General features: G+C 41.6%; 5 protein-coding genes across 6 annotated transcripts in view; 3 read left to right on the top strand and 2 right to left on the bottom strand.

Moving 5' to 3' along the window:
- Nucleotides 1-4554: 4554 nt before the first annotated feature.
- NUP205 (nucleoporin 205) lies at nucleotides 4555-53537 on the top strand (the record flags this gene model as incomplete). 2 transcript variants are annotated; one of them, XM_084265992.1, is made up of 43 exons in its annotated part: nucleotides 4555-4582; nucleotides 8096-8238; nucleotides 8743-8914; nucleotides 9837-9981; nucleotides 11214-11373; nucleotides 13282-13530; nucleotides 13652-13805; nucleotides 14592-14767; nucleotides 16846-16962; nucleotides 18715-18852; nucleotides 19967-20117; nucleotides 20860-21065; nucleotides 22444-22626; nucleotides 23786-23836; nucleotides 24420-24629; nucleotides 25387-25486; nucleotides 25713-25850; nucleotides 26104-26293; nucleotides 27362-27482; nucleotides 28308-28389; nucleotides 28774-28938; nucleotides 31233-31357; nucleotides 32284-32398; nucleotides 34050-34199; nucleotides 35184-35258; nucleotides 35996-36153; nucleotides 37090-37170; nucleotides 38005-38196; nucleotides 39776-40046; nucleotides 40478-40576; nucleotides 41820-41968; nucleotides 43069-43260; nucleotides 43490-43611; nucleotides 44772-44910; nucleotides 45134-45260; nucleotides 46202-46278; nucleotides 47844-47972; nucleotides 48545-48671; nucleotides 49397-49563; nucleotides 49963-50086; nucleotides 50888-51016; nucleotides 51725-51798; nucleotides 53178-53537. In XM_084265992.1, 43 exons carry the CDS (start codon nucleotides 4555-4557, stop codon nucleotides 53328-53330), a joined length of 6054 nt encoding a protein of 2017 aa, XP_084122118.1. In that variant the 3' UTR covers nucleotides 53331-53537. The 2 variants fall into 2 exon arrangements, with proteins under 2 accessions (XP_084122118.1, XP_084122117.1); XM_084265991.1 differs by having other exon boundaries at nucleotides 13282-13510; nucleotides 13641-13805.
- Nucleotides 53538-55176: 1639 nt separating this feature from the next.
- On the top strand, nucleotides 55177-60756 carry ARL1 (ARF like GTPase 1). Its single transcript, XM_084271111.1, has 6 exons — nucleotides 55177-55274; nucleotides 57175-57312; nucleotides 58305-58386; nucleotides 59405-59516; nucleotides 59977-60155; nucleotides 60349-60756. The coding sequence occupies exons 1-6, from the start codon at nucleotides 55271-55273 to the stop codon at nucleotides 60377-60379; spliced, it is 546 nt and encodes a 181-aa protein (XP_084127237.1). The 5' UTR covers nucleotides 55177-55270; the 3' UTR covers nucleotides 60380-60756.
- A 326-nt stretch (nucleotides 60757-61082) lies between these two features.
- UTP20 (UTP20 small subunit processome component) lies at nucleotides 61083-128179 on the bottom strand (the record flags this gene model as incomplete). Its single annotated transcript, XM_084274703.1, has 62 exons — nucleotides 61083-61487; nucleotides 62018-62163; nucleotides 63872-63998; nucleotides 64728-65000; nucleotides 66322-66393; nucleotides 67579-67775; nucleotides 68920-69052; nucleotides 70393-70524; nucleotides 71475-71657; nucleotides 73165-73234; nucleotides 74319-74398; nucleotides 75165-75275; nucleotides 76016-76144; nucleotides 76907-77077; nucleotides 77748-77864; nucleotides 78157-78298; nucleotides 79253-79419; nucleotides 80079-80246; nucleotides 80838-80936; nucleotides 81747-81903; nucleotides 82390-82529; nucleotides 83005-83294; nucleotides 84112-84191; nucleotides 84703-84842; nucleotides 85779-85916; nucleotides 86793-86933; nucleotides 87324-87479; nucleotides 88023-88175; nucleotides 88267-88317; nucleotides 88946-89089; nucleotides 90412-90499; nucleotides 90952-91096; nucleotides 92044-92270; nucleotides 93181-93260; nucleotides 95922-96065; nucleotides 100069-100277; nucleotides 101196-101362; nucleotides 101964-102089; nucleotides 102640-102725; nucleotides 104003-104093; nucleotides 105899-106105; nucleotides 107217-107460; nucleotides 108108-108187; nucleotides 109054-109130; nucleotides 110116-110274; nucleotides 110585-110647; nucleotides 111075-111225; nucleotides 112402-112507; nucleotides 114934-115022; nucleotides 115536-115691; nucleotides 117622-117800; nucleotides 118398-118475; nucleotides 119790-119924; nucleotides 120422-120568; nucleotides 122219-122374; nucleotides 122771-122908; nucleotides 123969-124050; nucleotides 125523-125711; nucleotides 126195-126327; nucleotides 126509-126575; nucleotides 127426-127506; nucleotides 128135-128179. The coding sequence occupies 62 exons, from the start codon at nucleotides 128177-128179 to the stop codon at nucleotides 61332-61334; spliced, it is 8388 nt and encodes a 2795-aa protein (XP_084130829.1). The 3' UTR covers nucleotides 61083-61331.
- Nucleotides 128180-142410: 14231 nt separating this feature from the next.
- On the top strand, nucleotides 142411-165765 carry SLC5A8 (solute carrier family 5 member 8; the record flags this gene model as incomplete). The annotated part of the gene is made up of 15 exons (XM_084261859.1): nucleotides 142411-142743; nucleotides 144743-144808; nucleotides 147700-147751; nucleotides 149233-149300; nucleotides 150141-150295; nucleotides 151688-151828; nucleotides 155691-155820; nucleotides 157335-157423; nucleotides 158713-158825; nucleotides 160113-160180; nucleotides 160486-160572; nucleotides 160942-161135; nucleotides 162284-162387; nucleotides 164059-164144; nucleotides 165634-165765. The coding sequence occupies 15 exons, from the start codon at nucleotides 142411-142413 to the stop codon at nucleotides 165763-165765; spliced, it is 1818 nt and encodes a 605-aa protein (XP_084117985.1).
- A 7135-nt stretch (nucleotides 165766-172900) lies between these two features.
- The window catches only part of ANO4 (anoctamin 4), a gene marked incomplete at both ends in the record, with an annotated part of 126314 nt that continues 10856 nt past the window's right edge, over nucleotides 172901-288358 (bottom strand). Inside the window, 25 exons of the mRNA XM_084265453.1 lie at nucleotides 172901-173092; nucleotides 175930-176035; nucleotides 178994-179113; nucleotides 181531-181678; nucleotides 183330-183482; nucleotides 184494-184636; nucleotides 187923-188020; nucleotides 190638-190695; nucleotides 191806-191917; nucleotides 194453-194489; nucleotides 197570-197734; nucleotides 200285-200425; nucleotides 206257-206339; nucleotides 212862-212922; nucleotides 213442-213538; nucleotides 214276-214410; nucleotides 220718-220839; nucleotides 221371-221426; nucleotides 223996-224102; nucleotides 234685-234816; nucleotides 239435-239479; nucleotides 242412-242512; nucleotides 267923-268081; nucleotides 273644-273780; nucleotides 282315-282425. Coding sequence (XP_084121579.1) covers nucleotides 172901-173092; nucleotides 175930-176035; nucleotides 178994-179113; nucleotides 181531-181678; nucleotides 183330-183482; nucleotides 184494-184636; nucleotides 187923-188020; nucleotides 190638-190695; nucleotides 191806-191917; nucleotides 194453-194489; nucleotides 197570-197734; nucleotides 200285-200425; nucleotides 206257-206339; nucleotides 212862-212922; nucleotides 213442-213538; nucleotides 214276-214410; nucleotides 220718-220839; nucleotides 221371-221426; nucleotides 223996-224102; nucleotides 234685-234816; nucleotides 239435-239479; nucleotides 242412-242512; nucleotides 267923-268081; nucleotides 273644-273780; nucleotides 282315-282425 — 2819 coding nt within the window. The remainder of the gene's footprint in view (nucleotides 173093-175929; nucleotides 176036-178993; nucleotides 179114-181530; nucleotides 181679-183329; nucleotides 183483-184493; nucleotides 184637-187922; nucleotides 188021-190637; nucleotides 190696-191805; nucleotides 191918-194452; nucleotides 194490-197569; nucleotides 197735-200284; nucleotides 200426-206256; nucleotides 206340-212861; nucleotides 212923-213441; nucleotides 213539-214275; nucleotides 214411-220717; nucleotides 220840-221370; nucleotides 221427-223995; nucleotides 224103-234684; nucleotides 234817-239434; nucleotides 239480-242411; nucleotides 242513-267922; nucleotides 268082-273643; nucleotides 273781-282314; nucleotides 282426-288358) is intronic.

Here is a 288358-nt window from a genome sequence, read left to right on the forward strand (position 1 = left end):
AGCATTTATATCGTTAAAATAATCAGATGATCTTCTGGGCTAGTAACTGCCTCATTCACTTCAGAACCTGAATGAAGAAATTATTACAAAGAAGAAAAGCTATTCTTCATTAAGTAACAGAAGAGAAAGAATAAAAAGACAGATAGCTTTAAGGGCCCCAAAGCAGAAATTAAGAACAAGTTAACTCAAAATACATCACATGGCCAAGAACAACGTTTTCATTTTACCTCTGAACAGGGATCATAAAGACCCAATTGTCAAGCAGGAAAATTACTGATACTGTTTATCACGGCATTAATTTCTTGTCAGAAGCCTATAGTCAATAACTACCCACACCTACATGGGAAGGGCAGCACACAGCATTGTTCAGTTCCTCTCCCCCCTCTGCCAGACACCAAGGAAGCTTTTCATATAACTTTGAGAACATTTAGCTCTTTGTTGCCTTAGACTAGATAGACCACTTACCCAAGCTAGCAACAACCTCGTGCAGTTTCTCTGCTGAGCTTAGATACCATGGTGACAGTAGAAATATCTAGGATGGCAGACAGAGAAATTACAAAGTTATTTTCTGGAGAATCGCTGCAGGGATAGGTGTTTGACTTCCTTCTGAGATTTGATACCCAACTATCTCAATGTATGAAACACACCTTTTGGTAACAAAATAGCTGGCTAAGAAGTTTTCAGGAAAATTAGCCACCATAGTTAAGGAATTTGGGGTTTTTTTACTCTGCCAATTTAATGTAATCCAAAACCACATTTTTTTTTTTTTCTGTTCAGATGGGGCCAGGCTAAAGATCCAGTTGATCGGCATTCCAGGCCTGCTGTGAAATGTTATACCCATTTTTACAGACCAGTAAGCTGAGATGCACAGACAGAGTGTCAGTCAACTCAAGAAAGTTTTATGGTCTAATCAGTAGCCAGAAAGGCTTTTCACTTGTTGGGTAAATAAGCATATTTCACGATGCAAAGACTGGTCTATTTAAGTACATGCACTTCTACAAGGCATCTTTTTTCAGCTGCAATGCAGCAAAAGCTTTTCATTTTCATTTTACTCCACCAAGCTGGATGTGATCACAATGACACTCAAGACTGACGGTAGGAAATTAAGCAGGGCCTCTTGGGCATTTGAATAATACTTTTTTTTTTAAATTGCTAATAATTATTCTCCCTGATTGTAATAAAATGTAAAGAAAATAAATTGTAGTATCATGATTGTTATCTCCGTATCTTGATGTGTGATTTGGCTGTGAACCACAGTGACTAAATTTAGTATTATTAAAAATAATAATGTTACACCTGTGCTAAATGATAAACCACCAGACAAAACGCAGGTTCCCATTGTGCAGTTCATTTTAATTATTGCTAGTAGTTATTTCTGCCTAAAAACCCTTAACATCCCTTACACGAAGGACTCGCGTTGCACAAGCCAAATTCACTACCCTACAGGTGACCTGGGACCTCCTTTCCCTGCAATCTAGAGGAATTAATATCCATCCAAGGTGTTTAGTGTCAGCCTACCTTTGATACTTCGCAGATTTCTGTCTTCTAATTAAGGATGAAAGAAGCCGGTGTCCCTCACTGAACCCAGCTGTATTGGAGAACTTGCTGAGAGCCATTGTTAGGAAGAGGAATGAGGTATTCTTTTCCTATAGTGACTTGGCAAAAAATAGTCTACCAAACCAGCCAGTTATCCCGGGTAAACAATAAGTCCCTAAATTAAAGGACAGCAAATTAAGCGAGAAGCAGCAAAGAATTCATGGACTTGCCTACTCATCAAAGCATGGATGGGCACAGTTACGCCAATATAAATATGCACAGAATGCATGGTATGGTGTATCTAGCTACCTCTCTCACTTCATCCATACTAGGAGCTGTATTGTCACAGCTATTTTGCATTAAAATATCATACTGCTGACAAAGAAAGAGTATAATAAATGCTGTGCAGCTGGAGCTAAATGTGGTATTTTTCTTCTGAAGTTCAACTGCCCAGTGACCTACCTCATGCCATCCACTCTTTTCAGGGTCAGGGTTTTTTTTATACCTTCATGTTGCTATATGGCCATTGGCCAGCTGGCAAGGAGAGGAAAAGAATTATCTGGAAATTTAAAATATTAAATCTGCAGTGGTTAGAACGGATTTTTTTATTTTTCCTTCAACAGAGATTTAAAAAAAAAAAAAGAGTATGCAATCTGGCTGTGTCTGAATGCCAAAAGAAATATGACAGCTCTTAATGCCTGGAAAAGGCTTTTTTTAAAAATGGATTCATTTAGTTATATCTTCTTTTTTCTTTTCTTTCTTTTTTTTTTAAGTCTTATGTCTTAAGGCTTAGGAAATCACACTGTATCTGCCAAATATTTTCAGTAACTTTTGAACCTGTTGCAATTCCTGAATCAATTCCACCCTAATTTGTTCAAGGGCTAAAGGGCTCAAAAACTTGTGTCCTCACAAACTTAAAGAAAATCAGGGAATGTGTGAAGGAAAAAGATCAAAATTAGGAACCTTGTGGTTGGAGGTGCTGAAGCAATACCTCAAGCTAGTCATTAGGTTTGCTGTGGCCAGGTAACCAGCACATGAGTCTCTCAATTTATCCCGATGCCTGTCTCTCAGCCACGGGCCTTGGTGTGGTATGTGGATAGTGTAGGAGCAGAGCTATGGGTTTAGAAAAAATGTGGGCATGGGAGAAAACACAGAAGTGTTGTATCCAGGCTGCATTAGTTCTGATGCCTGTGGAAGAACTTAGACTCTACCTTCACCTCTTGCCTGGCACTCCTCCTTCCCTAGCACAAAATAAATAATTCACTATCATTCTCATTGCCATAGGTCTATTTTGGTTCATGGTTAAAACCAGGGAAAGAGAAATCTCAAGGAAATTTGAACCCTTTGACCAAAATAATGAGAACAGATTCATCCACTGAACTCAGTGAGGAGCTGTTCTTCACACGACAGACTTCTCCCCCCGACCCCCAAATTTCCTCTCTTCTTTCTCTTCTGACTAAACTGTCCCTCTGGTTTCTGCCTCTTTTTCTTCCAGCTGCCTTGTCAATTCCCTCTCACCCCTGGACCACTGCTCTCTCTCTCTCTCTCTCTCTCCCCGTCTGCCATGGCATTGCAGGGAAGATCTAGGCAAGCAAAAATAGTTCTTTTGCCAATTTCCCATGGGTCTATTTAATTGGATGTGGTTTTGCAACCATGAAATATTGTTTTAATAAAGGTCAAGAAGATAAACTATTGTCAGTAAAAAAAAATACATACTTCTGGGAGAATCTTTTATCTTACAGGTAATACAGGAGGGAATTTCTGAAGGAGACTTGATTACCACTGGGACAGAGGGCGATAAATTGACTTCAGATACAGGATACTTCTGAGATTACTAGTACTTGTTCCTTAGCTGCAGATACATGTTCAAATAACTGTCCATTTTGCTTTCTTTTCTTCATTCCTGGTACATTTTTCTTGCACATACTTTGAGCTTAAAGGCAGCTTTCTTCACGGCAAGACCACTATCAAGACTGCTTTTTTATTCTATACAAGACAGTAAACCCTGGTTCACCAAGAAACACGCCTGTGAAATGCCACATGCTAAATAAGTTGATCAAGGAGGCTTAGTTTACTGGTTTCATCCATCCTAAAAATGTTTACTTTTTCTTTTTTTTGGGGGGGGTGGGGAGTGGGGGAGAAACCTAAATCTGAAACCAGAGACAGTGAAACCATTCTGGTTTGGTGGGTTTTTTTGGGATATATAGAGCAGTATCACTTTTTTCACTGGGAAAAAAAAAGAAAAGATAAATTCTAATAAATTTACCTCCTGGTGCAGCATCTGACTTCTGGTATTTTTGCCTCACAGCGTGTAGGGCAGGGTTTGAAAGACTCATCAGCACGGTATAGATTCTCAGAACCATTGAATAGCCTGAGCTGGAAGGGACCTGCAAGGAACATCGAGTCCAACTCCTGGCTCCACACAGGGCCAGCCAAGTCAGAGCATGGGACTGAGCGCATCGTCCAGGCGCTTCTTGAACGGAGCCGAGCTCGGTATGGAAGAGGAAAGGGGAAAAGGAACCTGCAGGGCACAGATGTGACGTGTGATTTACAGCGGGAGAGCGCAGGTGGGGTTGCCGAAGCCCGGGGCTCTCCCTTTACCCGCGCCGCCTCCAGAAGGCTCGAACACGAAGCCGAGCGGTGGGATGAACCGCCGGGCTGCCTCTCGCACCTGCCGGAGCCCAGCGCCCCGCCACGCTCGTGGCCGCCGCAGCCCTGGTTCGAGCACCGCCCTCCAGCCCACTGCACTACAACTCCCGGCAGCCCACAACGTAGGACCCGCCGCGTCGGCCCGGCGCTGGCCTTGCGTGGAAACAATTCGGCCGTAAGCATTCGGCAGCCAAGCTATTCCGACGCCGCAACGGGAGGTAGCTGTGGGGCTCCGTCCTCGTCCTCCGCGGTGGGAGGAGCCGGCGGGACGCCGCGCCGCTTCTCGGGAGGCGCCACGGAGGGCAGCCCGGAGTGCTGGCGGGCCTTCCTCGGGCGGTGGCGCCCGGATCGCGCATCCCTCTCCTCAAGATGGCGGCGCCGTTGGCGGTAAATTCGGGTAAGAGGCGCCTGGGCGCGGTGTCGCGATTTGTCTCCCCCCCGCCCCGCCCCGCGGCGGTGCCGCTCGATGATTTTTACCTGCCGCTCACCCACCCGTCCGATGGTTGTGGGGTGCCTGCCGCTCGCTCCTCCTCAGAGCCCGCGGAGCCGGGGACGGCGGCCCTAGCAAGGCCGGGCGTGAGGAGGTGGCGCGGCCCGAGCGGGCGGTTACCGTGCGGCGGCACCCGGGCTGCTCGGGCCACGCAGAGGTGCCCGGGGAGGTGATGGAGCTCCGCGGTCAGAGCCGCCGCCGTGCCTGGCTGACTGCGGTAGCTCGGTGCGTGTGTGATTAAGCATCGCATATGCGTTGCGCTTGGTGCTGCGTGCAGTAAAAGGCAGAAGAGAAATACGCCTTGAGCTTTGCTCTGTGCTACGCGAGGAGTCTGGAAATACTGAGCTGGTTTTGCTCCTGCTGAGTGTTCCTGAGGGTTAGGAGCGGCAAGATCACCTATTGCCTGTTTGGATCCTGTCACAAGGAAGAGTTTTGGGTTACTGTGGCAGCAGTCGCTTAGTATTACTGGGGAATAAAACAAGTATAAAAGGGAACTGGATAATTGGAAAGTAACTTAGGAGGTCGTCTGGTGCACTCCTGTCTTTCACTTTAAAGCTTGATCAGGTGGATCCAGGCCTTACTGAAGCTAGTTTTGAGCATTTGCAGGGATGGGACTCTGCTCCAGTGTGTGACCATCCTCACCGTAATTTTTCCCGCCGATGGTTAATTGGAAAGTTTTGTATTGCAGCTTGTGTCAGTTGCTGCTCATCTTCCCTGGGTTACCTCTGCAGCTGTTTTTTGTGGAAAGTGTCATTCAGTAGTTGAAAACAACAGAGTTCCCATCCTGCTTCAGCCTTCTCACAACTGAACTGGGTTAATTCTTTCAGCTCCTCATTCATCCTCCTCATTCAAAAGTTCTCTGCCCACCCTCCACCCCTTCCAGCCCCACTTCCCTGTTTTAGTGGCTTGCTTTCAGCAGTACAAAACTGAACACAGTCCTGGAGTTGAAGGACTGAGGTATGCCGAAATAATTGTCCCTACATCTGCTAGCTGCAACTCTATCAATACAGCCTGGTGTGTGTGTGTATGTGGTCTTTGGTTGAGGCTGTGGTACTGACTAGTATTCAGGTTTCCATTTTATCAGGACACTTGGGTGTTTTTCTGTCAAGTTGCTTTCTAGCTGCTTGGTGCCCAGCCTGTACTGCATGGAATTATTCTGTCCCAGGTCCAGGATATTGGATGTGCTGTTGCTGAACTTCATTATGTTAATTTAGGGAGAATGGAGATCCTGTGAAAAGTGGTCATGATTGAAATATGTGTAGGGCCAAAAGGTCTGTAACTGAGGTTGTGTGTGTCATAGAGACCAGTTAATAAAATTCAAAGCTCCATTCCCATGTCAAGCAAGGAGTAAATTTTACAGAGAAGATATTTTTATCTAAATGAATCAATTACAACCCTGCCCCCTTACAGAAAAGCAGTAATAAAGCAAAGACCTTTTTGAGGGTGGAGGATGGGTGTTTGTTTTTAGCATTCACAGTATCTGAAATGTGACTTGTTAACTTGAGAACTGGAGTTCTGTGGTCAGCGTTACCTGGAGAGGTAGAGCTGGGTAGAACAAGCTACATGAAGACAAAATGTTGCTTCTGTATTTTATTTTATACCATGATATTAACTTGCACATTAAAAAGAAGGCTGAGAGGGTGTTAAGTCAGTTTTTTTTATACAGGCTAACATTCAAAGCACAGTTCCTTTTTACTATTTCTCCAGAACGAAGTCAGTTTCAGGGATTTCTGCTTTTCACTTACTTGTTCTTTCTTTCTATGCTTCAAGTGTTGCTCTTTCAGTTGCTTTAATGGTTACCAGGGCTGCTGTTAATAAAATAATCTGAGTTTTAAAAACAAGGTTGGAAAAACCTTGTTGCTTTTTTTGTGTTCCCCTCTTGAAATTGGATCGTTTGACTAGCACACCTTGCAGTGCAGTCCATCAGAGTTGCCGGGACGTAATTAATGAGGTGTACAGTTGGGAAGAACTGACTCTGAATGAAGGAGGGCAGCAACCTCCTCTTTTTATTGTAGCATGCAGAAACCATGGCTAGCTTGTAATATCTTTGGGTCAGGGAGCATCTCAGTAGATGTTCAGAAACACAAGCCACTACCTGTGACCAGGCAGTTGTGTGGTAGATTGCAGGCAGACTGAATACGGTTGGAAACATTTACCTGGTATGTTCAGCAGTGACTTGTGGTGTGTAGCCTGAAAATTTCAGAGATAATGAATGATACCTAACAAGGTAAATGTTTTGATACTTCTGTTTAATGTGGGTCTTAAAATTTGAGTGTGGGGAATTTTTGTTTCTTGTTTTTTTTAATGGGTTAATAGGTGGTAGGAATAATTTTCCATTAAGGCCTTGATTTTAGACAATGATTCTGTTAGAAGTCAGAAGACTAGCTTGGCATACTGCTGTCATGAAATCCAGTGCAAATAAGGAGACTTGTACTGCAATCTTCAGACTATAGATGTTGGGGTCTGATGATACAACTTATAGTGAGGAAGAGATCATTTCAGATGTAGTACTGCTGAGTTCAGATTTGAAGTATGCAGAGAAACCCACCCACCCTCCCTGTGTTGAGGAGGAGAGACTATTTCTAGAGTAGAGATAAGTAATGGCTTATTTTAAATACATTTATGTTTGCTAGCTTCCAGAAATACTCTCCTCTCTTCTAAACATAGTGAGGTAGTTATTTATATTGATCTATTTCTAGTAAAGGAAATTAATTTCTTTAGGCAGCTGTTATGCAGAATGTTAACAGCGAATGTGTGTAAGGGATCAGAAATACTTGTGGGTTTTTTTTAATTAAAATTAGATGAGTAAATGTGAAAAACTGTTTTTAGGTTTTTGATATTTGTTTCTTATTAATACTGCCTTCAGGTTTATGATTTTGGTTTCTAATATATTTTATTTTGCACAGTGATGCGTTGATGCAACAGATCATGGTAGCACTGCTGTCATTTTCAGTCCCTCATAGATTTGGTATTTCTTTGTTTTGGGAGTTCTCTGTCAAAAGCGGAAAGCAGGAAGCCTGCTGAGTTACATTCAGATTCAGTGTCTAATGTACAGTTCTCAGTTATTCTTTAATCTTAGCCCAGTGGGTGGAATTTCTTAGGCATATAAGGATGCAAGATTGTATCAAATCTTTATAAGATGCCATTCAGCCTCAGAATTTAGCTGTATACATTATCTTTTCTGCTCCTCTAGCTCTGTAAATACAATTAGGTTTTATATCAGACTATTGTAATTTTTTGTGTGTGTCTTAAGAGGGGAAAATTATGCTTTGGTTGATAGGCATAGTATTCTAGACTGTCAAACTGAGACTAACAGTAAATTAAAAAAAGTCTACTTACTGAAAATAGTGTATAAATACTTTGTTCTCTTTGTTTCTTTCTCACCTTCAAATACATTTTTTGTTGTTTTATTTCTTTCAGCTGCCAGTTTGTGGGGTCCATATAAGGATATATGGCAGACTGTAATGAATGCCATTTGGAAGAGGCAACCTGAAGCTATTCATCGCCTCGACCAAGTTTTAAAGAAGCACAAGTCTGATTTCATTTCTCTCTTCAGAAATCCGGTATTTGACTCATACTCTTCTGTGCAATGAGTTGGAGAGTTGATGATTTTCTCGCTTGCATAGCTGCATTTACATACCTTTTAGACCCTGACCATTATTTTCATTCTACACTTTTACATTACGTGTTAACAATCTTGTTCTGCTCCAAGAATGCAAGTAGAATACAAACAACCCAGATGCCTTTCATTGAGCTGGTACCAATTCCTGTTGAGTGTTGCATCAAAATTTACTTTTGCTTTCCATTCTGAGTAAACTAAATGACAGCACTGATTGTGTGAGACTATTTTTGGTACATTCCCACAAAGAGACCATTGTTGTTCAAATGTGAACCCTTTTTAGAAGGATAACTTCACTATATCTGTGTTTAAAAACGCTGCCTTAGTTTTTATGATGACAACCTAACCTGTCCAAACTGTGTATGTGAGGAAGGATTAACATGTAAAGCTTTATTCAGCCTGTGATCTTGCCATTATGAATAACTTCTGATACTCATTTCTCTTGCAGCCAAAGAATGTTCAGCAGCATGAGAAAATTCAGAAAGCAAGTACAGAAGGGGTTGCTATCCTGGGTCAGCAGGGAACTAGGCTTTTGCCAGAACAACTCATCAGAGAAGCCTTTATCCTCAGTGACCTCTTTGATATTAGCGAGCTGGCAGCTGTTGAGCTCCTTCTAGCTGGTGAGAAGGAAAAATGTTTAAGAACTGGAGATAGAGAACTTAAGTAGGGCCCTCTCATTTAAGTGTATGCTTAACATGAATGTATGATTCAGTCAAGGCCTTAGCTTCCTAACACAGAATGTTCTTAAAAAGAAATCTTCTGTCATTGTAGTACAGTACAATAACAGTGTCCTGAACACTAATGTTCATATTTTATGCAACTGTTGCAAAAGGGGGAATAATCTGAGGGGTTTTTATGTTTTGCCTTCTCTGTCACTGAATTAAAAATAGTTTAATTGATTGAGAGTTTTTCCATAAAGGGGTGTAACAGATACTCGCTTTTCAAATTATATGTTAGTTATGCATTGATATGTGACTCTGGATCATAATCTAATAACTGATTAGTAAGAGGAGTATTCTGGAAAGTGACACATGCTTTGTAGGTAGAGAATTGATTTCAGAGTTATTAAAGTATGTTTGTTAGATTACTTGCTACTGTTCATTGTTAGCTTTTTAAAAATTCACTAATAACATGCAAATTTGTTACCTTTGGAAAGCCACCTTCAAGTCAACCTCATTTTCTATTTTGAACTTGAATTTTCAATGTAAATTCAGACATAAAATGTATTTTGCTGATAATCAGCTTGAATTATTAAGATTAGTAAATATCAGTTGCAAATACAGCTTGGGGTAGGATATTTATGGACTTGCACTTCTATTTCTTTTAAATGTTTTGGATGTTTTAATAGTGGACTATCAATTGTAATAGTAGCACCCAAGATATCTGTGATTTCTTTGAAGTGCCTGAAGGAAATAAAAATGATAGTCAACAGTGATGGTTGCTGTGAAGGTTACACCTGTATTTCAGTTAGAAATGCAAAGGTGTTATCCAAGTGTGTATGTTCAGCACTCTGTGGCTACTCTGTTCGTTTTCATTCACTAGGAGAACACCAGCAGCCTCATTTTCCTGGCCTTACCAGAGGCCTGGTCGCTGTTCTGTTGTACTGGGACGGAAAAAGGTGCATTGCCAATTCGCTACGAACCCTCATCCAGTCACGTCAAGGCAAGACATGGACACTAGAGCTCAGGTCTGTATTAGGGCGATTAGCTCATCAAAGCTTTTTGCTTTGAGTGTTTTTAAGACTAATTTGCCTCAAGGCATCATGAATATTCTCAAATTTATTTGTTTCTCGTGGCTTGATGCAGATGCTTTCATGTTTGTTTTTAAAGCATAATATTCTCTATTTCTTACACATTTTTATTGGATTATAAAGATAGGCATTTTACTTCCAGTTTTTTCATGTTACTTCACCTTTTGGCAGTGTTTTGCTTCAAACATCCTCCCAGTCAGTGTTGCTCTAACTGGAGATAATTACTCAGTACTTCAGAGACTGAGTTTCTGCCCTTGGTGTGTTCTGACTTCCCATGTCCTGCAAAACAGAGAACTCTTCCCTTGCCTCTGCTTAAAGTGGATGCATTATCTACTGGTGAACTTCCCATACTAACATTCTTTGAGTTTAAAAAGAGAACAGCGTGCACTGTTTCACACACAGAATCACAAGCTTGGAAAAGACCTTTAAGATCATCAAGTCCAACCATTCCTGTCCTGTGCTAAACATCCCTGAGTACCTCATCTACCCTTTTCTTAAACACATCTAGGGTCGGTGACTCAACCTCCTCCCTGGGCAGCCTGTTCCAGGCCCTGACAGCTCTTTCAGTGAAAATTTTTTTCCTAACCACTAATCTAAACCTGCCCTGGTGCAGCTTCTTGCCATTTCCCCTTGTCCTATCGCCTGTCACCTGGCTGAAGAGACCATCGCCCACCTCTCTCTGTTTACTTCCAAAGCACAGCGATTGCTTTACTAGAAAAAGATTAAAACGTGTTCCTAGTGTAAGTGTTAATTGTGAAACATACAATAAATGTTGACTTTTAAACTAACTTTACTGCTTCAGTAGGGTGTACATAATTGAACAGTGCTTTTAGTAGTAAGGAGGAGGCTGTAACCTTGTGAGTTATGTGCATCTTGTGTATAGTACCTTTTCCTTTCAATAGAAAGTATAACTCGCTGATCCATGTTGTGTTCTCATAATCCTTGTTCTTGAATGTAGTTGCCTGAAAACTTTGTATCCATTCAGCCTGATGTTTTGAGAGGGCATTGCTTACCGACTAGTGATGCACATTTAGTTACTTTCTGTTTATAATACAGCAGCTGTACATTTTCTGTCAGCAAATACATGTGATGGGATTCATTGTTTCAGATTTCCTCTGTGACTGGGAATTGTACCATTAATTGTGAAATTTATATTCTTTCCGTTATAGCCAAGAGTTAATCTCCATGACAACACGCTTTACAGATGACCTAATGGAGCATGGTTTGACTCAGAAAATCCTCACTCTTGTGTCTCAGATTGATTTGAACAATGAATTTGATAAACTTCAGCGAGAGCGAGGATTGGGCAGTGAGAAACATCGCAAAGAGGTAGGTACTCCCTGGGTGTGAATGTTCTTCTGAATTACTGCACAGTGTAGAATACATTAGACTGCTGAGAGATACAGTGATTTTTATTATTATTATTGCCATTATTATTTTACTTTATAGTTTCTGTTTTCTACCTTTGCAAGCTGTCTTACTGTCTGAGGGATCATAGTAACTACTCCACAGCTTGTCCTGTAGCAATGTGGGATCCAGAGTATTTCCTCATCTTTGTTCCTCTGTTGCTCCTTGGTATGCTAGGGTATACCTATTTTTAGTGAAGAAGTGTAATCAAGGACAGTAAGAAAATAAGCCTAATACTTGAATTGTGTGTACTTCCCCCCCCATTTGTATTCTAAAGACTGTATATTAAATCATCAGCTCTCAACACAATCATTATCAGCGCTGTTGGCGTAAAAATAGGGAATTAAAATTAACAAATTATTAAACAGATTGAAACCAAATGTAGTCAGGCAAATAATGTTCTTTTTTAATAATCCAAATGTGTTAATATGAACAGAAGCGTTTCTAATAGTGAAGTGAGAATTACTTGAAAATGAGTTCTCATTTTTGTAATCCTTGAATTTAATTGAGACTGTGACTAACTGCAGAGTGTATTTCTAGTAGGAAGATTTGAACATGATTGTTTTAATTTCTGAACAACTTTCTGATGGGTGATCTGGCTAAAGATTATTCTATGTTACAACCAGTCAGTTTGTTTTCCAGCAGATAAAGAACTTGTTATACACTTTGGCTATTAATCTAGAAACTACACAAAGAATATCCTTCTGATTGACTTTAAATTACCTTAATTTATCTTAAAGTTAATTTAACACGTAATGTTAGAAGTGTTTTCTTCCTTTTTGGTGGACTACCATATTTCCCTCTAATCATCAGAACTATTATTCTGTTAGAGTCTGTGCAAATCTCTTGATGGATTAAAGGTTGAAAACTTTTTCTTGGTATCACCATGTATGGGATTGTACTGGTGGTAGAAAGCTTCTAGCTCTTTATTTTTTTATGTGACCAGATACAATGGATACAGGGCAAAAACTTTATTAGAAGCTCATAATTTAGTTAAATACAATTTTACAAAGACCATTATGAAAGGCCATTAGTGGTTTTTTTTTTTATGTGGGGTTTTTTTTTAACTTCTACTGTTTTTTGTAAGACTTCAAGCAGTTAAATGAAACAAGTGTTTGTCCTTGTTTGAAAACAGGTAATTTTTGGTGCAATTATTAGAAAAAAAAAGACAAACTTTGTTTTCAAGAGCCATTGTACTTAGTTGTATCATAGCTTCTAATATTTTGCAAAATAAAAAAAAAGAAGAACATGCTTTATGTTGGGTATGGTATTTGTTCCATATGCAACAGGGGATGCATTTTTTTTTTAATGTTTACATTCTGAAGTTGATATAGATATTTTGTCTGCTGGGCAAAAAGTTTACTTTTAAATGTCTTTCATATTTTTCAGTGTTTTAGAAGTTAGGTATTTGTTTAGTCAATTGAGGGCATCTCTTTAGGGGTGGGTGGAACATTATGACCTTATCTGGATATAATTACCGGTGCAGCTGTGTATTAGAGACAGCAGAATGTGACTTTTGTGTGATGCATTTACAGCTACAAAGGTTCTGTGTAGATTCATATCTTCTGACCTTGACAGAGGTGCTGGTTTGCATGTAGTCATATTCCAGGGTAATGTGCTTCACCTGACAGAGTACATGGGAGTATGAATGCACTTAACAAGCAGAAGTGCACCTTTTGTTTTTTTAGCAATTCATAAAGCCCAACATTTTCTGTAGATGCTGTCTTCAGAGTAATTAACCTACTCATACTGATTGATTGAAAAGGACAAACTGAACATGTTGTCAAAATATTTATATTCACCGTTTCTTGTTTATTTTTTCTTTTAAAGGTTTCTGACCTCATTAAAGAATGCCGACAGTCCTTGGCTGAAAGTCTGTTTGTTTGGACCTGCCAGTCACCACTGAGTAAAGATGACACTATAATCCTCATAAGTTACCTGGAGAAAGTATCAGTGGAAGCTGATGGCTCATTGGACAGTGTGAACTTGTCTCTTCTTATGGCTCTCCTTTACTGCTTTGATGTCAGCTTTCTGGAACAAAGCACAGAGGATCGTGAAGGTAGTGCTGGCTTTTTCCAGAGATGTTATGTTGTGCAGATGGAAAGATTGTAGAGAACTGGTAGGGTTTTGCCTGCTTGTTTTCACATTAATTTACTGGGTCTTGGTGTTTGTTTTTGTTTTTCTTCAAGATTTGATACAGCGGCTCCCTCTGCTAGCAGAAAGACAGTACATAGCCACAATACACACTCGTCTGCAGGAGTCTCATCCTTGGAAATTGCCAGGCCTGCAAGCTACTGTTAGATTAGCCTGGGCATTGGCATTACGAGGAATATCCCAATTATCTGATGTGACAGGTAAATTACACCACTTGCAAGCTCTGAATACTAATGTGCAGCAGCTACACTTTAGTGCAAGTCAAAGTATCTGTTATGTTTTTGAAGTGCTTGTATTTACCTTTATGATAAATTTACCTTTTACATTCCTTTAAAGCTTTCTCAATATGTGAAATTAGTGGTTGAGAGTTGAATTGTTCTGGAATGTACACAGTTTTAGAAATAGTTATTAGAGAACAATATTGTATAGTGTTTCATTGAAGTGAAAGAGGTTTTAATGTACTGAAAAACATGAAAGATTGCATTTTAGCAGCTTTAGTATCGTTTCAGTGCTTAAATTAATAATAGATTCATGTCTGTGACATTTTACATCTGTAAGTGTTAAACCTCAGTATCTTGAGAGGACAAATCTATTTGAAGGTGTGTGGTTTTTTTCCTCTCTCTGTACTTCACAAGCTTTCCAGGCTCCCTGCTAGGTCAAAATTGAGTCTGCTTCAGCATATCTATTAAAGAAAATGTAAACATTAATTGCAATGTTTAATTAAGGTTGGTTTGTGATTCTTGGTTCGCAGCCTTAGATTTGATTGGGTAAATGGATTATGCACTTCAGCACTTCTTAAAAAAGAAAACTGAGATGATGACCTGATGTTAACTTATCTCTTCCAGTTTAGTGTTTTCCTGTACGCTAAAAAACCCCATAGTTGATAGGGGCCTGTTGACTTGCACGTCAGCCAGGTATTCTGAAATGTTTCTTTTGGTAAAAGGTAATTGATTTTTTTTTCCCCTTTTGTGATTTTTCTTGCCCAGCTCTTGCAGAATTCACTGAGGCAGATGAAGCAATGGCAGAGCTAGCAGTTGCTGATAACGTCTTCCTCTTCCTGACTGAATCCGTCGTGGGGTCTGAAAATTTCTACCAGGAGGAATTTTACATCCGCAAAATCCATAACCTTGTCACAGACTTCCTTGCACTTATGCCAATGAAAGTAAGCTGCCTGTGTGAGTTTTTGTGAAATGTGGGCATCTCTTCTATATTTGTAGCCTTAGTACAGGTAGCATAAAGATTCAGACAGGACCCTCAGCTTGAAGTGCTGCAGTTCAGGAAGCTTGTTGACTTTGTGGAAGTATAAGGTGATTTTTAAAACATTTTGGTGTGGTAAGATGTGCAAAGCAAGGTTTTATGGTAGCAGTGGTTTTATTTTGTTTTACATGATTAAAATTTAAATGAATGTTGAAATTGACGGCAATGTTTGTGGATACTGATTTTTGGTTTTTTTTTTTCCTTTTTTTCTGATGCAGACATTAGTGTAACCTAAATTACTTTACAGGTTTTGTGTCTCATTTTAAATTTGTTCTTGTAGCAATGATCATTTTCAGTAGTATCAATTGTTGGGAAAAATGAGCAGCTGAAATACTGAAAAGGGTCTTTTTTTTTTTTAAGCAATTACAAGAGTTTCATTTGTGCAAGACCTTGTATCAGACATGGGAAACTAAAATTCAATGAAAACAGTTTTATTTAATTGATAAGGACTTTATTTTCTGACTTTCATTGTGTTGAGCTGTAGTTGGAGTTGCCAAATAGTTCCTTTTTTCAATGTGCAAAAAGGATTTAAAAATGCATTTTGTTCATTGTTGCTTCACAGAATGAGAACAACATTGGCAGACGAACCATGCCTTAGGAATCTTTGAGGGCATATATGAACATGTAGACAGCTTTTAGGTTTAATCCTCCCTTATTTATAACCTCTTGGTGTGGCACGTTGTTCTCTCAAGCTCTTTGTAACACGCAGAATATCCGTGTAGTTCAGTTCAAACAAGTTCATGTTGATAACTTTACAGCTATATTTCTGCTGCAATGACTGCCTGAATACAACACTTCCCATAGTGTTAACAGGCTTTGGGCATCCTTTTAAGGCTGCATGCAATGGTGTTTTCTATCATACAGATAGAGTAACCCTTAGGAATCTTTTAAGTATATGAGGAATATGAGAACTGTATTTTATGGACGTTCCTTAAACATTCAAGTGCAAACGTGTTGGAACTTTTTTGTGAAGCGGTTCTTCACCGGATGGTGTTGCTTTATGAAAGAGGAAATGTCTCCCTGTAACGATCCCAGATTTTACGAAAGAGTTGTAAGGTGGGTTTTTTAATTAATGTGGAAGAACTGGAGACTGACCCAGGCTGAGGTTGCTGCCATATTAAATTTAGAACAGATTTGACCTTGTATCGTATAAGTCCTTAAAAATCCTAAGGCTGTTAGTTGGTTTGTTGGTACATCTCTCACTTTATGGAATTGGGTGAGAATGGAATTGGGTTATGGAATTGGGGGCTTTATTTCTGGGAAGAGTATTTCACTTCCATTTCTTTTTCCCCCCTGCTGTGGTTCAGATCTGCAGTTGACTGTTGCTAATGCCTAAAGATGAAGAAGTATTTTTCACTGCAAGTAGGATTTTGTAATACACACTGTAAGCAAAAATCTGACTGTTGACTTGTATTCCAGTTTGATAGAGGCCAGTACTGGTTGTTTTACAGGGAAGACTTTGTTAGCAGGCAACTGTGATTCAACCCTACAGTGGTATTTTTTGACTTAACAGCTGTTAGCCTTAAGTGGTGAAGCAGGGTACAATCCAGAGGTCCATATACAGAAAACATTGATTTACAGTGTTTTCTGTTGCTTTTCACTCCATGTGGATAACTTTCTTTGTTTGAAGCTAACCCATATATATTTTGAATGGAATAGAGGAAAAGGTTCTACCCTTAGGGGCCAAACCAGAGGATCTGATGAAGTCAGTTGGGAGCCACCCCAGTGGTAGAATTTCAGGGCTTTTGCTATGAACTGAGGGCCTTGGCAGCAAGGAAGTGATTGAATAGGTCTTTGAATGCAATCTGTTGCAGGGCAGGGAATTAAAAACAATAATAATTGAGTATTCTTGTCATATATATGGAAGTTCATTTGCTTTCTTAGTTTTTAAGAGGCTGTTTAGACAATTCCATGGTTTCTGTTCTTTTTTGATTCTTAGCTAAATATAGACCAGTATTTTTCTTCACTTCATAAACTGTCTAGGTGAAACAGCTGAGAAATCGTGCTGATGAAGATGCTCGCATGATCCACATGAGTATTCAGATGGGCAATGATCCACCTATTTCCCTGAGGAGAGACCTGGAGCATTTAATGCTTCTAGTAAGCCCTTTTTTTTTTCTAAAAAAACTGTCAAAAATTGATTGTTACTTTTCTACTTCACCAGAAAAGCCATATCTGAATGATAACATACAGTACTGGATCTTTCCCTTTTTGGAACAGAGGGATATATTTTTGTTCTTAATTCTAAACACTTTCTACAACTTTTCTCGTAAAAGAATTAATTTCCTGCCTTGGTCTCTGCTGTTAATGAAGTGGCATTTAATTCTTGTTTAGTAAGCAAATACTGCATTGTTTCTAAAGTTTGAAGAATTCTTGAGCTAATTTCAATTTTATATATTTAAATAATGAGATTATTCTAACATATCTTTTAAGCCATCTTAGTTTAATGTAACTTAGAAATAGGAATTTTAAGACTACAGGCTGTTGCTGGAATTGAAATCTGTCTAAATGCATGGAAGTTCTTTGGAATGGAACATCTTTTCATATCTAGATCTTATGTACAGTCTTTTATGTTTCTGTAAGTCTTCAAATTTCTCCTTATGTGCTGTGGGTAAACGATAATTATGTTTTTGGGGGTTTTCCCCCACTATTGACAGTTATTCTAATGAAGAATTGAAATTTTTAAATCATAGAATCAATCATAGAATCATTAAGGTTGGAAAAGACTTTCAAGATCTAGTCCAAGCATCCTCTTACCACCTATATTACTAAAGCATGTCCCTCTGTACCACATCCAACCTTTCCTTAAACATCCTGAGGGATGGTGACTCTACCACCGCCCTGGGCAACCGATTCCAATGACCAGTCGCTCTTCCTGAGAAGAAATTTCTCCTAATTTGTAACCTGAACCTCCCCTGGTGCAACTTGCAGCCGTTTCCTCTTGTCCTATCATTAGTTAACTGCAAGAAGAGGCTGACCCTCAGCTCACCACAACCTCCTTTCAGGTAGTTTCAGATAATGATAAGGTCTCCCCTGAGCTTCCTCTTCTCCAGGTTAAACAGTCCCAGTTCCCTCAGCCACTACTCATAAGACTTCCAATAATTTTCCAAATAATTTTCGTGTGCTGATGTATCTGTAATGAGAACTTTGGAAGACTGTTTTGTATTTGCTGTAGAGTAGGCTAGGCAAGGTGACCCTGTTAAAGCTGCCAGAATTATAAATTCTGTAATGTCAGTAGAATTTTGACCACAGGCATTCATTTAAAAGAAAGATCTTATTGTTTCTATCATATTTTTAAATAAAATAAAATTGAAAGAGAATTTAACTATGTTTGTTAACACTTAACTGTGGTTTTTAGGGATTGCCTTTTCCAAAGGTATTCCTTTAGGTTATAGAATGTTAACAGAAAAATTTATAATGAAATGCTTTCTTAAGTCCCTCTGAGATACACAGTAAACTTAAACGAAGGACTAGAATTTAAGATTTACTCTTGAGAAATTTGTGTATTCAGATAATGGGTAAAATTTCCAATTTTGATACCGGCTAACTTGTTTTTAAGTTAACCATTTGTGTACTTTGATACATTATTTAAGGAGAAATGATGCTGTTTTCTCAGCAATGATTTAATCTATAATAATTTGATAGGAAGTTTGAATTTCTCTGGTTGTCATTTGTTCTGGTAATACTAATTAGAAGCTGTCATTTTCAGAGTTTCCAGGAGTGGAACAGCAGCTGTGGGATGCTTTGCCTCTGAGATGTGTTTCACTTATCTAGAAAAAATGCTTATTGTTGAAGTAACCAACTTTTCTTTATAGAGTTGATATTTTTTTAACATCTTCTTTTCTCTGATAGATTGCTGAATTGTATAGGAAAGACCCCTTCAATCTGGAACTTGCCCTTGAATACTGGTGTCCATCAGAGCCTTTGCAGACATCTGCCATCATGGGATCCTACCTTGGAGTAGCTCATCAGCGACCCCCTCAGCGCCAGGTTATCTAATTCCAAATTACTAGTAATTACTCAAGAAAATCTAAATTTATAAAAATACAGACAACAAAATTTTTGGTATTCTTATTACAGCTAGTCTCTAAGAAATCATTATCTTTTATCAGGGGCTTATCTGCGTGCGTCTTCCTCCGTGTGACGTGGTTATTGCTACTTGCTATAAATTCAGCTGCTGCCAGTCACTCATGGTTGTCAGTAAAGAAAGAGTCTGAACAAGTCTCTTTGAAAATTTTGTATAGGTCTGATTTTGATGACTGAATTCTGGTAACAGTGCTCTTTTACATGCCTTTTTGGTGTAAGTGAGAGGTTAAATTCCTGAACTGCAAAACAACTTTATTAACAGCAGTTGATACGACTTTGGGGGATAAAAATCCATAAGAATATTGTAATTATTTGAAGCCCAAAGGTAATAGTCCATGAGAGACAGAACTTAAAATTAGAATGAAGAAGCAGTCTAAACAGATGAAGCAGATATTCCAAAACTCTCTGGATACCTGGGATGCTGCCCACCTTCAGTGCTCCTTGAAGGATACTGCAGTGCTAGGCAAAGCCTGGTGCAGGATGTATCGGGGACATCCCAAGACCCACCCAGAGTATGGGCAGCTTAAGTTAGGGCCTACTGCGGTGTGCAAAAACTCTAGTATGGCCCTGGGAGGAAACACTGTGTGTGAGGAGGTACTGTGCAAGGATATGACAAGCATAGTGAATTCTTTCCCAGTGTTGTGTCATTTGGGCTGAGGTACGTGTTACTGCCTTGTCTGTGCAGCATTTGTGAGCTGAAGTAAATTTTATTGCTAAAAATGCAGATTTGGGAGTTAGTGTACTTTGTAATGGCATTTGTGTTGTTTATTCCCTCTTTGAAACATTTTACATTCAGGGAAACTGAAGAAATCCACAAAGGTGTTTGTTTTTTTTTTTTTTTTTTTTCTTTTCCTCTTTTTTTTTTTTTCTTGTTTTCTTTTTTGAATTGTGATTCCACCGTTCTCCCTCCCCCTGATTACATTGGGATCTGTTTTCTGACTTTGGCTGCCAATCATTTTCCTAAAGTACTCGCATTTAATTTTTATTTTTCTTAAATGCTGGTCTTTATTTGTTCTAGGTTGTCTTGTCAAAGTTTGTTAGGCAAATGGGAGACCTACTTCCTTCCACAATTTACATCCCATACTTGAAAATGCTGCGGGGACTGGCTAGTGGGCCTCAGTGTGCTCATTACTGCTTTAGTTTGCTAAAAGTCAACGGCAGTAGTCATGGTAAGAAAAGTGACACTTTAGCTCCTTCTCAACTCCTTTTCTTTAGAAAAGTTCAAAGACTCATTTGAGATGAATTATGGCTTCATTCTTGCAATATTTCATTATTAGTACAAAGATGAATGTGTAATCTGGAAAAAATAATCCACTCGGATAATTAAACTTCTGAGTACCTTAACAAGTAATTAACAGAATGAAATAATGCATTTTTTAAAAGAGCTGTGTCTTAACACTGTAAGAGATGTGGAATATTAATAGTGCTTATTATAAAAGAGAAAATGAATAATGTTTTGTATTTGGTAAAAATAGTTATCTTTCCTGAGCTGATTTTTTTCAGAAGCACTTTTTCTGTTTGACTTTGTCGATACATGTAATATAATAGCACTTTCTCAAAACAAGAGATGCTGGTCTGTCCTGTGTTTTGCGTTAATTTTGCATTGATCACATTGGGGAAAAAAAACCAACCCTGTATTGTGAAAATATAAATAAATAATGCTGGAAGTGTTCCTATTCATAAACCAGAAAACTTATTTATACTAGCTTTTCATATTCTCTCCTTTTGTCTCTATTAAAAAAATAAAACCAGACAACAAAAAACCCCAGTTATTTTGGAAAAAGTTGCTTTACTTTGAACTTTGTTCCCACCTCTAGATAAGAAACATTTCCTTTTAAATTTAACTACCCTGCTTGTAACCCTGCAAAAGAAGAGAAAGAAAATCTTGTCACCTGTTTGTCATTTTTCTAGCGGAAAACATTCAAGGAGCCGGCGGCAGCCCCGTCTCCTGGGAGCATTTCTTTCACTCCTTGATGCTTTATCATGAGCACTTAAGGAAAGACTTGCCAAGTGCAGATAGTGTCCAGTATCGTCACCTGCCCCTCAGAGGTATCACACAGAAAGAACAGGATGGATTAATTGCCTTTTTACAGCTGACCACTGTTATAGTAAATTGGGTAAGCAAGCTTTTATTTGGTTTTCTTTAATGTTTTGCAGGAGGAAAAAAAAATGTATTATTATTCAGCTGTCAAGGTTACTTGACCAAAAAGGTATCTAGAGCAAATTTATCTAGTGGTTATGGTTATTTGATTAGTGAACTTAAAAAGCGTGGGAAGCATCATGAGTAAGTGTTATGACCAAGCATGCAGTCTGGGTGTAGCAGGCAAAGGTGACACCTTTTCCTGGGTTACTAGTGTTACTGATTTTCTTGCTTTCCTGACACTTTGGTGTCATGGAAATGTCTTTCAGAAGTGAGGTAAGTTTGGGACAACTGGCTGCAGAGTAGGAAAGGGGTTTTTTTTGTGTTTAATAGTTTTGAAAAGGCAAAAGTCATAGATTAATTTATCAGGAAATGGTAGACATTTGGCAAGGAAACTCAACTGTGACACTTGCCTACAGAGTTAAATTTAAAATGTCCCCCCACAGAGAGTGTGAAATGTGCCATGGATTGACTGGTAGAGGATTCCTAGAGTATAAAACTGCAGTGGAAATTTTTGTATTGTGAATTTTCTGGGTAACTCTGGGTAATTCTGGTGTGGAATTCAGCTCTTCAGTACTCACCAGACTCTGAAGTCTAAAAATTCTGTGATGTAGTGATACACCCTTGGTTTTGCTGATGCAAACACAAGGCAGGTCAGTGAAACTAATTGGGCTTTTTAAAAATCATCCTTGGTGGTGGCAATAACGGGGTCTTCCTATGCAAGATGCTATTTTAGCATTGTATAAGCGTGGAAAAAAAGAAACTTTTAAAATTAATGTTTCCCGATATCGTCAAGCCATTACCTGGGAAGAAGTAAATTTGTGCTAAGGATGCAGGGAGTTATTATTTGAAGAGGCTGGAGGCTTGTTCCTGTCCAGTGGTTCATCTGAGAGTCTCAAATGAGCTTACATTAGTGATTAACCTGCTCTTAGACTTAAATAAATTCATGTAAATTCCTAGCAACAGTCCAAATACGGTTTAAATTCATAACAGAAGTATTGATCAAGTCTTCTAACAAAGTTTGAAGAAACTGTCTAGGGTGTAAGCACTTAAACTTATTTAAGACTAACTCCATGAATATGTCTACCAAATAAATATGTTTAGATGGTTATGAGAATCTTATATTATGCACACATTTTGTTTTTGTGGATAGACACAATTTTAGAACTCAAAAGTCAATAAATTGTGCTTTTTGTTTAACTAGAATCTCTTGCTTTGTAATACTCTGCTGTTCTTCGGATGTTTTTCAAGTACGAAGCAGACTCAATGATACTGAACTGTGATCTAGAGATTGTAAGAGGTGAATGATGTTTGAGGTAGTAACCTGCAGTTTTGTTTTCTGTTGAACTCTGTAGAGTGAGAACGCTCGCTTGGCTCTGTGTGAGCACCCTCAGTGGACGCCGGTAGTGGTCATCCTGGGACTTCTGCAGTGCAGCATTCCTCCTATTTTGAAAGCAGAGCTATTGGAAACCCTTACTGCTTTTGGAAGGTCTCCTGAAATAGCTGCTTCACTCTGGCAATCCCTGGAATATACACAGGTATTTTAGGATTTTCAGCACTTAGAACTATAGCATCCCAGTCTGTTGAAACTTGTCAGTGTATTTGAAATAGTATTGCATTTCCTCCTCAATTTCCTTATTGCCATTGCTGAATAAGATTTTTTATTTTTTCACTTAGTGCAGTTTTTTTGAAGTGATTGATACCTCAAGGATCTTATTGATTGTGCTTAGTTTACATAAATACAGGATTCCTAACAGACTGACGTGTGTGTTCAGTATGAGGGTTTTTTTCTTCAGTAATAAATGTTGTAGAGGTTACATATTTTTCTGTTTTGAGGGTTTTTTTTATTTTTTTATTGGTGTGTGTATGTAACCTACGGTGGGTGATGCTCACAGAAAGAAGGGGCTGGCAGAAAAGCTCCACTTTCAGGCATTTAATTTTCAAAAGTAGTTAATTGAAATTTGCAGGATATTGTTGCCAAATTTCACATTCAGATGACAAATGTTATATATATTGAAAGCCTTACCTTTTAAAAAAGTGATTTTTTCCCCACTTTTTTCTCTGATTTCAGTGAAAAATTTTAAACAGGTATCTTAAGGAAGAAGCATGTCAAATGAAAATGCTCTCAAATTGTAGTTAATTAAAAATCATAATGTGATCGGCTTATTTTATAGACTGTATTATTGTTCAGACTGATTGAGGTTTTATTTGGAAGAAATTGAGGCATTTGAACTGCAACTGGTAGTTTACTGTTAATTACTAATAAAAAGACCCTACTAATAATGATGTCTTTAAATAGTAGTCTTTTAAATGCTCACCACCTTTGCTTTTTCTGATTTATGATATTTTAAAAAATATACTGTTGTAAGAGAGAACAAGAACAATGCCTTTCCCCATGTCAATATAAGACAAAAATAATTAATGTGAAACTTTTTCTGCCCTTTGTTTCATTTTACATTAAATATTATGCAGATTCTTGAGGATGTAAAGCTAGAAGCATAGAAATGTGCAACTTGTAACCCAGCCTTTCAGAGAGAAAAATCTTCGCTTTTTACCTTTTAAGAGGGTTTAGGAAACTTCTTCTCTACAGCTAAAAAGTGATGGGTACATTTTAGTCTTGATAGAAATACTGGAGATGCACTTTGAGTATATGAAATATATGACTTGTCTGTTTTCATTTCTCTTTCTGTTTTGAAGATATTACAAACTGTGAGAAGTCCAGGCCAGAGGCAAGCAATTGGTATTGAGGTAAGGGTTTTCTCTATACCGAGATGGCCTCTCTGACCATCTGCAGATGAGTCTGGGAGACACTTGCAGAGGCTGCATCTGCTGCTGTGCCCGTGTGAAACCCTTGGAATAGGTGCTGTCATTTCACTGCTGCTAAATTTACTCTCAGGCCTGCTTGTGATTTCTGGAATTTTTTTCCATTTATGAATCTAGTGCAGCTTCATACGAGTAACAGGAGAGCATCTAAACCCTTAGGCGCTCTTCTTATCAGAATTTCCCTATTTTCCTAATTTGGCCACACTTTTATTGCATCTTAGTACAGCTCATTTCACTTCTAATAAAAGCAGTAATTAAAAGGAAAGTATGTAAATGCTGAAGCATATATTCTAGTGGCTCAGAAATGAGAATGTGTTGCTGCATTGAAATGATGGTACTGTTGCTTCGCTGCGTTTGCTTTGTTTGTGATATACTATAGACAAAAATGCAGGAAAGTCAGTTCACTGTAATTCACAGATGATGCCTGTATATTGTTTGTTCTCCCATGTTGCTTCCTTCCTCAGAATCTTTGTGTCTTTTCTCCTGTTTTTTCTGTCCCCTTGGGAAGGTTGAACTGAATGAGATTGAGTCCCGATGTGAGGAGTACCCTTTAACCCGTGCCTTCTGTCGACTCATCAGCACGCTAGTGGAGAGTTCATTCCCCTCTAACTTGGGAGCAGGTCTCCGCCCACCAGGCTTTGATCCCTATCTCCAGTTCCTCAGGGACTCTGTGTTTCTCCGATTCCGCACCAGAGCTTACCGGAGAGCTGCTGAAAAAGTAATTTTTGTTTGAAAATCGTTTTTCTCTTGGATGTAATTACAGTGATTTGACTGTGGATTAGATCTGTTTGAAAATCTGTGCAAGTTTGATGCAGTGAAGGTAACCTGGAGCAGTTTATAGAGTTTTGATTCTGTAAACCAGGTGATTTTTCAACTTGTAGGTCATAAGGATCTATGAGCTACTTCTAAGGAGCCTGTATAAAGTATAATTTAAAAAAAAAAGCAGAAGAAGAAAAAAAAGTTGAATTTCAATTTGCTATACAGGATTCTGCAACATGGCTAATGACTTCTGAACATCGCGTCCCCAAATTACAAATCAGATTTGTCCCTTCCTCATTGTTACTTCAGATAGCATTTCTGACTTGTTTAACCAAGCAATTTGAGTTTACTTTATGATTCTTCTGGATGAAAGTGCATGCTAAAATGTATCTTGGAAACTCTGAATGCTATCACTAGCTGTATACCTATTAAAGACTCTTTGTTTCAGTATACTAATATATATAATGGAGCCTGAAATAGGCAATGTCTGCTTTGGTGTTCCATTTTACTTCAGAAAGAAAGCTTGGCCTTTCCAGTTGTTTGACATGATAAGTTACAAGTGTTATTGGGTAGTATTCCAGTATTAGATAGTCATGGCATAGTTGTGATCTGGTACATCATTGCCTGCTGTATTCTTTGTCATCCATGACTTTCTTGCTGCTGCAGTATCAGTCTTGTTCTGTGTATGACTTCCTTTATTTTGTGATTATCTACAGTGGGAAGTAGCTGAGGTCGTTCTGGAAGTGTTTTACAAGTTGCTGCGGGACTATGAACCTCAACTTGAAGACTTTGTGGACCAATATGTGGAGTTACAAGGTTAACTTGTTCATTTATTTACTGACAGGCAGAATTGTAACTTGTGTTGCTGTCTTACCTCTTGTGGTCTTGTTTAATATCACAAATAAGCTGGTGGAAAGCTAGAGCAGGGCTTTAAAATAGGAAGATCTTAAAAAAAAATTCCTAAATGGCTTATGTGTAAAGAAAACCTCTGAAGAGGTTTCTGTTATGTGTTAATTACACCCTCCCTCCTTTCTCTTTTTAGGAGAAGAAATAATAGCATATAAGCCAGCTGGATTCAATCTGATGTATCATCTGTTGAATGAGTCGCCGATGCTGGAGCTGTCCCTGAGTTTGCTAGAAGAAGGGGTTAAGCAGCTTGATACGTACGCTCCTTTTCCTGGTATGTGCCTAGAATTTATTTTTCATGTGGAGTTAAAATGCATACTAAGTGGGATTTAAAGCTGACATTGCATATCTTCAACTTGATTTTCTTCCTCTTGCATGTAAAAATTGTGTTTTGTGGGGAATTTTCCTAGTACTAAATAATTGACGAGTTCTTTCTTGGTGCAAAGCTTGATGAATGAGGTTTATGAATGCAATCTGTTTAACCAGTCCTTGTGGTTTTTTAATGGTTCCTTGTTTCTGCACTGTAGGGAAGAAGCATTTAGAGAAAGCTGTACAGTATTGCCTTGCACTTCTAAACTTAACCCTACAGAAAGAGAATCTTTTTATGGATCTGTTGCGGGAGAGCCATCTTTCCCTTATTGTCACGCCACTGGAGCAGCTGCTTCAAGGAATCAATCCTCGCACTAAAAAGGCAGATCATGTGGTGAATATTGCTAGGTATGTGCAAAGTGCTGAGAACAGAGGAGTTTTGGAGGCACAGAAATGATTGGATCTTGGTCCTTTTGATTAATTTTACTAGCCGATGCTTCTCTTTGCACAGAGCATCTCTGAAATTCTTTTTGCTGTGGGGCGGTGTCTTCACAGGTGGTGTGACCTGTGTATGGTCTAGTGCAAGACTGGAAGCTGCAGTTCTTTCCTATTTTTTTTTTCCCCTCGTGATTTCCTCCTGGTTGCCTTATGTGCAGTGATTCTCTCACATATAATTTTCAGCTTAAGCCAAGCTTTGGTTGTCATAGAGTGGGAGAGTAAAACTGCATTTGGTTGCTACCGGCCACTTAAATTGTCCGTTGTTTACTGTATTGAAAGCACCAGACTAGTAATCTGAAACTCAGCTTCAAACGCAAAGCTTAGCATTTCTACTTCCCACTTATGTGTGCTGTTACTGTTTGATTTTTATAGTAACTTTACAGACAAACCATCACTGAATTTTGAGTGCATAAAAAAACAGTGATACTCTGATATGGAATGCACTAAAAAAACGAACTCTCTCTGATATATGTGTTTTTGTCTTCTGTTTATATTACTTTTTTCACATAGCAGTAGTTGTCAAATAGTTTAAAAAAAACATGCCTTCTAAGATGCTTTTAATCTTTTTTTCATCTTGCCTATTTTGGCAAGATGCAGTAGTTGTTTTTAGCTAGGTTTGGTGTTCAGAGATGCTCATTTCTGTGTGATGTGAAGGTATTTTCTCCATATTCCTTGTGTGAACCTGTGGCCGGTTGTTTTAACTTACCCTGCAGTATTTGAGGTAGATTTTAGATAAAAAGAATGGTAAAAATTCCAAGAGAGGTTATTATTGCTACCCAACCTACTACCCTCCTTTTGATGAAGTAATGTTAAGTGCTGCATGCGGAGTCAAATTTTGTTTCTTGCTTTAATGTTTTCTCATGTAGTTCGATTTATAAATGGTTTAGTTCTAAATGTTCAGTTTCTCATCTGTACATTACCATCTTGAAATAGTACAATTCCCAACAATTTCATTGCAATAATCTTGCATTTTTGAAGGTATCTTTATCATGGAAACAGCAATCCTGAACTGGCTTTTGAAAGTGCCAAGATTTTATGCTGTATTTCTTGTAATTCCCACATCCAGATAAAGCTAGTTCGTGATTTCACACATGATCAGGTAAGTTTCTCTGGACCTGGAAACAGACACTGGTGAAGAAATACTCATGCTTAAAGGATAGGTTTCTAGATCACAGAATCACTAGGTTGGAAAAGACCTTTAAGATCATTGAGTCCAACTGTTCCTGTCCTGTCCTAAACCATATCCCTAAGTACCCCATCTATCCTTTTTTTAAAAACACCCAGGGATGGTGACTCAACCCCCTCCCTGGGCAGCCTGACAAGTCTTTCAGTGAAAAATTTCTTCCTAACATCTAATCTGAACCTGCCCTGGCACAGCTTAGTGCCATTTCCCCTTGTCTTGTCACCTGGCTGTAGAGACCATCACCACCTCTCTGCAACCTCCCTTCAGGTAGTTGCAGGCTTTGATAAGGTCTCCCCTCAGCCTCCTCTTCTCAAGGAGGAGATCAAGTACATTAGAACTGTATTTTGTCTTACATCTACTTACCTCTAAAAAGTCTTTTATTGTGGCATTGTGAAAAGCAGCTTCTTCATTAATTGGAAAAACACCAAAATCGTGAATTTTTGCAAGACAGTCAAGGACAATAATCTTTGAGATACTAAGACTTCATACTGACTTTATATAGTCTTCAACCTGTGAGCATAATTTGCATATGTAACAACAGTAGACTTCTTTTTATCTGTTAGCTGGCAAATTGCTAACCTATGCTTGGAACAGCTATGACTCTTACCTCTTGCTTATTAACTAGGTTATCTAATTTTTGTCTAGAACTTCTGTCAACTTATGTGGAGGGAATTATGAAAGGTATTGTGTTCAGTAATTTTAAAATCCACCTCACTTCTTTCCTTCCACCATTGAATACAGAGTATTAGCCAGAAGCTGATGGCTGGGTTTGTGGAATGTTTGGACAATGAAGATGCAGAAGAATTAATTAACCCAGATGTGGGTATGTAAAAGGGTTCTTAAAAATTTTTTACACCGTTGTCCTTTGTAAAGAATTAAATTAATGAAAGAGATGAAAAAAAGTGCTATTAAATCAGAAAACCCTTGTTTTCTGTAGAATTGGATATTTAACAGAAGGAAAAGCACTGATGTCTTCTTAAGATATGTCCATAGTTTGATGAGCCTAGCACAAACTGAATGTGTTTTGAGAAGACAAGTACTTAGCATTGCTGTGGATGATTATCTAGGGCTGTGCTAATATTAATTTGAAATATAGTTCTTACATACCTCTGTGCTAATATAAGTTTATGCCTTAATTTTCTTGTTTTGAACTTAAAGGCTCTAAAGATTATTCCATTAAATGGATTTGTTTCTTTTTTAAATCAAGAGCTGGAGCCTGAAAAGAAGCGGGCACAAATCCACCATGAGACAAGGATCCATATACTGAATCTCCTTATCACTTCTCTGGAGTGTAGTCCTCCCAGCCTTGCTCTGTATCTCTTGGGATTTGAACTAAAGAAACCTGTCAGCACTACAAATCTGCAAGATCCAGGTATGAAGAGGAAAGGTTGATCTGGCATTTAATCAGTTCTGTTACCAGTACTGGGAGTACTTATTGGAAAATTCATGGGGAGAAGCATGTTGAGAATAAGACAACAAGGCCTTGTTCTAATCCTTAAAAGCTGAATTAAACAGTATGTTGATACCCAAAGGAAGCATTTAAATGGCTTCAGGATTTGATCCTTTGGAAGAGACTTGAAATTAGAGTGGGGAAAAATGATAAACTAGAATAATGTAGATAATTTAGAAGTGAAGTACTAATTTATTTACTCTTTTATGCAATGTGGTTGTGTCTATAGTACAAAAAAAATCAATGTGATGATCCAAGAAATGCCTGTTTAGGACAACATGAGAATCTACAGAGCTGATTGTCACTTTGAGCTGGTTATACTACTTGACTACTGTGCTGTCCCTCCTCTGAGTTCTGTCTAAAATTAATTAATTACAGTTTTGTTTTTTAATGTTGTAAAAGAAAACCTTTTAGAATATGTGGGTTCCTGTTCAACTGCTAGGTATATGGATGTATTTATATGATCATAATACATGAGAACAAGAACTTTAAAGCAACAGAAGTGACATTTCTAATGTTTCTTGAATTGGTGAGAAAAATAGCGTGTTAGTATGTGTCTTGTTTGCCTCCTCAGCTTCTAACTTGTATTCAGTACACGACAGACATTGATAAACTTGAGCAAATTCAGGGAACAGTACTACTTCAGCCCAGGAGAAGACAAAGCTTTGGGGAGACCTAATAGCAGTCTTCGAATACCTTCAAAGAGGTTAATGAGAGGACAAAGCCAGGCTCTTCAGAGGTGTGTGGCAGGAGGATGAGAGATAGTAGGCATAAATTACAGAATCATAGAATCGTTCAGGTTGGAAAAGACCTTTAAGATCTTTAAGTCCAGTGATAAATCAAACTGCCAATTCCCACTAAACCGTGTCTCAAATTGAAACAAGAGAGAGGGTCCAGGTGAAAACTTTCTTACCACAAAGACAGTGAAGCAGTTGGAGTGGGTTGGCCAAAGGGGTCTTGCAGTCTTCATGCTTGGAAGCTTTCAGCACCCAACTGTGTAAAGCTATGAACAATCTGATCTGATGCCATAACTGAGCAGTAGCTTGGAGTTGAGATGTCCCGGATCTGAAGGATGAGATTCTTTCTCAACTGTTTTAAACACGTTCATATAAAACATTCTGTAGAGAAGAATATTTTTGTTATCTTCAAGTTTGTGTTGAACACTGTGGCCCAGCAGGTTTTACTCCTTCATAGTTCTGTGTGAAAGGTATATATGACCTGAATTTTATTTGGGGGAGGGGGGGAAGAAATCTTACAGCTATTTGATATATCAGAAAGATGAAAAAAGATGCCAAGCTATTTTTGTTCATCTTTGAGGTAGCTTATCATTGCAGACCATGTTTTACAGGTAAACCATGCAGACCATGTACAGGTAACTGGTCTGCACTCACCCAGTTTTACGTGGTATCGTACATTAGGTCAGTGATAGGGGACTTTGTCTCGAAGCCAGGAGAGAGCCTTGAACACCTCTTTGAGTTATTCCATTAACACTGAAGAAATGATGCTACTAAGGCCCTTTGCCTCAAGATAATAGTTTCCTACTAAAATTTAAATTATCTATCTCCAAACCAAGAAGATGATTTCCCTTGTATGAACTGTGGGTATTGATATCTTCACTGTTTCAGGACATCTTTCTGGGTTGATTAAAATAATTAATTTTCTAAAAGAAGAATGCAAAAAGACAGGTTTTTGGCTTTAGTATTAAAATCTCCTCCCTTTTCCCCTTGGTTGCAGTGTCAGGTGCCTATAGGAGTATTAGTCATAAAATAGCTGTAATTGTAAAATAAAGGCAGGGATTTAAAACTGAAATTGAATATTCATTTGACAATTCCAAAGTTTAAGAGCAAGAATTCTAATTTTAATTGGGTTCATACTGAGTATTAAAGAATCAATTGAATCTTCTTTTTTGAATAGAACTGAAGAGAAATTTCTTGAATGTTTTGACTGCATAATTTATCCTCTTTCACCAGCATCTCAAAATCGTACAGCTTAACTAAAAATGTTTCTATTAGATTTTTTTGCTGAAAAACTGATTCTCTTTTCATTTTAATTAACAGACAAAAAAACTTTGCCAGGTATTTTTGCTGCAGTAAAGCAGCTTAGTTGCACCACAAAGTATCTGAACCATTTAGTTCCTTTAAGTTTGTGTACTAACCCGTATTTTCCAGTGAGGCAAGTAAGATCAAGAATGTTAAAAAACTATTTCTGTATTTAAGGTGTCTTGGGCTGCCCACGGACTTGCCTTCATGCTATTTTGAACATACTGGAGAAAGGTACTGAAACAAGGAATGGACCTACAGCAGTTCAGGAATCTCCTCATCTTGCAGAACTCTGTTACCAGGTATTCAGCATGTTTTCTCTTGGCATCAACCACCCAGGCGATGACTGATGATTTTGGTAATACTTTTTTTTTTTCAATGCATATCAGGTTTTGTTTTCTTTTTTAATACACTGAACTCTATCTGTTCTACCTTTTTCTATGTGAAAAAGCATTACCTTTTAGCAGTGCAGAAAATAAAGGATTTACACTCATGTCAGAATGTGGAATTGGGATATACTTATGAAAATAACAATCCTAATATTTTTGGTGAGCCTTTGAATCTGTTGTGACCATGTGCCAATCCAATTTAGGTCTGTTTTGGTTTGAATTTGGGTTTTGTTAGGGTTTTGGGTTTGGTTTTTTTTTTTTAACTGCAATTTACCAGCAAGTAAGATAACAAGTAATCCCAAATAAGACAACAAAGTTCTCTTCTTTATTCTGTATCAGTGACAGAATGTATATATGTATGTCTGAGGGGGTGAGAGGGGGAAGGCAGCTGAATTAGACGTATGTTCAAGGCAGCTGATGTTTGGACTTAAATCATACTAATCGTATGATTACATACTGGTAGGATGTTGAAAATCTGTGGAATCTAGAAAGTATTTCAAACATTATTAAAACTGTAGGAGGAGGGGAAAAAATCAAACTTCCTGTGTTGGTAAACCTGGAGACTGAAAAAGACATTCATTTAAAGTGAGCTGAACAGACTCATATAGTGGTGTGTTGTGGGCAAATAGCCATTGTAATCATCTCCATGGTGGTAAGTAGTCTTTAATGTCATAATTCAACATCTGTTATAAATCATATGTTCAGCTTTGGAATAAGCTGATGGGAAAATTAGCTGTGTTTACAGTAAAATTGTTTAAGCAGTAAAAGAGTGTTATGCATCTTTTTGTGGCTGGTTTGTTTTTAATCATAAATGGGTATCTGCTGTTTTTGTTTGTCAGGTGATCTATCAGTTGTGTGCATGCTCTGACACATCAGGTCCTACTATGAGATATCTGAGGACCAGTCAGGATTTCTTATTCACTCAGCTGCAGTATTTGCCATTTTCTATCAAAGGTAATTTTTATGCTAATACAGGGTTGTGCATGCTTAAAATTCAGTGCATCTTTTAACTCCCTAGGCATCACAGAAGAAACACAGGTAACGTTATTAAATTGAATTAATTACTGCTAAGCTTTTAATTCTGCAAAGATGGAGCTCTTCCTGCTTAGGAAGTTCAGATTACTGGTGCTGGACTGTCCTGGTTTTGCCCTAGCCGAGCACCACGCAGCTGCTTGTTCTTTAAAAGTGGGGGGGCGGGGGGGGGGGGGGCGGAACTAAAGGCAGGGGGAGATGTAAGGAAAGGAAAAAACAGCAAACCCAAGGAACCAAAACCTTGCGGATTGGAATAAGAATAGTTTACTGGGATAGCAGGAAAATAGATGTAACAATGGTAACAGGACTTTATGGCAAAATATATGAAACTGGTGACAGTCAAATGCAGTTTCTCACCGAACTGCACAACTCAGGCTGTGCAGCCAAGAGCTGTCCCGAAAACTGGACCGTCCCCAAAACTGCACATCCTGGAGCTGCCTGCTCCTCCCCCTGCCAGCCCCCCTTTTATGCTGAGCATGACATAATTGGTATGGAATACCCCCTTTGGCCAGTTCACCTGTCCTGGCTGTGTCCCCTCCCTTCTTGTTAGTGGGGAAATATGAACAACAATATGAAAAGTCCTTGATTGCTTGGCAACAGCTAGAAACATCAGGGTGCTATCAACACTGCTCTCATCCTGACTCCCAAATGCAGCATTCCATCCACTGCTAGAAAAGAAATTAACTCCATCCTAGCCGAAACCAGGACATGAACTTTTGTAAAAGAATGGTAGTTTTGCAGCGTGTCAGTTCTCCAGAAGCAAATCCTAATCAGTATTTCCATTATCATTGCAATTTTGTTAGATTACAGGAAAAAAAATAAATTGAGAAGCAAGAGTGCTACAGAGGACTGAGGGAATAGAAGGCTGGTGCTTGCAAACCACCTGTATGCCCCCTTCCTTTGAATAAAGTGCTTTTATTTGAAGATGACATCAACATTAAAAACACATTTGTTAACTTAAAAGTATCAGACCAACATTTCTCAGGTCTCTTAAACTGAATAAATGCATGTTGCAGTTTTGCATGACATACATACTCTCTTTATCAGATGCTTAACCACTAGTCCTTTGTTAAAGGCCAGTAAACATAGCATTCAAATATACATATCCAGAATAGGTAAAGCATTTTATATTATTCTTATATAACTTAACAATCTAAATTAGGTGTCTGTAGAATATGCAGGTACTTGGAGACCCAAGTTCCAGCCTTATCAACTTTGATTAAAGTTATAGTTGACTTTGTATAAATTTCCAGTTATCTTCATTGGGATTGTAACTGACCCTATTTGCTCGTCCAGCACTGCATTCTCCATGACTGATAGCACAGGTTATACCCAGATTTTGTGTGTGTGTGTACACTGTCAGTTGTGTGTATGGGTATGATTTATTTTCACAGTAAGCACATGTTCATGTAATGACTTTTGTCAGATCTCTTGGTCCTTTTGTCTCATAAACAAATAGTGAGTAGATAATAAGTAATGGCATCCTTTTTAAAGCTTTCTCAAATGAAAAATGCTTTCCTTGGATTAAGTAATATATGTTCAATTCCATAATTATTTCCTTATCCTCATCCAGAACATGAGATTTCAACACTAAACCAAATGTCTTGGCTGATGAAAACCGCAGCTATAGAAATGCGAGTGACATCGCTGAACCGTCAGCGCTCCCACACACAGAGACTGCTGCATCTGCTGCTTGATGATATGCCTGTGAAACCATACTTGGGTAAGAGGAATTTATTGTGAAAGTAAATAAGATGGAAAAAATGGAATTATGAGAGGCTGTATTTGATTTTTTTCCTATATAAGATGGGAAGAAAGACGATGATGGTTATAGGGTCCTAAGTGAAAGAAATCAAGGCATCTCTTTTGTTCGTTGCTGCTTTGTCTTTGTTTCACTTTTGAAACATGTCAGTGTATACACTGATAGAAAAAATACAGTTTCTGATATAGGAGAAGGGAATATATTAAAAAAAAAATTGGGATGCTATCCAGAGTTATTACTGTGTTGAGAAGATGAAGGATCTTCCTTGCTTCGCAGTTTTATACAAAGTTGTCTTAGTCTTCTTTCTGTCTGTCATACATTTTCAAGTCTCTCTCACAGAAGATAGTGGCGACAGGTCAACTTGTTTTTTGACATTATAACATCACAAAAATATTTCAACCTAATGTGACGTAAAGTGCAGTGTGAAATAAAAGGCAAGATTTCAGAGTTTCAGAAGAGAGAAAAACTGAATAAAGAGAAATGGAAACAGGTGGCAATGAAACTGTCTTAATGAAGAATATAATGAGAATAACTGGAAAATATCTTCGTATAATGGGCTGCAGCAGTATGGTGTTTTCCCCTCACTTTTGTAGGTCTGAACACTGTCTCTTCACCCTTTCAGAGATCTGAGCATGGGAAAATGTGCCCAGATACCCTACTCATTTTACAACGTTCAATCAATGGCATTATTCTTACTGATGAGTGGTGGGGCTTTTTTAGGTGTTTCTAGTACTGTCTAAACTAGATTTGATGATTTGCTAACTTCTGTGAGATAAATATTGTCTTCATTTCATTAACAGTCAAGGTTGTATTTGTGTTAGAAGACTTTCACATTAAGGGTTTGTTAGTGTGTGCTCTCCCCATCTTTGAGTATTAGTAACGTAGGTGGTATTTCTCACTTCAATTTTTAAAAAATATGTATTTATTATGTTTCATGACCTTCAGCTGACGGTGAAGGTGGGATGGAAGATGAAAGTCGATCAGTCAGTGGGTTTCTTCACTTTGACACTGCTTCCAAAGGTAAGCATTATGGCTGTTGATAATTCCTCAATGAAGTTTTTCTGGTCTTGAATAGGGAGGGAAACACCTCTATAAAGGACACTTTGAAAAAGAAAATACTTAATAGGCTTTCTAAACAGCAGCAGTACATGGAAATAAATTATTTAGTGTGGGGGGAAAAAAGAATTTTAGAACTTTGACATAGGTGGTTTAAGTGAGTGGAAAATACTGTACTGGAAAGGAAGTTAGAAGAGTCTGTGTTAGAAATGTCTATGGAAGGGCAGAATGGGAGGTGGCAATCTACAAATTGACCACTAACAGTAAAAGCAGGGAGACTGTTGCTAGGGCTGACTATTTGATGGCAAAGAAACTAATTTACTAAATATTTACTAAAGTAAATAATTTCAGATCCCTAGTAGTATTTCTGAGTCTCAACAGTATGACTGCATTGAAAAGACTCATTGAAAACCAGCATGCTTTTATTTAGGAGAAAAAATTAGAATCTTGTATTTGTAAATACTGGATTACAGGCATACATAACAGGAGAACAATACCATATAACACAAATTAAAGATTTAAGGCTCTAAAAATAAGACCCTTACGTACATTGATAGCACTTCTGAAGATATCTTGTTTTCTTTTGAAACTGTACACATTAAGGTTTGGATTTACAAAGGTAAGTTAGCCTCCCCTTGTGAGTTGGTTTGGTTTTCCCCTTGATGTTTCTGGATATGGTTTGAATTGATTTGTATTTCCAGTACGCAGGAAGATCTTGAGTATCCTGGATTCGATAGACTTCAGCCAGGACATTCCAGAACCTCTACAGCTGGATTTTTTTGACTGGGCTCAGATTGAGCAAGTCATTGCTAATTGTGAGCACAAGAATGCACGTGGACAAGTGGTCTGCAATGTCAAGGTGCGCAGTGATCTATATTCTCAAGTTGCTTGTGCTATTTTATATCAACAATAATAGTAATTAAAAAAATCAATGCATTAATAATATTTTGAAAGTTGCTTTCACATAAAAAGTACAGCTGTTTCAGATATGTGCATAATTTATACAAAGTAATTGGATTAGTTTGGTTCTTTTTCTCACACACGCTTATATGAAGTAGACAGATACTTCAGTTTAAAACATTTGCAGGGAATATTTTCTGTCTTAATGTTTTTCCCAGCTTGGAACACCCAAGTGATATTGTAGATGTGGCATCTACCTTATGCATTTCATTAGTCTCTGATACACAACTATGTTGTACTACACACGTGTATACAATTGCGTCACAAAACACTCGTGTACTGCAGTAGATCTTAAAGGCTTTAGTTAGTATAGCATCACATTGTGATCAGTACTTGACAAGTGCATGGTGAATAGTCATAAAAATTTTTGTGATTTAATGGACAAGAGACAGAGTAGGAGCTGAATATAATGTTAAAGTGATAGGGATGCAACTATCCCATATTAGGAACCAGATATTCTGTACTGTAAAATAATATATTTTAGACTTGAGAGGAAACAAACCCTTTGTGCAAAAGGGCTGTAGTAAGAGGTTGAAGAGGAAAGGGATTTTGATGTGTTTAGAAGAGGTCATGAAAGGACAGAAAACTTAGAACCAGAAGGAAATGAACGAGTGCGAAAATGAGAAGTGCAGTGAGCAGGGAGACTTGACAGCTGAAAGTGCTGCGCTTGGAGGATGATGTATGAGAGAAAGCTAGAAAATGAGTAAAAATTACATGAATCTCCGTCCTTCAGTTACATCTGTCATTATGTAGCTACCTCCTAAATACTTTTAGGAGGAACAAATATATCTTCCTTGTAATTAAAGGGTTTTTTTTCCCCAACTGTTAATTTCAGTACCTTCACAGAGTTCTGGTTGCAGAAGTCAATGCCCTTCAAGGAATGGCAGCAATAGGCCAGAGACCCTTACTTATGGAGGTAAGTATAGACAAACTAGTATTTATTGCTTGTGGTAGATTTCCTATACTGTCAAGCAATATGTTTTTTACTATGAAAGGTTGTGGATTTGAGTCCTAACTTTGAGTTAGTAATTCCGGGGGAGATGAGAGTGGGGGGGAGACATTGCATTTTTGTAAGATAAACTACTTCTTCACATACTGTTCTCTAAAAAGGGATCTGGAGTCTGTGTTCTTTCTTGAACCTTTTCCCTCTACATTAGTGATAACGGTTGCAGCTCCCACCCCGCTGTACAGAAAACAGTATATATTGATGTCAGTATTGTCTGTTGACAAATACAGAATGCAGCAGCAAAGCTTGTCTTTCTCTCACAGGGGATGACAATTTATTTCTCCTTTATTTTACGCAGTTATTGTTTCAATGAACTTGGGACTTTTGAGGTTCCTGGCATCTTTGAAATTTAGTTGAAATTGGCTAAATGGATTTGAAAGTTGAAGGATGAAGGAGAAATGACTCAGACTAAAGTGGGAAGAAAATGCACAATTTTTTCCATAGTTGTTTGTATTTTAAAGCATGTATTAGAAAAGAATTTCCATGATTCATTTTTTTTAAACACGAGCTTGAGACATTAGTGATGGAAAGGCCTTGTGAAAAGGAGCTTGGCAGTTGATTGGCCTGTCTTGTTAAAATGATTACTAGTGGCTTTTTTTTCTGATAAGCTGAAAGGCTTACCCTTTTTTTTTTTCCCCACTAAAGACTATTACTAATAGATAAAAACTGTCGCCTCTAAATCTGTCTTTGCCATTAAAGTCTTTTAGCATATTATAACTCAGTTTCTTTGTCATGGGTGTTCAGGAGATCAACACCATCCTGCAGTACGTGGTGGAGCGGAACAAGCTGCTGCAGTGCCTCCATGCTAAGAGGCATGCTTTGGAGTCATGGAGGCAACTGGTAGAAATCATACTCACTGCCTGCCCCCAGGATCTCATACAGGCTGAGGACAGACAGCTGATTATCCGCGATCTGTTGCAGGATGTGCATGACAAGGTAAAGCTATACTGACAATCAGCCCTTTCCTTGAACTCTGCTGGTTTCTCTTTCGTGTAAAAGAACAGAGCACTCTTTAAGTAGTGTTCTTGGCTGTATTAAAAAAATTGTCTGCCTTTAGTATTCTTTCTAGTTTTCTGAGTTACTGTGCTGAAGTTGAATGCACTGTGGACGGGGAGGGGGGTGTACTCTGTGGTTTTGCATAGCTACTGTTGAACTGTACATTGACAAATATCAAAGACATTTCAGTATTAAGCAATATGATGATAGTCTGGAAAGGGTGTGTGAAAAGGAAATGGCCTATTTTGATGAGCCCATTTTGAATACATCCCTTCCATCAGTTCTAACAGTGCTGCAGTTGCTGACTTCTGTGTTTAAGCAACTCTGCAAATCAAATGAAGCTTCAAAACAGAAAAAAAGTAAAGATTTTACAATTAGAAGGGCTTTTGGAAATGTGGCTTTACTTTGTCTTAAAGTATTTAAAATCTTAAGTGGCTAACTGCTGGGCTACAGTAATAATTTTTGAGACAGACTGGGCAGGTACTGCTTACTCAGCCATTCTCAAAGACGAAATTTAATGAAAGGTCGTTGTATTGTTTAGACTGCTGGGGCATTGTTTTTTTGGTATTTTTTTGCTTTATTGAGAGTTCTATGCTGTTTGTACTTCTGACTAGACAAGTAGAGTTTTGAGAAAAAAATAGATGAAAATGTTACATCTTTTTCGAGCAAAAGATAACCTTTTGGATTTTTGTTGTTATTGTTTCCATTATTTAGTTTTTTTTCTGTAAGGGTTACCTAAAGACTATTTTTAGTGGAGTGCTGGTTTGGGTGTTTTATGTCAACAAAATAAAAAAAAAAAACAACAGGGTGGCCTTTGCTAGTTGAAGGAATCTCTTTCCTAAAACCTTTACACAGCAGAAATTTCAGACTGAAATTTTCTGTAATACTTAATTTTTAATTAAGATTTTTTTAATTTGAGAAAACCTGATCTCTTATATTAAACAACTATATTGCTTAAAAGGAAAGCTCCTTGAATGTCAGTGATGAAGATACTAGGTTTAACTTTTAAATGATGAACTAAAATACTAAGTTCTAACTTCTCATTAGTATTTCTCCACATTATCTTGAATGCTCCTTTGATGCTCATGTCTTTGAGTTATCTAAATTGTGTCTTCACTTTTTTTAATGGAAATAGTTCTCTTAAATAGCTGTAAAACAAAGAGAGTGTCAGTTGTTCTTTCCCTAACTTAGGTATAGGTATTTTGCTAGTAAAGCAACTTAGATGTTAGCACAGTTCTACTGTTTTCCCCATCCAGGTTTAATTATCATCTTGCCTGTGATTTGTGTGAGTAAAAACTGGAAGCCTGATGGTCTTCTCAATTGAAGTGTGTTCAGCTTGTCTTTATGAACAAGTTTCTGATACTGCTGATTTTGATTTGTTTTAAATAGTGCTTGTTAATGAAATCCTTATGCATGCATAAGTGAAATAGTTGATAGGTTAAATTAATTGCTTTAATATCTAATTTAATGAGTTACTTTATTTTTTTTCTTTTTATATTTTATTTTCTTCCATGTTAAGATTCTTGATGATGATGCAGCTCAGGAGTTGATGCCAGTGGTGGCAGGGGCTGTGTTCACCCTGACTGCCCACCTGAGCCAGTCCATGAAAACGGAGCAGAAGCAGCCACTTGCAGTCCCTACAGAGGGACAGTCCCAGTATGTCTTGATGCTGGATGGTTCTTTTACTTCATCACCTGGCTCTGACAGCATATCCATGGGTTTTGCTTCCATCGGTGACTCCTCCCTCCACATCATCCTAAAAAAGCTACTGGATTTCATTTTGAAAACAGGTGTGTTGACCTTTGTGTGGGGAATTCCAGCTGCGAAGAGTATGAAGATGGGCTGAGCTGCTTCTTGTTACTGTAGTGAAGATTTTTATTGCAATCATTTATATGATTAATATAGATCTAAGTGATGTTACTAACAAGAAAAAAAAAAGGCATATTAATTTTTTAAATCTGAACAACAAGCAGAAGCGAGATATGTAAATGACCATAAAGGGAATTTCATATTGCCACTTTTCTGGAGCAGCATAAACTTGCTGAATTTACTCATAAATAGATTTTTATGTGAACAGTAGAACTCATGACTTAAGAAATCTATTTGTTTTGTTTATTTCTGTCAGCAGTTCTTTAAGAAAGTTAAATTAAATACCAGTGGAAACTGGTGTTAGGGAATTTACATCTATTTGGTTTTAATTGTGAATGTTTCTTGCTAACAGGTGGTGGCTTCCAGAGAGTGAGGACGCACCTTTATGGATCACTGCTTTATTATTTGCAGATTGCCCAGAGACCAGATGAACCAGACACATTAGAAGCAGGTATGGTCCAACTGTACAATAGAGAAGTGCAAAAAAAAAACAAAAACAGAAACTGTTATTAAACCCTGAATGGTACAGTTTCTGCACAATGAACTGACGTCTGGAAATAGGTGTAGATAGAAGCCATCTTGCTCTCCAAGCCTCTTAAATTAGTTGCATATGCTAAGTGATGCAAATCTCCCTTTGCTCTCACCTGTCAAGCTACATGTGCATTCAAAATTTATCATTTTGGATGAGGATATTAAATTTCTGACCTCCAGTACTAAAGAAGATAGTTGTGTCCGTTTAAGTTACGCATCATAGCTACGAAATTGTCAAAGGACTGGACAAATCACTTGTAACTAACTACTCTCAAGTAGGTCTGACTAGAAATACATTGTCTCCACATCTGTATATGTACACTCCTACCACAGTGTTCCTCTTTAAATAAAGGAAAGCAAACACAAACATTATTTCATATTTTTTCTGTACTTTTAGCTGAAGACCCATAGGGGGAAAACAAATAAACAAAAAAAGCATCACACAGCCCCACCCAGAAGAAACCAAAACCAACCAAACCAACCACCCAAAAAAAAACCCCAAGAGAGTTTTTAACCAAGAGAGCTGATTGCATGTAACCTATTCTCTCTGTTAATGGCTGAAATACTTGATTACTTCATGTTTCTAATTGTTATTTCATCTTAGAGTTTGGACAAGGACTGAAAGCCAGCCTTGGGGCTAATACCAGTGCATGCAGACTCTTACTGCTATTACTTCATCAGCATTTTGAGCAACTGTAGCAAAAAACCCCAACAACTATGAATTTGTTAGGACCCCACTGTAGTTCATTACTGGCTTTGGATTCAGCCCTTTCCTGCTTAAGTTTCCTGCTTGTTTACTTCCCTCAAACCAAGTGTTTTGATCCCAGTGTAAGCTCTTAGGCCTAATAGATACATTACATGTACTGAATCACAGAGTTATGTTAAGCCGACTGTTTACAAGGGTGGTGTGTATATATACAGGCACATATCTGGTTTGTTTGTCCTAGATGTCCTGGGTGTGGTATTCAGGAAAGAAGGGATTTGTAGGAAAACATTTGCACTTCAGTTAAAAACCCCTATCCACTGTTTGGGACATTTGTGTTGCAAGGTAGAGAGACTGCCCTGAAGGATGTAGTAGCTTCAGCTGTACTGTAGCTAAGCTACTGCTAAGCCGTGCCTGTCTTTGCATTTTTCATGTTTTGTTTTATTTGCTTTTTTTTCAGCTAAAAAATCCATGTGGGAAAGGCTGACAGCTCCTGAAGATGTGTTCAGTAAGCTGCAGAGGGAAAACATGGCCATTATTGAGAGTTACGGGGCAGCTCTGATGGAGGTGGTGTGTCGGGACGCCTGCGATGGGCATGAGATCGGCCGGGTAAGTCAACCTGTTCCTTTGCTGTTGCTGTTGTCTGTAGCAATGTGTTTTGAGAGGAATGGGCGTCTTTGGCCCATCCAGATTTATTTCTGACTCCCATAAAATCAGGCTTGGGGGGTCGATTGAAGATGTGCTAAGGCACAATTGGAATGCAGTAGAAGAGCAGAAGTCTGAGAACAAGCTAAGAAACTGCAAGAATGTTAACAACTGCCTTAAAAAGGAACAATGTGACTCTGTAGCCTCAACCAACTATTAGCAATAGTGAGATGCATGTAAGGCAGGTGAACGGAGCATCTAACCAATAGCAATGTAATGTAACTCGTGTACTGATATGGAAACCTATTTAAGCTGTGTGTGTGTTTCAATAAACGAGCTCAGCACTTGATCACATTGATCCGAGTTGAGTCTGCAAAACTTCAGCTCCATGCAGTTCTCTATGCTTTAACATTTTACAGCTGTGTGGAGAGGTAGAATGCTTTTGTAGATACTTGATCTCTTTCACATTCTGTCCTCTTGTCCTTCAGACTGTGGAAGGCAGGGGCATGCATGCATATTTTTTTTTCTTCCCCTCAAAAAAGCTATGTGACCTATTTAAAAATAAGAATAGCAAGCACTGCTGCAAAACATTGTAGGTATGAACTGTTGTGGCATTCATTTATTAAGTATTTTCTAAATCATGGACTTGCAGGATTATTTTCTCACTTTGGTACTTCAGGAAGAAATAATTTCTGATTATAACTTCAGTAGACACTAATTTAGTGAGAGTGCAAACTAGCTTTAAATTGTAGTAGTGCTTGTAGCAATACTTCATAAAAATGTTTTGATGATGTTATTGGTCAACATTAGCTGTAATGTTTTGTAAAAGAATAATAGAGGAAAGGTATTTGGCTCAGAATATGCTAAAACATCAAGAAATCTTAAAATTTTTTTTAAGTTAAGGATTGCAATTGCAGTGCAGAAATACATTCTGCTTTTTAGAAGCTGTTAGAAGCAACTGCTTAGCGTGTCATATTTTGATGTTTTTGTTAAAAATCTCATTGATCTCATGCATTTAATTTTGTTTGGATGTTTCTTTTGTTTGTTTTCTTCCCCCACCCCAGATGCTGGCATTGGCTTTGCTTGACCGTATTGTTTCAGTAGACAAGCAGCAGCAGTGGCTGTTGTACCTCTCCAATAGCGGCTACCTGAAGGCGCTTGTGGATAGCCTAGCAGATGATGATCTGACTCTTCAGAGCTTGCTCACACCTCAGCCCCCTTTACTGAAAGCGCTGTACACCTATGAGTCCAAAATGGTAATAGTACTGCAGACAAAAAAATGGGTGGTGTGGTCTGGTGGTTGGTTTGGCTTTGGGTTGTTTTGGTTTTCTAAATACAAGTTGATGGTCTGTACTTCACATTGATTGCGCTCAAGAGACATTTTACTAAAATGGTAGTATTGGAAATGATGCTAAAATCAAGAAAATAGTTGTTGTAAGTCTCATTTTGCATCTGCATTACTTACCCTTCTTTACTCTTGCCTAGGCATTCCTCACTAGAGTAGCTAAAAGTCAGCAAGGGGCATTAGAGCTGTTGCGATCAGGAGTGATTGTGAGGCTGGCACAGTGTCAAGTCTACGACATGCGACCCGAAACAAACCATCAGGGGTAAGTGTTGGTTCCCCAGCAGATTTTGAAGCTGTAATATAGTCTTGGAAGCATATGATGTCCTTTTATACCACGAGACTTTTGAGTAATTGTTTGTGCATTTATTCTTTGTGCTTTGTGTTTCTTTAATCTAGCAGTTCAGTTTAAAACTACCTTTTGTTGAGGAAAAGATTCCAAATAAGTGGGTGAGGAGTTGTATGCCGTTACTTAAGACTATGTAAAATTTATTTGTTTGATGCCTTAGATGGGAATGGTCTATGTATTACTACTATTATTAAATAATTTAGACCATAATGTTTGAAAAACAGCCCACACTGTGAATTTATTTTGGGGTCTTGGCAGTTGGGGAAAAAAACAGCACAGAGTTTGTCCTCCCGTGTAAAGCACTAATGAGAGAGCAGCAAATTAAGTGTTACTTCAGAAATACTCTATGATGTATTTAAAAAAAAAACCAAAACAAACTTTCACAGTTTTATATTGTTTCACAAGTTTCCTGATGTCTTGCCATATTGTTAGTCGCTGTGAGCTCATGGAGAGATCTTGAAGAAGGAAATCACACCAGTTGATTTCAAACCTCAGTCCTTGCTTTGAATTTACAGTTTCTAGTGACAACATTTTGGAACACTTTTTAGTGACAATGCTTTTTAGTTCGAACACTTTGGAAAAAAAATAAGATTTTGATGAAAGTTCTGTTTGAAAGTGCCAGTGAGATGTGTAAGATTATATGAAACCTACAGGGCACTTGTAGAGGACGGTATTTATCAGTTGGTTTATAAGTAAGCATGGCTCTTCCTGCTATATTTGAGAATATTTAGTTGTGTGTGAGTGTGTATGAATAAAGAAAACCAATGTATTTCTACAGAAAAGTAATCTGATTTAATGTAGTACAGTACAAAGAAGTCATTCTCTCAGCTTAGAGGCAATGTCTGGCAGCTTTAGGTGAATGGCAGCAGCTGTCTATCATAAATGTGGTGTTTTTTCAATGTCAGCTGAGTTCAAGGACAGACCTGTGAACTATGTCCACGTGTAGACCTTGAAATACAAACGTCAGGTTCTTGAGGGAGATTTTAGGCTGAGGCTCTGCTCTGCCTTGCTGGTGGCCTTCACTTGTCTTGCACTGTTTATCATTTTTCTTCTTTCCTCTTTTTAAACTCCTTAAGAATGTATGGAATGAGACATTCTCCAGTCTTCATTCCTGCTCCAGTGGAACGTTACCGCCAGATTCTTCTTCCAGCTTTTCAGCTGTGCCAGGTGATCCTCACCTCCAGCATGGCACAACATCTGCAAGCAGCAGGACAAGTAAGCTCCAAAAGAGTTAAAAGTATCACTGCTACTGCTCATTCAAAGAGATTATGTGTCCTTTTGCTCTGAAAGCAAGCTTTTTTTCCCCCCCAAAAAAAATCCCATCCTCACTGGTACAGGAGATCACTTTAAAATTCTCCAAAGTAAAAGCATTGCTTCGTGTCTGCTCATAGCTATATTTTGAGTCATTCATGTTTTCCTTTTTCTGCTCATGGTACAGGTTTTGCAGTTTCTCATTTCCCATTCGGATACTATCCAGGCAATCCTGAGGTGTCAAGATGTTAGTGCTGGATCTCTCCAGGAACTGGCCTCCCTGACAGGAATAATCAGCAAGGCAGCTTTGCCTGGTAGGAACTGCAGTTCTGAAGTCTCTTATCCCATCTGCATGCATCTCTGTTTGTTTTCTCTAAAGAAATAGTGTGATGCATAAGGGAATAGCCTCTACAGTACTGAATTTTCTTGGCATGTAGAGCTCTGGGAAAAACAAAATTAAAGAATTGCTCTTGAACATAAATATGGTGGATTTGCAGTGGGCGTTGTGCCCTAGCCAATATGCATTTGATGTCCCATTTTCTTTTCAATATGCTACCTGACAGTAAGTGCCTTTGAGATAAGGTACAAATATTAGTATTCACAGTGCACGTGATATCTTCAAAAAGAGTTTTCATTCAGCAAATTCTATGACTGAAGAAATGAAGACAGAAAATTGCATACCCCTGCCCTTGTTAATGTCTTCTCAGTTCTTCCCCTCAGTTTTTACTTATACAAAAAAGAAAGCTTCCTGGGAGAAGCACTGTGGATTAGCACGCTGCCATTTCTCTTGGGTGGCTTATATTCACAGAGGGCTAACAGATACAGTGATGGATATAGTGATTTCTTCTGCATTCGGGAAGGCTTGCTGACCATTTCACAGTTAGCTTCCCTGCTTTGATTTAACGGGTGCCTTTGTTCAGGAGAGATGTGTGACTGCAATAGGAAGTGCAGAGCTGCAGATTGAGCCCAAATGTTTCTTTGCTTACAGCATACTGAGCTGCAATTTTCACACTAACCTCCCTTCCCCCCCCTTTCATTACTTAGCAGAACAGTAAGCTACATGCTGTCGTGCATCTCCCCATAGCTGCTTACATAGTTGAATGCTTTCCTCAGCCTGCAAAATGTCACTTGTATGTTTGGCTGGGATTTCTCTGATCGATGCCTGCATTTAAATGTATGTAAAGCATAAATCTCTCTTCTTTGGGGGGAAAAACCCCCAAACAACAAATGATGTAATGGCTGTGTCTTTTATCAGGAGTGCTGAGTGAGCTGGACACTGATGTTAGCGAAGGGACACAGATGGAGCTACAAGGACACATAGGCCGATTTCAGGTGATAAAGAGAGAGATTTAACGTGTGTTCTTTTAAATTGTCTGTGTGGATGAGTTTCTTCCTGGTTTTGTACTCTCACTAGCAGCAGTTATGAAAGGGATGTTTTCCATCATTAAGAAGAATGTGTAATGGTTTGTGGTTTTTTTGGGGGGTGGGGTGGTCTGTGTGAAAGCGTGGTGGTTTGTGTGGTAGGTGTGGTTTTGGTGTCACAGGAGGGTTTTTTTGGGTTGGGTTGCTTTGGGTTGTTTTTTCCCTGGACCAAGTAGAAAAGTTAACATTTGGCAACATCAGAATTGCATCAGGGACTTTGTTTTCTTCCCTGGCTTAGGATTCATTTTATGTGGAGGAGAGTAATTTGAGGTAAACACTAAAGAATGTGAAGTCATGCAGAAATACTGTTACCACTTTTGCTACAAGCATGTCTCCAGCTCAGCAATCTGGAGTCTCAAACATTCCAGTGCTCTATTTCTTTCCTCCCCTTTTAAAACTAAGTCTGACTTGGAAACCAAAATGAACGCTGAGATAGAGTAAGACTTGTTCAAAAGCTATCACTGCAGCCTTCTCTACAGCCCAGCATCCTGCAGTGTTTTTGAAGCTTTATTGTTCATGTGAGCAAGGACTTTCATAAAGAAATATTTTGTTCAAAGCTCTGTGTAGAAAGGGCTTCCTTATCAAACACTTCTGGTTGCAAGAGAAGGTGGTGTTCTCTGGGCACTGTGGTAGTAACTATTAGGCTGACCAGCCTGAAGCAAAGTAGCAAGCTGTAAATGATTGCTGTAATGTGTTGTGTCAGCAAGAAATTCCCATGGGAAAGCAAAATTTGTTGGATTTTGATTTTCTTTTAAAGTTGTGGGGTTTTTTGTTGTTTGGTTTTTGGTTTTTTATTTTTTTAATATGGAGTTTTAATCTGAAAACTGAGCTGTTCTGAGCAAAACAACAGATCAGTCATCTCTTATTGTAACTTTTCTCTCTTGTTTGTCCTGTTATTTTCATCAACTAATAGAAGTATTTAAGTGTTTTACTCTTCCCAGGAGTAATTACCCAAAAATGTTTTATCTTTCATATATTTTTTGTGCCGTTCCACACAAAACTGACTTAACAGTCTGAGGCACTTCAGTGACCTTAACAGCCACATGCAAACTAAGAACAAATGTATTGATTGTTACTTCATTTCATGAAGCTGTTGAATTGTTTATTGCACTCTGCTTTTATGGAGTTTATTATCTTCATGTACTGACTTAGTTTGCCTGTATAGGTAAAGGTGTTTTAAGAGGGAGCAGGTGAACCTGAGCTGCCATTGATGCTGATCAGCCTGGGAGAGACATAAGACTAAGTTGTGCACTTGTGAATGGCATTCCTTTCTTGAGGAACTGCTTTGGGGTGCCATTAATTGTTAAATTAATTAAAGATTAATGAAAACATTGCGTTTTAAATATTTAAATTGTGTTTATAGAGAGCTGAAAGTACTTGCTATTGTGCTTTAAGGGCTGTGCTTCCCCTAAGTGAAAAGAATGGTGCACCTCCTTTGTTGAGATACTGATGGTCGTGTTCCTTCCTTACGGCAGCGCCAGTGCTTAGCTCTTCTCAGTCGTTTCGGTGGCTCAGACAGGCTGCGTCAGTTTAAACTGCAGGATGACAACGCAGAAGGGGACAGAGTGAACAGGAGGGATGAGATTGAGTTGGCCATGCAACAGGTAAGGACAGGAGAAACTGCTTCAACAGTTGGTTTCAAATTGTGACCTTTTACCTGCTGCGCAGACTTGTTCAGTTGTCAAACTTCCCTGTGACAGTGGTAATGCTCTACACTGGTTTTACTTTGGTGTAGGATCCTGCACTTTGTTTCTAGTTAAAGTAAACCTGGAAAATTTGGTTTCTTAAATTTCCATTAGCAAACATGACTGGTTTGGGTGAACTCAGAAGCCTTAAGTTGATAGGAAATTTTCAGAATGAGAGCTGGGTATAGAATGTGATGGCTAACACTGAGTTACAGCCAAAGGGGACTTAAAATTGACAAGAAACTTGAACTAGTGGGTTTGGGAAAGAGGCAACATGCAAGTCTGAGACTTAAAATAGAAGAGAGGTTGTTACTGATCACAAAGGAGAATCATCACATTCTGGTGAGAAGAGAGAGAGTAAAACATGTGGTTTATTGATATTTATCCATTTAAAATCTAATGCTTCAAAGCCTGTAGATACTGTAACTGACACACTGTCTTTTTGGTTGGGTTTTTTGTGTTGGTTTGTTTTTTTTTTTTGATCTCTGCAGATCTGTGCAAACGTGATGGAATACTGTGAGTCGCTCATGCTGCAGAGCACCCCCACTTTTCAGCACACCGTCTGTCTCTTTACTCCCAGCTTGTCCGAATCGACCAACCGAGATGGGCCTCGTCAGGGTGAGGTTTTTGGCTCTCTGTTTTGTGAGACTGAATGGTGTTATATTTGGGCTAGTGGAAAATAACAAAGCAGAGGCTGTAGTTTCACCTGTGCTTTAAGTTACTTTATGCCACAGCTGCCCATTTTCTAATTCTGGAACATTGGCTTGTGCAGTCTTTGCACTAAGCCAAATCAGAAAGATAAAGCAAGATAAACCAAACGTGCCAAATAAGTCTCTCTTAATTCACTTCCCATGGCATATATCTATTAAAAAAAAAAAGGAAAAAATAAAGGTGGATGTCAGTAAGTAGCACAAGAGAGGGGAAGGTGAGCATTCCTGTTTTTCACTATCTGTGATGGATTCCAGCCTGTGACACTAGGATCTCGTTTATGACATGTAAGGTGCGTTTTGATGCTGACTGAACTCTTCATTGCACCATATGCAAGAGTGTACAGTGTGCTGTTATGCAGCCAAGTGCTTAAAATATTTAAATAGTGAGTCTTCTGGTCTAGTTATGTGTCATGTTATGCTCAGTGCTGCACTGTGGTTGCTGCCTGCCAGTTCTGCAGCCACAGAACTTTGCGACCGGTCTTTCATTTTTATTACTTCTGACACAAAAGTGTGAAACACAAACTTGCTAGTGCTTTCATGTCTTCTGCTACTTTATTGACTGAGAGTATATCTCATTGAGTACTTTTTTTTATTATTATTTTTATTTTTCATTTGCTATAACTCGTTTTCTAGATACACAAGTACCGGTGGTCCCATACTGGTGCTTGCCTGGCCTGGGCATTATCGTCTACCTGCTGAAACAGAGCACGAGTGATTTCTTCAGTTACTACGACAGCCATCGTCAGAGTGTGAACAAACTGCAAAATGTGGAACAACTCCCACCAGATGAAATAAAAGAGGTAATAGATAGGTCTTCTGATTCTGCCATCCCTGTGTTGTTTGTAACTTAGCCATAGCTGTAACAGACTCCAGAGCATCTTATCTAATTAAGTACTTCCAGTTCTTGTGCATGTTCCTTTCTACTGTTGATGAAGGTGTCTGCAGAATGAGTGACCTAAAACCTCAGGGAAAATACTGGGCTTAACCCTGTAAAAGTTGTGATTTTCATTATTTCTGGAGGATGCATTTAATTTCTCCATGTTTGGGTCGGCGAGGTTATGCAAATTCAAAATAGAGAGCACAGTTTTGGAGTAGCTGACAAGGAAGCTCTGGATCTTGATAAGTTATTTCATTTGCTCGTTGGTTTTGATGCTCTGTGGCTTGCTACAATCTTCTTGTTTTTCCTCTCGTTATCACAGCTGTGCCAGTCAGTTATGCCAGCTGGGGTTGACAAAATCTCCACTTCCCAAAAATACGTTTTGGCAAGGCGGCGCCTGGTGAAGCTGATAAACAACCGAGCCAAGCTGCTCTCTCTCTGTTCTTGTATCCTTCTAAAATTGAAATGACCCTCGAGGTGATGCTTGGGAAAAGCAGAGAAATAGGAACAGGTTCTTTTTACTGAGACTTCTGGCCACTCCCAACAGTGCTCGTTTCAATAAGGAAATTTGAAATACTGAAATTTAATTTAGTTAAGAGGGTGTTGTATTGTTCTGCTATTGTCAGAATATAAATATTTTCAAGTTGGTAGTTCCCATCATGGAGACAATTGCACTAGAGGAGTTATTACAGCTCAGCTCTTCAGTATCTGGATCCACTAAGCACTTGCATATGTGCAAGGAATATTGTTAAAAATAATTTTGAGGTGCCTGTCAGAGCAACTGGAGTTTTCAGTCAGCCGTGCACCAACCTGATCTCAGCGACACCAGCAGCTCCATGGAAATAACTAGTCACGTACAAAATCATTCTCTGCGGCGGGTCAGAATTCTCCTCTGAAGCCTGCTCTGGGACAGATGTGCTCTTGCAGCCTTACCTGCCAAGCTGTTACTGCCACCCTCAGCTTTATAAACTCAGTTTTAACTCACTGTCCCTGTGATGGAGTTGTCAGTACAAATCACATGAGCTCTGGTGCAGAGCTTTGGTTTACAGCCTCTTCAGGGTGAGTAGCTGCCACTGTGCTGGAGCACATAAGGGAGGTGCAAGCGACCTGTTGCCAGGCTTCACGAGCTTCTGCTGGAGAAGCAGGGAGTTGGTTAAGCCACTTCAGAGTGTGTAAACATGCTTGTGTAGTAAATGTACAATCTAAAGACAACAAAATTAGACTCCTTCACTTAGACGTGTTGACAGATATTATAGAAACATGTCTCTTCATTCTTTGGCGTCATCTGGAACACTATCTACTGCATTGCACCCCCACTGACTCCCAAGACCCCCTGCTGTCCTCCGGGATGTCATTTAGGAAAAGAAGGCTGCGAGGTAAAACTTCTCAAACATCAGTGTGCCTTTGAATACCTTCCTGTGGTTTAACTTTTAAAACTGATCTGCTACTATTAAGGTTTTTTGCCATTTGTATTTAATAATTGAGAATTTTTGTTGGATTTGTCATACCTTTGGATTTTCCACTGGGGAACTGGCAAGGCAAATATTATGGGGTCATAGCCTTTTGGGTTTTGCCTATTACCCATAACCTCCAAAGGAAGGTAAAACTAACTGGGTTTTTTTTTATTTCTGCTGTTCAAACCAAGTGAAGTTCAATTAATGTGACCAGATCAGCGATTCAGAGCAACTTAGAGGAACACATTTCAGTACAATAAGATGAAATGAAGAGCTAAAATGAATATTGGTGGTTTAAAAAGCATTTTGAGAATTGTAGGCGCCATTGATTCACCAGAGATTTTAAGTTTGTTGAATTATTTTGGCTTTTTAAATTTGTTTTTAGAAAAAAGGAATGGAAGGAGGAAGGGGAGGAGTGATCTGGGGAGAAGCATTTTGCTTGAAGTGCTGTGTTGTATGATTTATGGCTCTATATTCTCTAAATAATTTAAGTAAAAAAATTGGCATAGTTTCTAATGCACAAACTTACTGACCGATTTGGGACTCTGCATTTTAAACTCATTAACTTGACGTGGAACAGGTAGTGTGGGGCAGCCACTGTCATTGTAACATCTTGTTTTCTATCACTAGATTCCTTCGGTTTGGAGCCGAACCTGGATTTCAGTAGCGGCCTGAATCGAGTGAGCCAACACGATATAGAGCAGGTGAGAAGTGCAGAACGCGCCGGGTTACCACGCAGCTACTGACTGTAGTCTGACTGTAGCTTTCCCACCTCTGAACAACCTGTGGTAGCACCAACAGGACGTAACTTCCTTTAGGATGAATGAGAAGTTGCAAAATGCTTTTGTAGAGTATTATGAAGCAGGTAGCAGTTGGTGCCGCTGCACGCACTTTCCAGTCTTCATATGACAAGTTAAATGGAAAATGAGCTAGGCTTAGAAAAATAATTAATCATTCTTTTTCTCTTGTAAACCAGTCAAATGATACATGCTTTTCAATAATAGCTTTCTGAAAGCATCAGTTATCCGTGAACGACTCGCGACATCACAGCTTCACATCACATCACAGAAGGGTAGGGGCTGGAAGGGACCTCGAAAGATCATCTAGTCCAACCCCATCACTGCCCCCTCCCCACCCTGCCAGAGCAGGATCACCTAGATTAGATCACATGGGAACATGGCCAGGTAGGGTATGAATGTCTCCAGAGAAGGAGACTACACAGCCATGGGGGCAGGATTCCCAATTTTTTGTGATCCTGTGGCTACTTGCTACAGGTCAGCTGCAGCTAGGCTGTAGAGAAATGAGATTGAAAAGGGTAACAGAAACTGAGGAGACTATAAAATATGAATGCTAGCAAAGAAATGATTTCTGCTGACACAGTGATTTAATAGTTGGTGTAAATTTGATATGGAGGTGGCAGAAGAAAAGGTAATTTTGATTAATAAATCCCACTGGCATTTCTACTGCTGTTGGTGCAGGAAAAGCCCTGTTGTAAAAACCCTGTGCAGTCTCAAGGAGCTATATAAGGTCTGGAATTAGAAGAACAGTGAAGTGTATATGCATTTTGTGATGAGGCATGTCTGTTTCGTTTGTTCAAAAGCACAACGCACAGTAACATCCTGCTAAAAAGTACTTAGAACGTAATTCATTGTTTTCAGTGACTGATTACATATGTGTTAATGAAAAAGTGTTGTCTGTGCACCAGGGAGACTAATTAAAAACAGTCCTTAAAGGACTAGGAAAATTTTAACTGGAAGAAGCGTTTGTGTAGCAGCGTTCAGTTTGTGTGACTGAAGAAGCTGAATTCTATGACTGTTTCACTCCTAAAACTTGGGGAGGGTTTAAGGTGGTAATATTTGGATAATCTAAAGGCTGAATCACCCCAAAACCTCTTCAGAAAGGCTGTCTGTTACGTACTTCAGAGAGGGAAGCACTGGGGCAGGATGCAAGGAGCACTTACTGGGGGGGAATCGGAATAAACCACGCATGGCGAGAGGGCTGACAGGTAGCTGATGACAGGTAAGCGACATTCCAGGAGGAGAAGGTTGTCTGTTGTTGACTGGAGCAACTCTCTGTTTCTCAGCTTCAGCTTGAAGCCGCCAACAGCTTTGGTGAATCTCTGCAGAAGAAGCTTCTGGACATCGAAGGGTTGTATTTGAAGGTTCGGTCAAGATACACCTTTATTCAAGCTCTCGTCAGACGCATCCGTGGACTCCTAAGGATATCAAGGACCTAAAAGACTCCAAAGCCTGTTGCTTGCCCCTGGAAGCCGTGTACTAGGGCAGGTCTTCCGAATCACCATTTTTTTCATACATTTTTCTAAATGATGTCAAAAAATATTTTGTTACTTTTGGTTTTTTTTCTTACTCTATGGATCAGTTTTGTCTATTCTTTCCTATTGCTCCCCACTTGACAGGAAAAATAAAGGATTGCTTTTAAACAAGTTATGATTAATGTAAGATTTCAAGCAAGAAAGGATTCTCATTGAGGACATAAAGGAAGAAGTAGTTGTGCAGCTGTCCTTATGCTTATGGATGCTTTCAGCAGCACCCCCTCTTCTTGCTTCACGTGCAGGTTTAATGGAAACAATGGGGTTCAAGTCTCAGCACATCACTCTGCTGTGGATTCTGGGTGAGATGGGATCCTTTGCAATGTGAACTGTTTTGTTTCTGCTCCTCCTTGCCCTGCCTCTTCTCAGGGGACAGAAGTACAAGCTCCTGTGGGGGGTGTGTGTGTGTGAAATTAGGAGGAAAGTCATGGAATGTGACAGCCTTGGGTTTGGTTTTCGGTGTTGTTCGTGCTGGACCAGGGCAACAAAGACACAATAAAATGTGTGAGGAGGAAGCTGACCTGCTTAAGTGTTAGGCTGGTTCTGTAGTTACCAGTTCCTCTCCTAAGAGAGGGAATTGGATCTTCTTGGCTCCTGTTCAGAAAAGCCAACCCCCAACACCTCCTTAACTGCTGGTAAGTGATGTGAGGTCTGTTGGATTTCTCTCTGGTTGCTCCATCTTATCAAAAAATCCCACTCTTTGCTGCGTGCCCTGTAAGGGAGCTTATAGGCAGGAGGGGATTCGGCTTTTTAAAAAAGCAGATAATGGCAGGACAAGGGGGAATGGACTAAAGTTAAAGGAGGGAAGGTTTAGATTAGATAGTAGGGGGAAGTTTTTTACAGAGAGAGTGGTGAGGTGCTGGAACAGGCTCCCCAGAGAGGTAGTGGATTCCCCGTCCCTGGAGGTGTTCAAGGCCAGGTTGGATGGGGCCCTGGGCAGCCTTGTGTAGATCCAGGCCTGGAAGTTGGTGTCCCTGCCTGTGGCAGGGGGGTTGGAGCTCTATGATCCTTGGGGTCCCTTCCAACCCAGACCATTCTATGATTCTAAGTTCTTTCTCCTAGATTTTTCCTACCGCGTGTTTCCCGTTTGTCACGATGTCATACGTACTAACGCAGTGTATCACACCCCTCTCAGGCAGGAGCCCGGCAGCCCCGCAGTCAGGTGCCGTTAGTAGCTGTTCGTGCTTTACCCAGTCGGACGCTGTCGATTCCCAGCCGGGCCTTCGCCCGTTTCCCCACCGCCCCAGAGCACAGCCGCACAGAGCCTGCACCACCGTGCCCGTGCCCGGCTCGGGGCCTGCCAGAAGCCGCCCTGAGCCGTCACGCCCCGCTTGCCGCGGCGGGCGGCTTGCACCACGGCTTTACCCTGGGCTGATGTTCTGGCCGTGCACCGGCTACTTGCGCAGCGGCAGCCGGCGGGGCCGCCACCCGGCTACTGACGGAGGGAGGACCGGTGGGCGGCCCGGCCTCTCAGCGGGGCGCGGCGCGGCGGCGAGAGGCCGGAGGCCCCGCCCCTACGCGCAGGGCCGCGTTTCGGCCGCCGCAGATTCGTCACGGTCCCATCCCCGGCTCGTTTCTCTGGTGTTCGCCTCAGGCTTCTCTTCTCTTCCCACCCGGGTGCGTCCGCGTAGGGAGAGCAGGGGCAGCCCCGCACTCGGCCCTTCCCGCCCTCGCCCAGGGCTCGCGGGCGGTGGCCCGGCTCCGTGTCGAAACGGCGAAGCCGGGGCCGGAGCGCCACGTTTACTCGCCGCGGTGTTCGACGTGGAGCCTGCGAGCGGCGGCGCCTCGGCGGCGGCAGGGCCAGCGGAGCGGGGCGGGGTGGCCGCGGCGCGGCGTACCGGCTCGACATGGGTGAGCAGCGCTCGGCGGCGCCGGCGGCCTCGGCGGCCGGCCTCAGGGCTCGGGGCGGGGGAAGGAGGGAGGCGGCCGGAGCTGGCGCGACGCGGCGGGCCCTGGCGTGCGGGGGCGGCGGCGGCCCGTGGGGCGGCGCGAGGGGTCCCGGCCGTCGCCGTCGCTCCCCGGCGGCCTGCGGAGCCGTGGCCGGGACGGGGCTGTGGGCGGGGAGGGGAGGGGGCAGCCGGCCGCCTGGGTGTTGAACGGGGAAGAGTGAGGGGCGGGGATCGCCGCCTGACCGCCAGCTCAGCCCGGTGGTGGGAAACGGAGCTCGGGGTAGGGAGCGGCTGCTGCCCGCCTGCCTCCCCTCTCAGCCCGTAGCGCGGGCCGGGCCCGGCTCCCTGCGGGCCGTCGGCTTCCTGGCGCTGCCGTGGGCCGCCGGGGGTGCCGCTGCCGAAGCGCTTCACGGCGGCGTTCTCGGTGGCGGCTGGTTCCCGGGCGGCCCTGAGGTTTTTGTACTCCCGAGGCGCGTCCAGATCAAGCCCCGGCTCGGGTGCGCAGCGGGCCCCTGGTAAGGGCGGGCTTTATAGGTGGGGACTGGTAAATAAAGTAGAGGGACTGGTAGGAGGCCCCGAGGCCGCGGGTCAGGCAGTAAGCGTTTGCCTGACCTGGTGTCGGGCTTGGTGCGGGAGGAACCCGTTGGAATGCAAACCGCAGGCACGGCAGGTGTCTGGCCGTGAGCGGTTACCGGGGGAACGGCCACCTCGTAGGCCCCCGTGGGCCCCGCGGCCGCCTTGCACGGCACAGGTTTCCACCAAAACAACCGTTCGCAGCTCGTTTCTGGTACGGTGGTTGGCCTGTCTCCTGTTCAACGGTGCCTGGAGCAGCAGATGGCCTTACACCTTGCGCCTGCTTTTTGTTTTCCGGGTCTGTAGCCTGCAGGGCTTCCGTGGTGGGATGGGCTCACAATAACCAAAGCAACCTGTTGTCACCTTGAATTCCTTCCTGCACATAAGCACCGAGATCGTTGCTCTCTCCTTTCCCTCAGAAGGGCATCCCAGGTGCCTAGAAAGGCAAACATGGGGAATAATTTTTACCAGAATCTCGTTCAATAAGAACTTGTTTGCAAATCTTCTCTAATTTCTCTTGTCTCATATATTTATCAAATGTGATTCTAGTTTGTACAGCGTTTCCTTACCTTTTACAGGGCTTAGGTGGATATACAAAAATTAGTATTTAGCATTAGATGTATTTGTTATAAAAACAATTGGTGAAAAAAAAGTCATTGTTACTGGCTTAGAACATCAGTAGTCTTTCTACAGTGGGGCATCTAAAAGGTGCAAATCAGATATTAGCCTGGGCACAAGTATTCTTACTCACATTTAAAGAGTAAATGAGGTGTTTGGGCAAGCCAGTTTTGGAATGGGCGGGGGGATGGCCCTTAAAATCAGCACCTGGACTTCTCTGTAGCATCAGTGTATTTAACTTAGTGCAGCTTCATGGTTTGTAACATAGACTTCAGTGGATGGTCCTGTGGGAGACCACGAACGTGAGAGAGAATTCTTTCAGGCTTCAGCATGTCCTTGTGTAGTCTCTCTTGCATCAAAAAGGTGAGGTCTGATACAAAAAAAAAAAGAAGTTGGCTCAGATTTTGAGAGAAAAGGGGAAATCCCAAATCCTAACCACAGCAAGGAAGCCTGCTGCTGCTGCTGCTGCAAGATCATTTTGTTGGGCTGAGCTAGCGGCATAAACCCAGGGAAATACTCTGTGGGTCAGCACATGTGGGCAACAACCTGAACTTGTTGGTATTTGCTGGTGAAAAGAGAGAGGTGTTGCTGCTCAGCAAGAACTGGGGTCGGTCGGTCTGTCTTCCCGTATCCTCCGCGTTGGCATTGAACCCTCGGCCTGTCCTTCGCAGGGGGCTTTTTCTCCACCATCTTTTCCAGTCTGTTTGGAACTCGAGAGATGAGGATTCTCATCCTGGGACTGGATGGAGCAGGAAAAACCACCATTCTCTACAGGCTCCAAGTTGGAGAAGTTGTTACCACCATTCCCAGTAAGTGCCTGGCCCCTTCATGGAAGGAGCCAATTCGCCTGTGCCTCTGACACCTCTGAGCTTTGTCACCTGGGCTTGCTGCACGCTTCCTTCCTAAGCAAAAGGACCTTGTGCTGTGGGAGCCTTGTGCTCTTGGGTTTGAGAACCCTCTTGCATAACAGAGTTACAGTATGCTGTGGCAGTACTCCCTAGAGGAATGTTTTGTGCTGCCTGGCTGAATGCACAGAGCATTTGATGTGTAAGATTGTACCCCTGACTTGGCAGGCTTTTCCTGAGAGGTAAACGTTCAGTGAATGGTAACTGTTGACTACAGAAGTCTTTGGCCTTCAAGTAATGAGAATCTAGAGATCATTATTACTATATAAATGATTTTTTTTTTACATAGGATGGTGCTGTGAATTTGGCCTTTTACCTTTCTTTTGGTCTTCAGTTTGTTATATAAACACTTCTGTTTATCACAGAAGAAATCAGGTGGTTTAAGTTATGTAGGAAGTGTAATGAAACTCCACGTGAGTTCTGAAGGAAAGAGTGCTCATTTAAAGGAATCTCACTGGTTTCATCAGCTGTCTCAGCACTCAGGCAGCTGTACCCACATGTTACACACACCCAGGTGTGTGCGCCGAAGCGGTCTGGCTGGGATCCTGCTGTGTAACGTGAAGGATGAAGGGTGCTTGGCTTCTGAGTCCCTGTCACATCTCCTGGGTTCCTCCTGAGTGGCCACAATAAACCAGCACTGGTCAGGTCTGGTTTACCTTTCAGGAGCCAGCGGTTCACTGTATCATAGCCCTTCTACCCCTGGGGTTTTGCTTATTTCAGCCTCCATAAATTTAGGTGGTCTGCATCCATGGTTAACTTCTGGTGTTTCCCTGGGCTGGCAGGGGAAGGAATGACACGTTTGTGTGTGTGTGTGATACACTGTGACCAGGTATGGCAGTGCTGTAACCTTCTTGGAGAAACATCACAGACAGCGAAACTCTTTAACTCTGTTTCAGCCATTGGCTTCAATGTTGAGACTGTGACCTACAAGAATCTGAAGTTTCAAGTCTGGGACCTGGGAGGACAGACAAGCATCAGGTAATGGGGCTCTTAAAATCAAAAGGGAACATGAAGTTTCTGTAAAACAGGGCCAAGTTCTTGGGATTCTCCTGGCCGGCACTCCTGAAAATTGGTTAAGTTTTAAACCCAGCTCATCATCAGGGGGACACTTGTCTCTGACCCAATTCAGTTACCAACACCTGGTTGGGACTACAGCTTGGAAAGGTGCAAATTCATGTTTCCACTTGTAAGGAGCTTTGCTCTGAAGAATAAAAAGAAGAGTTTACTTGTGTGGTAGGCAACTGTGTTGTGTTCTGAGAGAGGGGGGTGATGTGAACCCGAAAAGACACTGAGGCATTCCTAACAATGCCGAGCAAGGAAGTTGAGTTTAGGTGTGGTAATATCCCTAATGAACTTTACAAGGGTTTTGTTTACAATGTGATGAGTTGCTGTGCACATGATCACAGCCATCTTGTCAGCGCCCCGTTCGGGCTTTCCGCATGCTGGGCAGAAAGGTGTAGCCTGCTTGGTTAGCGAGCAGGGTGCAGGCAGGGAGGTGCTGGGTTCCTTGTCTTCTCAGCAAGAGAAGTCTGAAAAAAGGGTGGGGTTTGTTTTTGCTCTGTGTTAATTGCTTGTCTGTATGAATGGGTCACTTAAGGTTTCTCTGTTTATCCTCCTTCAGTGCCCACAGTGGTTATCTGTGGCCAAAGCCTGTGTGTTTAAAAAGTTCCTTCACTGCCTGGTCCCTCAGTCCAGGGACCTGATGTCCCACAGGCTGATTCTCAAATAAAGGTGTTCCTGGTGCTTCTGTCCTTTCCCTGTTTTCAGCCTGGTTTGAGTTTGGTTGTTTTTCCCTGTTTTCCCCTGCTATTGAGAGCGTTTCTACTGTCTCTTCCTCTTCGAAGCTTCTTGAAGGTATCTTCTGCTTGCTTCCTGGGGCCTTTCACCCCAGAGGCAGTTTTCACTTCCTCTGGGTAATCTGTTTTTCGTTATCTGGCTTAAAAAATTACTGTTAGAAGAGCTGATTACGTGACTGGAGCTTCTCTTTCTGGTGCAGGCCCTACTGGCGGTGTTACTACTCAAATACAGACGCAGTCATTTACGTGGTGGACAGCTGCGACCGAGACAGAATTGGCACTTCAAAGTCAGAGCTTGTTGCTATGTTAGAGGTAAGAAACCCAGCGTGACCAGCCTGTTAGATGAGAAACAAATTGAAACCTCTTTTTTTTGGAGTGAATACACAGTTTGATTCAGGGAATCAAGTGAAGCTCAACTTCTTCACTTGGGTGAGGTCAGCCCTCGGGACAAGCCTGGTGTGATTGCGGGTGCTTCAGTTTAGCGCAGCCCCAAACTCCTGCAGGATCTTTGGGCCTTGTTCAGTCTCAGTGCCTAATGGAACGGGCAGAGCTGGCCATGTTCTGAAGCTGCTCCTGCGTGGTGTCACGCTGGAATTCAACAGAAACACTGTTCTTTCCCTGAAGAATTTTCTAAGGGACATAAATCAGCACAGTGCAGGTCATCAGGAGAGCTGCTGCAGCATCTTCACAGGCCGTGGCTTTTCTCTGCTTAAATACACTCAGGAGAGGGCTGCAACAACTTGCATGTTGTCCTTTTTGGGGTTTTATTTAGGAAGAAGAGTTGAAGAAAGCCATTTTAGTGGTGTTTGCGAATAAGCAGGACATGGAACAGGCCATGACCCCCACCGAAATGGCCAATGCCCTGGGCTTACCAGCGCTGAAGGACCGGAAGTGGCAGATCTTCAAAACCTCTGCGACTAAGGGCACCGGGCTGGATGAGGCCATGGAGTGGTGAGTAAGGCTCTGACCATCCTCTGACCTCACTGGTCTGGGGGTTTGGTTTATTTCTTTGGAAGACTGGATCTGTGGCAGGTCTGACCCAAAAGGCCAGAGCCCACGTTCAGGGGAGAGCTGCTCTGTCTGCTGCACTGTCTCACCCCAGTACCGGCTACTTTTCACTTAACTGACCTGACCTTTCTCCTAGGCTGGTGGAGGCCCTGAAGAGCCGGCAGTGAGGCCGAGCAGGCAGCGATGCTGAGAGCTGGCAGTGCAGAGAAGTGTTGGCTCTATCCCACCTCCCTCTCTCTGCAGTCAAGTATTTTTGGGCCACAGCTACTTGTAAATAGCGCAGACGTGAGCTTGACTCCTGCAACGCGGGTGCCTCTCCAGAGCTGTAGAGCTGAACCAAGGGAAAGAACATCTCTATCCATGCTGATACTTCATTTCTTTCCTTCTGTGTAAAGGGTGTACTTATGTTAATTTGTATGAAAGTCTTACAGGCTGGGAAAGGGGTTTTTTTTTTGTGTTCCCCCACCCCCCCATACCCTCCCACTGGTTTTGAGTGGCCACCATATTTGTGTAATTAAAACACTAATAAAATCTGGAACTGTCACTCGTTTGTGTTGTGTGCTAAAGGCTCACAGAAACCAGTGCAGCTGCTGCCAGGCCTAACTAACTGCCCCATGGCCGAACCATTAATGGTTTCCTTAAGCTGGTGATGTTGCCTGTCAGCACCCTGCAGTGGGGATCTGCTGTGGTGGTGGCGTGTGGTAACAGAGAGCAACAGTGTACCTCAAGCCGTGCACAGAGCATGAACAGCTTCGGGAGCCACCTACAGCTGGGCTGGGAGCTGAACTCCCACCTGCCTGGTTCTCCCAGCTGAGCTCCCCTTGTAGCTGCAGAAATGGAAGCACAAAGGGAGTCACCACATAACACGTCTCTTAAAAAATTAGTAAAATTTAATATAAAAGATCTCGGCGCTCGTCTGTGCAACTGCACGTGCTCTGGTGAGTACACAGGGGTGGGAAAAATGTAAAAGCTGGTGATTTAAGATCCCAGATGAAAAAGAGGCCATGAAAAAATACTAATAAATACAATTAAAATATGTAAATACTTTTTTTTTTAAACAGTACTCAGTCCTTTAGCTTTACTTTTTATAAATTAATCCTCCAGGAAGGAAAAGCCTTTTCATTCCACCACAGCTAAGTCTTTCAGCGTGTGACTTCGAGGTCTCTTGGCCTTGTAGGTGGGGCGCAGGAATTCTATTTTTCTTTTCCTGTTCTCTGCTTTATTCCTGTGTCTCTTCAGCTTCCTCCTGGCAGCAACATCAGGGTTTGCTACAGTCTGGTGAAAAACAATGCATCTGTTTAGTTACAAGCAACTGCTGTCCCTGGAACCATCACTGAATCACAGCGTGTTCGGGGTTGGAAGGGACATCGAAAGATCACCCAATCCAACCCCTCAGCCAGAGCAGGATCACCCAGACTAAACTGCACAGGAACACATCCAGGCGGGGTTTGAATGTCTCCAGAGAAGGAGACTCCACAACCTCTGTGGCCAGCCTGTCCCAGGGCTTTGTCACCTCCTTATTTTCACATGGAACCTCCTATGTTCCATCCTGCACCCATTGCCCCTTGTCCTGTCATTGGACATCACTGATAAGAGCCTGGCTCTGTCCTCCTTTACATATTTATGGACATTAATAAGGTCACTCCTCAGTCTCCTCCAGGCTAAAGAGACCCACCTCCCTGAGCCTGACCCCACAAGGGAGATGTTCCACTCCACCTTTGTGGGTACTTTCCAAGAACTGGGTGACAGGACAAGTCTTTTGTGAAGCCCTGTTTATTTCCCCAGAGGGGAGAGCAGCCTCTTACCTGCAGTGCCCTCTGCTTCTTCCTTATGGCTTTTTTCTGACTGGCCTGTTTCTGCACAGAGGAAAAGGCCAGCGAGAAAGCTTCCAGTCCAACCAACTTCTTGAGCAGTTCTATGATTTCTTGGGAAAGGTTCTTCAGTGTCGGATCTAACAAAACACAATTAACCTTTTCAGCATATGGAGTGAAAGCTTTTCCAGAAGGATAACGGCATCCTACAGGTTATTAAGAGGGGCCTGCTGCATACAGCCACCAGGTCTCCTTGGGAACAGGCTGCTTTGGAACGGAGATGATCCCAGCTTTGTCAGCCGGCATCTCTGTCCAGAGTACACAATAAAGGCTGCCTTAACAGTTCTGGTGATAAGCTACAATGCATTAACTATGCTCACTGAAAAACTAAGAGCTGCATCTACATCTATAGTGAGGAGGGGGAAAGGTTGCAAAGAGATGCCAAGGGAAAGCCAAGAGCAGGGCAAATGCTGCCCTTGGTTTTCCAGAGCTCCCTCTTCAAGGGCTTGTTCAGCCTCCAGAGAAGCCTGTGTAAGCTGCTCGCTTCCACAGCGTCCTTCAGTGACAATTCCCTGGGCTGACACATTCATGATGTGAAAAACCATCTCTGTGCTTATTCTGAAACACCAGTGGAAAGCCTCTGATTCCTGTGCTGGCAGAGAAGGCAAAGAGTTGATCTTTACCTACCTACAACGCTGTCTGTCTTTTCCAAGCCTCTTGCTTACTTAACTGAAATACCCAACCACCATGCAGCCAAGGCAGCTGTCCCTTACCTAGAACACTGTTCCTGCCCTCCTCCAAGTTTTTGCTCAGTCTTTCTGGATCCTTTCTGAGGTGCAGGGACCCAGGGGCCCACACTGACTTTTCATTGCATATACAAACATCAGTTCGTTATTTTCCCGACAAGGGATTTTGCTCAACACATTTTCATGACCTCTGGCCACCAGCATCTTGCTCTTCAGCCTATCAGGTTAAATGGGATGTTGGTTTGTCTTTTCCCCTACCAGACTTCTGAAGGTCTCCTAAACAAACACTGAAGTCCAGGCAGAAACAGGTACTGTTGCTCAGGTGGGATGTCTCAGGACCGAGTGACCTGGGCTCACTCAGGAGGAAGGGAGAAGGGCTTGGCCCGGTTCAGCAGGACTCAGCAGGACTCGGCAGGCCCATGCACACAGCCTGCTGCCTCCCACCGCATGCAGCTCCCTCCCCCTCCCTGCAGGGGTCTGTCTCTTCCAGTCCCTGCGCACAGCCCACAAGCTACAGGTCATTTTCTCCATCTCCAAAGGGGCAGCTTGGGGATGTCACCAAGGAACCACCCCCAAACCGGTCCCAGCACCACTCTCTGCTCTACAGGCACACGAGCTGCTGTAAAACATCCCCTGGTTTACACTAAAGCTGAAATGTGCTTTCAACCACAGGACATGGATCTTCATGCCCCCGAGCCTCACAGCAGATCCAACACAACTACACAACACTTGGCAACAGCCTTGTTCTGGCTTCCTGAAGACCTTCACTCTGTTCCTCTGCTCAGCAAGGACTCGGTGAGCCCTGCTGCTATGAGTCTACCCTTGAGCGCTACATTTTTTCCACTACATGACACACTCAAACTTTATCCACCTGCATGCAGGAGCCTGTCTGACCTCAATCCAGTCTGTGTCATCACCTAGAGCTTCATTTCAGCTGCCGGGCACTCTCCTCCTCTCCTGATAGCTTGGTTAGACAGCAAGTAGGTGAAATTCCCTCATCACAGCATCTCTGCCCCAACAGACACAAGGAATGACAGACGATGTTCGTGCTGAGGCTGAGCTCTGACACCCTTCTGCCAGCCTCTGCGAGGGAATCGCTTACCTTGCTCTGCGTAGGTGCTGTTCAGCTCCCGGTACAGAGGGCTGAGAATTGTGGGAAGGTACGGCTTGATCCTGTCCTTCCCCAGATCCACTGAGATGGCTCCCAGGAACTTAAAGATGCAGCTTCTCTGTGGGGAGAAGTGCGCGGGACACGAGGTGAGGAAGCGATGGGACTGCTGCAGGGGAGCTGCGCATCACCGTTCACCGCGCAAGGGGCTGTCTCAGACACCTGAGGCCCAAACTCGCTGCTGCCTCACCGCAGCCAGGTACATACAGCCGCAGCCAGGTACATACAGCCGCAGCCAGGTACAGCCGTTGGATCAGACACAGCCCCCAGGGATCGGTAAGTGCCAGAGCTGTGACTCCACCAAAACAACGGGCTTGTTCTCACCGGCCCGCGTGGAGGCAGCTGAAGACAGGAAAGCTGTGCCTCTGTAGCTACACACCACAGGGAACCACAGTGCTTTCCTGATGCTCTCCCACACCCTCCCCTTCCCCTAGCCAGCAACTCCATGCTGCCACTCCCCTGCCCGCATAAACCCAGCGCTCTTGGGCTTTCAAGGCAGTGCTATGTCCCCTGCAGCTTGGTGGCTTGGGCCTTCCCACCTTCCACCACCCTCCACGAGTGCTGGAACCACCAGCAAGGAGAAGCAGACTGGTGCAATGAGCCCGTCCTGAGAACCCTGAACTGAAATGCCTCTTGTTTCGTTGGCACCTACTAATCCTTCCCACAGCACCAGCTCCCAGCACAGCACGCTCTGCATCTGATCCCCTGGAAGCAAAGAGCCAGAGCACCACTCTGCTGTGCCAGCCAGCACCCGCCGCATCTGAAGCGGCTGGGCTAGCCCTGTTCTTACCTTCAGAGGGACCTTGGGTGAATAGGCTGCTTCTCGCTTTGCCATCAGACAGAGCTTCTTCATCAGCCACAGCAACGTGGCTGGCTGGCCCTTCTCTTCTGTGTCCCCTCCTTCTCCCTCTCCTTCAGCAGAAATGTCTCTCTCTTCCTCATCTTCCGAGGCCTTCTGCTCTTGCATTTCACAGCCAAGTTCTTCTTTGGCCTCTTGACCTTCTTCCAAGGGAGGAGCCATCAAGTAAACAACTTTGGCCACGAAAAGCAAATTCTTTATAACCTGAAGGGTGAAAACAGAACAGCCAGTCACTGAGGGTCCCCTCACCGCCAGCACCAGGGCATGTGCGAGCCAAGGCTAGATGGGAGAGAGGAACCTGCCAACCCAGGGCTTCACCCACTCACTGCCTCTGAGCCCTGTGACAGAGCGTGCTGCTCCTAACAGCAAGGTTCACCTCACTATCTTCCTGTGGTTTGGGAGAGTCTTCTCCCATGAGCTATTGTGCCTTTGGGCTCCAGCACTTCCTGAGGCAGGAATGCTCCTTCTGTCCTCTCCACCCCGGCACCTCCTGACTCCTCACAAAGAAAAAACTCTGACCAGGTTCACAGTGGAGTCAGACCTTCAAGCAACAGCACCAAGGTGGACCAAGGTCCCCCAGCAAACAGCCAGGGCTTCAATGCAGCTGCAGGGAACTAGTGCCAGAGATCTGCATCCCTGCTCCAGGATCTATGAGCCAGCAGTGTGCCCTGGTGGCCAAGAAGGGCAGTGGGATCCTGGGGTGCATTAAAAGGACGGTGGCCAGCAGGTCAAAGGAGGTGATCCTCCCCCTCTACTCTGCCCTAGTCAGGCCCCACCTGGAGTATTGTGTCCAGTTCTGGGCTCCCTGGTATAAAAAAGACAGGGATCTCCTGGAGAGAGTCCAGAGAAGGGCTACAAAGAGGAATAAGGGCCTGGACCATCTCCCCTACAAGGAAAGGCTGAGCGAACTGGGGCTGTTCAGCCTTGAGAAAAGAAGACTGGGAGGGGATCTGATCAATGTTTATAAATATTTCAAGTGGGGGACACAGGGGGAAATGGCCAGCCCCTTTTCAGTGGTCTGTGGGGACATGACAAGGGGCAATGGCTGCAAGTTGGAGCACAAGAAGTTCCGCACCAATATGAGGAAGAACTTTTTCATGGTGAGGGAGACAGAGCCCTGGGACAGGCTGTCAGGGAACTTGGACTCAATGATCTCTGGAGGTCCCTTTCCAACCCCTACAACTCCATCAATCTGTGATGCAGCTGCCCAACCTGCTCCAGTCCCGGCTGCAGAGCCAAACTCTCTGACGCCCTGCCTGGTGCCTTCTCCTTCTGTCCTGACCAGCCCTCAGCCCTTCCAGTAGGCTGACACCACAAGGGGAACTTTTCTGGCACCCCCTGAAGCCACACACCTCCTCAGATACAGAGTGCAGGGCCAGCTGCTCTGTGCTGAGGGTATTTGCCCTAAGGCACCACCAGCCAGGAGCATTTCGGTCCTGACCAGGACCTGACGCCCCCTCACAGGGACCAGGGCCTGCTCTGTGCCCTCCTTCAGCCCCAGACCTGCCCCTGCTCCCACACATACCTGCTCTCCAAGAGACAGGTCCAGGAACTTGGACTGCAGCTGATGGCAGAACGCAAATGCGAGCTCCTTCATCTGGAGGGAGGAAAGAGGAGAAGGGAATCATGCCATGAAAGGGAGCCAGGAGCCAAAATCAAAGCAGCATTTTTCAGTAACCAAAGGTGGTTCCCAGAGGAGGCTGAGGGATTGGCTCAGCACAGCTTCTGTCTGCATCTTGTAGCCCAGAGGGGAACCTTGGTGCTGCTGAGAATGACCCCAGAGAAGACCTCTCCCAGCAGCACAGACACCTCCTCAAATGCTTTACGTGATCAGAATTAGGCTGCAGCCAAGCCATGGAAAGAGAAGTGTCCCTGCTGAACTGTAACACTGGTTCTATGTCCTGGTGAGGGATGGGCATGTGCAGGGGATACAGACAAACAGTGACAGGGCTGGTGCCACAGCCAGGGGTTCGGCTGCACAGACCACGTGGCACTGGTTTTGAGAAACCTGCTCTACGGGGGACTGATGGGGTCTGCCTGGCAGAGAAGGGGAAGAGCACAGAACCATAGAATATCCTGAGCTGGAAGGGACCCATAAGGATCATCAAGTCCAACTCCTGGCTCCACACAGGGCCAGCCAAGTCAGAGCATGGGACTGAGCGCATCGTCCAGGCGCCTCCTGCGCTCAGTCAAGCTCAGTGCTGTGACCACTTCCCTGGGGAGCCTGTGCCAATGCCTGACCCCCCTCTCAGCAAAGCACCTCTTCCTGATACCCAGTCTAAACCTCCCCTGTTGCAGCTTCACACCATTCCCTTGGGTTCTATTGCTGGTCACCAAAGAGAAGAGATCAGCGCCTGCCCCTTCGCTCCCCCTTGTCAGGAAGCCACAGACCGTGATGAGGTCTCCCCTCAGCCTCTTCTTCTCCAGGCTTGCTGACCTGGTGAAGAGGGCTTTGAACTAAGGTTGTCAGGGGAGAAGAACTTCAATTCATCCCAGCCCTACCAGGCTGTTGCCAGTGCCAGCAACAGATGCCCAGAGCCTGTAAAAGAATCCCAGGTCAGCAGGAGAGCACCTGAAGCGCAGCACAAAGGAGTTCCAGCCACTCCAGACAGACAGTCAGCTTCACTGGGGGCCCATCTGAAGTGTCTTTATGCAAGGCCAGGCTGGATGGGGCTTTGGGCAACTTGGGCTAGGGGAGGGTGTTCCTGCCCATGGCAGGGGGTTGGATTTTGAGGTCCCTTCCAACCCAAACCAGTCTGAGATTCTATGATTTTACTGTTACCTTTCTGTCCAGTTCAGCAGTCAAGAAGACTGTGGACACACACAGCTCTGGTGTCTTCTTCCTCTTTCGTGCCTTTCTTTCCCTCCACATGTTGACAAGGTCTTCTGGCTTGTTAGATGCAAACAGCAAGCCAAAGATCTCAGTAGCTGTTAACCAGACCCAGCTGTGAGGATACCACAGGTGAGACTGGACATGACCTAGGAGAAACAAAACCTCCTTCAGTACAAGAGCTGGTCCAGTGAGAGAACCACCACCAGGTCCCTCTGAGAATTACAACAGCACATGCTACAATAAAAAGGGGAAGAGAATGAACCGTGCCCATCTGCTCAGAACATAATCAAAGACTTCCTTGCAACTCTATCCAGCCAAAGCAGAGAGTGGCAAAATGTCACAGGCAGCCAAATGTCCCCATGGTGACCAGGCACCCATGAATTTACTTCCAGACATCCACAGATGGAGCCAGTGCTGGAAACCAATGGCAACAGGACAGGAAAAGTGGGCATGTCACAAAAAGACGCTTGCTCCAATCCTGGCTTACAAGATTCCTCTCTGGGACTCGGTGCCACAGCTTACCTGCCCATGATACCTGGGGACTGGCTGCTGTGAGACTTGGGGCACTGCTGCAGATGGTCAGGTTGAACCCCTGGATGGAGGGTTGCGGATGCTTCAGAGGAGAGACCCGCTCTCTTGTCTTGACCCTGACCAAGCTGCACATCCCCATGCAATCCAGGATTTACAAGGACTGTCTCCTATCTCACTGAAGGCACGTGGCAGGCTGAACTCTCTGAAGACATTAGCAAGCCACACCCAGGCCTTCTGATTTCAGCTAATGAAGCAATTAAAAACAAAGCAACAAAATGCCGACGAGCCAGCCTGACATTGTACAATCTCAGTCCTAGGAAAATCACTTGAATCAAATGAGCTCTAGGCCTTAACATCCTGGCAGCCACACAGTATTTACAGCACTACTGCCATGTGACATCGCCTGCTGGCTGCTATGCATGATCTCACCAAGAAAATTCCGTTGTCCCAGGAGAACTGAATGTTTCAATCCAAGAGGATGTAATTATGGTCAAACATGCAATAGTTCACAATTATATGCCCTTGGGATAACAGAAAATACCTCCCAGCAATTGAGACAGAGGGTGTGTTGTTCTCCTCAACTACGCAACCCTTTCCATTAACATCTTCTCTTCCACTGCCCAGTAACTGCCACGTTCATTCTGCAGCATGTAGGTCTTGTACAACAAAGTTCAGTCGTTTCTGTTAGGGTGTGGAAGGCTGCGTGGCACAGGAGGTACCCTCCCTGCACCACAGCCGTTGCAGCTCTTTGATACTCACCCCAGATACTGCTCATAACGTCACGGCTCTTGGTTAACTGAATCAAGTTGCACTCCGTGATGAGCTTTGTTACCAGCACAAGAAAGCTGAACAGCAGCCTGTCTGCAGCTTTCTCCTCCTCCTCTTCAGTCATCTAATAAAATCAGAAAGTCAAGAAAGACGCTTGTGAGCACCTAAAGACAGTGCCCATTTACCCTACGAGACAGAAGTTCAGACCAACCCTGCAAAGAAACAGAAGGCTGACTTGTACCCAATTCCCAAAAGAAGAGAAGCAGCTCTGCTGAAGTATTTCCTCTGGAGACTGAATGACTGCAGGAGTTTATGACTACAATTATTCTTGGGTTTTAGACAGGCGTTACCGTAACAGCCTCTTAGGTTCTGAAACACAAACAATTACACATACAGTGTGCACAACTTTTGTCTCTACATGTAGTGGTGCACGTTTGATCCTCGTTCTTAGAGCCAGGCTGAGCTCAGATTTGCCTGTGTCACATGGGAAGCCCCATGTTGTTATGACAACTCTGTGTGCACAGTGTTTTACTAAATCCACTCCAGGTCCTCAGCCTGCCTGCAGTCACCAGCTGGCTTGATGTAACCAGGCAGCGCTTTACCTGCATGTCACAGCACAGGGAGCGATTACACTGAGCTTCTCCTCACTGCAGGTATTTTATTTTCATCTCCTGCCATTTTACATACCCTGACATGGTTCTCTCTTGTTCAGCACATTGCCCTTGCACAGCAGTAATGTACGTGGCCCCTCTGCAGATGGGAGTGATGGGATGCATTTGGGATTAACACATGCCAAGCAGGACCTGAGGCAGCCTTATTATTCACAGACTGGTTTGGGTCCAGCCCCCTGCCATGGGCAGGGACACCCCTGACTAGAGAAGGCTGCCCAAAGCCCCATCCAACTTGGCCTTGAACACTGCCAGGAAGGGGGCAGCCACAGCTTCTCTCGGCAACCTGGGCCAGTGCTTCCACCACCCTCACAGGGAAGGATTTCTTCCTAACATCTGATCTAAATTTGCCCTCTCTCAGTTTTATTCTGAGTGAATCATGCGCACTACAAAGATTTTCCATGAAACAAAACCATGGTCTGAAGCACAGGAAGTGAACTCCTTTGAAAGGCAAAGCTGCAGATAGCACTGAATAAAGCAGAGAGTCACAGGCGATGATGCTCTCCTGGCCTTCCACTGCTGGTCACACAGTATCGCTGCAGGGCTCAGGCCATGTGGCTTTGCAGTTCCTCTGACCCTTGTGCTGTGACACATGGCATCAAGTACAGGCTTACTGACAAAAAACCCATGGTTCTAGGTCAGTGAGGTTCCCTTCAGAATAAATGTGCATGTTTTGTGTCTTGCCTCACTCCCAAACAGCAGGTCCAACTGGTAGAGCTCTCCCACACTTCCTCCCTTCTTCCACTTTCTTAATTCTCCTTCCCCAAGCCTCACACACATGAGAAGATTCACTTACATCTTCAAACCTGGCCGGGTTGATTTCCTTTTCAATCAGGGTGAGGACAGCTTCCAGCCGCCGTTCAAACATTACTCCCTCCACTTCAACAAACAACCCGCAGGCCTGGGCAGCCAGCCTCCTGTGCGAGCTCTGCCGACAGAAAGAACAACACCCCTTGTTACCTCCTGGTAATTCACTCCTGCAGCTCCCACGTGCAGGAGCAGGCAGCAACCCCGAGCCTTTTGCACCTTCAGAGAAAATGATTTTCAGGGTGCTACTGAAAAGGGAGCCGCTGCCAGCTAGAGGGGAAAAGCGCCTGGCAGCGCAAGATGTTTCTGGAAACACACCCTCAGACTGAATGTGGAAGGGCCTTTTCCAGCCCAGATCCCAGCTGCAGAGCTCCGGGGCCTACTCTGTGCTGATTCTTCACAGTGCAACAGGCAGCTCATGGCTGTGAAGCCAGAGCTGAAGATGTGAGGGATGAAGAGGAGGAAGCATGGAAGGACACGCACTCTGCTAGGCCAGAGGGACTGAACCTGAGGCCTGTTTGACTCCTGCTTGACTAAACCCCCGGGTACCCAGATCGACACGGGAGGTCTGAAGGACCAGGTTTGCCACCCTCTGGCTACCGGCAACAACTGAATGACTGAAGCAAGTCTGAGCCAAAGACAGCGTGAAAAGCCAATTACTGGGATCAGAAGAGCTTTAAGGACTTTTCTCAAACCTTTAACCTGAGCAAAGCCTATACTGGGTGAAATACCAGACCCAAAAGAGCACCTGTTATAAACGAGCACAATGCAGCTGGGAAGTCTGTAGGCTGGCCTACAGTGGCAGCAAGTCTCCATGTCTGTGCAGTTATATGAAGCTATAAAATTCCTTCCTCCTCTTACCAGCAAGAGCTATGGTGCTCAGCACAGCTCTAAAGAGCTTTTATTCTAAGCTGAATCTTGCTTATACTCCTTTCCTAAAACTCTTAAGTCAGGCATAACTGAACCCACCACTCCATTAGACCTGGTATTAGCAATCTCTCCCTTGCCTTAATCTTACTCAGCCCCCAAAACAGACTCCAGGCCTGGTCAGGGAAAAAGACCAAAGAATACCTTCTTGCTGTGAAACCACTGCGTGACCAGTGAAAACATCAGATCTTGTTTCTCGTTGTTTATCTTGCCAAGCAGAGATTTACATGTCAAAGCTGCCATCTTTTTGCATTTAGCAGAGTCATCATTTATCATCATCATACACAGAGAGAGGAAAAACAGCCCGCAGTACTTGTGGAGGAGATCCTAGAAAGAAACAACCATTAGCCAACTGCATATCACAGAATCACAAGGTTGGAAAAGATCTTTGAAGATCATCAAGTTCAACCAATCCCATCCTAAGCTAAACCATATCCCTAAGTACCACATCTACCCTTTTTTAAACACACCCAGGGAAGGTGACTTAACCTCCTCCCTGGACAGCCTGTTCCAGGCCCTGACAACTCTTTCAGTAAAAATTTTTTTTCTAATGTCCAATCTAAACCTGCCCTGGACAGCTTAGTGCCATTTCCCCTTGTCCTATCACCGGTTACCTGGCTGAAGAGACCATTGCCCACCTCTCTACAACCTCCCTTCAGGTAGTTGTAGGTGGTGATAAGGTCTCTCCTCAGCCTCCTCTTCTCCAAGCTAAACAGCCCCAGCTCCCTCAGCCACTCCTCATATGATTTGCCCTCCAGCCCCTTCACCAGCCTGGTTGTCCTTCTCTGGACTCATTCGAGGACATCAGAGTCCTTCTTATGGTGAGGAGCCCAGAGGAGCTTCTGGCATTCAAAGGGGAAAAGAGGGGTATTTGTTGCATGGCATACAGGAACAAGGTCAGCCCTGAGCAGGGTCGGTGTCAGAGCAGGAGAACTGCCAGGACGGCCTGATCCCGCTGCTGAGCGCACACAGAGTGTACAGCAGCCCCAGCAATGCTCTGACTTGGAAACACGTCCCAGGGACGAGAATGTGTCAAACCATCAAGGGCATTTTCATGCCCAGCTCTTGCTGAAAGAGGTTTAAGTCTCTCAGCACTGCAGCGATCAGCCCAACGGCCCTTCTCTTAGAGATAGTAGCTCTTTGCTACTTTACTGAGTTGCCAGGAACAACGTAGAGATAACTAAATCTAATCAGGTGGTGGTGAAGCACAGCTTACTGCACAGAATTTCTCTTCCTTCCTCTCAAATTCTTGCTTGCACTTCTCTTGGGCTCCTGAATACTCAGTCAAGCTCCAGCTGCAGAGGTTTAAGGCTGTTTAGCATTCTGCATGTGTTGTATCCTGCGTACAAGCATGGTTATTTTTTAGCCCTCATTTTGATCCACCTTGCTGAGAAGTCCTCCCTCTCCTGGCAGGCAAACAAACCAGACACGGTACATGACATACCAGTTTGGTCAACAACATCTCTCATGAATGCTGGAAAAACCCCACAGTGAGGAAACTCTAGACTTCACTTTCTACTCACACCCCATTTCCTAAACTGGTTTGTGTTTCTTCCTGGCATAAATCACCATCAAGTTTATCCAAACTCCAGCTGACAGAGCTTTATTTTGCTTGCAGACTGTGCACATTAGATAAAGAATTACTGCAGACTTTCCAGAATGTCATTTCTCTTTTGGAGCAAAGCCAGGTTCTCTGGAGATAAGCGAACATTCTGTTCATGATAAGAGATAACAGGAACTACCAAGCGCTCCCAAAATAAACTGCCCTGAAGAGGCTGCTAACACAAGCCACAGTAACTGCTTGGTGCTTGGAATACTGAGAGGTTCTTGTTACCTGTGGGAACATGTCAAGGAGGTACGAAATCATCTCCAGCGCAGATTCCCTTCCAGTTTCATACTCGTACCTGTGAGGAAATGGTTAATAGTCAGGGTAGGCTTAATACTCTAGAAAGCTGCTAAAAGCTTAGCAAGAATGACCAATGCCAGAAACACACACTAAGAAGGATCTTTTTATGGCTGCTGCCTGGTCTGACACTTAGGAGGGCACATCTTATGAGGAGCAGCTGAGGGAGCTGGGGATGTTTAGCCTGGAGAAGAGGAGGCTGAGGGGAGACCTTATCACTGCCTACAACTGCCTGAAGGGAGGTTGTAGAGAGGTGGGTGATGGTCTCTTCAGCCAGGTGACAGGACAAGGGGAAATGGCACTAAGCTGTCCAGGGCAGGGTTCAGATTAGATGTTAGGAAAAAGTTCTTCACTGAAAGAGTTGTCAGGATGTGGAACAGGCTGCCCAGGGAGGTGGTTGAGTCACCAACCCTGGATGTGTTCAAAAAAAGGGTAAATGAGGTACTTAGGGATATGGTTTAGCACTGGATGGAAACGGTTGGACTTGATGATCTTAAAGGTCTATTCCAACCTTGTGATTCTGCAATTTGGAGAAGAGAAGCAACACTGACAGCAGACTCCACCTCCCAGAGAATGGGCACAGAGACATGCCAACAGGCGAAAAAGACAACTCCAGTCAGCACAGCAGCACTTGGGCGATGGTGTTGAGGAACATGGTAAACTACTGTCACCCTGAGCAAGGCAGTGGCTGTGCTCAGGAGGAGGTTTCTCACACACTCTGCTCCCGCTGAGCTGGTGCAGTTGATCTGAACTGTGCCTGCAACTGCAATTGAGACATTGCAGTGGGACAGCAGTGGTATAAATGAACCTTCCCTTATTCTTTCTGGATTTTCCAGTTCACTTGGTTTACAACCAGCAGGGCTGGTTAACCACTAGGCACACAACAGAACCCTTGCTTACACAGAGATACTGTGAAACAGGGAAGAGGAATTGCTTTATCCAACAGCCTGTCTCTGAAAAAGGGAGCGGTAGGAAAATAAAGACTTCAGCCATGCTCTCCTCCTCTGGCACACAACACAGCCACTGAAGTCATATTTAAGCAACAAGGTTCTGTTCTGACAGAGATGTTGGGAATATAAACTCACTCCAGCTGCGCGAGCATGAACTCCAGATTGGGTTTCAGCTTGTCACCAAGGGGGTAGTCCAGAATATATTTTAAGTAAATCTGGAAAGAAAGAACAACACAGAGAGGAGTTACAAGAAAGACTCAGGAAAACTTGTAAAAAGGTTATGAGGAAAATGCAGTGATGTAGCAGCAGGTCTGTGAGAGTCACCACTTTCTCCTGCATAGGTAAATTTCCTGTTATAGAAGAGACCAACAACTGCTCTGAAGCTCCATGCCTGAAACAGGATTTGCAGGTGCTTGACAACTGCCACACTGGTCATTAGAGCACTACTGTGATTTGAACAGGCTTCTGTTAAGAGAGATTCTGCATCCTTCCACATTCATCCTGTAACTATGGAAATGCACTACTTGGTTACACACAGCTCCTGCTGTGTTTGTATCCCAATGCTTGGAATGAAGCAACCAATTCTACCTTTTGGTTGCTTTTAACTTGGAAGGGAGGATGAAGCAGTGGGAAGGAATTATGGATTTGGGGCAAATTGTCTTCTGCTGGGATTCAGAAGAGGGAAAGGCTCTTAGTTACAGAGTTTTAAAAGCCTCCAAAGGAGTGACCACATCACTGCTGCTGAGCAGCTAGCTCTCCAAAGGTACACCATAGCAAGCAGTCTGTGATTCTGCTGTGCATCAGTCACAAGAACTGAAGTCGCCCAGGTAACAAGGAGATGAGGCTTAGTAAGAAGGGGAAACTGGGTTACAGGTTCAGCAGGTCTAAGGCACGTGTCAGTGAGAGCTGGGACAGCCACACTGAAGTCTTTAGCCTCTAAGACTGGTGTAAGTCAGATGAGAGACTTTCCATTCTACCTACCTGCCTGCACTGGACTCGCACTGGCTCGCTCTGGCCCGTGATGGCCAGCTGGGCAACCTTCTGCAGCACATCATCAATTTCAGGGACAATCAGCTTCCTGGATAAAATAGCCTAAAAAAAAAAATGAAAGCACAGCTGGAGTCATGTCACTTGGCTCGCACAGTCCAAGATGCAGTGTTATAGACTGGGACTACATCAGTCTCATGTGGTACACTAACACTGATTTTTTCACATCTTCAAGCATAGCCAGAACAACTTATAGAAAAAAAGACAAAAAGGGCAAAAAGAAGAGGAGAAAAAAGAAAAAAAGGGGAAAAAAAGAGAAAGAAGAAAAAAAGAAAAAGAGAAAAAAAAAAAAGAGATGAATGTAATTTACAAATCTGTATCTGTTTCTCTTGGAGGACACAAAATACCTTATCTGATGATTAGGGATGTTGATTCTTTAGCAAAAACACCTTCAGGCCCAAAGATATCCCCATAGGCATAAAACAGCCTCCCAAACAACTGTAAACAGAGACCATAAGTCTAACAGGAAAGCTTTGCTGCTTCCTATTCACTGGAATAGGCTGCCCAGGGAGGTGGTGGAATCTCCATCTCTGGAGATATTCAAGACCCGTCTGGACGCCTATCTGAGTGATATGTCCTAGGGAGCTGCTTTGGCAGGGGGGTTGGACCCGATGATCTCTTGAGGTCCCTTCCAACCCCTACAATTCTATGATTCTATGATTACCAGCCCCCATAACTGAGACCCTTAACAGCAGCCAGCCCCTGACAGGAGATGGTACAGCCTCTCACCAGGAGGCAGAATCACTGCCATTAAGGGGCTCACAGAACCCCTACACCAGAATCACCTTGAGAAGGCCAAAGGCGGTGGCTTGGCGTGAGGAATCATAGATGTCTTCTTCAGCAAAGCCAAGCAACACCTGGAGCTGCTTGCTGGTTATCTGACTCCTGGCATTCTTCACGAGTATTGTTACACACTGCAAAACCAAAGGACACATTCTCAGTACGCACACAGCATCAGGGAACACAGCACAGCCCCACTGTCTGTAACACTGAGGCTTACACAGACAAACTGCTGCTCAGAAAAAGGCAGCTAACGCCGTTCTCATCACATTTTGCTTTCAGCTTGTAATTCTGTGGCAGAAAACAAGAAAATACAAATATACAAATTCAGACTAGTTCTTGAAATGAGTGGGGGACGCTGACAGACATGAACCATGATGCAGGAACACAGCCAGGAAGAGAGGAATATCTGTCTGACATTGGCATTCAGTGTGAATTACTCTAGCAGTCCCTTATGATCATAAAGCTTAATGAATTCAGCAATGCACCTTCAAGAAGACACTGCACATGGAAAGAGCAGTCATTACTACTATTAATTGCCTCCTTCTGCCTCACTTCAGCTGCACGGGTTTACCCCAATGAATCATGTTAAAAGCAAGAAGCACAAAACTGACACCTCTCAAAAGATGTGGTGGTAACAAAATACTATTGTAAGGAGGAAAGAAGACAAATATGCTTCTATAAAAACACCTCTAGATGTAAACTGCATTTTTTGGGGATAAATTTACTTAATTTTGCACTTGGGAAAGAATCATCAAGGCCACATCTCCCTTGCTACCTTACAACCTTCAGATTACCTCTTCAGGGACAGCTGGGGGAGGGATCTGCAGCTGGAAGAGTCTCATTCTACCAAGCTAATCCTAAAGTAGGAAAGAGCAGAGCTGGGTCCAACCTACTTTGAAACAGCTCACAACCAGGTGGAAATTCTGGCCTTTGGCTATTCCTGTCTTGGCAAATTCTTTAAGCAAGACGAAAAGCTGCTTGATCAGTAGCTCCATGTTTGTACTGACAGAAGGCAAAGGAAACTTCAAAATCCACACCAAGCACTGCAGAGAAGCAGTTATCACCTGTAAGAAAGAGTCAAAAGACAGCATGGTGGGTACAGCGACACTAAGAGAACACTTTTCTCACTCTTACAGACATGGTTAGGCTATCCACAACTGTGGTGAAAGGCAATTAGCTATAAAAAAAACCCAAAAAGCAAACTCCTTTCAAACCATTCATATGTAATACAAAGGCTTTCAGTTCTAATCCCTAATTCTATAACTTCGATTTTACTAGGTAAAGACATTAGTGCAACGGTGATTCAGCAGATGGCAAGAACTCTTTCTGAAGCAGAGGTGCCTTCAAGGCACAGAAGTTGCTCTGCCAAAAACCCAGGTCACCTGAAAGCCCTGCTCCAGGTATAAGGCATGCCTTCCATTCCTGGGAAACTCAAGGTTTAACAGATTCCCTCCTAGGCTCACTCAAACCCAAAGCCGCCCAAAAAGGAGGCTGCCTATGGTGCTGGGATTCTTAAGAGTTGGATCAAAAGAAACCACAGTTGTGACAATACCACCATCCCAGCAACCATGGGGCCTCATCAACCTCCTCACAGATGGCCTATGAAAACCGCAAAGTCCTTGTATGAATGTGCTCCAGGAGAACTTGTCCATACTTGAACTTGCAGCACTAAGGGCAGAACATTCAGCCCTCCCATCAGTCACAACCCAGACAGACCCCAGCTCAGAACTGTACCTTGACATCCACAGACTTCAGGCAGTCTATAAGCAGCTGAACAAAAGGGTCTAACATTTCCAAAACATGCTCCTCAGAAGAATTTACTTTGGACCTCTTCAGGCTCATGTGCAGGAGCTGGTGTAGAAAGGACAAGACATTTCATTTCAAAGGCAAGCTGGGACTCTAATCAGTCAAGTGAGGTCCTACACTGTTTCAAGTTATAGTAGAATCTATGTCATATCCCACCCAAGTATCTGCAACAGGCTGAGCACTCTTAAAAGCTCTCTAAGAGGTACCACTGGAGTTCCACATGCAAAAAACCAAGGCAGGTGGCTGTGTTATTACCACAATATATCCCCCATACCTCTCTTTGAATACTCTTAACACAGATTTTGATGCAAAGCTTTGTATCTGAGGAAATTCCTACCCGAAGTCCTGAATCAACCAAGATATAGGTGTTAGTCCTGCTGCTGACACGTGCTTTCTGCCCTCCTCTGGTGGGAGTGGGCTGGAGCAGCAGGCAGCTCTCTGGTTGCAGCCGAGGATCCGGAGGAGGGGCAACTGTTTTTCTGAAAAACAGTGTATGGCAAAGGAGAGTATTCAGATCTCAACACCCTCCACAATAAGCTGGCTGTTGGGAGGGAAGAGAGCTGGACTGTGCTCAGCTGCTACCACACAACAAGCAAGAGCAAGTCACAGCTAGAAGACAATGAAATAAAATTAACTGGAGAGCAGCAGGACAGACAGGACTCTCAGACTTCAGATGACAGACAGGAGACTCAGACTTCAGAATAATATCACCGTTACAAAGGTAACAAATGCACTCTGATTTGCATAACATCCCCACTCTTTCTTCTCAGAGGACTGAACAACCTCAGTAGATCCTTCAAGCAAAGAGACCTCCTGACACTGTCCCCTGTACTTCATTTACTGGTACTCACTTCAGTTTCTGATGGCTTATAAAAAACTGCTCCAAGCAGTCTGCAAACAGCCAGCAGATCCTAGAGCAAGCCGGCCTACACACCACAGGAAATGCAAGAGACCCAGCCCCAGCTCTGAGCAGTGACACCAGCAGACAGAGAGGAACTCTGATGGTCCTCCCTGACCTCTGCACCAGCACTGAAGTGACAAAGCGACAGCCCACAAATTCTCTTGTTCCTGACCCATGAAAATGCCCAGGATCCCAAACATCTCTTATCTGGCAGTTTGTAGCTTGGTTCTAGATACTGTCCCTCATCCCTTCATCTGAACAGCCAAATAAACGTTTCAGCTTATCAGATGGTGAAAAAGCCTTGCTGAAGGCCCTGTGCGCTTACAGGAGTAGAGAAGAGACCCTGAGTTCAGCAAGTGCTCACTCCCATTTCCAAGCTTTCTCCTTGCCCTCTGACTGGCCAACTAATTTGCTTGCATTGAAAACAAAAAGGCAAATGAAAGCAAGGAAGCCCTCATACATGTGGTTGCCATTTCTGCAAGCAAACCTCCTAACTGGTAACAGACCATCTGGATAACATCCTGGAACTCACTTGGTCTTCTCAGTGAGCAGAGGCAAGTTTTCACTGATGAGACCATGACTGAGGAGGAGGAGGGCTTCTGCATCCATGTCTGAATTGAAGATCAGCCCTGTCATGATGTGACGCAGTGCCTCATGCACCTTCCGGACTATCTTCAAGCTGTTGGTGGTCTCTAGAACCTGCAAAGGCACAACCATGAGCGTCAGGAGGGCAACATGAGGGCAAAGATACAAAAAACATGGAAAAAGCTAGAGCAATTCCTCACCACAGGCTGCCTTGCGTCCCCAGCTCACTACACGAACAGCATCCTATCACCCCAGCTCTGACCCAACATCCCTCCCTTTCTCCCCAGCCTCTTCTCAGCCTCCAGTCATTGAATCACTGCCACCAGAACACTCTAGAGCTCATAAGAAAGCCAGGGCTCCATTTCTGCATGACCATACACTCTACTTGAAAAATTAAATCCCTGAAAAAAGGCAATTATTGTACATGGGCAGACCCTGAATACATTTTGGTGACCCTTCCTTCATGGCCAAGAGACGAAACCAGAAAGGAAGCAAGAGCTGGCTGAGGGAGGAGTGGACAATTCATAGTAGGATGCTTCCTCTCTAGCAGGGGTTGAAAGCTTCCTAGACCACCATTCCCTTCCCTGGACATCAATAGTAAAGTCTCATTTTATGAGCTGGGTGCATGCTGCTTTCCAAAAGAAAACCGGGAAGCCAAAGCAGGATTATATAGATAATTTCACAGTAGCAACCTGGAGGCTCTAGAATTTCTTTTAGACCACACAAATTGAGAATGCTCAGAGTTAAGACAGACTCTGGCTGACTTCTCTTACCTCTTTCAGTGGCAGAATAAGTTTTGTCACCTGGCTCTTCCCTATGAACTTTCCAAGAATTTCATAAGAATCGTAACTCTTGCTCTTGCGTGCTTCCATGACCTTGGAGACAATTCCCTTCACTTCTTTCTCTTCAGCTACATTCCCAAACAACTCCTGGTTGAAAATCTTTGGAAATCAGGCAAGAGAAGTGAATGAGAGGAGCAGAAAAGCAGAGCCAGATTCCTCCAGTAGCAATATAACACTATTATTTTTCCCCACTCACAAAACACACAATTCTCCATGTTTCCCACATATCATGTCTACCTCTTCTCTGTCAACATAAAACACCCCAGTCTGAGCACACCACATGAGGACACTGTTCTCACACCCCTCTGTGGTGCTGATACAAGGAGTGGGACTGCAGTCAAATTGAGACATCCAACTACACCCCATGACAGTGGCCAGCTAAGCTCCTGGGTTCCATGGACCACAATGACTTGATGTGTGTTGACTTGTTCAGCCATTTAAAGTACAGTGAAACATAGGAATCTTAACCTTCAACCCATTCCCTCCCAGTATGCAGAGCTCAAGATACAGACCCAGAGTTACTTTGCTACTCTACAAGGGATTTCCTGATGCCTCACTAGATTGTGTGCACACACACAATCAGCCCTGTCTGCCACCAAGTCCATGAGAATCTACACAAAACCACCTCCACCCAGAATCTGCCCTAGGCACTTCACAACGTTCTTTCCTTCAATCTTCAATAGCTTTTACCTCAATCAGGATGTCTAAGCAGGGGTCCAAATCACCAGCACTGAGTCTAGTAGAAAGGCCCTTCAGTAACAGGTTCACAGTGAAAGTCAGCACATGGAGCTAGAGAAAAAAAGAACAGATCATGTTTCCAAACCTCTGCATTTTATTTCATAATACTGGATGGGAATACTCCCGTGGCAGAGATATCACAACTCACACGCTGCATTTGAGCTCTCATGATTGGGGAGAGGGGCAGGGAGGAAAATAATAATAAAAATAAAATCACTGGGAGGATGAGAATCCACGTACCAGCAGCAGGAAGGCCCCTGTCTAGCAGGAGGGCTGGAATCTCCCCTTTCCCAGTGCTCTTACTGCCATTTTTATGCTGTGATAATTGGCATTTTCACTGTTACAGCAGCTGGAAGCTCATGTTATTCCACTGCACTAATTCACATAGAAAATTACTCTTAATCCAAATCACTATGGAAAGAGGAAAGCTGAACTAAGAGTCAGAGCCTTGGCTCTGGATCTGGGAAGCAGAACTTCAATTAGCAACACCACATACGGTCTGTGCGGTCACTGTGGAAACCCACCTCTGGTGATGCTCGGCCGTAACAACCTTACTGAAAGAGATTTCCACTAATCTTACTGGATGTCCTGAAACCAGGACATTGGAACAAGAAATTAATCTTTCACTTCATACCTCAACTTCTTCCCTGATTAAACTCTTCAAGCATTTTGGGTACAGACCCTAATTTGACACATGGCATAACAAAGACAGATGTTGGGACTAGCAGTAGTGCTTAGTTGTACTACACCAAGCCATTCTACCAGTGCAAAACAATTTGAGGAGCAACTTCCCTTTGGATTCTCTTTCTGACACATTAGAAAAAACTACAGAGAGCAGAGGAGGAAGAATTTCAGCATTACCTGGTACCCGTGGACGAGAGTGGACTGCATCTCTTTTAAGATGTACAGAAGGTACTGCACTCCCAACACTTCCATGATTTTAGTGAGGGTGCTGCGGGCGATATCCCGGATTTCCTGAAATCTGTTCCTCAAGAAAGTGCAGACTTTCAGCAGGATGCTGGAAACAGAGATAGATGGCTTAGTTCACCCCTGAACAGAACAGAACTAGTTACAGTGCTAGGTAAAGAGGCTGCTTTTCAAGGTTGTTTCACAACCAGAGCTACAAAGTCATTGTCACAGAGAGGCTTTATAGTCATACACACACCTACTGTCCTTCAGGACATTTCCCTGATCATCCTTTCTTTCTGCACATTATTCTTTCTCCAGCTCTGCCACTCCTACCTCTGCAACTTGCTTCAGAGCTCTGTTCTTATGTAAGGATTTACCAAGTTCCTTTCAAACTCAGTTTTACCAAAGTCAAATGCTGACAGAGAAGAATGTCACTAGGAAAATGAGTTTCAAAAAAAAAAAAGAAAAGTCCTTAAGGGCTGTTAGGATGCCCCTCCTGGGTTTCACTACTTGTACATAACCACAGCCTGAGAAAGGTGCCTGCACTTGTTCCCAGAATGCTGAACTGCATTTAAGGAGCTCTGATGGGATTTACCTTGGCAGGTTGGCTTCCATCACTTCCTGGGGAAGACACTGCATCATTCTGACCATGGCAAAAGCTAAAGGAACACGAACCACTTCATCATCGTTCACAACGTTGGATTTCACAAGCTTGTGCTCTTCGTCTCTTTTAACCTTTTCAGAAGGGCAAGAAGAGCAAGACACATTGCACTTTTAATATACATACACAAATCCTGCTTCTTCTCAACAAACCCTAGAAGAGGCCAACAAAGCAAGTTGCTATCCTCTGTGGACTACAGGAAAAACCCGGACAGCTGAGATAAATCCTTGTGTTTTCAATACAGAGGAAGAAGCTGGGTCCTAGCAAGCAGTTGAGACTTTTTCAACTGGCTGCACAAAGTGAATCCTTTCACTTGTGTGATTCAAGCCAGTTCTCAGCAAGTGAAGACACCACACCCACACTGACACAGAGGGTCTGCCAGTAATCTCAATGACACAACAAAGGGGTGCTTTCAGGTGGCCTCTCTTCAGTTACATCTATTATTTTATTTTTTATGTGTTGCACTTCCACTGGGCTCTGAAATAGCACTCCAACCTTTATAGTAGCAGCTCAGGCCTGCAAAACACCTTCCCAGTGCCAACTTCTCACCTTTGCAACAATACACCTGTGCAATTTAGGCAAGATGTTGACTGTAACAGTATCTTGAATGTGTTTGATCAGACACTCCAGCTCTTCTTTATTTCGGGGTAAGAAAGAAACGGGTTTGACCACTTGCTCAGCATCTTTAGATGTCTCAGCAGCCTGCTCAGGTTCTGCCGGCTCCTCAGGGACATTCTTCCCTTTCTTTTCCTCAACCACCTCCTCTTCTCCTTCACTCTGCTCCAGCTCCATGGCTTCTTCAGTCTCCACCACTGGCTCAAGGTCCATGGCAGCAGCTTCTAACAAAAAATTGTCAAAAACATGGGTAAATATGAAAGACCACAAAAATCAAGCCCTTAAAAGATACTGTTGTCATGGCTGTGTTCTAGGCAAAGCTGCCACCTACCATGAGTGACAGCAAACAGTCAGTAAGCATCAGAGTTGTTTTACTGAGTAAAGAGCTCTAGCATGGTAATTACTGATAATCACCCCTCAGAGTTAGGCTTAAAGCAAGGACCAACTTACTCTTCTCTGAACTTCACAGACAGCTTAGCAAAGGCCAATGTGATTGAACCTGTCACTCACATTTAAGAATTTCACAAGAGAAGAGGTACTGACAAGCACAGCTCCTCCTTCCTCAGCATATCCCAAAGGCCACAACATAGGTAACCTTAATGGTGAAGAAGACAAAGACATCACTTCTTCCAATGAAATGTTGGGGTGAGCAAGAGGAGGACATGCAGCACCCTTCTCAAGCTGCAGAAAACCATGAGAGCACCCAAGATCAAGGACAAAAATCTCAGATGTATCAGTAGCCACATGGGTGGGTGCAGACCTTGGAGAACCCCACAGATTTGTGTAAACCCAGCCCAGGCTGTTTTGGCTTATGGAGGCCTGGGTTGGAGAGAGAGAACATGGAGATAGTTCCTCTCCTCACTCTGTCAACACCCAGGAGGACAGTTTGCATAGATCCTGGGGAAGAAAGTAAAAACTTCCAAAATGTACATTTTAAAAAGCTGGGAGTACCTGACCTCTAGAGTAAACCACAAAATTCTGGTTAGTTGCACTTTGAGGAGTTAGAGGGAGTGCTTCTACATTCAGGAGCAGAAAGCTCACCTTGGTTGTCAATGGTCACAAGCTGCTTTTCAAGAGTTTCATAGTCAAAGTGAAAGGCTTCCAGCACCGTCTCTAACAAGCTGCAAAAAGAAAACATGAAGAGAGATGAGCCCTCTCCACAAGAAGGAGAGGCTGCACACACACCAACCGAACAGAAGATCTTAAAAGTCCATTTTGGAAAACTTCAGACTCTGTGACACTGTGGCATAAGGATGCTTATCCTGAAATAGCAACCCTGGAAATCAAACAAAATGGTTGCTTTTCAGCTATATGCATTCTGTGACCTAGGTCACTGTGAAACCACACAGACAGTGGCACTGGAGGAATGCAGGTGTCCTGGGAGCAGTGACAGCCTGACACAAGCAGAAGCTGCTAACGCTGGCGTGCGCTTAGTGAGACACAGTGACCTGTTAATCCTTCACAGCTGCAGGCTGCAAGGCCATGACCACTTTGAGGTGGGCTCATGCAATTAGAAGTCTGCCATCTCTCATCCCAAGGAAGAGGGTAATCCATGGGATGCTTCTTAAGACACTGAATTTTGTCCTAGCAGTTTTTGGAGAAAGCTAGAGCAGCATCACTCACAGTACTTACCAGACCCCCAGCTTTGTACCGATCTGTCCTGTTTGCAAGACATGAATGAAATGCTTCAAGTGGTACAAGTATGCTGACCACGAGAGATGTCTGCAGACAGCTCCAACAACTTCCACTGAGGCTGTTACCATATTTTCATGCTGTCCAAAAGATAGAAATTCAGTTGCTGTTACTATTCATGCTGAACGTGTCTAATGCATACTTTACTCAAAGCAACCAGAGCCAGAAGAAGTAGGGTCTGCCTAGTGGGGATGCTTGGTGTTCAGCTCTTGGATCTCCTCTCAACCACCAGGTAAAAAACAAATTAAAATCAGAGCTCATCAAGCCAATCTCCAGACCCTCTTCCTCCAAATATTTCTAAACAAATTTAACTTTTCTTACATAACTACATCTATGGACTTACTTGTGTGAAGATCTAAAAATCAGTCAAGTAAAATGTACACATCATTAACCCATTTCTGACATGAAATTAAATGCACTTGTTTCTTCACCAAGGTCTCAACCATTTCACTCCCTGTGGTCAGGGGGTGCTTTGGGGTTTCACCCCACTGCATTCACTCTACTGATGGGCACAGTTGGTATGGCTGCAGGTGCTGGGTCCTGTGCCTGAGCTCTAATTGCTCCAGAAGACTATTTCTGCCCATGCAAATTAGACATTTGCTGTGTCTGACATTACAAGCTCTGCTGTTCTCCTTACAGCATGCAAGGAACTACACAGAAGTGTGAAGCCTTACATACCCAAGTAGGAAGTCTATCCACACTGACATCACAAGTAATTTCACTGCATCTCTTTTCAATAAAATGTGTTTTCAATAGAAAATGAACCTAAACCACCCAAACAAGCCCCAAACAGTTGAGAGATCTGTCTTTGAGAACCAGGACAGGCTTAGCAGATACGAGATTTGGCCCAGGCTGAATCTGCACCTTCCAAACTCTTTTTCTGCCACCAAAAGCACAGCACTTTTTGTCCGAAAGGGGAACACTCACCCCACAAACCTAACAGCCTTTTAAAGTGGTTAGTCTTTTAAGGAGGATGATATTCAAGAAAGGTGAAAATACTCAATTGAACAACCTACCTTCAGCATTTTTTCACTAAAAAGGACAGTAGTGGCGTAAGGCATGATGTAATTCTGCAGGGATTTGGAAGACAGTGTGAGCTTTTTTTCTGTGAGATGCATAGCCAGCTTCCTCAGAGCTCGTGCCCTCCTGTGGATCTGAGCCAAACATGACAGACAGAGAATGAAGTGGTGCTTGAGTCACCACTAGCACGATGGAGCACATACATTCAGCAGATCTGAAAATACCTCAGTTTTAAGTAATGACACAAACATATTATGGCCATTTCAAGGACCCTTTTCCTTCAGTCTCTGGGCTTTCACTGGCCTTTTGCCTCAATAAATACTGTGAATTCTCAATCATTGGACTGTGACATCTTCAGATAGCAGACAAAGGAGGCAACTGATACAAGATGAAAAGACCTGATAAAATTATGAGGCAAAAAGACTCTCCATGTATAGCAAAGGGTGTCTCTGACTATGTATCTGAAAGCAGGAGAAGCATCCTATTTCTGTACTGCACGAAAACCCCTGAGAACAGGCTTTGTATAACATTTATATTACAAAGGTCTTTGAATGGGAAGGGGCTGCAGAGACTCCAGCCAGAGAGTATCAGGGAACAGGCTCGAGAAAGCAAAAAGATCTGTTCCCTGCCTCAGGACACTGCTGCTGACTTTGGGCTGGGTCACACAAGGGGTTTAATGTGCATTTGCCTGCTCAAGATCATGAATGATCACTTAAAACAGAAGAATTCTTTTATCTAAATTAGGAAGAGATAAAAAACAGTGCTGCTAAATCAGAGCCAAGAGATTTCTAGACAGAAACATGACTTTGATTCACAATCACCCATGTGATAATGTCCACTTTTCCCCCTCCTCCCCCCACCTTTTTTTTCTCTGTAATATCTAATGACACAGGTTCAATTTCTCAGTAAAGACAGCACATGGATGCTTTGGAAAAGATCACCCCACAGTAAAATGCTTTTGCTTTGGGAAGGGAAAGAGAGACACTAGGGAAATGCCTGATGCCTTTTACCTGCATGTGCTTCATGTTCTCAAAGAAGTCCATGTCGGGATCATGGCGGTTGGTCAACTGGACCAAATCCCGGAATTCAGGATTTTCTGGGAAGGTTTGAATGAGGCAGGAGAGCAACGATGTGTAGTCCTGCTGGATGCTCTGCAAACAGCAAGCAGTGAAGGGTAAGTACTCCTCAGAGAAGCTGCTACATGCTCCTTAGAACAGCAGTGCTGTAATTAACAGTGTTTCAGGCCAAGTCCTATTCTTTGGTAACAGCAAATTTTGGACTGCACATAAATGATTGAAGTCTCTCCTCCAAAGAACTACTACACCTGAGAAAAGCTGAACAATGGCACAGAAACATAAGATACCAGAGTTCTAGAATTCATCAGATTTTTACAAGTTTTCCAATGAAGGGTAAATCTGATTACAGTGGGTATCTGCACTCCTTATTCTTGCAACAGGCTCAGAAGAACTCATGTGTAGGAAGTCTCGTATGCCCTGGCGTCCTGAAGACAGATAGAGATACATAATCAAACAGTGCCTTACCTCAGTCTTACTCTTCAGCCCCCTTCTCACAGATTCCAGGAGGGTTTGCTGGATTAGTTCCTTGTACTCATCTTCTGTGTGGTTGATTTCTGCCAGTCGGTGGATAAAGCTGGTCAAGCAAAGGCTTGCATTGTCACTAAGAGCCATATCCCCTAGCTGAGTGGAGGAAGAAATTGTACCATGTGAGTCTGGATATGACATCCTTTTCTTCCCAAAAGACCAAACAGTACTACTGGACACAAGAAGAACTGTAGAGACCCAGTAACCCATGAGACACTTCCTGTAGAAGTTACTGCCCTGAATTAATGCCCACCCTTCCAATCAGGACAACCCCTTGAAGATTTTACCAGCCGGCCCACACAACCAGAACAAAAAGAACAGCATCCTTTCAAGACTGCAGCATGCCTTTTATACAGTACAAATTGACAGAATAGTTTCAGGGCTCACTGACAGAACGGTGTGCTGCACTTGGGTGAGCCTGCTTGATGCACTCACTGTATTTGCCCTTCTGGACACACAGGAGAAAAGGCAAGTGGACAAAACTTAAAGCCAGGTGTTCATAAGAAGACTCAAATACACCTTCCAAATGTTCTACAGTGACAATAACCCCACCCCACCACCCCCCCAGGTGATAGAAATAATATAGAAGTTAATTCGTCATGGACATATGGTGCACAAGGCAAGGAAGAGTCAGCCAACCTGGATGGTGTAGAAGCAGTTGTGCATAACGGGGATGAGGAAGTCGACATCCACTGCTTGCATTCCCTTGATGTGGGCTGTGATGGACTGGAATGCTGTCAGACGCACATCGAAGTCGATATCGTCGAGATGTCGCTGGTCGAAGGCATTCAGCTACGACAGGGACATAAGTTGGTCATGAAAAAGGCCAGAAACCTGACAATACAGTGTTGGTGAAAAAAGCAAGCAATGAAACTCTGCTTACCTTAACAACATCAGTAATATACTTCAATTCACTGTCCAATTCAGATAAAGTCTAAAAAGAAACGTAAAAGAAAACAGTTTGTTACCGTTGTTAAAAATCTGGAGAACTCAAGACTTCATCACTTGAGACAACAAATAAAGCCAACAACAGCATCAATCCTTCTCCTGTCAGAAGCTTAATAAAAGCCATAAATTGGAAGATGCGTGGTTTAAGTTGTGAAGTTTCTAAATATCTACATTGACTGTTTCCTGGGTTTTCTTACTGGAAAAAAGCAAGCTATGTCAAGTCACTTCAAAGAAGTACAAAACAGCCTGACTGCTATGAATCCATGAGAAGAGAATACAATAAAAACCACCTTCAGGATCCCAAAAACCATTCTTACATCCTAAAGACACAGGATTCTTTACAGATGAAGGGTGCTTAATTTGGCTTCTCTTACACAGAACAACCCTGGTGATGCTCACATTAACCAGGCTGGAAGACAGAACTTGTACATATCTTCATGCAGCTTGTTACATTTGTATCATATACAATTCCATTACTTTCATTTAATGCATGATGTAGATTAAAAAGGTTTTTAAGCTCACGTAGAACACAGATAAGTACTGCTATTTATTTGATTCTTGATCTCTTAGAACAAGTAAGAAAAGCCCAGAGACACACACATAAAATGCAATACCTGAAACACCAAGCACAACTTATGTCGAGACAGTTTGTTCTGGATGACAGAAAAAAGCTTTGCCAGCGGTTTGAGAAAGCTTGTAGGGTTTGAGCAATGCCTCAGCAAGTTCTGCACTGTCTCCAGAATGTCAATCTCTGTAGCCTGAAAAAAGACAGATAACTGTCAATAAATAATGAAAACTCACAAGATTACCTAATTTCTTCAGGAAATATTTCAAGACACAGAGTGAACTTAACCACTTTGCTGTGTTTTATTCAGATCACAGATCCTGGAAGAGAACAAAGCATTAGCAGGACACACTCACTGCAATCATCAAATCTCTCAGAAGCACTTGCAACCTTTCAATTAGACACAAGCACAGTGCTACAGAAGAGTGCCATCATGATGAGGAACTCCTTTTTGTGTCTCTCCTCAAATGACTCAAAGGTCAGGAGAGGCAACAGAGCTTTAAGTAAGTCCTTCTTTAGCCCCCGAAACAAGTATTGACAGCACCATGTACTTGTATGATGCCCCTGAGCAGAAATCACATATCCTCCCCTTAACAATTCACAGATTTACAATCAAGAATCCTCTGTGATCGATTGCAAAGTGGAAGCTACAGGCTGCTGCCTAGTGGTTCTTTCCACAAGCCTAAAGTCTCCCATTGAGCAACTGAATGTCTTGTAAGAAAAACAAGACCCAAGCCTGGATCCAATGATTCTGGTGATCAATAATGAGTAGATTCATTCACTGCAGATGGGAAATAGAACTGAAAACAAAGCCTGGCAGCAATAGATGCCCTCTGTGCTTTTTTTATTATCAGTTTACAAAAGCCTAAGCAATGGAGAGTTCTGCTTCCTTCAACTAAAAAGCCCATATGCTTTTCATGCCTGAGGAATTTAGGATTTTAGGGAAGTTTCAGTTCTGAGACACACTTCTATACCCACAGATGCATTCCTTAAAAGTGAAAGGAGAACCAAACGGAAGCAGGAGACATGGGAGCATGTTAATAGCACCACATGATGTTTGCCTTCCATCCCACAGCCTATTGACATAGCACCACCCATCACACAGCAGGCATTACATAATCAACCATATATATTCATACTCCTGCCCAGATGCTGCGCCTTTGCATTTGGGGTGCAGGAAATTCACAGGGAAGAGCAGTGCTTATTTGAAGCACTGCAATTTGGTGGATTGACTACAGCAGCAAAGGAGGTAAAGACTGCCTAAAACATTTTGCAGGTCTTTCCTGGGGGAAGGGGAAAGAGAACCAGCCTAGGTGCTAGCATTGCAGCAATGTATCCGGGGACTTATACATGTCAACAGCAATGGCACAGCATGCTGAGCAGGCTACAAACACATGAAGATTTAATTTCAGGCTAATAATGAGAAATGGCATGTTTTTGCTGCATCTTAAACAAGTATACTTTATTAAAAGAAAAGCATACATTTAATAGGGGAGGAAAGTAATTTCTACCTACCTGTTCCATGTTGCTCTGATAAAGGAAGGGGAGGAGAAGGCTCACGAGCACTGAATTCTGACTCTTTTCTTGGATAAATTTGCTGATCCTGTGCAATGAGACAAAGTAATTTACTACTTCATATCAATCCAATCATCAGGATAGAGCAAGTAAGAACTCAGCACTAGTGCCAAAGCACAGGGCTTTGTCAGCCCATCCATCTGTACCCAGGGTAACAGAGCGTAGCCACCGAAATCACAGCATCAGCCCAAGTATTCGCTTCCACATGACCACAGGCATTTCTGTACCTTTTGCTACCCCCAAGAGGCACTAGTTTTGAGCACCAGTAACAGAAACAGACAGAACCAATTTCTGAAAACTTCTCGCCTCAGGCACTAGCAACTTGCAAGGTCAACGACAGAACCAGGTATTTTCAACTGCTCTGAATTTAAATAGCTGGGGTGTAATGTTTCTTAATTTGGAACTTTTTATAAAAAGCCTCTTTTTTCCCCTACCTCCTTCCAACTTTCTAACTATTTTGAGCTCTAAAGAATCACTTACTTGGAAAGTATACTCAGCTCTTTGCTGACTTGAGCTCTGTACTTCTTCTTTTTCACTTTCTCCACGTTTAACATGGTTTTGCTGAAGTACTGAAGAATGGCAGGAACATGAGGCAGAACCAACTGGCAACCTAGGCTCAGGGTCTCTGTAAGGGAATCATCAGTTAGCAACACCCAACTCTCTGCTGCAGGCAACAGAAAGGAGAGTCACAAACAAAGTGGGAAATACAGGCAAATGAGAGAGAAAAATCATTGGGAGCTATGAATGTGCAGGGCAGCTGGCTGTTGGGAACATGCATCAGAATTTGCTGAGACCAAGTCTAACGTATTTGAGTTGGGACCAAAGAAAAGCACACACAGAGAATAAAAGCTCTCACATACATTTCAGTAACAGCCCTGGTAAGTGTGGGCTTATCAAAAGCTACTGAGGACATCCCTCAAAGGTAGTAACCATCTCCTAAAATGGATGGAGCGTTTATAGATGTAGTTTTCTTTATTGTACTGCTGACCTCTTGTGCAAATCAAAGCTGCCATAACAACAGCACGGTGCTAAGTGCTCTGCTTTCCACTGCCTTTGAGTGTTCCAGGGGAAAGACGGCTCCACTGCATCAAGCACAGCACACCATGCTTCCTTTCTACTACCACTCAAAGATAAAAGGAACCAATGGCAGGTCTCTCTTGTCAGGGAGCACAGACTAAGCATCAAAGTGACACATGACCATACACATACAGAGAGTGGGCAACTTGATGTTAGGCTTAGAGTCAAGTCAGCAATGAAGTTCCTGAAGTTACCCTGTCACTCAAAGTTTCACAGGCAAAACAGGCCGACAACAACACAAATGTTTTCCTTCTTCTTAAGGAATTTCTCCACGCTCAGGACACTGACACTGAAACGTGGATCTCACCAGTCATTAGACAAGCAGGACTTTACAGTTTGTGAGCATGCCAAGACAAATCTGTACACTGACATTTCCATCTGCACTTGGTGGCCTCTCCCCTCGGTTCTCAGCCAGCGCTGAGATAACCTCATCATAACCTAACACCTCCCCCTGAAGCACCTGACAGGCCTCTCATAACTCTTACGCAAGCATACCTCCTGTCACGTCTCCAGTGGCCATGACCACACAGCCAGTCACGCTCAAACTGGAGACCTGCTCCGTGGGTTCAAAATCTGGGCTGTTGAGGAGGCTATCAGCTATGTCCATCACAAGGCTGGACGTGGCCTCAGACAGATTCTTGGCTGACAGCACAGCAAACACATTTGACAGTATATCACACTCCGGGTTATCTGGGTGCTGCTTGGCCAGCAAGGGGAAATACCTGAGAGAAAGATTACAAAGAGAGTTGGCTGAAAATTTAAGTTCAGAACTTTATAACTCTTTTGAGAAAAAAGTCACACGAAAGGATGACAACTGTCTTCTACTTCAAACAAGGAAAAAGTGCAAAAACCCACAACAGCAAAACAGTGTAATGAAAAACAGAATGAATATAGTTTGCAAGGTCAAGTCCATTTTCTTGCTTCAAGATAGCATTGTCTAAACCTAATCCCTTCTCCAAACTTCCTGTTAGTCAATGATCCAATAGTGGTTTTTAACCGAAGTTTGTATACAAGTTCTTTATGTCTACAAATGATGTGTTTTAAAACAGATACTGGATACTTTAGCAAAGGAAGAACAGCAAGTCCATGGAAGAGGCAAAAAAAGAAAAAAATCACTCAAGACAGCAGAGCTGGAACTTCTCACTGTCTGCATCAAAAAAATAAGCTCTTGTACAACTTTCAGCATCAGAATCTCAGGCACAGGTTCTCTGCTGAACCTGCCAATGTTTTTTCGTAAAACAGAAAGAAATAGGGAACCCAAAACCATCAATGAAATGATAAACTGTAAAACTGACTTCTCACCTCCCACAACTAAGTCATCATTGGTTAAGATACAGATGTGTTCTAAGAAGTCAGCCCTCCTCCTCCTCCTCACCCATCAGCTGAGTTTGGGCTATGTATGTATCTAGCTGTTTGTATATAACAAAAGCAGCCCACTAAAAAGAGATTAACAGTGCAAACTGGAAAGCTTCCCAACTGCATCTGGACTGCTATCAAAAAACCCCTCAACAGTCTAACAGAAAAAGAAAAATGGTTTTTGACAGACACAGAACCTGTTAGTGTGCTCTTTCTCCCTTGAATTTTGTGTACTCAGGAGAAGTACTTATGCTTCTTTGCAAGGAGAACACTTACCTGGGATTCTTACTCCAGGTGTGAATGAGTTTGAGCAGAAAAGTTGGGGAATACTGACTCTCTGAAGCCAATCTGCAGACCTAAAGGAGGAAGAAAGAATCAGATGCCAATGCAACACGAGTAGGTGAAGCCTCTTAAAAGCCTCAACTCTAACAAGAGCTCACTACAATCTAAAATTAAAAAAGTAGTTTCATGATAATTTTTCCAGGTTCTTTACTATCTGTGGAATTGCTTTTAGATTACCTTAATATTTATACAATGTAACACCCAGGCCACTTTTGCCTTCTCTCTGAAACTGGCTCCCCATGGAGCCTCACATTTCCCACAGAGACATAGCAACCTCTCCTGGACATACACCTATGAGATCTCAAAAGCAACACCCAAGATTCACTCTTCCCACACTTTCTATGCCCTGGCTGCAGCACCTGCCACTCCAACATCTGCTCTGTGGCTCCATGGCCTTGCTGCTACAAAAGAACCTTCTCTGCTCAGGGAGAGGCTCAAGCATTGCACCACACCCAAGGAATGGGATCTTCTAACATGGTTCTGTGTCCAAAACAGCTCCACTTAAGAGCTGCCCATCCTAAGCCCCACACAGTAGCTGCTGTTTCTCCACACAACCGGACATAAGCAGGAGACCCAGTGCACAGGTCTGGCTCCCTCCTCTCTGCCAGTTCACAACCCAACAGGCTGCACACGTAAGTCACACACCTGGGTTTTCACCCTGACCACAACCGGACTGTCAGCAGGGCACGGACAGTGAGCATGCCTTCAGGGCAAGAGTCAGGAGGGTGCACGTGGGGTTTGGACTAGCTCAGTCCAGGCTCAAGACCTGACCATAACAGAAGACATGTCTGACCACTGTAGCCAGGGTCTTAGAAAACTTCCTCTCCTGCCCCCGAAGGTTGGTAATGTTTTTGCCCTGCCTAAAACGGAGCTTTTCTGAATGATGTACAAAGAGTAACCCACTAATCCAATCCTGCAGGAATGCTGCTGTGCAGCCTAACAACAGCCTTTGCAGCAAACTCCTGGGGCACAAAGAGCAGGAAACTCCAGTTCCAGGTACAACAGGCTTTCAACAATTTGCCTTCTTCACATGTTTTTATACACCTCGGTTCCACAGCCTTAAAAAAGAAAAGCACACAAACTAAATGATTCTTCTACCAGCACCAAATCTTCATGGAGTTGACTCTAGAGGGAGCTTCTGCATTGTACTACCAGCCAACCTCCAAAACCAGCTGTCTTCCCAACATCTGTAGAGAACAACAGGAATTCTACATCTTCTTCAGATTTACCCAGTGTTTCCAAACACAACACTCCTCAAAAGTGTTATGAGCTTCACTAACTTAAAGCCCAAACCACATGCTTGAACCGCTCTAGGACTGCAGTAAAATGTACACTGCTTTGCCCATGTAACACCCAGGCCTTGAAAAGACTCTGGAACATACAGCTAGCTCCCTGTTAAATACAGCTCACAGTGAAACACAGGGCTGTATCATAGAATCACAGAATGTGTTGGGTTGGAAGGGACCTTTAAAGGTCACCTAGTCCAACCCCCCGCAGTGAGCAGGGACACCTTAACTAGATCAGGTTGCTCAGAGCCCCATCAAACCTGATCTTGAACACCTCGAGGGATGGGGCCTCCACCACCTCTCGGGGCAACCTCTTCCAGTGTCTCACCACCCTCAGTGAAAAACTTCTTCCTAATGTCTAATCTAAACCTACCCTGCTCTAGTTTAAAACCCTTGTCCCTCATACATACATGCTAGTAAACAAAATGAAGACTTTTAGGTTCTATATGCACCACCTGAAAGTATTTAATCTACCATTTGCCCCCCTTCTACACACTACACATCACATTGTTACAGGTAGAACAGAGAAACAGGAGAGGAATAACCACAGCGTCTAAAGAAGCAGATCTGGGGTTTCACAGACCACAGCCATTACTCCTGGTGCTCTCTGACAGGCTTTTCTGCTGCAAGGAAGGAGGACAAATTTGGATACCTGAAAAACCTCAGTGGAAGAGCTCTGTCAGAGTCAGCCCATCTTGCTCAGTTACCCTCTGGGGGATGTGACTGCCTTTAAAGCAGAGACAACCGATCAGCTGTTACAGGCATTCCCAGGTAACCTCAGAGCCCGGTGCACTGACACAGCCTCCACAATTTCCTTTTAAATACTGTATGTTCTGTCTTCCCCTCACAACAGCAGTGCATTTTCCCAACTCAGAAGTGGTCTGTATTTCTCTGATGAAAGCCACAACCCTGTGCTTCGCAGCTGTGCTCACAGGGGTGTCCCAGCAGGCAGGCACAGCATGCACAAGAGCATACAGCCCACTGACAGACCCCGCTGTGTCCTGCAGCAGCATTTGCTTCTGCAGTTCCCTCCCACAGGCCCAATAACTGTCACACAGAAAAGTAGCAAAGTGCACCTAAAAGTGATTATTTTGCTTCCCTGAAGCACCCAGGGAGTAAGTCTGCTGCCATGCCTAATGAAGAAAGAAACACCATCTATTTTATTCAGATGACTTAATTTGAACTTTTGCCTCTGACTGGATTATTCCAGAACTAAGCTGACGTAAGCCAAGAAACTGGCCTTGCACACACACACATCAGAATGCCAGAAAACATCTGAGGCCACATCCAGCCTTGTGACAGACACAGCTGACAACGATGGACTTCAGTGCAGCTGGGGCTCTCTGCATGGCACATGTTACACACAAGCTATTTAAGAAGAGTACCTACCTGAGGCCACACCACTGCATGGAAAACTGCATCAAGCTCTTCCACACTGAAGCTGTAGTTCTCATAATCAGAAAAAAACTCTGCCACAAGCTTGAGTCCAAGACGTCGCAAATTCTTCAGTGGATTAATCAACCTAGGTTGGACCTGTGAAAACAAACAAAAACCCTAAGACCTTTGCAGAACAACTACTAACTATTTACTCTGAAGTTAAACACAGCACTTCATTTCCACCTCTACTCTGCCCTGGTCAGGCCCCACCTGGAGTATTGTGTCCAGTTCTGGGCTCCCTGGCACAAAAAAAGACAGGAATCTCCTAGAGAGAGTCCAGAGGAGAGACACAAAGATGATTAAGGGCCTGAAGCATCACCCCTACGAGGAAAGGCTGAGTGAGCTGGGACTGTTCAGCCTGGAGAAAAGAAGACTGAGAGGGGATCTGAACATTGTTTATAAATATCTCAAGTGGGAGACACAAGGGGAAATGTCCAGCCTCTTCTCAGTGGTCTGTGGGGACAGAACAAGGGGCAATGGCTGCAAGTTGGAGCACAGGAAGTTCCACACCAATATGGGGAAGAATTTTTTCACAGTGAGGGTGACAGAGCCCTGGGACAGGCTGCCCAGGGGGGTTGTGGAGTCTCCATCTCTGGAGATATTCAAGACCCATCTGGATGCCTCCCTGTGTGACCTGTCCTAGGTAACCTGCTTTAGTAGGGGGGTTGCACTTGATCTCTTGAGGTCCCTTCCAACCCCTATAATTCAATGAGTCTGTGACCACAGATACAACCTTTGCTGGAACTACCACAATGTTCTTTTGTTTTGTCCTGTAACCTGTTCACAGTAACAATCTACCTCTTACAGCTGACCCAATTTTTTCCTAAGGGGTGCCTGTTCCTGCACTTAGTTACACAGGACTTCTTCAGCTCATGAAAATCGATGCTGTCAGGTTTGAAGCAGCATCAGTGCTCCATGGACAAAATGCAGAAAGCAGCAATACAGTCAGTGTTACAGCCCTGACGCTTAAATAATTGTGTTTTTACACAGGGAAGGATTGAAATCAGCTCTTGGAAGTGAAGTTGTACTTTACACACTGAGATCTACTGGGAAGAAAAGAAATCAAGGCACAAGGAGAAGGGGTAGGAACAGAGAAGGCAAGAATGTGAATCACCCCCTCCAACAGCACAGGGGGAAGTATAGCATTTAGTTGCAGGAAGATGCTTCCTCTACCCATTTAGCACTTACATTCCACAGCCTTTCCTGGGGAAAACGTTTCAGTAAGAAAATCAGCCACACAGCTAATCATGAAGTTATTCACACACTGCTGCATTCTGACTCCTCTCCTGGAGGAGAGTTTTGACTTGAGGAACCTAAATTATTTCCATACTGTGCAATGCGGCTCACAGCACAAACACATGAGGTAGCTTCACAGAACAGAGGAACTCCAATATCAGGAACAGAGCTGTGCCAGAGCAAAGAAAGGCCACTGTCTGAGACTGGAGCTATGTCTTGGGTTCCTCAGGGCCTCCAATACATACCACAATCCACCAGGCAGAATCTTGTATTGTTTACTTGTATCTGTTATTTTGCAAAGTAGCTGTGGTGTCAAAGCCCCACTCAAAGGCATCAGATTTTTTCTACATGATGTACCTATGGACTCCTGAAGACACTACCCTCTACCATACAATACACTACTATACTCCTTTTGCACCCAAAATCACAGGTGAAAAGACGAAGAGGAGATGGTGGAAAAGGAACCAAACTTCTTGTTGCCCAGGGCCCCCCAAGCTGTGCTGAATGTCTGTTAACGGCGTACAATCAATTTCCAGGCAGGAAAGGAACTGCTTGAAGGACCAAAGAAAGCACTGACCAGGCAGCTATTGCTAATGGTGACACCCCCCAACCCTGTGAAATAATTTTAAGTGTCCCACTGTTCAACTGCCATAAGAGTAAACCTCTGGGATCAGGTATTTGAGAGGACAAAGAAATTCAATAGTGAACACAAACAGTAGGAAACAATAAATAAGTAACTTGACTTAAAACAGTCAAAGTTGATGTTTAACTCTCCAGGCAGTATCAGCCTGCAATAAATTACTCTCAAAGAATATCTTCTAATCGTTAGCTAAGATAAACAGATTTCTCACACTCTTCCTTGAGCTTTTAACATCTCATGGGCTAATGAAGTGGCAAATTAAGTTCAGACAAGTGACAGACTGTCACTTCACGTTACACAATGACTGCAGGATTACTGTAGTAACACTGGCAAAATGTGACTATCCCAGCAATGAATGAAGCAGTTTTAAGTACTCCTTCCCCATTTAAAACATGCAACCCATTGCTTAAGTCAGACTGTGGGATGCTGCTGTCCTAAAATTTGGTCATCCTCTTTGTAAATTAAAAAAGTCACAAGGTTCTGTGCAGCTTGCAGGCAGCTATGTGACCTTGGATGCTGTCAAAATGCAAGGGCTTGCTTTGTCTGGTGGATTGTTTTCAAGACAAGTTCTAACCTCAAATGCTTACAGATGGGTCTTGGCAAGGATACCCACACAGAGTGACAAAACATTCATTACCTAACACCACTTGCTCAGTCTATCGTCTCACAATTCCTTTCAACACATCACTTGCTCAGTCTATCATCTCATAATTCTTTTCAACACCACAGTGATGATGGTGACTGTGCAGTTTCCTTGTTGCTTACCTAATACATGATCAAGCTCTGCACAGGACCAGACTCAGAATCACAAGGTTGGAAAAGACTTTTAACATCATCGAGTCCAACCGTTCCCGTCCCATGCTAAACCATATCCCTAAGTACCTCATCTACCCTTTTTTTAAAAACACCCAAGGATGGTGACTCAACCCCCTCCCTGGGCAGCCTGACAACAACTCTTTCAGTGAAAAATTTCTTCCTAACATCTAATCTGAACCTGCCCTGGCACAGCTTAGTGCCATTTCCCCTTGTCCTATCTCTTGTCACTTGTCTGAAGAGACCATCGCCCACCTCTCTACAACCTCTTTTCAGGTAGTTGTAGGCAGTGACAAGGTCTCTCCTCAGCCTCCTCTTCTCCAGACTGAACATCCCCAGCTCCCTCAGCTGCTCCTCATAAGATTTGCCCTCCAGCCCCTTCACCAGCCTGGTTGCTGGACTCAAGCTTTCCTTTTCCTATCTGGATTGAAGCCTGTCAAAGGTACTAGTTTCAGAAAGATGGGAAAGCCCGGCTCAATGTCACAGCTTCCAAACAGCTGGCAACAGCCTCCCTGAGTTATCTGGGCTAGAGCTCAGGGACCTGTGCACCGCTCTCCCGGGCACATGGCAGCATTAAGCCAACATGCCCCATTTGAGATAAGGCCAATCTTTAACAGAATGCTTTCCTCACCTGACCCTTTCTTCATATACAGCCAGTGTGCAGCTAATGGGGACAAAAAAAAAAAAAGCCTTAACAAAAACCCATTTGCAGTGCTGTGCAGATACTTGGCTGAGACCCAGTTGTGACACTGGATTTGCATGACTACTCCTGATACAGAGCTGAACATGCTTCTAATGTGCTTTGGAAAACACAGCTAGTAGCCATGTTCTTCCCACATCCCATGGCAGGGGACAATCACTGTAGATAATCGCTGTGGTCATCCACAACGCTGAGCTACCCTAGGGCCTAGCACTTCTACAAAACACCTCAAAGAGAAGCTTTGCTCTCAAGTCCTCAGGCAAGGAACTTTAAAACCTATCCTTACCCTGCTCAAACATTTTATCCTTGCAGCAAAGATAATACACATTTAGGGCCAATTTCAATTTCCACCCGCAAGATCTAGCCATGTCATTAAAACAAACCATTTACCCTTTCCTCATACCCACCTGTCCACAGAGCAGGCAAGCAGCAATGCACAGAGATCACCTCCAACTCTCCGTTCAGTAACTCAAGCAAAAATGCAGTCCAAAGCAGCTTTCTAAATATATTACCTCTGTCTGTATTGCCTGAGCCCTGTAGTGCTTTCAGAAAAATACCACCAGCATCTATTTTGACAGACATCTAACAGCTAAACTCCTCTCCATGCTGGCATTAAACCCACCTTTATCTGAACCAGTGAAGGTGTGAATACCCATGCAAGCTAAGGAGAGCAGGAGGGAAAGGAATTCAATTTATTTTTAATATCATACCTTCTCTCTTTGCTGGAGGATGCAGGATACCACAGCCGTCATGCAGAGCAGAATCTGTAGAATTTCAGGCAGGTACTGATGGATCAAATGTCCCATGTTTTTCAACACAACTTCCAGACCGTTGAAGAGGCTGTGCTGACGCCCAAGAGGCAGGACTTTAGCTAAATCCAGCTCTGACATACTTCGAAGCACTGCAGCCTGGCAAGGCCCTGCAACAGACAAAGGGTCAGCCATTTATTTAGAGAAGCACAATGAAGAGAACCAGTACAAAAAATAATCTTCCATGCAATTTAGGGCCAGACTATACTATTTTTCAGTTCCTTACATTCAGCTTTTTAAATGCAGGTTTGGATTTAGGATGAGAACCATGTTGATAACACACTGATCTTTTAGTTGTTGCCAACTTTTACTTGCCTAATAAGAAGAAGGGACAGGTAACCCAAACTGGCCAAAGGGATATTTCATACCATATGATGTCATGCTCTGCATATAACTGTGGGGTTGACTAGGAGGTAAGGCAGCTTGGGAACTGAGCATCAGCTTTGGGTGGTGAGAAATCATGCCCATTTTGTATACTAGTTATATGATGATGATTATGCCTTTTCTGTCCTATTAAACCGTCCTTATCTCAAACCACAAGCTTACTCTTTCTTTCCTTTTTGATTCTCTCACTCATCCCACCGCAGGGGCAAATGAGGGAACGGCTGTGTGGTTGTTTTAGCTTCCTGACAGGTTAAACCAAGACAGACAGCTCCAGGTTTCCCATCTCTCCATGGCATTCAACACTCCCATTGCTATAGTATCACAGCACTTTACAACCTCTGCTTATTGCCATCATACACTAGCTAGCCTATGATGTCAGTGATTGCTCATTCTGGGGCTGCTTCAGCTTGCTTGCACAGCTGTGGCAGGTCATTCAGTTTTTCTGACCTTGGACCTGTAAAAGAGAGCAATCGTGCTTTGCAAGGAAAAAGGTCTGGGGAATGCCATTCCCTATCAAAAGTTTACTTTCATCCTTCCAAGGCACTGTTAAGAGACAGTACATAACAATACTAAGTGTTTTTATCCTCCCACATCTCTACAGGTCAGGAAGCACCATACCCCCAGGTTCTGCTGCCTGTACCTACCATCACTGAACTGCTTGACAGCTTCAAAAAGCAAATCCAAGAACATCCGTATCTCTTCTGGCAGCGAGCCAGCGAGAAATCGCAGCACGATTGACATGCGAGTGCCCGCTGAAGACTTGCCCTGTGTTTTGCTCCCCGTTTTGTTTCTCATTCTGCCATAGAGAATTCTGTAAGAGCCAAAAAAAAGAGGTTGCATTAACTTGCAGCAAGCCATCTGTTTCCCAGTCACTTATTCCACAGGAGAAACTCCACTTCAGTTAAAAACACACCCTAGCGAGAACAAACTGAGTGGAAGTCCCACCTTCAGGGTCTCCAACAGAAGTGCTATGTGGTGCCCAACAACATCCCAGTGAAAGATCAGCTTCTGCTACTACAATAAAAGCTTTGCTGGAGACTTCAGGTAGAAAACTAGAATGCCTCCAGGCTAGCTTGAGGGCAGCTACTGCTGAAGCAGCAACGTGCACGCTAACTTGCATCACTGTATCTTAATAAAAATACTCAGAGAATTGCAATGAACTCACAGTTCTCTGTAAGCCTTAGAAGAAAAAGCATTTACCAAAACGCTGTTCTTAAAGAAAATGCTACTTGCATAACAAATTATGTAACTGTGTTAGTAAGGAAACCATAGAGAACATCACAAACTAAGTCATCAAGCTACACCATTAATCACAGGCTTATCTACACTGTTTAACATGGAATGCAGCAGCGTTACATCTCTGCTCGTGGTACTTTGACACGAAACCTTTACACCTGCCCTTCGTGACACACCTCATCAGGACAGGGATGAGATCTGGTCGATGCTCCATTTTCACTACTGATGTCTCCTCAGAAATACTGAAATGGACTATTTCTTCTTTAAAGCTTTTGTCATCCAGTAGCCTTTGCAAGTTCTCCCTGAGAGTAATAAACATCATTTGAGGGCAGGTAGGGATTGTAAAAACAAACACATACACACACACACACGTATCTCTATCTGCTTACCTATCTAATCTATGCTGGATATAAAATAATAAAGTACTGCGTTGCCATCGTTGTATCAGAAAACATTTTTAAAGCCAGGAAAAGTTCAAGCTAATTAGATACGAAACTACCTCCTGAACACATTCTGAAGTGATTATTCAACCACAAACTACAGTTTTATGCTGCCAATTTCTCTGAGTGATTATAAAGCACTAGTACTAAAGATCTTTTTCAAAAAAATGCAACTACTAAGCACATGCTCTCCTGGGATAGCATGGAAGCATCATCGTTTTCCTATTAAAAAAATAAAAAGACACCCTGATCAACCTCAAGACCTGATTTCCTCTTTTTGGCAGGAAACATGCAGCTGGCTAAAATGATAAATGCAGTCAAGGCTCCCTCCTGGAGGCAACTGACCCCAGGAAGGCTTCTGATATGGCAGGAGGACCATTCATCGATACTAAAATAATATAAAAGCTTCTACCTGTATGGCAGTAGGTGAGGATGCTTGTATGTCATTATACAGTCAAGAGCTATTCTCTGTACATTCTGGTCTTGATGGCACAGTAACTGCAGATGACAAAAGAAAGAAAATGAGTCCCTGTTCAGAAGACAGAAGTACCTACTGAAGATAGTCAAATAAAGACTCCAAGCTCAAGCAGGTCTGGGACTAATTTATCCAAAAGGAAGCAGGACATATGTGTTGCCAGTACAAAGCCAAGATGTCAATACACAACTGCCACTCATAAAAAGCAGACATGGCTGCTGTACTTCATATATGCATTTCCCCCTCAGCTACACAGGATAGTTATTTCCATTTTCACAGTTATCTTGTGGACCAGCCTCAGCTTGTATTTTCAACCTCCAAAACCAGTTCAGCCTCCTACCCAACATTACAGAGCAGAATCATCAAAGGTCACTTTGCCATGACGCCCCTATGCCAGATGGACACACAGGCCATGACAACAATTATGCTCAGACACAAAAAGGCCAAAGTTAAGTCACCTCTCTTCTTATGTCAGGTCATTCTTCAAACTGTTTTGACCTGTACATGTATGTTCAATATTTTCCTAATACAGGTAAGCAAACAGATTGACCAACTCTTTTCCTAAACAAAACTCTGGGGTTGACTGAAACTGTGTGGATGTTCATTAGATTCTCAAATTTGGGGACTAATGCATGGACCTTTCAACTCCCACACTGGGCGCCAGGTGAAACTAACAGATTCACACCAATTAATACAGTTTCTACAGCCCACTGACCACAGTCTCTGAGAACACAATCTGGAAATGGTAAGAACAAACCTCAAGGATCTGAACAAATCAGAAATCAACAAAGCCCAGAAAAAATAATAGAATTCCCTTTTAAGAAGTGTACCATAGACTTGGAATCCCTCTTCAAAGTTGTATTTTTCACAAGTCCTTCATGGAAATCCCTCAATAAGGAATCTTATCAAACTTTTTTGATGCAAAATGATTTGGTTTTGCGCTGACCATAGTCTTTGCAGACACAACACAGTAGGGCAAGGACAAATCTCTTTGGGTCTTCCCCAAGGTTTAGTTTCAAAATCCTCTTCCAGATCTTGTACAAGTGGAACAGACTCCCCTCTACAGCAACTCCTCCACCTGGCCAAAACTACAACATCTGTTTGCACGAGCCAGGTATCTCAAACGGGTCTTTGCTAAAGTCACTCATATTTCAAGCAAAGCCTGCTAGGAAAGCCCTCAGTAACAGCTATTGTGGCTTGGTTCACAAAATGACTGATTTCTGCAGTCTCACACACTGCATTAAAAGAAGAATGAGTTGATTTATTATCAGCAATTCTAAACGCCAGCAAATAGGATCACCTGGGTATATAGTGCACTCAACTTCTGCTGTAGATACAACGCACGAGGATTCGAGAATTTAGAGAACACTTGTAAGTGGGCTATTAGTTGCCTGTAAAACAAACAAAACAAAATTACTGTTAAAAATGACCAGAAGAAACAATCCTGCATTATCATAAACAATTGGGGCCCTTCTGTTAAAACAGATTAACAACACAGAAAGAAAAAACTCAAACCTAACACAAGAAAATCCCAAGTCCACAGGCCACCAATTCACAGACACAGCAAGAGGTATGTATCCTGCTCCCTCTCCTAAAGCAGCTCTTTCCAGGTGTCACTTCACTGCACAGAGAAGACTATTTCCTCAGCAGCACTAGATGGGCCCAGCTTTTGATAGGAAAGGACTACAGTCAGTATGCAGCTTACTTGTCTCTGCCAGCCCAGCCTGGAACACCAAACAAGTGAATTTACCTCCTTCTTTATTTACTTGTCCTAAGCTGGTGCCCATTTTGCTCCTATCGCTAAGAAGGGATGCATTTAGCCACAGAGTGTGCTGGACTATTCCAGGCTGCAAGCACAGATGGGAGTCAGTTCCTCTATAAGTGGCTGTGTCACCCTGCATCTGCACCAGCTCCACTCTGCAGGAGGCTAAAGACATGACCAAGATAAAGAAAGTACCTCTACCATATGTACTGTGGAGGGGGCTGAGGTTGTCCTTGCCCAGCTGTTCCCCTTGGTAGTTTACATTAAACTCTCCAGACACTTGGCTGGGTGGCCCTCCTCCACAGCAGAGCTCAGCCAAAGGACAAGTACGATGCCTTCTGGCAACCTCATGCCAAGCTTGAGCAGACATGGGTCCTCCTGCTGCCTCAGCCAGACCTTGCAGGGCGCAGCCCCATGAGAGCTCTCCTGCCGTGGCACAGGCATGACTGCGTCCAGGGCGAAGACAAGGGACGGTCGCTCCAGAACTCATTAACATGCTTCTGGGAAACCTTTCGTGCCTTTGCTATTGCTACCAGGAGCTAATGTTTCCACTTCAGTAAAGAGACATTTTGAGATCGAAGTTAAACAAAGGTAAGTCTTGGACTGGCACTGTATTTTAATTGCTGCTAATTTACAGGCAGCAGCCAGAACATGGGAACAAAATGAAACACCTAGGAGACACCTGGGATTAAGTGACCATTCAAGTTACACATCAAATACTTGTTACTTCCCAACGTGTAAGGTGACATTTTGATGTTCTGTCATTACAAAGGCCATCCTTTGCAGAAAAAGTGGCAAAATACAAATCTTTGTGATGTATTTTAATGGACATTTGATACTGGTCATCAGAGTAAGAAGACTCTGATTAGAGAAACTGCAGAGAATTCATACAAAGAATCACTTTCTCCATTCATTTAGCACTGCAAACAATGACTTTACACCACCACATTGCTTCAGTCTAAAACACCACCAAATAAAAATCTTTGTCCTTAAGATCACCAGGACCTAGATTTATAACATGCAGGCAATGGCAGAATCCCAATATTAAAATACCTAAATGAGTACTCTAACTCTTCAAAGTGTTTGGCAACACCCATCTTTTAAAAGACCAAACATACACACAGAGAAGGCAGGGGAATGCAGGTACAATGGCCTCCAAAAACTTCAGAATACCATAATTTCTGCTGACAAACTGAAAGACAAACCACAGACTGTCAGCATGTAATGAGATAAAGCCTGGGCAGGGTCTTCAGGTGCTTAGTACTGTCCAGGCAGAGTTTCCGGCTCTAAAGTAATTATCACCCACTGAAAAATTATTAACTGCAAGCAGAAGAAGATAAAGGAACATATATGTATTTTTTTCCCATCTCAACATGAGCTGCTGAATGAGTCTTTCCATGAAAGCACTAGTGAGAGAAAATTAAAACCACTTACTTAGCAGCAGCTCTTCTTGTTTTCCTTTTTGGTAGTCCTACGGCAATTGGTTCCACTTCTTCCTTTTCTTCTTCCTCCTCCTCCTCCTCCATAACAACATCATTTGCCTCTTCACCAGGTATCTCTTTTGCTGCTACTGTACCACTAGTTTTCTTTCTAAGATCCTGAGATGGAGCGACTAATGAATCTGCTGGGTAGTATTCATTTCTATGTGATAAAAAAACAACAACAGAGGAGGAAGGAATTAAGAAGCATAGCGTGTTTCAGCGTCTCAGGGCAAGAACAACTAGAAACTCCACAATCCACCATGCTCATTATTAATGGTGCTGTGTTTTGGGACACTTATATGGTCATAAATTCCCAAAGAAGTGCATTTCAGCAAGTATGTGCTTTTGTCTACAAGTTGCAAAGCGATCAAATACACTAAAAGAGACTGGCAGCACCTGGTGAAGGCAAGAAGATTTTCACAGTAAGGGTGACAGAGCACTAGAACAGGTTGTGGAGTCTCCTTCTCTGGAGATATTCAAGACCTGTCTGGACGCCTCCCTGTGTGACCTGTCCTAGGGAACCTGCTTTGGCAGGGGGGTTGGACCTGATGATCTCTGGAGGTCCCTTCCAACCCCTACACTTCTGTGATTCTGTGAATTACCAGAGATCTGTAAAGAGGCTATGTGGGAGACACAAGGGACTGTTTGTGCTCAATTGAGAAGGTGAAAAGCGAATATGGCAGTGTGAGAGAGAGGAAACTAACCTACCCATTTGGCTCAATTTTTCCAGGAAGGTGAGCAAAACACTGGTTTTCTAATCCTAGAAAAGGAATATCAGAAACCTTCCCTGGCCTTGAGATCATGCATCATACTATCTGATGTACGCACATGCAAGCACACTACTCATCTCCCTTCAGAGGTGGAAAACTGAATTAGGTTCTAACAAAACTAGTATTTTCCCCATCTTGGGTGAAAATAGTTTGGTCTCCTGTGACTCTGAATTAAAATGCATTTTCATTTTTTTCAAAAAGGGAACTTTATTTCCACTGAATTCATTCCCCAATGGAGTAACGAGGCTGTGACAGTGGAAAAGCAATAAATGCAAAACTGAGCAGCAGAAATGTACTGGTAGCTTCATTTCAGCCTGCTTCTGGTGGATTCTGTTAGAAATATCACACATTTCAATCAAAAGGTTATCTTAACTGGAAACAGTCATCTCACCGGTCATGCATTTAGGAAATGAAGTCTGTAATGAGATAGCCACAGTCTTAAAGCTCAGTGAGACACTGAAAGCAACGTGTCCTTTCAACTGCAAGATGAATCTTACTTACCTAATAAATCTCAAAAGAAGTGGGGAAAGTTCCCTTGACCTAGGCTCCACTCTATCTGGAAACTTATCCAGTGCTTTCCACAGCAGAAAACGGAAATTTGTGTGGTCCAGCCGGTCACTGCAGTCTGTTCTAGTCCTCAAGTGCTCCAAAAAGACAGTCCCCACCCCTCTTTCTGGCATCTTCTCGCTTTCTGTTTCAGTAATGCTTTCTTCTTCTTCATCTAGTTCATTTTGCAGCTCCATTTCTATAGAACAGATGAAGAAAATCTCTTCAGGTTACTTCATAACTGCCATTAGCACAGTATCAATCCCCCATTATGAAAGTAATACATATACTTGTTTAGACAACTACATTTAACACTGACCTGAATGACCCATGTTTGCTTAGAAAGTATTCTAGGATGCCTTACAGCACTGATGTGCCTCAATTAAGCTCAATTTTCTTGAGTAACAAAGAAGTCCATCCATAAATGGCTGTGTGCTCATGGCTCTATCGTGAAATCAGACTCTACACACCCATAGGTAAACCTCAAAGAGCACACCCAGGAAAGACGCTGCTTGCAGGAATACCGCTGAACCTCTGGAGCTGAAAGATGTTCAGCTGGACAGACACAGCCTTAAAAGTAGGGACAAAGCTGCTGCATGGCTCCCCACAACCTGCAACTCCCTCCTGTAATGCAGGTGCCTTTGCTAGCTTCTTCTTGGTATGCAGGACAAGGAGAAGACAGTCTTCTCCAAAGCCGCTCCACTCCTGCCCAGGGACATGACACTGGTAGCCAAGAGCCCTGTTCTGAATTCCCCATCACACTTATATTTGGGGCACACAAAAACACTGTCATGTCATACACAATCAGCTGGGTTACTGCCATAACATTTGGGAGCTGTGACTTACCAGCATAGGCAGCAGCTCTCTCCAAATGTTCATATAAGACCTTCCAGAACTGTTTATTCTCCATTTCCCTTGCATGAGAACTAACAAAGCATAAGACAGCATGAAATTAAAAATAAAAAAAAGAGAAAAAGGCATGCACCACTAGATAAGTTATCACCACAATCAGAGACTTTGATCACGGCTTTAATGTGGGTGTCCAAAGACAGGACATCTCAACAACACAGCTGTAGCACTTCCTTGTCTTTACTCATGGATCCCAAATGTCAACTGTTATTAAAATAATCTGGTTGTATCTCATGACTTCAAATGAACTCAAATTGAGAATTAATGTTCTCAAGCTTTCTAGTGACTTCTGTACAGTAACATCATGTGGAACCAAAGAAATAATCAGCATGGATATAACTTTTGAAGAGCCAGTTTAATATTTTTTAATTAGTTCACTAGTTTGATGGGGAAAATCCCATCCTTTTTAATCATACAACAGATGGGGAGAAAAGGAAGATAAAGTCATGTGGAAAGCAGACACTGATTTCTGTATTTAGCTCAGCTGTAACCATGATAAGTCTTCCCTACTCTTCAATAGGATTTAGTTTTTCCACTAAGGGCAGAAAAGTCAGAACCAGGGAAACTGAGAGGATCTTCTTGCTTCTTTAAGCATTTGCAGAACACTAATCAAATCCTGCTACTTTTGACTCAAAACTCTGATGCTTTGACTACATTTTTTGAAAGTTCCCTTTAGTTTCTGCTTTTTCTTACTATGAAGTTAAAAAGTAGGAGTCTACACAGGCTGCGATTTATTTGAGAGATCACAGTGATTTCAGAAGATTTCACATGGGGGTTGTCATGCACTGATCTCTCCAAATTGGACATTTTTACCCCAGCTTTTGTTCACACAACAATGGAAAGAACGTTCCACAGACTGCAGCACCTAACCACATATACTCACGTTATGAGTTCAATTACAGGGTCCCAGAGAGGGCTGAAGTTAATATAGAGCATTCCTAGTAAATACCGAAGAGGTACCTAGAATGACATACAACACCATCTTGATGAGATGTTAAAAAACATAACGACCAACTACACTCCTTTAATCTTTCTTCCTCTCAAAGAAGAAACTCTGACCAAATTTCTCAGAAATACTACAAATAATGAAGTCATACACATAATCAACACTTGTCTCATAGCTGCATGAGGAAACTCAGAGCCCATTTGCCGTAAAAGCTGTACTGAGATCTAGTTGCCACACCTATCTGTCATGAATGTGCAAAAACCAGTTCAGCACAGCAAATGACCTGGACTGCCTGCCTCACTCTTGAACTCTGGGGCTGCCACAGCAGCATCGGGTTCATCAGAAAGAATGAAGTGTTCCCTGAGGAGTTGTCATTGCATGTCCTCTGGACTTGCTCCTTGCTGACCTACATACAGGGCTGACCTACAGCCCTTCCTCACAGGAGGTTACAAGTCAAGGTAAAAAAATAAAAAAAAAGTTTATATAGATACAGCAACAGCCAGAAAAATTATTTAAAAACCCCTTCCTGCCAAAGCCCCATCTGGAATATGAGGCCTCCTTTAGCTCAGCGGCAGTGCACCCGACAGTCACAGACATACAACATTTTCACCCTGCAGCAGATCCAGAAGCTAGGCTCTCCAATGGCCAACACTCAGCCATGCTGAGGATATGGCAAGGTCATCAATCACCCCAGTAATCACTTGCCTTCCTTTCCACAATAGCAACAAAAAAACAACCAAACAAAAAGAATAATCTGACAGTGGGCCGTTTCTCTAGATACCACTGTTGTTCTACTAAATACCCAAGAGAACACAATAGTCCCAAGGACAATGGGAGCTGTGATCCCTACTAACAAGTACGTTTTCTAAAACCTATTCTGGCAGATAACTGATTTTTTGATGAGCTCTCATTAAAAAGTCTGCAATCTATGCGATGGAATAAGAGCATTCTCTTGGAATACAGGAAAGTGACAATGGCTTTTTGACACCAACTACTTACCTCCTGCAAAGATCCGCTTGGAATGGCAGACTGCACTATATCACATCTTAGTTTCCTCAAGTGGAGGAGCTTCTCTCTGTAATCATTCACTGTTGCCGGCACAAGTTCTGCTTGGAGCAATATGGCAAATACTGGCTGGAGTTCCCCTGTGCCTTCACCCTGAACAACCAAGTGACATGCATTTTGTTAGAGTGAACTACACTACACAGAGTGCCAGCCACTCTGGAGGACAGAACAAAGTCAAAGGGCTTCCTCAGGCTTCCACCACTTAGGGAACCAAACGTGGAAATTTGAAAATAGCAGGAGGCAGGGATACAAAGCCGTGAAACTAATGTGAAAGCACAAAAGCAAAGGACAGCCTCTGCCAGACACATGCTTTGTTTCTGTGAAACAGAAAACAGTAAACAGTTCACACCCAACAGCAAACACAGATGTTTTTGAAATGTTAAATGAAAAGTTTTAGCCCTACCTCAACCTGTGTAGAAGGTGGATTCTCAAAATGGTTTAGAATTCGGACAGTCAATAGTCGGACCTATCCAAAGTGGAAACACAGGTCAGAGGCGTGCAGGAGAACTCAGGCTATACACAGAGACATGCATACACCTACACAGAGGTTAATGTTTTGCACAGGAGGCTGATTTCACTAGGTCTCTCCCGGAGTTGAGAAACAGATGAGCTCTTGTGGTCTAGCAGGTGATTCAGAATGAAGACATTAGGCTCCTGCTCTTGATTCACCTCCAGGAAGAGGCAAGGCTCTCAGGGCTAAAAGTTAACCTCTGTTAACTCATGCCCTACGGCAACCTCTGAGAGGTGGACACAGTCCTAAAGGGACACTATGGAATTAATCGCTTTACACAGTCGCATGTTTCTCCTGTCAGCCTTTGACACTTAACTCAGTTTAAGAAAAATACATTGTTAAAATACAAATTACCTTGCATGTGCTTAAAAAAGCAGATTACCTTGGAAACACTGGTGGAAATATTGGGATGCAACTTCTCAAACAAGTCCATCAGGTTTCCTTGGGAAAGGGGTTCCTTGCAGCCACACAATGACAACCTCGTGTAATAGAGATCAGCCAACAGCAATGCAGAGGGGTCTGCAGGGAATGTCCTAAAATCATGGAGTGTTTTATTAGCATACCAAGAGCACTGCAGCAATGCAGGTATTTGAAAATAAGGCAGTAGTGACAACAACAGTCAGAGAAAATTCCACGTGATTTCAGACTCTTGTGGCACCAGCAGGCTGGTGAAGTCTGGACTTTGCCAGCACACTCCTTTGCAGCCTCAGAGCCCATTTACCTATGACAGCCCAAGAGACATGAAATTCCTCCAGGCCTGTCAAGCTGGGACTAGCAGGCTGCACTCACACACAGCTGCAGAAAACAAATCTGCATAGGTCAGACAAAGGCTACCACTATTTCCCAAGTGTCTGGTCAGCCATCAGCTTCAACAAAAAAGAAGGAGACACCAGGAATCCCATCTGCCCACAAGGAATCCTCCTTCTGCTACTCAATATCCCTTGCATGAAGCCAGATTCATACCCCCAGCCCAAGCTGGACAAAGCCCACTAGACTGGAGCTTGCTCCTTGATTTGGGCAAGATGTTTTGTCTCCATCATGCCTCAGACACGGGCACCATTTCCTAACCAAACAGGATGTTTTGAAGATCCAGATGCCAAAGATACGGAGATGTTTCATCCCAGCATTGATGGGAGATGACAAGTTCAGCAGGATTTTCTGGAGAAAGATCAACAGTCTCCCTCGATCACTCCAGCCACCCAGCTACATGTGATAATTTTAAGTAGATGTTAAAAATAACTAAAATGGAGCAGGCAAAAGCTGCCATTGTGGAGCAAGCACACATGGGCACATAAGGATACAGTGGAATCTCAACACTGCCAGGCAGCAGAAGTTCAGGCTTTTGACCCAATTCAGAATGCACTGTCCCTGTCTCTTTTATCATTATAACGTACGAGTTACCAAGCATAATGCTCCTAGACAGAACTAAAACAACATTTTTAACACACTACCCTGCAGCAGCCTAAGAATGCTTCAGTTTGCAGAGAAAATGCCACTGAACAGGCACAGCATTGACCTGGTTCTCCAAAAAAACAGTGCCTACAACAGTGCTGCCTTACATAACCAGAATACTGAAGCAGTGCACCACCACAACAGTACAGGCAACACACAAAGAGGAATTTTACAAGCCCTTACATAAAGGCAAAGTCAACTCTTTGCAGTACCAAGAAGAATCATGAAGGATCACAGAACATGCAGAGTTTACTTACGTCACCAAGCTCTTGACACGCTCCACAGGTAACAAACGCAGTATTTCATAAGACTCCGCCAAACTAAGAAGAGTACTTACAGCTTGGCAGGCCACAAACAGGCTTCCTGGAGCAGAGAGAGAACAAGAACAGCCTGTGTATTTACTCAGGTCTCAGTGACTTGTGTTTGCATGGTGCTTGCCCATCCTGAAATGGCCAGAGCGACAGAAATGGAGTATCATATGGATCCCAGAGCTAGCACATGTATTTTCTAACCATTATCATAACCCATAAAAGAAACTCTCCCTGGGCTGTCAAAGTAAGTGCCTACTCCAGAGAGCCAGCACTGAAAGCTATGAGCAGCTCCCAGTTTGCATCTGTTGCCATCACACCCACATAACGAGAGAAGAGACATCTGGAACAGAGCACTGTTGCAGGAGTCCCAGACAGCTCTATGCTGCAAACAGCACTCAGGAGCACGGCTCGAATTGATATGACTGCAGCAAAACAGAAGCAAAAAATATATCCTGATGCTACCACACAGGCACACAGATACTTTGGCACTCTGGCAATGCACTACTCCATGAGATCTTCAAAGTTGTCCCATGCGCTTGAAGATTGAATATTTGTTACTGATTGGAAGGTGGTTTGCTCAATTTTTTTACATCAGTCATGTCTCTTTCCTAAACCTCTCAGTCTCTTTTGCAGATGGAGGGTTTCCCAGAAGCACTGGAGAAACAAAGTCCTTTCCAGCAACAAAGGGGAAGGGCAATTCCTTTCCCCTGCCACTCCTAAGTTAGCAAGCAGGTTTTAATTAATTTAATAATTAATTCAATAAAAATTAATTTCCCTGTCCTTTGTTTCTTCCCAAGCAGAAGAAACACTATGCCTTAACCAGGCAAACTGAAAAATGTTTTTAAAGGATGTAATTTTCTTCCAGCTGCCAGTTGTCATGGAAAACAAGGGGAAGTGAGCATTCATTTCCTGTTTATTCCTTTGAAAGAGTCCCTCTATTCTAAGTTGCTCAATTCCCCAGGAGTGTGCCAAATCCTGCTCACCATTAACCTCTGCAAGGAGCTCCTCAAAGAGAGAAGAAACCGGAAGGAATGGCAGGATGAAGCTATCTGCATCTGTAGCATCAGGGCACAGGTTGCCAAACTGTAATCTGCATACCACTTGGCAGCAGTACATTCGTGCTGGACAAGTACAGCAGCTCCCACCTTGACTACAGACACACCTGTATGATCGATGGGGTAAGCACTTCCACACAGGCAGTTTGGGGCATACAGCTGCCAGGGGTAACGTGCTGTTGCTCTGTCCCAGTTCACAAGCCAGGTTCCCTGTACTCCTCAGCAGCTGCAGAAAAACACCTATTTCTGGGACTTGCACTTTGCCTCCAGCTACAGAGGTCTCGCAGGTCAAACAGGGAGCACAGGGCTGGGGTGTGCCTTGCACAGCTAGCAAGAGGACACTGCTAAGTGTCACCTAGCACTAGGTGAAGGAATCATCAAGACCATGGAACTGGCAAGAATAACAGAACAAAGCATCCAGGAACCAACCCTAGTTTGGCAGGAGGGTGAAGAAAAAGCAAGCAAGGAAGTGTAGGATGGGGCAATAGGTGGCGGCATGTAGGTCTGAGATTGCATTTGTTTTCTTTAATGGGCAGAGGAAAAACAGCAACATGCCTCTTGCACACACAGAGCTGGAGCAGAACTGCTACTACTGCCACCAAACATGAGACCTGAGAAAAGAAAGTCTGGCTATTTCTTTTTTAGAGGGAGTACAGTGGCATTAGAATAATGGTGACAGCGAGCAAACCCTGCAAATGGGATAGAAGAAAGAACTGAATCAAGAAGGACCATGCTTGAGAAAGGCTAGAGAAGAAAAAACAAGAGCTATTAGGTGAAGACACCCAAGAATGTCAATAAAGGGTAATAAAGGGAAAAGGACAGACTAGACAAGCCCTTTCAAACATAGGAACAATGAACAATGAAGCTGGGGCATCTCAGTACGTGCTTATACTTTGGTACAAGCTCAAATACTTGCAAACCCTCTGAGAAAGCTAAGTTAAGCATGTTTTTTTCTGGCTGGCTGGAAGACAACCAGCAACAACCCATGCTGAAAGGAAAAACGCAGCTTTTTAGAATTGGTACCATCTCTGACCTAAATAACAGTATTGCCCCAAACTTTGCACTATAGGTTTGAAATAGGCTAATTAGAGCTTATGAGTCAAAAGTCTCTCCTTCACTTGACTGCTTCAGCCTGGATCTGGTTTAGATTGATTTCTATCCTCTTTTTTCTCACTTTTTTTCCTTCCCAATTATTTCTGTTCTCCTCCACTTTGCAGAACATCTGCTATCCCAATATTATTATGAGCAGCAAATGCAGATTAGTTTCCTGGAGGTCGTTTCCTCACAAGTTTTGCTCTTCTAGTTTTACTTGAGCTTGGGTACAATGCTACTGCTATTTTCATGCTTTCTGCCATCAGAAAAACGTCTACATTTTTTTATATATCAACAAAAAGCAAATCAACAGGAAAAAGCCAGGACTAACCTTTGCAGAGGCTTCCTTTGTCAATGGCTGTGAAGAGAGAGTCTGTAAAACTTGTTACACAGGGCAGAATGTTTTCTTTATTCATTGGTCTGTCCAAAATAAACGGGAAGACTTTTACCTCCGTGTTACACTGACACCTATGCACATGTAAAAGTTTTCTTTCACATCTACCTCATTTTAACTTACTAATGGCTCACCCCTATTTTAAAAGCAGCAGGCAAACGTTTTTGCTATTTCCAATTCACAACTTCAGCCGTAACATTTACTACACCTTCTTTCCAACTACTTCTTCCATACAAGAACATTGTATTTATTGAAAAAACACCCCAAAACAAAACACTATCTATAGAGGACAGTGCTTAAAACACAGAAAGTGACACGTCAAGGACATCTCTACGTACTACAGTACTAAATTTAGGGGAAAGGCGATCAATACACCAATATTCTATTCCTGACTTTGCTGCTGACTCATGGTTATTTCCACACAGCATTTTTTAGCCTTCTAACCCAGGGTTAGTAATTATTGTCCTTCCTTTAGTAAAATGATTTCTGGCAGAGAGAGACAATCCTACAGAAATACATGACCTTAGAATACCCCTTACCTAATATGTGGCAGTACAACCAAAGCAACCCAGGGCTGTGACAGGTCAGTGATGTCCTCCTTCTCTGGGAAGTGGATTAAAGACAGCACATGGTCCAACACTGGTACTTCTGCCTTTCCTCCTTCTCTCTTACTTGTTTGTTGCCTTGTATTAGAGCTAAAAAGAAAACCAAACTTTTTAGTAACCCATCACAGCATATAAGAGCTTGTGCCTTTTCCATTCATGATATTGAAAACTGTGTTTGCTACTTGTAGCAAAAAGGACTTGGAATACATAAGGAGTTTTTTTTTGTTTTGTCCTCCACATCACAAAATATCATCTAGTCATGCTGAGGAGCACAAAACATGGCCCACAGGAATGTCAGGTGTTAATTTCAAGTTTAACTAATATTTCTAGAAGGAAAGCTACTAGGTGTCAGTTTAACACCCTCACAACTAGGACCTACAAGCTGGGAGCACATGGGAGGTGTCCCTGTGATTATTGTTAATAAACCAACCAGTGAAAGATTGGGGACTTGAAAGTAATCACAAACTGAGCCTAAATCAACAAGCTTATCTGCAGGCAGAAATGGTTGACACCATACTAGAATGTATGGCCAGGAGTACTTCACACCCCATGGCCAGCAATCTTTCCATTCCAAACAGTGCCTGCAGGACCACAGTTGAAGGGTGGATGCAGCCTATGCAACCTTCTAAGAAATACAAAAAGACAGTGTCAAGAATGATTAGAGGTTTAAGAAACAAAATCTATTACATAAACCTCAAGAAATGATGGTTGCTGGTCCAGAGAAAGAAGATTTCAGATGTTTCTGATGATCAGAGTCTGTTATTTGTAAAAGCTGGATGCAAAGAGTAAAAAGTAATCTGGTCTTTATGTTCCCTGCAGATAAGATAAGCAGCAACGGATTTAAACAGAAGTAAAGGTACCTTAGTTCATACACTGAGAACTGGGGGGGGGGGGGGGGGGGGGAAAGCAAACCAAACTCCTGTGTAACCCTAATGACAGCAAAGTACTGGCATGGACCACCAAGGGCAGTTTGGGGATCACCAGAATGGCAGTATTTAAAAACAACTTTTTCAGACATCTTTCAGGACTGCTTCAGGACTTGCTAATTACGCTAATTCCATCCTAGGTAGGAGATATGCAGCTCTTGAGATGTCTCCCAGCCCTAATTTCTACCGCTGACATCGCAGGAGCACGAGAAAGTCCCAAGTAGGACCAAGGTCCTGTCAATTATGTACTCCATTCCACTGAAAATCCAGAGAGATCAACAGACAAAGAAAACAAAAGAAAACCAAATTTAATTTTTCCTCAAATTTCTGCCCCCTAAATCCCAATACCTGAGCTCTATTAAAGAAAAAGAGGAAAACCTTACAGAGTGCACTGCTTTTAGGAAAGATACAACCTTACCTAAAATGGCAACACAACTCTGCAGGTGAAAGTTTTGAATTATCTGAGCTAGAGTGACTAGAACAATTGTTGTCAGTAGATCTGTAATGGTTACCCTGTGTTTGACAGTGGTTAACCCAAATCTTTCAGGGAGGCTCCAGGCGAAAGCAACCACTTCACTGCAAACAATACTTTGCAACTAGAAGCAGTCAGGCTGTACCAGCACAGGGCTGTACCTGGATTAATCACATGCCCCTTGGTACTCAGCTATGCTCCACAGCAAGAATACAGTACTGCTGCCAAGAAAGCTCCTGGACAAGATGTATCCATGTAAGGAAGAAAGATGGGGCACAGGCAGGATGTTAGTAATGAGGAGAGCCTGGACTGCAGCATTCACTGTGAAGACTAACTGCCCTAGGATGCACCACACATCACGGTGTAACAAATCCCCATCACACACCTACTACAACACTCACTAGTCTTTTTGTATCAGTGAAAACCTTTCTAGAGCAGTATCTCTTCTCAAGTAATCTCAGAAAGAGAAACGGGATCCTACTGCATCACTTGGTTTGTATCTGTATGTGCCAGCAACGCTGCCATTTACACAACTCCGGTGAATACTGGGGGGCAACTTTTATGTACCTCTGCACTGCCTGCAGCCATGCAGACACATCTAACTAAACTCGAGGCATCTCACCTGACAGGTGACTCAGTGAAAATCAGGGGATACTTTTCAAATGCCATTGAGCCAATGGTAGGAGGCTCTGCTTTCACCAGAATAAGTTTAGCGAGAATTGCCATCGCCTCATCCTTTGCAAGGGCATCTGTGCCAGGGAAGCAGCGCTCAATGTACTGCAGAAAGCATGGAAGAAAATGCTGGAAGAGAAAAAAAAGAGAGAAAACAGAAAATTAAAAAGTCATGGATTGGTATGTCTCTCTAACCATGATCAAATCCACAAAAAATAAACAATGTGACACCAGACACAGAAATCCAAACACAGTTGAGCCAGCAAAGCACTGGACTTAAGTCTTGGTGACCCAAGTCACCAGTGCACAGACATCTTACCCCAGCAGGCACAGAGACTTCCCGTAAAATAGTCACTCTGACATAAATCTAATCTCAACAGGACATTCCAAATCCCTGACTTTACTTTCACCTCCCACTCCATCACCAGTTCCGGGCCTGACCTATCATCTCTTATTCGTCATTTCCACTTAATTTCTCCAGAACTCCACTCTTCATCTCATCCCTTACAGACCCACCCCTTTAATTCCCAACAGACAAGCTTCTTTCTGTGAGCACAGCTACCTGTCACCTTCCCCAACCCAGAGTATCATTACAAAGTTCTTATGAGATCACAGCAGAAGTTTGAACAAATATGATGTCAATACACAAGAAACACTTCAGCATACAAGGCAGGTTACTCCCTTTGGCAACAAAAATAAACAAAATCCACAAAAGCTTCCACCTACCTTCTCAAATTGCTTCATTGTGAACATTGCTTCAGAGAAGTCCAAAAGTAAATGCCGTTCAAATCCACTTGCAAATACCTGCAAGATGCAAATGAAGGGTTGACAAGGGTGCATTAACGAGACATTTTAGAGTCAACTCTCTATTAGTCATGGGACATTTTTTCCCCATTTATGAATCAAATGTGCTTTGAACTCTCAAAGACCCAGCCTGGCTCCCTGTTCACGGCCAGCAAGGCTTGTTAGTTCAGCACACACAGCAATACCATTCCCAGTGACAGTTCAGGTACAGAAAAGCAGAGTCCTTTTTGACAAGCCTTGCTGACATAACCCTTTTTAACAAATCCTGATGGATTGAACCCGGCTCCATGCAAAGTCAGCACTTCTCCTGTGTCACAGGTTGTGGAAATTTTACGGCCTCATGGGCAGAGACAATCTCCCTGGTTCTGAAGGACCCAAGGTAGAAACAGTCCTTTGAAACACCCAGGATCAGTGCTCCAAAATGTGCAACACAGAAATACCTGCCCAGGTCTCCCTTTCTCAGACCCTCCAGAAGAGGAGGGCATCTTTAAGCCTCCTCCAGTTTAATAGAAGCCCACACAAATATCCTCAGATGTTCAAAGGACTATGTCTCCTGAGCAAAACTGGACTCATGCCACAGGCAGAACTAATATTTCCTCAACATGAGCCAACACTGAAGAGCAGATGAAATCTGAAATCTCTCTTATCAACTGCAACATCCTGGTTTTCCCATTGTAAATCACGTGACATATTTTATCTAAAATGTTTTATATATACAGTACAACTATGCTCTGCACCATAAAATGCAAAATTATGTACTGTAACAGGAAATCTGAATGATCAGACTCCAAAGTAGTACCTCCTACTGATCCCTGCAACCCTGTGTTTGGTAGGAATGTGAGCAGCTAATCCTGTCTACTTCAGGTGCAACACCAGCACTGAAAAATGCCTACCCCTGAGCTTTCTAAAGCAAACTGCACTTGCCTGAACCTCCTTCATGAGGCTAAGCTATGTACTTTTTTCACCAACTGCAAGGCACTGACCTGTTTTATAACCCAAGGCAGAACACGTCCCTTCTCTGTTCCCCCTCCTTTTTCTACAGAGGTTAGAGGTGTTTGAATCAGAACCTGGTTTTCATTGCAAAGATGTCTCCCACAGCAGCACTGCTACACTGACAATCTGTGTAAGACCAGATTGATAGAGTCCCATTACCTTAGCAGACATTATTTAATGCATCAGGCAGCTCTACCTTATCTGTGCAAGAAGGCTAAAGGGAACATTATAGCATATTTCCCAGCCTGAAGTGGAATGTCCTGAAACCAGCCTGTTCTAGGGAACTCTGGAATTTCTGCTGCAAGTGTCAGTCCTTGTTACCTTCTCAACAGCTTCCTTGATCAAAGAATCAGGCAAGAAAACATTCTCTGCCAGCAGGAATGCAGAAATGGTGTTCAGCAGGGTCTTGCAGCAAGATGATGACAGATCTGGTGTTTGTAACATTTTTATTAAAATCTGAAATGAAAGCAAGAGAATTAATAGTCGTCTATGAAGATAGTGGTTGTCTGGTGTGATTGACCTGGACAGTCCCTCAGGAGCAGGCGGGCATGGTGTTCCAGCTTCAGCCCACAGAAATCTTGAGGTCTGAAGGCTCTAAACTTACATTTCAACACAACAGGGCGAAACAGATGTAAATCCTGTAGAACTGTTCTACCATTGATAGGTGTGGGGGGGAGCTAGGTCTCCTCTACAGCAGCAGGAACTGTTCTCTAGAAGCAGCAGTTCACTTTACCCCTTGCTCCTTTAAAGGACTACATCAGCATCACAGTATGGAGGCAAATTCTCACGGGATTGGAGGGGAAGCAATACTCAAAATTAATGTCTCTCTTAACTCAAATCCCAAGCTCAACGATGCATCAGAAGTGTGTACAAGTGCTTCGGCTGACCAAACCTCTTCCATATTCCATTGACAACTCCTCTGGCACATCAGCCAAAGCAATGGTCTGACCTACCTGACAGACATCTTCAGGCACTGAGATTTTGGATCCATTTGCATGTCCCACTAGGATCAGGTAAGCTTGCAGAATCCTTTCCATCTGCTCTGAAGCCATAGCGCAGTTGGCCTTAGTTACTTTCCTCTGCAAGTCTAAGAGTGACTCCTGTTTAAACAAAAGGAAAGCAAAACGTTTCAAAGGAACAAACAAACCCTTCACTTACTGCTTTGAAAAGCATTCTAAAGAATCAACATCGTATGTGCCCAACAAACTATTGGTGACTCATTCATGTTAAACAATCTAAACCTTACTGGAAATCACAGAGTATTTCTGCAAGTCAGACAGAAACATAAACACCTCCTAAGATGAGGAAGGGTCTCCTGAAAGGACAACACATGACACATAAAATAGAAAAGAGGAAGAGGGAAAAAAATACTTCCTTCCAGATCCAAAACAGTATGGAATCACCCTGTTCCCACTGAAATTATCAAAACTTAAGCACTTTTACACTTATGCATCATTATGCAATGCAGCTGCTGAGAGGTTATTCATATCATCTACATCATACAGGTAATGGAGCTGCTCTGGATCACACCCATTTGTGTCCCTTTCTCTCCAGAGGATAAACTCTCATCCTTGATCCTATAAATTGAACCCAATTTAGAGATCTATCATAGACTATGTGAATATTTCCCTCTGAGAAAGATACCCCCCTGCACCCACTAGTTCCTGAGGGTAAAAAAAAAAAAAACAAACAAGAAGCCTCATTAAAACTAAAGGTAATTATGTCACCAATTTCCAAGACTTCATCACAACTACAGATGCTGAGTGACTCAGATCCCAAGGATACAAAACGTACAGCAACAATTGTGTAGCTGACAACAGTCAGGCAGTATCAGATACCATACTGGGTGAGGTAGGAGGAACAAGATGAAGTTTTCGATGAAACTTCATAGTCACAGGGAGTGAATTCCAAGGAGGAGCCAACAGGACCATTTATCCATGCTGGAGGGATTATCCTGAAGTTCAGTTCTAACATTTCCTCCAGCTTCCAATTTCACCCCTCTGAGAAGCACAACTGACACAGACTACATCATCAGCTGTCAGAGGTTTCAATCCCTCTTAGCAAATCCCAAACATTAGCAAGAAAACATCTAAATGTCAGTCAGGTAAAGTTAAAAAAAGAACCACCACTCTTGCTGGGCCCTTGCTCATTATCCCCACATTAAACTAAGACAGCATAGCCCATGGCACTCAGCTCCCTTAAACCTCAAGATGCAACACAGGCACACCTGGACTGAAAACACTTGATGATTTCCAACACTTTACTCCGAGGATTAAACTTGTCTCTCCAGGTTCAGCTACAAAGAGAACTGCAGGGCAAAAAGCATTCCCTTTACTATCACAAAGTGGTTTTGGAACCACCAGTATACTCAATTCAACAATACGAAACAGCCCTACAATACAAAATACCCATGCCCACACTGGCAAGGGTTCTGTGATGCCTGCAAAGGTAGATTCTATAAAGACTCCTTAGCAAACCATGGGATTGAGGTCTAAGTCTCGGACACAGTGGCTCCTTTCCCACTCTCAGCACAGTCACCAGGGTCACTCTGAACTTAAAAAAGCAGGGTGAGATTTTTCACATGCACATGACTTCATATTTAATATTTCCAAAGAAAAAAAAACAAACCCAAAATTATCCAAAACAATTCTGGTCCAATAAAGCAAAAATACTTGATAAGTACACAGTTTTTTTTTTCCTCAGTCACTCATGAATAACAACAAATAAATAATAATAAAAAAGCAATGTACCTCTAGGCATTTGAAGACAATGCCAAAATGCTCCTTGTGGATATGGAGTACAGCTGATCTGATCATCTGTTTAAAGGCTTCTCCTACAGTTGCCCACGGTAGTTCAGTTTCTTCTTCAGTAATAGGCCCCAGCTTTAACAGAATTAACTTCATAGCCTGTGCAAAAGAGCACATCATGTCCTTATACTTAGAAAATACATCCAGCAACCCTGAAGTTAGCTAGTGCAATATACTGCTAATATAATCCAGTGATCTCAATTCTTTCTAGAATGACTATAGGGGGAGAAAAAAAATAATCTACCACTTAAAATCCGCAATATCAGCAAGCAGTACTATTTTAATATAGAGGAATACTGCACAGGAAATAATAAAAGCAACTTTCCCATCTCAGAACCTTCTTAGAAAAAGGCTTTCAGATCCTCCTAAGTAAAGAACAGCAAGCAGGCTTATCACCAAGGTTCCACTGAGAAGAAGACAGTGGTTTCACTGAGCACTGCTGCTTAAGGCTCCGTTACAGCACCACTGAAACCAGCAACCTCTCCTTGTCTTTACCGTCTCTGCGCAAGAGTGGAACATGTTTCGAACACCCTTGCACATCTCAAAAAGCAGCTGTCCTACACCTTCCACCTTCTCAGGGTGCTCCCCCAGGTCACAGAGCATTAAGTTGAAGATGGCATTTTTATCAGAAACCTACAAAACATAAGGAGAAAAAAAAAAAGAAGTTATTTTCTATTCCGAGCTGCCAGATGGATAGAGGCAACTAAATGGCTCCACAGCACCCCGTTACGCTCCCAGTCCTGCCTCCTCACAACCGTTCAAGCTCATTATTTCTGCAGCCACACAATGAAATTGAGAGGAGAAAAATGATCAGCTATTCAGCCACTACAGCTGTTCCCACTTCCCCTCCCCCCCCCCCCCAAGATGTACACAGGTCTGCTGGGTCACTGCAGCTGAAATATGTGGGTTTGATTATTACGATTCTAGAATTAAACTTGTGCATAAATGCACAATTAATCTGGTCCCAGGTGAAACACAGAGGTTTGCTGCACTGGTGTGAAAAGAGATTTGTATCAGCTGAACACAACATCCAGTCATCCAAATCTATAACCACACCTGGGAGCACTGCAAAGACTCCTGTCCCCAAACTTCAAACCCCTCCATTTCTGAGGATTTGACTTGAGGTTCAGGAATTTCTGAAAACAACCTAACAGACGTGCTTTATTAAGGTCTCTCAACTTAGGACAAAAATGAGGATACCCAAATTTGCTCAGCAATCCAAACTTTTGTGTATTTTGACAAAATAAAAGCCAACAACTACCACTCCCCCATTCTTTACTCCATTAAAGGCTGCTGACTGACCCGCCTGGGAACATTATATACCCTGGTTTTCAGGATTGCAAAAAAGGTCACAAGAATTTCAGTTCCATATAAGCTTTAGTGAAAAAGCCAGTGAGCAAATGTGTATTCACAAATTAAAGCTTCCCTTTGGAGGATTACCATTCCTCATCCCCTTAGGAAAACCAACCACAGACGTGTTGTTTAATTGTTCTTAAAACAGAGAGCGCTAAGGCCTCTGTTGATATGAAGTACGTGGCACTCTCAGTAAAACACTCACTAAAAATGACAACTTGGGCCATGCTGAATGCCAGTTCAGGCCTTGGTAACATTTCTTTGGAGAAAACACACTGAATCCAAGAGCCACCACGGAACGGAGACTGTGTCAAACTACAAACTAAACTACCTCACTTACCTTTCTCATTAGGAAGACAAAACTTTCGGCAGCAAAGTTTCTGATGTGAAGTTTGTGGTGAGCCAGGAGAGTGCTGTAGAGGCTACAAAGACACAAAACAATCCACTGTCTTAAAGGCGATGCAAGAATTGCCACCAATCAGTTTTAAATCTCGTGGGTTTAGCTTGTGTTGCCACTTTCTACAAATACTAAGAATCTGTCCTCCTAGAGAGGGCAAATGCTTCCTTCACTGTGATTCCTTCCCACTCAGCCTGGATAAAGAACAGAGTTTTGCAAGGAAGGTCAAATGACAATACCAGGCAAATTAAGCCATGCTCAGAAGCACCTCTCAAATCTCTGAATCCAGAGAGATTAAACTGCAGCATCAAGATTTTCAATATATATACTCAGCAGCAGTAAGTGAAACCAAAGTTGATCTGTTAAGCCAGACTGGTATTTCAGTTGATCCAACAGACTCTCCTATGCACTGAAAAGTTTCTAAAGAGACAAATTACAGGAGTAATAAATTTTTGCAGTTCTCTGGTAAGTACCAGTAGCAGCTGCAGGTATCTCAGCACATGTGCAGTGCAGGGTGAAGTGGTGCCTTAGATTCATAGCCAAGCAGATGTTTATTCAATATGCTCAACAGCTTTTGCTGGGTCGGGGAGGAAACACCTTCTCTCCATCTGCTCCAAACTAAAATGAGGAGGAAGCAAAATGGAGCCACTGGCTATGACAAAAAGAAAAGCCCTGCTACCACAGCAATGTACAACTGAATCATCAGTCATATCGGGACAGGCCTCACCATCCAGCCCAGTAGAGAGTCTACAGCAGCAGCCAGAAGCAGATGCCTGGGAAAGGTTTAAAAACAGGGCAAGCACATACAAAATCAGCCTTCTGCCACCTGCAGCTCAGGGGCTCCCCAAGCCAGAAGCCGCTCCCAAAAATTTGGTAAATCCCTTCAATTTGGCCCCTTTCCTTCTGAGCCCATGCCAAACTTCCACACCCTCAGCATCCTGTGGCAAGGAGTTTCAAAGCATACAAAACTCTGCATACCTCATCTACTAAACAGACAGGAAGAAGGGAAAATCATAAAGGGAGAAATACTGTGAAAGGAACAATTAAAGACTCAAAGGAATCCATTCAGTGCCATAAGTCTAGGTGTCTGCAACTGGGAAAGGCAGGAATGATACAACTACAACTGACATACTCGAGGCCTGTGTTGAATTTAGACTTGGTCACTGGTTTCCTAAGACGACTCTGACAAACCAGTATCTGTCTTTGTTGACCCAGCTGAGGCAGATGCTTCCTCTCCCATCCCCACAGTAGAAAACGGGACTGAGGGCCCAAATCTACAACCCAATACACAACCCTCCTCCGATACTGTGGTCCACGAAGGACAGTAGGATCTCAAAGGAGCTGCATATGGTAACAAGGCTCAGACTCGCTCAGAAAGCAAGGATGAGCATGCTAATGAATATATTGCAGCATTAACCCACGTATTCCTGTGGCATTTATATTTCTACAGCATCTATATAACTCCTGACCAAGAGAGACATTTAACATAGTTTTTACCTGTACATATTCTGTATGTCCTTCACCATCAATCTCCACAAATACTTGTAGAGATAGGAAAGAGAGGTAAAAGCCCATTCCAGCAGCTCTGTGTCTTGTGTATCCAGTAACTTTGTGATGGCCAGGAAAAAGTCATGAAAGTGAGGATAGAAATCAGCCTGAAGATCTCGAGCCAGCTGCACCACTAGACTGTGTTTCAGAAAATACACCAGTGTTAGTGCATTTCAAAAACCTAGTTAAGCATTGCATAATGTAGCACAGCCTCTTTAAACAGACAGCATCACCTTTACTTTTGCTTTTAATTAAATATCAGCTACTAGGCAGCTGTAGATGGCAATAATCTTAAGATTAAAAGAAAAAAATAATCAAACATTGAAATCTCCCATTAGGCTCTGGATGCAGAAGAAACGTATTGTAACAAGACAACATAAATGACCAGCATCAAACAAAGCACATTAATTAACTCAGTAAGCACTAAGGCTAATTTGCTAGTTTTTGTTAGGGTTTTTTTAAAGATTTAGACCAATAAATTTCTATCAGGGAAATATGACCACTTTGGGCATCTCCTTGTTATGTTTTCCTCAGGTGCAATAAAGGACACTCAGAAAAGGTCTCATGCTTACTTGTGGTACCATTACAGCTTCAGACTAAACCTTGTCACTATACACTTACTCTAACAGTGGCTGATAAGCAAGGCTGCCTTTGACATTCATATGTGTCTTCAAGCTCTGCACAATGGCACTCTGGTAATAGACCAGCTGGTTGAAGGACTGGCATTTGTTGACGACTTCAGTGTAGAACTGCACTGTTTGAAGCACAAAAGAGAAACATTGAAAACTAGTCCAGTTCCTGGTAAACATGTAGGATAGCTCTCCAGAGCCCAGTCCAAAAACATCAACAGGAATTCTCCCTTTAGGCTCTGGATGCAGAAGAAACATATTTTAACAGTTTAAGGAAAGCAGGAGACATGAATAAAAATAACATACCAAAATGCTGAGTGAGGTTCAGTTCCCTCCATTTCCGTAGTCCTTCAGAAAAGTAGGTTTCAACCTCCTGTCGAAACAAATGTAAAATAATCAATGTAGCCTCCAAAGATTAGAGGTTCAAATGAAGAAAACCATCAAGTGCCTTAAGTATTTAAAGAACATTTAACGTAATTTTGATGACTTTATTTCAAAAGATGCTACAGAATTTCCCCGAAAATAAGACTTTTCTTTCTATACTCAAAACACATTTGCATCTATTTTCTGGTGACAGGACTTCGAATCATCATAGAATGGTTAGGTATGGAAGGACTTGTTTACATAATTGCTTTATAGACCTCTGCTGACTGGCAATTATTTAGGATGCTGAGCCATAGCCCACCCAGCACAAACACTTGGGGATTTCTTTCAACATCCTCACAGCTGCTGACTGGGAAGTTCAGAAGAACAATCCAGCAGGCCAGGAGGTAATAACCTGCAAAGCATTATAATCACAATGATGGGCTACGTATAGGATATGTATAAAAGACCCTTCTTCACGATGTGTGACCACAAAGGCTCATGCTTCATACACATGCTGCGAGTATTCCAACTATTCAGCACTTGTAAGCCTTTTTAGGTCCAGACCTAGGACTGCTGACTGCCACAGTAGCATCTTCCATGCCCAGAAACACCCCTAGGCCCACCAACACTGTGGAAACCATCAGGTTAGCACCATCAAAAAGTCTCTATGGCAATATTGCAGAGTAGGTTAACAAGCCAAGGGGAACACAGAACGAACAAATGTGGCTCAAGGAAAGCCAATTCTTGCAGGATCTTATTTACAACTTCCTCCTGGATAAATTTCTGAAGGGAATCTTTCAGGGAATGCATCTACTTGCGATGTGATTTCAGAAAATGACAGCAACTGCTGTCCTCACCTCAGCGTAGCTCCCAGTTCTGTCAATCCGGTGGATGATATCAATATTAACATTGCTTAAGCGCTCCGAAAAGGTAAGAAACTGTAAAACAAGAGGACACGTGATTTTTGCACTATTCCTAGAACAGTCAGGCTGCAGATAGTACCCATCAACGCTTAAACACTCTGTCCTACTAGTTCTAAGGCAAAAAAAAACCCTTCAAACGCCTGCGAGCAGGCCCGACCCTCTCCCCCCTCACAGCACAGCCAGGGCTTGCAGCCCCACGTCTCCACAACGCGGTGAAAAAGGCGGAGAGACATCGACCCAGATTTCACGGCACTGCCCAGCTTTTGCCTTTCCTGGCACAAGGACACGGCCGATACCTCACTGGGCCTTTTGCTTTTGTAAATCAAATCGCCGGTTTTCTACCGCAGGGCTGCGGTGTGCCTCCGGCCTGACACCGGCGGTGCCTCGGCTCACCGAGCGCAGGGGAGAGGGGGAGAAGCCGCACGGCGGCACGGATGCCTCTGCCAGGAGCCCCGCGCAACGCTGCAGGGACCCGTCACAGCGCGGCTCCCCAGGGGCCTGCCACACCACCGGCCCTCACATCTCCTCCATCAGCACCGCCCCGGGAGCCGGGCGCTACCATGTAACGTAGAACCGACGGCCCTTCCCCTGGAGTCCAGCCGCGGAGACCGGACGCGGACGGACAAGATGGACGAGCGCTCACCCGGTATGTGTTCCCGGTCTTGTGGGCGGTGGACTTGCTCTTCATGGCGGCAGCCTGAACGCCGCAGCACAGCGCAGCCCGACACCAACAATATTACACGTGCTGCCCTACGCTCCGGGCGCCGCCATGCCGGCCGCGGGCTGTCGGGAGGAGGAGGCGGGCCCACCGGCGGAAGGGGCAGGCGGTGGCTGCCGGGGGTCGCGGGGGGCGGTCGGTGCTGAGCTAGAGCCGAAGTCAGGGAGTGGGAGGGGTGGGGACTGTTGTGCGCCTGTGCCCGTCTTGCCTCCTGAGTGGCGTTCCCATGAGGACTTCGGGCAGAGCGGCCCACCGCCGCCCTCGTCTCTGCGCTCTGGGGTAGCCGCGCCGTGTCGGCTCCCGCAGCGGGGGGAGGCCCCCGCGGTGCCTGAGGGAGAGAACTGGATCCCAGTGAGAAACGGGTGCCAGTGGGAGCATGCCACTGGGAGTGCCAGCCCTCAGCACAGTGTTGGTGTCTCGGCCTGAAGTGACCACTGCCCAGCTACTACAGTGCAAGGTTTTGTGCAGGCTTTTGTCCGGACCGCAGTCTCCCCTCCCTCCCCAAACGCCTCATCCCTGACAAGGTTCGCACAAACCAAAGGCTCTCGTAGGAGAGTAAGTGATTAAGGACTGCTTCAGGTTCGCCACATTGCTCATGGCAGTACCAGGGCCTGTGACTGCAGTTGTGGGACACAGAAAGCGTGGCACCTGGGGAGACAGGAGGTGAACAGAAGCTGGGTGAAGCCTTTGGCTTGGGCAGGTGCTGTGTGAGTGGCCTGGAGCTGCACAAGCGTTTTGGGACACAGCTTACAAGGCTTGGGAGTTTTGTCCCTTCCTAGCTTGCCTGTCCTGTCACAGGCAGCTCAAGGCTGCTCTCAAAAACCAGGTCTGCAGGTTAATCACAATGCAGGACACAAGGTTGGATTTGAGTATGGCTGAAGTTCACTGTTGGAAGCACGTAGGGACCTGCTACTTTGGACAGCCCAACAGCTTAAACGCTGCCAGGTGTATCCAGAAAAGCTGCCCGTGGGCCAGCAATCAGCCATTGACATGATAGCCATCTGGACAGGCAGAGGAGCGTGTGCACTCAAGCACCTGCAAAGTCAGAGAAATAGGGAGGCAGCTGTTAGCTTCAAAGCATGCTTTTCTACTGCTGGGATAGAAAAGGACTTCTGGCATTTGCATTGAGTGGGAAGAGAATGCCTAATTCAGGCACTTGTGTTAAAAAAGTTTGGCTTGAGTGTTTTCAAGCCCAAATACCTCCATGGGAAAGTGCAGCTAAAAGCATGTGGAGAGGCCTAGATTGAAAAAAGAGCTTAGGCACCAATATGCAGCTGTTTTAAGAGCACAAGTAGCTCTCCAAACGTGGTTAGGAAATTCACCTAGTAAGCTCCTACATCCTGTGAACTTGTGAAAAACTGTTCACAAGACCTTTACTCCATTATGAATAGCATCTTGTAGAGTTGTGGAACTTCTGGGATGCATGTGCTCCAAAATCATCCAAGGGAATGGACAAAATCTGACACTGGTGGAAAGCAATAGGTAGAAGAGCTCAGGTGTCCTCTGCTGCTTGTAGAACAATCAACCAGCAAAAGTAAGACATGGGAAGTTTCTAAAATGTTACAAATGCTTCTTTAGATTTGTAACTGTCATCTTCCCAGAAGAGTGAGGTAGGCTATCCCTGCAAGCTGCTGGTGTTCATGAGAGCTTCTGCCCACAAGAATTATTGATGGACTGCATTTCAGTCAGCAATCAATACAGCACTTGGGGATACAACTGAATGAGCCCCGGGGTAGTAACTCGGGTATCGATACCAGTATGGCCATGGCAGTAGGTCTGGCACTTGAACTATGAAGGCTCAGTGACCCAGAAGCTCCCTTCCCCACTTCTGTATGAGTTACAGCTATGTTAACAATACCCTTTCTACATGTATTCCCCTCTGACTGCAATGCCTCAGGCCTTATTCTTTTACTTTTCCAGGAAGTAAAAGCTGCTCTCCCACCTCTGGGCAGGCCCCAGCTCCAACACCCTGAGATTATCTGATGGACCTAGCTGTCAGCAAGTGTCTTTCAGAAATCCATGCTAACAGTAAGCAGATGGCTTTCTGAGGAGTGATGGCTTATTGGTAGTAATACCTGTAGAGGCACGTAGAGGAAAATGTAAAACAGCACGTGCATATCTATCAAAATAGTCACCTCTGCAGATCTGACTTGTCAAACACTTGCTGTGGCCTACAACCACTGGTCCCTGACTAGTCCATCAGCACTTCTGGGACAGGTCTAAGATTCCAATGTCTTCTCTATTCCTGGGCTTTTTAGTCCTGCTACCCAAAATGTATTTGCTGGAGTCAGCAAGAACAAGAGCCCCTTTTTGTAGAGGCAAACCAGGTTGGTTCTCTGGAAATCCATCTTATCTTGAGCCAGCGTTGCATTTTCCAGTTGTTTTTTTTTGTTGTTGTTGTTTGGTTCTATTGTTTTGTTGTGAGGTCTTTTGCTGGTTTTGGTTTGGTTGTTTTTGTTTTTTTTTTTTTAAATTGAGCATTGCCAGTTCAACCTAATAATAGTAACTTGAGTAAAATACCTCAATATTTAACTAAGGATGGTCTCACAGGGCAGAATTCATCTCACATAACATGCAATGTTTACGAGGCACGTGTCTGCCTCTGAGCAGTCACTTTAGGTTCCTTTTGTATTCACTGCAGATCTAGGTACCTTGTACTACATGTACTTGAGACATCAGTGTTTGAGTAAAATGAATTGTGCCTTAGAATCAGCTGGCTCAGAGAGTCTAGACACAGAATCACAGAATCACAAGGTTGGAAAAGACCTTTAAGATCATTGAGTCCAACCATTCCCATCCTATGCTAAACCATATCCCCAAGTACCTCATCTACCCTTTTTTAAACACATCCAGGGAAGGTGACTCAACCACCTCTCTGGGCAGCCTGTTCCAGGCCCTGACAATTCTTTCAGGGAAAAATGTTTTCCTAACATCTAAACTGACCCTTCCCTGGTGCAGCTTAGCTCCATTTCCCCTTGTCCTATCTCCTGTCACCTGGCTGAAGAGACCATCTCCCACCTCTCTACAACCTCCTTTCAGGTAATTATAGACAACCCCGTTATATGTATATATCTGCAACTGACCCCCATGAGTGGTCCCCCATGGCATGGCTCAATAGCCACATGAATATACAGTATTCTAATTATTGCAGAGTTGCCCTACTTCCATCATATTTTTATGTGCACTCATCACAAGCACAACACATAGCTCTGAAGCCTCTATGACACTGAGCTTCTAACCTAAAGGACATGCTATCTGGTACAAGCCTATGAGCAGCCAGACTTCCAGGGTGGCTTGTTTGTAACCTCAGGATATTTTAGATTGCTGAGGTGCACAGGTGGGAGATCAGATTTTAATTTTTCTACTACATTTGTATGGGCATTGTGGAGATGTGCCAGGAAAGGAGTTCACATGAAGAATTTCATTGTAAGAAGATCTTGCTTTTCAAAATGAAATATATTAGGCAAATTGTTCAACAGAAATACCTGTGAAATAGCCAGATAGCTTCCAAGCTTGGGTGCCCAAAGGTGGGTCCCTAAATCTAATATTAAAAACACTAAATAAGTTACTGGAGTCTTGTAGTGGTGAAGGTTTCCTGCTTTGGTTGTAAACCCTGAAATCATTCTCTTTGCCTGTTTCAAGTCACCTCACAGAAAAACAGGGTGGGTGCTCATAGCTGGAAACCCACTGCATCACAGGAGCTCTCTGAAACCCTCACTGAGTAGGAAGCTGGCATGGATTTGAAGGCAAGTTATACAAGTGCATGATGCCTTTGGTGTACTCTTTCAACTGAAGCAAGCAGGTTTATTTTGTTTTTTCATTTGTCTGGGAAGTAGGAAGAGCTCTTTGAAACACAATGGTATATTTTCACTGCCAGTTTCCTTCTCAACTTCTAGGTGGCATTTTGCCTTGCCTTGCGGGAGAAAATCCCAGAAGATCATGTAGGATGTGTTTGAGAGCACTTGCATTTTCAAAAACAAAGACAAGATACTGGAAACCTGTTCTGCAAACTGGTGGAACTGTTTGACCACATTTTTTCTAATATGCCTGAAGCACAGAGATTCTGCAAGTAATGCAACTCTCGGTCAATGCTAGCAGTGTCCTAGGGAGGATTTCACCTGCCTTTAGGCTGCAGATCAGAGAGTTTTGGGCAGCTGGAGCTGGAATATAGATCCCAGATTTCTGCAGCTGTTTATGTGTGTGTGAGAGTGCATACCCAAAATATCCTGAACTTTGGGACTTCCCTCACAGAACAGACCACTGAGAGTCTGATTCAGCCCCTTGAGACATCTAAGTCAAGTGGTTCCTCAAGACAGGGTCCTGCTGCAGAGCTGGAGCAGGTGAGCTGTACTAGCTCCATCTCTAGAAGTAAACTGAGAACTGCCAGAGCACCAGCATCATCCACACCGATTAATCATTAAGACAGTCCTTGGCACAATTTTGGTTCATGCCAACTAGTACTATTCCAAGGTTCCTGCTGTGTAGGAAACCACACCTTGGTTTTATTTGGTTGGGTTGTTTCTTTTTTTCTTTTTTTTTTTTTTTTTTGAGGTGGGGAAGGAAGTTGTAGTTTAATTAGTGCTGGAAAGAACAAGGGCATGATTTCTTCAGAAACTGCATTTGTACAGGTGGCCCCGAGACATGAAGGGATTGATGTGAATTCTCTCCTGCATTTTGCCCCCACCACTAGAACAAGTGGCATCTGGATTTGACAGAGAGCATCAGGCTGTTTGTCAGCTGTCTGGGACTACTATGTGTCTGATTACAGTCTAACTGAGATTTCTGACAGCTGTCCCGAAACCTGGCTGTTGGGCATGTCCAGGAACAAAGCATAAAGCCTTCAGCAGTGAATCTGAAGCTATGCTCCCAAATCTCTCCTTCCACCCCACCTCAATCCCCCTTCTTTGTTTAGAAGCTCAAAATGTTTAAGATGACAAATTGGGGCTAAGGGATCACAACTGTAAGTTTTAAGGCAAACCCTCCAAAAAAGGGAAGATGGAAAACAGTAAACATCTTTTAGAAAACAGTACACACAAGGGAATGCTTCCATCAAAATTGTTGCCATCTCCCATATGCAATTTTCTTTCTCTTTGTTTTGTCCTCTTTTGCTCTGTCTTTATCAGTCCCTCTATCTGTAAAAGGACACTGAGGAAATACTAAATCAACGATCTAAGACAGCAACTTTCTTACAACGATACCGAGAAGCTAACTGGAGTAGAAAACACAAAATCACATAAAGATGGTGTCAGGGATGTTTCCTTTCCACAAACTGTTTAGCTTGTGCCTTCAAACTTGCAGCGTCAGTTGTGCATGACATTCAGAGGCAAGTAAGGCCAGGCTCAGCATTTTGTTACTGAAAGGAATGGGATGATTTGGCCCCTGAGTAAAAAGCAACATTCAAAGCAGTTGATACTATTGTTCATGTCTCTGCATCCGCCTTGTTCATACAAGCTAGATCCAAAACATAGGTACCTAGGTTTGGGGGTTTTGACTAATTAATTTGCCTTTTTTTTTTCTTTTCCCTTATTTGAAGCTTGAGCTGTCTTAATAGTCACGCAGCTCTAACTTTGCTCTCAGGTTCCAGTAGAGACAGTACCTCACTTAACCATTCCTGGCCTACATCTAAAGACAAAGCAGCTCTTCTTGCCACTTCCACTGTGTCACTGACCATTGGAACTAGCCGCTAAATCATAGGTGTTCATGAGCAAGTTCCAGCATTGGTCTATATAAACCAGAAGAGACCCCCCGACTAGTTTCCTTGGTTGTTTTCCAAAACGCCATGTTACCTGAAGAAGAAGGATTTGCCACCAGAATCAGTCCCCCTCCAGACAACATCCCTAGTCATACTGCAGTAGGACTTTTAGGGAAATCTCAGGAATGTATTCTTAACTCCTAGCACCCAAAGTTTCTGCTAATCAGTGATTTCTGCCTGTGATTAAAAACCTTATGAGGGGATACAACTGCACTTTACTTGGGAAACAACTCTCTCTGGAGGAAGAGATGCAGAATTTTATCAGTGCTCTGACTGCAGAGATGTTGATAACACTGAGGAAAGAAACTGGTCTATCTTTTCACAACACTGAAATAAGTTTTTGGACCCTGTTGCTGTTTCTAATACTGACTTGTGGGTCTAAATGATTATCAAATCACATAGAAACCATTAAAACAACTGATATAACAATAAACATCCTGATATAGCAGATCCCTGTGCAAGAGATATCCAGCTGGAGACTAACACTCCAGAAACAGGAAAAAGATGAGCATCAACCTCCAAGTGAGGAAAAAACCAACCCACACAGGTAAAGTTCTCATTGCTTCTACTGAGCAGGCACTTATCAGAGGGTTGCAGTTGTCCTCTCTGGCTATAGCATCCTGCTGCAGAGGGGGTTACATTTGATCTGGCGTTCACAGCCAGTGGAAGAAGATGAGTACTGAGTGTGCCACATGGGTGAGGTAACAGGTGCTCCACTACTACCTGTGTTGAAGTGAGATGAAATTACCCCCCTTAAAATGGTGATCAGCTAATGCTACTGTACAGATACAGAGCATCTGTTGTGCCAAGAGATGGATTCCCTTAAAATCAGCTGCAGCCAAGGTGCTTCTCCTTGGCTGCCATTTCTTCCTCTGTGCTTCCTTGTGCATCATGGCATTCACTGAGTTTGCAAATTGCTGACACTATCAGTGGCATTTCCCATATAGGTATTAACCTGAGTGTGCAGAAGCTGTGGGGGCTTTATGATGATGGATCCACACTGTTCTTCTTTAAATCTTCAGAAATGCAAATGTACTTTAGCTCACAATCCACATTTTCGTGACAGCCCCTGCAATAGCCTATTTGGATGCATGCTAACACTGGATTCCAATACACTACCATCATATAGACATTCAGTGTAAGAGTCCCAATGTGCCTGGATTGGCAAAGTTCCTCTTCCATGGAGTTTAGTTATGAAAATCCACATAACATGGGCTCACTGTCCCCCACCCACCACAGATCACTCACCGCTCCCCAGTGTCCTGCAACAGGCATAGGATTATAGTCCAAGAGGTCACAAAACCTATGGTGTATCCCAGTAGCATACTGGGAGAGACCAAGGATGCTGGAATTGTTCCTGCTCTCTGAAAAAGTAGTGATTTGCTATTTGAAATGTCCACATAACATTGGAAATAGGTGCAGCAAGTCCTATGTTAAAGAGGCAAACAGAAGAAACAAACCAAACCAAAGCCAGCAGCTGCAGACAGTTGGACCCGAAGCAAATCCTCCTTTATTACCTCCATTTGGTGATGAATGTAGCTTTGAGGATGTCTGACAAGCAAACCAGTTAAACATACAGAGCTGGGGCAAGTCTGCATAACTGTCTTCAAACATTTCCAAGCAATGTGACCTTCAGCGTGGGCAGCCTCAACACAGAGCAGAAGAAGGTCTGAAGAGGATCAAAAAGGGGTGTAAAAGAGAGGCAAGGCAGTCGCCTCAGAGAGACTGCAAAAATGGAAGAATGAACTGAATAGCAAACAGCAATTTGGGGGGGAAATGCCTCTTGGGGCTCCAAAAAAGAAGGGATTCAGGCAGAGGAAACACGGAAGGGAGGAGAACATTTCTTAACATAAAGAGTCAGGGCAATGAAAGGGCCGAGGAAGCACAAGAGATTTAGCAGTAGGAATTACAAAGACGGGTGGAAGACAGATAATAAGGGAGATGTCAGGAGTGGTGGCAGACACTGAAGTATGAAGGGAAGAATAAACCAAAATAATAAAAAAGAAGGGTTACTTAGGACACTGGGGCAATGGCACGGAACATTTTTCAGAGTATTTTTAAGTGCCTAAGTTAGCAGGCTCATTTCCAGGGGTTTCCTCTGTAGATCATGGAAAGAAACAGGCTCCTCCAGGGAGCACATCAAAGTAGCAAAGTTTCTTTCTGAAGAGCCTGTCTCTGTCCTTCAGTTAGAGAGGAAACATAAGGAGTCAAGCTGCATAGCTGAAGTACCTACACTGTGGACCTAAAGCAAACACGTCTCAAAATAATACCAACTAGAATGTGAACAGAACTAGTTTGGATTGCAGGTAGTGGAAACAAGGAAAACAACAGAAATAAAATAAGGAAGTTGAGAAAAGATCCACTCAGAAAAAAAAAATCAATTTTTGTTGATCATTCTGGTGAACATTTGACAGCTCTTTCTCATACATTAACTGTGAGTAAGCAAACTAGTTGAATTGTAATTCTGTGGATGCAAAATTGAACACCTTAAATAAACAAAAGATCCCAACGCCATGAGAATAAAGTTCAAGCATGTAACTTATTTGTCCTTTTTGGTTAAAGAAGTGAAATGTGTACCACAATTTTATTCCCATACTAATTATTCTCTTGAGAAAATAATTATGCATGCCACATCTCACTGTGGACTGCCCTTAAATAAATCTTGCAATTTGTTCTTTCAAATGGAAGAGCAAAATCCTCCAGGAAATAAATTATAGGCTCCAAATAACTCAAGTTTAAATGTTCAGAATTCAAGGCTAACTTAAGTACTTGCTTCAATCCAGAGGCACTGGCTATTGATTTTAAAAGGTGTGTTGGTATTAGGGGGTTACACAATCTGAAGTTTCCTCCTCAAGACCATTAAGCACTCAAGTTTAAAGGATTTTTCTTGCAAATTGCATCTGTTCAAATTTCTGTGGAAGGCAAAAATAGAAAAAGCAAACAACTGAGGAGGTTTAATTCAAAATGTCGGTAGAAATGTGATTTAGTCCTGTTATTTTTATACGTCTCTGGCTCTTTTCTCACCATTTATCTCTTTCTCTGGAAGTCACTCCATCTCTCTTTGTGTCACAACCAAACTAAGCACAAGAGGACAAGCACTTGTAGCAAACAAGCTGTTACCCTGAAAGAATTCCCATGAATTGAGACCTTAAGCAAAACCTTTTGCAATCCTTTGCCCTTGCAAATTTGGGATTTGGATAGGATGAGGATAGGAAATGCTAAAGATACAGAATTAGGGAACTATACTTTTTGTAATATTTAACTTCTTGTGTTTATGGTGGTGGTTTAAGGAATAAGACACTTGCAAATTCATTGCATTCTTGCTATTGCCCAGAAACACTGTACAGACTGCACAAGAGGGGCTTCTAAACATACCACCATGTGCTTTGGACACTGCAAATCCAACTAGGTGGAAAGAAGTTTCTAAAAATGTGCTTGGAAATGTACTCCAGTGATGCTGTTGGAAATAAAGAGGTGACAATTGCAGGACACCTCTGTACAAGAAAATCCCAGTGCTCAAAATCCAGGTGCCATCTGACTATTCCTGTACAACTAATCCAAAGTTTACAAGGAATATTGATGAAGATATTGATGTCTCAATTTCCTTGCAGGGTCATTGTGTCATGTCCAAACACTAGTAACAAAAGCAGAACCAACACCAAAAAAATTAGTTAGACAGCTAAGAACATCACTAAATTACACTGTCAGAGATTTGTCTGAGGTAACATTAAACCAGGAGAAGCAAACTCATTGATGATGGTAGTCAGGTAACTAGCTCTACCAAGCCCAGCAATTCCAAACAGTAGTGTGGGGACAAGCACAGCAACACGGAGAGATTAGGGTGCAGCTAAACACTAACTGATCTCTAGAAACGTAAAACTTCATCATCAATAAATTCCCATTAACTCAAAACCTGAGCAGGCTCTTCAAGGTGCTAAGTGATACTGTGCAAGGAATTGCAGTCACAGTTTTATTAATTTTTCCTTGAATCAAAATCTTCCACAAGTAAAAGAAGTGCCTTTTGACTTGAAGCATTGCATTGTGAGAAAAATCAAACCGTCTACTTTGGATTCAGTGATTACTTTTGACATATTATTTCTAATAATAACAATGAGCAACAGGAAATTGAACAGGTGGCTCCATGAACAGAAGAGTAAACAGAACCTGCATCCCCATAGCTCTGTTTCTTAGTGGTGGTTGGCTTCTGTATGAGAAGCTACTAGATGAGAAGGTCTTACTGCAGGTGGGTATTTTCAAGGAGAGAAATCATATGGTTTAATTGTTTTCTAACAGAGGTTTGAGTCCTGCTGCAGTCTTCCTTTCAACAAGACCATTTTTGGGATCCCTCTTTTTTGCCCTCCTGCTCTCATGAAACTGGTAGCACCTTAATACCTCCAAGGCCTTTGCCCCTCTATGAATTTGCTCACAGTGTTCGGTGGTTGTTGGATAGAGGGCAAACACTTTCCATATGCACACACACACACACACACACACATATATATACATATATATGCATACACATAAAGCACAATCCCTAATTTCCTAAGCAAATCATCCAAACAAAAATAAACAGAGTTTTTTAAAATGAGAAATCATAACACTGTTCCTAGAAAAGGCCAAACTGAGTACAAAAAAAGCCAAAAATCATTTTCTGCAGATTTGATTGGTTTATTTGTACCAATGGCCAGCCATTCTCTGGGAAGGTTTCCAAACTGATCCCTGTGTAAGCAGAAGAGAACAGAGCTCAGACTTCCAAACCCAGTCCTGGCACTACACAGGAATACCACTGAGCATGAACTGCTCTCCATCTGCACACTCAGCTCAGCTGGTGTAGGTACAACTGAGCCTCAAACAGTCTGAAACTGCACACTCAGGGAAGGAACCAATAACTCCCAGGCTGCCAGGGCAAAATAAAGGATCTTGCAACACTGCTGGGCAGAGCTCTCCTTTCAGTTGCTTTTGTTCATGCCCACATTTGCCTACAAGTAGGAGAAGCCCTCAAAGTGTATTTCCACAACTTAGTTTAGAGAGGTGGGCAGCATGTCTCCATGTGCAAGGCTTGGTGTATTTATCCCTTATCTATCAAGGGAAACCCATCCCACTGTTCTCCCAATGCTGTGGCCCATCCACATGAAAAGGGGTGAGGAAGGACTGTCCTTCCAAGTAATACAGACACTTCAGTAACACCTCAGTGATGTGTCCAGTGATGGAAATGAACCCAATGACAGCACAAGGAAAGAACTGTCTGAAATCCATAGGGCAGTCTAGGGTTTTCTTAGGCAGATTCACAGCCTTTTTAACTTGAGGATGCTGGAGAGATGTGAATCTTACACTTGCTATTAAATGTAAATCTTGCATCCTGCTATTAGACACCAAATTCCACTGATACTAGCAGACCTCATGTGAGTATAATCACAGAGCCAGTGAAATGAGGGACCATGTAAGACTTGCTGTAAATGGTACAAGAGGCTACAAGAAAACAAGGAAATATGGTGTCTGAGTTTGGAAGACATTTAAATATCTATTGTAGCATCAAGAAGAAACAAACACCTGCAGTTCTGTTACATAGCACAAGCCCACTGTGTTCCATGCAGCTAATTTGATTTTGTGTGTGAAAAGTCCAGAAGAAAAACATTTAGCCTTGTTCTCCAGCTCCACTTACCGTGACTCAGGACACAGGTATCATACAGATTTCTCATTGGTTCCTGAGACAGAAACATCCAAATGGGAGGATCCAGCTTTTCTTGCTGTATGGGTCGTGATGACATTTGAAAGACAATTTGCTTAACAAACACCCCTGTAAAAAGAATCAAAGATGCCACGGGCATTTCCTCATAGCTGCTTGCGTTTCAGTTAAGAAACATGATTTATTTTTCAATACATGTTATCACTTGCTGTGTTTACAGTATGTCAAAAATGATAAAGAAGCAGAATCAAAACTGTATTAATCCCATGTAATTAATACTTTAAATGCATGTTATTGTTTGAATGGTTTGAGCAACATAATACCTGGAAGAGTGCAAACAAGTGAACCGAGACTGGCGCTCTGAGTGGCACAAGCTGTGGGTCTGGGCAGGAGGCTGCTTGAAAGTGGGTCATGTTTTTTGACAACAGGTATTTTTGCTGAACAACACCAGTTCATTGCACTGGGTGGCAAGGTGTTGATTTGGTTGAAGCTTTGCTGGGAGGGCCTTTCATGTGATCAAAAGCTGATAGCAAATTAGGGCAACCACCTCAGATAATCAATAGCTCAATAGACTAATTGGTAGAGGTACAAAATAAGTTTCTTTGCTTTTCCTCAGGAGGACATCTGGAAGCTGTTACTCATTGTAAAAGTAATTACAGAGTAATTGGGCCAGAAAGACCAACGCCCTAACTTGATGTGGTGAGATCAGGGCATGCCACTTGCACCACAGTGGTCAGCTTCTCTATGTTCTGGGACATTTGTACTCCCAGATGGGCATCTAGAGGTCAGACAAACACAGACGTGATTTCACAGCTCAGCTTAGTAACCTTGCCAGACTGGACTTCCACTTGCATCCCCCTCCTCCTGACATGCACTCAGAAATCACTCCAAACGGCCTGCCAAATCTAGTGCTCCCAAGGAGATAAAAGTGGGCTGTGAGCTGAGTTTGGCTTCTGAGTGTCTGGTCAATCATTTCTGTCTGATATGGAAGGCTGCCGAAAACCATGCCTCAAATTAGTCAGATTTAGGCAGGTGAGAGTGCCTTGTGCTGAGTCCAGGGCACTTGCAGCAAAGACTGCTTCCAGCAAATCCAGCTGAAGATAAGAGCCAGGAGAGGCTGGATGTGAAAGGGACTTACCTACCTGCCATGAAGGAATTTTTATCCTCAAGCTGGTGCTGACGTGCTAGGAAATCTCTGTCATAGAGCTTTGTCAACGCATGCTTTGAGCCAGAAGGCCTCCGTGCAGACCTACCGAGCCCTGCTGCAAGGTGTGCTGCGTGCAGCTGTGCTGCTGTCAGGCCCACCTTGGCTTCCTCATCCTCGCATCTTAATCCCACGTGCAGGGTTGTGGTCATATGGCAAAGGGGCCAAATGTCGTATTTGCTGTGGTGGTCCCCAGTGTGCTGCTAGCTGTAGAAACGAGGTCATCACTGGTTGGCATCCCTGGCTTTGAAATCCCATAGGTGGTTTTGGTGCATTCCCCTGCGCTTGAGATCGGTGAAGTTCCATCCACGATACTCCTGTGCACTTTAACTCTTGAACCTGCGACTGAAGAGTGTTAAGCAGAACTTCCATGAGCACGGTGCAGATAGTGGGGTTTCCCTGTCATGTAACTGCAGCGTTCAGCAGCTCACCTGGGCAAATGTGCTATGGTAGCTGATTCAGTAAGTTATCTTCCAGGTTGCTCAACCCTTAGAAGCGTATATAGAGAGAGGTATATTCCCCTTCCTTTGGGGTGAAGGTAGCGTGTACTAATGAAAAAGGGTAGGAAATACTACCCTGAGGAACTACTGGGTGAATTGTCTCCCGCCCAAAAGCCTCTGGACCATGACCCTAGTTTGTGGTGTAAACCCGTTCAAGTGGGGCTCTGCGGTGGGGCCATCCCGCCAGCCTCAGTCCGCAGCTCCCGGGGACACGCACACGGCTGGAATAGCCCGAGATGGCCCGACCGGAGCCGCGCCACGAGGATCACCGCCCCTTCCCGCTCCGCGGGGGCGCTTACCGCCGCGGGGAGGAGCGGGCACCGTTACCGTATAAGGCACGCCCGCCGCCCGGGCTGCGGCACTCGCATTGCCGCTCCCGGCGCAGCTCGCGTCCATCCCCCCCCCTCCCCTCGTCCCCCCGCCCCGTAGACACCTGTGCGGGGCGCACCGCTCCGCACCTGTCCCGGCGGAGGGCTCCGCATCACTCCGCACCTGTCCCACCGGGGGAGGGGGGAAGCGCACCGCACCGCTCTGATCCGCACCTGTCCCATCGCGGGGGGAAGCGCACCGCACCGCTCTGATCCTCGCCCGTCCCAGCGGGGCGCTCCGCGCCTGTCCCATCGCAGGGGGAAAACGCACCGCTCCGCACCTGTCCCATCGCAAGGGGAAAGCGCTCCGCACCGCTCCGCACCTGTCCCATCGCGGGGGGAAAACGCACCGCACCGCTCCGCACCTGTCCCATCGCGGGGGGAAAACGCACCGCACCGCACCTGTCCCATCGCAGGGGGAAAGCGCTCCGCTCCTGTCCCATCGCGGGGGGAAAACGCACCGCTCCGCACCTGTCCCACCGCAGGGGGAAAGCGCTCCGCTCCGCTCTGATCCTCACCTGTCCCAGCGGGGGGCTCCGCACCTGCCCCAGAGGGGCGCACGGTAGGGCGGCAGCCCCGCGTGGTCCCGTCCCTTTCCTCCTGCGCCCCCCGTCGGCCCTGCGGGGTCAGCAGCCGCTCCTCCGATTTTGAGGCTGGTCCTTGGCTCCCAGGGCAAGCCCCTCCGGTAGCCATGGCGCGCTTCACCGTCTGGGACTATGTGGTCTTTGCGGCCATGCTGCTGGTCTCGGCTGTCATCGGCATCTACTACGCCTTCGTGGGAGGGGGGCAGAAGACCTCCAAGGACTTCCTCATGGGGGGCCGCAGCATGAGCGCCGTCCCTGTCGCGCTGTCCCTCACTGCCAGCTTCATGTCAGCTGTCACTGTCCTGGGCACCCCTGCCGAGATCTACCGCTATGGTGCCATCTTCTGCATCTTCGCCATCACCTACGGCCTGGTGGTGCTGTCCAGTGCCGAGATCTTCCTGCCTGTCTTCTACAAGCTGGGCATTACCAGCACCTATGAGGTAAGACAGAGTAGAAGGAGCTTTTCCACAGCCTCCAGGGAGCTGGGGGGTTTCTCATGCCTGCTTTCTACATGTGTCCCCTCAGTCTCTTCCCTCAAATCCTTCTGCAGTCTCTGCTGACCCATATATCCACAGTCCCAAGGGCATGCTGCAACCTGTTTTGTTCCCAAGCCTGCCCACACTGCCTCCACAGAGAGGAGATGCTCGGCGCTGCTGTGCTGGCTGAGGAGCTGTGCACCATGCCAGCTCTGTTTCCTCACACCAAATACTTGATTCAGCAAATGGATTAATCCTCATGCAGCTTGGATGGTGACATGTGGTTAATGATGTGTAATTAATATACCAAAAGCAGAGCACAAGAGCATCTCACATCATGCTCCTTCCAGACAGGTGTCTGTCTCCCTCTGGCAGAGTACATATTCCTAGAGATTTTGAGGAGGTGTTCTTTCAACCTGAGGTTGTTCACACTGGTGAATGTTTTCTCCATCGTCCTTGTACAGCAAAGTCAACAAATGCTCTGTGTCTGCAAGGGTTTTCTTACTCCCACCAAAATACAGCTGAGCTGCTCTTCAGCTCAGTGTGTAAGTTACAAGCTATAGCTAGCAGTGCCAACTGGTTTGGGATGAGGAATCATCTGGTCAGGACTTTCTTCTGATTTAGAAGGTCTGTACATACAACCTGTTTATCTTCCTGCATGAAGATAGTTTCTAGCTGTAGATTTGGAGGCAAATTACTCTTTTCACTGAGGACACTGGGAAAGGGGCATTGGTGCAGGTGAAAGTCCTTGGTCTTTTGCATTTTATTACACCTAACAGGGGCGTTGTAGCACTGGAGGCTGAAAACAAGGCTTTCTGTTGGTAGATTTAGATAAGAATTCACCAACAGAACTCGGTAGTGGATTCCAGTATGTTTTAAACTACTAATCTTTGGACTGTCAGTTATGATGATACTTAAAATAGGGCTCCTTATTTAAAAGACTTGTAATTATGACTGGAAACTCACTGATAATCTTGGGGTTAAATCTGAGTAATGTACCTATAAAAGATATATCTCCTATTTGTGGACAGAGTTCAGAGATTAAACAAGGTATTGTGTCTGTCCAGGGGTTCAGCACAACTTCCTTGCATGGACATGCTCACAGATTGTTTTTTAAATGCTCAATTTATGAGTGAACACTTTGAGATACTTCAGTGTTTGTCCACATCGATTCAACAGATTGACAGGCAAAGGTAATCCCTTTCGTACAACCACACACCCTTGAGGGCTGTTGGGACAGGTGGTGGGAAGAAGTCTGTCCTACAGCATGACAGACTCATTCAGAGGTTGTGCTGTCCCAGGCTAGACAGAAAAGAAAGCCTTCCTCATCTGCAGGTGTCTAGATTTCCACTTACCAGTAGAATACAATGAGCTGCTTTGGGCAGTGCAGAAGGTGATGTTACCATGGGAAGAAGTTGCTAACTACTGAAAACCTTCTGCCTTCTCTCACAGCAGTTCAGATGGACACACATAATACCAGTTCACAAATAGACTCTCAGAAATGGCTGTAATGTTTTCTGTTCTTCTCTGATTTCACAATGCAAATGCATTCTGTTGTTTGCTGGTACATCACTGTGATCTTTTAGGCTGTCCTGTGTGGAGTCAAGAGTTGGACTCCTCATTTGTCCCTTCCAACTTGGGATATTCAATGTCTCTGTGATAATATGTGCTGGTCTTTGCCAGGTCATGATGCACAGCTCCTTCTCTATTGAGTGCCTTAATGCAGCAGCGTAGCACCAGTTTCCATTCTGCAGACCCCCTGATACATGGACTAGCTCGTGTGTCATCACCCAGTGATGAGGTCTGTAAAGAAATGTCAAATCAAGTTGAAAAACATTTGGAGTTCTGGCCGTTTGCAAAAGTGTAAAAGCAATACTATGCCCTTTCTACATTGCTTCACTCTAGTCCTACTAATATTGCCGAGTTTTGATATGAACATTTGTTTTTTCTTCTCTTTTTGCAGTACTTAGAGCTTCGCTTCAATAAATACCTGCGCCTCTGTGGAACGTTCCTCTTCATCGTACAAACGGCAAGTAAACCTCAGGGCTGCTCTGTGGTCCTCATAGCCACTGGGATTTTACAGCTTAGTGTAACCCTCTGTTTTCTCTGAATGGCTGATGAGGTTACCACGGTGTGTGGGTGGCTGGGAGCAGGAGAAACAAAGCTCTTTCTACCCTAAAGCAGCGAGGTGGGGAGCAGACGCTGGGCTACCTGCACCTTTGGTCTCTGCGTGCACTGTTGAGCACCGGAAAGCAGCCACTTGGCATCAGCTCCGTGCCCAGAGACGAGTGACCCTTCACTGCAGGGTGGCAGTGTGAAGAGCATTTATTCACCTGCCTGCTGGAAAAACCCACAATGGGTTCAAAATGTGAACATTCCCCAACTATCTACAGCAGCAGGTTCTAATCCTCTGCCCCATGGGTTCTGGGAGGCTGGCTGAATCTTGAGGGTCTGTGAAAAAGTGACAAAACAAGCTGTCGGGAGCTCTTACCTGCTGTATGAGGGTTTGTGCCACCACCACTGGAAAGATAGCTGGGTGTCTGCAAACTGCCAAGTACCAAATTGCTGCCTTGGAGAATGTTAAACTAAAGCAGTTCCTGCAATTATTGTTGGTACAGTTTGCTGTGTGCGGCCCATTTGGTGAGTCAGGATGAGAGCAGAGCTTTTAAACCTACACTGAGCTTGTGCCAAGTGCATCAGAAACACAAATCTGCTCTTCCCACAATTCTGAAGTGGACTGACTACTGGAGGAATTCAAAGCAAGGATGAATATACAATCAGAAAGCTTTTCAAGTTACATGCTTGCTTTTTGCCAATTTTTGTCTTTTTGAGACACACCAAGAGTTTTAGGGCAATCACACTTGCACTGATAAGATAGTGGTCAATGCAGTGCTGATTACTTACTTGAACACTGCTGCTTATCTGGCGTTTATAGATACACAAGCCCATAGGAAGAGTGCTAGCATGTGGGAATCCTGACACTTTTCTACCAGCATGATGTCTTCATATAGAAGATACCACAGTTGCATGAGTTGGAACAAGCCAAGCATAGTCTTTGCTTGTAAAGACCAGAAAAAGATTTCTATACAACTTCAATATGTGCCCAAGGAACTGACTAAAGATCTATAGGTGTCTTTCTGTGCCAAGGACTAACAACTTAACCTGAACAGTGAAAAAAATAGTGAGGAAAGGAAACCCCCCAAATATTTTAGTGGTGTAATTTTAACTGTTCTGTGAATACTGGAATGTGTTTAAAAGAAGAAAAAAAGGGTATGTATTAATACAACCTCAAAAACCACCGAAGTGGAAAGACTGTATCTTCAGTCCTATTTTAATTCAGACAAAAATGAGATCATAGTTGTGACCAATTTTGGTTTCTGATGGTTCAAAGCTTCTGGCACTTGTTTGGGGGGACTGGATTATGTGATCTTTAAAGAACCGTTCCCACCCCAATCTGTCCTTTATTTCAGCAGCCCATGCTGACAGTCACTGTGTGGACAGTAAGTCAGATGTTGTTGATTCACAGTAATTAGCTGTGACGTGATGCAGCCAGTTCTGAGGTGACATTCCCTGACCAAAGGCTGGTCAGAACTGGCAGCCTTCATGGCATACAAGCTACATATGAAAGTCTAGAGAGAACTCATGGCACCAAGAGGAACAAACACCCACACACACAGGTGGGGAGCAGTACACAGGTAGGAACAACTATTTCGCCAGTGCTCCCCCCATCCTTTCTGGCACGTGCTTTTAGCAGGTGTGCAGCAAGGGGCCAGGGAAGTCTGGTCATGAAGCATCCCCTCCATACTATTTTTTTCCCACAGCTGGATTGCCACTCATTCCAGTTACCTCTTGGCTCTCTCCCCACCATAGCTGCTAGCCATGTAGTGTTGCTGTGCTGCAGGGACTGGATTTGACATGCTTAAAAGTCACAGCAAGCCATCCACCTGTTAGCCACCCTGCTGTGGTTTACTGCCTGTGCCTGAGACAGATTCCATGCCTAGGGGAAGGGCAAAGGCATGATGGATGTTGTCTGATTCTGCTGCTTTTCCATGCCCAAGTCCAGCCATTGTCAATCAGGGAGTTAGAAGAGTTTGGTCATGGAAAACTGATACGAGTCTGCTCAGGACTTGACTCTGATTTATCTCCTTTGAATCAAGACCACTGACTTTGACAGAAGTTGTCTGCACACTGAAAGCCGTATGCCTCCAGACCATGTCACAGTTGAAATTGTCCTAGTAGTGCAAGGCAGCAATAATGGTAGTAAAAAGACAAACAGGATTTAAAGATATACAGAAAGAAATTATAAAGGAAATCAGTGTATAAATCCTATTGTGCCCATAAAAGTGGATGGAGTAGCTCCTTCATTTGTCTGTATCTCTCCTGCATTGGGTGAAAATATAAATCTGCTAATAAGCATGCATGGCTTCATTTTACAGGAGTGTAATCCTTATAATGCTATCCATAATAACTAATTAATGTTGTACTTTTGTCTTTACTCATGTGCATTATAGTTGCATACTGAGAGGCATATTGATCCCAAGACTGAGAAAATAAATTGTAATAGATTCCTTGGAAACCGTGTGCAACTTAGTTTTGCTTGTGTTTCTGCCATATGCCTGCAGTTTTAAAGCAATAAAAAAAAGTTAATTATAAGATGCAGGAAAAGCTGAAGAGGGATTTAGTATTCAAGAGTCAGTGGTATTTATTTTAAGCACACTAGGCTGTGAGACAGCAGCACTGGTTAGTCTCAGACATTAATTTTCTAACAACTGCAATTATTTCTTGACTGTCATGTATTTAGGAAATACAGACCGCATAAGTTCTTGAAGAGAAACCATCCCAGAAAGCTATCATCTTTTCCAGAAATTTCCATTTCTTTTGACTTTGTATCTTTTTTTCTCCCCCCCCCCCCCCCTCTAGACTTTATACACTGGTATCGTCATTTATGCTCCAGCTTTAGCACTAAATCAAGGTAAGATGAGAATACTGCAAATTTATTCTACATTACAATTTTTCCTGCATATAATACTGGTATGTTTTAGTTTTTCTTTTTATAATGTGCACCCAAAGATAGAGCTGGAAGGCCTCCCACTTGTAATCCCAGTCCCTTCATCTCTACCTGTAAGGAATTGTAGAAGACACTCAAGGGAAATAATCTGCCCTCATTTACTCTACCTCTCATGCAATATCCTTAGGTCATGGATAAATTTGGAAAAGTTAAGAAAATTAAATTTTGAAGGCAATAGAGCCATTAAAACCATATTTAATTCCCTTGGTTAAGTACTCTTGTTCAAGGAGAGCTAGACAGAAGTTTTGTAAGTATGGGTTTGGGCTGCCTGGAATTGTTTAAGTCGGTCTATCATTTTGCCTGGAAAAACAAATCAACAGCAAAGAGATCTTGAATTTAAGATCTTTGTGGTGATATTTACAAAATTAAATATTTCCATTTTCAACTTCAAAATGACTCTCTGCTTTTAAATTGAGCCACATTTATTTTAAAAGGGAAAAAAAAAGCTTTTATGTGGAACCAAATTAAACTTTTAATCTGACACAATTTGTCCACTTGGCAAGAAAAGGCAGTGACAATATGCAAATAAAAACTAATAATTTTGGTTCTGTTGGTTGGGCTTTTTTTTTTTTTTTTTTTTTTCTTGCTCACTGAACAAAAAGGAAGAAAAAAAACCCCAACCCAATACTGTCTGCACTGGTCTCCTCCGGTGTACAAATCCCACAGGTTTTATGTCCTTGATGTTTATATTTGCCCTGCAAATACATGCTAAACCAGGCTATGACCCAGCTGGCTCCCAAGTAGATGCAAAATGATTTTCCTTAGTTTTGTCATGGTGTTTCTCATGAGCCTGTCCTATCTATGACAGCCCCACAGTGCCCTGCCTGGCACCATGCGAGTGTGCCAGGCTGGCGCAGTGACAGCTTCTATGCCAACCACAGCACAGTGCTGTCTGGCGCAGATGTACTATCATGTTTCCCTAAAAGAAAGAAGAGTAAAAGAAAGAGGCTTTTACTCTGATGCCATTTCTTCCACACCATGCTTGAACCACTTGCTCTCTGTGGACCATCCCCATGCTGTTCACCTGCTTAAATCCCTGCCTAAGGACTCCTTGGGACTACCCAGGCGCTTCATATTTTAGCATCATCCTGAGTTTGGGCCTGCAAGCATCTTGGATGTGTTGATTGACAGCATTCACAGAGAGATAAATAGCATCTTAGATCCTGAAGTATATCTGTTTCATTTTTAGAATTGGGTGAATACCCTGGTTTAGATACACAAATCTTTCTTTGCAATTTTTTATTACCTCCTAATTTTGCATTTAATTTAGTTCTATTTTTTTTTTTCCCCCAGCAACCAGGTTGGGGTGAAAAATCAACTGGATATTTTTTGTCCCCAATGCCTCACTCACACTGGTGCCATTTCCCTCTTGTTCTTTTTTCCAGTCACTGGCTTTGACTTGTGGGGTGCAGTGGTGGCGACTGGCGTGGTCTGCACTTTCTACTGCACACTGGTACGTAGGCACTTCGGCTGAGAAAAATCTCTGTTCTTTGCCCCATTCACCTCAAATCTGGAATTTACTGGAAACTAGCCTAATAACTGGGTTACCCCATGGAAGTACATTTAACAGTGTAGCTGTAGCCATAGGACCATATTCCCCTAGGGACTTCTCTGGATGAAAAGGTTTTGATATATTCAAGCTTCTGTTGCTGCTGAAAGAAGAGCAAAAAGATAGATTTCCCTTCCTAAAACTCTTCCTGTGATTTTTCTTCTAATTTAGTGAGGTTTAGCTGTGTAATCTGTCAAGCACCTGCTTATTGCAACTACATGTCCTCTCCGAATGGAGCCACTGGAAGCAGCAAGTGCCACGTGAACAGATCAGCCTTTAGATTAACGTTAATTTGCCAAGTATCCAGAAATTATTAAATGGAACAACAGTGACATGAATTTATTTGTATATGTTGCATTAAATCATGTTTATTTTTGTGCAGGTAAATATTATGCCTATTAGTCTGGAGTTAGCAAGACTGTATATATGTAAGATGAACACTGTCTGCCCATTTATCTTTGATAACCTGCTTCAGAAGTTTGTATCTGATGTAGGAAATACTGGATTAAACTATGTGTATGGCCAAAGCAAATTCTAGTGTACTTCAAAACAGGGCCAGCCTGTCCTGAACATGCTTCAGGATGCAATTCCTAAGCTTCCCAATGCAGAATTATTTCTGTTAGGGAAGAAGAGGAAATCACATTACACATAATCCTCATAGTAACATTTCCCTTAGTTGAATATGAGTGCAAAGCAAGAATGCTGCTTCCCTGTGGTACCTGACTCATGCTGTTCCTCACACAGGGTGGTCTGAAGGCAGTGGTGTGGACAGATGTTTTCCAGGTTGGAATCATGGTCGCTGGATTTTCATCTGTGATTATACGAGCTGTGGTGGTTCAGAACGGAATCGGAACCATTGTAAACGATTCCTACCATGGAGGAAGATTAAACTTCTGGGAGTGAGTCTGTACTTGTAGCTGATGTGCCTCTATTCCTACAAATAGAGCCCATGTGACTAACTGTGAAATTAAATTGCTACTGAAGGAGGAGGAGGGGAGGAGTTGTGCCCCAAGTTTAGAATATTTTTTTAAAAAAGCTTACCTAGTTTGAGGGATATGTCTTAGGTTTTACACCATGCAAAATTCTGTAAAGCACAAAACCTTTTTTACATTGTCAAGTAGATGTTTTAAGGATACGGCTTGGATTCCACTGGCAATGACCGGTGAATAGGAGAGGACAATCATATTTATACTTATAATTTGCAAACAGCTGATTTAGCATTTCAGCTGCTCAACTACAACAACTGGGACAATAATAATTTTTGTCTAGTCTGAAAAATGGAAATGTTTGGGTTTTTTCCCTGAAAAAAAATTAAAATTGGGTTTAATCATATTTTACCCTCCACTATTGTGACTACTTACAGCCTAAAAACATTATTTTGTAAGCTCAAGAATATTCATTCCGACAGTGTTTAATAAAACCCCCACACTTCAAGGTAAAAAAAAAATTATTGTACTTTGGATGAGAAACTTTACCCAGTGCTGTTAGTGAAAGTTTAGTGTGACTAGTATTACCTTATGTCCTTTTGTCTATCAGTTCGCAGTACTCATCAGCTTTTTCTGTAAAATTCTTCACCAAGTTCTTAAGTAAAAAATTCATCTGCGGGTATTATTTTCCCTCCTTCTTGTGAACAGTCATTTTTTTCAATCTGTTTGGCTGATGTGCAGTGGTTGTACTGCATTGCTTATTCCCCCAGTCACAGAGTTCCTAGATGGGAAAAGAAATGAAAGCATCTAATACATGAAGTAGTATTACATTTAATATAGCATAATTTATTGCTATATTAAAGACTGATTAAAAAAAATAATATACATATATATATAGGTTATTCCAAATCTGTTATTCACTTAGAGCTAAAACATAAAATGTTTTACATAGGCTCTGGCCACAAGGGCTGCATGTGCAAACACCCCTTTATATTGCTTTCAGAGTGATGTCCCTCTAGATAAGCAGTATATTAAACTTTTTACTGGAGCATCATTTCATCACAGCACAGGCATCATACAGCTTTACATAGGACTGTAGTTTATGGGCAAATAAATTAGTTAAACTTCACCTTTGGACGGATCAGAATGTTTCTCTAGATGAAGATTTCAGCTCTGAGTTTTAAATCTGCTTTCCGTGAGTTGAGATTTCACATATCTGAATGTCTAAATTTAATCTGGCAAAATTAAAGGAGTTTGTATTAGAACCAGTACAAGGAAATTTTATTATCCTAACCATTAAGGTCTTCTTGTAATGAGAAGATTTTCATGTTCTGAATTTGTTTTCTCTTTTCCCTCTCATTGTAGCTTTAATCCCAATCCCTTGCAAAGACACACCTTCTGGACGATTGTTATAGGTGGGACCTTCACATGGACTGGCATATATGGAGTCAACCAGTCCCAAGTACAGAGATACATTGCGTGCAAAAGCAGGTTCCACGCAAAACTGTAAGTCTGACTGCAGTAACTTGTCATGTCTGAATTTAGCAGTGACTGTTCTTTATAAGACAGATTTTTATTTTTAAAAAGGTCTGTTTTTTTGTCTATATAAAATCCATTTACAAAAGGTAATGACTTCTGCTTTCTGCTTTGTGGAATAGGCAGAAGATAAATCGGCACTATAAATACTGGCATTTGAACTACATATCATCGCTGTAATATTGAACTTCATGTCAGAATGTTTCACTGTGCCAGTATTCTTGCATACAAATAGGTGCTTTAAGTTTATATGCAACCTCATGATCAAATAATATAGTACTTATGCTGAAGCCATATCAAGACAGCATCCTGAATTGCTACTCCACTAAAACTAAGTATTTGTGTATGAATAGTTTTCCATAGCAATGAATATAGGCATGAGAAAATGCAGAAATGTTTTATTTGGTGATAAAGTTGCTGAGGAATCATATCGTTTGTTTTCCCAATACTGATTTTTTTTTTAAGGAATTCCTATGGAAACTGGTAGAGTTCTGTTTTCCTTGAATTTAAACACTTCTGATCAACCTTTACTCTAGAATGGAGTATGCTTACTAACTGTATTATCTTACCTTTATCTTCAGACTCATTCCTGTAGTTTACAATTCAGGATTGAAGAATTATTAGCAAGCACATACCTTTGTAGGAGGAATATATACATGTGAATCATAACTATAGTCCCTATTAATTCTATAGTACAACGATGTCCAGAGAAAGAGTTTTATGAAGGCTTTCATTTTCCAAAGTCAGCAAAATACCCAGACAATCATGTACAATTTTGGACTGAAATATTTTGGTTATGGCAATAAAGAAAATTTACTTTTCAGTCATTTATGCTGCAGACAGGAACGAGCTGATGCTCATCATCAGCCACATCCCCAACATGTGGCTTCTCCACAGTCTCTGACATGTGGCTGTGTTCCAGGCTGTTGGCACTGCAGAGGTAGGAGGTAGATCCCACATCTGTAATGATGCCTGGCTTGACTGCATACGTTCATTGTGCCCCATATGGGTGCCAGTTGGAGGTTATTCCTGAGCACCTGCTCCTCTCTACCCTCTTTGTCCTCCAAAACATTCCAGAAGCGGAGTGTAGCCAAGGGGAAGCTGGCACAGTGGCAGCTTGAGGGCACATTTTCTGAGCTGTTGCAGCAGCTTTGACCAGGGCTGGAAGCTATGTGGTTCTGGCAGGGTTTGGCTGGGATTTATAGCTCATACTGTATTCACGATCATAGAATGATGGCACAGTCTCAGTTGGTGAAGTCCTCTTTTGCTGGCGTGGGTGCCTGGGCTCCACAGCATCTTTCTCACACTTCAGTTGCACAGGGAATTTCCCCTGCATGGAGAAATCATTTTGTATATAATGGTTGCAGCCTGTTACAACTATAACCACCACCATTCTGTGGTGGCTCTCTAGTTCATTTGCAAGTGTAATTAGACACATCTGGCAACTCACATTGATGGCCTGCATCTCTTATTGCATTTTAGCCTGTACAGGGAAGTGTATCGGGTCAAAGTAATAGGGGGCTTTGTATCCTTGTGGCATTTGCTGTAAAGCTTTGTAAGAGGCAGCCCAATACTGAATCAAAGCTGAGAAAATAATTCTTTCACAGACCCCAACCTGCAGTTTGAGAAAGGCCTTTAACAGTGGCATGAGAGTAGGAACTTTCTCAGGCTTTGGGAAAGGGTTTCACCCTATTCAAGAAACTCACCAGTGGGTAGGAGCACGTGCTGTCATCTTCAAACAGTAACTAGGCAAATTCAAAATAATGCTCCTATATAAGCAATTACAGGCACTCAGAGCAGGAGAGCTACGCTTTCAGAAAGATATGGACTACTAACACATTTTTATCTACTGACCTTTCAAGGTCATCATCTGGCATGTTTCAGAGCTGTAATCTTAGAGCCAGCCTGAAATGAACAACTGAAAATAAGCCTTGTGCAGTCATAGTGCCTACTTCACCCAAACTCCACCCCATGTTACTCACACAGAATTAATGGGAGCTCCTCCCTCCAATAGTCCTACAATTATTATACTCCAGTGCTTAGTCATAGGGTGTACCATGAGCTGGGATGTAAATCAGAAGGAAAAAAACCAATCAAGCCAGCTTTCTTTTCACTGTCAAACACTGTCACAATTTCCAGATTCAGATAAACACTTCCTTTTGTTTCCGTGAGTTTCTCTGGAATTTCTGATCTTTACTACAGGCTATCAGCCTGCTATTACATCTGTGCAAAAGAGTTGGATTGATTTCACTCATTGGTTAAATTTTGGGCTATTTCAATTTATGTTAAGGTGGATTATGTCTGTGTGGGAACAGCTTCAGCTGCCAATATGTAAGCATTTATGGGAAAAAGGATGACTTCTTTTTTACTGGAGAAATTTCAGGTGCTGCTGCTTCTGTGTACTGACCATCCTAATTGCAAATGCAAAGCATAATTGCTGCATTTCACCTACTATGAATAAATCAGCTTTTATTTATGTAGGACTTTTTAAAAAGTCTGCATAGTGCTAGCCAATAATTTTTCTACAGTATAAAACTGATAGTTCAACTAGTTAATCTGTGTTCTGCCTTTCTGAAAATATAAAGGTTCCGTGCCTAGCAAGGCCTATAAAGTTCAGTTTACTTCTTCATTCATCCTGATGGTTCTTCTAGAGTAGCCCAGAGGCTAGTGCCCCTTACCTTCTTGGGAACTGCAAGTGCTGAAAGGCCTCCTGAAGCAGTGCAATCATAGATATATTTGCACAGAAACCAAAGGTCCTCCCAATGGAGGTCTTAGCAGTTGGCACAGGACCATGGTATGTGATCTGTCAGGCAGATAAACCTCTGTCAGTGGTGAATGGTACACCGGTAACCAGAAGGCAAATACTGGAAAGGAACGCTGTTTTTCAAGGCCAGGCTTTCCAGTGGGTGTGTTTGCTTGAACTGACCACCTTAGGTGAGAAGAACTTTGTGACCCAGGAGTGATCAAGAGCTGAGAAACATTTCATAAGATTGGATAGTTAGATAGAAGGGAAAAGCCCTCACTGGGTGAGGAGAACAATTTGTTTTTCCCTGCCAATAGAGGCTGCCTGTTACATGGCGAAGGTGGCATTAGTGCCTGATGGAAATGCACTTCCGCTTTCAGCAGTAGCTGAAGCTCCTGTCAAGACATGGAGAGGTGATGCGGTTACTGGACCATACCAGGCTCCAAGTTGTTTAGTTACTAAAGGGGAAGCCCTGGAATCGGTGGCAACTCTGTGCTGTTTGGAAATGGCAGGTGTAGGTGGATCCAGACCAGGTCCCAGTGACTAGTTGCTGCCTCCCACAGAGGCTGTCCTAGGAGGAAATGGGGGATTTGTTGCTGTACAAGGGCAACTCCAGTGTTGTGTAGATGTAGCACCACAGCTCCAGAGGCAAAGGAGTGCTGGTACTGACTAAAAGGTAGCCCACATTATGATCTGGGGCACCCCGCCTTAAAAATCTGTCTGTCTTTACCAAGAGGTGTAACAAGGGGGGGAAAGAATATCTTCTTGCCGCTTGCCTGCAATGTAAGACTTGCTCACATGATGAAACATGGTGATTTCTGTATCACATCTGTCATCTCTCATGCAAACTTTGTCAGGGGATGGTCACTCAGACCACACCATCAAAACCAGAGGTATGATTTGTATATTTCAAAATGTGACCTCACACCAGGTGAAATGCTGGGAGCAGAACACTGACTCCCCTTCCAGTGGGCAGCCACCCACCAAGAGATCCCCTCAGTGCTGGCATGGACACTTGCTTGCTTGGCCCCAGCAGGCTCTTGCAGGATGTTGAGCTCTAACGTTGTGTTTCTGTGCCTGTTGGTGCAGGTCCCTCTACATTAACCTGGTGGGACTCTGGGCAATACTGGCCTGTGCGGCGCTGTGTGGCCTGTCCCTCTACTCCATCTACAAGGACTGTGACCCATGGACATCACACCAGGTGTCAGCACTTGACCAGGTAGGGCCCCGTGTTTCAGGGGAAGGTGGTGAGGGGGGCTTCCTACTTCTGCAGCCACAATAGCCAGGCAGGGTAGGGTTCAAAGAGGCAGGGTGTTAGGAATAATGACGTGCCTGAGTCCCATATCATGTGAGTCTGTAACATTGAGGGATTGAGGTGAGACCATGGTGGGAGAGAGTACACCATGGAAAACACAGCAGGCCTGTCTTTGGCATTGTTCAGTCCCAGCGTCCCCCAGCTGTACTGGAGCTGGGGTCTCCCAGCACCAGGTAAGGAGGGTGGCAGGAAAGCAGCGATGTGGAGAGCACTTAGTCCACCTGCCTCTGCAGGTACTTGGTGCTCAGAAGTGCCCAGCATTGCATGAAACCGCATCAGAGGGGAAGAGGCTGCTGCCAGGGATGGCTGAAACACCATTTCCTCTGAGCGACTGCGGGGCCTAGCAAGCTGCTTTATAGCACCTGACTGAAACTGCTCTGTGCCAAGAGAAGTGAAAGCCTTCTCAGATTTGAAACATAATTGTGCCCAAAGCCTGCACCTGGAAGAAGGCTACCAGCAGGCAGTTCTCTGCTAGCAATGGTGCATCTGTCCCTCCTTCAGAGGAGAGCTGGGCAATCAAATCATCTTGTACTGGAGAAGCAGCCTCATAACCAATGGCATCCTTTCCCTAAATAGGGCATAAGCAGCAGATTTACTGGAGCAACAAGAGCTCTGGGAGCCCCTTGACTGACCCAAATCAGGGTGCAAGAAATTAATGCAAATCTTTTTTTTTTATATATGTATGTTTATGACTGGGATAATCATAGGCTCTGGATTATACCTTGTGGACAATACCTGGAAAGCCAGGAGAAGAGCATAGACAGAGTACCCTGAGGCAGGACCACCTGGTCTTTAAGAGTAGAATAACATGAGATATGGAAAGCCAAGGTGGAAACCTGCAAGAAATTAAGTTGTTCCTGTCAGTCAAATTCTTTTAGAACTAGAAGCAAGATACTGAAAAGACCAACTTGTCCAGGGTGGGGAAGGGGGGGCGGGGGGCAAGGTTCACAGGAAGAAAATCTTGAAATTCTTGTCTCTTTCCAACACTCAGATCTGGCAAGAGCCAACAAATGACAAACAGTTTCCAATAAGGAATTTGTTCTCAGGTAGCCTGGGCTGCACCTAAAAACATTTCTGTGGAATCACAGCACACATAAGCACCTGCTGTGGCACCCACTCCAAACAGAGTGAAGTACCATACCTGCTGCCCAGCACTAGCTTCTTATACAGTCATCACTGGAAACCAAGCCTGATAGCAAGCCTCTTCCAGGTCGTCTAAATGGACTTTGCTGTACCTTGAGTGGATGTTTTAGGATTGATTTTTCTCTGTAGAAAACTAATAAATAACGCAAGGTTGGACATTCAAAACTAGATCAGCTGGGCAGAATGCCAGTGAGAAGACTGTAAGAAAATTCTACAGTGGCAAAAAGAAAAATTAGGGCAAGATATTAATATTTTTTACTCTCTGAATTTTTCAGCTAATGCCATACCTAGTGTTGGATATTCTCCATGATTTTCCAGGACTGCCAGGGCTTTTTGTGGCTAGTGCCTACAGTGGGACATTAAGGTAATTACTAATTTGCAACCTAGTGGGTGGTTTGTTTTTTGTTTTTTTTTCCTTTTCTTTTTTGTTAGAACTAAAGTTGCATTTATACTAAAACTTTTGCACTTCATTTCTTTGTCTGACTAATTTGTTGTTCTGTAAAAAAAGTACTATAAGATCTTTTTTGATGTAGCTTAAAAATCTGTAGTTTCCAACAATGGCGCTCTAAGGTCACATGAATCAAAGCTGTCTGGAATTCCCTACTAGCAGTGTGAGGAAACAGCCAGCCACATGTGATGCACAGCACTTACAAGTTCTCCTCTCTGTGTTTTTAAAGCCCCTCTACTGCAGGAATTTTTAAGTATTATAAATATGTTGTTACACAAAATAGTTTTGGAGAATTTCCTACTGCTCATCTCTAATTTTCCAATTTCAAAACAGCATAACTTGAGTAATTTCCATTTCCCCATCTCTGAAGATCAGAGACTGGACTTCCAGTTGTCTTGAATGAGCCCCATGAAAACAAAAAACAATCACTATTTATTTTTGCTGAAAGAGACAAATCAGTCCCTTTCTAACTCATAGTAGGAAGTGTTTTGTTCAGCTTTTTTTAGGAAACACTGCCTCTTTTGAGGAAGGCTCTGAACAAGCAGATTAAAAAAAAAAGAGGAATCTTAAGAATGTGACACCACAATAATTTTTTGTTCATTCTGAATACATGTAGCTACTTGAATAGAGGAATATTTGTTTTTCACACGCTGAAGAAAGGCTTGGAAGAGCAAGGTACAAGACATAAAAATCACCTTACTGGCTTTGTGCTTTAGGAATGCTGGCTTCTCTGACCCCATAGGGAGCCTGGAATAGTTCAGTTTGGATGAGGTGCCTAAATTTTGGATTAATATAATTAGATTATCTGTCATCTTCTGCATTCAAAGTAAATAGTGACCTGCATGTAGGAATTCTACCTACCCAAATGTATACTGTGTAGATCATTTGCAAAGGTGTCACATATACCAGTAGTGCTGACAGCTTAGCCACATGTAGGAGTTTTTTTGTCAGTGACTTCTTCAGGCCTATTGTTTCATTGAGATTTGCCTTGTCTTCAATAAAAGCAATTCTTTTAAACAATTTTTTGTAAGCTATTAACTGCATCACCTGGGATAATAAGTTATTTCAATGAGTACAGCAGTCACATTAGATTTCTGACACTGTTCAGGACAGTGGCAGTTTCTCTCTGCTACCAACCCATCTGCTACCTATCATTTTAGTTTCTAAGATTAAAAAAGTAATTATTTAAATCTTACCTTCTGTAGTACAGTGTCCTCCAGCATCAATGCTCTGGCTGCTGTGACTGTTGAAGACCTCATTAAGCCGTACTTCAAATCCCTCTCTGAAAAGAAGTTGTCATGGATTTCCATGGGGATGAGTATGTTTGGAAAAATATCTTTTCCAATTTTGCTTTATAAAGTAATTTTTGCTTGATTCAGATCTCACTTATGGCAGCATAAGGCAGGAACAAGTGCATCCCCACCAACAGGTGGGGTACCTGGTGGAGACAAGATCCACTGCATAGGTTTTATGCAGAATGGGGGAAAAGCTGTTTCGAGTAAGCATAAGGATAAAAGGAAACCATCTTGTCTGATCTGTAAGTGGGAAAGGTGTGCTACACCTGTATTCAATATTGATTTGCAGTGCCACAAAGCCAGAAGTCTCAGGCTGGAACACGGGTTATTTGTCTTTCATCTGTCAAAAGTGAGAAGCGTAGGAAACAATTTTGTGACAAACCTTTTGAACCGAGTGATCCATGAGCAATAGCATCCTGTCCCAGTAACATTCCAGAGAATGAGAAGCTTCACATCTTCTCTGGCATACTCTCTGTCTGTTTAGGTCTTCAGTTTAGTGTAGCTCGAAGAAGGTTGGAACTAGGCTGAGCAGGTGGTTTAAATCTCCGAAATGCAATTGCCATCTCTGCTAGGTGTCCTGTCTGGGAACAGCTACAGTGTCCATAGGAGGTGTGGAAAAAAGCCTCACAGGCCCAATGTAGTGTCACAGCCTGTAGCAGCGAGCACAGTATATCAAACACACATATATTCTCATCTGAGAACAGTTTATTAAACATTGTTGCAAACAATGTTAATGCCAGAATTGTTGTGGTCTTATCGCTGAGTTGCCCAATATATCACATCAAACTGCAAGATTAGCCTAATGCTTGTGCAGTGCAACTCAGCGGTGTCGGAGGTAGAGAAACAAACAAGCCAGTGTTGCAGGTCCTGGAAAGGGACACTACCTCCTGGTGACCCAGGATGTTCTTTGTCACAGTGCCAGCTCCCAGTAACCTGCCAGCATTTACCTTCTTGCTCTGAAGACTTCAGACTGAGAAGCAAAAATATCATTCCCACAAAATAAGGACTATGACACAGGAGACTGAGAAACACAAACAATACATGCCACTATGGCTAATCTATATAGCTGTCATTTAGTAACTAATCTTTAGTAATACACAGGAACAGGATTTTATCAAGTTTGCACGATGGCCTCAATATAAACAGGAACGTGACCTTTTGATCAGGTCAGGCTCTATAAAGAGAAAAATACAGATACCAGCAGGCTTGTTTTGGAGGTGTCAGAGGCCACGCTGCATTAGGCAGAAACACCTCCATCAGTGATTTTCAAGCTCAGCAGATTAATGCCTGGTTCTGCCTTTCCCACACAGGCCTGTTTTATGGTGGAGTCTGCATTGCTATGGCTGCGGTGGCATCTCTCATGGGAGCCCTGTTGCAGGTAGGTGTCAGACTGCTTTTCCATACCCATGTTGAATGGCCCAGGGTGAATTATGTAAGAAAATAATTGCTGAATAACATTATGAGATTAGTTTGTTCTTTCTTGGGTACTGGCCTCCAACAGCCCATGGCGCAACCTCTGCTTTAAGCACCCATGTAACTATATCAGGTCCTGCCAGCTAAGCACACACTAGCTAAAAAAAAAAAAAAATCTCAATTTTCTTTTCAACACCTTCCCTTCTTGCCATGTTGGAGGTTTTAACTTTCTTGCACAGCATCTGATAGCAATCTCTGTTCCTTTCTCAGGCAGCGCTCAGCATTTTTGGCATGGTTGGTGGCCCCCTTTTAGGACTGTTTGCCTTGGGAATCCTCTGCTCCTTTGCAAATGGAGTTGTAAGTATACATTAAAAGTTCTGTTCATTTAAAAGTCATTGATAATTTGGGGCATTTTCATCTACCTCTTCCCCCAATAATTTTATGTTGGGCAGCAAGGGAGATGTCTTTGACTCTTTCCATAAGGACGCTTTTCCCTTGCTCCCTTTCATCCTTATTCCAGGGAAGTGACAAAAAAGGCTGTATAGGAACTTGAATTTCCATCCCATGGAGAGATTTAAAGAACCAGAGACGGGGGAAAAGAAAATATCTGAATAACAGATTATCTTTACTGTTTCTTACTCAGTCATATAGGGGTTTGGTATTTTGTAGTTTTTTAATATCCTTTTGCTTTTCATGTAAATCCAAGTTTCATTTTCTGTTTTGCAGGGTGCATTTGCGGGTCTTGCCAGTGGCTTTGTTGGTTCACTTTGGGTTGGAATTGGAGCACAGATTTATCCTCCACTCCCAGAGAGGACCAAGCCGCTATATCTCTCAACTGCAGGCTGTAATATAACCTCAGGAAATTTGACATCAACAGAAAATCCATTAACAACAATATTCAGTACACCAACTGTAGAGAGGTATACAACTTCATCATGTGCATATATTTGCTTTAAAGCAACATGAGCATCTGCCTAGCATTTGGGTTACTATGACTATCCATCTCTGTTTTACCTACCAAGCTGTTTAAGTTTTCTCCAATTTCACCCCCACCACCACTCCTTGAGTTATCCCAGAACAGAAGTCAAATTGCCCTACTAATCTGAAGAGCTTGAGTTCAATATTTGATTCTAAAGACTTTGATATGCCTTACTGGGGACCATGGAGCTAAAGAAAGCATAACATTTGTAATTATTGGATTGACTTCCATGGTCTGTCACGTGAATTAAAGCAGTAGGCAGTTAAAGGGCAATTTGCCAGTTCAACAGCTCCACCTACAACAGCTTGTCTGTGCAGAAGTAGTTCTATTCAAGAAAGTCAGAGATGGGCATCATCTGTGAAATGGGTAAAATACAAAGGATTTTCTCTCCTCTGCAATTACTGAGTGTCTTACTTCGGACAGTCACGATTAAGCCTAACAGTTATGAAAGACAATATAGGTTACAGCAGGAACAGAAAACCAGGCAAACACATTTCTAAGGATTCCTAATCCTTACACCTTGGAGGATTATACCATCAGCAACAGATACCCTGGTACACGCAGGGGTGCCCAACGTCCAGGTTCACATACTACATCTTTCAATCAAGGCCTCCAGCATTGCTCATGGCCACAGGGAAGCAACTATTGCAACAGAGTACATTGTCAGGGAGAACAACACAAGGTGCAACAGCTGCCCTATTGTTTCTGTCTGTTTACAGCTACACATGGCTGATTTCCTAACTTGGCATCCCCTCCTTAAAATAATGTCCTCCCCCTTCTAAAGAGGTTATCCCTTCTGGTTAGCTGCAGCGCTCAGCACGGCTAAATCCAAAGGGAGACAGGACTGCCCTGTTTTACCTGTTTATACCATGCCTGTCCTCACTGTACTGACCAGTCTCCTGCCTATGAGGAAACCTGTCCTGCAAATTTTAACAGATTTCCAGTGCACATTTTGCTGTACAGAGGCAGTTCATGGGTACCCGCTTGGTTCAGAAGTAGCTCCGTATTTATACTCGGGAAACAGTCAACATTTTCAAGCTGCTTGGAACACAAAAGCAGAGATTAATACTTCTTTCTGCTCTTTTTCAGGCCTGCCCTGGCAGACAACTGGTATTCCTTGTCTTATCTCTACTTCAGCACACTTGGGACACTTATCACAGTACTTGTGGGAATACTTGTCAGCCTCTTAACAGGTACTAATTCCAGAGCTGCAATTTAATGTGTTTTAGATCTCTTTAAAACTGAAAGGACCAGAGAGCTGTCATTGCCACAGGAAGTGCCAGTGACCATATTGCAAACTTTTTTATGAAAATTACCACCCTAACTCTCCTTTCCTCCCCTCAGCACTTCTACATACCACTCTTGGTATCTGCTCATGGCAAAAGTTACTTCATATTTCTAAGGAGAAAGAAGTTTCAGCAGTTTTTTAACTTGAGGGGATAAAAAGCATAAACCATCTGTCTTTCCTGTTTTATTAGATGCCAGCAGGGCCTGGAGGTTTAAGGGTTGTCCCTGAACATGTCAACAGCTCCAGGCAAGGAGATACATCCATGCTTCTAGAGAACAAAAGCACTTTTACTTTGAGTGAGTTCAGAGCACTCAAGGGGTTTTGTCTGCACCTGTACAGTGCATGCTCTTCACCACATTCCCCAAGCATGTACCCAAGAGCTGCAAACCCTGTGCATGGCTGTGTTAGTTTCTTTCTCAGTTTGCCTTTACTATTTGTGCAAGGGGCAAAAAGCAGCACCCCACAGGTAACAGCAGGGACCTCACCACTTTGGCACCTAGGTCAGATGCGAAGTGCACCTACCATCCACCTGGTGCATGGCAGAAACAGCACAAAAGCAGCTGCTCTCACAGCCTTCCCCAGTATGCCCAGGTAGATTCCTACAGCAGCTCTCATCTTTGAGGCTGTCAGATTTCAGACCTACTAGTTTGACCTACAACTACACCAAGCCTACAAAGCTCCAAACCCAGCAGACAGACCTGCTTGCATCTGTTTTCTCATGCCTAGCAACTAGCAAGCAGAAGTTACACTTCCATCATTCCCTCTTGTAAATTTCTAGAGGGTTTGCTCCCCCCATTCCTTCCCATCACAAGTTCTTCCATTGTTACGGTAGCAGTTGTAGACAAATTTTGCCTCTTACCAGACAAATCAGGTCATCAATGAACTGCAAAGCACAAAAAACAGACAGCACAGGCAATCCACATGAAAAATCCTCAGCCCAGGAAACAGAAACCCAAAAGAACTGACCCAACTACACCATCACTCCGCTTTTTGTGGAGCAAGATCCCAAAGAAGCCTCAGGTAGCAATCAAAGCCAATTCCCAGCACCTACATCTCCTTTCTTCCCCACACACATTCCCACAGGAGAACAGTTAATCTTTCACAAAGTAAAAATGCCCAAACATCCTATTAACCCTCATCTCACCACCTTGGGGCTGCCCTTAAATAACTCACTAGAAAAACTGGTGGTGACTCTGGAGTCTTGCTGACAGGGAGCTGGGAACTGGGGCTCAGGCTCCCTGGTACCACAGCTCCTGGACAGGCAAGGCAGTCCCAGATACCATAGCATGGGATTCTTCCTTTTCTGATGATTGTCACAGAAATCTGAGGGAGCAGTCTAGGAAAATTCTGGGAAATGGCTAAGGCATTTCAAATAGACCTTGAGGGATCATTTTATGTTTTGAGAGGTGCAGGTTGTATACATCATTGCAAAGATGTGATCCCTAAGGCCTGTGACTCCTCAATAGCTTTTGCTGCATGGCTCTGTCCTGCTCACCCAGCCTGGTGCCTGTAGCTGGGCTCTGACATACCATTTGCCTGTGGAAACCTGGCTGACTGACACCTGCCTATTTTCCAGGAGGACTAAAGCAGAACATAGATCGCAGATTCCTGCTGACCAAGGAAGATTTCCTGTCCAACTTCTCATGGTCTAAATCGGAGAAAGTAAGTATAATTATGCATCTCTGATTTAAATCAGTCTTTCCTGCCAGGGGAAAAAGCAAACAGCCCCTGGCTTACTTTTTCCCACCAGGATGAATAGCATCTGATGCTGCCTGATATGACTGTCTGCTGTAAGGCAGTAGCAGAGCACAAGGCAGGTAGGAGTAAAGCAGCTGGTGCAGGCAGGGAAGCTATGTTTGGCCACAGCTTGACTTCAGTGAACAACAGAGACAAGGGACTGTTGTTCTCCTGGTTTCTGCCAAAATACTCCCTTACTAGTCTCTTGGAAGCTGGCCCAAGGCACACTTTTGACTCAGCAAAGCTTCCTTTGTTTGTAAACATGTGTTCTCCAAAGTCTGGATTTTTTGCAACTTTGGCTACTTTCTGAGAGAAAACTTTTCTAGTCAGTGTATCTGTTTCCTAGCTCCATCTCTAAGATACAAGAAAAAGATATTATTGGGTAATAACACCCGTTAGAAGGGAAAGTGTAGGGGAGTGTTTGGTAGTTTTTTTCCAAATAAACTATAGGTCACTTTTCAATCAGTATCATCATGATGCTGAACGCTCAAGCTCAGCTTTCTCAGTGCTTCTCAAGTGGTGCACTACAGGCAATGATCATATCTTTGAGATGGTCTGGTTTGCAAAATTTTTTTCCTCCATGATGGCAACTCCTTTTTAGTATGATCTCATGGATTTCAGATCCTGGATATGATCTCCAGATAGAAAGGGATTTTTACAATACTACTATAATGCTGTTTGCCCATGTCAGGACTGGGGACCAGCTTCCCTGTTATTGTCATTCACTGTCTTTCTTTAATGGGCCAACACCAGTTTTCACTATCTGGGAATTTAATCCCTAAAGTCTTTTGAAAAATATCCACCCACATGGAATTCAATGTCCACAGCCATATACTTTATGCCCAGGGTCAGAAACAAGTGTCTGGCTGGTTATACAGCTAGGAGTTGGAAAGCTAGTAGTTGGCATCACAAATAATACAGAATGTTGTTAGGAAGAAGCACTAAGGGGAACCAAGCAACATCTTGCACATGAAGAGCTCATCATCTCATTGTGTTACACAGAGATGGAACATCAAAGCAATGATGCATGTTAATTTGGGTCAAAGATGGGGCAAGGAATAAGGGTTTGGGAGTCATTAGCTCAAGATCTGTTGGTGACAGATCGCTAGGCATGAAAACAGCAATTAGAACTTTGCACACCCAAAAACACTTCAGACACTTTGCAGGACAGGAACATTTTATATGACAAGAACATTTTGCACAACTAGTACCTTATGCAATAAGCAACTTCCTGTGCTCCTAGAAAAATGCCAGCTACTGCAATGAATAACTAACTACCTGTGCTGTCAGCATGATGCCTTTTCCTTCAAGGCATCCTGTACGTTGGGCCTGACTCTGCTCATACACAGGTCAGCAAGAGGAAGGCTGTTTCTTTCGCTTCACAGCATGGCCTCTGTCTTTTGTTTTTTTTCAGCCAGAGAAAGTGGAAGTGTTGAACTGGAAACCATTCACCGTGGCAGCCGAAGGAACCGACAACCCTGCTTTCAGCCACATCGAAATGGATGTTGCGAGCGATACGAACAAAGTCAACGGCCTTCATCTATGACATGGGGCCACGTCAGCCCGCGAGGACAGTTTTGTTCATGTTGACAGTCCTGCACCGGTTGAGTTACCAGCCCTGCTGGGGTCATGGGCAGGCACCCAGTGAGCTTCGTGGCCCTGTCACCCTTGCATGAACTTGACATCCATCAAGAAATGAATCAGGTCTTTCTCGCACTGCCTCGCTCTCTCTCTTACTCTGGGTCTTGGTGGCAGGCCTTAAGGCAATGTTTCTTTGTGAAATATTTGCCTGATACTCTTAAGCCTCCTGGAAAAATCTCTGCTTTTAATCTCAGTTCACTCTCAGAGTAATTTTTTTATTTGGTAAGAGCACTGTTCCCCCAGACATGGCTGTTTTTCTGGTTTGTTTCCTTTTTTTTTCTTTTAAGGCATTGAAGGTATGAAGAGATTTAGGGCTGCAGGACCTTATCAGATTGCAAGGAACAGTGGGCCTTTTTGTAATACAGGAGGTGCATTCAGTGCCTTCTGGTTCCTTTGCACAACTGATCCTGAGTCCATATTTATTTTGCTGGTTTTGCCATACATGAGTGTTTTTATTAAGCCACTTGTTCCCTGGTTACCTGCATCTCTTTCTTTATGCTGACTGCTGGAAGCTACAAGAGATGGTAATGAATAGAGCCAAAAGTCAGTTATATTCTTCCCTTCACATCCTGTCTCCTTCTTCTGCCTTGTTTTATCCTTACAGAGCTGGTCCTCACGAAGGAAATGAGCTATTTGGGCTTTTTATTCAATGCCATATAGCAGAACCACAGTAGACTTCTACTTTGTGCCTAGTGTGCTGGCCTAGGACGGCTCTGGCACTGGGCTGGGCATAGTGTGGCAGAGATGTCAGTGCAGGAAGAGGGCCCTCTTTGCTGTACCAGACAAGAGGGGATGCTGCATCTGCACTTGACGCTGCTGTCACCTGTGGAGATGTGAGCTGAAACTTCATGTAGCCATCTGTGTTCATACCGTCCCTGTTGTCCCTCTGGGCATTCACATTCAGCGTTGGTCCAGATCAGACAAAAACACGTCATGTGTTTCGGCAGGCAGTCTGAGTCCACTGGGCAATCCCCTGGGGTGGGGAAGGAATCCCAGAGGCTGTCATTTGCTGAAGGCTTTTCCAGGGCTACAGGGCATTGGGCTGGACCATCCTCTGGCTGCGCTGCCAAGAGAAGCTGAACAGCACACCTACTCCAGACCATGTGCTTTACTCGTGGTTTGTGAGGGTGAAACTTCCTTGTCCTGCATGCTTTCTGGTGCGGCAAGGAACAGGCTCTGACCCACTGTGTTGTTTTTGTACTGCAGACTTTTTTCTGTGGCTATACATAGGAGCAGAATCAAGTTGGAAAATAAAAACCATAGCAGAAAATTTGAGCTGTGAAACTTATAAAGCAGTCATACTTGAGAATGAAATTAAATACTGACTGCATGTGTTAAATGCTTTCTAAAAGTGATGCGACATTAGTGCTGGGTGCTGAGCTACTGTAACTTGGACTGTGTCACATTCCACCTTGACTTGGGCCCTTAAGCATCTAAATCAATTTATTCTTTGCCCCAGTGACAGAGGGTTCTTGATGATCTACTGCTTAAGAAGAACTGACAGGATCAGAAAACATTAGGAAGAAAAATCAGCCTCCAAGGAGCAGACTCTAGAGGGATACATGCCAGGCAGCACCCTGTGTGGGTTGCCACCGCGGGCATGTGTCCATCAGCTAACCCAGTGCAAAACTCCTGATAGAGGCAGGTTTCCTCTTTGCCTCCTGGACCACTTGATTTGTGGGATCCAATGCAGAGTTTAGGGCCAGCCCCTTATCTCCCATCCCTCTGCTGCAGCTCTGTGAGCAGGTAAATGCCTGGATCCACTGTGTGGCAGGGCTGTGAGTGAGCGCAATAGATCCCATGAGTTATGTCCTGTGTCCCTATAGCTAAGATCTGAGACAAACAATATCATCCTGAATAAAGTCTTTTGGGATATAGGACAGGGGTCTCTGTTCCAGGACTATCCTAGTCACTCTGAGACAGCTATTCCACCGAGTGGACAAGCTAGCTATGCTTCTGAAGCTTCAGAAGGTAAGTGCAGCTGATACAGCCTTGTGCTTTGTCTTCACGACCCAGAAATAGATGCTCCATTTTGTGCTACAGAATAGTTCTTCAGCCTTAGAGTATAACAACTTGTACTTACCAGGTACTTTCAGCTCACAGGTCTGAAAAAGGGTAAGTACAGATACCTCCAACTCTGCTGCAGAGTGCCAAAATGGCCTGCTGTGCCTCTGTGTACCTGCGCACAGTAAACAAACCACCGATGTATGTGCCCGCTGGGATGGCTGGCTACACCATGCTGAGCTCCCATCAGAACACACTTCTCAGGAGGGTGACTGATCGCTGCTGTACTAAACCATGTCAGCGTCGTCCTGGTTGCACCACTCTGTGCCAAGATCACTGTTTGTGCTGTAACTGATACTGCCCCAAACTGTCTCAGATGATCTGTGATGTCTACCTGGTTTGTTCAGGGAGACAAATCTTCCCAGCTGTCACAGTTTAGAGAGGTGGGTATTTTTTTCCCTCAGTGCTTTGAATTCACTTACTTGTTTAAAACAGGGAAAACACATAAATGACCAACTTATCTTCACTTCTGGTTGAAGTTGCTCTCTGAGCAGTCATTTAACTAATTTTGGTACAAAGTGAAAGCTTGGGCTAGGGGATTTCTCTTGGTCCACAACCACAGTGTCAAGATGAGTTTTTACTGGGGAGAATAGCTTGCTGGAAGAAATTGAGAGACATTCTTCAGCGTTGCAGATGACCCTGCCAACTACCCCTTTTCTTGCTAACTAACCTCATGAGATTGCTACGGAACAAGCAAGTGATTCTTTCTGCTTTACTTTTTCTAGATGCTTCTTGCTTTTAATTGGCATAACTAATTAAAGCAATTAATTTCAAGTAATATATTTCCTCTGGGATTATATACTGTCCTCTGCTAGTCGGATTCTCAGTCAGGGCCTCATCTGTGTAAAAGCAGTAAGATACTTCTTGGTCTCTCCGTTACACTCCTGCACCCTGATTCTTCATCTCTGCCAGCTAAAAGCTCACCTGGCAAAGAAATGCAGGATGCTAAAAGCTGATGAATTCCATGGGAGTGGGAGCACTCCACACAGTCCAAATTACATGCAGCACCTGGCAGGGTCAAGAGACAAAATCAAACAGGAACATTTAAAAAAAAAAAAACCACAAAAGGAAGAAAATTTGACTATGTGAATAAACAAAGGATTCATGGAGGGAAAGAAGTGAGGGATTTTGGCCCTTTTTGGTCTGCATTTAGATTTGCTTCTACCCGACCAGTCTGTTTGCTTTCTGAACAAATAAGGTAAAAAGAAAAGAGCTTGTGAATGCCAAACAGCAAATATTTCATATGCATAATTTATTTTAAAGTTTATTGCATCACATTATACAAGCATTAAACATGGCTTTATGTTGATGATTGTTTTTAAAGTGTGAAAACTTGACATTCTTCTCCATAGGATTTTTCTATTTACAAATAAACAATCTCTCTATATACTTTATATATATATATATTATATATATGGTAAATAACATAACTCCCCTCAGAAAGATTTAAAATAAAAAAAGAACTGACTTGTAAACAGCGTTTCTGTTGCAGTATTTGGTGGCTTGAACACAAATGATTTTCTGTACCTAGGCTTTCTCTTTTGCCAGAGTATCCAGGTTGTTAATTTACATTTTATCTGTAAAACCAACATGGGACAGAATGCAAAAAACGTAGCAAACAGGCTGAAAAACAGTCCCAATATACAATTTTTTTTCCCCTTGGTTTTAAAAACTGGCGTGTAACTGCTCATGAAGTACATGCTTGCTGGCAAGAGTGGTCTATGGAGATCGATCCTATGCTGATTGCAAGATGATTTCACAGTAAATCCTTTGATGTGTGCTGTCCTGCTTGCTATGTAAAATGTCTGTGGCATGCATTGAGGTTGCATTTTTTCTCATTCCCTTGAAGGTAGTGCTCTTGTGGAGCTGGAATAAGTAAACAACATATAGGACGGTCACCTGGAGGTTTAAACAAAGCCCATCATCAGATCAGAAATAAGGGGATGGCATAAATTTGCTATCTAGAGACCATTAAAATTCCATTTATTATTATTAGCCTATTATTTGTATTATATTTTCCTAATTAATAAAACAAATTAAAAAGGGGTCATCTTTCCTGAGTGTTCTGCTCTATAGCATTGAAGGACTTAAAGGGAAACCTATCCCGCAGACCAGCAACACAGAAACCCCTCCGTGTGGGTTGCCTGGTCACCATGAAGCTACAGAAATGAACTCAGGATCTGCCAGGAGGTCAGAGCCCCTTTCAGCATCATACATGACACAAGCTTGGTGAGCAGCCAGCTCCTGTTCTCATTTAGAGCAGAACGGGACACAGCTCCTACTAATGTTATTGTCATGAAAATTCATCATAATGTAGCTATGTTGAAAAGCTAGTCTCAAAAGCAGTTATTACCTATTGCAATTTCTGCTGCACTTTGCTTTGGCACATTATCTTGTGGTGGTTCCTTTGAAGTCGAAGTCAGTTTATGCTCTGTGAGGTTTCGGCTCGGTTCTGGGAGGTCACCGAGCTCTACACTGACAAAGCTGTATCTTACTGCGTGAGTTTGTAGAGGTTCACACTCATAGGGGTGTCACTGGTTTTATGCATGACTCACACCTCACTTTACTACTCAGCAAACAGTTTCTAAGCTCTTGTTATCTGTTGTTTTAGATATTAAGCAGAGGGTATGCAAACTAACCTGATTGCTCATGCAAGTTTGGTCTGAATGTGAGGGATCGCTGTGCAGGGATCCTGCCTGAGAGTCCCCAGGCTGTGAGTGCAGCACACACCTGCAGGTGGTGGATGGCAAATCCTAACCTGTCCAACATGTGTGTATCGGAGGATGACAGTGCCTAATCCTCACCCCCTGTTTACAGAGACAGAAATACCCCATTTCTCCACTGCCCATGTGAGATGTGTCCCCAGCTGCTGCAAGCTGAAGCAAAGAGGAAGAAGTTCACTTCCTCGTTACACCCCACAACCATTACTGGTATTCCCCACTTATTCTGCCACTGAGTCAACAGATTAATCCTGAAATTCCTTCAGTGTTTATGTTGCCTCATAGGACCTTCAGGCTTGGGCCAGTAGCACCTGATAAATGGGAGTTGCTGTGCCGTTTATCCTCTTCCTGTAGGATGATGGGTCACTACCAGAGGAGGTTCCTCACTGCAAGGAAGCAAAGTGTAGGCAGGCAGTGGTTACAGGGATGAGGGCACGTACGTTTTCTTCCTCCCTGCTCCTTCCTCAAGCTGTATCACCTTTCATTAAAACATTCTCCCACACTATGGAAACAGCACAGTTCTCCCTTGCAGTGGAAATAAGTTAATAGATTTTGCTTGGCAACATGTGGTCTTGGTGCAAGTGGTCCTGATGTCTTGAGGAGCCTGAGGCCTCCATCCATAAGGTCTTGCTCTGTGTGGTCTGTCCAGAAGGGCAGCCCTTCTGTTCAGTGGTTCGCTGAAGAACTTGTAGAAACTTGCTGAATTTTCCTCCCTCTTAAATATCTTCAAACCAACCAGGTCACAATTCCTTAAGATTTCTGAAAAAATAATGATTTTTATGGAGCTCCAGTTACTTGGAAAAGTAACTGATCGGCTCCAGTATTTTCTATCTAGCTGCATCCTCACCAGAACATAGTCTTGCTTCCACTTCACTTCTTGCAGTCTTGGCTTTCCTTATCTGCATCATGGCTGACTGTTCCACTGCATGTTCTGCAGGAACAGTGTTACTGCTTTGAGGCAAGAGCTGGCAGAACTTTCAAAATGCTCAGCATCTGGTTCATGTTCAATCCAACACTTCTGCAGTCTTCAGACTTACAACTCCACTATTTTGGGTTAACGATCTGGGAAGTTTTTTAATTTCTTAATGCTAAAGAATGTGCAAAAGGATACAGACAATGACCCTTTTTTTTGCCAACTCCAATGACGCAGCCTGTGCAGCATTGCTCTGCATGAAGGATTTCAAGCTATTTCGTACTACAGTCTGTTGTTTTATCTTTCCCCTCCACCCCTCCATCAGTAACGGAAGGATGAATAAAGAGAATGTTACAGGACTAGAGATTCGGGATGACTGTATACTTTTGCTCTGCTGACCTCGTTCATCTGTTGGTTGGTGTGTTTTATTGTTTTACTTACACAGATAGGTCTTTAAGACACAGTCTGTCTTCTGTTACGTGTATCTTACACCGTCACACGCGAGGCATCAATGTGATCTTGCAACACAAATACACGGGCAGTTCTGGGCAAGATGCCCTACCCCAATTTGTTTCCTTCAGAGACCAGACAGTCCTACAGCTGTAAAGGCACTGTTCAAATCTTTAAAAGGTATTACCAACTTTTCACAGTATCATTTCCAAATGAATGACTTTACAGTCAGACACCTCTGGCCACATTTAGGTGCTCTGTCAGCACTTCCACACACCTAAATTTTTCATCATTGATAGACCAGCTGATTGGACTCATGATCAAGCATCGCCTCTTATAATGTACTGCAGTATTGTTGGAGCAATGGAAATGGTCCACGTATGTGACCTTAACTCATGGTAAATGCAAGCTAATACAGCTTAGTCCACTCTTCCAGAGGGCAACGTTTGCCATGCATGTGCTGCAGGTGGTGGCCACACACATGGAGAAGTACTGCCATGTTGCTAACGCGCAGTCACTGGTTATGAAAGCAGCAACTTGGTCATGAGAACGAGCTGTAGGATCACTGAGTTGTGTAAAGCTCTGTAAGATGTATAACTGCACTAAAGTTCAAGGCCCCAAATGTCAGTCAGGGCCTGGGACCTTCCTGGAAAGGGTGCAGAGACTTAAGCATTGGACTGATCTGCTCATGCTGTAGAAGACTAAGCCTTGCAAGACCTCTAATTTCAAAAGGCTTACGACAATGTGCACCCTGTTAAACGTGGGCACACATATGCTAAGTGCACGCAATGTTGACTGACTATTCCTTTCACTGCACTCTCCATGGTATAAAACCAGGACATTTTTATAATCAGAATTCCTATCTTCTTTTAAGCAGTTTCTTCCTCACCCCATCACGGCCACTCATTGTGATAAGATTTTCCATTCTTCTTCCTTTCTTTCCGCTCCTTCTGCAGGCGTTCTAGTTCAGCTTCATACATCATTTCCTGAATCAGGTACTTTTCTCTCCTCATCCGATCTCTCAGATCTTTAGGGAGATCTGGGATTAAGTAGGAAATCAGGTGCTTTATACAAAAGACAAGGTGCTGTGAAAACAAAAAAAGGGATGAAAAATTAAAATCTTAAGAAGAAAACACATACTTTCTATATCTTCTGAAAACTCTCTCCTTCCAATTCACAAAATGATGTTGTGTTAGAACTAAATCCATTACTAAATTTGAAGAAACCAAATCATGAAATTCTTTTTCCATAAAAACCTCAAAATCAGATGAGTATGGACAGCAGCAAAGGTTATGAGCAGCTGTGTTCAAATAAGGCCTCCAAACTGTTGTTTGACCTATGTGTTCAAAGCCCTGAAGTTACAACTTGCCAAAAGGTTGTTTGGGCTGGGCCTGGTATTAGTGGGTTGCTTTGTAGGAAGGAGGATCAAATGATATAATATTTTCCTGTTGACAGAAACCCCTTGCATCAGTATCATAACCAATAAATGACTTAGGCAAAATGAAACATTTTTTCTTATATCGTGTCTCTCATCCTAAGGCATATTCCTGTTTACTAAACATCGCAATTAAATACAAGGTAACTGATCCTTTGTCCCCCAAAGCTTGAGTGTGATGGAGGAGGATTGCTTGAGTGTCCTTTTTTTTATGTTTGATCAAAGATGCTGCTTGGAGATTTATTCACTTCATTTGCGAGAGGGGCAGAGAAACAGAAAAATCCTCCATCAGGGAAAAAAACACTTGTTCTAGATTGAAAAAACAAAGGTGTTTCTTCTCTAGGCAGAATTCTTCATTTGAGAGCCAGTGTAAAGAAAACGTAACATGTTTTCCCATGCCATCTCCTGAGAAATAAACCTACAACACTTTAATTGCTGAAGGTTTCTGTCAAAAGGGAAGTAGAAAAAATAAAGGGGTGGAAAGAAAGCTTCTCTCAGTTTAGCCTGGACAAATAATTTCTTTAATAATTCCTTTTTCAGTGATAGAAAATACTTTTGTTTGGTTTTAAGGGAGGTCAAGATAGCCAAAATAACCACACCCACAGCACCCAAAAGGTATCTGAGCTTACGTAGTTATTTAACTTATGAAAATACCCTACCTTGAATCACTTATCTCTTAGCACAGTCTTTTACTGTAATTGCTGTAGCAATCAAATACACCCATTAGTGTTTTCCACAGAGAAAGAGAGTCATGGTTCCTGCTGCAATTACCTTTTTGATTTCATAGTTATAGTTAAAAAACAGTTTGCAGTGCCAATAAACAGAGTGGCCCTTGCTGATGGAGACTGCTTTGCCTATGGCCTATGGCTTTGGCTGGGGCAAAGCAAAGGCAATTCTCTTGTGCAAGTGTCAGGCAGACACAAAAAGCTTTTCCACTGCAGGTCACAAATTTGGCCTGGCACTGAGACTTGAGCAGGGCTATTTTTTTCTTGCCTCAGTGATCTTTGCTGTGTCGCTGCCTTTATACCAAATGTGTATCAAGAAGCCAGGCTCTTCTCGATCTGAAAACTGTTTAGGCCTACGTGACAAAGCAGGTTCTTGTGGTCCTGTTCGGAGGCAGATAACCTGGCTCTCAATACCAACAGCCTAAGAAACGAAGAGATCAAGCCCAGCAAGCAGGCCTCAATCATATCTTTCCTCTTTCCTTCTTTCTTTCTGTCTCTTTTTCTCTCTCTGTCCTTAACATGTGACGGAGATGATGGAAGAGCCTATCTCCTTAGGACCCACCTCTAAAGACTTTGCCCCTTGTAGAAAGCCCAACCTGCAGTGCCATATTCCCCCTTTTTCTGGGAAGGACTGAAAAAGATAGTTGGGGAATTCGCTGCACATGTTGGGCCTCTGCTGAGCCACCAAGACATCCCCTCACAAAAAATAATCTAGAAAATGTTTCCCCTTCACCTTTCCTCTAATTCAAATGCTTCTGTTCTGTGATCCAAAGAGGTGTTTCGAAAGCTCAGTTCAGTATGAATTTACATAGTAATGAGTCAGAAATGCAGTACGTGCTCATGAACATTATGCCAATAATTTATGGTGATTACAGCTTCCATATCTGTGTTGGATGCCCTGTTGCTATGATTTCAGAGCAGAGGATTGAGTAAAGAGTTTTTAAAAATCATTTGTTTCCTGTTTGGCTTCTTCACAGTGCAAGAAGCATTTCAAACTGCTTGTGCTGTAGAGATGCTGAGCCCCTGGTTTCTGGCAGGGATAGTCAGGCGTCTGAAATTCAGGCCTTAAGAGCTGCATTTTGTTTTGTAAATGATCTCGTCCTATTTATCTACCCTCCTGTCTCTCTTTTTCAAAATCAGCATGGGAATACCAGCCATGTAAAGTTGGTATTATGTTCTCTGGTTTGTCTTAAAGAGTTCTGAGATACCGACAGTAAGTACTAATACTATGAACATCGGCAAAGGTATTGAGTACTTTTCATCGTCATCATCTTTGTGATGCTAATCATCCTGGGGAAATGAGTGGTATTAAATAATAAAGAAAAAAGCTAGATGTGTAAATACTGTAACTTAAACTAGTTTCACTTTTCAGTTGTTCAGATTCCATCTTTCCTTCTCACGTGTCTTCACCCCTTCCTCACACAAGGGTCAGCATGCAGCTTCCCAGCCTAGCCAGGATACAAATGCCAAGACTCAGAAAGTAAATAAAGGGCTCATTTACTTCCCCTCTTTGCAAGCCACCGTTACAGTTTTCCAAGTGCTGCGTTCCCCTTTTTGTTAGAACCTAAATACCTGTGACTATTCAGAAAACAGATCCAAGTTTACAAAGCACAATATAAACAGCAGAAACCAACACAAGCAGCTCCACAGCTGCCATCATAGATCAGCCCAGTGAAAATGCTTCAAAGGGAAATTTGTTTCATTTTGTTGTTTGTGTCAAAACAGAGAAACAAACACCCTTGCCACCTGGATGGTCACTGACCTCAAAGACAATAATGAAAGCCAACCGCGCTGCTAAGACGTGCCAGAACTGCAGTGTGTAACCGTAGGGCACTGGGGAGTGAGGAGGGTCTCGGTAGTCCCTGTATCTGAAAGACAAGCAGAGTACGGTAGTTAGTGAACCCCTGCCCTGCTGCCTGGGAGGAAGACAAACCTAAACCCCAGCTTTCCTTGATCATTGCATTTTCTGCACCAAAACGATCTTGATTCAAGTTGTACAAGTTACCACAACACTGCTTGATTCTTAGGCTGGGCTTGTGCTAGTGTTTTTTGTGAGATCAGCAAGTGTCCTCATCATCTCCCCCTGCCATGCTTTGGTTCACCAAAATAGATTTACGTTCAGATGAAACCTAGCAAGGTTAGGACAAGGTTCCCCTGGACAAGAGGCAATGGGTAAAACCTGGAGCATAGTAAGTTCCATGTGAATGTAAGGAGAAGCTTTTTCACTGTGAGGGTGACAGAGCACTGGGACAGGCTGCCCAGAGAGGTTGCAGTCTCCTTCTCTGAAGACATTCAAAACCTGCCTGGATGCGTTCCTGTGTGATTTAGTTTAGGTGATCCTGCTCTGGCAAGGGGGTTGGACTAGATGATCTTCTGAGGTCCCTTCTAACTCCTAATGTTCTGTGATTCTGAACGGTAAGAAGCACTCCAGGATTGCACTTCACGTTCTAGCTGCTAATGGAAATTCAGAGCAAAGGACCAGGCCAGTGCCTGCATGAAGCAGAACTGCTGAAGCGAATACAGAAGATGATGGGTGCTCAGCACCAATGGTTTGACTCTACAGTAACTAGATATATATATTGGGGAAGCTGGATCCAGGAAGACTCCAAAACTCCATTAAACAAATCATAAATCTGTTTAGATCACACATTCTGTAATCTGTTTCTACTCACAGTATGTTAATTTGAAAATCCTATTGCAGAATCTTAATTTAAAACCAGTGGAAAACATGTTTTCTCATTAGGTTGTTTCCTAGGTGGGACAGAAAACCTATTAAAAAAGTATTGAAAATACCATAGGAAATACTATGCTTAAGCTTGACCTCTAAGTTAGTTTTAAGAAACCATGGAAAACTCAGATAAGCAAAGGAAATAAACACTTGTTTCATCTCTGTGATAATCTGCGTTACTCCCTGAAGATTCACCCTCATAGATTGCAGAGGGTGCTACACAAAATTAAATAAACCATGTCTTGACAACAATGTCTCTTTAATTGCAGTATCTTGAGTGCATGTTTTCAAAACTGAGGTGACCTTCCCTTCTACAAATGGCATCCTGACTTCATAGTTTAGGATCTTTAACAACATCCTAAGCATTGTGAAAACAGGAGTCCCTGAACCAAGTCCCAAGTGAGTAGACTGTTACCTCTCCATACTTGCTAGGAAACAAGCACCAGGTGTGAAGAAGTGGAGCTGGAGTTGATGATCCTTATGGGTCCCTTCCAACTCAGAAACCTTTTATACACAACCAGAATAGTGCAGCATCATCTGGGTTCCAAATGAGCAGAAGTTAACTGAGTATGGCCACTGTTTTGTGCTCAGGCAGACTGCCTCCCTAGGAAAATGCCTGCATTATTGCACAACTGAACACAGTATTTCCTTATCTCACTATCAGTATCTGGCTTGAAGTGCAATTAAAATGACTGATGTTTTAGCAAAATTCAGGTGGGTTAAGTAGCTAATAAACCCAGCTAAAGAAAGAAAGATGTTAATTTTCTTTCAAGGGCAGACATACAAAACAATTTGGTGCCCCCCCAAAAGAACAGATTTATCTTCTAGAGACTTATGGCACCATCTTTAATAGTGTTGTTTTTATGGGATACTGAGGGGACAACCTTTTTCTTGATGGGGTTTCCACCATCAGCTTTAAGTAGCAGCAAACTCATACTTGAAGATGGGAAAGAACGGAATTAAAGAGGGGGAGGAGAATGGTCAGAATCACAAAACATTATTAGACAGTACTATGGCAAACAATGTGGAACAGAGTATTCTCAAAGTGAACCTGCTCCATACAAAATATTCTCTATGGATTCAGCACTGGGATGCACTTTCTGCCAAATAAGTTGCAACACTGCTAAATATCGGTTAGTTAAACAAAAACATTAATCGCCCCCCAGTTCATGACACTACTCAACTTAATTAATAAAAATGCCACAGTGTCACAAAGTATCACTGACTTTTGCTGTATCACAGAATATCTTTTTTGTTTTATTTTTTTTTCTTTAGGATATTTTGGCTATTCACAATGAAAAACAGTGAATCTACATGTATCTGCAGCTACCAGGATTCGTGCTTATAAACCAGCCTTGCAGTATAAAAATGGCAGCTGTATTTCTCATTCGGCAATTTTGTTTGGGACCCCATTTAAGACCTTTATGTAGAACAGTTAAAATCAATCAGGTGCAAATCTGTCATTACAGACTAGTCTCAGACCCAATCTGCTGGTTGAAGACAAAGACATAAAGATAATTGACCGCTCATTTTATTTAGATTCAAACCACAAGTAGATGGCTATAATTACACCTGCAAGCAATGACAGCAACATATTAACAATTCAGCAGTTAGGAAGTGCTGGATTTGAGGTTTTGTGAGGGCAGTTCAGGACAGACCCCAATGCTTGTGCCTGGCAAACCCATGAAATAACTCAGCATGGTCACTTCTGTGCAGTCTTGACTTCCCTGTGCATGTGCTGTGATACAATCTAATAGAAGTCTCATCTTACCGGTACCTAAGTAATTGGCCAGCTATTACCGGTGCTTTGATATCATATTTCTCCATGACACTTGTGTCTCATTCAAGCCACAATACCACAAAAATCCTGCAATAGGAACACCTGCCAGATACCCACTTTTCAGCTTCTCCTGTCCCAAAGGAAGGAATAATTCAAGTAACAGCCAAGCAGTACCATGATCTTGTCCCTAAATAGCGCAGTTAATTATTTCCATTACTGTTCTCTAATTTCTGAAAATTAGTTCCATCCCCAAGTTTATCATGATGCTTCTCCCTTGCAATGTCTTATGGCAGGGAGGCATTTTCTTCAGATACTTACCTGCAATATTTTAATGGTGAACCAGAGAATTCGCTTCCATTTGATGTTGGTTCTGAACGGTTTTCAAAGTCAGACACCAGGAATACTGACAAACTGGCATTAACATAGCCAACCATACACCTGGAGGGGAAAAAAAATCCTGTCATCAGGGCACAGCAAGGTTTTCCCATTAACCCTCTGGTACCCAGGAGGATGTTCTCTGGGTTTCATGAAATCCATGGTATAATTATAAAGCTTATTAATATTTGAAAGGGCTGTTGAGGCTATATAAAATAAATGGTCAAGTAGGTCATATGAGCAATAAAAGTGAAGCAATGGTAGATTTCTATGTGCAAAGGAATGGGGAAGACTAGGAGTGGCTACTTTCGAAAAGTCACCTAAAAGGTGACACAACAGGAGTAGAAAAAATAATGAGTAGTGCTAGGAAGATAATCAGAATATCCCTGCTGTTACTCTCATGATACTAGCACAAAGGGGCATTAAAACAGGTGGAAAGGCAATACACATAAATCAGCTTTTTACAAAATATCCAGTTAATCGGAGGAATTCAGTACTAAAATATCACGGGTTGGCTGAGCATTGGCAGGGGGGGATCAGGCAGAGTTTGGTGAACACTGAGTAGGGGGAATGCACATCACCTGACAAAGGGTTGTGGGGGGTCACAAGAAGGCTCAAGGTTGGTGTTGGTAAAGCTGACGAGAGTTATGTCATATGTAGTGTCATGTTCACTCTGCACTGCTGAAGCTCAGGTAAGTCTAGGTACACTGCTCAGCTTACTGCAGAGTATTCTGTACAATAAGAGCTGGTGGGTTGGCTTTTTTAAATTTTAAATATGGATTTGCAATCTTTGAAAAATTACATTTAAACACCATCTGTCTTTGTCTCAAAATCTCCATGCTGATTGGATTTGAAACTTAATTTAATTACCATGTTTTTCTAGTATCACTGGGTGTTATATGGATCTAATACCTACAGCTGCTTTTGGAAAGAAAAAAGGACCTCTGATTTAAGTTATTCAACAGCAGATGTTCTCGAGTCCTTAAGTAGAAAAAAAAATCAATAGTCCTGTGGATTTTTGAAGAGCTTCCTTCTTTTGCAACAGTACTTAATAATAACAATATCCAGGATGCTGACATAAATAGTTTCTATCCAAGTTGGCTCCTTCAAGGGATTAATATCTGATGGTTTCATCTGAGAAATTCACTCAGAAAAGCTGCAGAAGTGTGAAAACACTGTACAAGAGATCTGTGAAAAATGGCAAGAGCTTCCTCTGCGAGCCAAGCTACTTTCACTGGTTTCAAAGCCAGTCAGTCATATGTGACTCTTCACAAAAATACAGTTTCTAAAGGTGCTGCTTTTTCATGGGCGGTGGTCCTGAGAACATCAGTAGCAAGGAAAGTTGCTGACAGTGCCTCAGCATCCTGTGGATCTTCATAACAGCACAAGCAGAGCCCTGTGCTCAGGAACGACTGGCACCGGACCAAACACTTTACCCTCAAAGGGACTTCCAGCTCTTCCTGAAAATAAATGGAAACATTTCCCCTGGCACCTACCAAAATGCCGAACTCCTCTCAGGACAGCAAGTTCTCAGTGCTGCTAATCAGGAGCTGCCACACCAGCTGCCCTTCTTCCATCAGCTTGATTAAACGGTATTGACAACCAGAAGGCGGCAAAAAAGCAGCAACAGAAGAACTTGCTTTTGGTAGCAGGGAAGAAAAAATCAATCTGCCATATGTCTAATAGCAGAATGTAAGCTCTCTGTCACTGTCTGCTGCTAAGCCTGTGTTTCTTTGAACAGTAGGGTTTTTGCTAATGGGGCTGTGAGGACATTATTTGCAAACTGTGCCTATTTGTGTTCAGCTGGATTTGATGACCTTCTCCAAGTCCAACTGCCTGTTGCCATGTAGCAGCTATACTCATACTCATGAGTAATATGCACAAGCTAATGTAATCTCAGTGTTTAGCAACACCGAAAGAAAATCCACTTAGGCAGCAGGGATTCGGTTCACAAGTATCTCCTGAAAGATTTAATCTAAAGGCTCTAGTTTTAGAAGAAAAACAAATTGCTTTGCTCTGTAAATATATCTTGATTTATTAGTTGGGAATTGCTTCCTCTTGTTAGTTGCCACCTTTTTTTTTTTGAGCAATACATGCTGAATACTACGTCAAACTAAGAAGCCTAATAAGGTTAAAAAGCTTGTTAAATCTGCAACTGATAAATATCAGCATCGCTTCAGAATGAAATGAGGGTTGTATCCATGTAGTACAGCTGGGAAGCACCACTTGTGCAGCACGCTGTTACACCCCCCAAATCTCAGTAACAGCTCTGCCATGTTTTTCTTGCATTAACATCATCAATTACAGTCCCTCAGCACTCCATTCGGTGAACATACAAAGCAGCAATATCTATGGCTGATACCTGTTACCTGAGCAAGAGGTTTAGGTTAGTGGAATCAGAACATGCCCAGACAGCGCTGCTGTATCTATTTAAGTAGCAGATGATTTTCATGTACATCTGTTTTCCCAAACAAGCTTACTTTTGTCCAGCTTCTCCTTGGCCAGCACAAGGTCCGTATTTGTAAGCATAAACAAGGCGAGGGATGAAATCCGATGTCACAGCTATAACAAATGCATTTGTGATAACAGAAAGAATTCCGATGCCTTCCAGGATCCCATACCAGATTCCTGTTCAACAAGGAGACTTATGTTAGCTCCAGGAAAAACAAGAACAAAAGTACCTAAGATATTGCATGCTCTGAAGCAGTTGTCCCCACCACCCAAGGTCTTTTCATGTAGTTTCTATCCAAGAGTTACTGCGTAGGAAAAAGTTTTCTTATTGAACAGCAGGATCTCAGTGGGACAGATTTCTGTTCCCACCAGGTGGTAGTTTTGTTTATCCTGCAAATAATCTCAAGGAAACAGCAAAAATGCTCATGGAGGTCTTTGGTCCACCAAGCCACGCAACCATGTGGACATCTTTAAAAAATGCTGCTCCCTGCTTGTGATGGCGGTTGTCCTGCTTTTGAGGAGGGTCTGCTAGGGCAGCTGTGAATATATGGAACCTATGATCTCCCTGTCACAGGAGCCTTGTGTGAAACTCACACACAGCTGGTCAGTGTGTACCTATCCACATCCAAACCTTCATGGTGTGCTACTGCTACACAATGGCACGCAGCCCCTGGGCGTCACCTGGGCTTCTGACCCATCTGCAGCAGCATGACGGATCCTGTAGTACAGGCACACAGCAACTCTGGTCATGAGGACCATCCCTGAGCACCACATGGCATAACCACTGATTTTAATGAGGCATCAAACTGTCTCTGAAAACTTTGCTGAATAGGGAGGGAACGCAACTTAGTTTGAGAAATGACAACTAAATCAGCCTGGGAAAAATAGATTTCTGTTTTTCTGGGCTTTTCTTTTTTTTTTTTTTACATTATGTAAAGCGTTTTTTCAGGAACTATGCCTTGTGGTGTATGCTGTGTGCTGGCTGATGGCCAGGCTTGTACCTAAACTCATAGATCCTCACTGTTCACATACAAAGCTTTACTCAGAGACAGACTTCAGCTACATGGTAGACCATTCTGAGAGCACAAAGACTGGGCTTCGTTATTTCATGGTGTCATCTACTGGTTTTTGCATTGCAGATGGGCAGCGAGGTATCCTATTTACCCCTCCAAAGAAGCCGGGGATTCAGTGTGGGGCAAGTGACTTTGTTTTACAGAGTTCTTCCTAAAGGTGTTCTGCTTTTGCATGCTGCAAGGGCAGAAGAGATTTATAGTCAAAATATGTTTGGAGAGCCTTGTGCGGGCTGGGTGACCTCAATGTTATGTGAACCCTGTGTTTAGCAATGTAGGTGTGCCTCACTGCGAACAAGTTGTCTCTTGGGATCTAGACTCACCCTGTCTCACTCACCAGGGACCTAGTGGTCATAGCCCCTGAGTCACAGGGGAGCTTGGTTTTGGCCAGGTAAGTATAAAACATGCGGTTTCCCCTACGGGATGGTGGCCGCTTTGGCATGACTTTCATGTTTCAGCTACTCTGAGCAGTGGCATGTGTTCATACGGTGTGTCTGCCACTAGGAAAAACCTGCAGGGAACACCGATCACTTCATTAAGACATCTTGGCTGTTAAGTCACCCAGAGCATCATTAGAAGACATTTTCTAATACAGACTATTAAGCATATTGGCATCAGATGCTTGAAGTTTTTTAGAACAATCAAATTGTGCATTACTAATGGGGAAGATGACTGAAAACACCTTAATCTGCTCTTACTTGAAGTGGTCAATGATTTGCCTTAAAAATGACATGCACCTAACAAACACACATGCTCACCTATGTCTTTGGCTCTTGAAGCTAAAGGTCTTCTCCACTGGGTAACAAATTTGTATGCATCAAGCCGAATTTCAATGATATTGTTAAGTAAGGCCAGAAGTGGTGCCAGTGGAAAAGCTGCCACAAAAATGGTTGTGAATCCAAACTGAAGGACTAGGGGAAGAGAAAAAAAGAAAGATCACAGTATAGCTGTTAAGATCTAATTCCAAGGTCTAAGGTGCCAAATAACATAGGCATGCCAACATTAAATATAGATACACAAGCATTTCTTCTTAAGCCATACAATAGTCTATTGACACTTGTACAGCACTTCCTGGCCAAATGTTCAGAGCAAGGTTGACAACAATCAAAGCACATCTGTCCCTGGGATGGACAGCAGCATCTAAATTTGTAATTTGGAGTGAAGTTTGGAGGTGGAGAAACTGTGCCTTTAGAAAGGGACACTTTTACTCCAGCATCAACTGGGATTTCTCAATACCTGCAAAGATTAGGGTTGGATACGTTCCTCTTTATAGTACAGATGGGCAGCAGTTTGAAACTTCATGTTATCTTCAAGAAGCAGGTTTTCAGCCTGCCAAATTTCCCATTAATAGAATTTAACTAATTTGGAATTGTGTGAGGGAGAAAAGAAAAGGAAAAAAACCCAATCATGACATTCACAGTCCAGTCACATAGGGCAAAAGTTCTTTAACCTTTCTTGGAACAGTCACCCTCCCTTTTCTCCTCCTCCAGCTGGAGCAATACATTCTGGCAGCCAGATAATTTGTAAATGTGAAATAGTAAATGATGGTAAATTTTAAACATAAACAAATGTGCAGGTCTGTAACATCTAATTTTAAAAAAATGAAAGCTCCTTTAGTGAAGAACAGCAAAGTTCTTCAGAGCTCTAAGCAGCTGAAGAGGAGGGCTCTGCTTTGGAGCACTCAAAGCCAGAATGAGAAGTGTTTCATAGACATGAGGCAAGCAACGAGAAGCAGTGTTGTTAGCTACACTGGTTTGGTTCCTGCATACTCACTCCTGTTCCTCACCTGACCTATGAGAGTGAAAACCATTTCGCAGCCCCTTTATCTTCATACAGCGATAATTAAAAGAATACACCAGCCCACACCAACAGAAAAGCATTAAAATCTAGTGAAAGAGAGAGGACTAGGGTCAGAGCCATACTCATTTCTAGGTATTCGTCAAAGAGTCCATAAGCATTCATAGGCTGTAGATTGTAGTCCTTTTCCCACTGTGGGAAGCTTGTTTTTCTCTGTGTGCCATACTCTTGCCGTAGTTTTCTCCTGGTCCACCAGTTCTGGATTAGCCTACATTTTCAAGTAGGAGAAAGAAACATGATAAATAATATTTAGTGGATATTTATCACAGAATTGGAAGAGGCTAAGTGTGCACAACATACCTGGTAAAATTAGTTTCCCAATGCTCAGGGAAAATAGAGCGTTAGTAATACATGTGGATGATGACCTGGCCTAATAGGTATGAAAACAGCTACAGCTGACGGGCTGTAATCCAGGCATAGATGTTGTTTTGAAATGGTGGAGGGATTTTGACATTTTTTCATCATTTATTCACCTGCTTTTTCTCTACACAAAATGGCAAATCACTTCAGGGGCTGCTTACATGGCAAAAAGCAATGCTGTGTGGAGATAGTGGAGCTCTAATTGAGAAATCACTGAATTGAGTAATAATACTGCTTGATCCCTTCCTTTGTGCAAGCTGGTATCTCTACATTGCTCTTCAGGGTACAGGGTAACAGACCCAGGGCAATCTTAGAAGGGAAAAAGCAACCTTGAATTGGTCTGCAGCCAAAGTTCAGAGGAACTTTGGAACTCTTGTGGCCAAGAGGTGTATGTCTGACTGGAGAGCTATCTCCATCTCAAGAAGTGGGGGAGCTGTGCTGGACTTGAGAGGGAAGTTATTTTTCCTGAAAATATCTTGCCCCTGCATGTGCATGGGCACAATGGGGAGCATTGAGCCAGAAGTGAAATGAGCACTCACATCTGAAATAAATAAATGCCTTTACATCCCCAGTCAAGGCAGTTGCACTGGTTTGGCGAATGAAGGACACAAGTTACAGTTGCTGCAAAGGGGTGAGGGGGAAGAAATAGATTTTCTCAGAACTTGTGGTTGGTCCTTTCATCTCAGCAAGGCACGTGATGGCTCATCCAAATAATTCAATCCTTTCCTTGACTGTTCTTTTTTGGTGGCTTGCAGTCAGTCACCAGTGTGTAAAAGTGCTAAAAAGGCTTTTCCTGTGAATGAACATGGTTGTGATAGATGGATTGTGGGACTTCTGCAGTCCACAGCAGCCTATGGGACTTCATATCTCTGGTCCTGCTCATGAGAAGGTGAGAGGGTTGAGAAGTAAATTCCTGGAAAGGTAGCAAATCTATGGGTGAGGTGGGTGGGAAAGCAATAGTTGGAGCAAATATATCCAACTTAAGTTCCTCTGTGAAAGGGAAAACCCATAACCACTGTTACTAATATTGCAGACTCCTAGTAAATTTCAGAGATGTCTTTTCCTGATTTCTACGTGAGCAAAATGTGAGCAATACAATGTAATGTGATTTTTTAATATGGATGTATGTTCTTCCCCCAGGAAAAACATCAACTTGAAATTACAGTTTCCCACCTCCAAGTGAAACAATAATTTTTACTTTGCTTCTTAGTTATTGCTCCTGTATCTATACAGGAGAGGAGAACTGACACATATTTTCAAAGGTTTTGAGTTGGTATTTGAACGAAGCAGAAACACAACTCCAGCATGCCAATACTTGTGTTAAAACATGTCACCGCTACACGCACAACCTCTAGCATACACCTTAGGGCCTCTCTTTGATATTTTTGCATCCCATTTTTTGACTCTCAGGCATAAATTTCAGTAGACAAGCCAATGCCACATTTATCAGTGAGCAGTATGATGGCAGGCACTGAGGTTCCTGCCCCAAAAAAAGGCCCAGAGGTCCAAGTGCCATTTCTTAGTTGCCCTGCATGTCTCTGTGGTCACTTGTGGCACCAGATGCTGGCATAAGAGTGGGGCTTTCACCCTCAAATGATGCAAACAACAGTCTTCAAAACAGGCTGCTGTGGCTCCTCTCTCAGGCCTATCTTATCCAGAAGTATTCCACAGGTGGAAGTGTTACGATGTTCTACCAGCGACTAGTGCCCCAAATCCTCTGGCCATCCACAGGGTGTTGGCTCCAGCCATGCTTTATAGCAGAAATGATTGTGTCTGTCACATGAAATGGAAATGTACTTGTCTGCCTGCAGCATTTCAGGGCTGGGAGGTGGAGTGAAAGTTGTGGAGAGCAAATACATTTCTCATCAGAATAAGCTGAAGTGTCTCACACTGTGACTGAATGATTTGTGTTCTCATTTTTGTTCTGACTGTAATGTGAAGGGACTGACTTTACTTGAAGCAGTTTATTCCTATTAAATCACTTGTTCTTAAACAATCTCCTCCTATCTCCTTCAATCACCTTCTTTAATCCCCTTTTGTGCTCTTTATTAGGTGTTGAAATCCCTATTAATAGGTAGCAGAAAGATCTAATGAAAACTGACAAAAGAAGGAGGGAGCGGAAAGAGAAGGATCAATACCGCTGCTGCCCTTCTCTCCTCCCCACCCCAGCTAATTCTTCCAGCCCTAATTGCTGTGAAACCCTGGTGAGCAGTGCACAAAGCCAGGAAGACAGAGAGGCAGCGAGGCTTGAGTGCCTCCATTGCTAAATATACTCTGCATTGAAATAATTTACTCTGATATCTCATTACAGCTAGGAGCGAGCTGCAGCGAGGCCACCTGAAATCCTTGGTGCCACATGTTTCTGCAGCTCAGGGACAGAACTCCATGCTAGCTCTGCTGTGGATCCTGCAGCTCAGCACATCCCTCTGAACTTTGCAAGGGCAAGCTTTGTGACAGCGCCAGGTCTCTCTTGCATTTGCACACACGCTAATTTCCCCTGATGACCTGCCACGCTGTCTCTAGCATCAACTGTCTACATTAATCATATTAAACATGCTCATTAAATACTAATCAATAAGAAAAGAACCAATAGGAAATGAATAATTGTCAACCTTTTTAGCTAGGGCACAGCTCCATAATACCCTGAAGATCACTGGGGAAATTGCTGGTACACCAGGCAGTACCTTTTTCTATCTCTGGAAGTGTATATGCCAGCAGTGCATTTTTGCCAGCTCATACCTGCCCTTTCAGGCATCTTTTATCACCCAGCAAGGAGAAATCCAATTTAGAACTTACTGGCATAGCTAAAAAATGATACATATAATATTTCCTGTGCAAGGAATAGAGCGGCCCTACAGTTATTTTTAAGGGTTTTTAAAACACGGAATACAATTTAATGAAATCAAGCACTTTCCACATATTATTTATCTGTTAATAATTATATTACACTTCCACTTTTGTAAACTATGTCCAAAACAGCCCCAAACACCATTTATCTGTGTATGTCTGGAATTCTGTCTTAACAGTTCTGTATCCTAAGGGGGCTTTTTTTATTGTAACAACTGCTGTATCTTTGTTTTATGTAACTAGTCATAAGGAATAAACTTAGTAGCACAGACATTATATCTACTTACGGGTAGCCCAGTTCCATGAAATTATTCCACGTCTGCTTTAGCACCATTATAATACCCATTTGCATACAGAGATCAATAAGGCATCCACTGGGGTGGCACTACAGAAGAAAAAAAAAAAAAAAGAAACAAAAGGTTAAACAGTAATAATGCTGAGTTTTAAAGCATTTCTTAAAGACTAGAAATGGATATCAGATAATTTACTTAAGGGAAATTAAATGCCATTCTTTTTATTTAAGAACAAACCAACCACCCAACCAACGAACCCCTCATGGGAACATATGAAACTGTAGCATACCATGAAATTTTTAAGCCTATCATCGAATTCTCTGCAGAGGCCAGAATCAGCGGAGACCAATGCAGTTTTCACATCGGTGCTTCTAACAACGTTGCGCCACTGTGAGTGGAACAGAGGCAAAGGCTACCAAGTCTCTCTAGAGATTTCAATAGGTTTGGGGGTGACTGACTGAGCATTGAGTCAAAGAATGAAGAGAAAATTCCTCCTGGCTGCAGAGGCAATCAGTTTATGCTGAGAGGACAGGCTGTTTAGCCTGTACTCTTTAATGTATATGACTGATTGGACCATGCAACGCTATTTGCTTCTTGAAGAACTAAAAATCTCTAACTGTCAAACAACAGTTCTTAGTGTCTCCTGCTGAGTGCTTGCTTGCTTTAGTAGTGGCTCCAGGCCTTGAAGAACCACTGCTGCTTTTGGGAGAGATGCTCAACTAGTAAAAATTTGGCGAATTCCACAATTTTTCATCTAGCATTGGAAGAAATGGCAAAGGACCAAAAACTCTGTGGATCCAAACAGTGGAGTCCAAGCTGGGTATTATGAGTAAGTCCAACAGATCACTCTCATGGACTTGGAACTATTTCTCTAATTTTTTAGGAGGAAAATGACCTGTAACAACATGTGGTATGGAATTTTACACATACTTCATTATACAGTGCTCAGATCCTGGGTCCCTGCTGAGGTTTCTGTTGACCCTATTCAGCTTCTCATTAGATTAACAGGGTGGCAGATAACTAATTTTCTTTTTTTTAAATTAACTTCTCCAGTGTTATTATTAAATCACCATCCTTCTGTTTTTAGGAAAGAGTCACACAAGCCAGTATAACCTGAGAGAGGCAAGTGCAGTATTAATTAAGTAGCAGTGGTGTTACAGACATAACATGTATAAATTGTGGTCTGAGTATGCCCAGAGACTGGGCTAAGCTATATAAATGTCTTAGACTTGGTTTCATCTGACAGGTGAAGAGAGGGCCATTGGAGGGATATTTGGGCATTATATTCTAAATTATAGTCCTAATGAGACCTAACATAGACATGGCCAATAAAGTCAAGGTTTTTTTTTTTTATTATTGGACATTTATTTTATTATTAGACTTTTATTTTTGCTCTGAGAAAAGCAAAATATTAGGAACTAAAACTAGCTTCCACCAGCAACTGACCCAGCCTGTATCACCTCACTGTTGCATTTCCCTCCAAACCTGGTTCTTTCTTCTTCCCATCTCTGCTCCTGCAGTGATGTGAGGTTCTTTCCCTGTTCTCTGATCCCTCTGTGGGATGATTTAGTCTGGTAACTCATGAGAAAACTAATTCAGCCATAAAAAGGAAGAGCTTCCTGCTGATACAGGGAACTGAATAGGTTCCTCACAGGGTTGGAAAAGCCAGAGCAGAGGAAGAGGAAGGAGTAAAGTGCTGGAGGAAGGCTCAAAGGAAGAGAGAACTGTCGTCTTTTGGAAGCAGCAGCAAGCTGCTAGATCAGCTCAGCCCTTCTCAGACTTTGGAGGGATGTTCAGTGAATTTCTGTCTGTCTATTCATCAGGTATTCTTCCCTTGGATGTACAGAATTCACTACTTCAAAATTAGGATGACTTTTCAAATTATACCTTTTTTTCCCTGGTATGTGGATGATGTCTGTAATCCAAAGTATTTATACCTGGAAGCATTTGTAGATAGATGTTGGCTGTGTAAGACCTGCATTTTCCACTTGCCATTTGTCATGTATTTGCAAAGTTGTTTCAGTTATTCAGCTGTGAAGCAGGAAAGAAACCATGGGATTTGAGTGTGCAAATAGCAGCACTGGAACCTACATGACTGGTCCAGAAACTGCTGCTGTTCACCTCCAATAAGTGTCAAAGCGGTTTTGAATTCTGAATGTATTTGCCAAAAAAAAATGGGATTGGTCCTTGAGAGACTTGTAAAGCCAGCTTCTCATTGCTCTCCAAATCAATGTGGTTTTATAGACATGGAGTCTATCCTAGTATCTCTTTTGGGAAGTTGTTTGGCTGTTTTGGTCCATTTTCAAGTAGATCTTCTGTATCTGGATTTTTAAATTATTATTTTAGCTACCTGATCAGCAAGGCTAGAAAAGTTGAGAAGAAAGGATTTTTGTCAAAGCAAAAAGTTGTCAGATTCATATCAGACTCATTCATTTCAAGGATGAAATATTTCCAGTGTAAAAACGTGAGTAATGTTTAAACCATTTGACATGCCAAATGCGGTGCAAACACTAAAACTGCCAGCATTGAGAAGGATGCATCTGTGTCAATATGTAGATGTGTTTGTAGCAGATCGTGTGGAGTTAGACAGCAACAGAAAACACAGTAACACACTCAAAATACCTAGACAGAGTTACATGCCTGCCTCTGCTTGCATTCACTGCACCTGTGGGCAGCGGATAAATCAGCGTGGAGTTAGGGAACACTCACCTCTTCCAGTCTCCACCGGTTTATCAGCCTTAAGTAGGCACCAGGGTGTCCTGTAAATCTTTAACACAGGAATATACATCAACTATGTTGTGTAAGCAGTCTGTTCACAGCACTAGAAGAAAGCTCACACTGTTGTTTCAATCTAATGCCATCTTTGCGTGACTGATACAACTGTAAAAGATGTTATGCTGCAAAACATTTTGAGGGATTCCAGGAAGAATTTCCATGAAGGGCTAAGTATACTTTTACTTCCAGTTTTATTTCAATACAAAATATTCTGCTGTTGGATATCCAGTATATCCAGAGAAGGGAGAAAATCTGAATAAAACTGGTCATGTCATTTTTGAAAATGGCTTTTTACTGCCACTCCATTTCCTTACTCCATAATGAGGGCTGTGATACCTGCCTTTCTGTGAAATCAGTGAAAATGTTAGCTTTCATTAGGAAAACAGACTTTTTTTTACTATTCCCCCACGTTTTCTTCCAAAATGATTCCTACAACTTCCCACATGCAAATAATCCATACTGAAGGATTCTTCCTCTCAAGCCTTCTCAAAGTCTTTTCTTTTGGTTTTAGGGGACTTTCAGAAAGAGACATGCAAACACATATGTATATATTTTTCTTATTTTTTTGTGGAAAAAAGCTCAGCTGATGGCTCATAATTCACTCTTAACAGTCCAAACCATATAAAAGGATCAGTGAAGTATTTGGGCAGTTGGACTAGATGATCATTGTTGGTTCCTTCCACATGAACTATTCTATTCTATTCTATTCTATTCTATTCTATTCTATTCTATTCTATTCTATTCTATTCTATTCTATTCTATTCTATTCTATTCTATTCTATTCTAAAAAGACACAGTGTTATTTACTTACCTGAACAAATTACACACATAAAGACATAGTGAAGTGACCTGCACGTATAATATTGTGGGACACATCAGTTCCCAGTAGTGAAATTGCTGAGCCAATGCTAGGAAATGAAAATTATGTCTGTTTCTGGGCTTTGGAAAAGAAAATAAAACTGCAATCTGTCCTGTTTTGTTAGAATGGAATTTGCATTTTGAGACCTGTGATAATATGGTCTCATTTTGTTTCATTACACACAATTTTATGTCTGGTGTCTATTTCATTTTGCTCATATGAGGGTGCAGACATCAATCCTACCTTCCAAGGAAGAATGCTATATAAAATGTAGAGCTGTTCAGATTGACAAACTGAAAAAGAAACATTTTCAGAGTGAAGCTGTTCTCCCACTCAGATTCGGTACGAGGCTGCTCTGTGAAGAAAGAGAGCAGGATTTCAGAGGTTCAATCAGATGAAAAATTTCCCTTGGCACAAAGGATGCACACACCTATCAGAACTGGCAATGTATTTGTAAATTAGCCTGCTGATTTCAAAATACATGCTGACAGAAGAAATTGAATCCAAGAGCAGCACACAGCAAATGAGCTTGTAAAGACTTAGAAAACTCTTCTGATATCTAGATATGTATATTCCCAAGAGACTCTAAGAAAATAATCAAGATAATGTGTATTTTAAACATCCCTCCTGGATTCCTGTGTACTTTATAGGCTCAGGTTCTTCTCTAGTATCCTTTTCTGCAACCCACCGTAATGACATTGCCTGAAAATACCCCATTACAAGCTATGTAAGCACATTTTTGTTACTGATGTCACATTGGACTGGAGCAAATCCTCCTTGTAATTCTGTTTCATGGATTTGCCCACCATGGTAGCACCTAAGGGCTCTGCACAGGTATCAGTGGAGTGCATGACTCCCTTTCCTTGTCCCAGGAAACTCATCACAAAGACTGAGAAAAAATAAGTAAGGGAAATGGGAAAGGGGAAGACATATACTTCCATTTGGACAGGCCCTTCATCTCCACCTAAGGAGATATCAAGATGCAAGTTAACAAAACAACTTCTTTGCCAACACACCAGTACCACATCCCGTAACTACTTTCCAGTTGGCAGGAACAGTTTATTAATCAACTATTGCTGTGAACAAGAGTAATCAGAGGAGAAGCATAGGATGATTCTGAGTATCTCTCATATTACTTCTGAAGGACCCCCTAGTACAGTGCTGGAAGCACAGAGACAACAATGATAGACTACGCTTTCTTTAATTAGAGTTGCCCCACCCATGAGGAAATTTAAAATAGATGCATCAACAAAACCATAAAACAGACTAGAAATTAACAACTGTGTTAGTGATTTGGAAATACCTGTCAAGAAACCCAAGTCTGTGGGTGTGCCCAAACAGATATTTAGCTAAGCAGAAAAAAATAAAGCATCATGGATTTTTTTATGCCAGTCTGTGGGAAGGACAAGTTTGACTTTAACAGAGCTGTTCTAGCCCATCAGAGGCAATGGCAATGCTCTGGAGGAGCACGGACGTGAGCTCTGACAAAGGTCATGTAAAAAGCTGAAGGACATCCTGAATGTAGCTTTGCTGCCAATCGCACTCTGAGTTTATTATACTGATAAAGATCATTCAAACCAATTTATTTACTTAGGCCATCAGAGGAAAAACCACAAGACTCTCTGAACACTGTCAGAACAGCTTGACCCACTGAATCCTCATACAAGGGCTTTCTGTACAGGCTACAAGAAGCAGACCTACCTTGATGATAACCTGGCAGAAAGTAATCAAGCTTCAAGGTCTCTAGATCATATCTTACTGTCCCCAGGGTGTCACAGGGAGTAAAATGGCATAGCCTGTGCAGATCACATACTTGAAAGTCATATTTTTCAACTGTAACTAGCAGGTATTTTTTCCATAGACAGAAGATGGCAAAAATATTTTAAATTTACAGCATACAAACAAGGACCCTCAGACTAATAAGAAGCAACAACATAAAATACTATCTTACACAGGCGTGCTTTGAACATACCACCTATGACTTCCCATAAGCAGAACAACACTACCTAAAATCAGCTTGTGTTCTTGCTCTGAGCTAACGTCAAAATTTGCCCATCTGGTCAAAAATACCTCACTGAACATCATCAATGTACACAGGCATGCAGAAGATAACATTAATCGGCTCAAACCACTTCTACACGTGATGTAGTAAGATTCACTTAATAGGTCTTCAGCTCGAGTCTCCTTTCAGGCTTCTTGACACTAAGTAGCCCTTGCCAATAGCCACCAACTACTGCAGTCCTTCAGCATGATCAGGATCTCCAGAGACTCTACCTAAGCCATGGATATATGAGTGCTGTCCTACTGCTACCCCAAGGACAGTACAGGCTGACTACAGAAAACACATTGTCCTTACTTGAGTACAAAGATCACCTCTGTAGGTGAGCTGAAAAGATTACTGAAACTCAGAACACCATTAGCTGTTGGTAGAATCGATGAATCAGCTATTTTCCCCTCCAAATCACTGCCCCTCTTAAAGGCATATGTTTGATAGTCAATAAGTACCTTAGTTTCAAGCTGTAAGATTGGCTTCCAGAAGTGATTCCCCATTTCCAGGTCTTCACAAACCTGGGGGTTGTGAGTGTTCAGTCTCTCTGAAACACATGCTTTTTTTTCCTCCAAGGTAACAATTTCTTTAAGTTCTTACAAGATGAGGGATTGGAACAAGAACCAAACATGGCATGTGGGTGATTGCTGTCACCACTGACTGAATGGGACTATAAACTAATTTATATACCCTTTTATTAAAATCTTAAAAAAGACATTAAATCCTTAGATCCCAAATTAATCACGATTTTTTCATACTTAACAGACAGTTTGAATGCTATGACAATAGAGGAAACAAAAAATCAGTACAATATCATTCAAATTTGTATTTAATGTTGCTTACCTAAATTTGTCAGGAAAAGAGCTACCTTTTCATACAGCTGTAAGAGAGAAGAAACAGCCTCTTAGATGTGTGACCTGCTCAAAAATATAAAACTGCTTTCTAGGGAGACCAACTGCTCTTACATGTTAAATCTGACAACCAGATGGTCTCTGCGACGTTCTGATAATGACAGTAATTAAACTATATAGCAACAATACAACAATCATAGAATCAGAGAAGGAACTTATAAGTACATCACTACCACCATCAGCATTATTAATCAGTAAATAAATAAGCCAATATCCATTTGCTTTAAACAAGTGCTAAAGGTCCTTAACTCTCACTGACGCCTACAGGGGTACAAAGCTCCTCATGTGTCAGGGTCAAGTACGTACTTATTCCTAAAGTGCATATCAGCAATGTTTCTTTTCATTTATAAACTTTGATAAACTCTTGCTTAACTTAAAGTGATGTACAATTCACTGATCAGACTGTCTGCTGAAGAACTGGAAATGATCCTGAATTATCTCATCCATGTTAACAGCCACTTCTTGCTTAGAATAGCTTTTGGCTGCCTTTGGAGTAAAGAGTTTTGTTTCAAGCCATGAAAAAGGTGGTTTCTTCTGTGTTTAGAAGCGTCTCTTAAGGGCAGCTGTGAAAGTGCTAAATGTCTGGGCAGTTTATATCCTGATCCCAGCAGGGAGTGTGCTGTTTTATGAATGTACCTAGCTCTACACAAGAGGGTATCAACACTGTATTTTGCTGCTACTCCTCCTGGAAAAGCAAGATTGTATTAGAGATTCTGTTAACAAAGTTTGGATCTAATTATCTGCTACTGCAGTTTATCACTGCTAGTCCTAAGGGGACTTATTTAGGATCAAATTCAGTTCTGTGTTCGTATTTTCTATGGGCAATATCACTGGAATTAAAAGGTTTTATTAACCTAGATAAAGCTAATGATTGTTCCCAGGACAGGCTGCAGGATTATCTAGGAGATGCTGTGCTTGAAAGTACTTTTTTTGTCATGATGGATGTGTCAGTGCACATACTCAGTTCTCAGAGCATCCAGTCCAGAAGTTGCTTGTGGTCTAGACCTTTCCCCTGATGCTTACAGAGGCTGTCAACTTGTTTCAGAATCACTGGCGGTTTTCCAGGCTCCCTAGCAGTGAACTCCCTACTGTTATATACATCTTGACCCACTCTGGTTTTTTAACTGCATCTTTTCTTGCTCTCCTGCTACTTTTCTTGAGTCACAGTTTGTAGAGGATTCAACTACTTGATTTGCTTTTGGAGATTCCTCCCTCCCCCCCACACAGAGAAATCCCACTTCTTTCCTTCAGTAAACTACATTAATCCATTATGGGAAGTGAGTGATTATGTTCCTAAAATCCTTCTTTTGAAAGGCTCCTGCAGTTTCATTTTTTGGGGGGATCTTTTGTTTCCATGAGCTATATCCAGATCTAAGCCTGTGGTGGTTATTGCATGGTAAGGAGTATAAGGCTTACGAAATCCATCTTTGCAGTGCTCTATTTATTTGATGCATTTTAGGAAATAAAACAAAGTTTCTCAAAAGGCACCCTCAAGCCTTTGTCCATTATTTTAAAAATATATCTAAGCTGCAGAAGTCTTTGAGAACCAAATAATTTTGTTTGTGCAGTATTTCTTTGTTGCTGCTTCACTGCATAGACAGTGACTTATACTTAGAGCTTGGAAATGGATGTTGCACTGACATAGATATATATAGCTTTCTTTTTATTTCTTCTATGCTTATTGCCTGCTCCAGGTGGATTAAAGAAAACCCCCGAAAGCTGCAAGCAACAAACAATAAATCAAAAATAGCATAAAAGAAGAGAAACCTCAGTACAAATTCAGAGAGAATAACACCTTTCACCTCTTCTTTCTGCCCTTTCTCAGCCCACAGTCCCACCTTAGGGAAAATATAGAAAATTCAACCCGTTCTTGATAGACTGTCCAAGCACCGATGCTGTCTTCTCCATGCCAAAGGGAGAAGTGAAGTCCTGCAGCAAAGACTCTTGGAATTTCTGGCTATATAAACAAGGTACTGTTAAAAATAACTTTTAGGTGATGGAAATGCTTGGGTATAGCACAGGAAAGAAAATAAGTCTCCAAACCAGCACTTGGAAATGTGCAGGCCTGAAATAACATCTCGTACTTCCCCTAGGAACTAAGTCAGCATATCTCCTGGAGAAAAGCCTAACCTGCTTTTCTGCAGAACACACTTCCTACTGAGTGTCTCCAGATACTCCATCCTGGCTCCAGTACCTGAGTGGTTTGCTGTTTGAACCTTCTCCACCTTAAAATTCATTCTTATAATGGTAGTTGACAAAAACCTGGTGGCAAAAGGCCATGCACCTCTTGCCAAGAGCAACTAGTAGAAGACACGCTGCTATCACAGCAACATAGAGAAGTACCTGCATCTCAATGGAAGGATGAAAGTCATTCCCTATCCAATGTATGCTATCCTATTTTATGGGCCTGTTACCACATAGAAATTCAATTTTTGTCTTTGTCCCAGGTCTGATTCCAAACCAGTTCACTACAACAATGTGACCTCAGCGAGCCCCCTGCAACACACCCAGAGCATGTCTCTGATGTACCCAGGCAAAGGCCTCAGGCACTTCATGTTAAAAGTCATGTCTGCTCAAGGCTCTTGAAGTTTTCAGCTCAAGGGAGTTCTCCTGCATATGGAACATTGTGTTTGTCTAAGGATATGCTCATTGGTAAACTACTGTGAGAACTGAAGCTGGAATTACTGAAACTGGTACAGATAAGAATGAAGCTTGGCCACTGTACTTACAAAACAACAACATGCTAATTAGGAGGAAGAATATTAACGAAATGGATTGTAACCTGAAAATACATGAAAGGGAAAAAAAAGAGACAAAGGATGAAACAGGAGCATGGGCATGCCTCCCTAAAATACTTTTTAGAACATTCAAACACCTTTTACATAAAGTTTTGGGTTTGTGATTGTACTTCACATAGCGAAAGACGTCTATAAACAGTGAGACACTGCATTCCTTGTGAAAAGGCCAGAAGCATTGGGTGGTTTGCAGACTAAGATATCTACTGATCCAATGGCTCGGATGTAGCTTTGGATAGGACAGTTTTACTCACCACATTCAACAGCATGATGATGCAAAAGTTGATGCAGACTGCAGTCCCTGTAGTTGCAACCTGAGAGTTATTCCTGATTAAAGCCCACTTAAAGGCAGCAAAAGTGCTGACAGTCACAACGCGGTAAATAACAATGCCAAAAACAGCAGCAATCACCACACAGATCTAAAGGGAGAAAGAAAACAGAGAAGAACCTGAAAACTTTCAACAGAACACGAGTTAACTTCTACCTGAATCCCTGAAAACTAAAACAATGGAAGACTTGAAAAATATATCCATTTTGATTCCAGAGAAAGATTTCAACATAAATATTCTTCTTATTGTGAACTCCTTTTTATTTTCTATCATGCAAAATATCTTTGAAATAATATTAAAATAATTTTCAGTTTTAAACATTTTCTTGAAAATGTACCTCTTCTTTAGCTTTATTGTGTGGTCAGCTGTGGCAGTTATAAATTTTCCTTACATGTAGATTACACCATGTACAAAGGCTAGTCTCAAGTTGACACCGTCTCAGCCTGATGGTGTCATATTTGGGATGGATCTTGTGCTCTGGTGGACTTCACACTCACAGGGAAAAATGTCACCATTTGTAAGCACTGTCTCAACAATCACCCTGGCACGCTACCCTTGCAAGCTGTTTCTTGCTACAGTTTTGGAACGATTCTATCTAGGGAAGGTAACAAATTCAATTGCCCCTGTAATTTCTTCTCTGATGAGACTTTGAGCAAATGTGACAGTTATAATTTGAGAGCCACACAGCTGAGCCAGGCTGCTAAATCACTTGATGTTCCATATGCAACAGTTGAGCACTAAATGACAACTGTTTTCCATTGTGACCAATTTATGTCACAGTTTAGCAAGACGCCTAAAGGACAAACAGTTGGGAATTAGCATGGGTGACTCATCTCACGGGAACTCTGACCCAGTATGGGTTAGCAGTCTTATTAGATAAGGCTAGAAGGTTTATTCAGTTGAAGACAGATGATTATTTGCGAAAGATAGGTGTAGTCCAAGGTTATGGTCAGACAACTCGACCCTATCAAAACTGAAGTATATCTAAGATAACCTAACGGGCAAATTATTTGGACAACACTGAATGCTAATCAAGCTGGCTTCACATTTTACTAGTTACAAAATTGATTGACATCATCCCAGTGAAGAAAAAAAGGAAAAGTGTGTGTGTGAATGGTTGCCTTGGGATTCCCTGCTGAGGTGAACAAGGACGACTTTGCTTTGGTACCAGAGAACTAAACTGACATTTAGTATTAGTAGTGAGAGTCAGTGCTGTGAAATTTTAAAAACTGTTCTAACTTGAGGCTTTGGTAAACATCTATCTCCTGTGCTTAAAGCTATAACTTTTCTGGAATATTTTTCAGTGTTTTCCTAACTCATTGGAAGTGCACACAATGCCAGCAATAAAAATATACCTTGAGTGAAAATGATCCTTGTCCTGTTTCAAGGACTGTTACGGGGACAATTCGTGGTGCATGCTATTCAGAGCAAGGCTACTCTCTCTGTCACTTTGAACAAGATCTATCACTAGGCTAAGAAGATTAATGACTGTGTTTGCAAAGGGTAGGGAGTGAAAACTGTCTCGCTTCAAGAGAAAAAAAATGTAGTGAAAGCATGCAAAATGTTGGAGGTATAGAACCAATGCTGAGGAGAGACTGCAGTCCTGAGCAGACGTGTCTTCAGGGGCTGTGTCAGACAGGATGTTGGCTCCTTGAGCCCAGTGATTCTTTGTCCATACACTTGACATATCAAAACATGGTTCGTCTCAATAATGCTCTTGCCTTTCCTGTCCAAGATAGCTTTGGACAATTTTGAAGCCATCGGTTTCTTACAAGACCTCTGCCCTGTTCCCTCACATCTCGTTCAAACAAATTTGCTGAGCTAGCTCACCTGCCTGACTCTCCACAGGTCTTGAAGTTGTATTTATCTATAATTTTCAAACCCCAAAGAAAAGCTCTAAAGCTCCAGTAAATTCCATGAGGGTCTGAGTTGACGCCAGCTGTGTTTTCAAGACCAGTTGTACCACTGCTGTTGTTACATGAATAACAGCAAATAGCACTTTACTTAAGTTAGAGGATGGGGACATTTGAGCAGAAATGCATGCAGCTCTCTGATGGGAGAGGTTTTACCACTGCGTTTAGTTTAGTTTTGCACTTTGGAAGGGGGAGAGATGCATCATTTTAGACAAGGAACATCAGTTTCTCCAATTCAATTGTACCAGGAATATTAATCTTCTTCTCTTATTTCCCCAATACATGGAAAAACTAGGATGCAAAGCACTCTATGCATCTTATTTAGGTTCTCTCTAGAGATTACAAAGAACAATTGCCTCTCCTGTGACCTCTCTCCCCATCATTCTGTGCTGTCTACACAGGAAAGGCAAGGAAATCATTGAGCTAATTCAGTCAGCCGAAGCTAAATGTGATAGTGTCCCTACTCTGGCACACGTGTTGCTACATACAGAGTTAGGTGTACAGCCTTGAAGGAAGGACTTGATTGTCTGTGAGACTCAGCAATAAATAAACTAGTGTAGAACTTTACAGAAACTCAGTCAATTTGCTGTGTACGGATTTCTAGCCTGCAGTAAAAATGCTAGAGCTTATTTCACTCTCAAGCATTCGTATCCAACATCCCCATACTCTCTCAGCAGAGATAATGCTATTTTGTGTTCTCTCAACTGGTAAATAAAAGTTATCAAACCATAAAAAATATTCCAGATGCAGAAACAATGAGTCTGCTGCATTTATCTGCAAATGCTTGATAAGGCTCTGGCTTCCCGGATATGGGGTTCATTCGTTCTTTCTTGGAGTACTTGGCTTCAAACTGTGGACGTATTTCCTCCTAAAGAAGACAGACAGTGTTGACATACAGCACAGCTAGGAGAGATTCTGTCAGAAACTTCAAATCATTTATCAGATCACTGGTTTTGGGAATTACATCTGTGAATTCAACAGCTGATACAGGTCCTATAAAAGCTGAGCTGGGAATCAGGAGACCTTCAGGAGAACTAGAATAAATCACTGTACCCATAAAACCATACTGGAAGTACTTAGTAAACTTTCCAATTACATTACTCCTCTAAACAATGATCTTTCATACTATATGGCTGTAAACCAACCCATTTTAAGGTTGATACCACAGGTTTACTTCCAGCCTGGTGTTCTCCTATTAATACTGGAATTCTACAACAAAGCAAAAAGAAAAAAACCCCACCACAACCTCCTTTTTCAAAGCCCAATTGCTGTTTGCTAGGTAATTGATTATCTTCCCACTATCAGCAAAAGTTTCTCAGCATTTGAAGAAGGAAGCATGCCATTTAATATTGCTTAATTCCTTCCTAACTTGGACAACATTATTAGCAGGAACAATTTTCAGCAGCAGCAATGTCAAGCCTTTCTTTGCCACAAAAACTCTTTTGTGAAATGAAACCTGGGGATTTGCTGGGGTGAGACTTGGTTACATCTGATTACAGCCTTGTCAGGAGACAGAGTTCACCCTTAGTTCAGCTAAGACCTCACAGTTTTCAGCCGCAGGAAGGCCACTCCACTGCCCTGCCATCCAGGAGGTTCACCAACAGCCACGTGTCCTGTGCCACCTCACCCAAGTCTGACATCGGGTATGTCAGAGATGACAGAAAGCACCAGGCTGAGAAGGACAGTCATACACACAAGATGATTTTTTTACAGTGCTCCGTTGTGTACTGGAAAACCTGCCCAGGGTACAGCTGGCTACAAGGGACTGTCTTTGCAACTTTTCCACCAGGCCTCTGTGCCAGGCCTTGTGTTTGTGAAAACCAAGAACCGGGTTTACCAATTTCAGTCACTTCTAACCATTCAACTGCATTTAACTGAACTTTGACTGACTGAAAGTTGTAAATACCTGGACCTTAAATGATTGCATTGAAATATGTGACTGTTAACTGCTTATACGTGTCTTCAGAATGCGAGTAAAACTGAGATATCCTAAAATCCTACACATGTTTTATAAAATTCCCCTGGGGTAATGGGAAAATTCATGTCTCATTTTCCTAATTTTCAAGGCACTTTCTCAATAAAGTTCCAAATTCAAGGAGCAACCTGGTAATATGATATTAAAAAAAGGTTGAGGCATGTATGCTCAGGCTGCAATGCCTGTGTAACTAATTATGTGCTTGAGGGAATCAGCCCCGCATTATACAAAGGAGAAGCATGTTTCTGTGGAGGCAGAGCTCTTATTCCACCTTGCTCAAGCTGTTCTTGCCATATTAGGGCTGAAGGCTGCTGAGCAGACCATAATCAAGCGAGAGAAACAATGCAAGCAGTACTCCTGTGTGCCCCGGGACATAAAAAGGGACATAGTGTTATAGCACTGAAGCAGGGCACTTGGGAATTGCACCCTGTAGATTGTGCAAAAGCTTTACCAGGTGACTTATTGAGTCATGTACAAGAAGCCCTTTCTTCTTTGCAGCTCTTTCCAAGCTAAGGTTAGATTATCTTTTACAAGCTGCACTATAGGGAAGTCCTTATCATATCCACCCATCCATGAACCTAGGTATTTCCTACAATATCCAGTCAGTTCAGATAATGGAAATGCTATTTTTACAGATACATTTCCACACAAAACAAACTCTGGCATGAACCTTCATACCTGTTTAATGACATTCATCAGCCCTGAGCACAGCTTGGGGCAGGAAGTGAACAATACTGTATCTGGCTAAGGTTAGTGTTACAAAGAAAGTGACACTGAAGAAAAAGAAAAAAGCATGCTGTAAATAGCAACAGAAATCATATTTCAGCTGGGAGTGCCAGCAGCTCTGCACAGTTGGTTCCCTGTTGCACACCAAGCCAAGACCCAGGTACTTTCCATGTCTCCCACCTTGTACCTCATTTCCAAGAAAACGAAATCCAGATAAGCAGGTTTGAAAGAGTCAGAACACATTCAAACCCATATCCCCAGGTGGGGGGACCTGGACAGCATGCTTGCCTTGGATGAAAACCTAAAGCGGTGAGGAATTCACAAGGTTGCATATCTGAACAAATTTAAGTCTCCTTCCCAACATCTTCATTGTTTCATTTCTTTGTCTTTTCACTTTGAACAGAAAAATGATGACAAAGTGCTAGGAAGCCTTATAATTTTTTTTTTCCTCCCAATCTATTGCTGGTAGGAATGAATAAATTTCCCTCTGTAGCAAAACGTTAGTTTTCAATTTGACAATGAGTATTAAAGCAAGAAAAAGGTAGACATGGCAGATAATATTAATAAAAATAATAATCTTCATTAACAAAAGCTTGTGACTTAAAACAGTAATTACAACTCTTTAATTTATTTCCTTGAAACAGCTAATAAAAGAAATCCTCTGGTTTTGTCCAGTGTTAAGTGAATGGAACACAGAAAGGAAACTTAATTCGCATTGATTTTATTAGAAATCAGTGCTTTTAGGAGTACAATTTATGGAGACAAAATTGTTACTGATAACTCACTTCATGATCAAAATCCATGGGATGTGTCTTTTTCAATCTACATAAACCAGATCTTCCTCCTTCCTTCCCACTTCTCAAAAATGGGTCATTCATTCCAATTCTTTACTCACAGGAAAAACCATACTGATTTTGGGAGTATCAAATATGGATTAATGTACACTGCCTTAGGTCAGATCTTTCTGCACTAGAAGAGCTACTCTAAATTTCTTTGTGAAATACATCCATTCCTTTCGGGAGGTTTCTGAGTCCTTCAACAGGTGAATTCTTGCAGGAGAATAAGAGACTATCCTTCATAGTCCAAGGATAGAAGACAGTGTATAGAGGATTGTCCTCTATACCTCAGATGCAGAGAAAGGATTTATAAAATATCAAAAATCTGAATCTTGATCCCTGCAGCAATGACAGCATCCCTAGAAATAAGCCTCCTTGCAAAGCCTGCAGTTTGCAGGTCATCCTGCTTGCAGCTGAAGGCAATGCCAAAGCGAAGAGTTGGACTTCCAACCACAGGACAGGGACACGACCTCAAGGCTTTTTCACCCAGGAGACACGCTTTGAAACTGTGACTGCCTCAGGGGCAAGGTCCTGCAAAGTGCCAATGGAAAAGGGCAGCGTTTGATGCTCGAGGAGCCAGTGGGCTGTCGAGCTGACCTTAATGCAAAGACATGCTTGAGTTGTGCAGTAGGTATTGGCACTGGGAGCTCTACTATCTTCCAAGAAGACACCTCTGGGAGGCGAGCAGCTCGCGCTTTTAGGATCCCACTGAATGCTGAACAACAGAGGAACTGACACCTCAAATGCCAGTGAGATACTGATGCTCTGATGACTGATCTTTTCAAAGCAGCCAGCTGAGTTCCTACTGATATCTTTAACCTCTAATTTGAGTGAGAAAGGTACCACCCATTGCACTGCTTTTGGAAAAAATTGCTACCTTCTGCTGGGGAGACTTGGAAAACTCCCCCTACAACTGTAAGAAGGTGCAATCAATAGCTCTGAATCAGCTCCCAGGGCACCTGGCCGAGGTCTTGTTGATATAGCTTGCTGGAAGAAGCCTGACGTGAGAATAAAAGACCAGCTGGCCACCAGCAGGGAGCAGGTATCCTCTGAAAATTACCAACATGTATATGCCATCCTGCAGGCCAAACCGAAGTAATCTGCCACTGCAACATAAGCACCTCATAAAAAATAATGTTGACAGACATTGTAAAATAAACACATCATGTTTCTATGAGGATAGCTTCAACTACCAGAAGCTCTTTCAGCCTTTCTCACTGGAAGAGGAAAAATCCAGCAACTCGACTTTCTTCTATTTTCTCAGCATTTATGCCAGCTAAAGACTTAGTTGCATAGGCACAGTAATGATCTCCCAAAAAAAGCTTATAAAGCAGAGAGTGAATCTTCCATGGGAACAGTTTCTTCCAGGTTCTGCAAGAGGACATGGATTTTCAGTAGTAACTGCAAGGTTATGAGTAGAGTTTGGACAAGAGGAGGAGAGGGAAACAGAATGGGTAGTGATCCTGAATGGGTTTGCACAAGACTTCTTCAAGCATTAGCACAGAAGCCTGAAATAACTTACTGCATGGAAAGAGAAAAAAAACAGAGGCAAAAGAAAGCATCATTGAAGGACAACCTTACTAGGAAATTTGCTATTTGTAATGAACTGATCACAGAAGGTTTGGGTGGATTGCATTATAATTCAGCACAATCCCAAATCCAGGTAGGTTAAATGGTGAAAGGTGCAGACATATAACATCTCAAACTATAAATATTTGCAAGACCAGGCTTCCTGGGAATACTATAAAAAGGGTTTCATAGTTTATTTGCTTGTGGATTTTGTTAGTTTAAAGGTTCCTTCTCATCCTGGGGGCACTGAGTTACAATCTTGTCTTGGAAATTGCAATTTGGTATATCCATCTTTTGCCTTAGCTGTCAGCAGCAGCAGTGGCTTTTTTGCAACTAGCCACAAAGAGACATGATCACTGCAGGTCAATGCTGACCGGTATTTGAAGCTCAGGCAGGAATATCTCAGTGTGGCCTTTCTGTGGCTTGTCAGCATTGGCAAGAGCAGGCTGCTAATCTCATGAGAATTAAATTGTTATTAGAATATTTTCTAAATATATGACAATAGTCCTGAAGTATCACCAAGAGTAGACAGTATATATGCCCAAATAATGCTGTTCCTGTTGCTATAAAGAAACCAATTTCCTGTTATGGAAGTTATTTCATTTTATCTTATCTTCTCAGACTATTTTCCTAGTAATTAAGCATTTAAAAAAAATAAATTCCTGCTAGCAAACGAGCAATTGTACCATTTCATGGCCTCATTGAACTGCATTGCCTCATAGAGACAAAAATCCTATAACTCAGAAGTTTGTTTCTCTCTGTTGACATGATTAATGAAAAAGAAATTCTTCCACAGAGACAGCAATACAGAAGTTCAACTGCACTGAGGACAGTCTCTGGAGAGGAAGAAGAGCAGATTCTGTGGATACCTGCATGTCTAAATTCCACATGAGGAGCACTTTTTCTGCCACACACACTGAATCTTGCTTTTCTTTTGCGTAATAAAAACTTCTAGCTCCACTCAGGCTCAGCTCTTAGTCCCAAAAGTGTGAGGTTTCTTTCTGGTAACCACCACAGAAAAAGGTTAAGGTTTTTGCTGTTTGGTTTCCTCCCTAGGGGGTTTTCCACTACCAACAGAGGATGAATTAAGTCCTTTGAGTAGGTTCATCTCCTTCAGTCTCTCCGCAGCACTGCATATACCAGCACTTGCACTATCAGAAGCTGCTACAAACCTCACAAGGCTTTCTCTCCATCAATAATATTAGTGATTATCTAAAAGAATAAAGTTCATTTGCCGGAAGTCATGGTTCCCATGGCTCTCAAGAATTTCCTTGGATTCAAACCCACAGTTTGTTAGCTTCCCCCAAAGCGCATTTTTTTTTCATGGAAGCTTCCTCAATGACAGCCATTGCTATGTTAAAATTAATTTAGATTTACAAAAGTGTAAAAAGAGAGGACAGTTTGGCCTGGGGAACATTTCTTCACATTCTAGAAGAAAACCTGAGGATAAAACTGCTTATTTCACAGTTCATGAAGATTTGAAGAATGAATTGAAAATAAATTAAAAAGAAAAACATGCTTACATTTGTAAAACCCCCTCCACCCCCTTTTTTTTTGTATTAAAGATTAAGGAGTACATTTTTTAATACAAACCTCTTCCTCTTCCCAGTCTATCAAGTCCCAGTCATAAGCAATTACTGCTCGCCGCCTTTTCCAAAACTCCAGAAAAACAGTTGCTGGAGCAAATGGGAAGGAAAATACAGAATTGTTTTTAAGTCAGGAAAATGTTAACTGCTACCACAGAACTGTTGAATGAAGCTCTTACATTATTTTCATTTCTTTGCAAAAATGGGTTCCTTTGAACAGCAAATCATGCTGATGATCAAAACTGCTTTCAAAAAGCATTGCTTTCTAAGGATTACTTTGCTTGCTTCAAGTATGATTGAGGCTTTAGAGATTTCATTTAGTGCTAAATGATAATGTTTAATTTCTAACCAACCAGAGGAGGACTTTTAAAGAATAAAATTGTTCCTGTGAGTCATCATTACCAGATATAGCAGATTTCTCATGAAGCTAAAGATTTCTTGGGGCTATTGCAGATAAAGCAGTAACTTTCCTTCATGGAAGATCGTTTACGATACAGAGAAGCCAGCACCCAAATGAAGCACTTTCCAGTCCATATGCAAATTTATGGAGTACTGCTGAGGAAATGGGAACTTTTGTTTTACACCTTTCTAATCCAGACCATTTCTTTTTACATTACATAAGTGTGTCTATGTAGCGTGGCATTAACATCTGACAATTAAACATTATGTGCTCTACAGCCCTTATGGACGGAGTTCAAGATAGTGGAATATCCCTGTACATGACTATGTTTCCATTTTGTGACTGAAAGAACAATCAAGGAGTTATAAAATAATATGTTCATATTCTGGAGCTTAATACCAAGCCTGCTTATAATTACTGGCTGGGTTGGGTTTGGGTTTTTTAAAAATATTTATTTTGTTAAAATTATGTAGAAGCTGCCTAAAGCTGACACAAATCAATAGAAAAGCTTCCTCTTTCACTGTGAGTTTTGGCTCTTCCCTTTATTGCTCACTGAAAAACATCAGGCTGATAACCACAGTGAACATAAACCTCTTTGTTCACGAGTTAGCACAGTACCAGCTGTAACAGTGTCACATGTGCCTGACAATATGTTCCATGTTCAGTCTTAAAAGCATTTCCTTAATGGACTACCTGCCCTACTGCAGCACATTGACAGTGAGATGGTACTGAGCACTGGCATTTGGTGAAAGTGAATTTTTAGCCAGTAAGAATTACTATATTTTAGTGTATTAGTCAATGCAGCTAAGATGTGCTTAGAAAATGAACACTGCAAGCAGATAAGAAATCTTATCTGCATGATATAAAGGCATCTTATATGTATGATATAAAGCATGTTTAAGGAGGTGGACACTTGGTTTGAAGGCATATTCACACACCACGCCACCACTTTACTGAAAGCTGGAGTTGTGCTGCACCAGGTAACCTGTTGCTTTGATCTAATCTAATAAAGTAAATCAGTTCAATCTCCTGAGCCTAATGTTTCTATGACTTTTGAGTAATAACTGCAGCACGACTGTTTGGGATCAGCAAAACCAGTAAGTCCTAAGGAGGCTCCGCTGCTGCTGAACCACCACATCGTTCATTCCTTGACTTGTCTTCTGGTGGAGCTGCTTCTCTCCTATCAGCTCATATTGAATTATTTTGTACAGGCTAAACAAGTAGCCGTGCACTTGTCAGAGACCCGGGAGAAACAAGCCTGATTGATTACTACCACTCTGTTTCCATTCCAAAAAGCAGCTGGAAGCAGGACTCGAGTGGGCGTGCGAGACCACAGGCATGAACCTCTCAGATACGTCTGCGCTGAACCATACTTCTTTTCTTTCTTGTTTTTCACACACCTGGAGCGAGGAATCTATACATAATATATTTAGTATATTTAGCACCTGTCAGAGCAAGCGTGTGCAGTTCTTGAAGCTTCTTCAGAAAGCTGTTTTCAAATCATTAAGTAGCAAATAGTGTGCAAAATCTGCACAGTGCTGCTTTAGCTTTTACTACTGTGCTACACTTTCCTCCCTCTATCCAGGTCAGTATGCACTTTTTCCTTGCTAGATATTTTTAAATGGACTATAAATAACCATCTTTGATTGATTCACTGTACTACTGAGGTCTTCTAAAAAGTACTGCATTTTGAAATCTCTTTGCTTCTTTTCTAGTCAAATAATCTCTAATAACCTGTATCACACTTCAGAATTCTTTTCTGACTTTGACAGCTCAACAGGACACTGTTGTACTTATAGTTCTCCTATTTTCCAACTGGTATGTTTAAACCAGATGCTGAGAATTCTCCAAAAATTCTGCTCAGAATTCCAAATTTCTCATTGGCTTTATGTGCTGGTTTTGGCTAGGGTAGAGTTAATTTTCTTCACAGTAGCTAGAATGGGGTCCTGCTTTGGATTTGCGTGGAAAACTGTGCTGATAATATGCAGGTGTTTTCATCACTGCTGAGCAGCGCTTACACAGAGCCAAGGCCTCTTCTGCCTCTCACACCACCCCACCAGCAAGGAGGCTGAGGGTGCACAAGGAGTTCGGAGGGGACACAGTCATGACAGTGACCCCAGCTGACCACAGGGATATTGCATACCATATGGCATCATGCTCAGCATATAGAGCTGGGGAAAGGAGAAGGGAAAGGGGGATATTCATAGGGATGACATTTGTCTTCCCAAGAAACCACTGTGCGTGCTGGAGCCCTGCTTTCCTGGGCACGGCTGAACATCTGCCTGCCCATGGGAAGTGGGGAATGAATTCCTTGGTTTGCTTCACTTACATGCAAACTGCCTTTATCTCAACTTGTAAGTTTTCTCATTTCACTCTTCTGATTCTCTGCCCCATCACATGGTGGGGAGAGAGCAAGCCAACAGCAGCACGGTGCTTCACAGTTGAATGGGGCTTAACCACAGCACCTTAACTCCCAGGTCTTTTGCTAGCTATACCCTGCTTGCCCTGCTTCAGAGCTTGACCTCAGTCCTCAACATCCACTTGTACAAACAGCTGCTTTAACATCATTTCTTCAGAGGCTTTTGAAACTCATGGTGATCTTACCAAGCAACACCTCTCACAGCAAATAGCTTAATCCTGACTTTCCCTCAGAAATCCTTTCCCCATTGTATTCCAGGACACCATTTAATGTAGCCATCCTGACTTCCAGAATATATTCTATATAGCAGGAATATTGCTTAAGAATCTTCTGAAACTGTCTCCTCGGAAAGAAGATCAATGTGAATGTTTTGTGCTAGAGGCAAGGTTTGTAAGAAAGTAATATCTTTCATTAGACTAACTGATGTATTTAGAAAAAATGTTTCATATTGGCATTTCTTATTGCTTGGAAAAATGTTAAAGTCTTCACGCCAGGCCTCTTTTCTCCTCCCAGCTTTGCCTTTCAGCAAGTATTCTAAAGCTACTTCCTTTATCAAAGGAAACATGCTTGAAGGGACAGGGACACAAGAAGAAACTGCTGAAAGGACTTGTGTCCTTTAGTCCCTGAAAGATATGCAGAGGCACAGAAGCTACTGTCAGAAAGCACAAGCAGCCAGACGCTTCTGCTGGACAGTTACAGAACTTTGCTGCTGAGTTTCTGGAAACAGCTAGACAACTGCACTAGTTTTGCCCATTTCTTCAACTGGAAAAGCAAAAGTTACTATTCCATCATGCTGGAAGTTGACTGATTATCAAATTTACCTAGAGTTTTTTCTGCTCTTTAAATATCAACCTTTATTTAGAACGAACATCTTTCGTTTTCTGTCTTTGGTAGGAATCCAACTCAGACAGCAAAACGAGAGCTTTTCCTAGAAATGGGATCTACCTTTTCATCAAGCTCAACGTATCTCAAAGCATACACAAAGGGCAAAGTGTAGGTGTTTCCTTCTAGCACAGAAACACAAAAAATGCTATTGCTTCCTTCTCTTTGAAAACTTTGAACATCTGGAAAATACCATCAAGACTAGGAATTCTCAAAAGGAAAAATAATCTTTTTCAGCTTCTGAGATTACTACATCTCAGTAAGCATCAACAGTCTGTTCAAAGATAAAAAAAAAAATTAGCATTTATAGGGACTCAGGGTTTCCTATAAAACACGTGGATTTATAGCTTCAATTGTTTTGAAATGGTTTTTCCTTTCAGCAGAAGCTCCAATACAGAAAAGCATATACAAACTACCAGTGAATTCCTTCAGTGTACCAAGGGGAGACTATCTTTTGTCCTATGTTACATCAGTTTAAAATGGAAGTGGCTTTAATTCTTCAGTCTTTTGTGTATGCTTTAGTAAGTATCATATTTTTCCCCTGTTATATCAATTACTTTTACTTCTGATATAGAACTTTGTTTAAACCAGACAGAAATTCACTAAGTGAGGTTGTGGGTCAGTATATGTTTTGAAGAAAAGTGTGTTTCTATTCCAATATCTTTTGGTGTGCTTGGCAATTCAAAACTTATTTTGATGGGACCCACTTATCCCACAATGGGGCATGATAAAAGATAGGTCCCTGTGTTTCAGAGTCCTACATCTGGGTTTGTTGCTGCTTCAGAAATCCAGCAGTCCATAGTGATATTCATCATAATCATTCTTCTCCTTAGCCTGGCCCCAGTAATTTGTTCATCATTCAGAGACACATTTTATTTCTATTTTAGAAGTGAGTAACCCACTTTTTCCATCAATTAAAGATGTCTTTAGACTACAAGGAGGAAAACACCATACAGATTACCTCTTCATGGAAAGCCCAAACTGCCCACTCCTGATTTGGAAAACATCAAGTAATTGGATAAGGTTTTTTCCCCAAGATGGGAGTTCACTAATGGATCTAGAGGTGCTAAGGAAGGTACTTTAGATAATCAGACAGTGGCTACAGTCAGGCTAAAGAGGTAACACAATTCTAGCTGCCTTTGTTTTTTTTTTGCTTTTGCTTTTTTAAAAGCACTGCCATCATAATTTTATGTGCTAGTGTCTGTCAAACTGGATCATCTAGAAGGCTGAACTTTTCACAGCCAATTTGTCATACACTTGCCAGTTGTTTCATGCTGACAGAAAAAACATTTCCACAATCAAACTGCTATCATTGTTTCTTCTCCTCCCTTATGATTTACTGAGATGATGGTAATGCCTGCAGCTGCCAATAGGCCTACTGCAGACTGAAAATCCATTTAAGATATGCAGTAAACCAACTCATAAATACAGTACCACAAAATCCTTGGGAAGTGTGGCTTTCATTGTTCTACCCTCCTTCAGTCCTACCTGTATGGAAATATCTCCACAGTCTCACTGTTATCTTACCAAAGTCACATATAATTGACTTTGCCCCATTCCCCAAACCATTACCCTACGTTCACAACCTCCTTCCTGTTGCTGCCCTTACATCCCTCTTGGTGGCAAGCTCCTGAGCACAGTGCAAGCTAACAAAAGTGGAGGGGAAAACTCTCACCCCAGCTGCTGCCCTTCCCCACCAGGCAAATCATCCAGAGAGCAGCATTTATTATATTTTTTTCTTATCTCTCTGTGGGCTTATGTGCTAAAGATGCATGGATGGGCATTTCCCAAAACTGAGTGAAAAAACCCTAAAAATGTCTGTAAGGAGTAAAACTTTATGGTGATTCTTAGCTCTGGTGTAGCTCTATACAATAAAATTGAAATACCAAGGAGAAGCATAAAATCTGTATGGTCTGTGGATTTTTATGTCAATATTACACAAAATGGCATGAATAGGCTTGTTTTGGAGGAAGGAATTGAATTAGACTGATAGGCTAATCTATGTTGTCCTGATGGCTCTGATGTTGCCTCCTGCATATATCTTGTGGCTCAGTAAAGAGATTTGCAGTTTAAAATGGACATTATAGGAACTGGACACCTTTCCAAAGGAGTTGGAGTTGTGTGGGTAAGCACAGGAGAACAATGGCTAAATCAGGATCACTCAAGCACCCAGATCTGTGAGGTGGATACCATTTCTGAGGCACCTCATTGAGCCATTTTCTAAAGGTGTCAACGTTCTCTCAGAATGGCATGGTAGCAGCTAAGAGCCAGGACATGCTCAGAGTGTGTTTGAAAGACTTTTTGTGCTGCCAGAAGTAATTGTTTCCTCTTTCCTTCAATCCTGCCTATGAGACCACAGAAGGGAAAATAGTTGAGCCAGAAATAGAACTGTCCTATGGGCAAAATTCAGCCTCCATGGCAACTGTTAGACCATTCTCAAGTCAATTTGTCATTCAACTAAATCTTCCACTTATTCCATCAGCGTTTTGCTTTAATTACAACCAGCTAACATGCATTTAAGCTTCACTGCCTTTCTGAAAGGTGGGAAAAACAATACATTAATTCATTTTAGTACATACACTAAACTGAGCTGCCCTAAGCTAAGAGAAGCCCTGAACAGTAGCAGAGAAAAGATCTCAATGTCAACATACTGAAAAACAATTACATGCCCCCAAATATATAAGTATCTACATAAACACTACATGCTGTATTCATGTTTTTATTTTAATTAAAATTATTGTCAATAAAAACCTGATTTTAACCACTTTCATCTTCCTTTTTCTGACACACAAAAGAATAAAGCCCATATATTTTTTTTCAGTGGCTGAAAAAAAGTGCTGGAAATTAAAGGCCTACATTGCATCACAATCTTAAAGAAAAAAGATTACTTAATATCAAACCAAAAACTTACCCCAGACTGCCATGAAAACAGCAAAAAAGACAGTTGCTCCATTGTCAAATAGGTGAGTTACCTGAGAGATATGTTAATAATGTGATCAATTTGTGATGACAAGGCTTTATTGTCTTTTTTTTCACCTAATAAAATTAATATGATGAGAACAACATCCTGCCCTGGCAATCTTGAGGATCGTTCTCTTGACATGTGAAATGTACCTGTGCATTGACAGGACTGTTTATCAGCCTGGTGTGGGACCGCCCTCAGTGTGAGCATCATTTCAGACCCAAAGCATTCATTTTATGGAGCCACGTACAAAGGACGGATCGTAAGACAAAGGTTGATGCCAAGGACACCGTAGCACATGCATCTAGGACACGACCTCTGGGACTGCTGAATCTCAAAGTGCAAATTGCATTCGAGTGTTTTACAACCCAAACTATGTCTTGGGAGAAGACAATGAACGTTAATATTGGCTGAATTTGGTCTGTCCTTTCAAGATTTTATCTACCCAACCTCACTAAAGACAAATGCAAAACGCAAATTGAATGCTTTTACCAGGAAAGCATTTCTATTTGCTTAGTTAAAAACGTACCTTGGCATAAACACAGCTGTCTGACAGCCTCATGAAGGGACAGTATTTATCACATATAGGACACATTATGATATCTGTAGCTTGGCAGACTTCTTTACTGGAAAAATAGAAAAGATTAAAATTAGTATTTTGATGTGCAACAAACTGTCTTAAAGCAGATTGATAAATTTCAATAATATTCAGTTACTTATTGAACAATACCCATTCTATAACTGTTGTCAAAATGTTCATAACATAACTGATATTTGTTGACTGTCTAAGACTTCAGAGTTTACAGTTAAAACTGCAGAAGACAGTTCTTCAAGGCCAGCCCAGCAGTGTTGCATTACCATTTCCAGGTTCTCCTTGAGCCAGAAGTGACCTTTGACAGGAGAAAGGTGAGGATGATTGCAGATAAAGTTAAGTTTGACTTATTCTTTTGACTTGTCTTAAGCACACAAGAACTCAGCAGAAGAAGGTCCAGGGGGCTCTTCATCTGAAGAAAGCCTCCCTGTGGTGGATCTTTGGGAAAGGCCTTGAAGGGAGTGAAAATTCCCTACTCTTCTGCTGGCCGGTGGCAAGAGTAATGAAGGAGCTCTACTTTTTCCCTACTTCATGCTAAGTTCCCAGCATCATCAGCAACTGGAGCTGGGCAAGAAACATTGCTTCCCATCCATGTTGAGGAACACAAAACAATGAAAGCTCAGTATCAGGTACCTTGTGAGAACCAAGAACAGTCTCTTCCTGAGTATTCATTCAACAGTTCAAAATGAATTAACAATCCATATGAAGAACTCTTGATTTTTCTACAATAACCCACACAAGTACTTTCCTTTAAAAAAGTGCCCACGTTACCTGACTTGGCAGTGGTTCAAAGTGGTGACTCCATACAAAAAGACGAACAATCCGATGAAGGCAGCTGGGAAGAGCATCCCCGTGTACCAGCCCAACCAGGCAAAGTACAGCCCGATCTTCTCCCCAAAGTACCGTCTGTTTTAAAACACAACACAGTGAAGTTACCTGCTTACTAGAATAAATCTGCTTAATCTTGCTTGTTAATAGAAAAGAAATATTTCTATCCTATATGAAGAGTAGATTGGAGAACAGTCTGAATTTTCTGAAGAAAAACCCTGCGATAAGGCTTCTGAATCCCCACCAAGTGATCTGCCTCATAACTGAACTTAAAAAATAAATTTCAAAATTTGCTAACCACAGTTTACAGTGAGATGAGTGGAGGCCTCAGAAAGGAAAAAATGAGTTAATTGAAAAAACCTAGTTCTTCGTGTTTGGGAAAATTGATGTCTTGCTTTGCCTTTTGGCTGTGTAGCTGTACTTCCCAAATTATTGCATTGAAATCAGGTTCAACAAGAAATTTTATGTAACAGCAAAAATTATTTCTAAGAAATTAATTAACCAGTGGTTTTTCTTCAATCTACTTTATTTTCATTTGATTATTTCTTTTTCTAGCTCAGTTCCTGGAAAACTAACCTCATGATTCTACCACAGGTGGGAAGTGAAATGCAAGTGAGGTCCAAGAACTATCTTTGAGTAACATCTTGCACTGATTTGAGGAAAGGAGTCTGAATGAAACCCAATTTATTAGCTATATTGCTTAAAAACTAGCAGTAAAGTGGCCAGGAAGATCCTGTTTGCTACATATTCATTAACATTTTTCCTCCTTCTTAACACAACCAAACCTTTATTTATGTGTTAAAGAATACATCAAGCATGCAAATAGCCCTGCTGAACTCATAAGCATAGGAGCAGGCTTGTGCATTGTCCTGTGTTCGATGGTCTTGTGCACAGTAGGCTGATGATCAGATTAGGATGTTTTACAAATCAATATGCAATGATCATGATTACAGTGATTTTAGGACATTATTTACAAGATCAGTTTTAAAGAATGAGGCAAGATTATATTCCTGCACTTCAGAGACTTTGCAGACAACTTAAACTTGCATATCAACTGAATTTGAGAATAGATGCTGATGAAAACCCACTTTTACACTAATGATGCAACTTCTGGTCTGTCCAGAGTCAAAGAATGCAGTGAGTCAGCACTGCTGGCTCCTTTATACGACCAGAAAACATCCTCGGTCAAACTTTCACGGTGAGAAGAAAAGACTCATGATGGGCTCCAGGGCTGGAGACAGTGGAGAAGAGAAATAAACACTTGGTCTGGAATGGACAAAATTATCCATTTTTAAATGGATGTAAAAAAATTCCAGCAAGAGCAGTATCTGTCTGGGCTGAGCTCACGCTTTGCTGAATGATCCTGTCCTACACTGATGATTATCATTTGAGTTTACCAGCTCTGTATGAGAAGCCAAATACTGTCACACTGTTTTTATTCTTCTGTCATTCAACAGTGACTCAAATTTATAGGCTAAAGAGGTGGTAAGATAACGATAGCACACTCAGCTCTGACAAGGGCAACAGGTCTGGTTGTAAAATGACACACTGGATACTGCTTTTTGAGCCTTGACTTAACAAGTGTTAGTGAGCCCTTTGGCCTAATTATTTTCCTGATACCTAGGATATCAAGCTGTGCCTGCTCCACTGAAAAGGCAAGCTCACATTTTGAGCTTACTTTGACTGAATTTTTATGACCTATTTTTCTCCATGTACATAGTTCAAAGTAGTGAAGAAAATCTAACATTCATCAAGATTTTTTTTTATTTCATTCCCTACATTCAAGGATGGATCCTTCCTTGTTCCATGCCCCTAGCTGACAAACATTCACAACAAACTTCATCTCCTATCCTGTTGAGCCTTTCCATGTAATGATGCAAATCACAATACTCTTTTTTTTGATGTAGAGACCAAACAGCTTCATCCTAGATGAAGACCTAAGTAAGGTTCAGTGTGTGTACATAAAGAAAAATGGACATGATGGGGAGCAACCCAAATATTTGCAATGTAATGAAAAGGCACCTGAGGCTATATAAAATAAGGGCACGTTGTTGACATTACTTTGATACATATTGGTTTAAATATGGAGAAACAGCCTTAATCTATTGTCCCTTTGCTTCACAGTTGGTATTCCACATGCTGTGCTACTGTAATTTGCATCAGGATCAAGTTAATTTTTCATTTCTTCTGGCCCTTGGCTAGCATATTTTTTTCTGTCTCTGCTCAGATAGCACTTTGTTGAGTGCTATAGAAACAAACTATGGCATTAACAAGGTCTTTGGAGACCGACCTTCCTAGGTGTCATATTCAGAGCAGTTCCATGTTTATTCTGATCCATAATTAGGGTAGCCTGCACCATCATGACCCTCAGGATATAAAGATGGTTTAGAGACACTTTTTCCTATCCTTCCTTTCAATTTGCACCAAATATGAATAAAAACCTCTTTGTTTCTTCACTTTCAGTATATACAACGCAGAAATTTCACATAGTTCTCCACAGTGATGGCAGTTCTCTGACTCAGCATTTTATCCTGAACTTGGTAATGTACATGAAGAATTCCAGGGATATTTTTTCCCTAGGGTGCATCACTGAATTACTTGTACCTAAATTTCACCCGTTATCCCTCTGCTTATTGAATGCCTCTCTGAAATTTCCAGCATTGATAACATTTACACTTTTCTTAACTTTGCTAACTTATCACCATCCATTTTTTCAGATTGTTAAAAAGAATAGAAAAAAAAAAAAGTTCTGTCTTAAAATGTTCTGTCTTTGATGGCTCTCCCACAGAAAATTTCCTCCACAGCTAACCTAAAATGCAGAGCCATAAAAACGCCCAAGCCCCAAAAAATATAACCCATCTCTTCTACCCTCATATATACTGTGCCATTAGAATAATACTAAAAAAATTATTTCAGCTACTCCATTTTATGCTGACATGTGCACTAGCTCTCCAATATCACCTACCTAACTGGTGAACTATCTCTCCCCTCAATCCATTGCAATGGTAGAACTGTCACTGACTTAACTGGGCCAAGATTTGAGTCTCAGTAGTTACATCCAAGGCACATTTTTGAAAAGTATTAAGATACAAAGTCAGATTTCAGATCTATAACACGTGATATTGGATTCTTTGGTGTTTAACAACCTTCATTATATAATCTTTTGCTTCCAGGATGCCTGAAAGGAAGTCATGGAGCTAGAATACAGATGGGTTTGGACTCAAGCCAAGAACCTGTGTGTTTTCATTAATCCTCTTGCAGGTCAGAACAATATCCTATACAGAACCTTTTACATCACAGAAACTAGTTGTGAGGGAGCTAGAGCTTCCCAGCAGGTGTTTTGCACACGTGAAGCTCTCATGTTACGTCAGGGAGTTGCCAGCTTGCAATCGAATCGTTTAATGTAAACATGGAGTAAAATACTAGTACTCAGGCATTACTTTTGCTTTCAGACTCATTTACATAGCTTTCAATCACTTCATAAATATAGTTTTATCCCCCCCTTTTTGTCCTGTAAAAAACACACAGCTGCAGGAGCAATCTGTGCCCAACCTAGAGGGAAGCAGCTATGTACAGAAGTGTGAAGGAGGTGATCCAAAGGCCCCGGGAATCACAGCAACTGTTTCCATTGATATATGTTGTCCCAGAGCATAAAGTCCTGCCTCTTTCCAATTGCTATCAATTCTAAAGATCTTAAATTATTCTTGTAAAGTAACTATGGATACTGAATTCTGACAGAAGCTGAATTAAAATCATGGTACCACATCTGTTGGTTAATAAGAGCGCCTTTGCAATTGTGCCGAGCCTGCAACTTCACACTGCCACACGTTTCCAAGCACAGTGACAGCAGAATCATGCGACTCCCCTCAAATGACTTTTGCTCATTTATTTCTAGTGACTAGTATCTCCACAACAGCCAGATGATGAGATTAAATGAAATCAAGGAGGCACTAAATTGACACCACCAGAGATGTTAGGCCTCATTTTAACAGCTAAGGAAAAAATTAAACAGCTCTAAAGTATAAGCTTACCAGCATGGTGACTTGGCTTCAAGGTGGAAATACCATATCTATTAGTGAGATAATTCTATTATCTACATCTAATTTATTCCTTAGCCTTTCTAAAGCATATAGTAAAGGGGAATGTCAGATAGCAGCATTAAGTTCTGGCCAGATGTCTGTGGAAGATCTGAGATCCACCCACTCCTTTTGGACAGCTGGCAACACTATTCCCTCCCAGCACACTCCACGTAGCTGTTGGTATGGGTGGAAAAAACAAAAAGTTGCTCCTGCTGCAGAACTGGTACTAAAAAAAGCTTCTCTTTAAAGTATGGATGCTGAGACACTTCCGAGTGAAATGAACAACAGGTCTTGTTGGTGTTGTCAGCTCCTCAAGGAAAAATCTCCAGCTCACTAGACACGCGAGCTGCTAGGAGTGACAGTAGACGGGAAAGATTTGGCAGGAGCTATGGAAACATGAGAGATCTAGTATCTATGAAGTGAGAAGTAAAAGGCATTCCTCCCCTTTTTCTGTCTTCAGTGGTGCCATTGCAGCCACAGGTCTGCTTCAGGTGGCAAATTGGCAGGCTGGGCTGGGGCTGCAGCTTTGAACCCTGCTGACCTCAATGGCTACTGATGCTCACATCACCGCGAATGCTCAGGGAGCCTCACAGTACCCCCCTGCACCCCTCTTTCTTGAACAAATACCTGCTCTGAACGACCACAGGACACCCGTGACCTCAGCTAGAGGGTCTGCTACTTTGTCACTTTTTTCTTTTGTAAAATACCTGTGGAAAATCTGTGGATGTCACTGTCTGATGAAAGGCTAAAGCATCTTAAACACCAAACCCAGGCTACCAAGATCTGGCACAACCATGTGTCTAACCTTGCTCATTCTATTACCATTTATTCTTATATTTAAAAAAACCCCTTCCAGATGCCTGATTCTTTATGATCATAAGCCAAATCAATCCAATCCCCAGATACTGGCTCAGCAGCACTTTCACAAACAAGAAAAGTTGATTAGGAACATCAGCCTTGACCATCATAGACTAATGAATAAAAAATACTATGGACAGAAGTTGTTAATGTTATGACATTAATATTTTGACTACTGGGAAATTAAAAATAAAAAACTTCAGTATAGCTGTTGGCTGCTCTGTAATTTCCACAGCCTACTTTGGCCAAAAAAAAAAAAAAATCAATCTTTCTGTCCAGGCCAGTGTATTAAAAAAGAAATAAGAAGCTTTCAGGATTAAATTATGAGGTTCAAATACACTAATTTGTTTTCTAAAGCATTTTAAAAATTACATGACTCAGTAAAAAAATTTTATTGTATTTCTCTGTGAATTTTTTCTCCATGGAAAAGGAACACCTCCTGTTTTATGAAATGGATAGGTTTTTTAGGGCCTTAATCAATAACACTGTCTCCAGGGCCACCCTCTGCCAATCTTTCATCTGGAAACAATTTTGAGAATCAATAAAAACAAAGGTTTCTATCAGTTACAGGATTTACAATAGGGGAAATTAATATGCTGAACCAATTACATGCTCTCTATGACCTGCCCCAATGGCCAATATATCAATATCTTCAGTGATCACAGTACACTGCAAGACTTTATTAGTAGGCCCTTGTAACTTCATATTCCTCTCCACAAACAGAAAAATGCCCAGTAATAGTTCTGCCAACATGGTCATAAAGGCTCTGGCTTTCTACAGATGCATTAAAAATATGTAATCCTCTATTAGCACATGCAAGCCTATTTTAAAACATTTTAAAGTGCTATAGAAATTTGGAGTTATGTCTCAGATTTCTCAGTGTTGCTTCTTTGCAGGTTACTCCCAACATGAATACAAATCTGGATTGTGGCGATGTGGCTGGGCTGAGTTTAAGGGAGGTGGAGTAGGAGAGACTTGTACCCACCTACCACTAGTGCTGCTGAGCACAGCAGCACACTCAGTGACTTATAAGCATCATTAAACTACAAGCAGGGCTCTTTCTCTGGTTGCTTTTGGAAACAAGAAGATCTAGTTGATGAGAGGATGTTTTTCACCAAAGCAATGCTCTGAAGAGAATGCCACCTGCAGTGGATAGACATGCAACCAAGCCTACCCAGCCTTCACAGATTTCTCCCTTTTTTTCCTCTCTTAAATATCCTGCAAAACCTTTATTAGAAGTCGTGGTGTCAGGAAACCTCCTTCACCTTCAGCTCCTCTATAAATACTTCTTTGAATGTGGCAGCACCACGAGTGAAATAGATTCCCATGACCCAAGTATCAGGTTTTAAAAAAAAATGAATTAACTGAGCTTTTCATAGCTTTGTGAGAACAGAGATAACCTATCATCACACCTATCCTGTGACATATTAAAAGCAGGAAAGTCATACCTCACAAGGTCCAGCGGTTGGTATTTATACCACACTCCCCAGGAAGCCCAGCACTCATAGAGCAGGTGTCTGTGGTTTTCTGCCCCGTGTGTTCTTATTGAATTCTTACTTCTGTAACTTCCCTAAAATACAAATCTGGACGTTAATGAACAACAGCAGCAGAAGAAGGAATACCTAAGAAATCTATCTTACTAGTGGTATGGATAACACTATTTATGCAAATGCCATATCTGGGTATGAAAAGCTAAAAATGACATTAAAAAGACACTTTCTTCTGACTTCAATAGGATTTGAGACTACTCTTAAGAAATTTATGATAGATGCTGTTCAAGACAAAGGCTATAAAATGGAGAAAGTAAAAAAGAAAACCACAGCATGATTTTTCCCCCCTCTGAAAACTTATCAAACCCAAATACTTTATACAGAACAGACCCAGAACAGATTTCCTTACTCATCTCTTCTTGCAAGAAAGTAAGCATTTTTTTTCCAGGAAAAAAGCGTTACTAAATAGGAGGGATGTGAGAGGCAGACACAAAATGCAAGAGAGAGTAAGTAACATTAATAAGATTGAGAATAAATGATTATACAATTAAGAATTAATTTTGTGGGACATGTCTTTTCCAAAAGAAAAAAAAAAAAAAAGAGAAAAATACCTCATGAAGAGGAAATGCAGCTTCATAGGAGCCATTACTGAGCAATCGATTCAGACCTAAGAATCAAAAGTATCCAATTATTTACCAATAGGATCAGAAAAACTGCTGGGTAAAAAGCAAAACACATTTCCATAAGCTGGCTACATGAAGTTTGAAAGCCCCTTGGCAGCAAAAGATACATGTAGAAAAACTGATCTTTCATAGGTTTTGGTGAACTAAAATATAATGTGAGCAAAGACTTGTTCAATTATTAACCATAATCTATCATTTATTATGTCAGAGGTTTAAAGATTCATTTGCCAAATCCATCTTTAGCATAACTTCAGTGAAAACAGAGACCTCACACCGTTATTGAAGTCTGACCCCATAAATTATGGTCTAGGGAAACTACTTAGATAAAAGGCAATATATCTTGGGAGCTAGAAATTTCAGGGAAGATCTTTACATTTTTGAACTGCAGGCCAGTAAGGCAACTGCAACTCTTAATATCCGCATGATAACAAGGTTGCAGAATAGTTTCACTTTATGTCTTACAAAAGCTGCTGGACTAATAGAACACACAGGAACAAGACGGGCTGCAGTAGTACAAGACCAGGAAATATATTTGAACTTGAAGAAAAAGTGTAACTATTTGGCACAAAAATGTAACCATACAGAATCACAGAATCACAAGGTTGGAAGAGACCTTTGAAGATCATCAAGTCCAACCATTCCCATCCTATGCTAAGCCATATCCCTAAGTACCTCATCAACCCTTTTTTTGAACACAAAACACCTCACTCACTCAGGCCTTGTCCCTCTTTAATGTGAACCTTGAGAGAAATAATGAATGACTGTTGAGATGTGGGCACATTTCAACTTGGAAAGTCACCAAAATAGGACTGAAAAACTATCAGGCAAAGCAAACCTAAATTCTGCCACTAATAACCTGAGGGCATTTCAACACCCTTAACCAAGAGGCAAGGAATCCTGATTCCTTATGTGATTCACAGGGAAATGAGCAGCAAGAATGCAGCAATGAGAAGTATCAATTCAACATAAAGAGCTCTTTCTGTGACTGCATTAATATCTGCTTGGCAGATTATGCTGTCTTCTGAAACCTCTAGCAGAAAAGCAAAACCTATACAGGTGAGTAGGGCTTTGCTCTGCCCAGTGATTGATGCAAGGTTGTGTTCATGGTAGATACAACCTAATTAGGTATGTGAAGGAGGTTGGGACCTTGAGGCAGGCAGGGACTGTAAGTGTGTGTGCGCTAAATGCAATAGGTGCATGTATTCTTCCCTTTCTTCTCTCCCCTCAGTGCTCCAAACTATTTCTGCCTTCATCCCAGGAGCTGAGGAAGAAACAAGTGAAGTTCTGGGATATTTCTCTACCTCTTGAGGAAGGACAGAGTTTAAACAGCAGGGAAATGAAAGAGGTTGTGGAGTTTTATGGGGTTTACCTCTCCATTTGTGATGCCCTGGTCTCTATGTGGTACATAAGAAGGTGGCCACTGTTTTGAACTTTAGCCCCCCTCTATCACTGCCTGCTCTCCTGGATCCTCATATATGCCACTCCAAAAGTCCACTCTACCCACTATTTGAATGCGATGTCATACTTAAGCATTGCATCCTTTGCACTGAGAACATCATTGATCAACTCCCTTTTCAGCAGCCACAGAGATACAGAACTTTCCATCCCTTTAGAGACTGAAAGATGTCCATGGAGAAGCCCTACAGCCTGAGATGTACAGCAGCACAAATTTTACCATCCTTCCAAGTACATTTTTATGATGGAGCAAAAGCTTTTCTGCATGAGCCGATCTGCTTCCCCAGGGTCCTTCTTTGCTTAAGTCATTTTCTTTCCTTGCAGAGGTGATAAACTCAATGTGGTGACACATGTGCCTGTGAAAGCAGCCTGATACTACAGGGAAATCACAGAATCGCAGAATGACAAGGTTGGAAAAGACCTTTAAGATCATCAAGTCCAACCGTTCCTGTCCTATGCTAAACCATACCCCTGAGTACCTCATCTGCCTGTCTTTTAAACACATCCAGGGAAGGCGACTCAACCCCCTCCCTGGGCAGCCTGTTCCACGACAACTCTTTCAGTGAAGAACTTTTTCCTAACATCTAATCTGAACCTGTCCTGGCACAGCTTTGTGTGATTTCCCCTTGTCCTATCTCCTGTCACCTGGCTGAAGAGACCATTGCCCACCTCTCTACAACCTCCTTTCAGGTAATTGTAGGGGGTGATAAGGTCTCCCCTCAGCCTCCTCTTCTCTAGGCTAAACATCCCCAGCTCCCTCAGCCGCTCTTCATATGATTTTCCCTCCAACCCCTTCACCAGCCTGGTTGCTGGACACACTCATGGACCTCAACATCCTTCTTGTAGTGAGGAGCCCAGAATTGGACACAGCACTCAAGGTGCAGCCTCACCAATGCTGAGTACAGGAGCACAATCATCGCAATCACAATGATCATGTCTTCCAAGCAAAGCCTCTACAACAGCAGTGGGTAAGACAGTTGAAAATTGTGGTGATTCAAAAGTAAGCAAAAGAGTCTGTTACAAGCCCAGGTAGATGTCTCCTCTAATTTTCGGTGGGATTTAGCACCCATGTTTAAAAGCAAGTTGCTCAGAACTTACCAATTTTGTTTTTCCCTTCTTCATATTTCACTCTTTGTAAGATATGGTGTACAATTCTACTTCGTGTCGCATTATTGAAGAAAGTATCTTTGTTGTGTATGATGAAGCTACATAAAAATACAAACAAAGGGCATCTCAGGAATATACAGTAGTACGTTTAAAGCAAATATTGAGTTCAATTGCTATCTTTAGCACACTAAGCATCTACAGTATGTGACCAAACGCAAGGCAGATTAAAGGACACTAGATTAAGTGAGATGATTCACCGAATGAGATGATGTCACTAACAGTATTCATTCCCTAGCAAGGAATTACATGGGGAAGTCTGGAGAAAGATCAAATATACTTAAGCATTCATTATGATAAGCATCACTTTTCAATAATTCACTGAAAACTACAAAATACTTGCACAAAAATTTGCAGAAGCATAAGATTTGTGAGTGCAGCTGTAGAAATTCACATTTAATTTCTATTTCAGGCTTCCTAATTATGCTTTAACATTAGGAGTCAGATAGAAACATCTACTTGGTAAACCACTCTTACTGAAAATCAACTAACCAGTGTGTTAGTAATGGAAAATACTATATACTCCTATATTTGGTCCTGGAAGTTAAAGTAGAGTAGAAAATTAGCTTTCAGAAGCTACTTATGGAGTTATGTATGAATGCAGGTTTGATAGTTCAGACAGAATTGTGATGATTCCAGTGAATTTAAAAAAAAAAAAAAACAGAAAAAAACACTAGAAAAAAATGATATTGCTTAGATTGGCTGTCATAATATATTTTATATAGATTTCTTAATCCCAATACACATACTAAAGGAAAACAAGATATATTAGCATAGCATCATAATCACTGGAAAGACGCAAACAATATGTGTTTAGAAATACTGTTGCAACTTGTCAGTTAAATACTGTTAAATAATTCTTATGTTGTTTGAGGTGCAAGAACAGACTGTGAAAGTACTTCAGACACTTGAATAAGCAGATAAATAGATGGAGTTTATGATTAAGTAATCCTGTGATTATATCAAGGAAACCAAATACCTTTTAAAATGTAGTCCTTAGTAACTGACTGATTAGAAAGGTTCCTATTTTTTTAAAATACTTTGGATAGGAGGTAAGATTGTTTTCTTCCTCTGTGTTGGTAAAGAGCTAGGGAATTGAATAAATGGATTAAAAAAAGGGTAAGGCCATAAAGATGTCATAGACAGATCAGCCTGTAGGACTGCACAGTAGACAACTCTGACTTTAACAGAGATCATCTTAATAGGGAGCTTGGTGTGGATTTATGTCATCTTCTCTTGTGCACTACATGGGATCTACTGCTCAGTTTTCCCCTCTGGTAATTTTACCCAAAGGAAAACCTGCTTTTTCAGAACGAATCTTCATCCATTGGAAATTATATGTGGCTTTGCAGCTTCACAGTCATCTGGAAAAACAGGCAAGGAGTCCAACTTCTGGACTTCGGGCATTCCGTATGCTCCATTATCAAAATTCTCTGCTGAATTTTCCATACAAGCCAGGCACAAAAAAAAATTCCCAAAGTAAAGCTATGAAAGACAAGTTGTTCCAGGAGCACCATAATTAATGCAACCTGGGTTTGTAGTTTACTATTCCTCGTCTCCTTTCCCACTCCACTCCAGAAAGTAACAGGTCATTTCTGTGTCCACAATCTACTCAGTACTGTACTTCTAGATTCCTCCTACACGCCTTTCTTTCCTGATGTCCTACATGTGCCCTCAATACCTATTGAAATTAATTTGTTTTACACATATTTGGTGATCACCATGTGTGTGTTAATTTACCAATGGGCTGCTACCAAGCAGCGTATACAATTGATGTGCCCTGGTCACTGCCTTTTCTGTGCAGGCATAAATTTGGCCACTATTCCATTTCAAGCTGCTGATGCTCACCAAGTAAATAAGACTGTGCTTATCTTTGAGACAGCTACACCTGTACCAACTTTAGTTAAAAATAATCAGTACGTAAAATAATATTAGAATAATTTTGAAAAAAGGAAATAATGTTATCACATTCAGTTGTGATGCTTAAGGAAATTAGATTATAAAACCAACCTAAACGCTCAAGCAGAAAGAACAGCACCATTTTTAGCTGGAGTTATGAGTAGCAGCAGAAACAAAGATACGAGTAAACCAGAAAAGAAACCCAGTTACAATTTTCCCTACTTTGTTTCTTTTTTTCTTAATGTTTGAGTCTCCAAGATCTCACCTCCCAGGCAGCACTGAATGTTAAAGAAGTGTGAAGACAACTTATGAAATCAAAACAGCACAATAATTTCCATTCTGACTCAGCTACGAGTTCTTGTAAGATTCAGTTAGGAATTGAATCACTTACCTGGGAAACCAGCAACATTGATCTGGGTAAGCCCAATAATGTTAATCTATTCTCCTTGTCAGATAAGGTTATTTTCCCCATCTGTTATCACGACTATGTCATACTGCAACTACAGACAGTTATTTAAACAACTTTTCTGGATAAGCAGGTTAAAAGTTTTCCTGTATTTAGTCACTTCTATTTGCATGAGTCATGAATGAAAAAAGGCAAAAAGCCAAACACTATGCACTCTTAAAAAGAAATAAGAACTACTTGTTTAAACAAACACTCTAGTCATTTACATTCATTTGTAAACTTAGCAATTGGGTTGTTACAGCTTTTGATCTCATGTGGCCAGGAAGGAACAACCAGATGCGTCTGTGAAGCAGATGTCGACACATTGGTATAATAACAACTGCCATGAAGAACTCTGCCTATTCCAGAAGTAGATGAAGCATCCCTAAAACATGTTTGAGCATTATGAGCTGCAGAGGTCCCACCCTGCCCATCCTTGTACCAGTAAAAGGCATCTGAGGGCAGGAGGGGGAGAGAAGAGAACTCACTGTGACTAGAGTAGGCCAAGAACATGTCCTTCAGCGTTTTCCAACATTACTCATGGAGACTTGGATGCAGAAGAGATGCTGAGTTCACCAAAGGTGAAGGAAGAGTGCCAAATTGAGCCCTCTGTATGTCCTGGACATCCTCATGATATCATTGATTTAAGATGGAATTGCACATAGTAAAGGTTAACTATAATCCTCACTTATATTTGAATACAATTTTTTTTCTGTTGTTTAACTGAAATACTCACATAATTTATGTGAAATTGTCTGTAGAGTAGCTCCAGAAAGAGCAGTATCACCAATAACGAAGGGGGCAGGGAGCTCTGGCACAGGAAAAAAGTAGGGAGACATGAGTGGGAGGCACTGAAAGGTTGAGAATATCTCAAGTAGTCGTAACTATGTGTTACAGCAGCTTAGTTAGAGGTTGACATGAATTAGGACAATGCCAGGGAGGTTTCAATTTATCTCAAAAATGACAGGAGTTGCTCTGTCAGGTGAGAATATGGAGTTCAGAGTAGAACATATCCCTTTCTACCGCCACTCTTATATCCCACACATTAGCTTCCTCCCAAATTTCTGTGCCCCAGGTTGTCTTCCTCCTGAATGTGGGTGGTAAATCCATATTCACAGAATAACCATCAAGGCGGTTTCATAGTCTACAGCATCCAATGAGAAATTCTAATGAGGAAGTCTTTCACAGCCTGTGAGAATCATATCCTTCATATTTGAGTTCACAGGGGCCAGAGCTGAAGACATTTACAGACCTGGTGTAGATAAACATTCATCAGACATACTGAGGTATAAACTGCATAAGGCAGAGGTTTTCTAGAGAGCTGTTTAACCCTTGGTGCTTTCAGATGGAACAGTTCCCTGAGCTGCTCTGTTTCTGCTGCCCTTGTTAGAATTTCAATGTTCATAAGGGTTTGAATATTCATAAGAGCAATACAGCTCATTTTCAGCCTCAGTAAGGGCTTAGGCTTTATTCAGGACACAGTTCATTGAAGGTTTGATCACTTTGTCACCTCATTTGTAAGATATAAAATAAGTAAGGATTAATAGACTATTACTTTTATTACCCATGAAGTTAATGTATAGGTAGATAATAAAGCCAGTGATTTGTTCCACAACAGTTATAACCATTAGCCTGGTCCTGTAAGTCTTGTTTGTATGAACTGTCCTCACTCAAAAAGAAAATAACAATGAAGATAATGAGAGCACTTCTGGCAAGAAAGTTTTCAGAGTTGATCCTTAATTAAAGTCCTTTTAAAAAATGTCATGGTGGAAATATTACTCTTAGATTCATGCTGTAAGTGACATGAAGAGCCAGTGAAGGTTAATTGCTTTGAAACTATATTTGTAGCTTGCTTAATTAGACTCTGAACTGGAGATTTCAAACTATCTTCCCATGGATAACAAAGCACAGCAAAGCCAACTGTCATCTAAGGCAGGCCCTCAAATGAATATGAATTCAACCAAGAACAAACTGCCAAGGAATTGCTGTTCATGCATTCTCTTTGGTAATTTCTCAAGTTGTACAAACCCGTCAAGGGTAAATTTAGCTTTTGAATCTTTGGCTAACACCCATTAAAAAAAAAAAAAAAAAAAAAAAAAAGAAAAAAAGCTTACTTTTCAATTTCTTTTGGAGAAGCCAAAGGCAGGGAAAGGCTATTTTCTGCTTTACTGGTAAGATATACAAGCTGAAAGTTGAATACCTGTGGTCTGGTTCCAAAGCTACAAAGTAAGGATGTGCACACGCACGTATCAGCGTGCGTATCTTTGCTCTGCAGGATCCCCAGACACTGAAACATTTGATGTCTGACACTCATCACACCAAAAGGTATGTTCCAAGCAAATGCCTACTGCTGCAAACAGTACAAACTAAAAGCACAGATGGTGTCCAAAGTAGTTATCACTGTATTTTAAGTGTATTCTTTAGTACAGGAAAAATACCCAACCCTCTGCACTCTTAGGTAAACCACTGGTGGTATCTAGCTGCTATTGGCTGAGGCAGTAGCAGGTTTTCACCTCATTTAACATCAGAAAAAGAAAATCACCTGCTCTAGTAGCAGCAATGAGGTAAGCCTGCAGTATTCCAGTGAGAATATTAGCACACATCCCTGTAGTTCATTTGTTTGAAAATGGGTATATTATTATCACTTTCTGTTTATTTTCATTTTGTCTGACTTTTAAAGGCTGCAGCTGACTGTTTTTATTATCTAAAGGAAGTGTTTATTAATGGGTACCAGGGATTTTACATGTCATGTGCCTAAACCAGGATCACTTTGTGATGAAGAAGGTACTGGTGGCTTTGTCTGTTTCAGCATTGGCACATCACAGCCTCAAAACTGCTAATGTAAAATACAGTGGTCAAAGTGCTGAATTATCTCCTCTGCTGCCTCCTGCCCTTCTCCTCAAATCACCCTGCCACTCAAATAATTTCTTAATTTAAATTGGTTCATTTAGGAATATTCATCTGAGGTAGAATGAGCCTTATGTATTTTTAAGGTATGCCCTGTTCCCTTCTGTTTGCCAGGCAATTAAAACTTCCAGAATCAGAGAGAATTATAAAACACATTACAGGCCATTTCCAAGATTTGTTTAAGAGCAGGAATCTTACAGAACCTTGATTGCCTGCTTATAAAATTCCATTTGCAAATGTATAGTTATACTGTAGATGTATTTAAACAGAAGAATGTCCAGCCTGGGTCAAAACAAGTAAATGTACCTGCAGCCCTGTGCCTCATTTCCAGAAGTAGCATCTCCCTGCCCCATCCATGACCTCGGACTGAAGTAGCTCGAGGAGACATGAGTATAGATCACCTTGGTATGGATGGGATTTATTAGGGTAAATCTGAGGCATCAGAGGAAGCTTAAAATGTAACTCCACCCTGAGAGACACATATCTTGGAAATCTGACAAAGGTATAAGACGAGATCCACATGTAGCACAGGGGGTCATCGTACAAATGAGAGTACCTCCATTAACCTTTGGTTTACAGGGCCATTTTTTTTTAATTATTCCAAATACTGTCCTAGTTGTCCTAATTGTGTAAATTTTTAATTTAATTTTTACTGAAGTAATAAATTTTTATTTTTAAGTGGTTTATTCAATTACATAGTAGATTAATATTTAATAGTAGATTAATATTTAATATTTTCGCCTTTGGAAGAAAAAAAAGGGGGGGAAACAGCTCCTGATACAAAGCTTGAAATCTCTAATCATCAATTAAAAGCATTTTCCTAGCTAGTTACAGCTATCTAAGAAATTGCAGATAATTACTACTGTTACTATTCCCAGCTGACTAGCAGTTTACTACATGAAATAACTAAGATGTAGTAGAAAAATAGCTAATTATCATCATGTCTGATGGAAAACATTTTTCACAGATTGTGAACTGTGCATTCTTGTAACTGATAATTTTCAGAAGAACTGCTTTGGCATAAATAAACCCCTTCCAAATCTGTGGCTGCAGAAGAGAGATACTACTCAGAAGTCTAGAAAATTATCATTCTGCATTCCACACGATTCCAGTAAAATGCTTGCCTCAGCCAGGCAGATCTTCCTTCCTCCAAAAAAGAGACTTCCTATTGCTTAGGAAATGAAAGGAATTTCTCTTGTACTGACAATTTTGTGGCCTTTTCCACTTGGATGGGAAAGAAAAATGCAAGAAAGATAAAGACTGTTATTACGATCAACTAAAATTGCACATGTTCATTGTACAACAGTTTTTAAAAAAATATTAATTCCTACTGAAAAAAGAAGGTCTAATCAGGCCTTGCTTATTTTGGTCTTAGCTATTTTCCTCCCCAGACTTCACATTATAAGTATTGTCAGTCATCTGGTCTTTCCATGCTTTTAAAAGTGGCTATCACAAACGAAGGCTGTACTCAGACCATGTTCCAGACATCACCTGTATCAGACTGGAGACCTAGATATGAAAACTATGGCTAGATCAAAAAGATAAACACTTATTCTTTGCTGAGGTGAAAAACATCTGAAGAAAGGAAGAAATATGGAACTGAAGATCCAGATTGTAATATTCCAATATTTAGATAAACATAAAATATGGACAAGCTGATGTGAATATTTATGGAATAATGTTTTAGGAACTTAAAAGCACATAAAACCAGGAAAAGCTCAGTGTCAGCTCCTGCACTTGGGTCATAACAACCATGTGCAACACCACAGGCTTGGGGAAGAGTGGCTGGGAAGCTGCCCAGTGGAAAAGGACCTTGGGATGTTGGTGGACAGGCAGCAGTAAGCTGGCAGTGTGCCCAGATGGATAAGAAGGACAACGACATCCTGGCTTGCATCAGAAATAGTGTGGCCAGCAGGACTAGGGAAGTGTTTGTCCCTCTGTTGTTGGCACTGGTAAAGCTGCACCTAGACTACTGCGTTCAGTTTTGGGCCCCTCATGTCAAGACAGACACCGAGGTGCCAGAGCACATCTAGAGAAGAGCAATGAAGCTGGTGAAGGGTCTCAAGAGCAAGTCAGAATAGGAGCAGCTGAGGGGCTGAGGTTGTTTATCCTGGTGAAATGGAGGCTGAGGGGGACACCTTAACGCTCCCTACAACTACCAGAAATGAGGTTGCAGCCAGGTGGGTATCCATTTCTTTTCCCAGATAAGAAATGATAGGATGAGAGGAAATGTCTTCAAGTTGCACCAGGGGAGAGTTATACCAGTTATTAGTAAAAAATTTCTTCGCTGAAAGGGTTGACAACCACTTGAACAGGCTGCCTAGGGAAATGATTGAGTTACCATCATACAGATATGGCACTTAAGGACATGGTTTTGTGGGACTTGGAAGTGTTAGGTTAATGGTTGGACTCTCTCTTAAAGGTCTTTTCCAATCTAAATGATTCTATCATTCTATGATTTATTTCCCATCCTCTGAGGATTTCAAGAACTCAACATGTTACAAACATTTTTCTTCCTGAAAAAATGTCCCTGTGTTGGATGAAAGTTTCAAGCAACACTGAAGTCAGTCAGCTGAGCATCAGTGTGGCACTGGGACCCGTCCTGTCCTGTGCATGTTCTGTCTGTTTTGGCACAAGTGTATGATGGAAAGGGATGCAGAGTTGAATCTAAAAGCCCAAGAGTAGAGAAGAGACTGAGACTGCTATTCTGGTCTACGGGATTATGTACTTGTTGAAGGCAACCTGAACTCCACAAATAACTTTGACAATTATGTAGATGCCACTGTAATTGGATTGTAATGACAATATGATATGGTAAGAGCACTCCAGCAAGACCTCAACTACACTAAATATGAAAATGCACCTACTTTTCTTATCACTGACAAACTGCAAGCTGAAGTATCATAACAGTATTGTAGAGAGCAAATCTTCATTTCTGCAGCTCAAGAATGTCAGTAACTATTTATCATCATATTTGTTAAACAGTATTGTGGGTCTCTGGGTTAGATAAAAGTCCTGGCAGGTCTTTTAAAAAACCCCAATTTTATATTCAATTAGTAATTTTTTTTACTGTTAAAAAAGCAAGTAAAAGCTTGGGTAACACAACAGTGACAACTGAGAACTGAAGTTTTAATCTAACATGGAGGCAGGCAGGATTTTATCAACTTCAGAGCGTTTCTGTTACTGTTCTGAGTAGGTGACAATGATCAGTGCTGCCCTTGTGAATGATACGACACCTAACAGTGGGTAAAGGTGAAAGAGAAAAAACTTTCTTAGTGCTCAAACCCTCATCTGGCAAAACTTACTCAGACAAATGAAAGTGCCAGTCACAGTAATTGCTGCATCAGTTAGTATGTGTTAGGAAAAACATACATAAAACATCAATTTCTATTCATACTTTCCCCACTTTTGGCATTAGGTGGGCATCTTTACTACTGCCACCTTATATACAGGCCTTTCAACAGAATGTTCATGTGTTTATGTATATCTTGGAAGAAGAGCAACTTGCACAGCATAAGCAGCAATTCGTACAAAGTAACCCCAACATAACACTTCTTAACTGCTGACACTAACAAAATCATTCTTTTTAGCCCTACACTTCCAGTTACTTGATACCCACTCTCCACAGCAAAGATTAAGAGCACATACTAGAGGTATTCCTGAAATACTCTGCTTACCAACATACCCTGAAATTCTTGGAACAATTAAAAACCAGCACGCAACTCACTAGACAAATACTGAACTCTAGTGAAGCAGAGTAAGATGGGCACAGCCAACAGGATGAAGCATGATGGGAACACAAGAATCCTGTCAGAGCCAACACCTTTTGGGAGAAAGAGGGCAGCTCAGCCAGCACTTTATCAGTCCCAACACAAAAGGAAAGGAAGACTACACAGAAAGGAAAACAGAAAATGTCAGGCCTCCTGAGGAACAGAGCTTCAAAGTCTGCAATGATGTAAAAGCATCAAACAGCAGCAGGAAAGTTAATGAAAATAACAACATATTTAATACCCCCCCTACCAGTTTATAAACTCAAACATGAGCAACGCAGAAGAATGAAAAAAATATTCTGGTTCATGTATTAATTCTCTCTCCTGACACAAAAAACCCTTTCTTATGTGCTGTAATTTTACGGGAAGTTAATAGTTAAAAACATCAACCCAATTTCTTCATTTTTCATTATCTATTTTTTAAATTATTTTATTGGTCTATTGTTGAACTAATTTGCACCTACTCTTCCTCTTGTAGGGCACAATAACTGACCCATCTTTTTGCTCAAATATCGGAAGACTCCATAGTCTGAACCTGATGTCTGTTCAGGGCACTGACACTTAGTGTGGAGAACCCTGGCTGGTAGCAGACTTCTACTAACATTTCTCTGGAGATTTGACACCAGTTTTCTTTTTCCTGCTGTATTTGGAAAGACACTACTTGAGGAAGAGGAAGTCTATTTTATTCATTTCTATTTTGGCTAATAAACCTAACCCTTGAAAAATTATTCATTCACAGTGAGGTTTTTTCTTTTTTTACTTCAACTGGACTTCCCCCTGAAGAAAATCACATATTTCAGATTTTTAAATGTTGAGGTGCCTGTAATTTGTTCTATGACTTCTGTTAGTACCCTGGTCAGTGTTGCCTATTCTTTGTGATTTCATTCTCAGGTAGTCAGTGACCGTTTCGGGTATCACAAATCACTTGTAAGACAGTCTCTTTCTTCAAAGTTAGACAGTCCCAAAAGTCTTTTTCTGTTTTCCATTTTGCAAATGAATAAAGATTTCTAGTAAATTATGTCTCTGGTGACATTGTGCCCTTACTATGCTCAGACAAGTGTCACTGACAGGTCTTAATGCGGGTATTTTGCAAGCAGTTTTGTTTTCATAAAAGACAGAGAAATACAAACAAAATTACATTCTCCATTTCCTTTAGAGTTATGCTTGTTCTGTAGTCACAACTAGGGTTGAAATGTAGTTATCAGTTTATTTCAACCATCAGTGTTAGAAGGACTAGTTTTGTTTATGCTAAAGACACAAAAATACTGAAAAAGAAGATTTAATCACATCTTTAAGAGGCAAAGAACAACTGTAGTTCTGACCTGAGAGAGATTTAGCCATTTGACTACTCTAGTGGTGTACCTGAAATTCCAGTGAATCAAAAGGAATTTTCCCATTGATTTCTTTCAGCTTTGTGCTGGACCTTTTAGAAATGTAGACCAGCTTTATGCTCCCTCAGGACTTTGTTTCTCCCTTTATGTGAAAGAGAACTAATTTGAATGCACTAGTCTTGAAGACTTGAACTAAGAAATTAATTTTTTCCAAGGTGAGTCCAGAAGGAAAAGTTTTCGTCTTGTAATTAAGATATAATAAAATACTCACTGATGGATCCTTTGTTGGCTGAATGGAGCTGTATAGCAGTCATTCTCCTCCAGATCTGGCAGTGTCTCCTTGTCCAGTTTCATTGGCTTTCTAGGTAACCATCCTCGAAACCTGCTTATTTGTTTCTCGATCCTGCGGTACAGGAAAAGTGTGAGCACTTGAGATAGTGTGTTTTCATTACAATACCAAACACAAATAACACATGCTGGTAAACTAGGACACCTAATATTTACAACTGGAAAAGTTGTCTTTGATTTTTTTTTTTTTTGAGGTAGACCAAAATATACGTGCTGAACTTCATTAATAACTAGCTTTCAGTGCAGTAGCATCTTATTTTGTCTCAACAGAAAAGCAATGCTAGTGGTACATGCTGCTATGAAGCTATTAAGCCCAGTAAGCTCTGAACATTATTAGCTCTTAGCTCTAAACATTTATTTCTCAGTTTTTTCAATTAGTTTAAATTTCAGGTTCAATTGACACATTAGGATTTGAACATATCAACACTAGAACAACAGAGACAGTGACAGAGAGCTTTGGCGGCTAAATCCCAGCAAGATGCATCCCTTTACTGCTTGTTTTACAGGTTCTTACCTCGCAATTGAAGCTATAAAAATAGGTTACTTTGTTTATTTGGTTCAGTTGTAGTGTTTTGCAATACTACAACCTCCATGAAACCAGAATACACAGTGTTTAGATTAATACATGACTGTTATTATTGCATTTAGAAGGTGAAAGCAAACTAAGATCAAGCTGGAGAAAGGGCAGATTTAATTGCAAGTGCACTCTTGCAAGGATGCACACTGAAATGAAGGGACAGCAAATAATCGGAGCTGATTGGAGAAGACAATGTAAAACAAATTCAAATCCAAACTAAAATGTTACAATGAAAAACACGTTAGAAAGATCAGATATGGCTGGGATAAAGATCCCTACTCTCTCAGAAGTTCCTAACACTTTTGAGTCTCAATCAGTGACCCCTGCCTGCAAAGATCATAGACTACAAATTATGGACTATATATATACTTTATAGTCACTGGATGAATCTTTCTAGCACTGGAGCTAAAGGGCATGAATTGACATCCTTTGAAGTTTAAGTCCAGCTCTGGATGAAGTTCAAGGACTGGAAATATAGTTGTTTCTTTTCTTTATACAAAAGTCAGCACAGTAACTCAGCAAATGCTGTGACCACTGCACAGTCAGTTTGGGGGAGGGCAATCCATACCCAAGCAGGTGAGTGACATTAAATTATTACACACTTTCATTTAAAATAAATAAAACATTCCCTGTAATATTCCACCTTCTTCCCTCAAGTATTTTTACCTTGGATGAGAAAGCTAATGCTAATTTTAAAACACAGACATATTTCAAAACTGTAACCAAATGAGCTCTACTTGTTTTGGTACCATTTATGTATTCCCTTTCTGGGAATAGTGGGTGGAGAGTAAATTTACCATCAGGACCCTTTGGAAGAACTGAAATGCGTATGTGAACATAACAGACTTAGACTAAATTAATCAAACTCCTCACGGGCAGTGCTTGTGCTGGCCCAGCAGTTCAGAGCACAGGAGGAGGTGGTTTGCAGATGCCTGTGCCCAAGTGCAGGGGAGATGTCAGATTCCTGGACTGTGAAGGGCTGACCAACTGCATTTAGCTGCAGCATTCAGTCTGGCAGCCTTCAGCTAGTCTGTGCAGACCCTGATAAGAATGACAAGGGAAAATTCACTTCTCTACAGGGGAATTCCTTTTCTCTCAGCCTCCAGTTTTCCCTCTGTAAAGGCCACAAGCTCTGCATTACTGCACATTCAGCAGGCTGCCTTTGAAAAAGGGAAGAGGAATCAGGCAGAAGGGGTTTCTAAATATCCCATCCCCTGCTTATTTACTAACAAAAATCTCCAAGCAATGAACACCCTTGCTAATCTGCAGTCTTTCCCCATTCATCCTGCAAGTCAATGTGCACATTTGAGATATGAATGCTGCAGGTTTATCACGCCATGCATGCACACACACAGTCGGCACAGAGTGCTTTCCCCACTTAAGAACAATGCATTATTCATGTTGGCTTCTCACTGAGTGTACCCAGAATTTGGCCATTCTAAGGGCTCAGATTACTTGGCACCCTCAGCGAGCCTGCTGGCAAGCAGGCCTGCAAAGCTTGCAAAAGCCTTTTCTGCAAGGCCCAGAGTGTACAGTACAGCAAAGCCATCCCTAGGGGAAAAAAAGAAAGCCAACCCTTAGTTATCTCCTTGGAAAAGAAAAATTATCAAACTCTTAAATTATCTCCAGGCCACTCCAACAGTACTGTCAGCCAGCAGTGCAGGCTTTGTACGCTACAGGAGCACCTCTTAAAAAAATATCCCGGAAGAGTGGTGTTTGCGCTAATAAACACAGACACACAGTGTTAAAAATCGACTGTGTTTTATCACCTCTTCAGGGCTAACCCACACCTTACTTTCCCTTATGGAGAATCTTATATACACAGCTGAATAGAGGAACAGTATTTGGAAAGCAGAACAACCTACACAAGAACAGTAGAGTACACGGAGTGATGAAGCACTGTAGAGTTAGCCACAATGAAAGAGGAGAGTGGAAGAGCTAATAATAAAATCCTTCTGAAATTCCTTCTTTAAGAACACTTGTTAGCCTCATAAGGCAAAACATTCACACAATGGCAATCCTGCACTTGCTCTTCAAGTCCAGTTTTGACTCAGTGTCCTCTTCCTGAAGATACATATTGTGCTTAACCCACACAAATGTTTCTTAAATAATTTCAAAGAAACTTGAAAGTATTCCCACTATGAAGTGGGGTAGGGATAGAGTTGTTTTGTCAAAGGAAACATGAAGTTAGGAAAATTAAAAAAAAAAAGTTTTGAATCATGATTGATTTTTATCCATGGGTCAGCTCTACATAGAGCTAGATATTGTCCTAGTTTAGTTTTTAACCACAATGCAGATGCTATGCTGTTGTCTAAAATGTATAGGGGGAGTTTTGTTATTTGAAACTTTGAGATCGGTAGAATTTTTCAGAGAGAAAACTCAAAACAGGTTGACAAGTTACAATTGACCTGCTCTGGGCTTTGCCTTGCAACAAAAGTTCTCTTTAAAATAAATTTTACACAAACATCAATAAAACATTTGGCTTAGCTTAAATAATGGACCAAAGCTTGAGTTACTTGTTATCTTCATTGCACTAGGAGTAGAGGAAATAGATACTTTTATTGAAGCTGTATATCTGCGTTTCATATAAATGAAAATAAAGCTGAATAGAATATGTTTGCTTTTTTCCCTCTGGGACTATCCAGTTATAGCTTTTCTGCCTCAAGTAGCTATTTATAGACCTGGACATAAAAATTGAATTTAGCCGAGTGTTCTCATCACTCAGGAACTAAAATACCAGAAAAAGATCATACCTCTTTCCATATTGACTTTAAATTGCATCCTGACTCATAATAAAATGAATGTAAAGCAAAATTTCATACACCACACATAAATGTTAGAATGTTCACCTACTCCTTCCTATCTATTACTTTAGTCAAAGTGGTCATGTCTTAATTAAAATCAAGAGAAATTCCAAAGTTAGCAGCTGCTATAGTATTTACTGTAAGGTGAGGATGGAAAGTGGGGGAGCATTAACAAGCTTTAGAAGAACTGTGTGTGTCCATTAGCCTGTACCTACCAGGTAAAATGCCTTAACTCCTCAAAAAGCCCATTTGGTGCTTACTAATCTAAAGAAGCAAATACTATAATGTGAGATCAATGCCGGTACTGTCAAGTCACCAGTACACTGTGATGGAATTTAATATACCAAATGCTTTTCAAAGTGCTCATAGAGCAGAGTGATAATGCGAGATTTATTTTCCTATGCATGTTCATCTACCGACATTATCTGCAAAGTGATACAGCTTTTTGCTCCAAAATACAGATTTAAAAAATTTAATTACTCTCTCTCAGAGGTTCATGGGCATAGTTCCACTGACCTCAGAGTGAGAGAGTAAATCAAATGCTAGACCCTTTTGTAAACTTCATCAAAAGCACTGCGGCATTAAATGCCAATATATGATCTGGTCTTTTCCAAACCTGTATATTTTTAAGGCTTTTTAAAGATGTTTTCATTTAATGCTAACTGCAGCATTTGAAGTTTTACATTGCATTGTCAGACATAAACCAGGCATGAAACATAACCTTAAAGGTGTTTAATAATTGAGAAAAAGCGCTTCAAAGATTCTTGAAAAATACTCATCTTGCAAGCTCAGTGACGTTACACTACAGATGAACTTGGTTCATTGCCTTCCTATCTCCCAGCAAAGTACTAAGCAACCCCACAGGGAAAACAATAAATAAATAATGCCATTGCTATTACAAGTAAGCAAGGTGCATGAAAAAAAAGAAAAAGGAAAAAGCAGTTGTAAATGTGGTATTTTAACCCCAAGAAACTCCCTAATGGGCTACATGGAAAAAAAAGAGGTACAGTGTTTGCAGTAACACACTTCTTTAAAAGACTCCTTTGATTGAAAAATATTTCCTTCTTCCTAAAAAAAAGTAACACTGACAAAACAAAATGCCTCTTTCATGTTGCAGATGTGAAAAATGCAACTTCTATATTGTTTTTCAGATGTCCTAGTGTGTAATCACTCCCTCCACCCTTTCTACAAACACAGCAAACACATTTTTCCTTCCAGAATGACCGTAACTATGAGTTTTGTTATTGGGTCCAAATGAACATAAACTGGACTGGCATAAGGATTGTACTCACCTATTCATGAACTTGTATCGGCGGTGCAGGTAATAGATTTTTCTCCTGGAAGAACAGCAAAAATGAAGCCAGTCGAGAAGAAAACCCATCGTCAGTTACAGTATGAACTAGCAAGGAAGGAAAGGAGATTGAAGACAGAAGCCTGTAAGAGGTGGAGGAAGAGACTAAAAGAGAGATTAACAGAACTGTCACAGGAAGCCACACAGACTGTGGTGGCATTTGAATTGCAAGAAGGTCATAACTTTCCCATTGTCTTCTCCTTTTCTGCTATTTGTCATGTGCAAAAGGCAGGGACCCAAAGATGTTTCTATTTCAGAGAAGCTCATAAAATGCTGCAGGAATTCTATAGGGCTGGTGAAAATATGGATACATTATCTCACATCCACTAGTGAATTATTAAAGCTGCATTTGGTGAAACACAAGGGGGAATCACTTAGACAAGCCAGAAAAGTGGTATCTGATGCTGCAATATGCTGTAACACATGCAGTACTAACTGGGACCAGTGTTTGCTGTTGTGGTAACATCCCTTGAAACAGAATATTGGCTGTGCAAGCAAATGAGCATCCCCTCCCTCCAAGTATGCTGCCCTTCATACAAGCACAGTTGATTTCTGTGGTCAGTGCAGCGTGGGGGTGTGCATGAGGAGCAAGTGAGTAGACAAGGGTGCACGACCATGCTCTCAGCCTGTGTCCCCATCAGCCCTGCAGGACAGAGTGTCCCTCCCATCTAGATCCAGAATGGGGAGTCTACCTCCTGTCCCACTCTGCTGCAGGAAGCTCTTGTTCTCCTCATATGTGCCTATAACACCATAGCTGTCAGGATTTGACCCATCGCCTTCAGCAGAGAGATCACATCTTCATGAGAGGTAAGAAAATCTGAGGGTTTTCAGGTGTTGGTTTGGGACTGATGGTCCTTACTAGAACATTTGGGTGCCTGCCTGAACTCTGGATTTCCTCCTCCAGAGGCTGGCTTTGTCATCCACAGCAGGTCATTGCTTAATCAAGGTGGTTTCTGTGTATTCTGTATTCCTGGTTATTTTCAGAGCTTAGAATTGAAACAATGCACAATATTTTGATATTATTTGTGTTATCAGTGCCCATATTGTGCTGGTGAAGTGAAATTTTCAAAACAATTTCCTGTTGGCCAGCCTCCTTTGGCCAACTCATTCCAAAAATGCTGTTATTTATCTTGCTCTTTTTAGCAGGAACAGAGAAGGGTCACAGCTAAGTGTTTCTGAAGATGTCATCCACCTCTTGATTTTGATTCAAATATTCAGAGGTATATACTGTTTTGGCATTCCTGCTTTGAAGCAGCAAGGACTTTATTCACTGATGCTTAGGTCTTGGACAATCTCAACCTAAAATATCGGGAGCTGTAAGCAATCAGCAGCCCTTAAAATAAGAGGGGAGGCAAGGGCACCTGGAAACAGGCAGCCTAGAGTAGTGGATATTTTTTAAAATGCTGGTCCTTGTTTCCAAACAGTAAACAGTACTGTTGCTCTTAAAATAAAATTTAAGAGGCTGTCCAGCAGACATTAGTAAATCACCATGATTTCCTCTTAACAACAGTGAAATAATTCTCTCTCTGTGGATGTGAAAAGAACAAAGCCATGGTCCTGAAGCACGTCAGGAAAGCTTTAATTTTTTTTTTTAATACTTTCTATATAATCTGTATGGCATCTACTTAGCTGTCTACTGAGAGATTTCAAAAAAGGGACTTCAGATCAGAAAAGATTACACTGCTCACAACGATTAAAATCTGAGTTCCTGGTATATTGTGAGACTTTATCCTCCTACTGGGGCAGATTCACTTCAAGAAATACCAGACAAGTCAAAGGAGGAACACTTCTGGCCCAACCCATTGTTTCTATGGCTAGAGCACTTTTAAAGAATACGATTATCTTGTGATGATTTATTCTAGCTTTTATATTTTCCTTTTAGCACTAAAAGCACAAGAAAGAAGAGTTGCAGACTTGCTGTGGAAATGAAAACCAAATTACAGAATAAGCCTGCAATTTTGTCCTTAATTCATATCCATTTTTCCCAGCAAGTTCTGTAGTGCTATAGCTTGTCTCATACCAAAGGCATTTTTCATCCTTAAGTAAGAGGAAAACAGAAGAAATCCTACGAAGGACACCAACTCACTATTAGCATATTCTGGGTCTGATCCTTTTCTTGTTCAGGAGTAATTCCATTAAAATCAATGGAGTTATGCATCTATAAACCCTGCTAATTGAAAGAAGAATCAAGACCTCTCAGTTCACGGGTTTTGGTCAGTTCCAGAGGAAGTCTTTATACTATTTTAACAGTTCTGGTAACCAGCAGAGTAACATCAGTATTCTACATAAAAACCTTCATAGCCCAACATGCAAGTAATATTAAATATATGATAATCTGAATGGCAGTGTGGAATGAATTTGGTTATCAGTAGCATTTAACAGAAGTTATTTTCTCCAAAGAAAAAACCCCGCATTTATAGACTAAATTGTTCTCCTATTAGATGGGATACTTATTTATAATCTGTATTTCCATAATTACACGCTACACAAGCAATTTACAGGTGCTGAACATACCAGATACGTCCAACAGACATGCACCTTCTGTGCTGCCTTACGTACCTGGATCTTCGTGACCTCCCATTGATTTCAATGAAATGTCCATTTAAAAAACAGCAGCGCACAAGTATGCAGGGGGCTCCAGCATTGAAGGGGTTAAAGGGCCTAAGGATAGAATACCCCATGAAAACAGCTGCACTGCTACAGCTCACCTTAATTTCAAACCAGTATTGTACTGAAATGGCAGGCATTAACAAGAAACAGCAATGAACATGGTATCTACAGTACTCCATTTGTATTTTCTAAAGATGGGTGGTACCTTATAGAAGACCTTTTCCATGTGCATTTTGGTGTTTATCGTTACATTAGCTTTACAGTACCATGTGATTCTGGAGGTTGAGACAAAATACAACTACACCTACCTGAAAGGCATTCTTACATTCATTAGTTCAGCGTATTTCCCCAGGACCTCCCAAGGGGCGTGCAGCTTCACAAAGATGATGTCACTGTTTGTTAGAGACGACTGCAAAAGAAAAACAAAACAGCCACGGGGGCTTACTTTTTCAAGTGAAAAAGAAAGAGTGCACAGTCAGAGGTTGGTACCTATTTTTCTGGTCTTCTGTCACTTCCCTCCCACTTCCTGATTCTTCTTCAAGCACGTGTAGCTCTAACAGTATTTTGCCAACTCGTTTTCTTCTGGTTTCCTGCAAGCCTTACTCCAGCTCCCTTCTGGCCTGCATGTCCTTTTCCTTCATGTGGGAAAAGGACATGGAGGGGAGGCTGACAGGTAGTTTGGTGTTGCCCACATGTGGCATGGGAATAAGGTTGGTAGGTAAATCTGGGTCTGGAAGCTTGGTCGTGAACTTTGGCTAAAAGCAAAATGGAAAGTCAGGATCTGTTAATGCCAATTGACCTGGTTTTCTGCACTCATGGACAAGTGCAGATGTGTGGAGGCACATCCAGCACTCAAGTTTGTATGACAGTGTGGGCTTGTTACTGCCCCACATGGACACATAATGATGTCCTAGTTACACAACTATGGTCTCCAGCTTTCTTTTCTCACCTTCCCTCTTGGCCACATGACTCTGCAATGTTAGAACTAAAGGCAGTAGGTAAAAGGAAATCTGATGCTGCCCATAGCATAATATTGTACAGATTGTTACCCACGAAGGTTGAGGGGCATGACTTTGCCAGCAAGAACCCCGGTGCTATCAACTTCTTTTCTATGGGTTGTATGTAGTGTGAGGAATGTTTTGTGCTTGCTATGCACAACAGAATGGCTGTTACCTAATAGAAGGGTGACTGATGAAGAATAGAGAATATACAGTACAGAGGAGAAGGGGAGAAATTTAGCTCTGTTTGCACCCAAGAGGAGAAATATTGCTTTGCAATGAAGCTATAGCAGGGTTGGCTGAAGCCAACCTGGGAACAGACAGACACATGTCAATATTGGAAGAGGAATTGTTCAAATTCTAATTAAAATCAATGGAATCCTCATAAAACTGCATACAACACAGCCTTACAAGACTGAATGGATCACTTTAACGAGGACTACTACTACAGGCTGAATTCAAGGAACACCCAGGAAATACAGAAAGGTATATAGCATGTGAGAAAAGGACAGTGTGAGGAATATGAAAAGCAGACAAGAACACAACTAGTTGGCTTTGAAAATGATTTTGTATTTCTTTTTAGACAGTGCCCTACAGGTAATGTTTCTCACATTAATTCTTGTTTAACACAATTTTCTGGAAGTTCTTAAATCTAGTATTGTTTATCTGGAAGCTAAAGATATAGTCACTACCCATCAGTGACTGTAGGAGTATCAGACTGACATTTATACTTTTGATGTATATTTGATTCTTCCTTCCACTATCCTGACAGATGCTGAAATTACTGAAACTGCTATAGCATGTCCATGTCCTTAGAGTAGCTAGAATGTTATTACTAGCTTGTAAAGTGATAAGAATGAACGCTCTAACAGATAAGAGATATATATATGATTTTCTTTAACACAGAAAAGCCAATCCAATAACCCAAAAATCCTCAACAAACCAAGCCAAACACAACAACAACAACAACACTCAACTAAAGTACTACAGTCACTACTAACATTTTTATAAAACAAACAAAATATTGTAATCCTCAAAAAAGGACAGAGAAATACCTAACATTCTGTTGGGCTGCATGAAATTACGGATTTAGTGCATATAATGGAACAAGTGACTTTCTGATATTAAAAACAACAGAAAAAACCACAAACATGCTGTTCTTTTTGCTGATGACTTTCTGAAAAATATTTCAACATGAAATGATACAAGAGCAGCAAAATGCCCCCAAGAGTCTTGCTTCAGAAGCAATGAATTCAGTTGTACTCTTTCCATTGACTTTTATGGATTCTAAATCAAGCTTCTAATGATGTTTTTCTTTAAGGTACATTTCACAAATTAACTTCTGTTTTCCCATCAGACGTTAGCAAGTAGACACCACAAGGCCAAGACTAAGTTCTGCTACTCAAAATTTCCTGCAAACTGCTCTCTCAAAGATGAGGTTAAATCAGCAGCGAACTGGCAGTTTTGTCATAAACAACTCAGATTAAGAAAAACCAAAACTCACCAAAACTCAAAAGAGCCAGCTAATAAGCTCAAATAGAGAAGGAAACTACAGTCCTGACACAGTAATAAAACTTGAGGAATGGAGGAAATTTATTAAAAATTATCTGTAAATTTAGTGGTGGTTGTTAAACAGAAAAACACAAAAAAACTTCCATGCAGTTGTCACAATACAGATGTTTAAAGAATAAATTTTATTCAATATCTTGTAAAGTTATTTTATCAGTTTTATCAACAGATCTAAACAAAATTACATTTAGGAGGTTCAGTTATTTTCAGAAAGAGATAATAATACTAAATTATTAATGCAGAAATCCATTTCTCTTGGGTTTGATTACGTTAAGCGTTTGTAAAGGAAAGTGCTAAGAAAGCCTGAAAAAAACAAGATTAGAAGGAAGAAAAAATCCAGATGGAGGAGTAATTGGATGAAATGTCACATTTGCTTAATCTAAGGAAAACATAGGTAAACGAAAATACCTAAAATAAACAAACAAATAATCAAGAGCACCATCCTAGTTATAAAAATACTTTAGCGAATGGAATCTCCTAAACTCTGTTAGATTAGTATTTTAACACAGTATTCTTCAGCTTCTAAATGCTTCATTGAGAGAAGAGCATTCTTCTGTTGTAATTGACTTCAGAGGCTTGACTCATTAAATGGTTTGGAGAAGTAAACTCAATTTCACATTATGGGAACATGCAAACAAAAATCAATGTAATACTGCTCCCCATGGAAATTTAAATAAAATTACTATTGACATAAGCAATCTGCTAGAAAGTGATGTCTAGATGATGAAGAAAGAAAAACAGGGGAATCAAGGGGACAGACAATGAGATAAAACACTTTGCAAACACAAAAATGGAATAAGCGTTTGGAATTGACCTGTGGCACCTGTGCCTATAGAGTTACCACATTACAATAATTGCCCGGTCACCAACGTTCACATAAATTGCTTTTTTCAAACTGAGTTTTTGAGGAGGAATACCCATAACATAACAGATTTTCTTCTAGTCAGCAATAATATTCTTGCTGGTCTTCAGAGCAGTGCAAACCCAGTGTGACAAGATACTTAGCAAAATCAGAGAATTGCAGACTAATCTAGGTTGGAAGGAACCTCTTGGTATCACCTAGGCTAACGCTCTAGCCAAAGCAGACATATCTTAGATCAGGTTGCTCAGGGCTTGCCCCATTGAGTCTTGAATATCTCTACAGGCAGAGATTTCACAGTCTCTGAGCAACCCACTTACTGAAAATGGATGGAGAAAAGAATATTTTCTATGGAAGATCTCTACTCTTCTTCAGAGAAATGTTGGATGAAATCTACAAGTTTCTAGACATGGCAATTCATAGAAATTCAAAATGTTCAGTGCAAAGAAGTCATTCTTTATAAAAGAACCCGTTTCTTACAAGAAATTAAAAAAAAATTCTGATTTAGAAGGGGTAAAAAATTGTATTTAGTTTAACTGAACCCTGATCTTCAAAACAGGTTTGTATGGCAGAATTCTGGGTTACAGATAGTCAACACACAATGAGTTTCAGTGCTTGGTGCCATTAATCTATGATTTTACACAATCTGTAATTTTTCTCTTCTTTCACCTCCGAACCCCCCTCTACAGCTTGAAATCATATTCCATAATTCCTGTAAATATTAGATCAGTATTTGATAATTACAAGGTTCTATAGCCCCTATCTCTGCATCAGAGACCCTCCTCCCTTCCTCCCCTCTCTCCCCTTCCTTCTTTCACTGATGAATGACTTTAGTACCATATCACTGCTGTCAATCCTAGAATACAGGCAGTAGCACAGGCCCCCATATTACAGACTTGCCTTTCTGGCAAGGCTACATTTCTCTTTTACTGTTAAGTTTATACAGATGCTGTATTCCCCAAGGAAAACAAATCAACCAGAAATGCATTTAGAAAAAGGCTCTGTATTTTTTCTCCAGTATCACTATAGAAGGAGTGGACTAGACTAAAGTTGGGGCCATTTATGCAACTCCAAAAGCATAAAGACCTGCTTTGGTGAGTTATAGTCATCAGCTAGGCCAAGGAAAACTTGTAAGGGGCAGGTTCTTATTCTCCCTCTTATTCTCAGGCACAGAGTGCTGTTAACTGCTATTTATTTTAAGTCTTGACTACAAAACACACCCGTACTCCTGCAGACTTACTAACTCCTTTTGATTGCAGGATTTAAATATATATATATATTCACTACTGACCTGACTCTGCTCGTTCTGAAGCAGCCATTGTTTCTCTGAATGGAAGCAAAGTTAAGCTGACATTGAATGTCTCTTGAAAAACCCACATTTTGCTGTATTTGCAGGTTGTCTTCCAGGATCAAGGTTGGAGGTTAGTATCTTTTGTCAAATGCCCTCTTGAACATTCTCCTCCAACAACGACATTTTTGGGGTTCTTTATCAATAATACCGTCAAGTCATTTTAAGACAAAAGCAACTGTAGGGCTCACCTTAATAGAAGTATTTCTTGAGTCTAAAAGTTGAGAAAAGAGATTCATAGCACATAACCTTGAAGAAGGATAAAACTACAGCATCTCCAATTGAATGGTGTAATTGTTTATTTGCCTTGAGGCTACTAGTCAGGCAACTTCAATAAAAACAAGGCTTTCATTTATGACTGCATATCAATAGGGAAAAGAAATCAGGATATACCATTAAGATGTTTTCCCTATCATCATTTAAGAAAAAATGATTCTTCTCACCTCTAATGCCTTCCTTGTAAAAGTAGGAGGAGATAAATAAGATTTTGAGTCAGGTCCTGCAATCAGAATTAAACCTTACCTACTTTAGCAAGAACCTGTGATGCAAATTAAAAAGCCAGAATGGGAACACTGCTTTAATTTTTGGCAAAAATAGCTTATTTCTTTTAAGACCAAAATACGGGAAAAGCTAGAAAAGGAGAAAAAAAAATCAACATCCTTCCTCTAGTAACAATTCTCTCTGTAATCAAGCTCTGTATGACATCTGAGTGCAAAGTAGTAAATAGTAACAGCTACAGGTTCCACTGTTTTTGAGAATTACTCTGCTATGTTAAGAGCACAGACTAAGTTGCCATGTGAAGTGAATTAAGTGGAAAAGCAAAACCCAGCAAGTTTTAGTTGATTAAACCATTCTTCCTCTGCACAACCAAAGTAAATGTAAATTCACAATGGTAATTCCACAGGACTGGAAAAGCAGTAGTAATATGCTGCCAACAGTTTTCAAAAGTGCATGAGTTACCATGGGGTAATTACTTAGATACTGTCAATATACGTCTGGTTTCATGGGAAAATATTACGTACTCAGAAGCATTAACCTCCACGTTCACGAACCAGAGGAATCTAGTAAATAATAGTGCCAATACCTTTCACATATATAGTTTCAATCAAAGATTTAGTGAAAAAGGAGAATGTACTGCTCACATTTCAGTTAGGATTTTAAGAAGCTTTGGAAACCGTAGGGCAAAAGCACTAAGAATGAAAATAGTAAAACAAGAGAAAGTCCAAACTAATAAATAAGAAGCTGTTAATAAAGCAAGTTTGGCATGAGGACACTGAGACACAAAATACAGAATATTGACATAAGAAGACAGCCACATCATTACAATTTAAAATGCATTTTATATGAAATCTCACAACAAAATTTGCTGATGGGGTAAAGCTTTATTTTTACTTTGCAAAATAGTTCCAGAGGTTCGGCTCCAATGGAGTTAGTAATGCAGGCAGGTGGCTGCCTATTGCCAGCATTCAGGCAATGCGTCATCTAATCCAACTCAGAGCAGGTGTCATTGTTACAGTGCTTAATTTCTGGCAGCCGTTGACAGGATCTCAGTGCTGGAACAGAACAGAGTTAGTAACAAGGGGAAATGTTTGCAAATGTCCTTTCATGTAGACAAGAATGTGTGAGTGGGAGGGCAACTTAAAGAACAGGGTAGGTTACCTGAGAAGTAAAACGCACATACTATCTCATTGCTCAAGTTTACCATGCTTACAATTGACAACAGACATAGAAATTCCTTTGAGATGAGAAACAGTGTGAGAAAGGATGTCTTTAATTCTAACTAATTCCATCTGAATCCACAGGACAGATCTCAGAGTAAAGTAACTTGGATGTAGTAAATCTACCATGGAAACAATATCCTCTGACTTGCTTTCTACTTCCTAGAGAAAAGGATTAGATGCAGCATGACCATCTTAATGGAAGAGGTTGATTTGACTGTGAGGCAATGATCAAACATTTATTGATAATCCCATTAGCAAATACAGGTGAATTATTACAGGTTTGACCTATCTGGGTAAGATTTCTGTGACAAAATAGGTAATCAAATGGATGTCACCTAACAGGATGCATCTTTTAACTCCTCTGGACCAAAAACTTACTATAAAAGTGTAAATTTTATTATTTGTGGTTTTTAAAATGTAAATAGATAAACCCCTAAGCAGAATACTGGGGGTTTTGGTTTTTTTTTTCTTTTTTTTTTTACTTATGAACACACTTTTTGACATCAAGTGTCTTTGCATGAGGTAACAGTTGTACACTGCAATTTTAGATAAAAAAAAATTAATATTTTATACTATTATAGTTGAGATCATCAAACCTTTTGGGCCGTACCACAGGCCAAAAAACGTCTCTCAGGTACAGTATTTTACTCTTGGCATCACAGGCCATTAAGAATACATCATACAACTGAACTACATTTTATCAAGCAGCTTCCTTTATGACTTATTACAAATGTAAAATATAAAGCCAATATTTTTTTCAGTACAGATTTATGTCCCATTAATAATTTTTAAAGTAGAAAATACTTACATTTAATGAATCATCTATTAAATATTCATGTTTGCTTTTAGAGGCTTATTGGAGAAACATTGCTTTGGCAAAGAAAAGGCAATTTATTTTTTGTCCACCAGTTAATTTCACAAACTTAATAATCAATCAAACACAGAAAACGTGCAGGCAGGCTTATTATAGCTTCTGCATACAAATAACCTAGAGGAACTGAACAAGCTGCTTATCATAGCATCGTAGAATAATAGAGGTTGGAAGGGACATGTGGAGGTCATCTAGTCCAACCTCCTACTCAAAGCAGAGACAAATAGAATGGTTTGTGGGCTCTTGAATATCTCTGTGGATGGAGACCTCACAATCTCTCTGGGCATCACAGCATCTCTGGATGGAAAGGTTACCACTGACCTCCCATGTGGATGCAGAAGCATTTGCATCAGCCCAGGTTCTAGGCACCTGCCTATACCCTGGTAAAAGTGAAATCTATTTGGCTGTTCACCTCCCTTTTCAGAGTCTTGTGTTCAGCTCATGCGATCAAGGAAGACAAGCAACACTTATATGACTACCAACCTAGACTCTCAAAGTCTTTTCAGTATCGATGCTTTGCAGGATGCGGTGACAGTCTGTGTACCTCTGTACTTGACACTGTAATGCAAAATTCTTTTTAAAGTGAGACATCAGTGGACTCACAAAGACCACAGCTGAGGAAGAGCCGATTTTAGAGGACACTATTGGGAGAGAGGTTTTAGTCCACTCCACATGGCACAATGAAGCCCTGAGTTCTTCAAGTCAGCTACATATACACAATAGTGAGGAATTACAGGCAGAGATCTTAGCCCTGGTTGTAGAGGGGGTGGTGGACTTTGTGCACACACACCTTGGGACGGCTGATTAGGTTGGGTGCTCTCCCATGCTGATGTGACTATAATACCTGATAAGTCATTTGGCAACACCTCTGTGTGTGTGTCTCTACACCATACCTGGTCATGCACATACCTCTGCTCTACAGGAAAAGGTAAGTCACAGAATACCACTCTGACTTAAAGGCGGTCCCCATTTTCCAGGAAAGAAAAGCACCAAAGAGTGTATGAGACACAGATAAATGAGGGGGAGAGATACATGTGAGGCACATGTATCACAAATCTAACCCTTATAGTTCCCCATAAACTCTGATAGTCTGAGCATCTCAAACGCCTGTTTCCCTCAGCTCACATCTCAGTTTTCTAGGCTTTATTTATTTTCCTGCCACATCTCAGTTTTCTGTGATTTATTTACATTACTGCTAGGATCATTAGAATTGGAAAGAGTTTGAGGAGCCATTTTCTGATAATTCATTTCACACTGTTCAACTCAGAGCTGCAAAATTCTTCTGAGTGGCTCATTTGATGGCAGAAGCATGAGCAAGCGATTTTACCTTTCCTCTTCCATTATACAGATAGTTGTTTTAGTCCTTTAATAAGATGGCCACAGTGAATTTCTGAGCCACTGCATTCTATAGTCTTACTAAAGGTACACGAGTGATCTGATGTATTTAAAGGATGTAAACAAGTATACAAGGGGAGTTGTTTTTTGAAATCTGCCAAAGCATACAGTAGAGCAGCCATGTCTCCAGATACACCACCATTAGTACATGAAAGGGAAGTGCTTTCCAAAGCAAAGTATGATGGTGAGAGTAGGCTTGATTACAACTGTTCAGCTCATAGTTCAGATTAATATAATTAAGGAGATTTACCTTTTCTACATCCCAAACCATGTTCAGGCTGTGTAATACTTCCCACAAAAAAAACCCCAAAAACCCAAATTATGCAAAACTACAACAGATAAAGACAAATTCATCTTAATGTGAGACAAATACAGTTTAATGTGCTGGCTTCATATCACACTTTAAGGCTGATCATGAAAAGACATGTTACAGTACTGCAGAGTGTAAATTCCTAATAATCGATGGTCTACATAATTTTTCATCTGTTTCTGCTCAGCTCAAGTTGAAGTGATTTGACTTCTGTATATAATGAGATCATCTGAAGTTAAAAATTACACATCAGAAACAGAAGGAAAAGTTTCTTAAGCAGCAGTAGAATAATTAGAATTTAACTAGCAACAAGATGAAATTGAAACACATAATAATATCAGTAAACTAAGAAGGGAGAATACCAGTTCCTTTGTGCATCTGGATATTAATCCCTTAATTTTCTAGATGCGCTTTAAATATATGACATGGGCAAATTATGATTTTGCTTTGGACTGTCCTAATGTGTGGTGATAAAGCAATGTCCATACATGGCACAATATATTGATAAGGCAGATGCATAAACACAAGCTCCGCTATTGATCAGTTATTGCCATTCCCAGTGTTCCTATTGACATAAGGTGCTGGATGAAACTGCCTCCTGTATGACCCAGAAGAGCGTGTGCCAGATGGAGTTCAATATTTTAATGGTTCAGATAAATGTGATAGAGGACAAAGATGATTTTCCCTCCTAGTTCAGGTTCTTACATGAAGATTTAATGAGGGGAGTATACAGAAAATAAGCAGGTCTTCTCTTGCTTGAAAGCCAACATCACTATCACATGTGGTAACGTTAATTTTGATCTGACTCCATAAGTTGCACAGTGATGGTGTTAATCCTAAAGATGTTTGCCAAATAATACTGAAAACTGGGTTCCCTATGATGCTGTCAAACTAAGGCCACAAGTTTTTCAAATTTCAACTTGAGAAAGTAAAGGGAAGTAATCTCCTACCTGTGCTACCTGTCCTACGGAACCTGCTTTGGCAGGGGGGTCGGACTCAATCTCTGGAGGTCCTTTCCAACCCCTACAATTTTGTGAATCTGTGAATCTGTAAATATTGAACTGGAGGGACACTGTACAAAAGAAACATATACGAAATACCACAGACTACCAAGGGTAGAAGAATGTGGCAATTCTTGGTATACTCACATGGTATTTTAAGCACAAAACAGAAGCAACTGAAAAGTTTGAAAAACATTTTTGTTTCTGGCAGCATTTAAAGGAAGGGCCTATCTAGCAGAGATGCCATGTCCCCTTTAAAACCTGAAAGGGTAATGGGGAAATATCGAAATAACAAGTAAGGAAAGAGCTCTGGGTAACAACTGAGAAGCAATCCGCCACTACTGTGAAAACTGAAGTGACGGTGACACTGACAAGAAAATAGATAGTCTAATGTTGGAAATGTCACCAAGCGTCTAAAGCGATGAACTTATCACAGCATATGAAGTTTTTTAATGTATAATGAAAGAAAGTAGGGGGAAAAGGATCTTGCTCTGTGCTTGGGGAAATGGCTTCTCTCATGTGACACTCTAGGTCTGACAAGCACACTACTGCAGCACAGAAGGCAGAGATAGCGGGGAGGATGAAAGGTAAAAAATGCAGAAAGATTGACTGCACAGAGCATCAAGAAGAGAAGTTAGCAACAGAAGCCAGAGTAGGGTAAGGTGCATGAAGAGGAAAAAAAAACCCTACTCTAAATTAAGAGCACATAGAACCTAAAATCCCTGGTACTTAATTTTGTATAGCTATGCAGCAGGGAATGAAGTCCAGCCTAAATTTAAAAAAAAAAAAAAAAAAAGAGGAACAATTAAAGAAAGATCAGAGGACAATAGGAGTGAATGAGAGCTTCAGGAAACTTGACCTAGAGGAAAAACTGAAAGAGCTGGGGTGATTCAAAATACAGAAGAAAATGCTATGTGGATAATACAGTAAAGTTTTTTATGTAAGTAGCTGATAATTGTGAATAGGAAGGGAATGAGCTACTCTCCATGTCACTTCTGAATCAGGCAAGAAATAACAGGATTAAATTGTAGCAAACGCAATTTAGGTCAGATACCTTGAAAAAATATAATCAAACTGAACAATACTGAAACATTAGAGTGATCTGGCAGGGGAAGCTTCCAGAATTTAGGAAAAGACTGGATAAACATTTGGCAGGATGTAGTCGGCCTACCCTTGCAGGTGTGGAAGTGACTCCTACTCTCTTGAGACCTCCACACTCTCCCCCCAAGTCTCCTCATTATGATTTGCAAGAGAATCAAGTAGTTGTAAAACATTATGAAATCAATCCTCCCTTATTTGGCACAGCTCACCTTCACTCTGCCCCAGAAGACATGATAATACAAGAGCCAGGAAATAGAGGATTTTGTCCTGAAAGACAATACATTAGGAAAAATAAGCATACTGGAAACCAAGTCCTAGGAAAAGAAAACAAGGCAATTCAGACAGAAAATAATGCTGTCGCTTCCTTTTTAAATGCCATAGATCTGGAAGAGTGGTCCTATGCTCAGCACAGCTACACCTTGCATCTGGCTGCTATGAGAAGACAAGCCAAACAGCTTTCAGCGAAGCCAAGAAGCCAAGCAGTGTTGTTAGGGCTGAATTAACAATTAGAGATTACAATGGCAAGGGAAATTTCAAAGTCTTCCAAAGAGGGATCAGAACAATAAAGATCAGGGCTGTGGACTGAGACATCACTGGTATATTTGGCATAAATCACTGGCAGTCCTACTAAGGGACAGAAACTAGAAGAGATACATGGAGATCTTTGAAAAAGGATGGGGATGTTCAGCCTTGGGTAAAGTGGAGGGTTAAGAAGCAACCTCAAAATACTGCACAGATCAAGTCAGTCCTGGGAGGCTTGGAGCAGGAGAAGGAAGACAGACAATACTTCCTCAGTTGCCCCCAGCATGGACTGCAACAGTAGTTGGAGCAGGGAGAGCTTTGCATGTGAAGTATGAGCTAAAAGCATCGTTTGCTGTATTTTCTTCTTTAGTTGTGGTACCTAATCTTTTGCTAAAACAAGACTTGTTAGCACATTGAACTAACCTCAGGTGAATGTAGGAAGGCATAGCACCATTTCCAAGTCAACAGATACAAATAACATGGGGCCACAGATGCCATCTAACACTAGCCTAGGATTTCCAGGAGTTGGGATACAGGACTGTAAGAATCACATGAGGGGCTGACGGAAACTAGTCTGGGATAAAAGGATAAGTCCTATATCATGGTTCCATGGGAATATTACTGCAAGAGATGGTTCCTCACTTTGGAAAAACTAAACCCATCATCCACATTCTTCCCCTTGCTTTGCTTTTATCATACTAAAATCAATGAAGAAAATAAAGATCTATATGATACAATTTAAAGATGAAACAGACAAAAATGGTATTTAAAGTGTAAATTTATCCAAACTCATCCAATTTCCTTCAGAGGTAATTTCAGGATATTTTTAACAGGATTTCTATGAAGCACTTACCATGGAATATATTATTCTATTTAAAATGAATTTCTGAGATCGTCAGGTTTTATTAGCTTCAAGATCAAAATTACACAGTTATCGGCATTAGAAACATGTCTTCCCTTTGTTAAAGGCATACACTTAGAACAATTCAATTTACAAGAGGCTAGGTACTCAGGAGTAACACAATGAAACAGATCAGTGCTTTTGGATACTTGTAATAGCTTGCTGACAGTGTTCCAGAGCTTTATGGATAGTTAGGGAGACCACCTGTCAGGTGTTTAGAGAGGTGCATATGCACTTTTTAGAAAATATTAATAATTCTATATTAATAACCACTAATTCCTTGCCTTTCCTCCTTCTCTGCCTTCTGTTAAGGCATCTTCCATAAATATAAAATATTTGTTTCAAGATGTTAAGGGCTTGTGTTCTATTTCTGAAGATTTTTTTTTTTACACTCAGAGAATAAAATAAAAAAGGGGTTTTTCCCTGTCTACCACGATTTGACGTGGATATGCCTTCATATCTTAAAAACTAGCTTCCTCTTAATGCTTTCTGACCATCCTCTTTCTCCCACTCTTTCCCCGAAGTCTGATGTGCTCACCTTTCCCATGTAATTTTTGTATTGTGCCTTTTGGCTGGAATAATGCGTAAGATACACAAATTCTGTTTCCTTTCACAACACAGACAAAATCCAGGCCAAGATGCAAATGTAAATTGGCATGGCAAGCACTCATCAATTCACAGTCAAAACAGCAAAGAACAGAAGATGTCAAATAATGGAAAATCTGCAGAAGCGTTAATCTATTCCATAGCTTGGGGGTTTTAGAATTGAACTTTACAATTTTCACACAATTTTGTCAGCTGCTTGCTTTACACTTCACCAGCATTAGGGGTGATTTGGTAATCCACTCACTTGCACACAGAACAAACACAGTCGCTCATCTCTGGTAGTTTATAGATACGGTGTGTACCCTATATCTGCCCAGTTTCCCCTTCTGGACATTGTCAAGCTGCTATATTGCCACAAAAACACAAGCACTATCATGGCTTTAAGCCCACTGATCCTAAGAATGTGGTGCTGTCCAAAGGCTTACGCCCAAGGAGCTGACATCACAGGTATGATTCAGGGCAACTATGTTTAAATGTCTCCAATGGAGAAGAACAGGCACCTTCAGGCTACAGTTCATTTCTTCTATTTCCTTCTCAGATTGAAATGAACTGCTGCCCAGAAGGGCTTGTTCCTGCCTGTTGCAAACAGCCACAGTCAGTAAGACAGTTCTTTTCCCCCTGGGGCTCTGCAGCACAGCTACCTTATTTTCCCTGAACTGCCATTACTTTCCTCACCACCCACCCCAACTTCTGCAGTAGTGTAGACTCATGACTGCACCTTCATGTGTGGTTCTAGTTCACAGCTTAGCTATCTGAGACACATCACAGTGACAAGAAGTGATCCAGAACATTTCACAAGGCCTTGGCTGCCATCCATTTCCCCCCATCCCACCTTAAGCATTCTGCCTGCAAACGACACACAAGGAAATGCCAATCTGTAAATAATAACCTCCCACTAGTGTCCTCTGCACTTTAAAAGGACTCTTGATTTTGGTCAGTACTTCCTCTATTTTATTACTTGAATTCTTTTCTCCTGTGAATTTCTGAAGCTAATGATAAAATCCATAAATTTACACAAGACTGTTGACCCAGGATGTTCTACATACCACAGCTTCCATCCATTCAACTGTTGTTTCAGGACATTTGTTTAACCCAATCCTGTCTCAGAAATCCATAGTTTCCAATAGCAATAGCACTCACTGTCAGTGCACAGCAAAAGCTCTGGAGATGACGGGCCAGGCTGTAGTCTGCACAGAACTACTGGCAGAGAAGAAAAAAAGCCAATCCTGACTAAGCATTGCTTATAGTTCTGCTTCAGGAGAATGAACTTCAGATGTGCCTTCCTGACAGCACTCCTAATGATGGTAGAAAGCCTAAGCTTCTCCAAATTCCCAGAAAATGAGGTCACAGGTCAGGTTATCAACTTATAAGAGACACAGAAAGGAACAGAAGTCTAGGTAAGGAGACAGGCTTCTGACTGGAGAAGAACATGTAAAGAGCAGTGCAGTAAACTCTGAGTTATTGCAATTCCTAGAAGTTAGGCTGGGTGCAATGGCTGCCTTTCATTTAAGATAAACATAAAAAGTAGCTGGGTCCCTTTATGGAACAGAAATATGTTTTTAAAAAAAAACAAACATAAAAAATGAATGGGTGCGTCCATCTGGGAAAAGGCACATGGAAGTCCTGAGCTACATTGCCTTGAGCTCATTGCTGACCCCGTTTGGAGCAGGAGTTTGTACTGCAGACCTCCTGAGGTCTTTTCTAATTCAAATTATCCTATGATTCTATAAAAGGGCCAGGAAAGAGCCAGTCCTCTGCATTTGGCAAGAATGCTTTCTGATTTGCTAACAAACATAAGAGACGGTGATTTCACCACACACCAATGTGCATGCACTAGAAGGAGAAAAATTCTGAAGAAATGGACCTGGTTAAGAAATGATCCTAAGAAAAAGCTTTCTGGAAGGACCTTTTTGGCTTTGGGTCAGTTAACATTCATGTGATTCTTCCAGGCTCCACCAAAACATCACACATTCCTTTTAGACAAACTGGTTTGCAGCAACCCCAACAAGAACAAAATCTTCCATTTGCTTTTCACTACCCAATAAAAAAAATGTGAAGGATCCTGAACTGGAGCATGGATAGCGATGAGAATGTACACTCAAGAAGAAGGTGCTAAATCCTCTTCAGACCATCAAATTGAAGTCTATATCCAAAATTATCTTTCATGCCTGTATTACAAGCAAGCTAGAAAAAGTAATGCATGTAAACATATCTAGATAGCTTTCTCCTAAAAGGGGGTAATTTCTTTATAGCTTCTATTTTAAAGAATTAAAAATTACATTACGGAACTCTATTTTTATTGATGTTTGGTAATTGAGTAAATCAGACTCGCACAGTTAGTGGAATCGTGAGAATAAGTGTCTCATTTAAATGGCCATTTTAAAGGGAATGATCTGAATAAAAGAGAGTATAGTAGGCTGATTAAGAAGACTTTATGCTATTTCCCCCCCAAAAATACCAAAAAAAAAAAAAAGAAAAGAGGAATAAAAAGGAAGAATGTTAAACGAGGAGAAAAATACATTTGCTGGAATTTAGCAACTACCAGTCAAGGAAATAAACTTGATGATACATTTCTTTCAAAATACAGTTTCTGCTTCTGAAACTAAGTCAATTAAAGTAAAAATGTGAAAAGAATACGCTAAAATTAGATGGATGGGTTGTAACAGCTTATTATGGGAGATAATTTTCCAACCAATTTAATTTAAAAACCTATCTAATGACTAAATTCAAACCCTTACATTCCTACATAAGGAAATTGTGCAAACTCAATTTTAGTTATGTTTTAAAAAGCACAGAAAGGCACACAGAAGCTATATACTTCCTATGTATAGGAGTACATTAATATGAAAATCCTCAAACATTCCACCATTATTACTAGCCCACAATGTTGGCTATTAAAACCATGACATTTACAAACTAACCTGAAAGGAGAAAGTCAAATAAACGCATTGGAAATGAAGAGGACATGTCTCCAAATCTACCAGTCATTAAAAAATTTTAAGAATAATAATAAAAAAAAATTCTGCACAGTGCAAGACAAAGTATAGAGTGATAGTTTCTAGATTTACATGTCTCCATTTTCTTCTTCTTCTATCTACATTTTCACTGTGGAGATTTTCATCTTTATGGAGATTTTTGGATTTTCAAAAGGTGTGAGAGATTGTTGTTAAAAAAAAAACCCAGTAAGCAGAAAGTTCTTGTATTAGTGCTTGACAGTGGAGACTTCAGAAAGGGGAGTCAATCTTATTTGTTAAAAATGGAAAGAGCTATTTGAGTCTACTAACAGAAAAGGTAAGTAACTGAGAAAATCAGTAAGTGCTGTACCATGAAGACCTCCAAGATAAAAGAAATGGGTATTTGCACTAAAAGGCACCTTTAGAGATTCTTTTAAAAGCTTTCATATGAGAATATGAGGGAGATCTGTGCACAGAAGTGAGTTTTGTAAACCAGGTAAGACTTTAAACGGGAGGACATGACTAATTGGCTGGTAGGGGTTTCAGTTGATGTGGCTATCTCAGGAACATTTTTCCCTCAGGTCAGGCTTTATTAAACTTCATTTACAACATCACTTCATTACCACTCAAAGAGCAAGAAAGAAACATGTAAATATGCAGTGGAAAGTGCTGCGTTTAGTTTGGGCCCAGAGAGCCATAAACGGAAATGTCTTTTTCAATAAAGTCTGAACACTGAGGTAATTTGACTAGCTCTATTTACAAGGCTCTTACCACAATTAAAATACAGTTAATCCAAGGCACACAGCACCCATGTTGTACAGCACCATGACCAAATTAACCTGGTATAACAAAGAAAGATATCGAGCAACGAGAGGGCCTGGAGACCTTGTGCCAAGAAGTGGGTGAGAAAGGCAGCTATCCTTTCCAGACTCATGCTTCCCTACTGGGACTATTTCACCACTTCACACTTTAGGGGAAGATGCAAACATCCCCTAGACCAAGAAGGTACTGCAGCCAACTGAATCATTACTGCCTGTTCAGGATCCTGATGCTGTAAATGCAATGCTGCCTTTTCAAAACAAGCTCAATGCCAAAACCATCAACGTGAAATGAGAATGTAAAACGTAACGGTGGTGTTTCTACATACTCTGTCCTTCCCTACAGACAGCTCTAGATTTCTGCTCATTAAGCCAGTACCATCAGGGAGCATTGCAGCAAACCGTGTCACCTCTGGGCGATGAAAACTCTCACTGTGCATTAAGTGATTGCAGCCTCGTGCATTACACTTGTTCCTGATGCCCCTGGCAGGCAAACAACATCTCAAAAATAATTGCAGTTTAAGACCAATTATTGTAAAGGGAAAGGTGACTTCTGACATATAGGGGACATCTCATATGTACCCTTTTCTTTCTTTTTTTTCTTAAATCTATTGCTTGTGGTTGGGTTGTTTTTTTTTTTTCCCATGACCTTGGTGTCCTTCAAAACATTTTTGATATTCTGATTTGTAAAGATCGATGACCAGAAACTCTGAGAAAAAAATGCTACTCAACATTCTTAAAGGAAAAGAAATATCTCAGTGACCTTTTAATGACTTTTCAGTTATCTACATATTTTCTATATTACCTCTGAACTCCATGAAAAAGCCACACCTTTTTTTCAAATGTAGATCTATTTTTCAGCACCAGTTTCTTAGTCTACCAACTTTACAATGTCCTGTTAAAGGCTGGAATTTTTCAACTCAGAAACATATTCATTTCTGGGCTCCCTCAGACAATTCAGAAGGTTACTTTTAAAACCTGCCCACTGAAATTCTAATTCAGACTCTATCCAACCAAATTTCCATGTACCTCCTCAAATTTCTCCTATAAATTGCTACTGTGCTGTACCATGGACATAGTATCTGAAATCTGAAACGTTTTCCCTCAGAAACCCAAGCAGATGGAAACTCCTCCACTGTTTAGTGAACAATGCTTTCTGCTACAGAACATTGTTCTGTGCATACCTATAGATGTTTCTGTAAAACACTGCTGAAAAGAGCCTCTACTCGCTATTTGCATTAGATAATGAACTAACAATAAATCTTTGGAAGACTAGTCTGTTTTCAACCTGCTCTGTCTGAATTTAGATAAAATTAACAGCCCTATGCTTTAAATTAAATGACTGGAAGCACTTTAACTTATCATGCATGTGGTGGGCTTGCATCTCAGTTTGGTTCCCTTTTTGCAGGCATAGTTTTTGTCACTTTGATGTCTCCATCCATGATTTGTGGATGCAATCAGACACAGAGCTTAAACATTAAATAACAAACTGCACCTGCTAATAATGGGATATTATGCTGTTTGTGAAACCCCAGCTCCTGCAGGCTGCATAATTTGTACTCTAAGTTCATTAGCTGCAGATATTTACATATTGAATAATAGGATCAAAGAAGTGAGAGACTGGAACAACTTACTAGAGTGTGTCAAAGCTACTGAATGCTTGATCCTAGTTACAATAGTAGACTGAACATTGAACTACACCTGTGATGGGCTGACCCTGGCTGGAGGGCAAGTGCCCATCAAAGCCCCTTCTCAGCTCCCCTCCTCAGATGGACAGAGAGAGAAAACAAAACAAAAGGCTCCTGTGTCAAGAGAAGGACAGGGAGATCTCTCACCAATTATTGTCATGGGCTAAACAGGCTTGACTTGGGGAAAATTATTATATATTAAATGAGACTAGGGTAATAAGAAAATAACACCAAATCTTAAAACACCTCTCCCTCACCACTTTCTTCTTCTTGGGCACAACTTTACTCTTGAAGTCTCTGCCTTCTCCCCATCAGCAGTACAGGGGGACTGGGAATGGGAGTTGCAGTCATCACATCTCTGCCACTCTTCTCCTCACACTGTCCCCAGGGTCCCGAGTGGGGTCCCTCTCATGGGAAACAGTCTTCCATTAATGTTTCCAACATCTTTTCCATAGGCTGCAGTTCTTCATGAGCGGCCCCAGCATGGTTCTCTTCCACAGGGTGCAGACCTTCAGGACCAGGCTGCTGCAGCATGGGCCCCCCATGAGGTCACAAGTCCTGCCAACAAACCTGTTCTGGCGTGAGCTCCTCTCTCCACAGGGCCACAGGTCCTGCCAGGAGCTTGCTCTAGCATGGGTTTCCTACCAGGTCACAACTTCCTTTGGACATCTTCTCCTGCTACAGTGTTCCACTGTTAACCTCCATGGGCTTCAGGGGGGCAGCCTGCCTCACCGTAGTCTTCTCCATGGGGGAATCTGTGCTCTGGCACCTAGATCACCTCCTCTCGTTTGTTCTGAAGTGACCTTAGTGTCTGCACAGTTGTTCCTCTCACATGCTCACACTTCTCTCTTTCAGCTGTTGTTCTGCAGCAGATTTTTTTTCCCCTTCTCAACTCTGTTACCCCAAAAGCACTATCACCATTGTGGATGGGTTCAGCCTTGGACGGTAGGTCTGTCTTGGAGCTGGCTGACACTGGCTCTGTCAGACATTGGGAAACTTCTAGCAGCTTCTTGCAGAATCCACCCTGTAACTCCCACCCCCGTTACCAGAACCTTTCCACACAAAACCAATACAACATACAATCTTCTCCACAGACCAAGAAGGCTTAGTTCTGTCCAAATGCCAGTTTGTCCTAAAGGGAAGCCTGTTTGCCATATGTGACATCCTCTGACATACCTGCCCACACAGTATGGATGAACACCACCACATGCACAATTGTCCTGTGCTTCTTGGCATGTATCTCACACAGTGTATCCTCACAGATACTTTTGTCTCTGTTAAAACAAAGCTCAGAGGACAGCAGAACCTTTCCTTGCCACCTTTTTCTCTAGTGGTGAAGGGGTTGTTTTTTTGTACATGGAGAGCGAGCTCAGCGTGATGGGGAAAAGACATAAGCACCAAAATAAAACCAGCATCCAGGAAAAGATCCCCCAGCTCACCTGCAACTTGCTCCTGGCCACCACACACTCTAGTGGCAAGCTGCAAAAGCCATAAGCTGTTATAAACTGTATGCCTGGTTGATTAAATTAACGTCAAATATCAGCCACAAATTACAAACAAGCTACTATTCCTTCAGTAACTGAATAAAATGAAGTCACAACTGAAAAAGAAACTTAGAGTCAACTCAGAAGGCACTGAGGTTTTATTGCACACTGCTGCTCAGCTCAGAGAGCCCACTTACATAACCCAAGTTGATGAAACACCTTTCCTCAGATCTGCAAAAGCCACCAGGGCTCTGGAAGTCAGTTTAATTCTTTTCTGCCCATGAATCACAAACAGCAATAACGTTTATGTAACCCAAGTCTCATGAACAATTGCAGCGATGACGCACAAGCCAGAAAAAAGCAGATCTGCCTCACGTAACTGTCTTGGCTCTGCAGTACTAACAACCACCACAACAACAAAAGTAGTAGATGTAATTTTTGCCAGAAAGATGATAATATTTGACTGTGCTCAGACGCAATAGCTGCTGATTATAACATCTCTTTCACATCAACACTTTCTGAGCACAACTGTATTTAAAGTTTCAGTCTTTGAAGGTCTTGGGGTTTTTATACTCATTCTTTATTTCTAACCTTTACCTCACTTTGACATGGTCATAAGTCTATTTTGGTTTCACACTCAGGGATGAGCCAAGAGTCACGGAGATACTATATTGTGTGCTCTTTCTGTCATCTGTAATTTCTCTCAACATTCATCATTTTAAACCAGGCTCTAAGTTGCTGCTAAATATAAGCCTCTTACTAAATACAAGTTTCTAGCCTCTGAAGTCCTGTCCCATTAGTGTAAAGCTGCAGCCACATTAAGGGAAATTGCTTCATAGAACTTCTATCTTGCCATGAACCTATCTACATCAGCTTGAAAACTTGAAAAGTCATGAAATAATAGCATCCTGTAACTATTTTGCATCAACTACTGGAAAAGATCTCTAAACATAACATTCAGACTCAGATTAACATAATTTTCAGACTCAGATTATATCTGCCACTAGATATTTGTTCACACAACAAACGTGAAGCTTATACTGTACTTTTCTTCACTGTCTTTCTGGGTTTACTCCAGAGAACACCTATTGTATATTTCTACTGACTATTGTATACACCAGCTGCATATCAGCTGCCAGATGTTGCCCCAGAAATGTCATCTGTTGCTCAAGGCAAGGAGTGAATGCAATTAGAGATGCCCTGGTGACAGCTTGACACTTACAGTGGCAATACTTAAATTTTTAATCAGGCATGTAACATTAAAAACTACACAATTTGGATTGTTCCTGAGAATCGGATCAGTACAGTACACTAACATCTTAGTTTATCTGGAAGATGCAGAGATCAATTGGTGGGCAGAAACCAAATGGATTGACCTTTTTTAATAAAATATCTGAAAATAGTTCTTGAAATATAGTCCATGTGCAGTAGCTGTAACTGCTTTTTAAGGCAGTAAGGAATGCTATTGCTTTAAAGTAGTTAATTGCTTTTATAATGAACCATTAATATACATACATATGCAAAATATATAAAGGATTTGAATACTACTTTCACTACTTTGTGAATATCCCCTTTGCTAAATTTCTGTGTCCAGTTTTGACTGGCATGTCAGATGCTTTTTCAAATAAACTGCATCAAGTCAACTTACAAATTATAAATAAACTTTGGACACAATCATTAAACAAAAAGTATCCAGGACATTTAGTAATAGAACTACTCTGTATGAATTAGCTTAGTGATCATGAGAAGCCAAAATAACTCCCCTCCAAAACCCATGCCAAATTCAAACTAAATGTAGTCGATTCCTAGGGCTATATGATCAGATCTTACCCAATATCAGTATAATTTTGGATACAAAGCATTTACTTAAATCTAAAATTACTTTCTCTTTTACAAATGACAAATCCAAGGGTCGTCTGTGTGTGTTCATTCAGCATAGATTTCTCTGAACTACTTTATGTTTATCCTGCATTTTGATTGCATTACAGTCCAGCTTAATTAGGTTGCAAGTGAACAAGCTATGTATGTTATCTGCCTCTGTGCTGGCTGCCTCTGTGCATGCTCGATTATTGCAGCATAAGTTAAAGTAGCTTAGTGAAATATGTCTGTAATACTGTAACCACGTACCAGCATTGCATAGTTACAGTTGACATCAACTTAGTTCTACCTGTTCATTTAGGACAGGGATTAAAATAAATTAGACGAAGATGCAGGAATAATTTGGGGTAAGGGAACTTAGATGGATCTTGGCCAAGAGGTTGGATTTAGAAATCTATATTCTTTTGAAAAATACCATGGGTCCAATACAATCCTAAATCGTTATTCGCTTTTGAAAAGGTAAGTTTTCCAGAAAAATGCTGGAGTTTTACTGTCCCAGGTGTGTGTGTGTGAGCACTGTATTTGGAATGACAGACACTATCTGTATTCTCTCTTTATAGAAAAGTGATCTTAAGTTACTTTTTTTCTGAGCATCAGTGAGCTGACCTTAGTTTCAGGTTTATCTTATATTTTCATGAATATGAAACATATGCTTAAGCACGTGCACAGTAGTACTCTGTCTCCTGTAACCATTTGCTAGCCAGCTCTGGAAGGTCAAAGTCTTGTGTAATAAGTACAGAAGGTATCAGTGCCTACAAACTTGCAATGCTATCGGTAGCTCTCTCAGATATGAGCTTGCTCTATTTGGAGACTGTCCTCTGCATTTTAGCCAATACATAAGTCTGTTTCAAAGAGCATTAAAAAATGAAATAAGTAGGGTTGTTAAGAATCCTAGAGCCAGGATATCATAGTTATTTCTCTTACTTGTGAGCTATTGTCAAAAAGAACAAATTAAAAAGAAGAAATCTGGCTGAAAAGAAAACACAGTATCTTTTCCCAGAGCGACCTACATTTTCAATTAACTTACCTAGAGCATCTATGCATATGGTCTCATGTGTTGGACTGGGACAACACAGTCATTCTATCCAGACTCAATATACTGAATGAAAAGCAGGGAGAAGGGTCAGAAGATTATTTGTCTTGTTCCACTCAATTAGCATTCCCTCACAGATCTGTGTTTTTCATACCTTTATTAATTCTCTGATCTGTTCCTCGGACTGGGATCCCCTCCTTGTTTTCTACTGGATACAAAGCACTAAACCTGGCAGAACTTCCACAGGAGTGTGGTGAGGTGTAGGGGAAGAATGTGCACCTGAGTTTGTTAGGCAATACCTGCAAAACGTTATCACCTTCTTCTAGAGTCAGAAACATACACTTGCTCAGACCTTTCTGAGCTATATGATCTCGACACTGTGCCTGAAATTACTGCAACAGTTATGAATTCATTTCAGATTCAATTTCTCACTCCATGGCGTTAAGCGAGCACTTCCCTCCCTGCACTCAGCCTTTCCTGGGTTATTTTCTGTGCTACGCCTGTCAGCGAGGCGCTGCACCGCGTTTTTCTCTGCCTGCTGGGTTACTGAGGAGTGTGGTTGTGAAACTGCAGTGGGAACAGCTCTCTACCTTCTCCTCTCTGCCACTAATTTCACATTAAAAAGACAGGAGTAACATAATCGAATGTCAATATATGAACAGCCAGTAGTCAAAGGAAAAGGTAAAAAGTTTTGTTCAGTGCATCAGTGACAGCACGTCCCCTCTGCATGAGTTCTGTGCTCAAAGCCACTGACAATTCTCTCATGTTGTCCAGGAGCAAACTTTTCCCAGGGAAAACAATATATTATATATGGACAAGGGGGAACAGACCTGCTGCTAAATTCTCCCTGAACTGAAATGCAGAATGATGTGTAGCCTCACCACAAGGAAAGATTAAAAATAATGAGAAATAATCTAGGCATTAACAGATCACACCGCTTCGTTTTAAGCTAAGTGTTATGCAGCACAGTTGTTACTCTGCAGGGAGGGGGAAGGAGTGTACCAAGAATGGACTTATTTCCTTCAGGATTATAATTCAATTTGGAAACTAACGTGATCATAAAATATACATTCCAGGGTTTAATTTTAGGTCAGAGTCATACGTTCAAAAAGATTGCTACCCTTGATTTTAGAAACATTAGCCTGAATCGTGTAACACAACCTCATTTTGATCATTCTGACTTTAGAAAATTTACAATTACTGATGCTGGCAAGAAGTCACACCAAGGCCAAATGAGATTAATAAGAAATAAAACTGGATGTCAGTGGCATAATAGAAACTGAAATGAATAAGCAAATGGGCAGAGCATTCATGCAGCCTAGGCAGTAAAGTCCAAATGAATTGGCTCACATGCCACAAGAAAACTCTGTAGTAAGCACTTAAATCATCAATTTAAAAAAAAGTTTTCTGTGCAGAATGTTTCAATAAGTTTCATGGTACATAAAATATAAGGTGATTTCATAGTTTTCACTGCTGACCTTAGCACGGTAATAAAACTGCAAAAAACACAAAGTAGGAAAAGATTGGTTCAAAACCGTTGGACATCCATAGGGAGGATTCATTCCATGTTCATTTTTTACACTGCCCAAACTTCAGAGACTTCTGCAGCATCTCTCCAGGTGGAGACCAGGCAGAATTCTAAGATATGAAGCTGAAAAGGTACAGCAAACCTCTCAGGTTCTCAGATGTTGAGTTACAACTCCTACAGACAGTGGTATGTTTTCAGGAAACATAATGAATTAACAATAGCTGCCACTGAAAATAAACTATCAACTACTGCAACACCAAAGATGCTAATTCCCAGGTTATTTGAAGGCACAGTTAATGGTAGCTGTTTGATGTAAAGAGTGACAATGCTCTTAAACACTTAAATTCACCAGGACCTGGGTTCATTCAAAAGCATTTAAAGAAAGGAAACTTTTTCATTATTCTGGAAAGAAACAACTTCCATTTTTTCCTTCTGTGTTCTCCAAAGCAGCGTCCCTTTCAAGTACACAGGCAGAATATCTACACATGTACCAGGAATTCAGTGAAAGAAAGGGGGATAATGCACAACACCTACATAATTGACCAAAGCCCGTAACCTGAAAATTCCTCTACTGTTCCCATCAGTAGCAGCATGACAATGCATAGTAACCTGAGTGGGAGCCAACCGAGCACAAGTAAAGCTCAATAATCAGCAATATCAATTCTGCATGGAAGTGAGATTTAAGCCCTGTTGTAGCACGCTTATGGAAGTTGAAGAAAGAACACAGGCTAGGCAAAAGAGAGGTGCTCTCTTTAAGCCTTGCTCCTACTACCTATCACATCTATAAATTTTTAGACACTTTACACTGATTTTTACGCTCTGAAGTCCCTGGAAAGAGTACTAAGAAACTCAACAAAGAGTGGAGAAGGTGGTTAAGAGGAAACATAGGTGCAGAAATGTGGATTGCAATCAGTAGAATTTAGGCCATCCAAACCCAGCACTAATTTTTCCTATTGCACAGAACAGTGGATGAAAGTCTGTGGCCTACATATGCATAAGGCTGAAAAAAATGACCATAATGGCCTGTTTTGGCCTTAAATCCACGTGTCTGATTTTCCTGCAGGCTATGCTTTCCCACTGCTCCTGCAATAAATAGCCTACATTTAGACACGCTTAAAAGCATTTTTCCCTGTCCTACAACAGTGTAAAGGGGTTTCAGAGAAAACAAAACTCATAAACTTAGATTCTACATGGTTTTAAATGCTGGAAGCTTTTTTCAAGAAAATTTGTTTACCTCTTTTTCCATTTGAAGACCTTCTGCTCTGATATTTCTCTCAAATACTTCCCTCTTTTCTGTCTGTGGATTGGATTTTCTATATACCAGGATGTAGTCAATCCGACATTTCCCATCCCTAAAATATAGTCCATTGGCTTTGTTCTTATCAGGTACTTCCTGTGAAGAGAAAGTCAAACATATCAGTAATGTTAATTTGTCTTGGTAGTTGCTGAGTTGCTGTTTGCATCAGCAGTTTTCAGTAATACTCAATAGGAAAGATAAGGAATCAGAACAAGCTGTTCAAGTCTTTAGATGCCTTATGTACAGTGTCTTTGAGGTCATTTGAAAGTAGTACAGGCTTCCCCATTTCCAAACCAGGAGGTGGTCTTAGGCAAATATTTGGTCATATAATATAGGCATGGGATAGGAGAGAATAGAGAACTCAAGCCAAACCTTTCTTCCCACCCCACCCTCCAAAAAATCATGTAATAAAGCTGAGAATAGTGTTACTCAAGCACAAATTTAAAATTAAGAATTGTATGTCTGGTGGAATGTCTTTGTACCTATTAGAACAAACTCAAACATTTACTGTGGTAAGAAACACTAAAACCTGGCACAGAGATTCCCATTGTTTTGCAATGAATATAGTACATCTGTGTCATAGGGCACAGAAATGATATCAGGTCCTGTAGCTACAGCATCAGACCTCACTGGACTATTCTTGGCTTAAGGAATAGCTGAGGAAACCTACTGGTTTTGTTTTTTTTTTTTAAATTTTAAAATAATTCCTGGTGTTTGTTCTGGTAGTACATAAATAAATAATGTTTCTTGGCTATTTCCTGCAAAGAATGTACCTGTTCAAGTGTTTGCTCCAACAGAAAGAAGCAACGTGATTTCACTCTTAATAAGAGAACAAGCAGGCCCCTCTCCTGAGATCTAAAAGACCAAAACGCTGGTCTTTTCTCAGAAATTCAAGAGATGAAACTCCCAACAGATCCTCCTCACAATTTAACATTACTTCCACCTAACACAAGCCCTGAATGATACATGGGAACAAACAGCATGGGGCAGCAAAATGGGCTGGGGCCTTCAGGGACCTCCAAGCTGAAGGAGGGGTTATGCTAATTCATTTCTGTTTTCACAGAATTTGCTCAACCATTCATGCCAGAAATTGCCATGTACTATAATATATGATCAAAACATAGAAAAAAAAAAGTATATATATTTTGTGTTTCACATCTGGGAAAAATAGGGATTTTTCAAAATATTTTCTCTGTAGGAGAACTGCTTTTAAACTTAAATCTGAACAGAGTAATAGGACAAATTATTATTATAGGGGAAAAAAAAGAAAAGAATATTCCCATTCAAAGAATTTAGTGTAAGTTATCTTTCTGATTCTCAGCAGGAGTTTTGATTAAATAGAAAAACCGATGAAAGCATCTCAAATGTCCCATCCCTTTGGTACATTCAGTTTACTGAAGGCGGAAAGGGGAATTTTTCTAAGATTCTTTTATTACAGTGCCTGGCTCCTGACACAGCTTAACACAGAATTGATATAGTGGAACAGTTCTTTGAACTGAAAAAGAAGGCAAGAAAAAAGATTTAAGCCTTAAGGAAATAATAGTAAGTAACAAACCATTTATATCTATACTGCATCATGCCGACAAATGATATTATCAGTGTATCGGAAGTATTTTTCAGAGAGCATTAAATATGAAAACAGCTCAGAGAGCACAGTTTGGTTTTTTCCCAGAAAATATCTATGTTGAGAACATGTAAAAAAAATATATATATATGTCCCAAAAGGGTATTTAAGATTATTTAAATAAAGGAAGGGTGCCGTATGAGATTTGGAGGCAGTTGGTCAGTTTGGTGACCCCACTCTGATTTCTAAGTCTCCTGCTGAGCCATCCTTTGATCACCAGGTTCCAGAGTCATTATGTGCATTTCAGCAATTAAAATGGTCTAATAGGAAACGATCTGTAGAGCAAAGCAACCCATGCTGAGGACCTGCTGTATACACTACCTAGGCTGGAGGGCTGACTTGGGGCCAAATCTAGCCTAGGTGCAGCAGAATCACTGGAGTACACTTCACAATTTATTCCCATCCAGAAATAAATCTAGTTTGAAGTCCAACACTGCTCTCGAATTCAAGAAAAGCATGGCTAGCAGCAATTGGGGGATTCATTTTAAATGTACACTCCTGATCTGAACTAAAATGTGAGCACAGACCGGTCCAGAGCATACCACTGAGAATGTGTCTCTCTGTGTGCAGAGGTGACTCCACTGGAAAAATAGATTTGCCCTTTCTGCTTTCTGTGTTTCATCATTTTCTGAAGAAAACTGGTTTGCCCTATGCTGACTCATCAGCGCACATGGGTCCTTACATTAAAGAGCATCTATGAGATTCAGTGGAGTTATTTGACTTGTAGGACTTCTTCCTCTATAAATATGACTTCCTGAGACAACTACATTCTCTTGGAACTGTGAAACACTCCCAACTACAGTGTCATCATTTTCATAGAATTATGGACTGGTTTAGGTTGGAAGGGACCTTAAAGATCACGCAGTTCCAACCCCCACTGCCATGTGCAGGGACACCCTCCACTAGACCAGGTTGCCCAAAGCCCCATCCAACATGGCCCTGAACACTGCCAGGGAGGGGGCAGCCACAGCTTCTCTGGGCTACCTGGGCCAGAGCATCATCACTCTCATGGTAAAGTATTTCTTCCTTATATCTAGTCTAAATCTACCCTTGTTTAGCTTAAGACCATTACACCTTCTGTAACTACATGCCCTTGTAAACATTTTCCTTTCAGAAAAACAGCTTGGACTCATCTTTATGCAGAGGTCCTTTTCATTTTAAGAAGACAGTATGTCAAATCCAAACTGATAAACCCTGCTAGGCTGGTATGGGCTCTGAGAAGGAACCCTTTCTGTTGCCCTCTGATATAGCCTGCAAGGTAGCTTTAGCAACTGAGCCTAATTTACAAGAACTCTGAGGATCTAGCATGACACAGAGACAGGCATGCTGGTCCTTATCCCAGCAGCATCAGAAAACAGTAGCTGCAGGCCTTTTGCAATGCCTACAGTATTCCAGGCTTGAACTACTCTAGACAGAGACTTTTCTCTTGCCTTGAACTTCACTGACCCTTCTCCAGACACTGTATCACCTTTCCCTTCAAAATTAAGCTTCCCTAAGGTGATTTAAAAAATAGTGATCTAGACCCAGGTCTGACTGCAGTTTTTGGTGGGAGAGTGGTCTAGTCATGTATGTCCATTCTCCATTCATTCATCAGAAAAAGGATGCCCATATGAAGTGGAAGTACAGGGAAGACTTCCCTCTAGCAAGAAGTTTTGCATTTCTGGCTATCTTTTGAACTTTATTCATAATATGTGTATCTGAAGTTGTATAACTGGCAACTTTTTCCAAGGATGCACTAGTTTTTATATTCTCAAACCCACATCTGGGAACCATCCACATTCATGGACATACAACTCACACACATGTATATACTAGGAGAGCTTGAGACTATGGGGCTTACCCCAAAAGTTTCACTATGCAAAATCCCTAACAGCTATAGAGGCTTTAAATGCACACAAAGGAAAAAGTGATTTTTAATGTTCTCAGACTGTAGATATGTTTGAATGAAACATAAAACAAAGAAAAAAACCACATCTCTAGCCAAAGGACAAGCTGAATCCCAATATGGCTCTACATCTGTTAAGGAACTGTTGATAAAGCTCCATCCATAAAGTCTTCATTCTGGTTGAGTACAAACAACTAACAGTTGAAGCAAACAGTATTTCAAATTGTCAACTACACAAAAAGTGATATGAAACATTTGCTATGTCCTTGCACTTTTTTGATTGTAAATTCAGTTTAGCAATTTCAGACAAAAAGCATATTAAATTGTCAGGCTGCAATGTTAGCTTTAAAGCTACACCAAACAAACACCAATACATTCAGAGAGAGACTTTCACACTGGAGCCAGATCCTCTATCCTAATGGCATTGAGTAGATTTTGGCTAATTAATTAAACTGAAAGACTGAAAGGAAGCTTGAAGCTTCAGAATTCGCCCTTCCACTGTATAGCAGAGCTCCTATATTTATCCATACGCACCATACACCATGTAAACAGTGTATCTTTTCCTTCTGAAATTAAGCAGGGGCTAAGTACCTTAAAACTTTTTTTTGTAGACAACAGCATCCTTCAGGTCCTGTTAAGATTCCCAGTTTTCTGGGTTTTTTTCCCCCTCTTGTACATATACATGACCTACATTACTATTTTCCTCAGTTATGGTTATGTAAAAACAAAATATAATCAGTTCATCTAGGAAATTATTCTTCAGACATTTTCCCTTTCCCTTTGAAAAGACAACAAAGAACGCATCAAACAGGAAAAAAAAGGGTTTCCTGTAACAGCAGCATATGTTGCTCTATCTGGTCCTCTATCCCTCTGACCGTTTTCTGTTCCCTTTTCCTCTTCAACATGCAACGATCATGTGCGTTTCATCCAGGTCCCTTTGTTAGAGACCATATGGTAGGTACATGATCCCAAAGTGCAACACAGGAATATCACATCAGGATAACCTACCACAGTGCAAGCGGACAAAAATGGTCCTTTTTAAGTTGTATGAGAAGCTGGGGAAGAGCGATGAGCAAAGGGGAAGATGAAATTTTGAGTGAGGTCAAGCGCATCTCTGTGTGCCCTGAATTTTGTTGCTTTAATTATCTGTCTAAACACTCCAGGAGTGCAGCTCTCTGTGGGCTGAATTTCTGGCACAAGGAAAATCTCTAACTCTCTCCTCAGCTTTGTTTCACAAAAGAGCTTGCACCACAAAAGCCTCTAGATCCTGAAAAAGTCAATCTGCAATTACACCATCTAAATTTTATCTAGACTAGTAAACAAAACATGGTGAGGCCAGAGGCTTTAGTAGTATCCTATGGGTTTTCCATGCTTTTTAATTGCTAAAATGGTCCCTGCCAGTTCTGTTCTGTTCCAGTTCAGCCCTCTGCCAAAAAATCCTTAGGCACAGCTTGCAGGTAACATCAGCTCACTCCAGTAAGTAGTCTGGGTGCAGCTGTACTCCTGACATGGGAAAAAGGGGAAAAGCCCAGAAGACACAGGCCTAACTTCCACGGGTTGTAGGGTATTTAAAAGGTATCACATTCCTTTCTACCCAAAAGGTGCAAAAAAGAATTTAGGCCCAAATTTTCGTATTTGAGTCCATGACCCTTTGCACACCTCAGGATATAATTTAAAAGGGACTATGTGCTGAAAGATTTCCCCCCTCTCCCTGTATGTTTTCTGAAGTACCATTACACTCCATCAAGTCACTTGTTCTTCACTGGAAGGGATTGTGTCACGTACATGACACCCAATGCTCCTCATAAGAGATTTATGATAAATTCTTCTTCTCCTCTTTCCCCCCGAAGGATTAATATAGGGAAAACTTTTCCATTATTTTCAGAAGCAGTGAAGCATTAGACTTGTCTGGTTCAGAAAACAAGCAGACAACAAAGGCCTGTACAGACCTTTCAATGAGGGTGCATGAAATCAATAAAACATCCTTTTAACTTGAGATATTTTATATTTCAGCCTAATCTTTGAATGGAAAAACAGTTCCCATGACAAAAGTCAGATACAAGAAAAACATTTCAAATCAAATTACATTTATTCCCTCTTTATAGTAGGCATGAATAAATACTGAATTAATAATTCTCTGCATTCTTACCTCTCCTACAACTTCCAACCTGCTGGCATCATCGGAAGTGCTGGTTAGATTACCATGGTGAAGCAGGGAGTCATCATCTTTGGAAGGGCTGTTCACACCTTCTAACTCATCAAAAAAAATGTTGACATCCTTAGCTACTAAAAACAAAAATAAAAACATACATTCTAATCAACATTGAGCTAGATGATGGCACTGAGTAGAACACATTATCAACAATCTCATTTTTAGTTCTGGTTTAGATATCTGCTATGTTAAATTTAAAATCAGATGTGCATTGGAGGAGCCCTTTCTTTAACAGCGAGCCACGAAATGATTTAGGATACCACAATTCCTCTTTGGTGACAGTAAGCAAACTTCTGTCTCAATAAACCAAACATTAGCTCTCTCCTTGGCTTCTCTCGGGGTAAGTGGCTAAAAGGATTACATTCTAGATTACCATGGTCTCTGAAAATTTATTATAAAGAAACAGACTTTTAACCTACTACATGAAGTATGAGTTAGAAGTTGTATGGTCCCATGAGACAGTCAGAGGCAGGAGACCTCAAGTAAGTGCTGTTACTTGAAAGGTACTGAACAAATGAGCCTGGGCAGAAGTTTGTCTTTTGCCCAGTTTGACATGTTTTGATGCATGTAAAGCTGGCCAGTTCAGATCAATTTAATACACAGCCCTCAGTCGCGCATGAAGCAATAGCTTAAATGTATTAAAGGCCGGCACTGTACTCAAGGTTAGAGCAGCATTAGCTTTAAGGTGATCCTCCCTGCTCTGCTGAGCAAGGAGGCAATGTGAAGCTGGGAGCAGAGCTGCCTTGTGTGTCTACAGCCCTGCATAAGGGCCACTGATCTGCTGGCTGTCTGACAGGAGACACAAGGTGGGCAGGCTACAGCTGGTGAGGTCCAGCTTTGCACCCCATACGCTGCAGGTCTGGTGCAACAGTGTGATGAAGAGATGGGGGGCAGGGAGAAGAAAAATGCCTTTTCTGAGGACCAAGCTTCAACTCCAGGCAGACTTCATCTCTCCAACCTCATCTTTCAAATGCAAAATCCAGAATTATGACAGTAGAGTCATAAATGTTAGAAGGACCTAAAGGTCAGCAAGTGAGTCTTTTCCCCTGATTACAGCAGGATCAAACATCTATCATTCCTGGTAGAAATTTGTCTAAAACAGTTAGTCTAAATACATTTTTTTTCAAACTTGACCGACTTTTGGGGTAACCTTTCTGTTGTGCAATGACTTCGCGATCCTTTTGTTTCTCTGCAACTCTCTTAACTTAGTGACAGGCAATTGTAGTTCTGGTTGACAAGACTTTATATTAACAAGGAACGGCCAAAAATCTCCAATTGCTGGCGGCAGCTTAGTTACATTTCTAACTCCTGGCTGCAGGTGTAAAAATCCATTCCCCCATTGTGGAGAGACTGAATAGCTGCCAGAAATTAAAAGCCATTAACTGTCCCCAGCCATCATGAGCGTTTTGTGGCCTCTTTCTCACCCTTCCTTTCTTCAGGGGCTAGAGCCCTGTTTAAGAAACATTTTTTAGAACATCTCCGATGCTACGGACTCCACAGTCTCTGCAGGTGGCCTGTTTGTCTCTATCACAAGCAGGAGAAATTTTTCTTCATAATATATGCCCTGAATATGCACATATGTTGCAATTTAAATATATTGCTCTTTTCCTATCAACTAATCATGAACCTGGGGAAAGAGATGACTCCCTTTCTGTAAATGTCTTTTACATTATCTAAAGTCTGCTATTACAGCTCTAGGTAGGTAAAAAAGAAAGCCCTATCAAAAATATTCAAGAACTCTTCTTCATTTGCATGTATAAAATAAGGATGGGGTTAATTAAATACATTGCATTTTCAATTACAATACTTTTGCTTATAAAATCACCACAATTATCAGAATCAACAGAAGTCTTCACAACCAAATGAATCTACTCTAGATACTACATATTAACCTAAGCAGCTTAATTTTTAATAGACTTTCAGAGTTCATAATACTTCTAACAGCATTTTTTCCCATTATTATATTATCATAATGCTGACTGTGTCAGACTTACAGATTTTAGGATAGTGTGTTACTCCTCAAGTTTAGCAATTTTGAGATTGCACACTGACTATCATTCTTTGTATCCCTGTGTCAGTATCGCACAATACCTAATCCTTACTTAACACTTCATATCATAATTCATCAGTTTTAGATAGAATCTTCTGTTCTTCAGGTTCTTAATCAGCTTTTACAGATGTACTGGGAGTAATAGCAGAGTTTGCCATTGTAAGGCTGGTTTTGCTATCAGTCCATTTATTTTATTTATCCTGCTTTTGTGAGAAGTGCCAGAATATTACTAGAGGCAAATATCTAGGACCAAGCTTTCCACTTTAAAACCAGCTTTGGCTTCACACTATCCTGTTCCCAGTTAGAGGCGAGCTTATTGACAGGGGAGAAGAGCATCTTGATGTTTTGGTTTACATTGCAGGAAGACCCTGAAACTCCTCAGTGTTGCTATACCTGCATCCAACTTGTTCTAGGACAAACTACAGAGGTTTAGGAGACTTAGAAGGCAAAAGCAGGACTCCAATTGTACCACATGCAGCAGCAATGTTAAGGAATTATTTGCCACCTTGATCCATTTCAATACACTAGAAATGCCTATAAAACACACGGGTCTACAGCAGTCTAACCCCCTGCCCTTCACTGCCCCTACTGTTTCAAACGGCTAGACTGGAGGTATCCGACCCCATCAAATAATAATTTGGATGTGGATCATGACCAGCTTTTGCACACATGAGAAGACGTCACCTGAACCCTCAACAGAAAGGACTACTGAAACAGAAAACATTTTGAATTGCTTGAAACCTCACTGAACTGAAACACAGCAGAGTGCCTCCATGACAGCAACACATAAACTTGTATATGACCAACATTTCAACATAATCGAAAAACAACTTCTGTGGCAAATACAAAAATAATTGGACAGTGAAGCTTTCTGAAGGTGATGTAAGATATCTGTTGCAGACAGCAGCAATGAAAGATGCAAAAATGAATTTTTTATCTGTATGCTATGCTCAGGGGAATTTAGGCTAGCTTTTTCCTGCCACTGAGACTGCCTTGGTATAAAAGATGAGGCCTTTGAGATACTAGAACTGCTGCTTCCTGAAGTGCCAGTACTACTTTGGCTTGCAAAAGAGATGCTTTTAAGTGGGTGTTTTGAGATACACAACTTGGTGTGTAAGAGAAGTGAATGCGTTTGGGGATTTCAAGCAGAGAATTACTGGATTATTCTGAGGACTTGTGAGGAAGAAAAAAAAACAGAACTCAAAAAACTTATTTTAAGGTCACTTGGGAATCCAGCCCATCTCAGCAATAACTAGAAGTTGTGGAATCAGTGGATCTCAGCTGACTAGTGAAATTAGTGAAATCTGGACCTGTCCAGATTGTCTGCTGTAGTAGAGAATTGCTTTTATCAGAAGTAAGCTGATAATTGGCATGCTGGTTAGTAGCTTCAGCAAATAGGATTAAGTAGTGAAGAAAGGTGCTGAACTATCTTGTTAGTGCTTAAAGATATCCCTTACCTTCTTCCAGTTGCAGTAAAGGTGTGCTGCTTGTGAAAAAGTGGAGTTCTTTAGACTACAGTGTCCCTGCTGTGTTTGCTTTTAAAAATGCACTCTTAGTATTTCAGTTGTTGACCCTCAACAAGGGGCCCTACCATTTGCTGAACACATTTTCTACTCCAAGTGTCACTGGTTACTTAAAAGAAAATACAAGTCATATAGTAGTGTTCCACAAAACTATATAAATACTTAGAAAAGCAAAGCCTGTTTGCTTTACTTCAGTAACAGTGGTGGTACTTCCAAGACAACTCTCCTGCTGCCCATATCTAGCTCAGCTACTCCACTCTGATGGACATGAACACCTACACTGCCAAATGTTGCTAAAGGCATAATCAGGGCTCCATCATTTCTGCCCCCTTCAGACTATGACATGCAGACCTCCATAAACAACCATAACAGAATGATATTTAATAATTTTACCCTATATATGCTATTTGGGAGAAACAGTGGTGATTATGTATAGTCATGTCTTTTTAAGCATTGAAACTTAACAGCAATAGAGAGCAGCATGTACATTGCTACAGGAGATGCTAAGAATTCCCCCTCTGCTTTTAGATCAGCATAAATATGTGAGCTCTTTTCTCCCCCTCATGTTCCATTTTGTGGCAAGAAATCAGAACAACTTGATAATTCAGAATCCCTTGAGGTGCTGAAAAAATGTGGATATACGAATATTTTTTACCCCAAATATAGTAGAACCACTTATTCTGAAAACTGCTGGGAAATTCTGATCATGAGTCCATGCACAATCTCACTGGGTCCTCAAGCCACTTTGGACCAAGAGGTTCATTTAGGTAGGGTTCAAAGATAAAATGACTTCTTTAACCCTCTGAAGATGGATGCTCGAAAAACCTGAGGTGCCTAAAAATAAGAATTTCCATTAAAAATGGGACCTGACTATGTTTTTGTGTGGCAAGATGGAAGCATACTCTGAGATCATGTTTTTCTTAATCAATTGCCATTTTATTACCAATTATGGCACCAATTCACGAGATATATCCTAGCTTTGGATAATGCAAGCTGAAGATTAATATTCCAAAAGCTGCTCATTGGAAACTTGTAGGCCTGTCAGTAACACTGAAGAGTGAATTTCCTTAAAGCTTCTTGCTGGCAACGTTTATATAATAGTTACAGGGCATTTCTGTATAGTAATGGCAGTGGGAAAACATGAGTGGGTTTAAAAGCACCAGTATTGGAGAACCCCCCTTAATAAAAGTCCTGAGTAGAAAACATCTGTTTTGCAGTGACTTGCAAAGCAGAAAAGTCCAAGTATGAAAGAAAAAAAAAAAAACAAACAAAAAGAATTTTTCTCCATCTTGTAGTACTATGTGGTAGGTTTTTACAGCTTCTATTTAAATCTTTTTGATATATTTTTCTGCATTCAGTAGGACTGGCAGATACAGTTTACAAATCTGTTGCAAGGAGGTCATCCTACAGATACCGTGCAGCCCAGAACTTTCTGTAATATTAAATGCTAAATTCGACAACTTCAAAATGGATCAGCCACCCTGTCACAGGAAACTGATTTCTGGCTTCCAGATTATGAGAATTAAAATGAGAGAATTGGATTACTTTTAATTTTAATCCAGTAAGAGTCAATACAAATTTGACTTATAAAAATCTTTTTAAAAAGCCAGATTCCCTAGAATTTTGTCTTTACTGCAATGGCAATGATGGTTCTTTATATTAATAAAGCTTTTTTATTACTTTTCAATAAGAAGTCCATTTTCTCAGTGTAATGACTAGGAAACAGCCATGAAAGGTATTGCTAACTTTTGCCATGGCCCCAAGGGCACACCCAGCCCTGACTGTCCCTGACTGGACCCTCAAGACTCCTTCCACCCTATCCAGGTCCCAGGACCCCATTACAGCTCCCCCAGGGCCATCAGTCCCTGCCCCAGTGATGCTGCAGCAGTGTTGGTCTCCAGCTCCTCACAACCTTGCCTGACCAGTGCCCCACTGCACCACGGAGGTACCTGATGTACCAAGGAGGTACCCAAGGGGGGGTGCTGCTTGCCCCCCACCCTCCACTCCCAGGCTGCTCTGCTCCTGGCTGTGTCATAGATACAGGCTGTAAGTTGGCAACAACAGGGAATTCTGCTTTGTATCTGACAGCTCATGCAGATCCTTGACATGTCTGCTATGTAGTTTGCAGGTTTGGTTTAGGTCAGATGTATCACCTTGTGTTGCAATTTTACACCCATTGCAATCCCCTGTTTTACAGTGTGTGTGAGTATAACCATTTTCAGAGTAGTAATTACTGTTTCTGGATTGTCTCAGATAGACTACAGATAATTTTGTGTATCATGTAGTCAAGAAAATTTTACAAGCTTTACAAAAGACTTTACAAAATCTTTAGAGAAATGTATTTAAGACTTTACCATGAACTATGATACTTAAATGCAGAATTTGCTTCAATGCAGTAAAATGAATTTTTAAGTAATTTTATAATAGTAGTATATTCTCATAAAAGTAAATAATGAGATGGTAAATCTTTATCTTCAGTTGCAGTCTAAGAGATTCAGTAAGGTAAAAGAAAAAATTAAGTAGCTCTAGAGCAAAATGTTTGTCTCAAGTAAATAAATGAAAAAAAGTAGTAAATCTCTGCTATTAAATGGTCCCTCTTGGCAGTCTACCAAACAGAAAGATAGCTGAAGTTGCACAAGGCACCTCCTGAATAGGGAAATGTTGAGGAACTTCATGTTGGGAGAAAAAAATAGGTGGTATTTAAAAGCATCATGAGCTTATTAAAATTTTCATTCAGCACTAACAAAAACTGGGAATGAAAGACTATTCAGAGCACCCACCCTAGAAAGAATATTTAGGCATGTTTATCCTAATTGTTTGATATTCACAACAGACCGCAGGTGACATGACAATCCCCTGGACACAAAACAACCCTCTGCAAACTGGGTTGTACAGTCATAGCAGTATTTTCCTCTTTCTAGAAGAAAACGTAGTTGAAGGATATAGAGATTAACTTCCCAACAGCAACGGTGTCTGGTCTGGATAAAGAAAAAAACATCTCCAAAGCTGCAATAGCAACATATTTCTCAAATGGCTCTGAAATAATCTAGAAATCAAAATGTTAGGCCTTTAAAGACTCTTTGTTTAATGCCCTTTAATTTGAATTCTTATTCAAATTGTTAAAAATATTTGGAAAACTACTTCCATTCTATGTCTATCCATTAATCACTTGGAAGTGTTTGTTTTACTTAGGCTAGGATTTACTTAGGCTAGGATTCACTTACATTTACACATCCACAGTCCAGATGTTTGTGTCTAAACTGTGGTAGTGATTCAAGTTATCTCATTTCCCTAAATTCCATCTGTTGTCAACAGAGGCAGAGGGCCATTCCCAAGTCATCCGCATTAGACACCTACTTTGAAATGAGACAAACTGGGCTGTAGACATGAGTTACATCCTGTCGATCACAAATGGGGCTTAGACAACGAATTCAGATCTTGACACCTTGACTGCAAACCCCGATGTTCAAGTCAGGTGACTGCCCTCTTTATCACCATGGAAAAATGGCACACCTTTAAAAGAAACTACAGGTTTTATCTAGAATTTTAACATTGGAGGTTATAAGCAAACCTGTGCCCTGATGAATAAAAATTTGGGGCTACCCAGGACAGGGATATAATCAGAGAGTACGGTATTGAAGTAAGACACAGTACTAAAGGAAGTTGAGATACGGCTATTTTAAAAAGAAGCTGGACAAACGCTGTTAATAAATCTAATCTTGACATCTCATTGTTTTAAACGAGTCACCCATTTTTATTCTCCTCAGCCATGTGCTTGAAATGGAGGAGATTACCATTTTTGTATTCCAAAATAGTCTCTTCTCAACTTGAATTTGCTTATCCTTGTTTCATCTATTCAGACCCTGAAAGACTACAGTGCCTTCTTAGTCTCTCCAGTCCACACTCCAGCTGCCCCCAGGCTGTGCAGATGCAGAGAAGAGGGGAGAAAGCAAACCCTTGTATTAAGAGTTCCTGATGGGACAAGGTTTTTTTAAGTTACAAAACACAGGGTACATCCTAAACCCACATCTTAAATAATGAGGTGATTAAAATTATTAACCCATCATCATACCAATCTAAGAGTTTTCCTTCCGACCCCAAACTAATGCCGTCACCAAATGACCTGGACCTAGCACTGTATGGTTCCTTATTCACACTGCAAAAATGAGGAGGAGCGCAGGGGCTCACACATCCTTATACTTTTTTTTTATCATTCAGGAATGTAAGTTACTGTTTCTGACTTCAGAAGATTGCTACACAAAGCACCTAGTTTAAAATAAAACTGGAAAAAAAGGAAACCAGTAAGCCATACCATACATTTTGATTCTTAGCCTGCATTAGAGCTTTCACTATATCATGGAAAATTTCCACTGATTTTTCAGATTCTTTTCGATTCTGAAGTTGCATCAATTTTGTTTAGGGGCAGTGTCTTCCGCTGCTTACATGAGCACTGTCACTTCTAGCCTAAGTCTTGAAATCATTCTGCAGGTACATTTAAGAAGGGTGGACCGATCAATTTTTAGTCCGTGGCACAATATGTGTGAAAAGAGACTATTTCATGCAGTATATAATATAAACAGACCTTCACTTGTTGTGACAAGCTCATCAATTCTGCTCTCAAAAATTACCAGCTGCAAAAATGTGAATACATCCCAACACTTTGGAACAGCTGGAACTTCAAATCCAGTCTTAAATCCCAAACTTCAGCATTTGCACCACGTTATTAGTTCACACAGCCATTCAAGACTGTAAAGAATGGATTGAAGTAGCAGGAATCTGAACATTTCTGATTACTTCTACATAGGAAATATATTCTATTGGAATCCTTAGGCACATATTAATTCATATCTTACTGTGACTTTTCTGATTGTAAAAGATTTCTCCCTGGCCTTCAATAACCATTGACATCTCTCAGAGATTTTAGCAATACATACTACTTGCTTATTCAGTTCATGTTTGCATGTTCCTTCATTTCAATGCATTTCAATTGATTCTTCTACCAAAACCCAAATTTTGCATCCAAGGAGTAACTTACTTTCTTGTATTGCATTAAGAATTTCTGAAAAGTCCACATCTGTCTTCTGTATGTCTGGTTTTATCCATATTTGCGTTTCCAGCCGGTTAACCTGCAATTCCTCTCTTCCTTCTGAAGAAACTGAAGAGATTGATGGGGTTTGTGATAGCACAGTAGAAAATTCAGCCAAAGGGCTTTCAGATGAGGGAACAGACACATTACATAAAGCTACCTAATTTTTTTTTCCCTAGCAGAACCAATTTTTCTTCAAATGAAGAAGCTTTAGGTAGAACATGGACTGATTTAAAGCTAACTAGAATGAAACTACAACATTCTCTGCTATCAGCAATGATGCAGAGTCACCACTAGTGAGTCCCTTGTTCAGCTGAACACATGCCACCATGCCATGAGCACCCCCCTCACCATAGCACCCTACAAAACTAACTCTGAAAGGTGAAAACAGACAAGAGGCACTGCTACAAATGACACAGCACTACAGGAACAACAAGATTAAAATGAAACACACTAACACACAAAGGATGAATTAAGTCTCAAGACAGAGAACAACCGTCAGGACTAAAAGAGCGTGGACAGCATGTTTCAGCCACAGGATACCATATGTTTTCACATGCCAAACTGATGGCATGCCATGGTCTAGGAAGCACTTGGGTACCACAGTCTGTTTTGAAGGGGGTCACACTGGTCTGTAATGATTGATGTTCACTGCAGAAAAAAACCATCGTCTAGTGGGTTATGGTTTCAAATCTATTTGCACGTGTAAATAGGCACAAGATTTGCCCGTTTCAGTGTTCTCTCAACATGAGCAAAGAATGGAGGAAGTTTTGAAAACACCCTCATTCCATGTAAAGAAAGCTACGTGTCAAGAGTAGGCAGGAAAAGTTACTGGATTTAAGCTTAAGCTGCTGGCTACAGGGCACTCAGATACAGACAGAGATAAGGAGGGACCTACCAGGCATATGGCCAGTTTTTAAAGATTGACAGTAAAACCTGACCTTTCACAAAGGCATCTGTTAGAAGTGATACTCTTGAGTAACTAACAGAGAGCAGGTAGAGGGCTGCAGTGGACAGGGAGATATCTGGGAAAGGACTTCACAACAAAAAGGTCACGGTGGAAGAAGAAACCTTCAGATCATTTAGTCCATTACTGTGCCTTCACTAGAGGCCATAAATCATGCTTTTGATGGAAGCATTTTCCTTCTACAGTCTGCCCATAACAAGAACTCCCCCCCAGCCCACTACATCCCCCCTGCTCCCACAAAGTGGCTACCTTACCACCTCCTTGGTGAGAGTTCCAAGTTACAGTCCTGGGCACAAAATTGCGCAAACCTTTTTTAAGGACCAATCTTCACTTTTAGGAAATACAGATCTCAGAACACACCTGCACCAGTTTCAGCCTTTTTTATTTCCTAATGTTAAAATATTATAAATTCAAAGCATCTCATGCTTGCCTGAGCACATTCTTTTGTTCCACAGCAAAGACCCACTGTTAACGTCAGAGACAGCTCCCCTTGTAGATTCCTGTAAAGTGATCTGTCATAGGAGCAGCAGGAGTCAGCATTTAATGATGTAGAACAAAGAGAATTTCTTAAGTGAGACAGCTGATTATTCATATAATAGCAGCCTAGGGAAATCTGCAGATGGCCTCAGAGGTGGGATGCTAGGATTTGCCCCAAAAGAGAATGCTGTGGACAAAGGAAAAAGACTGCAGCTCCTAGAAAAGGCACACAGACAATAGGGTAGAGGTAGAGAAGCAAGTAATAGACAGTTAAGAGGCTTTGCAAGGAAAACTGTTTAGTTTGTGTTAAAAGTGGTAGCTAAGTATTTAACAAGAGTCAGTTACATATTTACATCCACCCATCTTTCTACTCCATTTCAACCCTAGATAGAGTAAAATTATGACATCACTGAAAAAGACTCCATCCTTGCTACACCCAACTGACTGCTTCTCAGGAAGCTCAAAGGCAGCAGGATCCCTGCAGCATCTCCAATAGAACTATTTGGTCTGGAGAGAGAGGAAGTGACAGCCAGCCAACAATGGCTGTCTCCATGTGCTGATATCAGATGGACTAGCTAACCACAGGCCTCTCAATAAAACAAAGCCGCTGGAGAATGTACATGTTTAGTTTAAAAGCCATGTTTTAATCAATGAAAAATACTGTCTAGAAAGCGGTTATAAAAATTTCCGCCTAAATCTGACTGTTGGTCAGCCTAACACAGGCTACAAAGCCCAGGCAAGTCTTGCTGAAATCATATCTCCTCTCCTCTATTAAATCATTTGCAGCAGGGGGATCTTCCAGTCATCCACATAAACAATAGCCTCATATGATTCTCTGATTTTCAGTAGTCTTAATATCTGCCCTCACTGTGCAAGTATCAACCAACGCCATCCTCTGATTTCACTCAAAACTGTAATGTAAACATAATCTTCCACCAGTCATTTCTGATTTAACGCATGGCTAATCACTAACTTCCCTTCAATATCAAATGTATCTGCTGACATCATAACTTCTAAGTAGGTGGTTGCAGGAATGCCTTCTCATGGGGTCAATAAACAGACTTGAATCAGGTGCATTTGCTTCTACCCTATTCCCTCTTCCTTAGCATCCACCTTGAAGGTGGGAGCGCTGCATTTTTTAGCTGCGAGAAACAACCCCTACGTGATGGGTCATGAGCTGGCCAAATTAGGGTTTGCTGATTTGGTGGAGGACAGAGGTATTAGCCCAGCAACCCTCTGGAAAAAGCCAGAGGGTTCTCTCCCATGTCCAAAATAGATTTATTTTCTTTATCTTCTCACACATCTCCAATAGAAAGAAAAAACCCAAGATAGTATCTGTTGTCACTGTTGCTATTGAGGAATCACTAGCTTGGCTTTTGCATTTCCTTATTGCTTCAGCAGCTGCTGATTTATGGTTTATCAGTGACATATTCCACTGAGTAAACTGTAAGCAATATTGCCTGGGAGGATGGGGGGGGGGGGGGAAGACCCGCTTTGCATAGAATCATGAAAAATAAACAAAAAGTGAAGTAAATATTAGATTTATCGATTTTTATGTGGTTTTATTAAAAGATCAGTTTGAGATTTTCCTCAGCTTACTGAGACATTTTAGCTCAATTGAAGTCGTATTTTAAATTGCCTTGCGATGTTCACTCTGATTTACTCACTGATGCATAAAGTAGTGCGTAAAATAGCACGCTTTTTCCTTTATTTGTTTTGAAGTGTCTCTACTAATTAGGTTAGGAAAACAAATGAGACAAAAAGGCATTTGATTTTTAGAGGGTTAGTGAGATGGGTTGCTCTAAACCAGGATTTTAACATACTTCTAAATATTAAAATAATCACATGTATCAGATGAGTGAATTACGTAGCAAGGTGGTTAACAGGGTATTAATGTTAAACAAGGTCATTCCTACTGCAGTGCAGATTTTGCTTCTGCTTAAAATTAAGAACATACTCAGGTTCTTTGCTGGATGAGGCCTTGTTACGTGAATGTAGTATCTTGCCAATTATCACAATATCATTTTAGACATGAACTTTACAACAGAAAGTCTATTTTGTTGCACATTGAACACCTGGAGCCAGACTTGGAAAGCCTGCACACTATTATACATGCGCTGTGACGTGTAAATCATGTTTCTAGATGAATATCCTCACATTGTGATCTGAAATTGAGCATGAGCACTTGGGTGCACTGAAAAATGGGCATAGTTTCACTTTATAGCAACAACAAAATAAAGAATATAAAATTAAGTGATGGAACAAGTGCTGCTGTTTCTCAGCATACAATAAAGGTCTCATATTTAGTCTGTATTTTTGATGGACATGTGTGTACAGAGATGATATTTGTAATACACTGAGGTAGCCAGGGCTTCATGAAGAGTTTTACCACTTAGGCTCTGCTCGTTGGTTAGAACATAAATACTTGACTCAGTTGCTTTCTGAAATCACAGTCTCTCTTCTTTGCCCTCTCTCATTTCATAATAACTCAGCAAGTCAAAACAAACAAAAAAAACCCCCAAAAAACCTTAGAGCTCTGTAAGTTTCTGTAGAGACAAAATTAGACCTTCAAAGGTTCTTTCAGAAAAGGCAGATAGCCAGTGACTTCTATCATTATAGTAAGCTAGTTTCTTCTTTTTAAGAAAAATCATTTTGGTAGCAAACCTACTTCAGCATGGACATGAAATACCAGTAGCACATAACTAGTATGTCACATATGTAGATGCTTCTGTCACAGGGCCATCTACCTCTAACAGGACAATACTTAGCAAGAGCAAATATAATCCTAAGCAGTTTTGTCTTGCTATATTAAGTACTGCCTGTAGTTTCTACAGAAAAGTTGTTCCTTCTCACTGCTGCTTCTTTAAAGCAAGCAGAAAGCTGCTGCACATGATGTCTTTTTCAGTAAAGGTCAACATGGGGTGAAGGATGACCCTTGCCCAGGTCTATTTTCTGCTTCTCACTGTGAGTGCTAGGCAAAAGCACAGTTTCAAATGGAAATTGTTTAAAGTGTTACCTATACATGTTGGAGCTATACACATGTGAAATCAATAGCTTTACTGATCTCAACTGTGGCATTGTATTTTCTTTGACAAGAATGAAACAAGATGTACACCACAGTGTCCCATGTCTGTAATGGACAACACACCTCAATGCATAAAAACCATACTGGCTCAATTATTCCATCAGAAAAAACAAAAAAAGCAACTGTTCTCTTAGTCATAGGATGTATGCAAATGTATATTAACACACATGTGTCTTCTCAGCAAGATAAATTTGTCCTGAAAGCAGTGGCTCAGAGATAGCTGATTATGTATCATTAGGTAGAAGGCTGGTGTGTCTCATAGTGAGTCTTTAAAAGACAGCTGGTTTTGCTAGATTGTCAGAGAGAAACTTGGATTGTTTTCTATAAAAATTCCTATACCTTATTCTAGCTTGCTTCTCATCAACCAACAAAATATTGCAATATTGTTTCTGCCAAAGCATTCTTCTCTCCTGCAGCATAAACTGGATACCAGTATTACTCTGTGCATCAATCCTACTGCAGTGGTTACGTTAGATATGTTTTCATATATAAAATAATTCTTTTTCCTTCTTGCTGCTGTGAAAACTCTAATGTACCATAGTGCAAAGTTCCACACTTGAAAAGTATTGTTGATAAGATAAAACATCACATAACAATTGAAGAGGAGAAACAAAGGAATAAAGAATTCCTTCCTTGTAGAGGAAGGAAAAAATAGGTATGTTTGAATTACATGTGGCCAGTAGCCACATTTTGAAACCATAATCAATTATAATTTACAAGATTGTAATTATGAAGGTCCAAAAATTAGTATCAGCAGGACCATTTGATTTCATCCTGGTCAGCTTAATATTAAATATAAAACACTGGTTGCTCTTCACTAAGTCTAGCACAGGTATTGCTTTCCTCCATAGAAATAAAAAAGAGGAAACAAATAAGAGGACATTTCGGAGTTTTCTTACAACTGTTGTCCAGGTGGAAGGGTTTGTCCTCTCCATGTACAGCTAAGACAATTCCTGAAAGCACACGCTGAGCCCATGTGGAAAAGAGCTTTACATCATGAAGGACAACTCTGTCTTTCAGTGTTTGAATATATGAAAAAACGCAATATCAGCATTTTTCAGGAGCTATTTTTTTCCCCTTCCCAAAGGGATTTAAAAACAAATATGTTTTGAAATGTCAATGGGTTGTGCTTCTCCAAATTCCTTATATCTGCTGCTTTAATAAACTTTCTATCTATTTCAACTGCCTCAGTAAAAGCCCTTTGGAGGCTCTAATTGGCAAACGTTAACTCTGATATGTGGAGATATATATATATAATCCTTTAAACATAAACAGTTGACTGACTCCAGAACTAAGACTGGACCTAGATACAGCTGGGGTCCTCTATAAGGAGTTTAGAAAGCAAACAGGTTTTTCTGAATCTTGTGACTCAACAGAAGTATGTTCCTCAGCCACGCATCCGACTCTCAACCTTTATGTGACAGTAAGTCACAGGATTTGCCACTATCTATCTACAATGCACAT

This window comes from Gallinula chloropus (assembly GCF_964237585.1).
Source record: "Gallinula chloropus genome assembly, chromosome: 1".
Classification (NCBI taxonomy): Eukaryota; Metazoa; Chordata; class Aves; order Gruiformes; family Rallidae; genus Gallinula; species Gallinula chloropus.

What these genes read in the sequence shown, in the direction of transcription:
- ARL1 (XM_084271111.1), top strand. An exon ending in GGAGGACAGACAAGCATCAG is followed by an intron (nt 58,387 to 59,404) that starts GTAATGGGGCTC and finishes TTTCTGGTGCAG; the next exon opens with GCCCTACTGGCGGTGTTACT. An exon ending in CTGGATGAGGCCATGGAGTG is followed by an intron (nt 60,156 to 60,348) that starts GTGAGTAAGGCT and finishes CCTTTCTCCTAG; the next exon opens with GCTGGTGGAGGCCCTGAAGA.